At 46.8% G+C, this 274,754-nt stretch overlaps 3 protein-coding genes across 6 annotated transcripts in view; all 3 read left to right on the top strand.

Moving 5' to 3' along the window:
* Window positions 1-6,189, top strand: part of ercc8 (excision repair cross-complementation group 8) — a 69,697-nt gene extending 63,508 nt beyond the window's left edge. Inside the window, exon 12 of the mRNA XM_038790987.1 lies at window positions 4,707-6,189. Within this exon, the coding sequence (XP_038646915.1) occupies window positions 4,707-4,775 (69 nt within the window). The 3' untranslated portion in view covers window positions 4,776-6,189. The remainder of the gene's footprint in view (window positions 1-4,706) is intronic.
* Window positions 6,190-32,728: 26,539 nt separating this feature from the next.
* Window positions 32,729-82,383, top strand: elovl7a (ELOVL fatty acid elongase 7a). 2 transcript variants are annotated; one of them, XM_038790985.1, is made up of 8 exons: window positions 32,729-32,799; window positions 65,628-65,729; window positions 68,253-68,443; window positions 69,898-69,978; window positions 71,506-71,562; window positions 76,784-76,889; window positions 78,690-78,826; window positions 79,580-82,383. In XM_038790985.1, the coding sequence occupies exons 2-8, from the start codon at window positions 65,666-65,668 to the stop codon at window positions 79,781-79,783; spliced, it is 840 nt and encodes a 279-aa protein (XP_038646913.1). In that variant the 5' UTR covers window positions 32,729-32,799; window positions 65,628-65,665; the 3' UTR covers window positions 79,784-82,383. The 2 variants fall into 2 exon arrangements, with proteins under 2 accessions (XP_038646913.1, XP_038646914.1); XM_038790986.1 differs by lacking the exon at window positions 32,729-32,799 and adding an exon at window positions 62,399-62,407.
* A 3,069-nt stretch (window positions 82,384-85,452) lies between these two features.
* Window positions 85,453-147,962, top strand: LOC119962833 (DEP domain-containing protein 1B-like). Of its 3 annotated transcripts, none has more exons than XM_038790983.1 (11): window positions 85,453-85,643; window positions 101,550-101,815; window positions 106,021-106,159; window positions 108,967-109,094; window positions 111,154-111,257; window positions 111,526-111,573; window positions 113,832-113,972; window positions 135,753-135,919; window positions 139,626-139,802; window positions 140,000-140,179; window positions 146,844-147,962. In XM_038790983.1, exons 1-11 carry the CDS (start codon window positions 85,599-85,601, stop codon window positions 147,003-147,005), a joined length of 1,557 nt encoding a protein of 518 aa, XP_038646911.1. In that variant the 5' UTR covers window positions 85,453-85,598; the 3' UTR covers window positions 147,006-147,962. The 3 variants fall into 3 exon arrangements, with proteins under 3 accessions (XP_038646911.1, XP_038646909.1, XP_038646912.1); XM_038790981.1 differs by having other exon boundaries at window positions 111,154-111,284; XM_038790984.1 differs by lacking the exon at window positions 113,832-113,972 and having other exon boundaries at window positions 111,154-111,284.
* Window positions 147,963-274,754: the final 126,792 nt, after the last annotated feature.

The following is a 274,754-nucleotide window of genomic DNA, read 5'->3' as shown; positions in this document are numbered from 1 at the left end:
CCCACTCCCTCTCTCCCCTACCCACTCCCTCTCTCCCCTACCCACTCCCTCTCTCCCACTCCCTCTCTCCCACTCCCTCTCTCCCACTCCCTCTCTCCCACTCCCTCTCTCCCACTCCCTCTCTCCCACTCCCTCTCTCCCACTCCCTCTCTCCCACTCCCTCTTACACACAGTCTCTCTCCCATCCTCACACACACACAAACTCTCTCCCACTCCCTCGTACATACCCAACCTATCTCCCACCTCCTTTCACTCTACACACTCATTCACTCTCCCACTACCTGAGACACTCACTCCCACCTCCTCTCACACACGCACTCATTCACTCACTCTCTCACAGCACCTCACATGCGCACACACTCACTCTCTCCAAACTCCTCAACACAGACACTCATTCACTCTCACAGCACGTCACTCTCTCACACACACACACACACCCGCTTTCACCTCACACACAGACACTCACTCCCTCCTATCTCCTCTCACACACACACTCATTCTCTCCCACCTCGTCTCACACACTCACTCACTCACACCTCCTCGCACACAATATCCCACACACTCACTCTCTCACAGCATCTCTTATACACACAGATACTCACTTCCACCTCACACACAGACACTCACTCACCCCACCCCCCTCAGACACACACAGATAAACATTCACTCTCTCCCACCCGCTCACTGACTCGCGCACACACACACACAGGCACACACGCATACACGCAGACAAACACACTCTCATTCACTCTCTCCCACCCACGGTAATGTCTATTCCCCAGGCGCATAAAAATTTGTCCTTTTGGATCGAACTCCAACTTGCTTGCTGCTGGCCCTGACTCCAACTCGCGTTCTGTGAACTCTGGGCCAAATGTACCTGGTTCCCTGGGCTCCAGCCTCGCTGCACCTTCACTTCCCGCAGCCTGGCAGCCATCAACAAAATAAGCAGTGCATGTCTTGCTGCTCCTCCAAACAAACGTTATTTCACTCCCTCATTTGCTGCTGATAGGCTCACTAATCAGGAGCATAAACGGGTGGAACTGGTCCATTATTGCAGGAGCATCTCCAAGAATAATCTTCTATTGAAGCTCACCTAATTAACCAGGATTTTGAAAACTGGTGCTGGGGCAGAATAGAGGGGCTTCGCAGGCCATATCCGGCCGCAGGCATACTTTGGTCAAGACTGATATAAATCTAATACCTGCGTGCAATGGAGGGAGGTCCATCTTTATTAAACCAAGAGCTTTCATTTCCCCTCATGTGACATAAAACCTCCCATGGTGTATTTGAAGAAATCCATGGAGTTGTCCAGGGTGGCATGGTGGCACAGTGATTGGTACTGTTGCCTCAGCGCCAGGAACCCAGGTTCAATTTCAGCCATTGGGTGACTGTCTGTATGGAGTTTGCACTTTCTCCCCATGACGGCATGAGTTTCCTCCGGGAGCTCCAGTTTCCTTCCACAATCGAAAGATGTGCAGGTTAGTTGGATTGGCCATGCTGAATTGCCCCTTAGTGTCTAAAGATGTGTAGGCTAGCTTAAGGGTTATTGGGATAGGACAGAGGAGTGGACTTGGGTGGAGTGTCTTTCCAGAGATTCGATAGGCCAAATGGCCTCCTTCCGCACTGTAGGGAATCTATGGTTCTACGAACATTAATTCCTCAATCAAAACAATGCTACGTTTGGGACATTGTTGCTGCTGATTTTACTTCAAAATTGCTTCAAATTTGACTGCACTTCAACATACTTCATTGGCTTTTAAATGTTTTGAGATACCCTAAGGATTTTTTTTTAAATTCATTTTTGCAGGATTTGGCCTTCGCTGGCAAAGCCAGCATATGTTGCCTGTGCCTAATTGCCCTTGAGAAGGTGACTTCTTGAGCTGCTGCAGTCAATATGGTGTAGGTACATCTATTCTGCTGTTGGGAGGGAGCTCCAGAATTTTGACCCAGTGACGGTGAAGGAACAGTGATATATTTACAAGTCAGCATGGTGAGACACTTCGAGAGGACCATGAAGGTGGTGGTGTTCCCATGTATCTGCTGCCCTTGTCCTTCTTGATGGTCGTGGTTGCAGGTTTGGAAGGTGCTGCCTAAGGAGCCTTGGTGACTTCCTGCAGCACATCTTGTAGATGGCACATATGGCTGCTACTGTTCATCGGTGGTGGAGGGATTGACCGTTTGTGGATGGGTGCCAATCAAATGGACTGCTTCATCCTGGATGGTGTTAAGCGTCTTGAGTGTTGTTGGAGCTGCACTCATCCAGGCAAGTCCATCACACTCCTGACTTGTGCCTTGTAGGTGGAAGACAGGCTTTGGGGAGTCAGGAGATGAGTTCCTTGCCACAGGATTCCTCGTCTCTGACCTGCTCTTGTAGCCACAGTATTTACATGGCTAATCCAGTTCAGTTTCTGGTCAATGATAACCCCCGGGATGGTGATAGTGATGGTACTGCCATTGAATATCAAGGGCCAATGGTTTGGCTCTCTCTTATTGGAGATGGTCATTGGCTGGCACTTGTGTGGTGTGAATCTTAGTTGTCACTTGTCAACCCAGCCTGGATATTGTCCAAATCTTGCTGCATTTGCACGTGGACCTCTTCACTGTCTGAGGAGTCGCAAATGGTGCTGAACATTGTGCAGTGAACATCCCCACGTCTGACCTTATGTTGGAAGGAAGGTCATTGATGAGGCAGCTAAAGATTGGGCCAATGAAAGGCAATAATAATCTTTATTAGTGTCACAAGGAGGCTTACATTAACACTGCAATGAAGTTACTGTGAAAATCCCCTAGTCGCCGCATTCCTGCGCCTGCTCGGGTACACTGAGGGAGAATTCAGAATGTCCAATTCACCTAACAAGCACGTCTTTCGGGACTTGTGGGAGGAAACTGGAGCGCCCGGAGGAAACCCACGCAGACATGGGGAGAACATGCAGACTCCGCACAGTGACCCAAGCCGGGAATCGAACCCGGGTCCCTGGCGCTGTAAAGTAACAGTAATTAATCTAACCAATGTGCTACCATGCCGTATATAACTGCATGTTTTTTCTTTTATTTTAAGCAGTAACAAACTAATGGTTAATTCACAATTAAAATATAAATGCAGATCAATTCCATTTAAGTTTTAGTCATTAATGGAATATCTATGTCACTGGCAAGGGCAGCATTTAATGCCTGTCTGTAATTGTCCTGAGATTGTTGTAGTGTTGTGCTTATCAAATAAGGGAAGAAAATAGCAAAAGGATGTGTGTAAAACATAATTTGTATTATGAGGCTTCCTGAGTTTGGCATTGGCAAGATTTTCATGATATCTTTCATGCTTTCTTAGTTGAGACAGTCACTGCACCAATGTAATGTGAAAAACTGTTTTGCTCTTGGAATAGAATTCCAAAAAGGGCGGAGCAGATATTCCCCCAAAACCATGACACTTCTTTGTCAAACATGGTGTATGTACTTATATTGTGACTCCACAGCAATCTGTATTTGCAATTCAGGTAAGGCACACATTGTGAAACAAAGCTTAATTTACTTTGGGCTCATAAGGAAATGTACATATTTTATCTGCTGTCAATGTCAAACAAATACTGCAAATATTTTTTTCCTTATGTCTGTTGAATTTACAGTTGCAGGATTTATGTCCACTGTTTACCTTGTACCAACTAGTTAGATAATAAAATATTTGATTTTATCGTCTCAGTGTATGATGTTGCTCTTAATGCAGTGCTAATTGTCAGTAGCTGGACCCCCCCCCCCCCCCCCCATACAAAAACAAAACATCTGGTATGGCACAGGTTTATGCTATTCACACAGGTAAAAGTACATTTCTTTTATTTTTTTATCCCTACCATCTTCCAGTTGTGATGCACCCTTATCTGAGTAAGATGTCTGCTAATGCGTCTCTTAAACTAGTTGTCAGGCTCATCCTTCAATGTTGATTCCACCTGATGTGCATGTGCAGTACTAAAGGTGTACTGCACTGATGGAGGTGCCATTTTCAGATATGTTAAGTTGAGGACCTGTCTTCTTTCTCAGGTGGAAGTAACATATCCCTTGGCATAAATTTGAAGAAAAAGAGATGAATTCTCTCCAGTGTACTGGTCAAAATTATATATTTTTTAAATGTGCTGTTGACTAAAAGTTGGAAAGGGCACACTGACCCCAGAAAAGTACCAATCTGGTTCCTTAATAATGTTGCATTGCATATGCCTATTGCAGCCTTTGAAGGATGTTGGCTTTGACATACAGTCTCTTGTTAGATTGATCCTGTCTCAACTAATATTTATGCTTGGAGGTTCTCTTTGGAGTTTTTCTAAGGTCAAGTCATTTCAAATTTTTGAGATGCTGGAAGATTACCTATATATGAATTATTACTTCCCCATCTCTCCCTATACGCCAATGGTAATTCTACAATGAGATTAAAGTGATGGTGTCAGTATGAATGTCTTTGAATTTGGCTGCATTATCTGAGAAAGTTGTTACACTTCTGTTTTGGAGACTAATGGTTCTGTAGAATATATACAACCCTTTAAACTATTGCAATTCACCATCATCTGAGCAAATTGCAATCAGCAAGAAACAAGCTAAAAATTCAGTAATAGTGAATATGAATTAACATTTAGGAAACATTAGCTACATCATATCTATTTAAATAATGAATTTGAAGGAATAAAACATGAATTCATACTGTGTAATTTTCTTCTTTTTTCCAGCCAGAATCTGGAACTTCTCAGAATCTCATTTTCCAGGATGAATGGAGCAGCAGCGATGATGAAAACTGAAGTTCAGTCCAGTCTATTGGAACAAGAAACTGCTCTGAATATGTGTACACATCTGTAGAATAGTTCAAAATTGTTCAAACATCGAATGTTACTTTACTTTCACCATTCAGCTAGAATTTACAGCTGGGTGAAGCATCTGTGATTTCTAATAGCTTAGTGTGTAAATACACCACCTTTTCTGGCACAAATCCATGCAGACCAGACTGATCTGAGGTAGCTGGCCTCAGCCCGGGAAGCTGGTACAGTGCTACAGTTGGTCCTTGTCTCTGAGCTCCGAAGAGGGACACAAATCAGCGTTGGTTCCACCTATTGACTGTTATCCAGTTACCCCCTACTGAAAAGTACTTTTGTTTGCATCAGAATCAGATAGCCTGCTGAAAGTCACTGACTGGGTTCATATAAAAAGAATGACCACTTGAAAGAGATACTGGAGAGCTGCCAGCCTTTGTAGCAAAGCAGAGGGAGGAATTGGTTTCTGCAGCGGACACAGAGACAGAAATCTAAAATTATTCTTTATCAACTATGAGCACATGAAATACTGTAGAATATTTAGCATGTTGCATTGATTTATTTCCAATGTTTTGCAATTGAACTGATGACGTTGTCCAAAAATAACATTGCTTATTTCCAGGTTGAAAAATTCTTGGTATGAATTAATAATGGTTTAGCTCACTCGGCTAAATCGCTGGCTTTTAAAGCAGGCCAGCAGCACGGTTCGATTCCTGTACCAGCCTCCCCGGACAGGCGCCGGAATGTGGCGACTAGGGGCTTTTCACAGTAGCTTCATTGAAGCCTACTTGTGACAATAAGCGATTTTCATTTCATTTCATTTCATAATTATGCTGATCATACAAAGGTACTTCCTGTCTCCCGTGCATCGACAATTTAAATACTGAAATTTGTTTTACCTTGATGCACTTAATTTGCATCCAGAATCACGTAGCATTGATGGATTAACCCGAGTATCAACTGCAAGCTGCTGTATTTTTGCGATTATACAATGTTGTATACCTGACTGCTGGTCAGCTTGGTTCCTTCCTTTTTTTAGATTACAGCCTGCTGCAGCCATCTAAAGGTTTTTCCAAGTGTTTGTGATAAAGGCATGTATATTTGCTGTTAAGTTTAATATGTAAAGTCTGGAAAGTTAGAAGTATTTGTAAATTATTTAACAATATGATATGAAATCACGTAAAAGGTTTTTACATATAAAGTCAAAGTGAAGCATTTGTTTTGAACGGAAGACTTTCTAATTTGAAAAGTTAGAAGTTTGATTACTGGGGATTAAATTTAAAGGTTGCATTTGTGCATTTTGAGTATCTGCGATTTAAAAAAAAAAAAAACATTTTGCCTAGTGGACAAACTATTTGGAAGACAATATCTCCTTTTAAAAAATAAAATCAAGAAGTTTATTTTACCCGACTTCCTTTGTGATTTACATTTCTAAAAGGTAAAATAATACAACAGAAGAATGTAACAGTTTACAGTGCTGAAACAGATCATCATCATAGAGTCATAGAATTTACAGTGCAGAAGGAGGCCATTCGGCCCATCGAGTCTGCACCGGCTCTTGGAAAGAGCACCCTACCCAAGCCCACACCTCCCCCACCCCATAACCCAGTAACCCTACCCAACACTAAGGGCAATTTTAAACATTAAGGGCAATTTAGCGTGGCCAATCCACCTAGCCTGCACATCTTTGGACAGTGGGAAGAAACCGGAGCACCCGGAGGAAACCCACGCACACACGGGGAGAACTTGCAGAACAGTCAGTGACCCAAGCTGGGAATCGAACCTGGGACCCTGGAGCTGTGAAGCAATTGTGCTAACCACTGTGCTACCGATCTGCCAATTTTAATACAATAACAATCAGATTGTAATTTTAAAGTGAATTTAATGTCTAAGTTTCTGCAATTTCTAAAACAAATTTGATTAACTATGTCACTATATGCTGGGATGAGGAAGAAAGTTAGGTTTAATCCCAAGTCTGTGTTGACTGGGCAAGATAGCAGGACTTCCAGTGGTGGTATGTAAGGAGAAGTTGCACGCAATGTTGCTCCCGCCAGGGCACCTGTTTTGGCCCTTTTTGCCCGATTTCGGGGGTAATTTTGGTGAAAAAACCTATCCACTTGAAGACACAAGGTTGCTGCATCAGAAAAATGCCAAGAAAATCTGTGGGTAAGAAACTGTTGGACGGAGATTTATCGACAGACTGAGGCTTCACGTGGTTCCCCTCTGGAAAAATGGCGGAGGCTGCTCCAGTAACTGCGGCCGCTCCAATAACAGCAAACATGCTATAAACGGAGGGCGATGTCTGAGGGTTTCCAAAAATCAATCAAGGAAGCCCTGGGTCCTCATAGGTTGGAAAAGACCTCCGAGACTGTGAATGATCATAGTGAGGTGTTAGAGAGAGTGGAGAAAACTTTGACGAGGCACAGTGAGCAAATTGCCTCGTTGGAGATCACCATGGTAGCCGGCGAAAGTAAGTTGCTGAGGGCTAAAGTTGATGAGCTTGAGAACCGTTCGAGGAGGCAGAACCTCAGGCACAGGATTGCTGGAGTGTATGGAAGGCTTGCCTCCCACTGTATTTTTCACAGATGTTTAGGAAGATGATGGGGGAGGGTGGACTTGAGTCCCCCACAGAGCTGGACAGGGCTCACAGGTCACTCCGGCAGAAGCCCCGACCAAACGAACCACCATGGGCAGTCAGCGTTCTGTTTCATAATTTTCAGGAGCAGGAACAGATCCTGCAGTTGGCCAAGGAGCACCGGGACTGGAAATGGGAAGGTAACCGCCTCAGGATCGACTAAGACGTTGGAGCTGAGCTGGCAAGGAAGTGGGCGGCAGCCTTCACCAAGGCCAAAGCTGCCTTATACAAGAAGGGAGTTTAGTTTGTGGTGGTGTACCCGGACGAGGCTATGTGTAATAAAGAGCCAAAAGATTACTATTTAAATGTGGCAGGTGCCTTTTTTCAAAATATTTTTATTGAAACCAAACTTTCATTATAACAAACACAACAATACAACAAATCCCAACCTCATATTCTTCCCAAAGTGCACCCACCAATCCCAGTCTTCTCCCGCCACAGGGAAAACAGAACATTAATCAAATTAACCCCCCGCCCCCCAAATGGCTGACGGTAACCAGTTCCCTGAAAAAGGAAATTAAAAGCTGCCACCTCGAGTAGAACCCTTCCATTGACCCTCTCATGGTATACTTGATCATTTCAAGGTGCAGAAATTCCATCAGGTCTCCCAACCAAGCCAAGGCCTTAGACGACACTGAGGTCCTCCACCCAATCAGAACTCAAGACATTGGTGTAACTGAACCTACAAAATGAACCTTTGCCCCCATCTGGTTTAGAGTCATCATTTAGGCCATGGGAGAGGGAGGGGTGGTTTAGAGACGTGTTTCTGGAGGGTAGGTTTGTCAGCGTAGACGAGTTGTTGGAGAAGTTCCAGTGCCCGAGGGTGAATGTATTCAGGTACTTTCATGTGTGCGATTTTTTTTTTTTAACGCAAGGAACTTCCTTCATATCCCCTGGTAACGTCACCCTCGCGTAAGTACAATGTCCTGTCCTTGGCAGTGTTGGAGGAGGGTAACATTTCAGATATCTATGGGCAGATGTTGGCGATGGAGCAGGAGGGAATAAGGAGGATGAGGGAGGGTGAGCTGGGTTTGATCTTGGGAGGGGCAGTGTTGAGTGAGTCTCTTCACAACGTTAACTTCACCTCCTCATGTGCAAGGTTAAGCCTGATCCAATGAAAGGTGGTGCACAGGGCATACCTGAATAGGGCATGCAGGAGTGGGTTCTTCCCAGGGTGGAATGTAGGTGTGAACGGTGCTCTCAGGGCCAGCGAATCATACGCACATTTTTGGTCTTGCCCCAAGCGTAATGGTGTCAAAAAAGGAGACTCAGAAACTATGTCGTGGATTTTCAGTGTTCAGCTGGCCATTTTTGGAGTATCGACCTCGCCGGTGCTGCAGTCGGGGATGAGGGCAGATGTCCTAGCCTTCATTACCACTGTATCTTGGGAAGGATAGACTAAAAGTGGCCAGGATTTCTTGTCCTGATCATTACTCAGTGAACTTGCCAAAAGGTCCCTGGGTTTGATTCACGTAAGCTACATATGTTCGTACATTCCCTGCCTAAGAAGTTTACATGTTTGCTACCATTTAATTTGTGTTTCCACAATTTATGTTAACTAAAGTCAAATGAATTTAGGAATGGAACTTAAATAGCTTCTAGACTGCAGTGTAAAATCTTCATTATGTGGCACGTTAATAGATAGGAGTGAAGAATAATCGGGTGCTTCATTCCAGCAGGCCATTAAAAATTAACTAATAATATCATGGACCTGCACAATGGCACAGTGGTTAGCACTGTTGCCTCACAGCACCAGGGACCAGGTTCAATTCCGGCCACTGTCTGTGTGGAGTTTGTACGTTCAGATTCAAGAATGGTACAGAGAGTTAAACTTTGAGATTTGATACAAGAAATTGACATATACCAATCATTTGTTACTACCTATCTATGTCCAATCATGACTATCGATTAAGGTTATATTATGCATAATATATGAGAATACTTAGCCAATCATATTGAAGGTCTGCATGCTTAATTAAACTATCCAATCATTAACAATGCACGTATGTTGTCTTGCAATTGGGGATATCGGTGGTCCGATGTCTGGGTGTAGCCATTAAATTATCTCCCTTTTGCGATCAGACTTACTGGGACCATCACAATGGTACCTTGTTACACATTGTAGAATAGACCTTGAATTATAACGTATGAAGTTTCTGTGCCTGAAAACTGACTTCTCAGAGACACACTGTGTTCTTGTAATATCTGTTACACATAGCAATTCCATAGTCTAATATTGAAGAAATCAACTTGTTCAGTAAAATGGTGGAACTGTAGGTTTTTCAAATGGTTGCAGAATATTCTCTCATATCTAAGGATGCCCAAATTGTCCTCTTCAACCTTGTACTCAATTTTATACTTAAAATGGTTTGTTGGGCCTACTTGTAATAATTTATTAGTGGGCTTACATTAACAGCAATAAACTTACTGTGAAAGTGAATCATATGTGAAGGCTGTGATATATTGTACTTCAGAATAAAAGGAATGGAAATGCTGAAGCATTTGGGTTGAATGCAATAATCAACAGAGGTTTATTAGCTGATTGTTAACTGTAAAAAGATTTGGTCCACACTAACTCTAAGCCTGCGAAGCAGCCAATGACATCACAGACTATCATGTGACTCAACTCTTAAAGTGACCATGCAGCAATACAAAAATAACAACCCACATTTCTAACATCCCTCCCCATTTATTTCGAAGGTCCAACACACTAAATAACTATAGTCTTTGTTACACAGTTTTTGAAAGATATATACAAGGGCAATGTTAAGACTGAGAATCCCAACAATTTGAATTTAATTTCTTCTAAATAGGAAGTACCCAATTCATTTTTTTCCAATTAAGGGGCAGTTTAGCATGGCCAATCCACCAATTCTGCATACCTTTGGGTTGTGGGGCTGAGATCCACGCGGTCACGGGGAGAATGTGCAAACTCCACGCGGACAGTGATCCGGGGCCAAGATTGAACCCGATCCTCGGCGCTGTGAGGCAGCAGTGCTAACCATGTGCCACCCAATTTGAAATTTGTAATACTGTGAGGGAAGACCACTAAACCACAGGAGTGGTAACACTGACCAATTTGGTGTCTTTTATGGTAAAACAAACTTTAAACACAGTATTGACCATACTAACAACAAGGAAATAGCTTTACAGTAAACAGTTAAACAGTTCTCAAATAAAAGGGCAAAAACTTTAACTCACTATCTACAACTGCCACTGTATATTACAATTAGGCAATCAAATAAAGTTAAAATACCACTTAAAAATAAAGTTAACTAGGGGCGGCATGGTGGCACAGTGGTTAGCACTGCTGCCTAAGACGCTGAGGACTGGCGTTCGATCCCGGCCTCAAGTCACTGACTGTGTGGAGTTTGCACGTTCTCCCTGTGTCTGCATGGGTTTCACCCTACAACCCAAAAATGTGCAGGTAGGTGGATTGGCCACACTAAATTGCCCCTTATTTGGAAAAAAATAATTGGGTACTCTTTATTTATAACAAAAAATTAAAAATAAAGTTAACTGTCAGGATTACTTGCTTCTCTCTGCATTCCTTTGGAGAGAGACCCTTTCTGGAACAACCTGAAAATCATTCTGTTCAACTTAAAATCCTGTTACACACTGCAAAACTACAGACAGACCTGGCTCCTCCTATTCATTATGTCATCCGTATCCCAAGCATAAGGCATTTTCCAGTCTCCTCCCACTAAGAACTCCAATGACCTGCTGAGATTGAACTAAACACAATCCCTCATAAAATATCTACACCCCAGGAATCCTCCAAAATCAAAACAGTGAGCCCGATTATCCCCAAAAATGTCTACGTTCATTTGCCGCATGGTTTTCAGAGAGTTTCCTGCTGACTCTGCCAGCGATTCAACCACCGCTACGCAATGACACTTAGTCACTTTTTTAGGCCCTGGGGAGTTTCTCACCAGTTTAGCCAACATTTAGAATATTTTTTTTAGCACTGGGGAGCTGAACTCAGAGATCAGGCTGCCATCGTGGAAGGGTACCCCGATCTCTGAGTGAGCTTGTGGATCCACCACACCCCCAACCATGGCAATGTCACCCCCCACACATATGGACACAACCCCACACCCCGCAAGTGAGGATACCCAGCTATGGGGTCCCTGGGGATCCCCCCCTCTTCAGGACTCCCAGCCCCCTTACAGCCTTCCATCCCTTCCAGGACCCACACCCAACACCCCTCCCCCAACTTCCCGGAGCCCCCTACTTATCTGCACTCTCCCAACATTCAAACCCTTTCCACCTTAGTTTTATGTGCATGGACCCCCTGGCCCTTGGCAGTGCCACCCTGATATTCAGGCACCCTTGCACTGCCACCCTGACACCAAGGCAGTGCTCCTGCTGGCTTGGCAGTGCCATCCAGACACCTTGGCAGTGCCAGGGTGCCCGGGTTCCAAGGATTGGGGCATGGAGCCACCTTGCACTTACCCTGGCCACCATGGGGTCTACGATGGCCAGGGAGACCCCCCCCCCCCCCCCCCCCCCGGGTGCCATTCCGCCTGATCCACGTTTCTGTGGACCAGCACTGATTGGCGCTCCCTGGGGAGGCCGGTGAATCGAAGGAGGCCGTTGGATCCTGCGCAGGTAGATCATAAGTAGATTTACGACCAACTTCCGCGAACGTCATTCATGTATCGCCCATTTGGGGCGGTTTCCGAATCCGCTGACTCGCGAGGTGTCGGAGAACCTCAGGAGGCGTGGAGGCTGCCAGCAGGCTCGCTGGAGGGCCTTCCCAAGATTCACCGGATGTGTTGCGCTCAAGCAAGAGCCCAACGTGGCCGGCGATTCGCGCCAAGGTTTCATTAGCCCTCCCTCTGTAAACAAGTAAATGGTTAAAATCAATGATTACTTCACCTTTATGACCCCTAATCACAGTTTTAGTATACATACTGCTTGTATGTATTTGAACCCAGGGTTTTTAATATTACAACAAAATGTAAAATTAAATAACAATTTTCTATCTTCTTCGCAGCAAGCATTCAATTATTACACAGTGGTAACTCAGTCAATAGGAAAGACAATCTGGTGGACATCTATTCTGCACTGGTTGCCGGTGCACTTCAGGGATTTGGTTGTTCTCAGTGGTGTGCAGAGGTCTGGTGATGCCCGGGGCAAATCTTGATTGTATGCCCCAAAGACTCAAGTATAAGGCCTAATATACTGAGAAATATTATGAGAAAGGAAAACATTGTGAATATATAAACATGAAATAAACGCTTTATTCGATTTTAATATAAATCAATCAAATTTATTAAGTTCTTTTCCCCAAATGATACCTCCTGTCACAAAACACCTGAACTACTTCACTTTTTACATCAGCTGTGAGAAATTCTTTTTCAATGCTTATTAAAGCCAGGTTGGTCAGTCGCTCCTGTGACATAGAAGACCTCAGATATGTTTTTATTAATTTCAGTTTTGAAAATGACCTTTCACAGCTTGCGACTGAAAATGCGATTGTAAGCAGTAATCTGTATGAAACACACAGCGTCGGAAAGACATCCCTCCCATACTGCAGTAAAGACTCCAGAGCATCTTTAGGATCAGGGGGAACTCTATTCCCTCCAGCTCGAAGGAGCATCACAAAATCAATAATTTCATCATATAACTGAATTGCAACCACATCATTGTCATAATAATTTGCAAAGTCTGAACATTCCTTTTTTAATTTCTCTCTTTCTTGTTCATCTTCAATCACTACTGAATTCAAGTTCAGAAGAAAAGAAAATCGGTCACTGAGTCTTTGAAGACGGACACTGCGGTCTTCAATTTCAGTTTTTAATCTGTTCACAATCTCTACCATTACTCTATTCATTTCTTCTTGTGCCGTCAGTCCACTATCTCTTGCTGACTCTCCAGGCATTATTCTTCTTCTCCTTGTTCATGCAATTGGTATTCCCCAATTTTCACAATATTCATTGGCTAAATCTATTGCATTGTGGATAATTTCGTCATTCTTCAAATTCAAGATATGAATAAGTCCTCTCAGATCACAAGAAGCTTCATGGAACCCCATTTTCGGATCCTGCAAATGTTTTGAGACTTTCTCCACTGATGATAAAACTGAGTACCAAAAATTTAATAAAGCTATAAACGGGAACTGTTGAATAGAGTTCAGTAGCGATCCTGCATCAGATTTAGTTTCCCTTGAAAATTCTCCTTCCAGCAGGTGTTGAAGGCGTGCAATAGCGTTGTCACACTCTTTGTGGATTACTTGCACAGCATCATGGCTGGAACTCCATCTTGTGTCACACTGTCTTTTCACAGTCCGAGTGACAAATGATTTTAACACTTCCCAACGAGAAGTAGATGAAGAAAAAAAAGTAAAGAGTTTTTCTAGAATGCCAAAAAATGTAACAACAACAGGTTGCACCTCACATGCATGGACACAGGCCAAATTGAGGCTGTGGTCCTCGCAGTTCAGAAACACAGCTTTTGGGTTAACTTCAAGAATTTTTTGTTGAACACCTCCTCTCACTCCAGCCAAAACTGCTGCGTTATCATATGCTTGACCACAACAGTCATTCATGGAAATTTTGTCTTCTTCCAATTTTTCCTGAATTTTATTTACCAGGCTGACTGCATCTTTCTTGTTGACTTGAAAAAATCCCAGAAATGTCTCCTTTATTTCTACTTTTCTGTTTTTATCAATATGAACGTAACGCAGAATTTCAGAAACCTGATCTTCATGGGCAATATCTGGAGTTGAATCCAGCATTATGCTAAAATATTTTGCGTCCTTAATTTCGGAAATTATATTTTTCTTGACAGTTTCACCAAGAAGATTGATTATTTCGTTTTGAATTCTGTTGGACAAGTAGGTGACACTTTTTGGTTTCTCTCTCCCTCTCTGCAAGTGTTTTGCTAAGATGTCATCATATTTGGCCAAAAGTCTGATTGTTGCTAGAAAGTTTCCTGTATTTTCACTGACTGTCTCCCCTGGCTCTGATTTTGTTTTACTAATTTTAGATTACCCAATTATTTTTTCCAATTAAGGGGCAATTTAGCATGGCCAATCCACCTACTCTGCACATTTTTGGGTTGTGGGGGCGAAACCCACGCAGACACGGGGAGAATGTGCAAACTCCACACGGACAGTGACCCAGAGCCGGGATCGAACCTGGGACCTCAGCGCTGTGAGGCGGTTGTGCTAACCACTAGGCCACCGTGCTGCCCTCCCCTGGCTCTGATAACCCAGATATTCCTTCTCCTCGATGTCCACGATAGGCCAGATTCTGTTTTGCCAGAAAGGATAAAACCTCGACAATCCGTTCAGTTATAGCTTTCCATCTTTTTTTTTCAGCAGACATTTGCTGTTGAAGTTCAGCATCTATCGTAGTTGAATGATGGAGTCGAACTACGGTTTCTTCAAACAGCCAAAATCGCTTCTTTGCAAAAATATGCTAAAATCTTCTTTATTTTCTTCACATGGATCATCATCCTGACAACGAGACTGAGGAGAGAGAGTATTATGTTCTGACCGAGCTGAATCCGTATCAGAAAAATCCTTCTCTGCACCCACATCATCTTTTACTTCTCCAGGTTCTCCTACTTTTTCTTTACTTCTTTTTATCCATGCATCTAATGCCCCTCTTTGATGGGACTCTTCTTCGACTCTGGCCCTCTTTTTTTTCCTGTTCTGTGCTCCACTCGGTTGTACACGAAATACTCGTAACATTTCATTTTCTATCTCAAAAACCGTAAGACGCATGAGAAAATGGGAAGAAAATGGTAAACAATCGGTCAGTTGCAGACGGATAAACCATATTTCATTTCTTTGTTCCTTCGTATCAAATTATTTCACACTGATTCTCCACTGATAATTTTGTGCAATTTATATCATAGACTTATAAATTAGTGGTATCTGTATTCGAATATTAGCATGTTAAGGAATAATGTCTCCTATTCCGAGATTAAATGTCATAGCAGTCCTCTGATCATCCAGGCTTCACTCTTACTACATCCCACGTAAATATTTCATTAAATATCACCAAAAAACCTATAAAAAACGTAGTTGCACCCGTTCTAGAGCTATTCACTGACCTGAGTAGGTAAAAGAACTAATCTAGATGCACAAAAAGCTGAAGAAAAGACAAGTTATGACTCGAGGAAACGCAGGAACGAACAGCCACGTCTGCTTGTTGCTTTTGATGGTTGCACCACGTACATCATGCGCATGCGTGTGGGGGGATGGGGAGAAGCACCATTTTCTCTAGACAGAAAGGGTACACCATGTTAAAGGAATAAAGGAATAAAGGGCTAACAACTGCCTCTGCAGTGCGGTGAGCCTCCAAAAATTGATTTATCACCGCTGAAATTTTAAAATTACTGGGGCAGCACAGTGGCCTAGTGGTTAGCACAACCGCCTCACGGAACTGAGGTCCCAGGTTCGATCCCGGCTCTGGGCCACTGTCCGTGTGGAGTTTGCACATTCTCCCCGTGTCTGCGTGGGTTTCGCCCCCACAACCCAAAAAATGTGCAGAGTAGGTGGATTGGCCACGCTAAATTGCCCCTTAATTGGGTAATCTAAATTTTAAAAAAAATAAAAAAAAAATAAAATTATTTCCTTCTCTGATTGGATGCCCCCATCCAATGGATACCTGGGGCCAATGCACCATCGCCCCCCCCCCCCCCCCCCCCCCACTCTGCACACCACTGGTTGTTCTTGACCTTCGATGTATTCTCAGGTATTTCAGTGGATGTCTCTACCCTGGAAGACTAGTAGCGAGGACTTCCAGTGACGGTGGGCAGGAGGCAGCCGTGCGTTGAGGGCTCCTGTTCGGGAACGGTATTGTCGGGGATTGACGCCCGGTCCTAGGGGCAGCGAAGGCGGTAAAGGTCAGGAGAAAGCACAGGGAAGGGATATGTCGAGGACCAGTAAAAATATGGCCATGAAAACAGCTGAAAGTCCGTCGGGGAGTAGAAAGGTCACCGCGGGGTCGGTAAAGAAAATGAAGGCTGGAGCACCAGGGGAGGCCGCATTGCTGACGGCTGAAGAAATAACTAAGGTAATGGCTGCAGAATTCGAAAGGCAGTTTACAAAATACATGGAGACAATGAGGAAGGAGATGAGGGAGGCTTTGAGTTTGCTGGTGGAGGAGGCGATTTCCCCGGTGACGACGGCGCTGGCGAGTGCAGTGGTGGAGGTGCGGAGGCAAGGGGAGGCACTGAAGGAAGTGGAGGAGACATTATTGCAGCATGGTGATCAACTTACCTCGATGGGGTAGGAGATGTGGAAGGTGCTGGAGATTAACAAGGATCTGCGAGGAAAAATGGAAGACCTGGAAAACAGATCCAGGCGACAGAATTTGAGGATTGTGGGGCTGCCCGAAGGAGTTGAAGGGCCGAGGCCGACTAAGTATTTTGCTGCGATGCTGGCGGAACTATTGGAGGAGCGGGAGGATCCCTCCCGATATGAACTGGATTGGGCTCATCGGTCGTGGAGGCCTGTACCAAAGGCAAGTGAGCCACCAAGGGCTTCCGTAGGTACAGTGTGAAGGAGAAGGTCCTGTGCTGGGCCAAGCAGAAGGGTGGTTCAGTGGGCTGGAGCTGGTATACGTGTATACCAGGACTTTACGGTGGAGCTGGCGAGGAGGCGGGCTGCTTTCAACCAGGTGAAGAGGGCGCTGTACATTAGCAAGGTACAGTGCGGCATTGTATATCCAGCGAAGCTGAGGGTGACTTACAAGCTCAAGGACTTTTATTTTGGAACAGCGGAAGCAGCGGAGGAGTTTGCGAAAGCAAAAGGACTGTGGCAGAACTGAGAAATTGAGAAATGGCCATGTGCCGATGTAACCTCATGACTGTATTTTCTTCTTTTTTTTGTTTCACTGCGTTCGGATGTATGGGCTAAAGGAGCCAATGTTGTATATATTTGGACAAGGGAAGTGATGGGACTTTCACTCGAAATGAGGGCTCTTTGGGGAGTAGGTGGACATGCAGGGTTTGTGTGCTAAAAGGGGATTTCTGGGCTTTCCTAGGGCCGGGCAAGGGGGAAAGGGACCTGGGCGGGGGCCTCCACGCTGGCCTGGGTCAACGATATGGCGGGGTTTATTAAATTGGAGAGGGTGAAACTTGCCCTAAGGGGGTCAGTGCAGGGGTTTTTCAGGAGATGGCAACCATTCCTAGATCTCCTGGCAGAACGGTAAAAACAAAAGGTCAGCAACAGCAGCAACCCGGGGGGGAGGGGGGTTGTCTCTGTTTTTGTTTTGGGTTGAATATCTGTTTTTTGCCAAGGACGGGTGTTAATTTATTGTTTCTCCTTTGTATTTACGGCGGGGGGTTCTGTTTTTTTTTGTTCTTAGAATTTTCTGTTATTGTTTTCTTTTTTGTGAAAATTTGAATTAAAAATTTTTTTTTTAATTAACTCATCCCCAGTTTGTACTGTATAAGAGATTGATCCAGTATGAACTGGCAGGAACCCACTTCTCACTAGTGGTATAGCTGGACGCCAACACTAGCTCCCCTTGTTTAAACAAGCATCTTCTCCTCATGTCTGCAACTGTTGATTGCATTTTACTATCTCAGACGTCTCCATCGGTAAGAGTAGATTAAAGGTCATTCGCAGCTTCGTCTTCATTAGGCGTGAAGCTGGGGAACTCTGAGTAGTCGCATGTGTGGTGTTGCGATACGTCGCCACATAACTGTTTAAGTAGCAATGTAATGAACCTTAGTCCTTGGAAGCTTTCAGTGCATGCTTCAAGGGCTGAACAAACCTTTCGTTGATGGTTGGCAAAGTGCTGATTTTATGTGTTAGATACCACTCATCTTGAGGTAGTCCTCTAACTGCTGAGCCGTAAACTGTGGACTGTTGTCACTCGCTATTTGTTTTGGTTTCTCAAATTGTAAAATCATAGAATACCTTCAGTGCAGAAGGAGGCCATTCGGCCTGTCGAGTCAGCGCCAACCCTCTGAGAGAACACCTTACCCAGACCCACTTCTCTGCCCTATCCCCGTAACCCCACCTAACCTTTGCACACTAAGGGCCAATCCACCTAACCTGCACATCTTTGGACTGTGGGAGGAAACCAGAGCACCCGGAGGAAACCCACGCAGACACGGGAGAATCTGCAAACTTCACACAGTCACCCAAAGCCAGAATTAAACCCGAATCCCTGGCACTCTGAGACAACAGTGCCACCCCACAAAAATGTCATTGAGTTTTTTGATGGTTTGTTTCATGGTTGTTGACTTCATCGGGACCACCTCAAGCCATTTGGGGTGTATGCAACCATAACCATGGACCCTCATATAGCCTAGCAAAGCCAGTGTGTAGACGTTGCAAAAGCATTACAAAGCGTCACGCTTTGCATCAATCCCGTGGATTGATGGAGACAACAGCAGTGCGTTCCTTACCCATGCACATGACAGGCACAGTCCAGCCTTTTCTTCTAAATGAGCTTTGATTCCTGGCCACCAAAAGTAGCTGGGCAGCACGGTAATGCAGTGGTTAGCATTGCTGCCTCACGGCGCCGAGGTCCCAGGTTCAATCCCGACTCTGGGTCACTGTCCGTGTGGTGTTTGCACATTCTCCCTATGTTTGCATGGGTTTCACCCCCACAGCCCCAAGATGTGCAAGCTACGTGGATTGGCCACACTAAATTGCCCCTTAATTGGAAAAAATGAATTGGGCACTCTAAATTAAAACAAAAAGTAGCTTTGTGCGGGTTCCTTAATTCAAACTCTACTTGGGTGTCCTTCGTGTAATTGTTCCAATACCTGCCACAAATTTGGCGGAATTATTACTCTCATCCCCCACAGCAGGGGACTACCTGTAATGTTCTTTGATAGGGCTGTTGTTGAATCTTGATATTGTAGTGTGAACAAACCAAAGGCACACGAGCGCCTCACTGCCCTCCGCAACCAGGAGACTCAGAACTTCAGCAGCGAACCAGTGCAGTCTCCCCGAAGAATACTACAAGCATTCTCTGGACCATTGTGACAGAGTCAGGGGAGGGGTCAAAGTGACCAGCTGGTACCACAACATGGAGGCTATCAGTTGGTTTATGAATAGACCTCGACCCCTGTAGGACAGCAGTCGAACTAGTCCTGTTCAGTGAGCGGTGACCTTGGCCTCCAGCTCCTGCCAGTTAGCTGGCTAGGATTCCTCAGCCGGGCAAAGATGGACTCCCAAGGAGAGGGGGCTGGTCCTGCTCCAGGTGAACGGCCTGAGTCCCTCCTGGAAGGGGTCCATCTGCCACGGACCGACCAGGAGTCCGGAACATTCGGCCCAGTTAATCCTGGCAGAGGACGCAGTGGAGTACACAGCCTGGCACTCTCGCATCCTCCGCAGGTCAGCAGGGTCAGTGGACATGAGGAGCACGTCACCAGCGTAAGTCGAGAGGACCACCCCAGTGCTCGGCCCGTGGAGAAGCAGTCCCGAAAACCTCCTCTGCAGGAGGCGCAAATGGAATAGAGTTGGCCAGAATAGGGCAGCTCTGTCGCACTCCGCTTCTAAAGCAAAGGGGCACCATAAGGACCCCATAACCTTTTTTTAAATTTAAAGTACTCAATTATTTTTTTTCAATTAAGGGGCAATTTAGCGTGGCCAATTCACCTACCCTGCATATCTTTGGGTTGTGTGTGTGTGGGGGGGGGGGGGGGGGGGGGGTGTGTGTGTGTGAGACCTACGCAAACACGAGGAATGCGCAAACTTCACACGGACAGTGACCCAGAGCCGGGATCAAACCTGGGACCTCGGCACCGTGAGGCAGCAGTGCTAACCACTGCGCCACCGTGCTGCCCATTGGCATCCACATTTAACAGGGAGATCGGTCTGTATGACCCACAGTTTTCCAGGTCCTTATCCCGTGTTAAAATGAGGGAGATCATCGCCTGTGACAACGTCGGGGGGAGCACTCCCAACTCCTTTGCTTGATTTTTTTTTTCTTTTTTTTTATAAATTTAGTGTACCCAATCATTTTTCCAATTAAGGGGCAATTTAGCGTGGCCAATCCACCTAGCTTGCACGTTTTTGTGTTGTGGGGGCGAAACCCACGCAGACACGGGGACTCCTTTGCTTGATAATGTCTTGTAAAGTTCCACTGGGTACCGGTCTAGTCCCGGGGCCTTCCCCGATTGCATCGCCTCCAGCCCCTCTACCTCAACTACAAGCCCAATTGGGGCCCCCAGTCCCTCCACCAGTTCCTCATCAACCTTTGGGAACTCCAACCCTCTCGGGAACCACCTCATCCCCTCTACCCCAGCTGGAGGTTCCGACTCATACAATCTTTTTTAAAACACCCATTCATCCCTGCCGGGTCCAAGACCATATTCCCACCTGTGTCCTTCACTTTCCTGATCTCTCTTGCCGCCTCTTGCTTCCTCAACTGGTGCGCTAACATCCTGCTTGCTTTCTCCCCATACTCATATCCCGTTCCTCTCACCCTTCTCAATTGCCCTACTGCCTTACCGTGCATAACAGCCCATATTTCATTTGCAAACTCTAGCGTTCATTTGGCAGCCCTCCCTCCGGGGCCTCTGCATATCTCCTGTCCACCTGCAGGATTTCTTCCAATAGCCTCTCCATCTCTACCTGCTCTCCCTTCTCCCTATGCGACCGAATCAAAATAAACTCCACCCTGACCACTGCCTTCAGTGCCTCACACATCGTACCTGCCGACACCTCCCCTTTATCATCAATCTCTACATACCCCCGGATGCCTTCCTTACCCGCTCACACACCTCTTCCTCCGCTAACAGTCCCACATCTAGCCTCCATTGTGGGCGCCGGGCCCCCCCACTTTGTTCGCTTGTAAATCCACCCAGTGCGGGACATGGTCCGACATCACTATTGCCGAATACTCAACATCCACCACCCCTGCCAACAATGTCTTATCCAACACGAAGAAATCTATTCGGGAGTACACCTTGTGCACATGGGAGTAAAACAAAAATGATTTTGTCCTCGACCTCCCAAATCTCCACGGATCCATCCCCCCCCTCCCTTCCAAGTTCTCCATGAACCCCCGAAGCTCCTTAGTTGTAGCCGATACCCTCCCTAACCTCGAACCCGACCAGTCCAGTCTCGGGTCCACGACCGTATTAAAATCCCCCTCCATAATCAGCCCCCTCATAAATTCCACATCGTCCCAGTTTGGGGCATAGATGTTTACCAACCCAACTGGCATCCCCTCCAATTTCCTGCTTACCATAACTACCTTCCCCCAGAGTCCGCCACTATATTTCCCACCTCGAACTGCTTGTTGAACAATATCGCCACGCTCTTCGTTTTAAAGTCCAATCCCAAATGAAATATTTGCCCAACCCATCCCTTCCTCAGCCTAATCTGATCCCCCACCTTCAGATGACTCTTGTAGCACAGCCACATCCGCCTTCAATCGCTTTAAGTGTGTGAACACACAGGCCCTTTTGACTGGCCCATTCAATCCTCGCGTGTTCCACGTGACCAGCCTGGTTGAGGGGCACCCTGCTCCCTACCGATCAACCATAGTCCCTCTTGGGCCAGCCTGCGGCCCGCATCCCGCACCTGCCCAGGCCCGCCCTCGACGCCCATCGATCCTCCCCCCCCTTACACTATAAAAACCTTACCTCTGTCAGCAGTACTTTCCCTGATCCCCCCCCCCCCCCCACTAACCCTCAACTTACCCACCACTGCACTTCCATGAACTAGCCCGCCCAGCTAGCCTGGCAGACCCCGCCCATGGCGCCCAGCATCCTAACCCCCAACTGATTCTCTCTCCCCCGCTCGAACATTAGTGCAAACTAACACAACCCCGCCCCAAGCCCAAACAAAGAGACCAACCTCCCATCCTCTAACAAAGATCAAACCTGAAGGCGAAAAAGAAAGAAATGGCCCCAAACACAAGTTAACAGCAGCAGCATCTCCACCAAAATTCAAAGTTCACCTTCTCCTGCCAGTCCATCGTCTCTGACGAATTCTACCCCCTCCTCCACCAATCCAAAGTACAATTCCCAACCTTCGTAGGTCACCCACAGATGTTCCGGGTACAGTAACCCAAAATTCATCCCCTTCTTGTCGAGGGCTGCCTTGACCTTGTTGTAACTCGCTTTCTTCTTGGCTAGCTCTGCACCTGTGTGCTCGACCCACCTCCAAAGGCCGTGCATCCTCTCCTAGCAGCTTCTCCAGCACCTCCCCACATACGTACCAACATCGGCTCGTTCACTCCCTTCCCCAAGGCCAACGGTGCTTATGTTCTGCCTGCATGGCCAGTTCTCAAAGACTTCAACCTTCTCCTGGAGCCCCCATGCTGGTTCCGCATCAGCCCCATCTCCGCTGCCATCGAGGCGAACTGTTCCTCATGTACCTCTGCCACCTCCTCCATCTTCTGGATCACCTGACCCTGGGCCGCCAGCTTCATTTCCACGCAGTCGACAACCGCCCTGATCGAATCCACCGCCCGGGTCAGGTCCTCCAGACTCTCCTTACGTTGCTGGGTGACCTCTCGTTCAGGAAACTCACCAGCTGATCAATCGACCACTGAGCCAGCAGGATCGCTCCCTGTTCCACCGCCATCTCTATGTGCATCGCAGGCACCACAGAAGCTCCAACCAACTGATTCCCTCTTTTTCGACCACTACTGGCCCTCAGCTCCATACACCAGAAGGTCAATCTCTTCCACTCGCTCTTCTGCACCTTTTGTCTGCCTCACATCCACCTGTTAACCGGGGAAAAGGTCCAAAAGAACCACCACAAGCGGGAGCCACCAAATGTGCGACCACTCACTCCATGGCCGCCACTAGCATTGAGCCCCTTTTCAAGGGTGAGGTGGATCACTCACATGGCCCTCAGAAAAAATACAACCTTGCCGTACATGCGAGAGGTGGCCACAATGACCGAGAGGCCAATGACCCCAGCCATTGCATGAATGCACACCTCTATGGTCACGGTGGGGTGAGTGTAGCACTTGACCCCAGCTTCCAATTTAACAACTGCAATGGTGACGGGGCTGAAGGAGCAATGGAGGCCGAAGAGGCCACCATTCCCACATATGTAACTTTTGTCGGGTGGCACAATGGTTAGCACTGCTGCTTCACAGCACCAAGTACCCGAGGTGGATACCATGCCTGGGTCACTGTCCGTGTGGAGGTTGCACACTCTCCCTGTGTCTGTGTGGGTCTCACCCCCACAACCCAAAAATATGTGCAGGGTAGGTGGACTGGCCACAGTAATTTGCCCCTTAATTGGAAAAAAGAATTGGGTACTCCAAATTTTAAATAAATGTGACTTTTGACTGCCCCGCCACCAGCGTAAACGGAGTGGCCATTAGGGCAAGTGCCACACACACCCCGGAGTGGACTCAGCAATTGTAAATAGATGGGGGAAGAGTGAGGTGGTATAACATACTCCTCCCAGAAAGGTAAGTGGAAAAACAAGGAAAAAAAGGGAGCAAGAGCAAGGAGTACAGTGGGAGGAGAAGAATGGCAGCACAGGAGGGTAGGGCACCATAGATGGGTTGGTGCCTGTGACAGGAGACTTGTGCAGCTGATGCGTGGGAGGCTAGGGGAGCGAAAGTAGGTCTTCAGCCAGGAAGGTGCCCACCAAATACACAGTCCAAAACCCCACCCTGGGACGCCAACACTGATGGAAGCAGGCATCCTCCCTGCCTAAAGAAGCTGCTGTGTGCGAGGTCTTCAGCCTGGGAGGGGCTCAGCAAGCACACTGTCCACCAGATCTGCCACCTGGGTAGGCTCAGCTGATGGAATGAGAAAAAGGCTTTGTTCTTGCTGAAAAACAGTTGTTGATGGATGGGAGGAGCGGGCCGGGCAGGGCCCTCAGCCCGAGTGCTCCACTCCCACCCTGGGCTCAAAAGTCGCCCTCTTCTCCTTCTGGATAAAAGCAAATTACTGCGGATGCTGCAATCAAAGCTTTGACAAAGAGGCATCGGACTCGAAATGTTAGCTGTTTTCTCTCCCTACAGATGCTGCCAGACTTGCTGAGATTTTCCAGCATTTTTCCTTTCCTCTTCTCCTCTTCTCTCTCCTTCATTCCCTCCCTCCTATCTCCACTCAGGCAGTCAGGTCGGCAGCAAACAAGCACTGGGAACAGGCAGCAAACAGATAAGCGGCAGCAGCAACTGAGACAGAGAGCAACAGTAGCCATTCTCCAGGACAGCAACAGCTCGACAACTCCAAAGTCTGTACTGTAAGTGCCTGCTTCGGATTGGCCATGCTAAATTGCCCCTTCGTGTCCAAAAGAGTAGTTGAGGTTACAGGGGAGTGGGTCTAGATAGAGTGCTCTTTCCAAGAGTCGGTGCAGACTCGATGGACCTCCTTCTGCACTGTAGGGATTCTATGATTCTTTAAATTTGACAATGTAAATATGAAAATGATGAACATTACCGCGTGCTCCAGTTTCCTCCCACAAGTCCCGAAAGACGTGCTGTTAGAAATTCAGGCATGCTGAATTCCTGCTCTGTGTACCCGAACAGGTGCCGGAATATGGAGACTAGGGGCTTTTCACAGTAACTTCTAGGCAGTGTTAATATAAGCGTACTTGAGACAATAAAGATTATTATTATTAACTCCTTGAGTCGGTAACAGTAGGAAACGGACCTTTCCTATTCACTTAATCAAAGTCATTCCTATTTGGTCTTGTCTGATGCATTGGAAATAATTACGAGCATTTCAAATTTCTTTGCATAAATTTACTTTCCCAGCCTTGTCTTCTATGAAAATGTGAGTTTTTTAAAATAAATTTAGATTACCCAATTATTTTTTCCAATTAAGGGGCAATTTAGCGTGGCCAATCCACCTACTCTGCACATTTTTGGGTTGTGGGGTCGAAACCCACGCAGACACGGGGAGAATATGCAAACTCCACACGGACAGTGACCCAGAGCCGGGATCGAACCTGGGACCTCAGCGCCGTGAGGCAGTTGTGCTAACCACTAGGCCACCGTGCTGCCTGAAAATGTGAGTTTTATGAACGAGGACGGCATGGCGCTTAATTCTGATGCTTCCTGCAATTAGAAACCTGTTGCTACTGTACTCACAAGTATGGGTGGGTGATGGTGTATTTGAAAGCAACAGCAGGATTACTGCCAATATTATTATTGATAAAATAAAACAATAGATGTGAAAAGTTGCAAGTGAGGTTCTATGTACCACATCATTGTTCATAGTCATGGGGTCATTGAAATGTTATGTCCTGAGAACTGGACAGCAGCTGGCATCTTGTCCTATTGAGGATTTCTATTGGAGATTGAACTAACGGATTCGCAAACTTATCCTTCATTGTCCTGCTTAAAAACTGAATGACGGTATCCTGCAGAAGTGCGAGACTTACCTCCCTCATTCAGTATGAGAACAGATTTCAAGTCTGTTCCAAAATTTCCACTGCATCGTAAATACGGGGCGGGGCGGGGGGGGGGGGGGGAGTTCATTTGAGGGTCAACAACCCTATCCCCTACTTTATAATGCGCTGAATTGTGATAATCGTTCCCGTTGTTTGTTCAGGACTATTTGCAAACTTTCAGAAATATACAAAATTCGAGAGAAACCTGGTGCTTCCACCTGTTTTGTTTATGTTCGAAGATGTCAGAACTACATAGTATTTTACTTTTTGTATTTAAGACAAGGAAGTCAGCTGTTATGCGTTATGGCATTTATGTTTTTAGTTAAAAATGATCCCTTACTTTGTTCTTTCTGCGTTACCTCTTCTGTATTTTGCCACGCATTGGGCTACTCGGTTGTGAGTTAATTGAGCCCCTGGCACCCCATTGAGAGAATGGATATCCTGTTTGCCCATGTAACAGCGGTCATTGTACTGCAAAAGGTAACTTGTTCAAAAAGCATTTTATGACATGATAATTTGCTAAGTAAATACAAGCGCAAATAATGACTTGCGTTGGGATTTCCGTGAGATGACGAATGTATTGAATTAAGTTTATTACTATGCTGCCACTGAAATGATGCAGTAACTCGGTCCAACCCAGTTGAATCATGCAAGATAAGCGGCGACTAATTTTCATTTCCATGCATTCTCTTGCAACACGAGTTGCAGGTTAACTCTCGCCTTTTACTTTACAACCATTTTGAAATGGATTGCAGACTCAAACCCCTGAGGTGGAATGTCCCATGAATGAATGAATGAATGAATGAGTGAATGAATGAACCTGAGGAAGGAGCAGTGCTCCGAAAGCTAGTGTTTGAAACAAACCTGTTGGACTTTAATCTGGTGTTGTAAGACTTCTTACTGTGCTCACCCCAGTCCAACGCCGGCATCTCCACATCATTCCTTTAAAGAAGCACAGAGTTTGAATAACCGACACCAATCGCCATGTCTGTCCGACTGTGAGCAGCACCTGACCAAGCGGGAGGCGCCTAGAGCCGCGCAACCCCACTGATGGAACCATCAATTCAGCGAACACGTGTAGTTCGATCTGAACAGAGGCTTTAATACACTTACAACAGAGCCAGCCTATTCGTCGTTGAACTCCAGATGACTGCAGGCTGGCTCTAAGGCACTGATCTTTATACATCGGTCCCAGGGGGAGGAGTCCAGGGCGGAGCCAAGGGAGGAGCCCAGTACAAACTCTCGCGTACTCCCAGAGCGACTCCCCCTGGTGGTCGGATAGTGCAACTGCACTTATAATGGTGGATAGTGAACATATATACACGGAGTTATATTGGCAACTATATACAGCATTGATCTTACAACGGGTAGATAACGAACATATATACATGGAGTGATACTGGCAACTATATATAGTGTGAATCACATTCACCACATTCACCCCCTGTTAAAAAATCAAGTCCAGCGGGGGTGATGGCTCAAAGAGTCAGTCTGTCCGGTGGACGAATTGTCCGTTTTGATCTGCGGAGCACCGGGGTTGCAGCCTCTTGTGGTGGCTGGGCGGGTGTCGAGGTCTGGGGTACGGTTGCCGGCTCCGGGGCGAGTCTTGTCCGAGCCTCATACACCTCCTGGTCGAATGGAGACTGGGGGCGCGGGGGGCGGGCTGGTGCTGGCGCTCGGGACTGGTGGGGTGAGCTCGCAGAATCGGGGGCACAAGGGGGCGGCCGCATAGGGAACGGGGAAAGGAGTTCCTCGGTGGGGGTAGATGGGGGGCTGGATCCAGCGGGTGCCAGGTCCCGGAGGGATACTGTGTCCTGGCGACCGTCCGGGAACTCAACAAATGCGTACTGTGGGTTGGAATGAAGCAGGCGCACCTTTTCAACAATGGGGTCGGTTTTGTGCGCCCTGACGTGCTTCCTTAGGAGAACCAGGCCTGCCATCCTCAGCCACGCCGGAAGTGGGACCCCTGTGGTAGTGCCCATGGAAAAAATGAAGAGCCGCTCGTGGGGGGTTTGGTTGGTAGCTGTACACAGGAGGGATCTAATTGCGTGGAGCGCGTCATGGAGGACTTCCTGCCATTGGGAAACTTGGAGCTTTCTGGACCTGAGGGTCAGTAGGACGGTCTTCCAGACCGTCACGTTCTCCCTCTCCACCTGCCCATTCCCCCTGTGTTTGTAACTGGTAGTCCTGCTCGAGGCAATGCCCTTGTCAAGCAGGTATTGACGCAGCTCGTCACTCATAAAGGACGCACCCCAGTCGCTGCGCATGTAGCTGGGGAAACTGAACAGGGTGAAGACACTATGCAGGGCCCTAATGACTGTGTGGGAGGTCATATCGGGGCATGGAATGGCGAAGGGGAATCGGGAGAACTCGTCAATAATGTTAAGGAAGTAAATGTTTTTGTTAGTGGAGGGGAGTGGCCCTTTGAAATCGATCGCAAGGCGATCAAGGCCTAGAAGCCTTGACCAGGTGGGCCCTGTCTGGTCTATAGAAGTGCGGTTTGCACTCCGCACAGATCGGGCAGTCCCTGGTGACCCCTTTTACCTCCTCGTTGGAGAAAGGCAGGTTTCGGGCTCTGATGTAGTGGACAAGTCGGGTGACCCCTGGGTGGCAGAGGTCATCGTGGATGGCTTTTAGGCGGCTGATTTGCGCGCTTGCGCATGTCCCGCGGGATAGGGCATCCGAGGGCTCGTTGAGCTTTCCTGGTCGATATTTAATATCGTAATTGTAGGTGGAGAGTTCAATCCTCCACCAAAGAATTATGTCATTTTAAATTTTGCCCCTTTGCGAGTTGTCGAACATGAAGGCGACCGACCGTTGGTCGGTAATGAGGGTGAACCTCCTACCTGCGAGGTAGTGCCTTCAGTGTCGGATAGCCTCCACAATGGCTTGTGCTTCCTTCTCGACTGAGGAGTGTCGGAGTTCAGATGCGGATAGGGTACGGGGGATAAATGCGACGGGCCGCCCTGCTTGGTTTAAAGTGTCTGCTAGCGCTACCTCTGAGGCGTCGCTCTCAACCTGAAAGGGAGTGGATTCATCCACCGCCTGCATGGCTGCTTTGGCGATGTCGTCCCTGATGCAGCTGAAGGCCTGGAGCGCCTCAGCAGACAGGGGAAATAGTGTGGCCTTGAAGAGTGGGCGGGCTTTGTCCACATATTGGGGGACCCACTGGGCGTAGTACGAAAAGAGCCCCAAGCACCATTTGAGGGCCTTGGGGCCATGGGGGAGGGGGAGTTCTGGGTCTGGGCCCAGGACTCCGTTCTCCACGACGTAGCCGAGGATGGCCAGTCTGTTTGTGCGGAAAACGCATTTCCCCTTGTTATATGTAAGGTTTAATTTTTGGGCCGTCTGGAGAAAACGGTGGAGGTTGGCGTTGTGGTCCTGCTGGTCATGGCCGCAGATGGTAACATTATCCAGATATGGAAACGTGGCCCGCAGCCTGTACTGGTCTACCATTCAATCCATTGCTCGTTGGAACACCGAAACCCCGTTAGTGACGCCGAAGGGAACCCGGAGGAAATGGAAGAGGCGGCCATCGGCCTCGAATGCCGTGTTGTGGCGGTCCTCTGGGCGGATTGGGAGCAGGTGGTATGCAGACTTCAGATCCACCGTGGAATATACCCGATATTGGGCGATCTGGTTTACCATGTCTGCGATTCTGGGGAGGGGACATGCGTCTAGGAGCGTAAAGCGATTGATGGTCTGGCTATAATCGACGACCATGCAGAATTTTTCCCCGGTCTTGACGACCACCATCTGAGCTCTCCAGGGACTGTTACTGGTCTCTATGATCCCCTCACTGCACAGCCTTCGGACCTCCGTTCTGATAAATACCCGATCCTGCAGGCTGTACCGCCTGCTGCGGGTGGCTACCGGTTTGCAATCCGGGGTGAGGTTGGCGAAGAGAGGAGGGGGGGCGATGCACAGCGTGGCGAGGCTGCTGATAGTGAGTGGGGGCAGGGGCCCGCCGAAGCTGAGGGTGAGACTCTTGAGGTTACATTGGAAATCCAAGCCTAAGAGGAGTGGCTCGCAGAGGTCGGGCAAGACATACAGTTTAAATTTGGAATAGCTAGCGCCTCGAATCGTTAGCGTTGCTGTAGTGCGGCCTTGGATTTGGATGGAATGGGAGCCTGAAGCGAGGGTTGGTTTGGTTGACGGGATAAATAGGAAGGGAACAGCGTCTTACCAGCTCTGGGTGTATGAAGCTCTCTGTGCTCCCGGAGTCGAAGAGGCACGACGTGTTGTACCCGTTGATCTGGACCTCCGTCATCGAATTTCTCAGATGCTTGGGGCGAGATTGGTCGAGGGTGACCGCGTTGAGTTGAGGGCCGCGAGGTGGGTGCCCGGGGGAGTCGAATTCTTCCGATCGGGCATCCTGTCGAGTAGATGCCGCTGCGTTCTGGCGAGCTTGATGCAGGAACACTGCGCTGAGTTGCGGGCCATGTGGTGACTGCCCGGGGAGGTCGTACTCCTCCGATGAGCTGTTTGAGTCTGGGGATGCAGCTAGGGCCCGTGGATTGCACGTGGAGGGTGGTGATGAAGATGGCATTCAAGATGGCGGCCCCCATGAATCGCACGTGGCCGGCCGCATGGTGGAGGTTTGCCAAGATGGCAGCCCCCATGAATCGCACGTGGCGGGAGGGGGCAGAGCCTGAGCGTAGGCCGCAGCATTTCGGGCCCCGCGGGCCTGCTGGTGCTGGGGGCGATGTTTTTGGACTGTTGGGGTGTTGAGGGCTGGGGCCCTTCTGCCGAGGCACACTCTAGCATAGTGGCCTTTTTTCCCGCAGCTGCTGCAGGTCGCGGATCGGGCTGAGCAGTGCTGCCGCGGGTGCTGGCTTTGTCCACAGAAGTGGCAGGCTGGAGCAGTTGAATAACTGGTTTGGGGAGCTGAATAGTGGCAGGCTGGAGCAGTTGAATAACAGGTTTGGCGAGCTGAGTAGCTGGCTGGGGGAGCTGAGTAATTAGCTGGAGCAGCTGGATATCTTGAGTAGTTGACTGGGACAGTAGGGTGACCGGCTGTGGCAGTGCGATACCTGGGGAACCTTGTGGCACAGGCTTGGGGGGTCCTCAGGTCGGGGGCCCATGCGGGGTTAGCGAGGTCCGCGGGAAATGAGTTGAGGCTGCGGAAGGAAACTTCCATTGTGATAGCAGCCTCTACGGTAGTCTCTAAGCCCTGGGCCCCATTTTCTAATAGTCTCTGGCGTACATAGTTAGATCGAAGGCCCGCTACAAAAATGACCCGCACAGCAAGCTCCCTATGTTCGGCCGCGGTTACAGCATGGTAATTGCAATCATTTGAGAGATTGTTCAACTCACGTGCAAATTCAGCTAAAGTTTCAGTAGACAGTTGTCGACGAGTCGTTAGCACATGGCGGGCAAAGACCTTGTTCATGGGCCTAATATACATTTTGTCCAAAATCGCCAGCGCTGCGGTGTAGGAACCGGCTGGATTTAGTTGTGTCGAAATTCTGTGGCTTCCCCTCGCGTGCAGTAGGCTGAGCTTTTGTTCCTCCGTAGTTTCAGCGGTGCTGATCTCGGCCAGGTAGGCCTTAAAACATTTCAGCCAGAAGGTTTCTTTCGCCTCTGCATCCTGCGGATCGAGTTCTAGACGTCCTGGTTTTAGAGCGGATTCCATGTTTTACTTCGGCAGCTTCTTAAGTGTATTCAATTGATGGAACCATCAATTCAGCGAACACATGTAGTTGGATCTGAACAGAGGCTTTAATACACTTACAACAGAGCCAGCCTATTCGTTGTTGAACTCCAGATGACTGCAGGCTGGCTCTAAGGCACTGATCTTTATACATCGGTCCCAGGGGGAGGATTCCTGGGCGGAGCCAAGGGAGGAGCCCAGTACAAACTCTTGTTTACTCCCAGAGCGATTCCCCTGGTGGTCGGATAGTGCAACTGCACTTACAATGGTGGATAGTGAACATATATAGAACATAGAACAGTACAGCACAGAACAGGCCCTTCGGCCCTCGATGTTGTGCCGAGCAATGATCACCCTACTTAAACCACGTAACCCGTATACCTGTAACCCAACAATCCCCCCATTAACCTTACACTACGGGCAATTTAGCATGGCCAATCCACCTAACCCGCACATCTTTGGACTGTGGGAGGAAACCGGAGCACCCGGAGGAAACCCACGCACACACGGGGAGGACGTGCAGACTCCACACAGACAGTGACCCAGCCAGGAATCGAACTTGGGACCCTGGAGCTGTGAAGCATTGATGCTAACCACCATGCTACCGTGAGGCCCCTAAATATATACACGGAGTTATATTGGCAACTATATACAGCATTGATCTTACAACGGGTAGATAACGAACATATATACATGGAGTGATATTGGCAACTATATATAGTGTGAATCATATTCACCACACCCACCTTGCACCTGAGCTGGTGAAGCACCCACATGGTGGCTGCTCTCTGCGTCCCCGCTTGATCAGTTCTGCTACGCCGCAGAAACTTTGCACCCAAGATATAATTATGAATCCCCATTTTCAATCCTATGAAATAATTAGTTCAGACCTTGGGGGTATCAATTTGACGTGATTCCATCAACTGTATCTTCTTTGTTCACTGAGTTTTATTAAACAAAACACCTGGGGTCAGCAACCTTTTGTTTTGAAAGCTCCTAATCAATTTCGCAACAGAAGGAGCGGCCATTTGACTCTCGACCATTACTACAGTATTCGGAGAGGGGGAAAAGAAACCCAACACAGGAAAAGGCGATCTGGTGTTTGTTGCATGACTTCTGGAAAAACTGGTTTGTGACTGAAGCGGCCAAACCACTTGGGTGTGTCGCTATTTTCAGCAGCGAGGTGACACAATGAAGTGTAGGTGTGTTGCAGAGAAGAATGTGTCGATACTGAAGCCAGCACTGGGGCAAGTGTACCTCCCCCCACCCTGCTTGCCGCGTACCTGTGCACCGATCAACAGAGCGCAGCCAATAGGGACAACCCAACAGATTCACCGCCGAGTCCCCATCACGTGGTGAGGCAGACCGAAGGATGATATTTGGAATTGTTGCTCACTGAGTGCGGTGTGGTCGCTTCACGTCACAGGTAGAAAATGTCCACTTTTAAAATTTTATTTCCAAAGTGTCCTAGATTTTCAAATATACGTCATTTATTTTTATGGTTAAAGGTTCTGCGGCGTTTGTGCCATTCAAGTGTTTGTAAAGTAGTAAAAATTGAAAGAATGTTAAGTTAGATCGAACGCGAGCGCTTGTGTTTTGTTTTAATGAGCACGTTTAATTTGTACTTAATTTAACCTTGACCACTGGCGGAGTTTCATTCAATTTTTCAGGATTGCTGAGCAAACACCAGTCACACAATTTCACTTGACACGTGCAGTCAGCATTCGAGTGGTCGGTGCATTTGAAAGTCGTCTTTATTCCCTCAAAGCATCGCATGATCTCTGTGCAGGTGGATTCCGAATGTCGCGGGAAGGCGGGTTTAGATCCAGTTTAGTAAACCGGGCATGGACTTTCCTATTGTTTGCAGAGGGTGTGTTGCTGTTTTCAGAGTTCGCTAATCCATAAAGCCGGGGTTTGATTTGGTTTAATCTCTGCATTTAATCTACAGAGCTCTCCTCCCTTATGTGTCGATTGGGGGTGCATTTATAGAGTTTTGGTTTTGCACAAAAGTTAAACTTCTGCAGTGGTGTAGTTACTTTGAACATGTGAACTAATTCTGAAGTACTGTGAAATGAGGCGTCTTCTAAAATTATTCGCTTGCTTAAAATTTACGTTTTCTCTCATTTTAGGTTCGGCCGTGGCCCTCAATTCATGTTACTTATCGCAAACTGCATTATAAGATCATTTGAGTATTATTGGCCATGAAGCAACAAGTGTCATTCAAATACCCACATAGTCCCCTTCAGTAACAAACGTTTTCACTGTTTGTTTCCCTCAAGTTGCTATGATAACATTTCTATGCCACATTCGCTGAAATACACTACCTCTACACTTGGAAGTAGATTTGTTAGCTCTGAATCTCCACTAATGTGCTTAATTATGGATGTCTCATGTAATTGCCCAATGTTTTTATTACCGTGAGTGTAATTTCGGCACCAGAATGTAATTATCTCTTGCCTAATATGTAAATCGATCAAGTTTACTCTGAAATTCAAGGGTGACACAGTGGTTAGCACTGCTGCCTCACCCAAGGTCACAGTTCAATCCTGGTCCTGGGTCACTGTTCATGTGGAGTTTGCATGTTCTCCCTGTGACTGTGTAGATCTCACCCCCACAACCCAAAGATGTGTAGGCTAGGTGGATTGGCCACGTGAAATTGCCCCGTAATTGGAAAAAATGAATTGGGTACTCTAAAATTTAAAAAAAGGTTTACTCTGAAATTCCTAGTTTTGTCCTGGGTTGGGACACAGCTGATGTAGATTTGGCAAAGTTTTTGATAAGGTGTAACATTTGGTTTGTGAGTTCTTGCTCTGTTTGAGCAGTCTCCATAGCACAGAACCAGGGCATTTGTTTTAACAAGGCTAGTGTTTATCTTCTCACCCAATCATCTTGCCCTTCTATTCTTTCTCTCTTGGTGCTTACCTAATGTTTGCTTGAACGCAGCTGCGCTTTTCCACTGCTGCTCCTTGGGGCAGTTCGCTCCATTTGATAACCACTTTCAGTAAAGAAGTATCTCCTGAATTCCCTACTTGACATTTTGGTAATTTTGTATTGATAGTCACATGTCTGGTCTTATCGAGTCTTGTCTACAAGTGGGTACATCATCGCAATGTCGACCCAACCCTTTCATAACCTTTGAACTCCAGCCCATACCCTTTCATAACCTTTGAACTCCAGCCCATACTCTTTCCAGAGCAAAGAGCACCACCCTGTTCAATCTTTCCTGGTAAGTATAACCTCTCAGTTCCATTAAGTTTGCAATTTTGGCAGCACCTTGCCGCAGTGGTTAGCACTGCAGTCTCATGGCGCTGAGGTCCCACGTTCGATCCCGGCTCTGGGTCACTGTTCGTGTTGCATTTGCACATTCTCCCCGTGTTTGCGTGGGTTTCGCCCCCACAATCCAAAGATGTGCAGGGTAGGTGGATTGGCCACTCTAAATTGTCCCTTAATTGGAAAAAATGAATTGGGTACTCTAAATTTAAAAAAAAATGTTGCAATTTTACCACGCCTTTTATACCCATTTCACAATGTGGAGACTAAAACTGTTCATAGTACTCCAGTGCGATCTATCTAAGGTCATCTGAATGTTCAGCTTTGTAGAATTGAAAATCAATCTCTAGAAATGAACCTCAATGTTTTGTTTATTCCAGGGGTGTCCAAACATTTTTCATGTGAGGGGTCACACTTCAATATTTTTTTCAATCAGTGGGCAGTAATGTAAGCTGAAGAAAGATTGAAGTTGGTTTGCATTCTGATGTGTGGGTGCCTTGGTAATTGTTTTGACTTTCAACAGCGATCTATGCAGTCTCTTGGTGTTGATGACATGTCCCAGATGTTCAATTTGAAAATGAAATTAAATGAAAATCGCTTATTGTCACGAGTAGGCTTCAATGAAGTTACTGTGAAAAGCCCCTAGTCGCCACATTCCGGCGCCTGTCCGGGGAGGCTGGTACGGGAATCGAACCGTGCTGCTGGCCTGCTTGGTCTGCTTTAAAAGCCAGCGATTTAGCCTGGTGAGCTAAACCAGCCCCTTTGAAGACATTTGTCTTTTTGGTCTCTTAATCCATAATCTTCTAATCTCTGGAATGTGGCATCTAGGAGATGTTCTTCCTCATTCTTTCCACGAACCAAGATGTTGCCCAGGTAACACCAGACTCCGTCTGTTCTGCTTAAAATTTGGTCCGTAGCTTGTTGGAATGCTGCAGGCGTGGAAGTAATGCCAAATGATAGTCTTTCCTATCGAAATAGCTCTTTGTGTGTCACTATTGTCAAGAACTATTGTGAGTCTCGATCCACATTCATTTGAAGATATGCTTGACTGAAGTCAGTTTTCCAGTTTTGGCCTCCAGCCAACCCAGTGAATAAGTCATCAATCAAGGACAGGTACTGCGCTGCACACAATACAGGAATAATAGTGACGTTAAAATCGCCACAGATGTATACAGATCCATTTTTAAAATCACGAGTATTATTGACATGGCCCAATCACTCGCGTTAATGGGTTTATGGACTTCTGTTTTGACCAACCATTCTAATTCTGCCTCAACCTTAGGTCTGTTTGCACAAAGCACTGATCTAGCCTGAAAGCATCTCGCTTGACTTTCTTCCTCCTTGATCTTCAGCTTTACTGAGATATCCTTCATGCTTCTCAGCTCACCGTTGAAGATGCTTGCATGTTTCTTCAAGATTTTGATGACCTGATTTGAAATCTGTCGGCCCAATTTAATCTGATCTTTTCCAGCCAAGTTCTTCCCATTAGTGCTAGATAATTTCCTTTGACTATGTGCAAGGACAAATCTGCTGCCTGTCCATTTAATTGCACCATTACATCAATGCGGCCCTCAGCAGAACCACTTCTCCTGTATAAGTTTTTACACTACCTTCAAGGGTTTTAGAGTAATATGTCAAAGCTTTTCTTGATGAACAGTTTCTGATACTAACGAGATGGCTAACTGTCCAGTAATGAGTGGCCCAGTAATGGTTTGTTTTACAAGTAATAGCCAGTATCTTTACCTCTTCCATGCTTAACATCCCAGGCCCAAAATGTAGGTTGAGCAGCTTTTTTAAAAAAAATATATATATATTTTTATTAGGGTATTTGCTAGTTTTTATAACAATAACACAACATAAACATGGTACAATAAACATTTCCACCCCCATCACAATCTTCACACACCCCAACCATAGAGCAAAAGTCCGGCCCTCTTTCTCCCCCCTCCCCCTTTTTGGAATTCTGCTTCTGCTGACATTTAAATTTTCCCTGAGAAAGTCGACGAACGGCTGCCACCTTCGGGTGAACTCAACCATTGACCCTCTTAAGGCGAACTTTAGTTTCTCGAGACTGAGAAACCCAGCCATGTCACTAACCCTCTACACTCGGGGGCTTCGAGTCCCTCCACATTAATAGGATCAGTCTCTGGACTAGCAGGGTGGCAAAGGCCAAGATGTCTGCCTCTTTGACCCGACACTCCAAAGATCGCCATCACCCCCGTTGTGAGTACTGTGGACATGGCCTTAATGAAACCCTGCCAAAACCTCTCGGCTTCAGGCATGCCCAAAACATGTGGGCACCGAGTGCTCCGGTTTCCTCCCACAGTTCAAAGACTTGCAGGTTAGGTGGATTGGCTATGCTAAATTGCCCTTGGTATCCAAAACGTTTAGGAGGGGTTATTGGGTTATGGGGATAGGGTGGAAGTGAGGACTTAAGCGGGTCGGTGCAGACTCGATGGGCCGAATGGCCTCCTTCTGCACTGTATGTTCTATGTAATGATTTGCTGGACTTCCCGCGCACATCGCACACCTGTCTTCTACCCCAAAAGCATGCTCGCCTGTGCCACCGTCATGTGTGTCCGGTGGACTACCTTGAATTGTATCAGGCTACCTTGAATGCCTGGTGGACTACCTTGAATTGTATCCACAGACCTGTCTCTATCCCTCCTCCTAGTTCGTCTTCCCACTTGCCCATCAGCTCCTCTAACAGAGTTTCCTCTGCATCCAAAAGTTCCTGGTAATTATCTGATACCTTCCCCTCTCCCACCCAGGTACTGGAGACTACTCTCCTGTATCCCCCGTGGCGGCAGCAGCAGGAAGACCGGAACCTGCCTTCTCCTGCCTTCTGCACCTGCAAATACCTAAACCCATTCCCTGCTGGCAATTCAAATTTATCCTCCAAGGCTTTCAAGCTGGGGAAGCTCCCCTCTATAAATAAATCCCATATCCTCCTAATTCCTGCCCTTTGCCATCTCCGGAACCCACCATCCAGCCTACCTGGTACAAACCGATTGATTATGATAAATTGGGGTCCAAACCGATGCACCCTCCACTCTCTTGTATCTCCTCCACTGCCCCCAGATTCTCTGAGCCGCCACCACCACCGGACTTGTGGAGTATCGGGCCGGTGAGAATGGGAAAGGTGCCGATATCAGTGCTCCCAAACTTGTCTTTGGGAGTAGCCTCCATCTGCTCGCACACCAACCCCTCCCCACTACCTACTTCCTAATCATGGCTATATTATCCGTCCAGTAGTAGTTGCAAAAGTTCGGCAGCGCCAACCCACCCTCCCCCCAACTGCGTTCCAGCAACACTTTCTTCACTCGCGGGGTTTAACCCGCACACACAGCCTGCAATAAACTTATTCACTCCGCTTGAAAAATGCCCTCAGGATGAAGATAGGGAGGCACTGAAAGACTAACAGAAATCTGGGGAAGACTGTCATTTTCACAGTCTGTATCCTCCCTGCCAGTTATAGTGGGACCATGTCCCATCTCTTAAAGTCCTCTTTCTTTTGTTCTACGAGCCGGGATAGGTTTAACTTGTGCAGTGCCTCCCATTTCTGGGCCACCTGGATTGCCAGATACCGCAAGCTCCTTCCTACCATAAATGACCTGGAGGAGGGCGTAGAAGGATGGGTGAGTAAATTTGCAGATGACACTAAAGTCGGAGTTGTGGACAGTGCAGAAGGATGTTACAAGTTACAGAGGGACATAAATAAGCTGCAGAGCTGGGCTGACAGGTGGCAAATTGAGTTTAATGCAGAAAAGTGTGAGGTGATTCATTTTGGAAGGAATAACAGGAAGACAGAATACTGGGCTAATGGTAAGATTCTTGGTAGTGTGGACGAGCAGAGAGATCTTGGTGTCCATGTCCATAGATCCCTGAAAGTTGCCACCCAGGTTGAGAGGGTTGTTGAGAAGGCGTAAGGTGTGTTAGCGTTTATTGGTAGAGGAATTGAGTTTCGGAGCCATGAGGTCATGTTGCAGTTGTACAAAACTCTGGTGCGGCCGCATTTGGAGTATTGCGTACAGTTCTGGTCGCCTCATTATAGGAAGGATGTGGAAGCATTGGAAAGGGTACAGAAGAGATTTACAAGGATGTTGCCTGGTATGGAGGGAAGATCATATGAGGAAAGGCTGAAGGACTTGAGGCTGTTTTCGTTAGAGCGAAGAAGGTTAAGAGGTGACTTAATTGAGGCATACAGGATGATCAGAGGATTAATAGGGTGGACATTGAGAGCCTTTTTCCTCGGATGGTGATATCCAGCACGAGGGGACATAGCTTTAAATTGAGGGGAGATAGATATAGGACAGATGTCAGAGGTAGGTTCTTTACTCAGAGTAGTACGGGTGTGGAATGCCCTGCCTGCAACAGTAGTGGACTCACCAACACTAAACACATTCAATGGTCATTGGATTGGCATATGGACGATAAGGGAATAGTGTAGAGGGACTTGAGGGTTTTCACAGGACGGCGCAACATCGAGGGCCGAAGGGCCTGTACTGCGCTGTAATGTTCTATGTTCTAACCAGCAGCTCTCCCAGCCTCTTCTCCTGCCCTCTTGCTTGGATCGCGAACATCTCGCTTTTCCCCATGTTCAATTCATACCCCGAAAAATTACTAATTTCTCCGGGGATCCGCATAACTTCCCCCATCCCCTCCCAACGGGTCTGAAATATACAAGAGCAGCTCATCTGCGTAAAGCAAGACCCGTTGCTCACCCCCACCATCCCTGAACCAGCCCTTTCCAGTTCCTAGAAGTTCTTAACGCCACAGCCAGTGTCTCTATGGCCTGAGCAAGCAGTAGTGGGGAGAGGGGGCACCCTTGCCTCGTCCCTCAGTGTAGTTTAAAATACCCCGACCTCAGCCAGTTTGTATGCACACTCGCTACTGGTGCCCGATAGCGCAACCGCACCCAGTCAATGAAGCCGTCACCAAACCCAAACCTTCCCAGCGCCTCCCACAGGTAATCCCACTCCACCCGATCAAAAGCCTTCTCCGCATCCATCGCTATCTCCATCTCCCCTCCTTCTGAGGGCATCATAATAAAATTTAAAAGCCTTTGAACATTGGCCTTGAGTTGCCTTCCCTTAACAAATCTGCCCTTAACATCTGGTCTTTCCCGATCACCCCCGGGACATAGTCCTCTATCCTTGTGGCCAGTATTGTAGCCAGCAGTTTGGCATCCACATTCAGTAGATAAATCGGCCTGTATGACCCGCATTGCTCCTTCTCCTGTTTCAAGATCAATGAAATCGAGGCCTGCAACATTGAGGGGAGGACTCCCTTCTCTTTTGCTTCATTAAATGTCCTCATTCACCCCCACTGGGTCCAGGACCGTGATCCCACCTCTACTCTATACTCTCCCTATCTCCCTGGCCGCCTCCCTTTTTCTGAGCTGGTGTGCTAACATTCTGCTTGCCTTTTCCCCATACTCGTAGATCCCCCCCCCCCCCCACCCCCGGCTTGCCTTCCTCAGCTGTTCCACCGCTTTCCCTGTAGTCAACAGCCCAAACTCTGCCTATAACCTCCGCCGCTCCCTCAGTAGCTCCGGGGCCTCCGAGTATCTCCTGTCCAGCTGGAGTATCTCCTCAACTAACCTATCCTTCTCAGCCCGTTCTGCCTTTTCTTTGTGGGCCCGTATCGAGATTAATTCCCCTTTGACCACTGCCTTCAAAGCTTCCCAAACCATTGCTGCAGAGACCTCCCAAGTGTCATTTATTTCTGGGTAGTTTTGGATGAACTTGTTCACCCACCCACATCGCTTCGTCCGCGAACAACCCCACATCCAGCCTCCATAGCGGGCGTTGTCCTCTCTCCAAACTAACCCGTAGATCCACCCGATGTGGGGCATGATTGCTGAGTACTCAGTATCCACCACCCCCAGTATTCTACCCGTTTATTGATCAAGATCGCTACCCCCCTGGCCTTTGAGTCCTGGCCTGAGTGGAATACTTGGCCAACCCACCCCTTTCTCAATCTAGTCTGGTTTATAGCCTCTAGGTGTGTCTCCTGTATCGTTGCCACGTCTGCCTTCAACCCCCTCAAATGCGCAAACATGCGAGCCCTCTTGACCGGCCCATTCAACCCTCTAAAGTTTCATGTAATCAGCCAGATTGGAGGGGGGGGGTCTCTCTCGCTCTCTTTCCACCCCCCCCCCCATTTGTCCCCTCGTAACAGTTCCTCTCCTGTGAGCAAAGCAGTTTCCCCCCCCCCCCAGTAACAGCACTAGAAACCCCCCCCCCCCCCCATATCAAGCTCCAGCTTAACAACTGCTCGCACCCCCCACTGTGCTTCTGTGAGTCAGCTGACCTAGCTGACTTGATAGTTCCCTCCCATGGCACCAAACAGTCTGACTCCCCATTGTTCTCTCCCCCCACTTGGACAAATCTATTCAAGCATCACATTCCCCAGTAAATAAACGTCAGAAAAAACAGCCACAGAAAGAACAACCATAGAATCACCCTCCCCCCTCCAACCAGCTCCCAGTAAGACAAAGTTAACGTTGGCCATCGAAACAGCCCCTTATTGCACATAACACTACTTATCAAACCAGCACAAAAGTGATTTTCAACAAATCACCACTACAATACTCTCCAAGGATTCAGTGTCTTTCGTCCACCTCCAGTCTTTTTTCCTCTTGATGAAAGTCTATACATCGTCTGGTGTTTCGAAGTAAAAATCCCGTTCCTCGTAAGTGTCCCACAGATAGGCTGAGTACAACATCCCAAACTTCACCCCCTTCTTAAAGAGGGCCGTTTTTGCCCGATTAAACATGGCTCGCCTCTTGGCCAAATCCGCGCCCAGGTCTTGATAAATGTGCAGCTCACAATTCTCCCACCTGCTGCTCCTTTCTTTCTTGGCCCACCGCAGAATGTGTTCCTTGTCCAGGAATCGGTGAAAACGTACCACCATTGCCCTCGGCAGCTCATTCGCTCGGGTCGTCTTCACGAGGGCTCTGTGCGCTCTATCCACTTCCAGGGGCTGAGGAAACGCCTCAGCCCCCATCATCTTCTCCAGCATGTTCGTCACATAGGCCCTCTCATTCGATCCCTCACTGCCTTTAGGGAGGCCAACGATTCTCAGATTCTGTCTCCTACACCTGTTCTCCAGGCCCTTCAACTTCTGCACCACCTGATCAATCGAAGCATTGATTGGGACTAGCATGTACTTGGCGAAGCAATCTTCACAAAAACTTCACCAGCTGCTCCGTCGACCACTGTGCCGTCTTCCTGTGACCCTGGTTCTGCACCAAGCTTTCCCGCCTTGCCACTCTGCTCGCAACTTCCTTGTAGAACGTTGTCTTCTCACAGCCACTTCTGGTCCAATTCTCCATACACTGGAGGGGGATTTTTCCTCACTGTCTCACTCTTCACCGATTTATCCAGAAAAAAACTGGAGAAAATGATGCAAAACATTTGATGCCGTCACATGCGGGAGCTATCAAATGTGCAACTTACTCCTCCGTGGCTGCCACCGGAAGTGGTTAAGCAGCTTTTCACTTTTCACTTGCACCTCTTCCAATTTGGTCTATTGCATTCGCTGCTCCCAATGTGGTCTACTCTATATCGGAGATACCAAACTTAGACTGGGTGATCGCTTTGCTGAGCACCTTGGGTCTGTGCGCATTCAGGATCCTGACCTTTCCGTTGCTTGCTATTTTAACACAAGACCCTGCTTCCATGCCCACATCTGTTCTTGTTCCAGTGAAGTCAACGTAAACTGGAGGAACAGCATCTCATCTTCAGTTAGGCACGTTACAGCCTTCCTGTCTTAACATTGAATTCAACAACTTCAGATGATTAGTTCTACCCCACCTCGACCCCTTTGTTTTCATTCCATTTCATTTTAACTGTCTTTTACCTTTTTTATTTCTTTCTTGTCTTTCTTTATATATTCCCCCCACTCTTTCCCCCATTTTATTCCCCCCTTTCCTTACTCCCCTTTGCTTTCCCCCTTCTCCTCTTTCCCCCCCCCCCCCCATTTCTCATTTTACTTCTCTCCCACCCATGTCCTCCCTCCCCTTACACCTAGATCTGTCACAGCTTGCCCTCTGATCCTAGTTTTTCTGCTGTTTGGCCTTTCAACCTTTTATTCTCTCTGGGGACTGCCATTAGCACTCTTTTCCCTCTGTTTCTATGGCTTTGACTCATCTTTCATTCCCTCACCCTACAGTAAAAATATCTGTGCCTTTTACCTTTGACAAAGGGTCACCTGGACTCAACGTTATCTCTTTTCTCTTCTTACAAATGCTGCCAGACCTGAGATTTTCTCTTTTTTGGTTTCTGATTCCAACATCGTAGTAATTTGCTTTTACCTTTTTTAATGATGGTTCATCTTTGGACTGTAACTAATTTCTGTTCGCCCCCTTTTTTTACCACGTGGACACTTTTATTTTTTCCTTTATTCAGTGTCCCATTTCTTTCCTGCTGCTACCAGACACCCTTATGGACTGAACTGATTTTCACACTTCTCTACTGAGTCATGCTACACTCTATGCTTCACCCAATGTCTCTGTCTATGTATTTACTCCGTGTCTATATCATATGTCCTATGTTTTTTTCATGTATGCAACGATCTGTCTGGGATCTACAGAACAATACTTTTCACTGTACTTCAGTTCACGTGCCAATAAATCAAAGCCAAATTTGATTTATTCAACTCTTGCTTTTTGCAACTTTTGCCTGAAGCTTGTTTCTTTTTTTTTAGCAAATGTTCATTTTCTGCCACAATTTCTGCCCATGATGACTTTGGACCAAAAATCTGCTGTTGCAAGCCTGGTTTTTGCACACCTATGGCAAGTGGGTATCTGTGTTTGCGTTTCAGCCGACATCTTGTGAATTCTTGTGCTTGAGCGCAACTGTTCACTTTGGCTACTAATTACATGGATATGGCAACTCTTAAGCTTTGTTTAATGTTAGGTTGCTTTTGGTTAAACATTTTTGCATAGCTTCACTTATTAAACCACAGACTAATCTATCTCTGGTATCGTTTAACATCATCCCTGAATTTTCCATGTTCAGTCAAGTCTTTTCAGGTTGGCTACAAACTGCAATCGATTCACCTGCTTCTTGGCTGTACTTAATTTTTTATCTTTATTAGTTAGGCTTACTTTAACACTGCAATGAAGTTCCCAGTTGCCATACTCTAAACGCCTGTTCGGGTACTTTGAGGGAGAATTCAGAATGTTCAATTCACTTAACAAGTACATCTTTCGGGACTTGTGGACGGAAACCAGAGCGCCTGGAGGAAACCCATGCAGACATGGGGAGAACTTGCAGACTCCGCACAGACAGTGACCCAAGCCAGGAATCGAACCAGGGACCCTGGCGCTGTGAAGCAACAGTGCAAACCACTGCTACCGAGCCACGCGCCAATGAAACCCATACATTTCTGTGATGACAAAAGATTTTGCTGAATATCCAGGCTTGGGCTGACAAGTTACATTTGTGCCACACAAGTGCCAGCCAATGAACGTGTTCTACAAAACAGGATCTAACCATTGCCCCTTGACATTCAGTGGCATTACCATCGCTGAATTCCCCACAATCAGCATCCTGGGGGGTTACCATTGATCAGAAACTGAACTGGACTAGCCATATTGATACTGTGGCTATCAGGGCAGGTCAAAGGCTAGGAATCCAGGGGCGGCACAGTGGTTAGCATTGCTGCCTACGTTGCTGAGGACACGTGTTCGAATCCCGGCCCTGGGTCACTGTCTGTGAGGAGTTTGCACATTCTCTCCGTGTCTGCGTGGGTTTCACCCCCACAACCCAAAGATGTGCATGTTAGGTGGATTGGCCACATTAAATTGCCCCTTAATTGGAAAAAATGAATTGGATATTCTAAACTTATTTTTTTTTAAAAGGCTAGGAATCCTATGGTGACTACCTCCTCTCCTGACCCCCCCCCCCCCCCCCCCCCCCCCCCCCCCCTCGTCCCAAAACCCTGCTCACCATCTATACAACACAAGTCAGGAGTGTAATGGAATACTCACCACTTGCCTGGATGTGTGCAGCTCCAACACCACTCAAGAAGCTCAACACCATCCAGGACAAAGCAGTCCACTTGATTGCTTCCCCTTCCGCAAATATCCAAACCCTCCACCGCCGATGAACAGTGACAGCCGTGTGTACCATTTACATGATGCACCACAGTAACTTGCCAAGGGTCCTTAGACAGCACTTTCCAAGCCCACGACCACTGCCATCTAGAAGGACGAGCAGCATATACCTGTGAACCCTACCACCTGGAGGTTCCCCTCTCAAGTCACTCGCCATCCTGACTTGGAAATAGATCACCGCTCCTTCATTGTCGCTGGGGCAACATCCTGGAACTCCCTCACTAGCAGCACAGTGGGCGTCCCCACATCTGAAGGACTGCAGTGGTTCAAGAAGGCAACTTACCACCACCTTCTGAAGGGCAACTAGGGATGGCAATTAAATGCTGGCCTAACAATGCTGGATGTGACACCCACATCCCATAAATGAATTTTAAAAAAAGTAGCAGCCCTTTTCCACTATTTTTTTCGTGCTGGTGTTTTCTGTCTTTGGACTCTTTTTTTTGTTGTTGTTGTTGTTTCTCCGTTGGTTGAAACTGTTGTTTGGCTTCCTCGTCGCCAGTATTCATGTAGCAATGATTTTAATTATTTTTCTCTTCGGGTGTCTGCAAACTCTGTTTTCAAGTGGCGGTTTTAAAATGAAGCCTGCAGGCCTTGAGGTTCAAACAAAAGAAAGCTTTATTCAGGAGATGTTGAGATTCTCGGCTGCTACATTACACTGCCTATTTGCCTGCACAAAGGGCCGATGTCATGTGATCAGTATCTTAAAATGCCCCTATTCCACTGCAAAGCTGCTGTGAGGAAGCACTAGAAATACCGTGACTGCCCAACAGTGTGTCTTCTATTAGGTTACTGTATCTGCTGAGAATTTGGCTCCTATGTTATTTCTGCACCACTGCTGATTCACTCCAGCTAAGATGTATCTTAAACAGAATTTTTAAAAAATTGAGTAATTGAGGTGTCTGCCACTTGCATTTCCGTTTCTTTGTTTACACCTATTTAAAATTTAAGGTGTCTCCGAGACAAATATGCTACCTGTTTGTCTGCTTTTGTTTGTAAAGAATGGCATGTTAATCTCTACCTTGTGAGCACTCCCATTCACTTTCTTTGCACTAAATCAAACCACTATATTTCTTTTTCAACTCCACTCGCTTCTTTCAAATAAAATATGTCCTGGTGAACCAACGTGTGTCCTCAATTATTGTGGGATATATGGAACATTCTTTGTTCCAGTCCAATGTGGATAATGTCCTTCACCTTTTATGGTATATTTGTGACTGCTAATGACACTTTGTACTCACAGCTTGAACTTCAAAAATGGCATCAACTTTTTCTTTAATAGGGTGGCAGCACGGGTGGCGCAGTGGATTAGCCCCGCTACCTCGCGGCGCTGAGGTCCCAGGTTCGATCCCGGCTCTGGGTCACTGTCCGTGTGGAGTTTGCACATTCTCCCCGTGTTTGCGTGGGTTCCCCGCCTCCCCCACAACCCAAATATGTGTAGGCTAGGTGGCTACATTTGCACTGGAAGGAATTCTGGAAAGGTTGACTAAGTTGATTCCTGGGATGGAGGGATGCCTTATGAAGAAAGGTTCAGCAGGTTGGCCCTGTACAGATTGGAATTTTGAAGAATGAGAGATCGTTTTCTTGAAACATTTAAGATCCTGAAGCAACTTGATAAGATGGATGCTGAAAGAATGTTTCTCCTCAGCGGGGGATTGCAAACTAAGGGGCAGAGTTTCAAAATGAGGGGCCTCCAATTTACATATGGACATACAACTTAGGAGTGGGAATAGGTCACACGGGACTTCAAGCCTGCTCCGCCATTCAATAAGATCATGGCTGATCTGATTTTAATCTCAACTTCACTTTGTGGAAAATTAAAACCAGCACATTAACTGTCTCACCAGCCACTTATTTTCAAACCCTAGGATGAAATTTGTCAGAAGCCAGGTATTGTCAACCTATAGTTGCAATCATTTGCTAACTACCGCTCCCCTAGTGATTTCCTCCCTTCCTTCAATTTCCTGCTTTGTACCTATTTCTGGGATGTTATATCCTCTTTCATGAAGACCAATGCAAAATATTTGTTCAATCCATCTGTCATCAGTTTTGTTTTCCATTATTAATTCCCCAGACTCACTTTTCAAAGCAGGGTTTTTCAAAGTGCGGGTCGTAACCCACAGTCGGGTGTCAGGAGGGTAGTGGAGCGATCGGTCACAGCGTTCCCGCGGTGGTCCCCATCACAGGAGAAGTGCCCAATGGCCACTACTGGCATATTTATTGAAAATGGCCTGAGCTGCACTGTTCAAGCCAGTCCGCAAGTTCAGTCTTCAGTCTCATTATTCTCTCGTTCCTGAGCAGAAGTCGTGCTAACAAATCTTCATGCCTTGAAGCAATTACTGTTTTTTCACATGCTGAATTCAGAAGATAACAGTAGTGATGGATGCTCAATTCAGCATGTACCAGAGGAGGAGTTTCCTGGCATCGCTGAAACAAGGGTTAGATGGGCCTCTGGACGTGCAGCATGTTGTCAATGTGAGACACCTGACTAAAGTTCTACAGCATCAGATAGAGTTAGCCAATGGGACTCTGGAAGAATCAGAAGCTCCAGCAAATGTGAGTGAACCTACCTGTCACTCTACATCATGATTTACATCACCTATTATAACTATTCTATCAAGCCACAGTTAGGCCCCCCTTGGCCTTCCTTCCATTCCACCAGTGTCCACGTAAAAAATAAATAAATTGTTTTCAGCACCGCTTGCATTTTACCGTCGCCAAACACATCCCTTTCGTCTTTCAGTATTCTGAGGGAGCTGTTCCTTCTGGTATTCTGAGAGGCTGTTCCTTCATGATACTATTGCACTTCATTACCTCCATCACAGGACAGGAGATGGAGCATCTGTCCTTGCTGTTCAACACTCCTATTCACTGCAGTCTCCTCTACACTGGGGAGAATAAACACTGATTTAGGCAGCATGGTAGCGCAAGTGGATAGCACTGTGGCTTCGCAGTCCCAGGCTCGATTCCCCGCTGGGTCACTGTCTATGCGGAGTCTGCACGTTCTCCCCTTGTCTGCGTGGGTTTCCTCCGGGTTCTCCGGTTTCCTCCTCTTTATCTTTATCACTCTCCCATATGGGACCTTGTCAAAAGCTTTGCTGAAATCCATATAAAGTGCATCAACTGCCCTCTCCTCATCTACACCTCTGGTCATCTCCTCAAAATATCCAATCAAATTTGTTAGGCATGACCTCCCTCTGACAAAGCCATGCTGACTGTCCCTGATCAAACACTGCTTCTCCAAGTGGAGATTGATTCTGCCCATCAGAATTTTCTCCAATAGTCTCTGTACCAATGACGTGAGACTCACTAGTCTGTAATTCCCTGATTTATCTCTACCACTCTAATTGAAAAGTAAAACCACAATTAGCTGCCTCCAGTCCTCTGTGGCCAGAGAGGAATTAAACATTTGGGTCAAAGTCCCTGTATTTTCCTCCCTCGTCTCCCACAGTATTCTCTGGGATACAACTCGTCTGGACCTCAAGGTTTGTCCACTTTAAGTCTGCCAAAACTTCCAGTACCTCCACATTACCTATGTCAAAATGCTTAAGAACCTCAGTCACTCTGTCTCAATTCTGCACTTGCATCTCCTTCTCCAAAGTGAAGACAGATGTGAAGTCTAACACCCGACCAATGTCATCCCGCCCACACACATTACTCCCTTGGTCCCTAATGGGTCCTACTCTTTTCCTGGTTACCCTCTTCCCCTTGATATATTTATGGAATATCTTGTGATTTCCCCATATCTTGCCTGCCAGTTCTTTTTTTCATGCCTCTTTGCTCTCCTAATTGCTTTTTTGATTTCCTCGTGCCCTTTCTCTACTTAACTAGGGCCTTTGTAGATCTTCTCTCTTTCAACCGTTTAAATGCCTCTTTTCCTTCCTATGCAGTCCTGCATATTCCTAGACATCCAGGGTTCTCTGGACTTGTTGCTCCTACATTTCACCCTCAAGGGAACATGTTGGTTTCAATGATTTAGGCAAACTCACCCGCTTCAGAACAAGGAAACCTTTCATCCACCTTCACTGCCATCAGCTGATCCACAGTTAAAGGATTTTGTTGTGATGTGCTTATTGAATGGCACCCTTGCTTGCTGTGTAACTGGGTGTAGTAAGGCAAAAGCAATAAGTATTGGCCAGGACACCAGTGATAACTCGTGTGCTTTATAAAATAGTACCATAGGATCTTTATGCCCACCCAAGGGGGCAGACAGTTTCATCTGAAGGTAACCGTTCTGACAGTTCAACATTACTGTGCATTGGAATGCTAGTGTAGACTATTGTGTTGGAGTAGGGCTTCAACATAATAGTCTTGGGTGATGAGAGAGAGATGCTGGACAGGGAAAAGCATTAAAGGAAATTTGGTCAAGCACCAGAAACATTTGATCTTTTAATTTTTTTTTGCTTTAGTTTAGTTCATTGATTTGATGGTCTATCAGATTGATTAAGTTGCTCCCGCAGCTAAAATGTGGAAGGAGGCGGGTGAAGGGAGGAGCCTAATATGCAGCCGAACAGGTATCTCAATCTTAACAACAAAGGTCCATGAACTCCTTGCACTTGTTGTTGAGGGTGGGTGGGGCATGGGTGAAGAATGTCAGAAGCTGGTTTTCAGTAGAGAAAAGAAGCTGCTTATCTTTTGTCATCCACGGCGATCCTAGAAAAGTGAGCAGTTTCTAGCAGTACCTGATAGTGTTTCAGATGGTTTAGTCAGATTTGGCAGTGGATGAATAAACCAATTGTATGGCACATCTTTCAAGTCTGTGTCCCATGGACTTGAGGGAGCAAATTGCGAGGATATTCCTGGAATTGGATCATCAGAACTAAAGTGAGGACTTGGGCAAGGATGAGCTGTTCAAAGGGTGAGCATGGATTTGTGAAGGTTAAAAGGTATTGAGCATTTTAGCAGAATCCTGTTTTAGCTTTAACAACTACCAAACATTTAAGTGGAAAAAAACAGATTTAGTAATTATACAGACCCTAGCTATTATAGAGATGCAATTGTTTGGTTAATTTCTTAAAATTCTGCTTTTGCAGTTTGCTGCAACCTTCCTCGAGTCTCTTGCCTCTGTCTCAGGCAACATAGTTCATAATTATTAACCCCATGCATTGATAATGACCAATCCACCTAACCTACACATCTTTGGACTGTGGGAGGAATCCCACACAGACACGGGGAGAACATGCAAACTACACAGTCACCCAAGGCATGATCCTTGGTGCTGTGAGGCAGTAGTGCTAACCACTTTGTCACCATGCCTATTGCTGGAGCAATTTGCCACAATCTGTGACAGCCCCTTAAGTCAATGAATTAAAATAGAAGGCATGCATAAAGGCTTGTGCAGGTGCCAGAAACATTTTATTGTATTTCTTATACAATTGTATGTGAAATAGTCTAGGTTACTGAATCTGGCTGGTTGCAAAGTTAATTCTGGTGGAGAAGAGAGCATATTCTTTATTTAGTGAGGATATGATTTTGGCATAGATGAGGATTGGTTACGAAGGCTTGTTGCAAATGGAGCACAAGAACCATAGAATTATACAATTTATAGTGCAGAAGGAGGCCATGCGGCTCATCGAGTCTGCATCGCCATTGCCCCTGAGAAAGAGCACCCTACTTAAGCCCACACCTCCACCCTAGCCTTGTAACTCAGTAACCCCACCTAACCTTGGACACTAAGGGCAGTTTAGCATGACCAATCCACTTAACCTACACACCTTTTGGACTGTGGGAGGAAACCAAAGCACCTGAAGAAAACCCACGCAGGCACTGGGAGAATGTGCATACTCCGCACAGGCAGTGACCGAAGTCGGGAATTGAACCTGAGACCCTGGAGCTGTGAAGCACTGTGCTACCGTGCTGGGTGTTGGATGAATTGATTTTGGAGGTGGAGGATGAGTCTTAAGGTTAGAGCGGTATTGATGAGGTGCTTGTGGTATTTGCAGCTACCACCAGGAGTTACAAGAACAAAATCATTCCCCTCTCAGCCTGTGGAAATTCTCTCCTCCATTGTACATCACCCCTTGTAATCAATGAAAGCAGAGGAAGTTCAGATGAACTGGCTCCCCAACTGGAACTATCACAGGAGAGAGATCGAAACTCGAAGACTCTAATAACCCCCTCGACTCTCCCCCAAAGAGGAACAATGGAATTCTGGCCAGAAGCACAGAAACTGATGCGCTGTAATTAATCATTAATGGACAGTGTCACATGGCCCAAGCCTTTAACATTAACATTACATCTGCAGCCTCACAGTCATTCTACTATTTAACATTTGACTGGTGAACCACCAAGAAGCAGACCTCCAGGCAGAATGCAGAATGGCAGCTACTCCTCAAGCCCATCCCTACTGTTAGATTTCCTTTCATCGTCTGCAGCAGTGACCCCAGTCTCTGTGTATCTACTTATCTGCGGGATCAGCATCAACTGTAAAGTGAACTCGACCACTTCATTCTCCAGCTGAATTCGAGCTCCTACATGGAAGAATTCTTCCTTGGTCTCCTGACTGTATATAATACACATGGCCGGGGGCGGCATGTGGGGCAGTGGTCAGCACTGGGACTGCAGCGCTGATAACCTGGATTTGAATCCTGGCTCTGGGTCACTGTCCGTGTGGAGTTTGCACATTCTCCCCATGTCTGCGTGGGTTCACCCCCCACAACCCAAAGATCTGCAGGTTAGGTGGATTGGCCATGCTAAATTACCCCTTAATTGGGAAAAAAAATTATTGGGTGCTAAATGAGAACTTATCCTAGCCACATATAGAGGAGGATGACAGGATACAGCACCTCTTTCGATTTGCAGCCTTCTGGACTCAACCTTGAGTTCAATCTCTACCCCTGTTTCTATTTTCTCTCTTTCCTCCTCCTTGCTTTCAGACAGCAACAATTCAGGATTCTGCTATTCGCACCTCTAGGCACATCTTTTGTGTCTTTACTGATCTCACTACCACTCCTTTGACCTTGCACCATGCAATTGTTTGTCATTTAATCTTCCGCCTTCCACCCTATCATAGACCTTTTTTTCCCTTGAAGTTTGCCCTATGCAGTGCTTCAATGCCAGAGCAAATAGCAGTGGGGATAAAGAGCATCCCTGTCTCATGCAACTATGCAACAGTCATATATTCAGAACTGGTGGTGTTTGTCTGCAAACTCACTATGGGAATGCTGTATAGTAGCTCCACCCATAAGGTGAATCCTGACCCAAACCGCCCTGGTACCTACATTTGATTCTGTCGAAGCCCTGCATCTAGGCAGATGATCACTTCTGGTGTTCTCCCTGAGTTGTGTTGTAATCACGTTCAGCAGGCATCTGAAGTTCTCTGCTGTCTGCCTTTGACAACGCCTGTCTGATCCTTCACAACTATCTCTGGCATCCAATCTCCAGTTACCATGCCACGACTTTGGTGTCAGTGTTCAAGCATGTGGTGGGTGTGTATGACCCACATTCTGTCAGGCCTTGGCCTTTGTTTTTCAGGGATCAATGATATCAAGGCCTGTGCCAGCAGGATACCTCTAGTCAGCGAGTGATCGAATATCTCTGGCAGCTGTGGACCCAATGCTGCCATGAACATAGGGAATACATCTGAACCTGGTGTTTTCACCGACTGCGTGGAGTTGTTGCACTCTGTGACTTCCCACAATTCTGGTACTGCTTCCTGCCCTGCCTCTTCCCACACAGCTGGTATGTCCAGCCCGTCGAGAAACTGTTTCAATTTCGGGTGTAGACCTACCTTCTGGTTGGAGGTCGCAAAGGCCTCTGATCTTGACTGGCGCTGTGACTAGCTTACTGATCCTGTCCTTGACCTCTGCTATCTTCCTCATGGCTGCCTGCTTTCTCAGCTGTTGAGCCAGTCGGCAGCTACCCTTGTTTCCATGTTCGTAGAATGTCCCCTGGGTCCAGTGGAGTTGGTGCACTGCTTTCCCGATGGATAGCAGGTCAAATTCCATTTGCAGCTTTCTCTTTGCCCCCCCCCCCCCCCTCTCCCCAGTTATCACCACCTTCAGTGGAGGGTGAGACCCTCACCATTTTGTTTGGAGATTGTATACCCGTCGATGGCTTGTGATATATTATCGCGGAATGCTTTATCAGAGATTATTATTGCGGAATACTCAGTTCTTACTACATCTGGAAGCACTGATTTACCCACTAAGAAGTCGACACAGGGATGTACTTTGTGCATTTGGGAGAAGTAGGAAATCTCCTCCTCCCTCGGATGGTTGAACCTCCATGGCACCCCCGCCTCTCCAATCTGTTCCACAAAGATGTTTGGGTCCTTTGCCATCGCCGATGTTTCCGTGATTTGGGGATTGATTTGCCTGTTGATGTTGATGCGTTCTGGTGCTTGGCCGAATGAAATTAGTCCACGAGGCAACGTCTAGTTCGTGACTAGTTGAATGTTTATTGATTAACAATAATGTGGGCCAGATAACAATATGAAAACTACTAAAATCATTAACTATTAAATTAGTATTATAAAATTATCCAAGAGCTATGACAAATGCGACCATCCAATAAGACGGCCATCTCCAGAATCCCCGAGGTTTCAGTGTCATGTGGCTGTTCTTTACTGTTAGCTGCTGGATCCACCCACCACCACCACCACCGACCAATGATGTGCGTGTTGTCCCAGTTGGGGATATATATGAATGTTGTCCTTTTGCTAAACAGTATGGCCACTCACCTGGCAGCACACTTGGTTCACCTGTCCTATCCAGCTCTTCCTTGCCCTCAGTCATTCCTTCTCCCTCGGGTGTATTTGGAGGAGAGGGCAGCACGGTGGTGCAGTGTTTAGCACTGCTGCCAGACAGCACTGAGGTCCTAGGTTCGAACCCGGCTCTGGGTCACTGTCTGTGTGGAGTTTGCACATTCTCCCTGTTTTTGCATGGGTTTCGCCCCCACAACCCAAAGATGTGCGGGGTAGGTGGATTGACCACGCTAAATTGTCCCTCAACTGGAAAAAATGAATTTGGTACTCTAAAGTTATAAAAATAAAGTCTTCCCCTCTGTTTTTTTTTCTAAATTTAGAGTACCCAATTCATTTTCTTCCAATTAAGGGGCAATTTAGCGCGGCCAATCTATCTACCCTGCACATCTTTGGGTTGTGGGGGCGAAACCCACGCGAGCGTGGGGAGAATGTGCAAACTCCACATGGACAGTAACCCAGAGCCGGGATCGAACGTGGGACCTCGACACCGTGAGGCAGCAATGCTAACCACTGCGCCAGCGTGCTGCCCTCTAAAGACTATGTCGGCCATCGGGCTTTTGAGATGGGTGAAGACTCTATCTCTTCACCGTCCCATTGAATGCCCTGATGTTCCAGGTGACTATTAAGATGGGCAGGGTTTCTGTCCCACCCCCCTCCTGCCATATTTGCCACGTGGACATGCCCCTGCACGCCGGGGATTCTTTGTGGGTCATCCAGGATGGTCACTGTTATCGTCTTTGTTCCAGCCGTCTCCATGTGTGACATGTTGTGACCAGCGTCCTACACCCACCCCAGGCACGTCTGCTGTTGCAGTCGTCTTCCTCTTCACCGTACCCCTGTTGCCTCCCCCCTTGCTTCAAAGTGCCTCTGCCGTCTTTCTTACTCCCAGTAATGTTCTCTATATCAGTCAAATTTCTGTTCTCCGGCAACATCCAGGTTTTGTTTTGCCCTTTCAGATGACTGTGTGGAAAAAGCGAGAGTAAAAAATGTCAGACCTCATTCCAAACCATGCATGGCATCAATTCGACTTCATAAACATCATAGTATGGAGGAGTATTAATTAAACCAGGATGGGTATGATGGCAGTCTCATCTGAGTTGTTGATAGTCCATTATTCTTGCCTTCCCAGCCCATTTTTTTGGATGAACACATTTGTTTCCTCAGGCATGTTAAAATAACGTTCTTTGCTGTCATAGGATTCCCAAAGTTTTGCTGGGTACAACATGCCAAACCACACCTTGCTTCTAAATAAAGCTGCTTTTGCCCCATTATATTCCACTTGGCCAGGTCTGCTCCAATGTCCTGGTAGATGTGGATTGTATGTCCCTTCTATCTACACAACCCCAGTGCTCCTCTCCCAGTTCAGCACTCGTTCTTGTCCTGAAATTTGCACGTCTCGCTATTATCACTGGTGGCGATTCTCCTGATTTGAGCCTTTGCCAGGAAGACCTGTGGGCCTGGTCCACCTCTGGGGATTTGGTGAAGCCTCCCCTCTGAACTACTTCCACGCATCCCTGCGATATACTCTTGTCGAGTTTCTGCCCTCTTGTGCCCTCAGTGTGCCCAACAATCCTTGGATTCTGGCAGGGGGACCTGTTCTCTTGATCATCAACCTTCCCCTTGAGCGCTCTGTCTTTTGCTACCAACCTTGCCATCTTTGCCTCGTGCGAGGCAATGTGTTTGCTCGGTCAATGATTGCTTTCTCCAGGTCCTGCATCATCGCTTCCTGGGTCTCCAATCTTTTCCATTCTGTCCAATGCCTCTTTAATTGGGGGGGGGGGAGGGGGGCAAATGTGGTTTCTCTGGCTGACATGAGGTCCTCATTTATAGAGTCCCTGTGTTTCTAGAACTCCTGGAAGAAACTCCATCAATGGATGGGCTGGCGTTTGCATTGGTGTTCCTGCTCGATCTGCTATGCTGTGCTCTGTCTCGCTCCGAGGTTGGGGTGGTCCAGTTCTGTGGCTGGTTCAACAGCATTTCTCCGGTCGGTTGGTTGTTTGGGGGGCGGGGGGAGGTTGGGGGGTTGTTACTTTCTGTCTGATTGACGGGTTAAAAGGGCTTAAGTTGAAGTACCCAGAAGAGACCCACCTTTTGTGCGACCGCTCAGCTCAAAGCCACCACCAGATGTTCCCGACCATATAACGTTGACTACAGTACAGAAGTATTTCATTGGATGTAAAGTGCTTTTGAGACATCAGGTCCTGATGAAAAATGCTATGTGGATGCAATTTGGTTTTTGCTCCTAAAGAGGACCCAAGGATAACCCAATAGTACCCCTGGTGAACATACTCTAGCAACATACACTCGGCTCAATTTACAAAAGATTAAGCATTAGGGGCACAATCTTGCTATCTCCTAATGTAATACACCCTAGGGTTTATGCTGTGAAGGTCAATTGATCCATTTGCTGAGTACTTTTAGAACCAGTTATTTTAAAAAAATTCCTTTATTCTTTCATGGGATGTGGGAGTCGCTGTCAAGGCCGGCACTTGTTCCCCATCCCTATTTTCCCTTTAATTGAGTAACTTGCTAGGTTATTTCAGAAGGTTAGCCACATTGCTGGAGCCACTTGTAGGCCAGATTGAGGAATAATGGCACATTTCCTGCCTGGATTAATGAATAAAATTTGTTTTTACAATAATTAACGGTTGTCATGCTCACCATTACTGATCCTACTTTTATATTTATTAGTTGAATTCAGATTCTGCCAGTTGCTGTGATGGGATTTGAAACCATATCCCCAGACCATTAGTCTGGGCTTCTGGATTACTAGTCCACTGAACTACTATGCCACCATTTTCCCCTAACTGTTCTTCAGCTATCTCTCTTTTTAAAAATGTATTTTTTTAAGAGTACCCAATTCTTTTTTTTTCCAATTAAGGGCACTTTAGCATGGCCAATCCACCTACACTACACATCATCTGGGTTGTGGGTGTGAGACCCACGCAGACATGGGGAGAATGTGTAAATTCCACATGGACAGTGACCCTGGGCCGTGATCGAAACTGGGTCCTCAGCGCTGTGATGCAGCAGTGCTAACCAGTGCACCATCGTGCTGCCCTCTTCAGTTATCTCTAATTGATCCATATCCTTCTGTCATGCATCTTTCCACCATCACCTGTGAAAGCAGATGGACTGTAGCGGTTCAAGAAAACTGCTCACCACCACCTTCTTGAGGGCAATCAGGGGTGGGCAACAAATGCTAGCCTTTCCTCCATCCCACAAAAGAGTACAAAAAAGACTGTCGGTCTTGTATTTTTCTCCACAAATGCACTTCCCCTTCAGTTATTTTGCCTGAACAGTGAGTTATTTCCATAATGGCAGCTGTTACTGTTAATAGTTGAATATTACAACTTTAATAGTGTCATTACCAAGAAATTGCTGATACTGGATTGCATGATAATGTGATGACAGGATAGAGCCAAAACCATTGGGAGAACACTTTTCTCTGGGTAGAAATATTTTTGGCCTGATTGCACAGTAAGCAAACAAGATTAAACTTATCCGAACAATTGTTCCTTTTTTGTATTTGTTTATGAGCCGGTTTACCATGGTAACATTAGCAGGGTCTAGATTTTTAGATTTGCAGTGCTATGAATTATTTGGACAATTATGATTTATACTCTATCATTAGATGATAGAATCTTACAGCCTGGCTTCAACAGGTACTTGAATTGTTTTTCCTTCTCAAAGTATCCGTTCTCCTTGAGAGACGGTAAATTCAGACCGAAATGCAGTTTTTAGGTGACACCTGCTTTCAAGGCATTCCTTTCCTGTGAGAGGCTAGCTGATAGCGGAAATACACTGAGCCTGAATTACTCTTGCATTCTCCCTGCCACCCCAAACCGCCACCAGACTTTCCTGTGGAATTCTGCAGGACCCCAAACTACTGCTCTCTTGGCTGAGAACAGTTCATTCAGAGAAGAGGATAATTAACTGTTTTGCACGTATGTGAATTTGGCAGGTGTGCATACAAGTGATTTTGTTTCCTGGCAACATCAATGCACAACAGTTGCCAACTTGACTTTGTTATATCGAAAGGAGTGTTGTAAACCTGGTCGCCTTCTGATCAAAACAAGGGGTAAACTAATATGAGACATTTATTTCATATGTTTTTAATGGATAATTTGATCAAATACTTTGGTTTATATTTTCGCAAACGTGCGTTTCCATTCTGAACTAGAATGCAAGCAGTAATTCGACATTTCTAAAGATTGTTATACAGTTCTGACAGAATATTAAGTGTGCTGTTGATATTAAATGTGTGCGTGCGTATACATGTGTATATTGATTTTACTGAAAGGAAGGAGAGAGAAAGTTCAACATGTGCACACTGAAATATTTCTTGCAATCTCATTACTGAGTTCAATAAGATTGAAATGAGGTGGAGGGTTGGCTTTACCTGCCCACCGCTCTGCTGAGGGGTCTCATCATTTCCTGAGCTGTTAAAGTGCGAATGGTAGCTGTGAATATCTTGCTACTTGAAAAAATGAAAAATGAAAATCGCTTATTGTCATGAGTAGGCTTCAATGGAAGTTACTGTGAAAAGCCCCTAGTCGCCACATTCTGGCGCCTGTTCGGGGAGGCTGTTACGGGAATCGAACCGTGCTGCTGGCCTGCCTTGGTCTGCTTTAGCCAGTGATTTAGCCCAGTGTGCTAAACAGCCCTTGGGCTGGACTAAACATTATATATCAGTTTTGAGAATCTGCACCATTCTTGCATGTCAGTATGATTTTAACACTGCAATCATTGAAAATATGCAATGAAAACAGAAAATGCTGGCAATACTCGGGTCAAGCAGTATCTGTGGAGGCAGAAACAGTTAACATTTCAGGTCTGACTTTTACCCGACCTGGTAAAATTAGTGATCGGTTTTGAGCAAGTGCAAGATGGAGGGAGGTTGGGGATAGAGACTGGACATGAGGGAAGTTCTGACTGTGTGAAAGGCAGGGTCGATAGTCCAAGGACAGGCCTGAGTGGCCTGTAATTGACACCCTCACTCTTGGAAAAAGCTTGTTGCTATCCACCCTGTCCATACCCCTCATAATTTTGTAGACAGTTGATTGTTGGGAAGTATGTTTCCTGGGGTGTTTATTTGCTGTAACCTGCTTTGATGCATGTTTGTAATAAAATACATTTTTAAAAAAAAATAAAATTTTTTTTAAATGGGCACTGAACTGTTAAGATGACCCCACAAGGGATTGGGTGACCTTTGCTTATTGAACTTGGACAATCCAGAACATTCTGCATTAAATAACCATGGATGGAGGTTTCCCCTTGGAATCGATTATATCATATCTGTGGAATTCACACCTGCCATTGATTGACGCTTACTCAAAATAGAATCAGTGGACTCTTTGACTCTGTCTCCACTCTGACACTCTTCGGCTCTGCCTTCAGGTTTGGAATTCAACAATGGAAGCTGATGCAACCAGTAAGACCGCCATGTATCTCCAATGGCCTTTTTAACTTTTAAGCCATGCTGGGTGGCAGTGCTGTTGACCATGTGACCGAAACCACCTTTTGATACCGAGGTCCTTTATCCCAAGACCCAGAAGAGACTTGGGCAGGCTGCAGAAGACCACTGATAACACAGCTACAGAGAAAGGCTCTGCCATTTTTGCCTTTTTAATAGCCATCCTTCGTCAGCCAGTCTGAAGACTAGAATCTAGAAGTAGCTGCAAGTCATTAAGCAGCCTGTTCCAGCTTTTAAGTTCAGCTGAAAACTAACCTAGGTATTCAACTACACAACCTCACAAACATCTGTGAACTCTCTGCTTTACGTGATATATATGTGTGTCTGCGAATTGGGGCAAGTTATCTAATTGGAATGCAGACTCCAAGGTTAAGAGAAGTGACCCCTCTTTCCATACAAAATGTATTGATCTCAGGCAATAAGAGAGGAAACATACTCTGTCCTCGATGGAATCTAGCACAGAACTGAAATTCTTGCCCTGTTGTTTTAAAGCCTCCCTTCTTCAAAGGACTCTTGCCTGATTCAATTTCAACCGCTTGCCAAGTGCTAGACATTTTATTGTGTCACTATATAAATAGCAAGTTGAGCTGCCTTACAGTTTTTGATTTTTCTTCTGTAGAGCAATGAGAAACCAGCTGATAGTCGCCAGTAGCAACCTCTGGCTATCATCTGGAGGTACAGTCGACTCGTGTGTGTGCCCAAGCACCAACTCCATATGCCAGCATCTCGGACGTAGCACATTTCTATAAATCCCTATGGGATGTTCTAAATTCCTAGATGATAACTTCAGCCAACTAATAATATACATATATTTTTTTTATAGAGTACCCAATTCATTTTTTTCCAATTGTGGGCCAATTTAGCATGGTCAATCCACCTACCTTGCACATCTTTGGGTTGTGAGGGCCAGACCCACGCAGACATGGGGAGAATGTGAAAACTCCACACAGGCATTGACGCAGGGCTGGGATCAAACCTGGGACCTCCGTGCTATGAGGCAGCAGTGCTAACCACTGCACCACTGTGCTGCTCCGCCTACCACTAATATAAGCTACTTTACAGTGATTGTAGTTTCTCCTTTGTCAAAGCGGGAGAAAAATGGACATCAACCTAGGAAGTTTGAGGAGCAGGAAGAGTATATGAACACCAGTAAAAGACGTTTGAAGCGCAGGCCAATATTTTATTTTATTATACCCAACAATAACTATGCTGTTATTATATGTTCAAATGTAATATTGAATAAATGAGGCCTGGCATTAGTGCGATTGTATTATTTCTGCAGTAAATGGGCTACACCCATTAATGGATCCAGAATAAATAAATGTGTTGTGTCTGCTCAGGTTGTTACTTTATTCCCTTTTTGATTGGGGCCTATTCCTTTTAGTGGGCCTGTTCTAAAGTGCGCCCTAAAGACAGTGAGAAAGCTACGTCTAATTCTGCAACCATGATATAAGTTCACTCCTCGTCCTGCACCAAGAGGAAAGCGTTTGCGTACAGTGTGGGCTGGCAACATGTGGGTGTGATGGTGTTGTGCACAAACTGTAAATCTGTATTTTTCTCATTAGCTACGATTGACTTGCCCATTTTATAGGGTCCACACCTGCCACAGAGGTGGTTCTTTCAGAGGTCGAATGCTGGCAGCTAGAGGCCCATCACAAATGAATCCAGTCCCAGTCCTGCCCAATGTTAAAACTGTGAATCATTCCTAGGATAAACAGGCACCTGTGAAAGGTCACATTTGAACTTGTATTGTACAGCTTCAGTTGGTGTTCCCCAAGAAATTGCATGCTGCATGTTTCGCGGGTGATCATTATTCTCATGCTTGAATTCATGATTTTTAAGCTATTCGTTATAGCTGTTCCCAAAATGTTTGCATCTACTCCGTGCCTTTCCTCAGTTATTCCTTGTTGCAAATCCAAATTGAACCTGTAGCAATTCTGATTGGCATCTTCAAGCATCCTGCAGCTTTTGTCTCCTGGAGGTTTGTAATGACCACAGTTTATTGCATCACAATGATTTCCAACCACAATGATAGCATGGATTTTCTGATGAACTTAGAAACGAATTACATGAAAGTAATAATGTACAAATAACCAGGCTTGTTGCCAGAGTCTAAAAGCTGTGATTTATTATTTGAGGTTACAATTGTTGATCAAAAATTCTCCCATCAGTTTAGAGATTTGGAATTAAAAAAAGATTTTATTTTGGTTAAATTGCTTATCAAGAAACTTCTCAGCACGGTAGCACAAGTGGATTGCACTGTGGCTTCACAGCGCAAAGGTCCCAGGTTCAATTCCCCGCGGGGTCACTGTCTGTGCGGAGTTTGCACGTTCTCCCCGTGTCTGCGTGGATTTCCTCCGGGTGCTCCGGTTTCCTCCCACAGTCCAAAGACGTGCAGGGTAGGCCATGATAAATTGTCCTTCGTGACCAAAAAGGCTGGGGGGGGGGGGGGATTATTGGGTTACGGAGATGTGGTGAAAGTGAGGGCTTAAGTGGGTCGGTGCAGACTCGATGGGCCAAATGGCCTCCTTCTGCACTGTGTGTTCTATGTTCTCCTGTCCCCTCGAACAAAAAAAAAAATCAGCCGCATCCCTTGTGCAGAGTCGAAAAACGTAACGAGACAATTCACTGAGATTGGTATTTCATCTTTGTTTTCATATGATGTTCGTTTCTAAATGAGTAGTTTTGTGCACTGGATTGGAAAATTGCAAATGTCACTTGATTATATAGAGAAGAAGTTAGCCAGATTTGCCAGTCTAATGTCGGCGATGGAAAAATTAGTAAATCTCACATTTCGGACAGAAGCACTAGAACTGAAATGAGTTGATGAGTTTGATGAATGTCATATTCAAGGTCGCACAGAAGATGAATATGGATGTTTCTGTGGAATTTCAGAAGACATTTGGTTAAGTTCTGATCAAGATTTGTAAGGGAACAATAACAGAATACAGAAGAGAAAAGAGTAAGGATACAGTTTGATCTGAATGACAGGATGTGACTAGTGGTGTTTCCTCAGCTGGGGCCTTGGCTTTTTGCCGTAATTGTCAATGAGTTGGATGAAGGAATAGAGTTGCATAATTTAAGTTTTCAGATGACCCCATGTTGGGCAAAGTAAGTTGTGTGGAAGGGTATAGGAAGTTACAAATATTGCGACAGAATAAGTGACAGGGCATAATTGTGATGGCAAAGCTCAATTTTGGGAAGTGTGGAATCATCCATTTTGGATCCAAGAAAGATGAATCAAAATCTTTTTTGTTTTTAAGGGTGAGACCAGGAACTGTTGGGGGAGCAAAAGATTTGGATGTCCACGTATACCCACAATGTGAAGCTAGAGCAAAGGTGCCAAAGGCTCTTGGAATGTTGCCCTTGATCTAGAGTGGGGTGGGGAAAGTTTTGAATATAAAGTAAAGAGAATGATCATTGACTACAGCTGTGCCTTCAACACCATAATCCCAGCCAAGGTAATTTCCAAGCTCCAAAACCTAGGACATGACCCTTTCCTTTACAACTGGATCCTCGACTTCCTGACCCAGAGATCGCAATCAGTAAGGATAAACAACGACAACGACACCTCCATGATAGTCCTCAATACTGGGACCCTGTAAAGATGTGTACTTAGCCCCCTGTGCTCCCGGTGTGGCAAGGCTCCAACTCTATCTACAAGTTTGCTGTTGACACGACTGTAGTGGTTTGGATCTCAAACAACGAGTACAGGAGGGAGATAGAGAACCTTGTGGTGTGGTGCAAGGGCAGCAATTGCTCCTCAACGTCAACAAAACAAAGGAGCTGGTCATCGACTTCAGGGAGTAATGTGTCGTGCACGCCCCTGTCTGCATCATGGTGCCGAAGTGGAGATAGTTGACCGCTTCAAATTCCTAGGTGTAAACATCACCAAGTACCCAAATCATTTTTTCCAATTAAGAGACAATTTTGACGTGGCCAATCCATCTACCCTGCACATCTTTGGGTTGTGGGGGTGAAACCCACACAAACACGGAGAATGTGCAAACTCCACAGTAACAGTGACCTAGAGCCTGGATCGAATCTGGGATCTCGGTGCCGTGAGGCAGCTGTGCTAACCACCGTGCTGCCCCTAACATCACCACTAATCTGTCCTGGTCACTCGCGTCGATGCTACGACCAAGAAAGCACAACAGTGGCTATGCTTCCTCAGGAAATTAAGGAAATGCGTGCCCACAACAACACTTGCCAATTTCTACAGATGTACCATAGAAAGCATCCTATCTGATTGCGTCACAGCTTGGTAAGGCAACTGCCCAGCCCAAGATAGTAAGAAACTGGAGTTGCAGTGGTTAGCACTGTTGCCTCACAGCACCAAGGACCTGAGTTCGATCCCGGCCCTGGGACACTGTCCATGTGGAGCGTGCACATTCTCCCCGTGTCTGCATGGGTGTCACCCCCACAACCCAAAGATTTGCAGGGTAGATGGCATGTCTACCCTAAATTGCCCCTTAATTGGAAAAAAGTGAAGTGGGTAGTTCAAATTAAAAAAAAAAAGAAACTACAGAGTTGTGAACACCGCCCAGTCCATCACACGAACATGCCACCCCACCCGTTGACTCTCCCGCTGCATTGGAAAAGCGGGCAGCATAAGGAAGACCCATCTTACCTGGGCTATTCTCTCCTCCAACCTCTTCCATTGGGCAGAAGATACAAAAGTTTGAGAATACGTACCATAATGTTACCAGGCTCCTGAACGACCCTCTTGGGGTCTGAACTGATTTTTTTGGACTGAACTGATCTTCTACACATCTTCTCTACAGTTGTAGCACTAGATACTGTATTCTTCGCCCTCTGTTTATGTATTTTCATTATGTATCCTCATGTATTTATTGTATGTTCTATGTTTTCATGTATGGAGTGATCTGCCTGAACTGTGCGCAGAATAATATTTTTCACTATACTGCAGTGCACGTGACAAATCTAAATAATGCTTCACTTTTGTAGCGCCTTGGTTGGACCCTATCGGGAGTGCTGCATTTAGTGGTGGGTGCCACTCTGCAGGAAGAATATATTCATCTTGGAGGGGATGCATTGCAAACTCCTCAAAATGATACTTTGGTTATTACAGCGTATGAGCTGAGGGATGAATAGAATCTGAGGTAATTGGAAAGGTCATCGGGAACAGAATGGTAACCACCAGAAAGGGATCAGCTAGGTTAAAGTAGAGTGAAACATTCCTGTTAGAAGGTCAGAAAAATTAAGTGCCTGTTATACAATATAAATACATTTACTCATGTTTCTTGCGTGATGTCCTCTATTTGGATCTGGCATGGATGACCCACAGGAGAAGCTAAGTCGGCCACAACACTCTGCTTTGGTTTAAGGCTGCCTGGCCATTACCCTTATTTTCAAAAATGGTCTCTTGACAAAAATATGCTGAGGAGTTTCCCATGGCAACATGGCCTTTATATCCTGTCTTTTTAGGATTGAGTGGGGTGTTCAAATATATCCTTCAATCAGAGTCCTGATTGTCTCCGTTTAAACAGTACTTGTGCAATCCCCACAAGTGTGGAAAAGGGCTGGTATGTGGAATGTGAAGTATTTTAAAGTAGGCTGACTCGGATTAAAACAGGTTTTCCAGCATACTTGAGTAAACTGGTTCAGTATATCTGCAATGTATGTGTTCACACAATGAATTAGAGGGATTTATTTTTTTGATTGGAACTACCAGCAGAAGAAGGGGCTATTAGATCTACTGAATCTGGTGCTCTTTATCTAGTTATTCTCACTGCCCTGCTGGCTCTTTCCCACCTACCTGCATTTTACATGCTTTAAATGTTCACCACCTCTTCCTAGCGAAAGATACCATGATCTCTGACCTGTGACAAAACATTCCATATACTTCAACCCACTTACATTAAACCTCTTCCCTATTTAACATTAATAGCCTCCCTTCCCTATTTTAAATTGCATGCTCTCTCTATGCCTTTTTTGAGGACTGAATTCCACACTCTTAACAGAAGATTCTTAACCTCTTTCAAAATCCCTTCAGCAGAATCGCCACCTGGATGAAATATCTTTTCCAATATTCACTAACTGTCATAATTTTAAAGCATCAAGTAATAGCTTTCTCTGCTTTAGTAAAAAAGTACCAGTAATTCAATGGTCTTGGACCATTACCCACTCCTCGGATCATTCTGATAAATCTATCCTCCTTTTTATGGTACTTTTCATTCTGCAATGGGACACCCAAAGCTTCACATGCACTCACTGGTGGACAAGCAACTATCGACACCCTCCATTTGTGCATCAAACTGGCGCAGTATAGAAGAAAATTCTATTTACATTTGTTTCTTTAGATCAGTTTGGTTTTGTTTTTAAAACTACTTTTGAAGGAGATTGCACGTGACTTGCCGAAATTTTATTCCAAACTTATTTTATGGAAATACTGCACTGAGCTCTTCATCTTGATTTATTGGTTTATTTTGTCTTTCTTCCATTCTCTGTGCTCATGCCCTCATTGTTTCTGAATTCAGTTTATTCTGAAACTGCAGATTTAATGGCTTCTAAATACTTGTACCGTATAAAGCCAGCCTGTACCTAGTTAATAGAAAAAGTATACCAGATACTTTGTGATGCTTCTGATGTAAAACTGGTATCACATTTGATCCCTCGATGAAACCGTTTACTAGGGAGTAACTTGCATTTTGTTTGCAGGACTGAAATACTCCAGAGGAGAATTTTGTAGACTGGGAATGTCTTTCAAAGAACTGACAGCGAGAGCTGTGCTCCTGTATGATGAATGGCTTAAAGATGCAGGTAAGTGCCTTTCAGTGCAAACAAGAACTGGGGGGAAAAAGACGATATTTTAGATATTGAGTTATCTTTGAACCTGGCAAGGGAGGAGTAGGGTTCTGCTGTTTGGTGGAGGGGCGGGGGGGGGGGTGCATATTGGAGAGTTTGTGGCACGCTTGCTCTGTGTCCTATTTTTTTGTCTCGCCCACCTAGTGCTGAGTGCCCCTAATTTTTCACATCAATGCTTCTGAAAGTCATTTAATTACCTGCAAGTTATTGAAGTCACATGGTGGTTGGAGAAATGAATGCAGAAGTTAGTGTATGCTCAACTCACCTGATTTATTTCCAAGGGGGAAGGAGTCCTGAAGAGAACAGGAAAACCTGATCAAGTCTGGGACAGTGCCAGGATCATGCTCTTGTAGAACAGAACCCAAATAATGAAGCGCCCAAACAATATAAATCTGCTGTCCAGATTCGGTTCACAAGCTTTGCAAGTTGCTGCTGTGACAAGGGGCTGTTAATGACCACCTAAGTAGTATTGCTACCCTCCGAGCTCACCCAGATTGTACATAGAATTATCGTCATCGGCGGTAGGCGAGATGCAGATTTGAAGTTACTATCAGATCAACCATGCTCTTATTAAATGGTGAAGCAGGCTCGAAGGGCTAAATGGCCATTGCCTGCTTTTTGATGGTACATAAAGCAATTTTCCAGGATAAAAGTTTTTCATAATCTCTAATGGTAACTTGCCCACAATTGATCTAATACTTGTTATTGAGCTTTGTATTTTTAAAGCATAATATGAAATTCCATGTATGAACCAGGTGGGCTCAGTACAAGAGCCCTCAGTTACAACATTTTCTGACGGTGGTGACTTCATGCTGAAATACTGTTTAGGTGGCAACAACTTGTCATGACTGCAATTTGCAAAGTTTGTGAATCGGGACTTGCATTATTTGGGGTATTTCATTATTTGGGCTGTGTTCTAGAACAGTGGTTCCCAACCTTTTTCAGTAACGGGGCACACTTCAATGAGACAAACAATTCTGCGGAACACCCATATTTTTCAGCTGAATTGCCCTACAATGTGGTAGCGAACCAGCAGTGGCCAAAGATTCAGCAATCCGCTATAAACAGTATTTCCTCATTGCATGGTTATTCATCCTGTGTGCTCAGTTTAAATCGGCATTCTGACTAAACTTCAGTTTAATTCAAGGCCATTATACTCAGTGCAACAATAATTTACAGGTAAAATGCTAATAGGTATTTGACATATAGATATACCAGTCAATACCAACCAGAACAAACATTGTTGTACTGTAATATAACTGGTGCCCACACTATATGAAAGCAAACTTTCTTATTTACTAATTTAAATGTAAATTCTAAACACCCAAATCAGTTTATTGTAATGCGTGATACATGTTTGTAATTGCGAGACGAGTATTTAGTTTCACAGTGCTCGACAAGACGTATTTATTTGCTCCCCTTTAACGAGCATCAGATTAAAGTCCAACATGTTTGTTTCAAACACTAGCTTTCAGAGCACTGCTCCTTCCTCTGGTGAATGAAGAGGTGTTGTAACCTGGTGTTGTAAGACTTTTTACTGTGCTCACCCCTGTCCAACGCCGGCATCTCCACACCATGGCCCCTTTAACGACACATGGTTTCCATTTACCTAATTTTTGTGTTACTTTGTAACTGTTACATATTCTTGCTGTGTGCCAAACAATAGCAATATATTTAATATAAGATAATTACTGCAGACTTTACAAAGATTCTTTTGTGCACTTGAGTGGGCAATAGTGACAAAATAAAGTTTTACTGCCACTATTAGATTGAAACATTTCCCTTTGTCAATTTATGATCCTTAAATGCAACACCGTCAACAATATACATGATCTTAATGTGAACTGAGTTCTCCTTGGCCTCCTGGAGGTAGATTGAGACTGCAATGCTGAGCAGATATTTGAAATGAAGTGCTCCACACCTAAAATTAATCTTGTACGTGAGGTCACTTGCATCAGGCAGTACAGGGCATTAAAAAAAACAACAGATATTATATATGATATTATGCAGAGGATGAAAAGGAACAAACTTGACTTATTGTATAGTTTTTTTTCCTGGTTGTATCCTGTAGTAAAAATAACAGACGAAGCTCCCAAAAAGCAGAGGAACAGCCACCGCGTCTCTCCGGGTATTTTCTTCATCGAGGATCGGTCGCCTTGCCAGACATCACTTTATGATTAGCCGGTGATCCAACATGGAAGGCCCTGCTTTTGGCCCTCTCCGAACCCCCCACCCATCGCCGGGTCAACCACAGTGCGAGTGCACCTTGAGGCCAGCACCACAGCAACAATCTCGGCCAGTCCTATGAATCCCTGCATTAATTTCTTCAACCATCATATGAAGCTGCTGTACCAAGAGAAAGTCTAAACATTTTGCACTCTCACTGGGCCAGTTTTAGTCATTCATTTAAGGAATAATATAAATTATGAAATTGGAGAAAATTTGAGATGAGTACAACTATATATTCTTTTTTTGTAGATCCCAGAGTTGAAGATTGGCCACTAATGTCTTCTCCACTGCCGCAAACCATTATCCTTGGAGTCTACCTCTACTTTGTCACCTTTTTTGGACCAAAACTAATGGAGAACAGGAAGCCGCTGAAGTTGAAGCAAATAATGATTGTGTACAATTTTTCCATGGTGTTCTTTTCACTCTATATGTGTTATGAAGTGAGTATTTTCTACTCTACATACTTTTGTAAAACTCGCAACGTTTAGTTTACTATTGATGAAATTCATTGTGTTGAATTAGCACGGTTAGTCGCCCGTCTAAAAGGATTAAACTGCAAGTTCATGTTTTCTTATGTGAGATTACGTTGCATATTGCTCTGCATTTTTGTTTTGTCCACATTCACAGCAAATTATTTCCCATTCTTGCTTTTCTCCATGATACAACATTTTTATTTTTGAGCCTCCTTGGTGTGCAGTAAGTTATAACATCTTTTTAACTAAATTGAGCCCTGGTACCGTTGGCTCTCAGCTGCAAAAAAACACCTATAATTCCACGATAGTGTTGAAGGGCAGGTCTAATAGGATGAGTGTGTGTGACTGAGTCTCAGATGCTCACTCACTGACCCTCTCCTCCTGTGAGAGTCCATGACAGTTTGTGCTGGTTAGGGTGAATGAGAATCCTGAGCCTGGGAGTGAGCCAGACTTATGGACATATTCTGCTACCCTCTGTCTCTCAGTGCCTCTCTCTCTCTTGCCTCTCTCGCTCTTGCCTCTCTCGCTCCTCTCACTCTCTCGCTCCTCTCGTTTCTCGCGCTCCCCTCTCTCCCGCTCGTGCCCCCCTCTCTCCCGCTCGTGCCCCCCTCTCTCCCGCTCGTGCCCCCCTCTCTCCCGCTCGTGCCCCCCTCTCTCCCGCTCGTGCCCCCCTCTCTCCCGCTCGTGCCCCCCTCTCACCCGCTCGCGGCCCCCCTCTCTCCCGCTCGCGGCCCCCCTCTCTCCCGCTCGCGGCCCCCCTCTCTCCCGCTTGCGGCCCCCCTCTCTCCCGCTTGCGGCCCCCCTCTCTCCCGCTTGCGGCCCCCCTCTCTCCCGCTCGCGGCCCCCCTCTCTCCCGCTCGCGGCCCCCCTCTCTCCCGCTCGCGGCCCCCCCTCTCTCCCGCTCGCGCCCCCCTCTCTCCCGCTCGCGCCCCCCTTACTCGCTCTAATAAATCACTCATAGCTGTCCTATAAACGTCAAGCACTTTGTTTGGAATTTGGTTGCTTGCTGGTGTAAGGACCAACAAGAGATTTAATGCGAATGCAATACGAAAATCTATTTTTATATCTACCCCAAGGGTTTGGTGCATTTATACTGGTACTGGTTTAGCTTTGATTATTGGCTATCATTTTGGATTTTTATTACGTTTGACGTCATCCTTTGGGTGAAGGTTTTTGATTCCGCAGGTGACATTGAGATTGGAGTATGAATAACTCCGATCCTGGACTCAAATCTAGACTAGGCTCTGATATAAAACTGCTATTAATTTTGTATGACAGGGTTGTGCAGGTATTGAAAAGAATTTCTGCAACCAAATTGAGTTAGCAGGATTTTTTGGTGTATAAGCAAATATTAACACCCCTCTGATCGTATGGGTATCTTGCAGTAATTATCTTTTTTGGTTGCTTTACCAAATTACCAGTTTCTTATGTCTGGCTGGGCGACTGGGTATTCATTCCGCTGTGACCTTGTGGATTACTCCAGGTCACCAAAGGCCCTCAGGGTAAGTAAATATTCAGCTGCCCTTTTTCAGTTCTGCTTCAAGCATATCAGGGTTTCTGATTTAATGTTCTGTGGTCAGTCCCAAAAGTTGCAGGGAAAGAGCAGAGGCACATGGATTCACAATCTACTGCCAGAAAAACAACCGGCTATGTTAACAACTAATTGTTCTGGTTGAACAAAGTGCGGGAAGTACAGGCTTGCCACTTTAAAAAAAAAAAAAAAAAATTTAGAGTACCCAATTATTTTTTCCAATTAAAGGGCAATTTAGCGTGACCAATCCACCTAACCTGCACATCTTTGGGTTGTGGGGGCGAAACCCACGCAGACAGGGGGAGAATGTGCAAACTCCACACAGACAGTGACCCAGGGCCGGGATTCGAACCCGGGTCCTCAGCGCCGAGAGGCAGCAATGCTAACCACTGTGCCACCCTGCTGCCCCAGGCTTGCCACTTTTTAGTTATTTCAGTTTATTAGGAATCTCGCCACAAATTTTAATGTTTATTCACATGCAGCTAGAATCTCTATATACAAGGGGAAATAGCTGGTGCTGAGAAGGACAAAAGTAGCAGGCGCATGGGAAAGCCGAATCACCCTAGCTCCCCTGTAAGCTTCAACTCAACTTGCAAATACGTCATTATTCTTTTGTCACTGGGTCAAAATCCTGGAAGTTCCTTCCCAACAGCAATATGGGTGTGTCTACACCATTTCAAAAAGTGTCCCAACACCATTATCTCAAGACAATTAAGGATAGTCAACTCTGTAGGTGATGTTCATATCCTATGATCTAATAATAAAACACAGTATGCGTGAGTTTTTTCAAAATGGAAAATTTTCAGCAAATTAGAGATGGCAACTTTAAAAGCCGAATGTTGGGGATTTCTGGGTCGCAAATTATCACCTCTGGAAACAAAACAAATCTCAATTGAAACCTGTTGCAGCGACATTCAGTGCATAGTGCAAGTTGTCATTTTTTTCCTTTCTGTCTCATGTTTTTTTTAAAATTTAGAGTACCCAAATAATTTTTTCCAATCAAGGGGCAATTTAGCATGGCCAATCCACCTAACCTGTACATCGTTTTGGGTTGTGGGGGCGAAAGCCACGCAAACACGGGGTGAATGTTCAAACTCCACATGGACAGTGACCTAAGAGGCGGGATCAAACCTGGGACCTCGGCGCCGTGAGGCAGCATAGCTAACCCACTGTGCCACCCTGCTGCCCTTTCTCATGTTTTGAGACATTGAATAGAGGCTCCTCCTGCCCTATAAAGTAATGTAAATAACATGGCATTATTTCAAGACCAAGGGTATTCTGCTGCCTTAAGCAAAATTGATCCCTTAACCATGAGCACCAAGATATTTGTCGACTATTTATGTACAATAACTGTGACCATGCTTCAATTTGTAAAGTATTTGTTGCAACACCTTTTTAGACATCACAAGCATGTGAAAGATGCTGCATAAATTCAACTTATTTTGTCTGGAAGAAAATAGTTGGGCCGCATGATCATGTTTCATTATCTTTGTCCTAGATGGCCTGGACGTGCTGGCTTTTTTACATCTCAAAGTTTATCGAGTTATCGGACACTGTAAGTATCATAGGAGCAGATGAGATGCCTTATTTGTACCTTAAAATTGGCACCTTAGTTTTTTATAAATCTTGTAGGAATAAACGTCAGATTTTATGCAAATAAGTAGCTATTAAGCTGTAGCATGATGTGCTTTAAGAAAAATGTCTTTAAAAGTTTTCAGTGGAAGTTGTATATCAAAATTGTGAACTGTATCTTGCTTACACAACCCCTCTGTTCATACCTTGTGGTGCACAATTTTGGACTTTTTCAACCACAACCAGTGTCAACATTTAGAGGCCCTGTTGCCTTCTCTGTCCCACAAACACAAGAACAAATGTTGACATTACATCCATAGAATCATTACTTTGCAGAAGGAGACCATTGGAGCCCATCGAGTCTGCACCAACCCTCCGAAAGAGCACTGGTATCTTGGCCCTCTCCCCTGCTCGATCCCTGTAACCCCACGTAAGCTGCATATCTTTGGATACCAAGGGACAGCTTAACATGGACAATTCACCTAACATGCACATCTTTGGACTGTGGGAGGAAACTGGAGCACCGGGAGGGAACCCATGCAGACACCTGGAACGCGCAAACTCCACACAGACACTTGCCGAAGGCCGGAATCGAACCCAGATCCTGGGACTGTGGGGCAGCAGTGCTAACCACTGGACCAGCAAGCCATCCTCAACTCCTTTGGAGGAAATCCTTCAATGGATGTAAAAGTGTTTGAAATGCTTAAACTATGTTGTATTGGTGCCAATCTAACTTTGATGATAAGCAATATTGATGATTTTTTTTCCATTAGTAAAACTAAAATTAAACATTTGAGACTAAGATAAAAAGCCCCAAGAGAATTGCATGTAATTCCAGCGTGCCATGTCATGATGCTAAGTCATACAATTGCTCTTGCGCTGTCGAACTAAGTTTCTGTTCTCCTTCGTGCTACTGTGGCAAAGTGCCAGGTAGACAAAGATGACGTTTGTTTCATACTCAGGCCAGTGCTTGGCTTGTAGTAGCATTATTAAAGGAAGAGGAACAGCTTACCCACCCACTCTCAGATGGCAATGTTATTATTTTAGAATGTTCATCCATGCCAACCTAGAAACTGAATCAAAGCTGTTAACTAAAAAGACAAATAGTTACATGGACCTTGTAACTTAAGCTGTAGGGTAATTGTTCAGGAAAGATATCGTAGAAACCTACAGTGCAGAAAGAGGCCACTCTGCACCGGCTGAAAGAGCACCCTACTCGGGTCCACTCCCCACTCTATCCCTGCAACCCCAATTAACCTTTGGAAATAAGGGGCAATTTACCATGGCTAATCCACCTAAACTGCACATCTTTGGATTGTGGGAGGAAACTGGAGAACCTGGAGGAAATGCATGCAGACATGGGAAGAATGTGCAAACTGTCATGCATGGTCAAAATCGAACGTGGGTCCCTGTGAGTGTATGCGTGGGTTTCACCCCCACAACCCAAAGATGTGCAGGATAGGTGGATTGGCCACACTAAATTGCCCCTTAATTGAAAAAAATGAATTGAGTACTCTAAATTTATATTTAAAAAAATGGAATTGAAGCCAAGATCAACCATGATCATATTGCATTGTGGATCAAGTTCAACAGACCATATGGTCTATTCCTGCTGGAGGGACACGGTAGAACAGTGGTTAACACTGTTGTTTCACAGCGCCAAGGAACCGGGTTCGATTCCCGGCTTGGGTCCCTGCCTGTGTGGAGTTTGCACGTTCTCCCTGTGTCTGCGTGGATTTCCTCCAGACGCCCCGGTTTCCTCCCACACGTCTCAAAAGACTTGCTTGTTAGCTGAGTTGGACATCCTGAATTCTCCTTCGGTGTACTCAAACAGGTGCCGGAGTGTGGCGACTAGGGGATTGTCACAGCAACTTCATTGCAGTGTTAATGTAAAGACTACTTGTGACACTAATAAAGATTATTATTATTCTTATGTTCGTTTGTTCTTCTATGGCTTACAAGAGACAGGATTTATAATGGGTATTGTCATCCTGCAAGATCCCCTCTTGTTTTGCTTATTTCAAATTGCAATTTTTCATCAAAGAAAAATGGTTCAGGAAATGCAGAACTGAATCTTTTCCAAATGTGTCTGTATCTTCAGCCTATCTGAGCTGCATCACAATCTTGCCTTCCTGAGCCCTAGGAATTTTCTTTTCTTTAATGTTCAGTCACCTTGCAGAAAGAAGTTCTATAATTTACATACAATTGTCACCTTTCTGGTAAAAATTGGATTTGGGGTAAAATTTGATTTCATCCAAATTGGATTCCAACATCCCAGAAACACACAAAAAAAACAATGGTTGGTTCTGCTTTAATTTCATTTGCATGGGTTTAAAATGTTCAAAATGCACTTTCTCTATGTCACCATCTGTTGAAACTATCATTTACTGGAGTCCAATTCTGGGCACTGCACTTTAGAAAGTAAATGAAGGCTTCAGGCATGGTAGCACAGTGGTTAGCACTGTTGTTTCACAGCTCCAGGGTCGCAGTTTGATTCCCGGCTTGGGTCACTGTCTGTGGGGAGTCTGCACCTTCTCCCTGTGTCTGCGCGGGTTTCCTCTGGGTGCTCTGATTTCCTCCCACAAGTCCCGAAATGAAATGAAAATCGCTTATTGTCACGAGTAGGCTTCAAATGAAGTTACTGTGAAAAGCCCCTAGTCATCACATTGCGGCGCCTGTTCGGGGAGGCTGGTACGGGAATCGAACCGTGCTGCTGGCCTGCTTGGTCTGCTTTCAAAGCCAACGATTTAGCCCTGTGCTAAACAGAAAGACGTGCTGTTGGGTAACTTGGACATTCTGAATTCTCCCTGTGTACCCGAACAGGCGGCCGAGTGTGGCAACTAGGGGCTTTTCACAATAACTTTATTGCAGTGTTAATGTAAACCTACTTGTGACAATAAAGATTATTTAAAAAATAACAGAAAGAGGGCAAAAAGTTTTGAAAATTGATCCAGGGATGAGGAATTTTAGTTGCATGGTTAGCGAAGCTTGAGTGGAGATTTTGAGTGGTTTTCAAAATCCTGAGGGATCTAGCTATGGAGGAAAAAGATTCCCATTGGTGGAAGGGCGAGAACCAGAGGACACCAGTATAAAGTTAAATGGCACAAGAACGGGCAGCACGGTAGCATTGTGGACAGCACAATCGCTTCACAGCTCCAGGGTCCCAGGTTCGATTCCGGCTTGGGTCACTGTCTGTGCGGAGTCTGCACATCCTCTCCGTGTGTGCGTGGGTTTCCTCCGGGTGCTCTGGTTTCCTCCCACAGTCCAAAGATGTGCAGGTTAGGTGGATTGGCCATGATAAATTGCCCTTGGTGTCCAAAATTGCCCTTAGTGTTGGGTGGGGTTACTGGGTTATGAGGATGGGGTGGAGGTGTTAACCTTGGGTAGGGTGCTCTTTCCAGGAGCCGGTGCAGACTTGATGGGCCGAATGGCCTCCTTCTGCACTGTAAATTCTATGATGATCTATGAACCAACAGCACCTTGAGGAAAATCTTTTTTTTTAAATGCAGTAAGTGGGTAGGATCTGGCATGTACTGACTGAGAGAATAGTGAAGGCAGAATCAATCATGCTTTCAAAAGAGAATTGTATAAATACCTGAAGAAGGATTTACAGGTCAATGGGTAGGGGAGCCAAATTAATCTTGCAAAGGACAGGCAGCATGATGACAGGCTGAATGGCCTTGTGTGTTAATGAATCTATTCTTTATTGTTCATCACAATTTCCGCCAGATACCATTTTCTTCCTTTTACTTTCTCCTCTTTCAGCCTCCGAATGGTTCTGCTTATCAGTATTTATAACTGTATGGAAGTGCTGTTTGATTCAAATTCTGCCATAATCCTTCCTCTAACAGTATAATAGACCATGTGTATAAAGGTCGGGTTTGGTTTTACACCAGAACCATTTTAATCCTGCATGATCTACAATTTGTGGCCATATTTCCTATTGTTCCACTTGATGATCCTCATTGCAGTTTATTGTTGGCCCATTATCTACCTAATAATCAAAATTTAAAGTTTGAATTTATTAATCAAAATGGTGTGCCCAAGCATAAGTTAAATTTGTTTTGGTAGCAAGTTATCCTTCTGAATTAATTCTGTATAATGGCTATATTATGTTTATTTCTGGATTTAATGGCACTAGTTTCACTCTAATTTCTTTCAGAAATTTCGGGCTTCTTCCACATACATGAAGCCAATAGCAGCACCTGTAATCTAATTGTTGTCAATGTGTAAATAAAACCTACTTTAAATACAAGGTAACATAGGGCAACACGGTGGCGCAGTGGGTTAGCACTGCTGCCTCACGGCGCCGAGGTCCCAGGTTCGAACCCGGCTCTGGGTTGCTGTCCGTGTGGAGTTTGCGTGCGTCTCGCCCACGCAACCCAAAGACGTGCAGGGTAGGTAGATTGGCCACATTAAATTGCCCCTTATTTGTAAAAAATGAATTGGGTCCTCTAAATTTATTTTTAAAAATACGGAAACTTTTTTTCTTTGAGGACGTCAGTCCAAGTTCTCTTCATTCAGAATGGTTTATCATCACCGTCTCAAGGCAACAAGGGAGTGGAAAATAAATGCTGGCCTTGCAAGCAACATATCCTGTAACTGAATAAAATACAAAGAACTGCCAAGTTTGTGGAAGCAGTTCATCACAACTGGTGATTTCTTAAAACATTAGCTTTTTTATATTTTAAATTTATTCAGCAAATATTCCTATATTATTGGAAACACTTTCCCTGCTGTGGAAACACCCCAGCCTCTAATTTCATTGAATCCCTACAGTGCAGAAGGAGGCAATTCGACCCATCGAGTCTGCACCAACCCTCCAAAAGAGCACTCTACCTAGGTCCACTACCCTGCCCTATCCCCTGTAACCCCGCGCATTGATCATGACTAATCCACCTAACCTGCACACCTTTGGAATGTGGGACGAAACCCACGCAGACATGGGGAGAATGTGCAAACCCCACACGGTCACCCAAGGCTGGAATTGAACCTGGGTCCCTGGCACTGTGAGGCAGCAATGCTAGCCACTGTGCCACCGTAACTTTGCAAGGACTATTTTTGTTTGAGCTGAAGTTATTATCTTGCTCATTAATAGTAGGTCAGTATCAAAACTTTCAATTTTTAGAGATACAAATAATTTGGTAAAACAATTTTCAGATGACACAACATTTTCTGATGGCATTTCTTGTTTTTTCACACAGATCTTCTTTGTGCTTCGAAAGAAGAACAGTCAAGTGACATTCCTGCATGTTTATCACCATACCATCATGTCTTTTACATGGTGGTTTGGAGTCAAATTTGCTCCAGGTAAACTTGTTAACCTGAAAATATTCTATTATTGCTTAGGATGTTGAACCCACAAATCAACCATGAATGTTTGTGCTTCTTGTGGTTAGACTTTCAACAGGTGGCTCACTCAACCACTTTTAATATACGATTGCGTATTTTTGTTCATAAACTATTACTGTACTCAACAGAAACTCTGTGTGCAGCAGTTTGACTTGTCGCCTCACTGAATCTGCCATTCTCCAAAGCATGGAAATTACTTCACACTGGCCACATTGTATAGGATGGACTATAAAATTAAATTGAACAATTGATGAAATGGGGTAATGCCTAAAAGTACAATAAATTATTGCACAAACATAATCTCTTATGCTGTCTGTTGCTAAATCCATGTGCGGAGTCCGCACCTTCCTCCCATGTCTGCGTGGGTTTCCTCTTGGTGCTCCAGTTTCCTCCCGCATGTCCCAAAAGATGTGCTTGTTAGGTGAATTGGATATTCTGAATTCTCCTTCAGTGTACTCGAACAGGCGCCGGAGTGTGGCAACTAGGGGATTTTCCCAGTAACTTCATTGCAGTATTAATGTAAGCTTACTTGTGACACTTAATAAATACCACTCCTGAAATAAAAAGGAACAGTAGCAGTGTGGCTACGAAATTCACTCAATAATATGAAGCAAAGAATAATGGTCAATAGAAAACTTTTTTGGGCTGGAGGAAGGTTTGTAGTGGTGTTCCCGAAGGGTCATTATTTGTATCTTTGCTTTTCCTGATGTATATTAATGTATTTAGATCTTGGTGTGCAGGGAATATTTCAAAATTTGCAGAGTGACAATTAAGGATAGGTAATCAATGCTCGCAGAGCCAATGAGACCCACCTCCCGTGGAAATGTATTTTAAAAAGTGCCCACTGTTGTATAAGTCAGATAGCAACTGAAGCAATTACATTTGTAGTTAAACACTGAAATCAGGAAGTGCGGTCCAAAGTTCTCTTCAGAGACTTTGCTAAAACATTATTTTGCTGGAAGATTTGAAGACAACAAAATACATGAGCCACGAGAAGCTGCTATACTTATGGTCACTAGTTACGCCAGATAAATTTAAAATTATCCATTCCAATGGAAATTTACTTTTGACTGTGAGATGTCTTAAATTGCTGGTAAACAGCCTCCATGGCATTGAAAATTAACTTGTACAAGTGTAAAGTTTCAGTCTTTTAAATTCTAATTGCTACTTACTTTTACTTTGATCAGATCAGTCTGGAAACAGTTAAACTATTGTAGCTATTTGTAAGACTAACGGCAATGTGAAAGCTAATGCAGTGGAAAATAAATGTCTGTTGACCTGCAATAATTACTGACTGCCACTGGGTGGTGCAATCCTGCTTTGAGTGGTCTTTAAATTGGCAAGCAAAGTCCTGTGATCCGTGATTTGGTAATGCTAATTTGGACTGGATATATGGTTTGGGGGAGGGGAGAGAACCAGATTATACACGTTGGTTGTTGCTCTGAGATCCAGCGATCAATATGTTCAACGCTGAATTTTGTTTAGATCAGTACCGTGGGCATTTGTGCATTGAATCACTTGATAAATCTTTTTTAATTTGAAGGGTGGGAGTAACTGATTTGTTCTGTGATTTCTTTCATATTTCAAGAAATATTGCTCCATTCGATGTAATCATTCAGAGAAGTAAAGCTTCTTGAGCTTTCAGCAGACTTTCTGTTGCGGACCTCCAGAACAGTAATCAAAATGCCCTCCAGGACAATCTTTGGAGAGCTGATCCAGCTTCTTTGATTAATTGCTTTTCCCTTTCCCTCCATGCAGGTGGTCTCGGAACGTTTCATGCTCTGGTGAACTGTATTATACACATAATCATGTATTCATACTATGGTTTATCTGCACTGGGACACACCTACCAAAAGTATTTATGGTGGAAAAAGTACATGACCACAATTCAATTGGTAAGTTTTATTTTTATTCTCAGGTTGTGCATGATGTGCGGCCGATTAATTGGCCCAAGGACATTTCAAGTAACTTGTACATTGGATAAGTCCCAGGAGGCTCCATCCCTTGAAGGACATTAGCAATCCAATTGGAGTTTGGTATCAGTCCAGTGAGTGCCTGGTGCTAGCCCACAAGCTATCAGATATTTAAAAATAAAGTTTTGTATTCTGCGGCGGTGGAATTTGAACACTCCCGTACTCGTATTACGATTAGTCTGCCATAACCAAGTGTTTGGGCCAGGTCTTCTTATTTGATTTGTAGCAGATTGAAGATTTATGGTGATGATGTAGAAATGAATTACCATCTTGCTTGTTTATATAATGAGCTGCTTTAACATACACAAAATACATTCAGCGCAAGTTTCTGTCCCTTCTCCAGAGCCTAGCTCAATATTTTCTCAATGGGAATTATTATTTGCAATATAGGTTAATTCTGTTCAAGATGATTCATCTGCAAACTTTAAGTGTTACCATGGCATTACACTGATGAAATTATATGGCTTTATTTAAGAGGATCTAGTTTCAGAGCAAGTTGACTAAAATCTAGCCTGACAAAGGTAATCAACCTGAAGTGTTAGTTTGTTTCTGTCTCCACAGATGCTGCTTGACCTGAATAATTCCAGCAGCCACAATATTTTACTTTTGACTAAAATGATGTTAGAGAGATTCTGTTACAACTAATTGACGTGTTTCTTTTCCCTCCACTTTCAGGTCCAGTTTATGGTGATTACAGTCCATATTGGGCAGTTCTTCTTAATGAAAAATTGCCAGTACCAGTATCCAGTTTTCCTCTACATAATATGGCTTTATGGAGTTAGCTTTATGATTCTATTTCTCAACTTCTGGTACTATGCTTACACAAAGGGGCAAAGATTGCCAAAGAATGCATTGAACAAGTCTAAGAAGGAGCAGTAAAAGTAATGCTGACTGGAATACATTTAATTTGTACTTTTGCTTTAGGCAATGATGAACATTTATTACATAATGTATATAATATACTTTTTTTTTAAACTGGATAATATGGATGTTTCTGTGATTCTCAAGTTGATTTATTAAGGCATGCTACCATGTAGCTGCTAAATGTGTGAAATAAGTCAAACCTCTTAAGACTATTTTGCCACCCTCGCAAACTCAATTCTTCGTCCAGTGTTAACATTCACCTGCTGTAATGTGATTGGTCCAGCTTGTAACACACACACTTCCACCTTTGCCTCCTCCAACATCTCTAATTTTGTGTGTCAAGTGATGCAAATGAGACTTGAGCATTGTTGCACTGTATGTTTGACCTTGATATTGTTTCTTGTGTCAGTAGAAAAGCAGTATCATGCTGTTATTCCCATTTAGGCAGCAGTTGTTCCCATTTAGTGCATGTGGGTAACTTTGATGTTTGCCTTGCATGGTCACAGTAAATGGGGTTTGGACAAAGCCTTTTGTTTGGTAATACTTGGGCAAGGTAGAAACTGATGGGGCCAGGTTTCTGTTTTGTTTGAAGTTTTTCTAGTGTTGTGTTTAAATTACAATTTGAAAGCAGTAAAAAGACAGTTACATCTCATTCAATTTCAGCACACATTGGGGGGTCTATCCTAGTTAGTTTACAGGTGGATAATATATAACTTGTTTCATTTCAATCATGGCTGGCTTTTCTTTAGGGAAAATGTTCACATTTAATGCACATTTTTGTAAATCACCTTTTCGGAAGGAAAAGAAACTCTCATGTTGTGTAAGAATTTAATTTGTGCTGATGGCTTTTTAATTAAAATAAACTAAGTAAACAGCTGGAGAGCCCTTCTCCAGAGATGGTTCAGTGTGGCAATGCCGAGTTCAACTATGTCTATCCTTGTGTTCCTATCTTCGTTATTGAAAGTAATTCTACATTTAAATGTGCATGTGGACACGAGTTTTCAAACTTGCAAGAACATTTTTTACTTGTAAAATTTTATCTTTCTTTCTCTTTACTCAAAATCTCTCAAAATTGCTGGTGATGTCTGTGAATGTGTTAGCTGTAGCTTTTGTAGAAGGCTGAAAATGGTGTTTGGACATATTGGTTGGAAATTGTGGAACTTTAGGCTAAAGCTTTCCCTAGCTGAAATTTCATGCGAGCAAAAGTTTTAAAATGTGAATTCTCATTTTTGAGGTGCTATAGATTTAGATATGTTGGTCACAAATGTTTGCTCAATTTTCAGGGAAAATAGTTAAAGGAATGTTTAGATATTTCAGCTTTTTCATTGTTGAATGCTGCAGTTTATTCCAAATGCATAATTCTATGGTTAAAATATTTTTTACTGATTGGCTTTCGCACTGATTTGGTTTTCTATAATACGTCAGTTCTCATTATCTCTCATTTAATTTGTTGCATTCTTTCTCTGATCAGATGTCACTTGTATGGCTATAGGGATAAAGGTTTGATCATTGGAACAGTTGTTGGGTTTGAATTCCAGAAAACAGACCCATCGACACATGTCTACCCTATTCACAAACAAAAATATTGAATAGGCTTCTCACCAACAAGCTTTAAATTCTTCACTAAAGTAAAAAGTTTTTTTTTTTTTTGCACTCCTTTTTGAAATGCACATTGAATTTCTTTTACATCTGAATCTGTTTTGAATCTAGATTTCCTGCATTTATTGCTGACAGCTGAAATATATTTGGGAAGTCAGGTTAGCAGAACTACAAACTGAGAATTTCACAGACTAGTACTTGTCTGCCATTTGAAAAGGATGTTTGTGTGGCTGCTACAGAAAGTGGAGATCTTGCTATTCTAGTAACGGGCTGTGTTTTAGATCAAAGAATGTTTTGGAGATGCAGTTGAAGCATACAAATCCAGTAGTGAGTTTTCCTCTTTTTTAAAAAAAAGTTGCCAAAAGGGAAGAAATTCCCTAAAAAAAAGCTGACTTCACAGCTGACCACAGTATTTCTAAGTTACCTTTTGTTCTTAGACTTTTTAAAGACTTTTTTGAGTTCATTATGTAGTGTACAAGAGTAGAGTTTTCGAAGAAAATAAACACACTATCCGACTCTTATTATTGCAAACAAGACGCTGAAGGCCACTTATTTTAATAGTGTTGTATCACCGTTAGAAAATCACAATACACCCACCTTTATGTAGTGATGTAACATCGATCAAGTAAATTGGAAAGGCTTAATGTTCTAAAGAGGGTTTAATTTAGTTTTACAATTTTTAAACTTAAATGCTAAGCTATTACAACTTGATGAAAAATGCAGTTTCTTCCAAATTATATATGAAACCATTGGTGGAAAACTACTGATACAGATGCTTGTTTCATATTATGACAAGTACATAAAGAGACATATTGACGAAAGCATATGATAGGTTTGAAAAATTGCACCTTGAGGTTTCTGAAATGTTGTACTCCGTTGTAATAATAGAAGATGAGCATGTTGTATTTCCATTTTAGCAAGTGTTTCCAATTTTTATTTAAGTGGCAGCACTTGCAATGATGTCTCTTAAAATCATTTATATGTACATCCATAATAAACATTTACCATTAATTCTAGATTATGCATTTTTTATTATAACAAGTGAATTGTTTATTCAGCAACTCCATTCATTGATCGATTTTTTTTTTTCTTACATTAATTTTGGAAACCTTAATTTAATATTAATTTCCTTGATGTGCTCTACCGTAAATACTGAAAGCTGTGAAAATCTTTTCATTGAACAAAAGCAACTCCGGTTTTGGGCCAGGAAAATATTTGCCTTGAGAAATCGTTGGTTTTTAGTCTCACTTCGGAAAACCACATCAACATGGATTTATTCTTGGAAGTTGCGGATAGTGCTTCTGTTTAAAACAAAAGCAATTTATCGGTTTGGGTAACATTTCCTGGATTTTATGGTTGGAAATCTATAAGGGCTATTGGTTAAAAAAAACAGTTTTATTGTGTACCTTTGATAAGGCATTTTGGGGGTTATTTTGCAAGTTTCTTTCTAATTGTGTATATTTTATCTTCCTTGTTGAAGTATTTTCTTTTAATAAACATTTTAATTCTCAAATTTTAAAAGTAATCACGGGAACCCTGTTCTTTTGGGTTCAGTAGTTGCCCCTCCTTTCTGCAACACAAAAAAAATGGTCTGTTTGAGGTTGCGGTTGTTTGAAGACAAGTGGGGGTGTGGGGATGGCTATGGCAATATGTTTGTCTTCATCGATGACGTGTTGAAGACTGCGAAGATGATGTCGTTTCTCACTCTGGGGAAGAACTGGATGACAAAGGGTACTCTGTCGGTTATGTCCCATGTTTGTCTTCTGAGGAGTTTGGTGCGTTGTTTTGCTCTGGCAGCACAGTAGCATGGTGGTTAGCATAAATGCTTCACACCTCCAGGGTCCCAGGTTCGATTCCCAGCTGGGTCACTGTCTGTGTGGAGTCTGCACGTTATCTCCGTGTGTGCGTGGGTTTCCTCCGGGTGCTCCGGTTTCCTCCCACAGTCCAAAGATGTTCAGGTTAGGTGAATTGGCCAGGCTAAATTGCCCTCAGGGTCCAAATTGCCCTTAGTGTTAGGTGGGGTTACTGGGTTATGGGGATAGGGTGGAGGTATGGGCTTGGATAGAGTGCTCTTTCCAAGAGCCGGTGCAGACTCGATGGGCCGAATGGCCTCCTTCTGCACTGTAAATTCTATGAAACATTGACAAATGGTACATCGACAAAGTGATTGGTTACAGTGCAAAACAAGGGGCCAAACAAAGCAAATACATGAGCAAGAGCAGCATAGGGCGATGTGAATAGTGTTCTTACAGGGTACAGATCAGTCCGAGGGGGAGTCGTTGAGTCGTTGAGTCTTGTAGCTGTGGGGAAGAAGCTGTTCCTATGTCTGGATGTGCGGGTCTTCAGACTTCTGCCTGTTAGGAGGATCTGGAAGAAGGTAATGCCTGGGTGGGAAGGGTCTGTCCATCTGTTCCCAACCCTGCCCAAGCATCTTCCCATTCTAATTACATAGATAGATAGAACAGTACAGCACAGAACAGGCCCTTCGGCCCTCAATGTTGTGCCGAACAATGATCACCCTACTTAAACCCACGTAACCCGTATACCCATATCCCAACAATCCCCCCATTAACCTTACACTACGGGCAATTTAGCATGGGCAATTCACCTAACCCGCACATCTTTGGACTGTGGGAGGAAACCGGAGCACCCGGAGGAAACCCACGCACACACGGGGAGGACGTGCAGACTCCACACAGACAGTGACCCAGCCGGGAATCGAACCTGGGACCCTGGAGCTGTGAAGCATTGATGCTAACCACCATGCTACCGTGAGGCCCCCGTGCAATTACTCTTTCATTCTAATGCCACACACCTCCATTTCCTCCTCCCTCATGCATGCTTCGAATTCTCCTTTATTTGTCACTTCTGTGTTTATTGTAATAACCAAGAAATGCACTAGACTTTTAAAAATACTGAATTTATTTGCAATGTTGTTTTCTCAGGCCTCAAGTGAATTACCAATGAGAAGGCCTATGCTTTTAGGGTTTTTGCATTCATCACGTGAGCAAGTGTATAATTTTAATATTTTCTAAATTCATTTTTAAATAGCTTTGTTATAAATTTGACGATACGCATTCATTTCCTGGCCCCCAGGAAAGTGGAAAACTGGGAGCAGATGCCTGATAGGTGTGTGAACTCATTGGCCTGTTGTTTTAAATCTGAATAGATAAAAACAAATATTTCAGATGGTGGCAGTCCAAAGACGACAAAGTGCTGGAATTTGTGGAGACCGAAACAGTTAATGTTTCAATTCGAATATAACTTCTTTGGAACTTGAATCGGAACTAATTCCAAAAAGAAGTCCTATTCAACTAGAAACATTGTTTATTTTCCCACAGATGCTGCTACGTATTTCCAGCATTTTTGTGTTTTATTTTTAATCTAGATAGCACTGGAGAAGGCCCGTGCTGCCTTAGGCACACACTTCACATCTTCTCCACCCACATTGTCCGACTGAAACACACATCCAACCTCTCCGCTCAGCTCTTCCAATGCTATTCGGCCTGGCCTCCTATTCTGAACACCTCCATAAACTCCAGCTCGTCCAAAACTTCTGCTGCCTTTATGTAGTCTCATTTTTTGTACAGTGAGAAGTCTTACAATACCAGGTTAAAGTCCAACATGTTTGTTTCAAACAGTAGCTTTCGTGGCACTGCTCCTTCCTCTGGTTCATTCACCTGAGGAAGGAGCAGTGCTCCGAAAGTTAGTGTTTGAAACAAACATGTTGGACTTTAACCTGGTGTTGTAAGACTTCTTACTGTTGTCTCCCCAGTCCAACGCCTACATCTCAACAACATTTTTGTACAAATTCATGCGGTTAAATTATATCTGCAACAGTCCGGGAAAATACTACATTGATAAAAAGTTCGGAGCAGAACAGCAATTAGTTTAGGATTTCCAAAGGGAGGGAGCACAGCCTGAACGGGCCGATTGGCCTGCCCCTTCCGCACGTGCTCCCTCACTCTCCGCAGCCTTCACTCGATTCGCCCAAACTCTCTGGTCGCCCCTGGTTACCATTATCCTATCAGGGCAGCGTTCTGCAGGTCACGGGACAGTCGCTTCGCGTCCAATCGCAGGGCGAGTTCCCCTCGAGCTCCAGATTTGAACTGGGGCCGGGCTCGGCCGCGCGGCTTTGCGCACTGTGATGGCAGCTAACGGACAGCGAGGTTGCGCCGCTGGGGAGCGGCCACCGGTACCGGGGGCACAGTGAGGAACGAATGCCGAGACCATGGAGAGTAAGATAACGCCGGGTCCGTACCGGGCCACTAAGCTGGTGAGTCCCTCTGCACGGCCCGACAGTCTCGACTGAAATCACCCCATGCATTTGAAATGTCGTCCTGTCTGATTTTAAAGCGCCTCGAGTTTGGTTTCTGAAGGGCGGGTGTTCAGCGTGAGAAGTGAAGCGACAATTCCGGGACGATGGGCAGATTTAAAGGCAAAACATAAAATACCGCGGGTGCTGGAAATCTGAAATAGAAACCGGCCCAGCAGGATCCGTGTGTGGGTTGGGTGGGGGAGGGGGTGGAGAAAGATAACATTTCAGGCCCAGGACCCATATTCTGCTGAAAAAGTCAGGGACCTGGAACTTTAACTCTGCTGCTCTCTCCCCACAGATGCTGCCAGACCTGCTGGGTGTCCAGTACTTTCTGTTTTTGAGTTCTTATATGCAAACTGTGTTAATTAGTTTGATTAAGTTCTGGAATCCCCACCTAACACCTCTCCACCTGTACCATGCTGTCCTCCTTTGATCCTACCTCTCTGACCAAGCCTTTGGTCATCTGAGGTAATCTTTCTGTTGTGACTTGGTGTGATATTTTGTTTTATGATGTTGCTGTGAGGTGTCTTAATTATGTTGAAGATGCTGACGTTTTTTTGTGCAGTTGGGTGGCAGGGTACTTGGAATATTTTATTCTGCACAGTTGGGTGTCTCCCTATTATCTACATGTTGCCCATAGTGACATCATTTGCAAGTACAGTCTCAAGCTCTACCTCACCATCAACTATTCCACCACTGTTGTAAAATGATTCTCTCAAAATGAGTCTTTCCCATAATTTGAGGAAGTTAAATAATTATGCTTTTTGAGGAAGACTGTTGCATGTTATCAGATCACGCTTCAGATATCTACAGGAAATGGCACAGACTATGGTGTGTTATTTTGTAACTGAAATTATTTGGGAGCAGTGTTGTGCCTTTATTTTTGTGAAATTAGACTTTTGGTGGCCTGTACTTTGTATCTGAAGTATGATTTTGATAAAATGAAATATTAGTTACCAACTGCCTCAGTCCCAATTGTATTGACAAAAACAACATGCAAAATTGTTTTTTGAGAATTTTGTTTTTGCCAATATATTGGGTCTGAGGCAATTGGTAACTATGATGTGGAGATGCCTGCATTGGACTGGGGTGAGCACAGTAAGAAGTCTTGCAACACCAGGTTAAAGTCCAACAGGTTTGTTTTGAATTACTAGCTTTCGGAGCACTGCTCCTTCCGCAGGTGAATGAAGAGGTTGGTTCTAGAAATGTGAATAACTTCATGCTTCCCTATACTCCACCTGCCTTCAACGTTCACTCCCTCCACCAATGAGGCGCCTTGGCAGCAGTGTGTACCATAGTACTGCAGCAACTCACCAAGGTTCCTTCGACAGCATCTTCCAAGCCCACACCTCTATCTTTGTCCTCTTCACTACCTCTAACACCTGACATACTGGTTTGGTCCTATCTTTTTCCCCTATGATATTTTTTCAGCATAATTATGTGGCATAATCAGTCCCTCTTCCCACAGTCTGGAGTATCCATTGGGTAAGCCCCCCCCCCCCCCCCCCCCCCCCCAAACTACCTTTTACAGGGGCCCTTGAATTTCTCTTTCAGAGGTTCATCCTGCAAAGGCAACAATCAATGTCGTCTCCAGCTTGACATATGCAGTACATGGCATGTTTGTCTGCCCACAGTTTCATTCTTGCTCCCAAAACCTTTAAATGCTCTTGTGTATCTGACAAGCTGCTGTGATTATTTCCTGAAACGTGAACACTTAATCCAACATAGAGGATTCGTCGTTTTGATTTCGAAACTTCTCTTTATCAACTTCTGATGGGCTACATACTTCATGCCATAGATCAATTCAAATGGGCTTTGGTTGGAGAATCCCTGGTGGCAAATAGTTTTTTGAAAAATGCAACCTCTTTTCCCTTGGATATGCATGGCAATAGGTCCTAATCACGGTTTTGAATCTGATAACATCTTTCCAAAGCTCCATGAGTTTGTGGTTGACAGATGGTTAACTTTAGTTGCTTGATACCTAAACTACAAATTATGCCCTGGAAAACTTTCAACATAAAGTTAGAACCCTAGTCAGATTGTACTTCTAAGAGTAGGCCATAGCGTGAGAGAAAATGTGCGACAACTTTTCCGCTACTACTTGAGCTGTAATTGTTCTTGAAGGTATAGCTCCCAGAAATTGGATGGTTATATCCATGACCGTAAGAATGTACTGATGCCCTGCTACCAAAGGGTTGGCTTTATTACATTGTGGTTTACCTATTATCTAACGGGTTCTACAGAATTGCAGTACATCCTTATGCAGTCCCAGCCAGGGACTGTTGACCCATGTCCAAGTTTTCTGAATTTCCACATCTCGTGTGCCACTTTTAGTATTTCCCTACGATATTTGGTGGTATCACTACCTGATGAGCAACTGTCCATTCCTCATCTGCAGGTCTGAGGACGATTCCACTTCCTCATTCAGTACTCCATTCTAAATGTAATAGAACTCTGGAACCCCCACCACCTCCTTTTCTGTGAGAGGTGACTTAATCTATGTAACTCAGAGTCTGCCTCCTGGGCCTCAATTGATGATGTCCGACCAAACATTTCCTCGGAATTATCCTCGTTCTCCAGGATAATTTTGGCTATTCTACCATCTTACGGTGGTGTGACGTCCGTCTCTGTTGATGGACTTTGTTTAGCCATTGCCCTGGTCAGCACACATGAGGGAAAAATGTCTGGAAGTGGTCTTGTAACTTCCCTTGAGCTCTCTGTAATCATTTATGAAGCTATAACCTTCACTCCTGCCAAATCATTGCCCAAAGGTCTACTCTGTCTATTGGAACTTAACCACTCCGACAACTACTGGACCCGATGACGAATCACACTCCAGTTGTACTTTATACAATAGAACTGGGATATGATCTCCACCTATCCCATTCATTAGCCATGGCTTTCATTGAACTCTCCGGACGAAAATCAAATCCCTGTCCGTAAAAGAATTTGCGCCGCTCATGTGTTCTTAAAATAGTTATGAGCTTGGCTCCATCATTGGATGAATATGGGGGTGATCTTCCACTTAGACAAAAAACGTGCATATCTACTATACCTACCTACACAGCAGTGTTTACCTCTGGTCCCCTAAATTCACATAACTGCTACAGTCTGACCTGTGATATTCTCCACCTTTTTGATCCCTTTTCGGAATCCTCCTTATGAATCCCAACAAGTCCCATGGGCTTTCCTTGCAACCGCCAATATTCTGAACAAACATATCCCATTTTATTGCAATGGTAACACCTAGGCCTTTGAGTTTCACTTCCAACTTCAGTACCTTCCTTTCTGGTCTGAGGAGGAAGTCCCTGAGCATTTCCAGCTATGCTCCAGTTTCCTCCCACAGTCCAAAGATGTGCGGGTTAGGTGGATTGGCCATGCTAAATTGGCCTTAGTGTCCAAGAAATGTTAAGTGGGGGTTACTGGGTTACGGGGATAGGGTAGATATGTGGGCTTCAGTAGGGTGCTCTTTGTGAGGGTCGATGCAGACTCATTGGGCCAGACTACTACACTGTAACTTCTATGATTTTCTATGATCCATGCTTGCCTGTCTTCCTTTCATACTCCCACTTTCTATGCTTTTCAAAATTATGGGGGTGATGGTACAAAGGTTTAAATTTATGGATCAGCTTACAATCATCAGCCATCGCTGTTTGGCGAGCTGTCATAACCCTTAGGCCTTCAACATAGATTCTTATCGCAGAAGGTAATGAATTCTTAAAGTTTCAACTCCCAATGCTTTAACTTGCCTATTAAAATTGTTTTGCTTAACCCTTTCAAATTCAACTGGCTGTCTCCTTACATTCTAAAACTTTTGCCTATATGCTTCCAGAAGTAATTGATGCGCATGCAGAAACTCATCATAATCCTGTGACACCCCTCTAACAGGGAAGCATAAACTTCCTGTGCCTGCCTGATAATTTACTTTTCATAGGTAATGTCCACTTTTGCTTTGGCTACTCCATTTGGGTTGCTTTCTCATGCCAAGAAGAATGCCTCTAAATCCTTTCCCTCAAATCGTAGTAGGGCCTGTACATATTTAAACACATCCCCATGAGGATTTGGACTGATATGGGTTACTCTTCCCTCTTGAAATTTCTCAACTTCTGCCATTAACTCCAACCTTTGAAGTTGATATTATTTTGGTAACCTTTCCATTTCCACGTCAAGTTTCCTCATTTCAATTTCCTTTTGAAAAGCCATTTTTAAAACTCCTCCTCCTGTTCCGAACTGCATCTGAATTCTCCCGACATTGGTTTCTCCATCAGTGTTTTTGATGCTACACTACCAGGGCTACTTGCTAGTGAGCTCTCCTAGTTTCTAACAGATACAAACATTCAATTAATACATCATACATCTCTGCCTTCTTAGCTTAGCCATCTACTTTTAATTGACTTTCCAATATTTTGATTAAACTAAAGCCAAGTCCTCCACATGAATAAAGACATTTGTAACTTCCAGAGCCATCCTGTTACGCTATTATAAACCTGGTGCCTCTTTTAATAAATACTGTATCCCAAATCATAGTAGTCTACTGTTGGAAAAGAAAATACTAACAAAAACAAAAGAATAAGGATCTCGGACGCACTTGGATGACTTCCAGTCAATGTCTTTATGCAGTTCAGACTTTCATTTTGGTATTTTCAATGGCCAGGTTGTGTACTTTCTCGACAGACTCCATATTATTTCCTGTTTAAGGCAAAGGATGTGGTAGGCACTCGCTTTTTGAACAGTAGAGCTGTTCTTCCACTTGAGCACGCAGGAGAGAGCATTCCTTTCACTTCCAAGGTCAAAACACTTCTGCTAAGTTCTCTCAGAAGGCATCACAGAAGAAATCGCTGTCCATGGCCAACCCACCAGTTGTCAGTTAACCAATTGAACCAATTCCCTCAAGTGTCCTGGCAAGCATGCTTTAAAGGCACATCCCGATTATGGTTCTGTTGACTAAAAATAAGACAATAAACAAGAAGGACTCTTACAAATGTCATTAGTACTGGACCACATCAACTGGATCATACCTCTCCAACACAGAAGATATCCTTAATACTGGCGCTGGCAGGCAAGATAGCCTCAGGACTCATGCTCTTGGCTACGGAAAACCATATCTATCCCTCTAACTATACTGTTTTCTATTATAAGTACATTCCTTTTTACTACTCGACCCTGACCCACTTGAAAGGCCTCTTGCACCATTGCACTGTGGTTAGTTTGCTGATTCTATGTAGACCCTGCTCTCATCCACACATAAGGAATGGTCAACGTTGAACCTATTAGAAAAGTGCAAGGACTGAGGTTCCTACCTTGCTACCTTCTATATCTTCAATCTGCCTCACTTGCAGTCATACTCTCGTGTCCTTGGTTGAACACCAAATCTGAATTACCTAGCCTAAAGGGTATGACTGCCTCCTGGAACAGTGTCCAGGTAACCTTTATTCCTCTTGGTGGACTGTGAGAAGGCTGAATGGGCCAGTCAAGAGGGCTCGTGTGTTCGCTTATCTAAGGAGCATAAAAGCGGACGTGGCATTTTTACAGGAAACTGCTCTGAAGATTCGGGTGTGGTCAGCGCTGCAGTGGAGGCTGGATCTCAGGTTGTTGGAAGATGAGGTTTGTGAGTGGGTGACGGCTGCCATTCAGGGATATGTAGAGTTGAATTACACGGGTGAGGTTTCGGCCGCCGCACTGTGGAAGGCTTTGTAGGCAGTAGTAAGGGAAGAGTTTATTTCAATACGGGCACACTGGGATAAGACTGAGCGGGTGGAGATGGCGAGGTTAGTGGGTGGGATCTTGCAGGTGGATAGGAGCTATTCAGAGGCCCCAGAGACAGGGTTGCTGAGGGAGCAGCAGAAGCTACAGATGGAGTTTAGGCTGTTATATGAATATGGGGAAAGGGCAAGTAGGATGCTGGCACATAAATTTAGGAAGCAGGGCGCAACGAGGGAGATCGCAAAGGTGAAGGATAGGGGAGGGAAGGTGGTCTTGGACCCGCTGGGGGTGAGTGGGATCTTTTGAGGATTTTTATAAGAGGTTGTTTGAGTTGGAACCCCCGACCAGGGAGAAGGGAATGAGGTGTTTTTTCGAGGGGTTGGAGTTTGAGGGTGGAGGGACTGGTAGAGGTGGTGGAGGGTATGGGGTGATGCAGGTGGGAAAGGCCCCGGGCCCAGACGGGTTTCCAGTGGAATTTTACAAAACAATTTTGGGGGACCCCCCTGCTGGGAAGGGCGTTTAATGAGGCGAGGGAGCAGGGGGTTCTCCCCCCACCGCTATCGCAGGCCTTGATCATCTCGATTTTAAAGAGGGGCAAGGATTTGGAGCAGTGGGTCCTGCTCACTGTTAAATGTGGATTAAAAGTTGCTGGCAAGGTCTTAGCCTCAAGGATTGAGGACTGTGTGCCGGGGGTGAGAGGGGAGGACGAGACGGGGTTTGTTAACGGGAGGCATTTGTCGGCCAACAGCAGGCGGCTGTTGAATTTTTAAAAATAAATTTAGAGTACCCAATTAATCTTTCAATTAAAGGGCAATTTAGTGTCGCCAATCTACCTTCCATGCACATCTTTGGGTTGTGGGGACGAAGTGTCGACGTGGTGGTCTCCATGGATATGGAGTAGACCTTCGACCGAGTGGAGTGGGATGATTTGTGAGAGGTGCTGGGGCGGTTTGGGTAGTGGTTTGTGGATTTGGTCCGGTTGTTGTACCAGGCACCGGTAGCGAGTGTGTGACGAACCGGGTAAATTTGGAATATTTCAGGCTGTATCGGGGGACCAGGCAGGGATGTCCACTCACCCCATTGCTCTTTGCCTTGGCTATAGAGCCATTGGCAATGGCGCTGAGAGCGTCCAGGGACTGGCAGCACGGGGGGCACATAGGGTTTTGCTGTACACTGACGAATTGCTGCTTAGCACTGGGCTAAATCGCTGGCTTTGAAAGCAGGCCAGCAGCACGGTTCAATTCCCGTACCAGCCTCCCCGAACAGGCGCCGGAATGTGGCGACTAGGGGTTTTTCACAATAACTTAATTTGAAGCCTACTTGTGACAATAAGCTATTTTCATTTCATTTTATATTTCGATGGGTATTGGGAGGATTGAGTATTTTGGAGGGATTTGACTGGTTCTCGGGGTACAAATTGAATATGAGGAAGAGCAAAGTTTTTCTGTTTAAAGCAAGGGGGCTGAAGAAGAGGCTGAGGAGTTGCCGTTTGGGTGGGTAACTTTCAATATCTGGGTATTCAGGTGGGGGTGGGAGCAGCTGCACAGGCTGTATTTGGCTTGGTTGGGGGATGAAGGGGGATTTGAGGAGGTGGGATGTGCTCCCGCTGTTGCTGGCGGGACTGGTGCAATCGGTGAAGTGGACGGTTCCCCCGAGACTCTTGTGTTTCAGAATCTCCCGATCTTCATTCCGAAGGCTTTTTTCAGGAGGGTAAATGCACTTTTTTCAGGGTTTGTTTGGGCGGGTAAAGCCCTGTGGTGAAGAAGGTGCTGCTGGAATGGGGTCGAGGGGGGGGTTGGGTTAGCTCTTCCGAATTTAATGAACTACTATTGGGCGGCGAATATAGCCATGGTGATGAAATGGGGTAGTGGTCGGTATGGGAGCAAATGTAGGCAGCCTCTTGTAAAGACATGAGTTTGGGGGGGGGTGCGAGGCGAGTGACCTGGCAGAGTTTCTAAGGCTGGAAAAGATAAAATTCGCCTTGAGAGGGTCTGTGGAGGGGTTTGCCTGGAGATGGCAGCCATTCATTGACTTCTTTGAGAACAGTTAAGATGTCAGCAGTGGGGTGTGTGCAGGTTAGTGGAGTGTTAGGTATTTAGTTGATTTGCTTATTTGCAGCCCGAGTCGGCTTGTTTTGTTTTGTGATTGTTGTTTGATGTTCTGGGTATAGATGTTTTAAGAAGAATAGGGAGGGAGGTGAAAGAGGAGGGGGTGGCACTGTTAATTAGGGAGTGCATCGCAGCTGCAGAAAAGCAGGTAGTCGAGCAGAGTTTATCTACTGAGTGGGGAGAAACTTACTATTGCAATGGTTGAGAATGAGGGGGCACAGATTTAAGGTGATTGGCAAAAGAAGCGATAGCCACCTGAGGGGGAAAAGGATCTGGAATGCACGGCCTGAGTGTGGAGGCAGCAGTGTCAATTGAGGATTTCAAAAGGAAATAGGATCATTATCTGAGAAAGGGAAATGCAGGGCCATTGGGAAAAGGCAATGGAGTGGCAAGAAATTAATTCTCCTTCAGAGGGCCAGCACAGATATGATGAGCCAAATGGCTTCCTGTACAATAACCGTTCTGATTCTAACTCTCGACTGAAGTTCATTTGAGCTGAAGATAGTTACTGTGTATGTGGTTGCCATTGATAGCACTATGTCCACCAGTACCCACATGCTACAACCTGCCCTGTCATTTTTATTGTGATTTAATTTTTTTTAAATTTAGGGTACCCAATTATTTTTTCCAATTAAGGGGCAATTTAGCCTGGCCAATCCACCTATCCTGCACATCTTTTGGGTTGTGGGGGCGAAACCCACACAGACACTGGGAGAATGCGCAAATTCCACACGGACAGTGACCCAGGGCCGGGATTCGAACCCGGGTCCTCAGCGCCGTATGCAACACTGCTAACCACTGTGCCACCGTGCTGCCCTTTATTGTGATTTATTGACTTAATTAGGTTTCAAGTTTACAAATATCGCTCAACAATTTTAATTCAACTGATTACACTCTAAATTTAATGCAATACATATATCTTCCCAGTAGTCTTTTGAGCTGTTGCCCAGGTTGGAGAGAAAAAAAACCCTTAACTCTCAACTCGCCAACTACTTGCCTATTTGCTCACCTACTTAATATCTGAGCGTCAGCTATTAAGTATTTCTATTTGATCAATTTATTCAAATTTTTAAAACTTGCCAGAAAACTCTCCCCATGTGACTCTGTGACCTCGCTTCACTTCCAGGACAGCCAGATCCCAAACCGCTCTGGGGCTCAGCTCTTGCCATTCACTTGCCCCCTTTCCTGTAGCATCAAGCTCTGTTTCCCTTTGAACGTGGTGGTAAGTCTGGACAAGCCATTTGCTGCTCAGGAAAATCCTCTCTTTTTTACCCCTTCAAAAGACTCAATCAAATGTGAGACATGATTTTCCACTTACAAAACCTGCTGACTGTCCCTAATCAGTCCGTGTCTCTCAATGCCTGTAGATCCTGTCTCTCCGAATACCTTCTAACAACCTACCCACCACAGATATTAGACTCACTGGTCTGCAGTTTCCAGTATTTTCCCTGTGGCCCTACTTAAAGGCACAACATTTATTACCCTCCAATCTTCAGGCACCTCACCTATGACTGTTGACGAATACAATATATTTGCTAGGGGCCAGCAATTTCTTCACGTCCTGGGGATTTATCTATCCTGATGTGCTTTATGACTTCCAGCACCGCCTTCTCTGTAACATGTACACTACTCAAGACATCACTATTTATTTCCCCAAGTTCCCTAACATTTGTGCCTTTCAGGAATGGTTGTTTGATGTTCTGGGTATAGATGTTTTAAGAAGAATAGGGAGGTGAAAGAGGAGGGGGTGGCACTGTTAATTAGGGAGTGCATCGCAGCTGCAGAAAAGCAGGTAGTCGAGCAGAGTTTATCTACTGAGTCAGTATGGATGGATGTCAGAAACAAGAAAGGAGCAGTCACTTTATTGGGAGTTTTCTATAGACCCCCAGTAGCAGCAGAGAGATGAGGAACAGATTGGGTGGCAGATCTTGGAAAGGTGCATAAGTAACAGAGTTGTCATGGGTGACTTCAACTTCCATTATATTGACTGGAACCCCCTTGGTGCAAATGGTTTGGATGGAGCAGATTTTGTCAGGTGTGTCCAGGAAGGATTCCTTTTTTTAAAATTTAGAGTACCCAATTATTTTTTTTTCTCCAATTATGGGGCAATTTAGCGTGGCCAATACAACTAACCTGCACATCTTTTGGGTTGTGGGGGTGAAAACCATGCAGACATGGGGAGAATGTGCAAACTCCACATGGACAGTGACCCAGGGCAGGGACTCGAACCCACGTCCTCAGGGCCGTAGGCAGCAATGCTAACTACTGTGCCACTGTGCTGCCCTCCAGGAAGGATTCCTGACTCAATATGTAGATAGGCCGACTAGGGGGAAGGCCATATTGGATTTGGTGCTTGGCAACAAACCAGGCCAGGTGTCGGATGTCTCGGTGGGGAGAGCATTTCGGTGACAGTGACGGGATATACCTAAGGTTACGGGAAGCGAGGGAGGAGATTGCTGTGCCGTTGCCGATGATCTTTGCACCCTCACTCTCCACTGGAGTAGTACCGGATGATTGGAGGAAGGCGAATGTTGCTCCACTGGTCAAGAATGGGAATCGGGAAATCCCTGGGAATTATAGACCAGTCAGTCTTAGTCTGTGGTGAGCAAAATACTGCAAAGGATTCTGAGAGATAGGATTTATGATTATTTAGAAAAACGTAGTTTTATAAGTTAGTCAGCATGGCATTGTGAGGGGCAGGTCATGCCTCACAAGCCTCATTGAATTCCTTGAGGATGTGACGAGACACATTGATGAAGGTCGGGCAGTAGATGTGGTGTATATGGATTTCAGTAAGGAATTTGATAAGGTTCCTCATGGTGGGTTCATTCAGAAAGTCAGGGGGCATGGGACACATGGAAATTTGGCTGTCTGGATCCAGAATTGGCTGGCTGAAAGAAGACAGCAAGAGGTAGTGGATGGAAAATATTCCACCTGGAAGTCGGTGACCAATGGTGTCCCGCAGGGATCTGTTCTAGGATCTCTGCTCTTTGTGGTTTTTATAAATGACTTGGATGAGGAAGGGGCAGGGTGGGTTAGTAAGTTTACCGATGACATGAAGGTTGGTGGAGTTGTAGATAGTGTCGAGGGTTGTTGCAGGTTACATCAGAACATTGGCAGGATGCAGAGCTGGGCTGAGAAGTGGCAGATGGAGTTCAACCTAGATAAATGTGAAGTGATTCATTTTGGAAGGTCAAATTTGAATGTTGAATACAGGTTTAAAGGAAGGATTCTTGGAAGTGTGGAGGAACAGAGGGATCTTGGGGTCCACATATATAGATCCCTCAAAGTCGCCACCCAGGTTGATAGGGTTGTTAAGAAGGTGTATGGTGTGTTGGCTTTCATTAACAGGGGGATTGTGTTTAAGAGCCGTGAGGTTTTGCTGCAGCTTTATAAAACCCTGGTTAGATCACACTTGGAATATTCTGTCCAGTTCTGGCCACCTCATTATAGGAAGGATGCGGATGCTTGAAGAGGGTGCAGAGGAGATTTACCAGGGTGCTGCCTGGACTGGAGAGAGGTATAGGGGAAGTGTCAGGTGTAGGTTCTTTACACAGAGAATGGTGGGTGTGTGGAATGCACTGCCAGCGGAGTGGTGGAGTCAGAGTCATTAGGGATATTTAAGCGACTCTTGGACAGGCACATGGACAGCAGTAAATTGAAGGGGTGTATGTTCGGTTGATCTTAGATTAGGATAAATGATCGGCACAACATTGTGGGCAGAAGGGCCTGTCCTGTGCTGTACTGTTCTATGTTCTCAACAGTAAATACCGGTGAGAAATATTTGTTTATGATCTCGCTCATCTCTTGTGGATCCGCACATAGATGACTGATTGCACACAGAAACACGAAACGGTACAAAAGAGGCTTTATTACCGTGCGATGTTATTACCTCAAGTGGAGCTGTACAATGGCAGCTCAGGAGACCTCATGGATATTTATACTGCCCCTGTGGGCGGAGCTAGCCGGCAGGGGCTTACCGACAAACTATGCAGGGGCTTACCGACAATAGCCGGTACTATTGTACATCCCCTAATAGAGGCACACACATATATATACACAGTGGTATTACCACATTCACCCCCTGTTAAGAATGAGTCCGGCGGGGTGACGTGAAACTATAATACATAAGCAGTCATTTATTTACAGAGGGGGGGGTGGGAGAGAAAAAAAAATCAGGTGTCCATCTTGCAACCCGGTGCCCGTCATAGGTTGAGTCTGACCGGCGGTCTGACGGTTCGTTGAGAGCGACACAGCAGCGGTGGCGACGTCTACACAGGTGGTGTCGGCGTCGACAGCATCGGTGGTGGCAGTGTTGGTGCTGGCCAGTGGCTGGACGACTCCGGGAGCGTGCCGAAATCTTCCATGTCCTCTAGTGTGGGCAGGGGAACGAGACTTGGACCTGGTGGGGCTGATGTTGGGGGCGCCGGGGAAAAGGAGGGTGGCGCGTGGGTGGGGAGGTGTGTGGGCGTGGGATCGGCGCCCGAGGGAGCCAGGTCCCTGAGCGAGACTGTATCCTGGCGGCCGTCGGGGAACTCCACATAGGCATACTGGGGGTTTGCGTGGAGCAGGCGAACCCTGTCCACCAGAGGGTCCGCCTTGTAGAGTTTGACATGCCTACGAAGTAGGACGGGCCCTGGAGCTGCGAGCCACGTCGGGAGCGACATCCCGGATGTAGACTTCCTAGGGAAGGTAAACCCACGTTCATGGGGTGTGTTGTTAGTAGCGGTGCACAGCAGTGACCGAATGGAATGGAGCGCGTCAGGGAGGACCTGCTGCCAGCGAGCGGCTGGGAGGTTCCTGGACCGTAGGGCCAGCTGGATGGCCCTCCATACGGTCCCGTTCTCCCTTTCTACCTGCCCGTTTCCCCGGGGGTTGTAGCTGGTCGTCCTGCTGGAGGCGATACCCCTGCTGAGCAGGAACTGACACAGCTCATCGCTCATGAAAGAGGATCCCCTGTCACTGTATGTATGTCAGGGAAACCGAACAGGGCGAGTATGGAATCGAGCGCCTTGATGACGGTGGCAGATGTCATATCCGGGCATGGGATGGCGAAGGGGAACCTAGAGAATTCATCGACCACACTAAGGATGTAGGTGTTGCGGTCGGTGGAGGGGAGGGGCCCTTTGAAATCCACGCTGAGGCGTTCAAAGGGACGGGACGCTTTCACCAGACGCGCGCGGTCTGGCCGGTAGAAGTGCGGCTTGCACTCCGCACAGACCTGGCAGTCTCTGGTGACTGTCCGTACTTCCTCGATGGAGTAGGGCAGATTGCGGGCTTTGATTAGATGGTACAAACGAGTGACCCCCGGATGGCAAAGGCTCTCGTGCAAGGCACGGAGCTTGTTCACTTGTGCGCTGGCACATGTACCTCGGGAGAGGGTGTCTGGGGGCTCGTTGAGCTTGCAGGGGCGATACAAAATCTCGTAATTATAGGTGGAGAGCTCGATTCTCCACCGCAAGATTTTATCGTTTTTGATCTTGCCCCGTTGCGTGTTGTTGAACATGAAGGCAACCGACCGTTGGTCAGTGAGGAGGGTGAACCTCCTGCCGGCCAGGTAATGCCTCCAGTGCCACACCGCCTCAACGATAGCCTGGGCCTCCTTTTCAACTGAGGAATGTCGAACTTCGGAGGCATGGAGGGTGCGGGAAAAGAATGCCACGGGTCTGCCTGCCTGGTTTAGAGTGGCGGCAAGGGCGACATCTGAGGCGTCGTTCTCTACTTGGAAAGGCAGTGTCTCATCTACTGCGTGCAATCTGGCCATGGCTATGTCTGAGCGAATACGGGCGAAGGCCTGTTGTGCTTTGGCCGCGAGGGGAAATTGCGTGGACTGGATCAGTGGGCGGGCCTTGTCTGCGTATTGTGGGACCCACTGGGCATCGTAAGAAAAGAACCCTAGGCATCATTTGAGAGCCTTGGGGCAGTGGGGAAGGGGAAGCTCCATGAGGGGGTGCATGCGGTCGGGATCGGGCCCCAGTAGTCCGTTTTGGACTGCGTAGCCGAGGTTGGCTAAGCGGTCTGTGCGGAATACACACTTCTCCTTGTTATAAGTGAGGTTGAGGAGAGATGCGGTGTGGAGAAATTTGGCAAGGTTGGCGTCATGGTCCTGCTGGTCGTGGCCGCAGATGGTGACATTATCTAAGTACAGAAACGTGGCCCGCAGTCCGTACTGGTCAACCATTCGGTCCATTTCTCGTTGAAAGACCGAGACCCCATTAGTGACGCCGAAGGGAACCCTAAGGAATTGATAGAGGCGACCGTCCGCCTCGAAGGCAGTGTAGGGACGGTCCGATTTACGAATGGGGAGCTGGTGGTAGGCAGATTTCAGGTCAATTGTTGAGAAGGCCCGGTACTGTGCAATCTGACTGACCATATCAGATATGTGAGGGAGGGGGTATGCGTACCGGTTGATGGTCTGGCTGTAGTCCACGGCCAGCCTGTGTTTCTCCCCAGTTTTAACCACCACCACTTGAGCTCTCCAGGGCTATTGCTGGTCTCAATAATACCCTCCCTAAGCAGCCGCTGGACTTCGGACCTGATGAAGGTCTTGTCCTGGGTGCTGTACCGTCTGCTCCGGGTGGCGACGGGTCGCAATCTGCAGCCAGATTGGCAAAGAGGGTCAACCTTGAGGCTCGTGAGGCCGCAAATGGTGAGTGGGGGTAAGGGTCCACCAAATTTGAGGGTGAGGCTCTGGAGGTTACATTGGAAGTGTAAAAGCCCAGTAAAAGTGTCGCACAGAGGTTGGGGAGAACGTACAGGCGAAAACGGCTGAATTCCACGCCTTGTACGGTGAGTCTGACCAGACAGAAGCCCCGGATCGGGACAGAGAGGGATCTGGAGGCCAGGGAGATCCACTGGTTGGCGGGATGGACCACGAGGGAGCAGCGCCTTACCGTGTCCGGATGAATGAAGCTATCGGTGCTCCCAGAGTCAAGTAGGCAGTAGGTCGCGTGGCCGTTGATGAGAAACGGTGGCCAGGTTGCGAGGACGGATGAGGAGATTGGAATGTTCCGTAGCTGAGGCGGCCTGGCACTCGCAGTCCCGTACTAGAGGGATAAGGGCCCGCCAGAAGTCCTCAATCGACTCACCCGGTTGCTGGATGCGGGTGGCGAGTACATGCCTTGCAAACAGAGTGTTCATCGACTGGACATAATTCTCTTTGAGAAGTTCCATAGCACGGGCGTAGGTCGGCGCATCCTGTATCAGCGGGAATACGCTGGAGCTCAGTCTGGAGTCAAGGAGTTGTACCTTCTGAGCCTCCAATGGTGCAGGGTCCGCTGAGGAGATGTAGGCCTCGAAGACAGCCAGCCAGTGGTTAAAGTCTTTCCTGGCGTTCGGCGATTGCGGATCCAGCTGCAGGCGATCAGGCTTGATTCTGATGTCCATGATTTGGGAAATCTCACGGTAATAAATTGATGCGCTAACAATTGCACACAGAAACACGAAACGGTACAAAAGAGGCTTTATTACCGTGAGATGTTATTACCTCAAGTGGAGCTGTAAAATGGCAGCTCAGGAGACCTCATGGATATTTATACTGCTCCTGTGGGCGGAGCTAGCCGGCAGGGGCTTCCCGACAAACCTGTAATAGCCGGTACTATTGTACATCCCCTAATAGAGGCACACAGATATATATACAGTGGTATTACCACAATGACCTTGTAGATCCTTAAGAGGTCCTACTCTCTCCCTAGTTACTCTTTTGTTGATTTATGTATTTGTAGAAGCACTTTGAATTCTCCTTTGCCTCATCTGCCAAAGCAATCTCATGTCCTCTTTTTACCCTCCTGTTGTTGAGCAAGGTTATGGAGAAAGATTGAGATATGAACCAGCCATAATGAACAGGCTTGTAGGATTAACTGACCAGTTGTTTCTCTAGGTTTGCCAAGTTTTATTTTTAAATTTTCTTTTCTAGTTTTAAACCTGTAATTTCATCATTTGGCGTGCCTGGATACTGAGATATAATGTGTGCATGTTAACCTCAATTCTCTCCTTTGAAAATACCTCTGCTTGTATAAAAAGATTAAACTTTTCTTCCTCATGTGCCTTCTAGTGGAATGAAACAATTGAGCTATTTCGAGCCAAGATGCCCCTGAAGAAACATCGTCTTCATTTCCGTACTCATGATCACTGCTTTTTTGCCTCTGAAGGTGTTGATTGGTTACATGAATTGCTTAAAAGTAATCACAATTTTGGGCCTGAAGTTTCTCGTTACCAGACTGTGCAGTTGCTCAAAAAGTTCTTAAAAAATCATGTAATTGAAGATATAAAGGGAAGATGGGGAAAAGAAGATTTTGAAGATAATAACAGATTATACAGGTATGGTACAATTATTGACTCTTTTTTTGTGGTGCTACAATTTTAATTTTTTTAGCCGGATGCTTTTTAATCTAATTCCATATTGTGGCATATTGGAAACCAAGGCCCTACTGCTCACTTCCTGTGCTTATAGCTGAGTTACCAAAAGGTTTCAATGACTGAATCTCCCTCTGATCCTTGTCTCTTAAATTGCTTGATGCATCTCAGATAGTCAATCATCCTAGCAGAGTGGTATCAAACTGTAAATTGCTACTATCGTACACTCATTTTTGGCTCACTTTAATCCTGTGGCTGTCCCGATGATGGGTAGTTTTCCTCCATGCTAATATATCACTCTTGAGCTGAATGCTCTGAATATCTGTGACAAATGTTTATGCTTCTGTGCAGAAATGTTATGCAAATAGCAATGTCAGTCACTGTCAATATGCTGGTAGTTTCATTTTCTAAACACCATTCCAATCTTTGCTCCCTTTTTAAAATTATTCACATTACTTGTGGTTTCTTTGTATTTTCTTCCCTCTTTTTTCAGTGGTGGGTACTATTTTCACTTCCAACTTGCAAAGTTCCTATAATTTTTTTAATGATTTCCAAAAGCTTAACTTGCTCCAAAGTATGATTGCATTAAATCGTTTCTTCCACCATTATTACCAGGGCTCTTCTTTCATGCCCAAAATCTTTGTTTATGGCCCATGGCGTAATTTGGATACTTGAGTATTGTTGAACAAATTGACCTTTTTGTCAAAGCTTTTCATCTTGCACTCATCAGGACATTTGCAAGAATGCATGCGGAGAGTACCAATTGGTTGGCAAGTGGACTTTGATTGACAGAGGCATGGCATGGAGAATGTACCAGTTGATGATAACTGACAGTTAACTGCCAAGCATTTCAATTCTGCCTTCATCCCAAACAAAAACTGGAAGAATTATTTTCAGAATTCTAACTACTTCCAACTATCCCACCACAGACCACCGTCCAGTGAAGATACTGAATTGTTGAAAGCATGCCAATGCGTGATCTAGTGCACCCATATTGCAGGATTCTGGAACGACCTGTCTGATTTTTTCAAATGCAACATGAATTTCTTTACAGCATTGCAAGGTCTTAAAACAAACTCACAGCAGTAAATATGTCTAAGGGACAGGAATAGTCATCCATAACAAGCGTGAGCAGCAACTAAATGCACCATTCTTAATGATTGATCCAAATTCGTATCCTTTGGATCTGCTGCTCAACATAACTGGACTGCCTTGCTCGAAAGTAAGCTTGCACAAGACCAGCAAGTGTTTTTTTTTTTGAGGGGTGAACTGCCATGAGACTTGTATGACAAGGTTTGTTCTCACTGCTTGCTGTGTCAGCATATGTATGGGCTCCCAAGATGCACAAAAATGATGTTCCTTTATGTGCTATCATGTGTATGTTCTGCACAGCATGAATTGCCCAAATGCTTGGGCAAATTGCTACAACCAGACTTGAGCAGGTTTTCCACATACACAGTGAAGTTTTCATCCACATTTGTGAAGACCATACAGGACTTGCATACTGGTAGCAATACTGTGCTCATCAATATTCCACTTAAGGAACATAGATATTTGCACTGCAGCACTATATCTTGGGCGGTCTAGACTTGCCACCATTGCATGAATCAGTATTCGTTGAACTTATGAACTTGGCAATTCGTTCAATTTTAACGACACCATCTATGCCCAAATAGATGGTGTTGCAGTGAGATCCCCTCTCGACCTGGCTCCTGCAAACATCTTTGTTGGGTTCCTTGTGAAATGTGTCCTCGATGGAATGAAACCTAACCTGCATATTTCCAATAGGCCGTTGATACGTTTGCTATATTTAAACCTGCTGCTGTATGTAATTTCCTTGAATATCTTAACATGCTCCATCCAGCTGTCACATTCACCTCAAAATGAAGCAGTTAAATTAACTTCCTTTCCTTGATGTGCTAATTGAGAAAGCTGCCAGCGGTTTTCTCATAGTCAAGTACAAACTGGTCAATATACACATTGGGATTTGTACGGCTCCACACATTATTCAGCAACCTCAAATAGAACCCCGCCATTTGCGCACTATGCAAGCTTGATGGTGAAATGAGGTGTATCAATGGCATCCTAAGGGATAATGGATACCCATATCTGACGCTATATGTTGTGCAAAGTAATGAAGGGGCCCAAGGCCATCACTTGGCCCTGAAAAGTGTCCAGGCTGCCTGAGATTCTTCTGGAAGGAAGGGTAAGGTATCTCAAGATTTGAGCAACTGTTGAAGCTAGCTATTTGACACTGCTACTCTGCAGTAGCATCACTATTTGTCACGTAAAGGGATGCTACCGGAGAACCATCTGCCTATCACACAAATTAAATGTGGTATATGAATTTCAGTACCAATGTGATGCTAGATCGTCCAAAGACTAGTGGATTGTACCAAACAGCAGATCCCTTCTGCTAGTTGCAATGGGCAAGGTACAGACCGTACCAGCTCCAGAGCTTGCAAAATCTCAGTGTCCAACATTAGATGTGGTTCCACAATTCGATAACTTTTGCTAAAAAATGCTGTGTGCTAATAATTATGCCAATCACCAATTTTTGTCAGTTGGCCTCCACCTGAAGTGACATATATTAATGCACAAGGCCCTGTTCTTTGCAGACAACGTGTGCATGTTGTGCTTGTTGCAGTTAAACAGAAGAGACAGCTATTTGCTGATTCACTCCTCAGGCAATGCCTTGACCAATGAGTTGAGCTGCTAAGTTTAAATTTTCAAACTATGCCTGGCAGTTAACAGTCAGTCACCATCAACTGTTGCTTTCTCCATCGCATCACCGTTACTCATCTTTCCACTTGCCAACCAATTAGCACGGAGTATAAATTTGTTGATTTGTTGATTTCCCTTTCCATGCCTTGATCGTGCAAGATAGAAAACTGACAAAAATAAGTTTTTTTTTTCAACATGTGATTTACATTTTTTCATCTTTTTGAAAGATTAATGATATTTTTCATCACTTTAAAACATTAATTTGTACTATTGCAGCCTGTAAACCAATCAGTTGTAATTTCTGGGGGGTGTTACAGTTATTATGGGTTATTTTGTTGCATTTCATTGTTTGTCGTTATATTTTATATTTTCTGTAAAAAATTGCAATACAAATTATTTTTTTTTAAATAAATTTTTTTTGATCTATTTTGTCATCTTGCACTGTCCCTGTCAATAGAGTAAATTCATTTGTAAATCTCAAACTCTGTAGTGCTATGCTTAAGAGGTTCTCTTACAATCTTTGACCAGGTTTTCCCAACTGGATGAAAAGGGACCCACTCAGGTCTCTATACTTTCAGTTATTCTCCTCCTTCTCCTCATGCCACCCTTTTCTTTCCCCCTCCACCATGTGCCTTACCATAACGTCTAATAAACCGCCCAAGTTGAGGTGGTGTGAATGGAAATATCTTTTTCCTTTTAGTTATTTTTAGATCGACTTCATTTCCAGAGCAAATTGTATTGGTGGTTTTAACTCTTGCCTATTGAATTTGTGCTAATAGCATAATATAAATCCAACAAAAGCCTGGTGAAACTAGTGAAATGTTTGTGCAAGGGGAGAAGTATATGTCTAACTATACATTCATAATTTTGCAATAATAAGTGATTTATCTTTAGCTGAACCAAATAGGATGCAAATTTGGTGACGCAAATTGAATGAAGCCGAGCAATACTCGCTCCACAGCATCTTTGTTAACTCTGACCCTGATTCTGACTGCAGACTGCATGGGCACTAACTGCTAATATGTGGGTGTGAAGCAAAATCCATTTGCACTAATGCTACTGTGTGGTATAAATGCAGCCCGAGTCTTTGTCACTCATTCCTAGGAACAAGTCCCCCTCTAATCTCACCACCTGACTTTGAACAAATAATTGCTGTACCTTCTACCTTCAGTGTGATTGGGACAAAAGCTTGAAACTATCTTCCTAACAACATTGTAGGATTACATACACAAGATGAACTGCAGTGGAAGAAAGATGGTGACTTTCCACCACCACCTCGACCATAATTCGGGATAGATAATAAATTCTGGCGCTGCCACTGATGTCTCACCCCATGAAATAAAAAAGAAAAATCCACCAACTCGCCTGAGAATTTAAGTTGTTGCAGAATATACAATTGTTGTGTAAATAGATTAATTGCATGGTGCACGTATTTTATCTTGCAGATTTCCTCCATCATCTCCTCTGAAGCCTTATCCAAAAAAGTCATCTCATTTAATTTGTGAAGTACGTCCTAAATTTCCAAATTGGAGTGACTATGATATTCCAAAACCAGGCCCTGTTCCAGTAAGGCCTATAATTTTGGTAAGAACTTTTAGAATTAAATTGTATCTATTCAATTGCAATTCAGGTTTTGTCTATAAAATATACACATGTCCAGTGATCTTCATTGCAAACACATAACCTCACTTGCAAATTAATGACTATTCCAGAATACTCTATACTACATTGTATTTTTATGTACCTTTTTTGGAGGTTTAAAACATGCTAGCAATTGTGTGGAAAAGTAATTATATTTCCAAGTAAGAATTGCATGAGACGTGAAGGTAGAGTGTTCTGGAAATGCTGTTGAGGAGGCTTTGACAAGTTGCTGCAGTCTTTGTAGATGGTGTACTCCAGGCATATTGTACAAGTGATGGATGGAATGCTTGATCCTGGATGGTGTCAAATTTCAGTGTGCCAGCTGCACTAATCGAAGCAAGTGAAGAATATTCCATCATATTCCTAATCTGCACTTTGTAGATGCTGATGAGTGCCTCTCTACTTTTGACCTCCTTCAATTTTACTCGGGCTCTCTTGTGCCACAGTGAAATGCTGCTACGGTATCAAATGTTGCTGGTCTCATCTCCCCTTTGGAATTAGGCTCCTTTGTCTATGTTGAGTCAAAGCTGTCTAGTCCTGGCAAACCCAGATTGAACATCAGTGAGCAGGTAATTGGTGAGCAAGTGCTGCTTGTTTGTGCACATGTTGTGCTTCATTTGCTGATGGGGCAGTAATTGCCTTGATCGGATTTGTCCTGATTTTTATGGGCGGAGTATCGCTGGGCAATTTTCACTGTCGGTGTTGTATCTGTCCCAAAGAGCTTGTCTGGAGGTGGGTTGAGTGTTTGGTATTTGTTAAGAATTGGGGAAAATTAAAAATTTAATTAAGGGGTTTGCTGTCTGCAAGGGTGTTTTGATATGCGAGATTCCAATCCAGTGAGAAAAGCAAGTGTTTACTTGGGTGATGAATGGAAAACAATGGGGTGTAGAAGAGGGACTTCAAAGTGGAAAGATAAGGGAATTGGTGCTTATGTGCTAAAAGCCAGGTTCACAGTGTGGGTAACATCAAAGGGAAAGAATGATCCATTCATAGCATAACTGGAGGAAGAGACACACAGCCATCCTTTAAAACCATTTTCTGCTAAAAGGCCAACTGGTTCAAATTCAAGATTACAGGTGCGATTCTCCAGAAAAATTTCTAAGTTCATTTGTGGCAGATTTTTCAGGGTATTTTCTGCCGGCGAGTTCCCCATCGCTATTCAATGACACTTAACCATTCTTTTGGCCTTTGGGGAGTTTCACATCGGTTTAGCCCACACTTAGAATTTTTGGGGACCTGAACACCGCGATCGGGCTGCTACTTTGAAAGGGTGCCCTGATCTCTAAGTGAGCTTGTGGGTCCCCCACCCATGGGCAATGTCACCCCCCCACACACATGTACACTACCCCCCCCCCCCCTCCCCCACCCCCAGTGAGGACACCCTGTTATGGGTTCTCTGGGGCAGTCCCCTTACAGCACTCCCAACCTCCCTGACACCCTTACATGCATCCTGGTCCACGTTTGTGTGGACTAGTGATGAATGGTGCCCGGCTGTGGCCTTGCTGGGGAGGCCGGTAGATCCTGCGTTGCCGGTGGATACTGACTATGTTGGTCATTGTCAGTTTAAAACTGGCATGTGCCATTTGATCCTGCTCCTTTTGGGTGTGTTCCTGTTTCCGATGCGCAGGATTTGGGTGAATCAGTGTTTTACCTTGCAACCCCAAGTCACTGATATCAGCATTATTAACCTCTGGCCTAAGACAAATAGTTTGTGAGGTGGCAGAAGCTCCAAAGGCTCAATGTTGTCAGTCGAGTACCATGTTGTCGAAGCATTCCATGCAGAGAAGTAAGTGCTGGTCTTGATCTAAACACTGTTTTATTGGCACTCTTGTCAGCTCAAAACTGTCTACTAACCTAAGCATTATCGAGCCAGCATGAACATTATGCACATGTGCTTGTTGAAGGTTCCTCCACTTCTTGGCTGAGTTACTCAGCACCAGAAACCAGCTTCACATTAATTAAACAAATGTTTAATTATACAAATCTCTATACAGTAAAGTGTTCTGCATGCCCATGGAATTTGTAACGCATGGGAGAATGTAAGAAATATGAGCAGGAGTTAACTATATGGCCTGTTGAACATCCTCTGCCATTAAATACGATCATTTAAAAAAAACATTAGTGCCCAATTAATTTTTTTCCAATTAAGGGACAATTTAGCGTGGCCACATCTACCTACCCTACCCATCTTTGTATTGTGGAGGCGAAACCCACGCAAACACTGGGAGAATGTGCAAACTCCATACAGACAGTGAGCCAGATCCGGGATCAAACCTGGGACCTCGGCGCCGTAAATATGATCATGATTGATCTTGGGCATCAACTCTACGTTTTCTGCACTCTCTTTGAGACCAAAACTCTGCCTTTGACAGCCTTAAATATATTCAATGTTGGAGCAACCGTCCTGGTAGGGGATGGTGCCTCCAAAACAAAATGTTGAATATCTGCCAGAAGGACTACCCATAAAAACTGCATCCTGTGTGAGATGCAAAACACTTGTGTTTGAGCTACCTCATGATAGGTCTTTGTGCAGAATGGATGATTAGATTAGCTTTTGGCAATACAGGCTGTTACAAAGTTTTTTTTTCAAAACAATATTCCCAGTGGAAACTTCTTCAATGGGTATGCATATTACTTGTCTATGAGTAGTTTCATTATAGTTTTTTTTGAGCTCCAGGATTAATCATTCACAGACCCTGTGTATGAATTGTTTTTACAGCTATTCAACAGCCCTCCTTTTATGATTGCAGAATTCGGATTCGTGGCACAAACGCCACAGCATTGCAATTGGAGAAGTATCAGAATGTAGAATTATACATCGAGAAGAAGTTTCTCAAGCAACTGTGGAAGAAATTTGGAAATCAATGACCCTAGCACAGTATGTTAAGTCCCTTTCTTGCTTTGCATCGTCATCTTTGCCTCCCACTCCCAGTAAGATAATTAACTTCCCCTCTATTGATGATTATACTTCCTTTCTAGGATGTAATGTTCAAAAAGTATATCTGCTGTGAAATAGAAATAAATGGTTGGGAATACTCAGATGAACAGTATTTGTGGGTAAAGAAACTGTTAATATTTCAGGTCAATGACCTTTTATCAGGCACTGGCCTAGAAACCCAGCCCAGTTAATGCTGCAACGCCCTCTTTACTAGTGTGGGCTCGTGCTGAAATTGGGAGAGCTGGCCCACAGATGAGCCAAGTCAAGCAACCGCCTGACATAATCATATCTTTGTCCCAGACCACTTTAACCGTATCCTTTGGTCTGTCTTATTCCATTGGTAGGACCGTGGTGGTAGTATATAGTCTCTAGCAAATGATCTTGTGATTCTTCAACATTCGCATCAAACCCCGTGGAGTCTCACAACCCTAGGGGAAACACAGATGAGTATTCTTATGCTGAATGCCACCTACTGCACTCCAACCGATGAATCCTTACTGCTCCATGTTGAGTACCACTTGGAAAAAGCACCATGGTAGCAAGGAACACTATTCCATGGATGGGCACTTCAAATATCCATCAAATAGTGGCCAAGCAGTACTACTACTTCCAGCTGACAGAATCCTGAAGGACAAAGTCGGCAGATGGTTTGGTGAGAATTAGAGGTGCGTTGGAGGATAATCTACTTTACCTTGTCCTCTCCCAGGGACCCATACAGTATCTGCCCATGCCCACCCCACCACACAATCCTTGCAGAAATGTCCTGTTTTCACCGAAGTGTGGTGATATGCCTATGGGCTATATCATAGTTGGATGGTGTGTGACCTCCAACCAGCAGGTGGCAGTACAGACATACATGCGGTCTCTGGGTCATGTGACTGGTGACTCGGATGTAAAGAGAGACGCATCCGGCCATCTTCAGAAGAAGATCGAGGGGGTAATAAGACATACATGTGAATGGTTAGTGCTTGGTGCAGGTTCCAGAGGAGTAGTTAACAGACTCGATGATAACATGCTCTGTATCAGATTGCTATCTTACCCACGAGACCCAATATAAGATTCTGGTTTGGACAAGTCAAAGTTTTTGGTGAATTCTTTCATGAAGTACAAAGGACCAAACACAACACTGAGAACCTTCTTCTTCAAAGTCTACGGTGTTCCACTGTGATAAACTGAATAGTCGGAACAGATCCAGTATCTCCAAACTGAGTCAGCATATGGTGTGTGAGCCATTGGCAGCTGTAGAATTATATTCTATCACAATCTAACTGGGGTAACATATCCCTCATTCCAGCATAATTGTCAATCCAGGGCAGCAATCCTGCTTCAATGAGTAACGCAAGCCAGCATATCTGGAGCAGCACCAGGTGTACCTAAAAGCAAAATGCCAACTTGGTGAAGAAAAGCCAAACCGCGGTCATGCTAAATGGCAGAAGCAGCTAAGCCGTGCCATAAACAATGTATGCTGAAACGGCTAACTGGAGGAGGTAGTGGCTCCACAAATATCTCCATCAACAGTGGTGGAGGCCAGGCTGGAGTAATTGCCTTTCTGTCAGCAGTGCCAAGTGGATTATCAATCTTTTGTTCTGATGTTTCCCAGTATCCCAAATGCGAGCCTTTCTCACATGATGTTAGATGTTTTGGCACACTAGATGCACCAAAAACTTATGCTACGAGTAGCATATTTGAGGATTTGTGCTCCAGAACTAGCTGTGACCCTAACCAAGCTGTTCAATAAAGCTACAACCCTATATCCACCCAACAATGTAAAAATTTGCCCTGAGAATTAAAACAAATACTGAGCAATGACATGGGATTGAGTTTTTGCAATTATTGTTGTTGCTCCTGTTAAGGAATTAAATTGTTAAGGGACTAATTATAAAATGTTTACTGTGCTAAGTTTATAGTATAAGCTTACTAATGATCATGGTTTATAATCTTTGCTTCTTGGATTAAAAAAATAATGGGAAACATTGAATTGACTTGCTTTGTCTTTCAGTTTGCAAAGAATTCTAGGGCTTGATTCTCTGGATGGAGTGCTGGATTCTAAACTGCTCAACCCTAAGCATATCATCTATAATGTTCACCACATTAATAAACAAGGTGTAGTAATTCTAGAGAATAAACTGGGTATGTATTTTACATTCTCCAAAATTAAATACTGAATTCCAAAATTATAGAAAATTTGTCGATTAGTGTTTATAGATTTTTTTAAAGGGCTTTAGAAGAAATAATGTTGAAGTCTTTGAACAGTAAACATTTGTTAAACATTCGCACCTATAGAATGTAAAACAAGTTCTTTGGCATTTTCTATAGATCTTTCTGGTGAATACTGAGCATTAAAAATGATTGTCTTCTCTATTTTAAACAGAAGAGCTTCCACAATGGGTTATGTCAGCCATGAGGTGTCTGGCAAATTGTAAGTATTAATGTAGTTGTCTGTAATTTTTTAATTTGTAAGAAAAACAGATGTAAACCATGATTTTTGCAGAAGCTCGAATCTTTGTGGTTGGTACATTCCCATTTGAAAGGGTAGTGCATCCCTGAGTGAATTCATGCATTTTGCATATTTGAGGGAGGCTCATGTCGGAGAGGCTGGCAAACAACTGAGTCCTGCGTTTCCTGCCATGTGCAGCATGGCTGGTGACCTCAAAGCTAGATTTTATTTTAAAAAGTGAAAGCTGTCCCTAAGTGTATACAATAATGTAGATTGTGCAGCCATCTAAACTTAATTATACACTATTTCCTGTTCCCAGCATTGCATGATACAAATGACAGAAAAGCACGAATGGTTTATTTATTTTATTAGTATAATAATTCTACCGATTTTTCCCTTTTTTTTTAACTCCCTCGCTTTTGTATGAGGATACCTTCGATTTATTAAAGTTGTATTGCGGAAAAGTGTAACCAGAGTGGAAACTTCAGGGCCCCATTGTGGCCTGAAATTATAAATGGGCACAAACTCTTGATTTAATCAAGAGCAGAAGAATTCTAAGGTCGCCTTTTGGTTGGAAATGTCCCCAAAACTGGATTTGTATTCCAGCCAACTGAAGCCTTTTTAGCTGCTATAATTAAACATCTTAAGATAGAAATAGTCCCTAATTTGTTTACTGCACTTAGAGCAGCACGGTAGCAGAGTGGTTAGCACAATTGCTTCACAGCTCCAGGGTCCCAGGTTCCATTCCCGGCTTGGGTCACTGTCTGTGCGGAGTCTGCACATTCTCCCCGTGTGTGCGTGGGTTTCCTCCGGGTGCTCCGGTTTCCTCCCGCAGTCCAAAGATGTGCAGGTTAGGTGGATTGGCCATGCTAAATTGCCCTTGGTGTCCAAAATTGCCCTTGGTGTTGGGTGGGGCTACTGGGTTATGGGGATAGGGTGGGGGTGTGGGCTTGGGTAGGGTGCTCTTTCCAAGAGCCGGTACAGACTCGATGGGCCGAATGGCCTCCTTCTGCACTGTAAATTCTATGATTCACTTGGTGTAAACATAGTGTAAATTGTGGATAGTACGCTTATTTATCATTAGAAGTTGAAACCATACCTCAATTCCTGATGTTGAAGAGTCCCTGCAGAATGCTGAGCAGTCCTAGGGGGAGCGTGTGCTTTGTGGTGGCATCATGCTGGAGTTGATGGAAATGGCACCTTTGAATGTGGCGGCTGGTGGGGTGGAAAGCGAGGCCAAAGGAGGAGTGCCTATCAGGTTCTGGGAGGATGTGAACCGATGAGGGCAGGGATGCCAATGCAGTTCTTGTCCCAGTTCAAACTCTCCTCTGCCCCACTGGGCCATCTGTCACTTGTTCTTTAATTTTGTTTTCATTGAGCACTCATCTTTGTTCTTCCGTTAACGCATTCTATCTCTTGCCTTTGTCAGTATCAGCACCTTCTCTAGCCCTTCATGCTGCCATTCAAGTTTCCTCTGTCACATGCTCTACCCATCTAGCTCCCACCTTTCACTTGACCTTCTACCCTGCCCCACCCCCTCTTATGCATCATTATATAATCCATCCCCCCAACTCTAAGTGCCATAACGGACTCGACGTTAACTGTTTCTCTCCCCAGATCCTGCCAGACCTGCTGAGTTTCTCTAGAATTTCCTGTATTGCTCTCAGATTTCCAGCATCTGCCGTACTTTGCTTTTATCGAATCCTAATTTTGCCTGGTGAATGTTCGACTTGTCTCTTCCTTCCCCTGGCCTGCCCACCTATGTATCCTCCATTTCACATTCCAATAACAAATATAAATATATTTGGCACCAAATTTATATTGTATCTGAGACATGCAATTAAAGAACAAACAGCTGAAATATGTGCCTCCAGCTGCATGTTTACCTGGGTTAGGGCTCATTTAAAGATAACAGTGCTTTAGTGGCAAGAAAAGAGGACCTTCATGAAGAAGACTTGGAAGATTTCTTCCAAGGTGCTCAAATAAGCCGAGACCTCACCATTACCCTCAGAGCAGAGGCAAGGGAGGGATTGCCAGTGTTGGGCCCTCGTCCTCCAAAAGAGCTTCCAATAGTCTTTCAACTGCTATCCCAGGATACATTGCTACTCTACTCTTGGGACCCTAAGTTTTTTCTGCTTTTAAGATAATTGCAAGTCCTCACTTTGACACAAATATCTTGGTATGTTTTATGCTGATAGAATGGAACAACTAGTTGTTTTTGTATATTTTTTCAATTTTAGGGCCAAATGGAAGTGAATTGAACCGACCTATGTACTCAGGGTTCGAAAGAGACGTTTTCAAGACAATAGCAGATTACTTTCAAAAGCCAAAGGAGCCATTGTTGACATTTAATTTCTATGAACTCTTCATTAACATTTTAGGTGGGTATTTAATAAGGCATAAACTGCACGAAGCTCTTTTGAGATTTGACCCAAGTATAGTGAACTCTGGAAAAACATCTGCAATACGTCTTGAATATTCAAAGCATGGCTTTGAAAGGGGAATTGGATAATTAGCTGAAGAGAAAAACATTGGAAGATTATGTGAGACGAGGCAAGTTGTTCTGGCAGTGAGCTGGCATGCGTATGGAAGTTTGAATAGCCTGAACAGTAATCATTCAGACTCGCATACAGTAGCACAGTGGTAGCGCTGTTGCTTCACAGCACCAGGGTGCTGAATTCGATTCCCAGCTGGGGTCACTGTCTGTGTGGAGTTTGCACTGTCTCCCCATGTCTGTGCGTGTTAACTCCGGGTGCTCTGGTTACCTCCCACAGTCCAGAGATGTGCAGGTTAGGTGGATCGGCCATGCTAAATTGCCCCTTAGTGGGATAACAGGTATAGGGTGAAGGTGTGGGCTTAATAGGGTGCTCTTTCCAAGGGCCGGTGCAGACTTGATGGGCTGAATGGCCTCCTCCTGCACTGTTGATTCTATGATCCTGGATTGGAAATATCGCATTTCCTGGAGTCATAATACTGGAACTCCCTCACTTATGCCTCTGTGGGTGTACCAACACTACATGAACTGCTCAGGAAAGCAACTCACCATCATATTCTAAGGGTAATTGAGGATGGGCAATAATAATATACTTTATTGACCCAAGTAGGTTACATTAACACTGCAATGAAACCGTGAAAGCCCCTAGTCGCCACATTCCGGTGCCTGCTCGGGTACACTGAGGGAGAAATTACCTAACAGCACGTCTTTTGGGACTAGTGGGAGGAAACGGGAGCACCCGGAGGAAACCCATGCAGACACTGGGAGAGCGTGCAGACTCCGCACAGACAGTGACCCAAGCCGGGAATTGAACTTTGGACCCTGGCGCTTTGAAGCAACAGTGCTAACTACCGTGCCACCCATTGAAGTGCTGGCTCTTGTCAAGTGATGCTCGCAGCCAATTAATTAAAAAAACTTATGCAAGCCAAAACTCCCTTATGCGTTCTCCACCCCTGGTGTACCATGGCTCTTGTGTGCACCATGTACAAACTACACTGCAGCAAATCACCAAGGCTTCAGCAGCTTCTGAACTCAACAAACTTACCAACTAGAAGAGCAGGAATACCATCATCTGTAAATGCCCCCCTGCCGCTATCTGCATGTGCCCTCCAAGTTCACACCATCGTACAATAGTACGATGTTTTATTATATTGCTGTTCCTTCATTGTCATTGGAGAAAAATCCTAGAACTCCTCCCTAACAGCACTGTGGGTACACCTACACCATTTGGACTGCAGTGGTTCAAGAAAACAGTTCACCACCTTCTTGAGGGGAACCAGGGATGGGCAATAAATCCCAATCATGCCCAAATCCTGTGAAGGAATGAAAAAATGAAATTGTGACCACATCCCCAAAACAAGAATTTGATGTCCTTGTAATTAATGAGTGAGTGGGCCACAATCCACAAAATAAAAATACATGCACTTGCAATTTCTATCCACACACAATGGGACTCATCCTCATTCCTCTGAAGAAGTCGACAACCGTTTGCTGCTGCATACATGTGGGGGAAGTGTTCCCTGCTTAAGATCAACCATTTAAAGAGTTGCTGCTTGCAGCCTCCTAGCCTTTGGAACTTTAAATAATTGCTGAAAGCTGCTATGGTTGCTTTTTCACACGCGTTATGCAAATAAGAGCTTTGCTTGCCAAGTCGATGGTATTTCAATGGGCTGTTTGGTAGCTGTGTCCTGGGGCACCCTTGCCTGCCTGCAGCATGTTTATTACCATGATTGATCACTTGTTTAAATCCATGCACTCCTATTTATTCCCTTTCGAACTATATGGTTTGTCAGATGTAGTATTTTTCAAACTTCATAATTATATTGTAAGAAGTCTTACAACACCAGGTTAAAGTCCAACCTGTTTCAAACACTAGCTTTCGGAGCACTGCTCCTTCCTCAGGTGCATGCCCATAGATGGATGAGGAAAGAGCAGTGCTCCGAAAGCTAGTCTTTGAAACAAACATGTTGGACTTTAACCTGGTGTTGTAAGACTTCTTGCTGTACTCACCCCAGTCCAACGCCGGCATCTCCACATCATAATTTTATTGGCGAGAGTAATTTTTAAAAATTTTTTTGAAGAGGGTTAAAAAAGAAAGAAGCATAGGAACATCGGAACAGGAATAGGCCATACCATCTGGCATGCCTGCTCCACCATTCAATACAATCATGGCTGATCAGATTGGTCACTTCATTGACTTTTACCCACATTATCCCCATACCATTTGTTGTTTTTTAAAATATTTTTATTCAAGGCTTTTTGCATATATACATGAAAATATCAGGTGGCACGGTGGTGCAGTGGATAGCATGGCTGCTACCCACTGCGGCATCGCAGTGGGACCCAGGTTCAATCCCAGCAATGGCTCTGCCAGGTCTCTTGCCCGTACACCCACCTTTGGTGGCTCGAGTCCCGCCAACACAACAAGATCCATCTATGGGCTATCAGGGAGGCAAAATTTAATACGGCGGATCTCTCCACACCTGGACTCCCGGATCTTCCAACACACTAAATAGCAGCACCTCTGGACTTGGGGGGGGGGGGGGCACACCCCCCCCCACCCCCAGAATCTCTGACATGACACATGACATCAGAGAACCCCAGCCAGAACAGCACAGACACACGCACACACATCACACCTTTCCTTCATCCCTGCAAAGAACCAGCTCATCCATGCAACCGTCATGTGGACCCTATTCACCACCATAAACTGGATGAGGCTTAATCTTTCGCACAACGAGGACGCATTCACCTTCCACAGGGCCTCTTCCCACATCCTGGCCCAACTCCTCCCATTTGCCCTTAATCTCTTGTCGTTCAACTCACTGTGGATATCCGACACCTTCCCCTCCCCAATATTGTCCTCTGACAACAACTTGTCCTGCAACACCAGAGGCAGCACACAATCCTCTATTCGGTACGCCAGCACCTTCACCAACACTTTGCATCAACATTAAGCAGCAATATTGGATGCTATGGTCCACCCTCCTCAGACCCTTGGATATCTTCAAAATCAGGGAGATGGAAACCTGCGACCTGCGATGGAAACCTTGTCCTCCCAGGTGGATCTCCTACCAAAACACCACATCTGCCTTCACACTCCTCGTGCGTGAAAACACGTGACTGCTTAACTGGCCCATTCAACCCTCGCACATTCCATGTGACCAGCCTGGTCAGGGGGCTTTGCTTTAAACATACACATTACTAAACTTCCACAGCCATCTGGGGTTGAGAATTCCGAAGAGGAATTTCTCCTCTCATAAGTGGCATCCCCCTTATTTCAAAATTGTGCCCTCTGGTTCTAGGCTCCAACCAAGGGAAACATCTTAACCTGTATCTACCCTGTCTGTTCCTTTAAGTATGCAGGTTTCAATGGGATCAACTCTCGTTGGATCTCTCTTCGTAAGACAGTCTTGCCATCCCCAGAACCAGTCTGGTGAGCCTTCGTTGCACTGCCTCTTTGGCAATTGGGGGACGTTTGTAAGAGCCCTTCCTAATTATTTCCTTTGTTCCCTTTTTATTTTACCATTTTGGTCTGTGACTCCATAATCGGGATGTGCCTTTTAAGCAGAAGATTCAAGGTTAAATCCACCTGCTTTCCAGTACGGTGTTCCCAGGTTTTGTATTTTGGAGAGGAGAAACCAGACCGCTGAGTGGATCTTCGGAACCAGGTTGCGGAGGGAGTTTGTTTGATTGGTCAACTGGCGACCCCGGGTTGGCCAGGGACCGTAATTTGCCTGACAATAGTCGCTCTCGTTGAAGTGAGAGAACTGCTCAACTGAAAGCAGCGACCTGAAATGATGCTGAGTGTGCAGAGAAAGTAGACAACCATCTTGAGCCTAGAAGGAAGAAGTACCAAACGAAAGCCCGAACTTTAGAATTGACTGCATGTCATCACAGTGCATCAATGATTCTTATCCTTTATTTTTATATTTTCTTTTGCTTTCCTTTTCCTGTAGTTTATTGGGTTCAACCACGGATCTCGGCTATTTTAAATAAAATCTTTTGCACCTGTGTTGTGACTCTGGGTCAAGTGGGGCTGGAATTGACTGGTCTAGGGTGTCGTGGCAGTAGTTTTGGTCCCCCTGTTAATTGTTGAGCCCAATAAACTACAGTCACCACACCCACTGCTTTCAGAACAATAAAACAGTTCTTACACTTCAGCAAGCCAGACTGTTCCTTTCACTTTCGAGGTCCAAACACTACTCTAAAAGTACCACCGATGAAAACAAAATGAAAGAAATGGGAACAAAGGAAATAAACTGGAAGGACTCTTGCACTGTGCCCAGTACTCCCAGGTGTGGTCTAACCAAGTTCCTATACGATGAAGCAAGACTTCGCTAGTCCTGTGTTCAAATTCTCTTGCGATAAATGCTGACATTCTGTTAGCGTTCCTAATAGCTTGCTGCGTCTGCATGTTAGCCTTCAGTGATTTCTAAGATGGCGCCGGAGCGAGGCGACTTCTTGCAAGCTATGCCCAGCTAACCCTCTAATTCTATCTTTTACTCTTGTTCTATGCTTCTAAAACTTCATTCTAACTCTTTTAAACTCTCTCTCCTTCCTTCCCTATGTACGGTATGCGTGGTTTGTACAGCATGCAAGAAACAACATTTTTCACTGTATACCAATACATGGGGCAATAATAAATCAAATCAAATAAATCAAATCAAATTATGGACATGAATCCCCAGGCCCTTGTACATCTCCAATTTCTTACAAATTTAGGATAAAGTCTGCACATCCCAAAATGGATTGCCTCCCATTTTTCCACATATTCTATCTGCCATACTCTTGCCCACTTACTAGTCTGACCAAATCCACCTGTAGTTGCTTTACATCTTCACATCATGTTCCTGCCTAGCTTTGTATCATCTTTGAACTTGGGAATATTACAATAATACAATAATAAAGATTTTTTTAAAAATTGGTCCCCAACCTAAAGTCATTATATATTGTGAGCTGAGCTGCTAGGCCCAAGTACTGAACTTTGCGGTACCCCACTAGCCGCGTGGCTGCCTGCCAATGCGAGAATGTTCAAGGAGTAATAGTCTGAACCAATGTTGCCGTCTGAGCAACCAGCCAAGTTTATTAACTGAAAGGGAGTCTATTGCTCAATAATCTGTTGTCCTAAGAATCAATCGTGTAGGTGTGTGCTTGCTATCCTAGTTGCAGCCATATGTGCTTCGACACTTTTAATTTAATTTCACTTGCAGGTGCCGCCATACTTGTTTTTGCAAAGGCCACAAATCAAAGAATGGACCATTGCTGTGAGGAATGAACAAGCAAATTGTTGTCACTTGTTTGTTTAGCTGAAACATGTGCAATTATTTCTGTCTGCAAAGAACAGGGCCCTGTGTATCAATATAATGTAGCTTCCAGTTCATGCAAATGTGCCACACGGCTAGTCCTACTGGATATTTTAAATTGTTTGTCAGTGTAATTCTTAGCACACTGAGGATTATTTTGTCAATGTTCTCTAATTGTGGAATCACATTAATGTTGGACACTGCGTTTTACAAGCGTGGGCCCATTGGGTATGGTCTGTACCTTGTCCAGTGTGAACAGCAGAAGGGACATGTTGTTTGATACAATCTGCTAGTCTTTGGGACATGACACTTACATACTGAACAGCACATAGCACTTAAATTTGAGTGCCACATTACTCATTCGTGTGATAGGTAGAACGTCTTTTTGGTTTGGTGATAGCATCCTGTTAATGACAAATACCATTTGTAGCCGCTGGATAGTAGCAGTGTGAAACAGCTAGCTTCACCTGTTGCTCAAACCTTTTGTGATAGCTTGCCCTTTCAGGGTACATGGAACATACAGTGCAGAAGGAGGCCATTCGGCCCATTGAGTCTGCACTGACCCACTTAAGCCCTCACTTCCACCCTATCCCTGTAACCCAATAACCCCATCTCACCTTTTTGGTCACTAAGGGCAATTTATCATGACCAATCCACCTAACCTGAACGTCTTTGGACTGTGGGAGGAAACCCACGCAGACACGGGGAGAACATGCAGACTCCGCACAGACAGTGACCCAGTGGGTAATCTGAAGTAGACTGCGCACTTTTTTTTCTTTCAGTGACGAAAGTGACCGCCTTTGGCTCACTCTGCCCAAGTCACGCTAGTGAGTTATGTGGTATACAAATTTCAATATCGTTGTGATGCTAGGTCACATGTCCCAAAGACTGGCAGATTGTATCATAAGAATAAGAACTAGGAGCAGAAGTAGACCGTCCGGCCCTTCGAGCCTGCTCCGCCATTCTATAAGATCATGGCTGATCTATTTGTGGTCTCGGAACCACTTGCCCGCATTCTCGCCATATCCCGTAATTCCTTTATTTTTCAAAAAAACATCTACCCTATCTTTAAATATATTCAATGAAGTAGCGTCCACTACTCCTTTCGGTAGGGAATTCCATACTTTAACCACCCTCTGAGTGAAGAAGTTCCTCTTTGATTCAGTCCTAAATCTGCTCCCCCTAATCTTGAGGCCATGCCCTCTTGTCCTACTTTCACCTACCAGTGGAAACATCCTTTCTACTTCTATCTTATCCATTCCCTTCAAAATGTTATATGTTTCTATTAGATCCTCCCTCAACCTTCTGAATTCCAGTGAATATAATTCCAATCTACTCAGCCTCTCCTCATACGATAACCCCCTCAACTCCGGAATCAGCCAAGAGAACCTCCTCTGCACCCCCTCTAGTGCTAGCACATCCTTTCTCAAGTGTGGAGACCAAAACTGCACACAGTACTCCAGGTGTGGCCTCACCTGCACCGTGTACAACTGCAACATTACCTCTCTACTTTTAAACTCAATCCTCTTCGCAACGAAGGACAAAATTCCATTTGCCTTCCCAATTACTTGTTGCAGCTGCAGATCAACCTTCTGTGACTCATGCACAAGTACACCCAGGTCCCTCTGCATAGCAGCATGCTGCAGCTTTTTACCATTTAAGTAATAATCCGTTCTATTGTTACTCCTATCAAAATGCACAACTTCACACTTATTGACATTATACTCCACCTGCCAGATCTTTGCCCACTCACTCAATGTGTCAGTGTTCCTCTAAGGTTTTACAGCCTCAGTACACTTTGCTCTGCCACACACCTTCGTGTCATCTGCAAACTTGGATACCTTACACGTAGTTCCCAACTCCAAATCGTCTATATAAATTGTAAATAATTGTGGTCCCAACACCGATCCCTGAGGCACGCCACTCGTCATTGATTACCAGCCAGAATAGCTCTCATTTATTCCCACTCTTTGTTTCCTATTAGACAACCAATCCTCTATCCATGCTAGTACTCTACCCTTAACACCATGCATCCTTATCTTATGCAGCAGCCTCTTGCGCAGTACCTTGTCAAAGGCCTTTTGGAAATCTAGGTACACCACATCCACTGGGTCCCCTTTGTCTACCTTGCTCGAAATGTCTTCATAGAATTCCAAGAGATTCGTCAAGCATGATCTGCCCTTCATGAATCCATGCTGCGTCTGTTCAATGGGACAATTTCTATCGAGGTGCTCTCCTATCTCTTTCTTGATAATAGACTCAAGCATCTTCCCCACGACAGAGGTTAAGCTAACCGGTCTATAATTCCCCATCTTTTGTCTACATCCCTTTTTAAACAGTGGCGTCACGTTTGCTGTTTTCCAATCCTCTGGGACTGCCCCAGTGTTCAGCGAATTTTGGAAAATTACCGCCAGTGCATCTGTTATTACTCCAACCATCTCTTTCAGTACCCTGGGATGCATTCCATCAGGGCCAGGAGACTTATCTATCCTGAGCTCCATTAGCTTGCCCAACACTTGTTCTTTCGTGATAGTAATGGTTTCCAGGTCCTCACCTACCTTCTTCTCTCGGTCAATTGCTGGCATGTTATTAGTGTCCTCCACTGTGAAGACTGATACAAAATATTTGTTCAATGCCTCCGCCATTTCATCATATCCCATAACTAAATGACCACTCTCATCCTCTAACGGACCAATGTTTACTTTAGCCACTCTTTTTAGTTTTATATAATTATAAAAACTTTTGCTATCTGTCCTTATATTCTGTGCCAGTTTTTTTTCGTGTTCTATCTTACTTTTCTTCATGGCTCTTTTCGTGGCTTTCTGCTGACCTTTAAAGTTTTCCCAATCTTCTAGTTTCCCGCTGATCTTGGCCACTTTGTAAGCCTTCTCTTTCAATGTGACAGCCTCATGTATCTCCTTAGACACCCATGGTAGATTACCTCTTTTCTTACAATTCTTCATTCTCACTGGAATATATTTTTGTTGAGCACTATGAATGATTTCTTTGAAAGTACTCCACTGCTCCTCAACTGTCCTACCATAAAATATTTGTTTCCAGTCGACTTTAGCGAGGTCCTTCCTCATTCTATCGTAGTCCCCTTTGTTCAAGCATAGGACCCTGGTATTGGATTCTATCATCACACTCTCCATCTGTATACTAAATTCAACCATGCTGTGATCACTCCTCCCAAGAGGATCCCTAACGATGAGGTCATTAATTATTCCTGCCTCATTACACAGGACCAGATCTAGGATAGCTTGCTCTCTAGTTGGTTCCATTACATATTGTTCCAGAAAACTATCCTGGATACATTCAATGAACTCCTCTTCAAGGCTACCCTAACCGAGCTGATTTGACCAATCTATATGCAGATTTAAATCTCCCATGATAACTGCTGTACCCTTTTCACAGGCATTAGTTATCTCTTCATTTTCTGCCCGTCCCAGTGTGATGCTATTATTTGGTGGCCTATAGACTACGCCTATCAGTGCCTTTTTCTTCTTAGAATTTCTAATTTCTACCCAAATGGATTCAACCTCATTCTCCATAGAACCTATATCATCCCTCAATGCCACCCTGATGTCATCCTTGATTATTAGTACTACTCCACCTCCCTTACATACCTGTCTATCCCTCCGAAACATCTGGTACCCCAGGATATTTAACTCCCAGTCGTGACCATCCTGCAACCATGTCTCCGTAATGGCTATCAAGTCATATTCATTCGTGATGATTTGTGCCGTTAATTCATCAACTTTGTTACGAATGCTACGAGCATTCCGGTAAAGTGCCTTAATGCTGACTTTCTTATCATTATTAGAGAAATTGGACATCATGAGATGTCCTAAGTTATCCTTCCTTTTTTCTTCATTCCTAGTCTGCCTTTAGCTTAAAACCACCTGCACACATGCTAACCTGCTGCTTATCCTTCCATTTAACTCCCTACTCCCTGTCGCTTTCCCTTTCCCTTCTGCTTTTTCCAACATGCGGGCAAGGTACAGATCGCACCCAACCAGAACGTGCTTGCAAAACTCAAAACATTAGATGCGGTTCTGCGATTGGACAACATTTGCTAAATAATTCTCCGTGCACTGAAATTCAATATTAAAATTCTGCCAGATTTGCGTGTACTGGATGCTACGTATGTTAATACAGTTCTAATCTTTGCAGACGTGTTGCGCCTGTTGCAGCTAACCAAAACTAGTGGCAGCTATTTGCTGGTTCTTTCCTTAGCCCCATTAGTCAAGCTGCCTGCTTTAAATTTCAAGCAGTGCTGGGCAGTTAACTCAGTCAACATTAACTGGTGTATTCTCCATTACGATGCCTTTCCCAAGTGCAGAATCCACTTGCCAACCAATCACCACTCTTCTTCAGCAGCATTTTTCAAACTTTTTTCCCTGGGACCCACTTTTGCCAATCGGCTGACCTTAATCACCCATGCCGGCCAACCTTGGCGACCCCCCCATTATTGCTTACCTTTAATACGGAAGGTGAGCCTGCTTGGTCTTCACGATCTCGCTTCATCTTAAAGATCTCGCTGCATGCAAACCTCCAAGAGGTTTGTCCTCTAACTCGTCATGCCGAGGCGAGGCCGTGCATGGCGGCGGCCTTCAGTGGCCACGCCGTGCTCCATGGCGGACTCGGATCGTGGAGCCAGACCAAAAAAAATAAATCCCCGATCGGCTGCGCGCCCAAGCCTCAAACCCTGCGCCTTTAATTGCCGGCTGCCTAGAAGGTCTCTGATTTGCCCGCTCCCAACCAGGGTGGCCGTGGACTGAGTCCAGCATCCCGACCAGTAATAGGTGGTCAGTTCCATGCCATCGGGAACTCGACCTGTTGGGAGCGGGAGATTTCTGGGTATCCGTGCTCCGTGGCGATGCTGATTTTCGGTGCATGGAGAATCACCGACCCCAATTAAGGCATGAAACTGGATTCTCCGCCCTGGTGCTGGCCGTGGTTTCATCGCGGGGCTGTGGAGAATCCAGCCCCGGAGCTTTGCATCCTGATTTGTATTGGCACAATTAAAACTGTACCTCAAGAAATCATCTACTGCTGTGTTCCCGATTTCCGTTTCTTAATTGTTCTCCAGAGGCCCTGGAGCTCGGGATACAGCTCACATCAGCACTGCTTTGTCCTGCCGTGACACTTCCTGAAAAGCTCTCTCCTGCAGATTCAATTGTGAGATTCTGGCCTGTTTGTGTCTCTGGCTCTCTCTTCCTTGTTACAAAATAATCCATCTTCAGTTCTTCACACAGTCCTGTTGCTTGCTTGCTGGCAGCCACAAAATGGAGGAATCTCAGCTCCATGATTTTGCAGCCAAAGCACAGATGTACAGGGCGCTTGGCATTAGTGTACGTGCTGGGCGCATGACCTTCCCTCTAACGCTGCCTCGTTCATATTTAAAGGCTGGTTGGTTTCTTTTATTTTCAATTCCTGATTTTTCCAAGTTTATGACTGTTTACTGCTGAAAATTAAAACGTTTCAATTGAACATGTGAATCCTTACATTTGCACACAAACTTTATTTTAAATATATTTCCATTTCTTTAGACATTTAAAATATTTTACTTTACAAACTATGACTTTAGACAAGATGAAGTAACTTGCCAAACACATAGTTACGCTGCATTGCCCTATCCAAACATCCAAGTCATCTCCTTCTCCATTCTTATCAAAAGCACTTACTTCCTGGTTTCCAGAGAATGGCGCCACAAAGTGATGACTACGTTTCTTCCCGTGTTGACGGGTGTCAGCCGTATTGACTGACCTCGTTTGATCGGTATTTCACGTCTGGACTGGCTTCCCTTTCAATGTCCAATAGCTGCATCCACCCCAGTCACAGACTGCTGACCACTTCCTGACCAGTACTTCATGTCGTTGGAGTGCAAGCGAACGTTGTGCCGGCTGTTGAACAGTTTGGCCACTGAGCCGCAGGTCGCACTCTGCTGATTGGTTGCAGAGGACGAGCACCAGAACAGAGCTACGAGATGGGGCCACCACTGTTAGCATCATGCACTCATGTGGACACCTGTCAACCTCTACCCCCCCAACCCTGTCCTACAGTATCCCTGTCCTGCAGTATAAATTAACTGTTTTCCCTGACATTGGTAATCTTGTGAATTGTCCTGATTGAGGCAAGGTGAAAACGTTCTGTACTACCAAACATCTAAAGAGATTTCTTCCAATTGAACCCTCAGAAGCTTTCTGTTGTGATAAACACAATGCTAGCTAGTTCAATTGTAATTGTCCCTCAGGAAGGCTATGTGTAGAATTTCAACTCCGGACTTTCTGCCCTTGATCTATGGCACGTTCTGCATGGGGATCAAGCGATGTGGATTTCTTTCTTTTAAAAAATATTGTTATTCTCCTTTTTCACATTTTCTCCCCAATTTACACCCACTAACAATAAATAATCAGTAACGAATACAATGTCAGTCCCCGTATCAACAACAACAATCCTACCCTCCCATCAAACCCCCAAACAGCATCCTGCATGATAACATAAACAAATAACAAAAAGGAATTCGGAATCACCCATAGTCACTATTAACACATACAGTCAGTCCCCCCCCTCCCCAATGTTTGATGTAATCCAATTCTTGAAATTGCAGTTCAAATTTGACCTCAAGATTCAAGAATTCTAGCAGATTCCCCCACCACACCAGGGCACATGGTGGAGAAGTTAATTTCCATCCCAACAGAATCTGGCTTTGGCTGATCAACGAAGCAAAGGCTACATCTGCCTGAGCACCCGTTTCCAACCCCGGCTGGTCCAACACCCCGAATATGGCCTGGACCCAGTTTCACGTGCACCACTTTAAAGATTACCCTAAAAACCTCCTTCCAGTAATCCTCTAGCTGTGGACAGGATCAAAACATATGAACGCGGTTTGCGGGCCCCCCCTGCCGCAACGCTCACACACATCATCTACCCCTCAAACAGCCGGCTCATCCTCGCCATCGTGAGGTGCGCTGTACATACCACCTTCAGCTGCATCAGCCCCAACCTTGCACATGAGGTGGGGGCATTCACCCTCCGGAGCACCTCACACCAGAACCCTCTTGCAACTCTTCCTCCCACTTTACTTTGATCCCATCCAGCGGGGTCAAAGAACAAAGAAAATTACAGCACAGGAACAGGCCCTTCGGCCCTCCCAGCCTGCACCGATCCAGATCCTTCATCTAAACCGGTTGCCTATTTCCCTCTGTTCCCCGCCGTTCATATATCTGTCCAGATGCATTTTAAATGATGCTATCGTGCCCGCCTCTACCACCTCCGCTGGCAAAGCGTTACAGGCACCCACCACCCTCTGCGTAAAAAACTTTCCACGCACATCTCCCTTAAACTTTCCCCCTCTCACCTTGAAATCGTGAGCCCTTGTAATTTACACCCCTACTCTTGGAAAAAGCTTGTTGCTATCCACCCTGTCCATACCTCTCATAATTTTGTAGACCTCAATCAGCTCCCCCCTCAACCTCCGTCTTTCCAATGAAAACAATCCTAATCTACTCAACCTTTCTTCATAGCTAGCACCCTCCATACCAGGCAACATCCTGGTGAACCTCCTCTACACCCGCTCTAAGGCATCCACATCCTTCTGATAATGTGGTGACCAGAACTGCACGCAGTATTCCAAATGTGGCCTAACCAAAGTCCTATACAACTGTAACATGACCTGCCGACTCTTGTACTCAATACCCCGTCCGATGAAGGCAAGCATGCTGTATGCCTTCTTGACCACTCTATCGACCTGCGTTGCCACCTTCAGGGTACAATGGACCTGAACTCCCAGATCTCTCTGTGCATCAATTTTCCCCAGGACTCTTCCATTGACCATATAGTCCGCTCTTGAATTAGATCTTCCAAAATGCATCACCTCGCATTTGCCTGGATTGAACTCCATCTGCTGTTTCTCTGCGCGACTCTCCAATCTATCTATATTTTGCTGTATTCTCTGACAGTCCTCCTCGCTATTTGCAATCCACCAATCTTAGTATCATCTGCAAACCTGCTCATCAGACCACCTATACCTTCGTCCAGAAATACCAGAGTATTTCCCGTACCAGCCTCCCCGAATAGGCGCCGGAATGTGGCGACGAGGGGCTTTTCACAGTAACTTCATTTGCAGCCTACTCGTGACAATAAGCGATTTTCATTTCATTTCATCATTTATGTATATCATAAACAACAGTGGCCTGAGCATGGATCCTTGTGGAACACCACTAGTCACCGTTCTCCATTTTGAGACACTCCCTTCCACCACTACTTTCTGTAGTGGTGGAGGGTCTTCTCCTCTTCCAAAATAGCCCTGTAAACCGTTGGCACTACCCCCTTCTCCAGTCCCCCTGTCGTCAGCACCTCCTCCAGCAATGTGGAGGCTAGCTCTACCGGGAAGCTCTGTATCTCCTTTCTGTCAAAGTCTCGAACCTGCATGTATCTCAATATTTCCCACTGCTCCAGCCCATACTTCGCTCCCAGCTCCTTCAATCCTGCAAACCGACCCTCAAGAAATTCCTAATTCCTTTCTCCTCCCATCTCTGAAAATTTCCATCCCACTGCCCTGGCTCAAATCTATGGTTTCCAGAATCGGCATTTCCCTTGATCCTGCCCCCAACCCGAAGTGCTGGTGAAACTACCTCCAAATTCTCAACGAAGCTATTACTACCGGTCTCAGGGGACTCAGAAACCTGAGTATTTCCCCGGGGCCGTCGGGAGCGGCGCTGTTGCTAGTGCCTTCAATCCCGACCCTCTGCACAAACTCTCCTCCATTTTGACCCACTGGGAGTCAACCCATCTGACCCAAATCCGTATCTTTTGCCGCCCAGTAATAATACATCAGGTTCGGAAGACCCAAAGCCCCTGCCTGCCTTCCTCTCTGTAGTAGCACCTTTCTAATTCTGGCCACCTTTCCTCCCTATATGAAAGAGGTAATCATTCCTTCAATCTCTGTAAAAAAATGCCGTTGGCAGGAAAATCGGCAGGCATCGGAAACTAAACATAAATTGCGGCAACACGTTCATTTTAACCGCTTATACCCGACCCGCCAGTGACAGAGGGAGACCATCCCACCTTGCCAGATCAGCTTTCACCCTCCCCACCAAACTAGAAATGTTGTACCTACGGAACCCCCCCCCAATCCCGAGCAACCTTCATCCCCAGGTATCTAAAGTGAGTCCCTGCCCTACGGAATGGCAGCCCACCCCCGGCTGAGACACCACAAAATATTCATTCTTGTCTAGATTTAATTTGTACCCCGAGAAAGACCCAAACTCCCGAAGCAGCTCCAGTATTCCCCCTATTGATGCACTCTGTTCCGACATGAATATTCTTAATGCGATGGCCAATGGCTCAATCGTGAGTGCAAACAACAGGGGGGGATATAGGACATCCCTGCCTAGTCCCATGGTGGAGCGAAAAGTATTCCGAGCTGATGTTATTTGTGGGGACACTCGCCCTCGGCTCCTTTATACAGTAGGTTTACCCAGTCCGCAAATCTTGGTCCAATCCCATACTGTTCCAGAACTGCCATCAAGTACCCCCATTCTACCCGGTCAAACTCTTTTTCTGTGTCCAATGCCACAACCTCCTCTGTTTCCTTCCCCTCCGCCGGTGCCATACCACTTTCAATATCCTCCGAATGTTTGAAAAGTGCTGGCTCCCTCTCAAACCCTGTCTGATCTTCACCTATCACCTTCGGGAGGTACTCCTCCAGCCAATCTGCCAGTACCTCAGCCAATATCTTTGGAATTGCGTTCAAAAGTGATATGGGCCTATACGACCCACACTCCGTTGGATCCTTATCTCTTTTAAGCAACAGGGAAATCGATGCATGCCCCAAAGTTTGTGGTAAGACCCACTTCCCTATTGCTTCCTCAAACATCCCCACCATCAGCGGTACCAGTTTATCTTTGAATATTTTATAATATTCCACCGGAAACCCATCCGGCCCTGCAACCTTCCCCGATTGCATCCTCCCAATCACATCTTTTATTTCCTGCTCCACTATCGCCCCTTCTAATGTAGCCCTGTCCACATCCCCTAGCCTCGGGTACTCCAACCCATCTTGAAATTCCTGCATTTCCTGGCCTCCCCCAGGTGGCTGTGACCTGTACAACCTCTAATAGAATTCCTTAAAGACCTTGTTAATCTGATCTGGAGCTACCACCAACTTTCCTGCCCGGTCCCATCTGGACAAATTCCCTTGCCACAGCCTCTCTCTGAGCTGACCCGCCAACCTTCTCTCCATGCTCGTAGACTGCACCCCTTGCTCGCCTCAATTGGCATATCGCCTTCCTGGTAGATAGCCGATCAGAGTTCGCCTGTAGTTCCTTCCGCTTTTCCAACTTTGCTGGGTCCCCATCTTCTGCGTATCTCCTATCTACCTCCAGCATCTCATCTATTACCCTCTGCCGCTCCAACCTCTCCTCTTTGTCTAGCTTAGCTTTAAACGAGATCAGCTCACCCCTCACCACCGCCTTTAGAGCCTCCCAGACAACTGCCTTAGACACCTCACCCGTGCAGTTGAAACCTACGTATTCCTCGATTACTTTTTCAATTGGTCACAGAACCCTCGGTTCCCCCAACAGTCCCACATATAATTTCCACCATGATCTCTGTATCCCCCCTTCTCCAGTACCATATCCACCCATACGGAGCATGATCTGATACTGCAATTGCCGAGTACTCCGACCCTTTAACCCCAGCCAGCAGCGCCTTCCCCACCATGAAAAAGCCGGTCCGCAAGTATATCTTATGGGCCGCTGAGAAACACAAGGACTCCCACTCCCTCAGGTGCAGAAACCTCCAGGGGTCCACCCCTCTCCATTTGGTCATGTAGATTTCTTGACCATCATTGCTGCCTTCGCCCCATGATCTGATGGCAAGCCTACATCGCGCACGTTCGTGAGCTTGCCACCATGCGATCTGAAGGCCTGTGCCTGATTTCTGACTACTTCCAGGCTCAGCCATGGTAGAATGAAATCCAGCTCTACCTGCACCCAAAGATGATCTATCCTCCTTGATGAATCGCCATTGCTACTGAACTCTTTTGTTTGATGAATTATGCAATTTTACCTCTTAAGCAGAGTGTTCTAGTCAACATTTAACAGTTTTTTGTGTATCATTTTGATTGTCGTTTAAAAATATTAAAGTCAAAATAGAATAATTTACTGCAGTTCACAGACTGCGTTTTGTTTTACAGAATTTTTGGTATGATTTGTATATATTCAAGTACAATAACTTTTTATTTGTTCATTTGATGTGTGGGGTTTGTACTTTCTCCCCCGTATCTGCATTTCCTGGCCTCCCCCAGGTGGCTGTGACCTGTACAACCTCTAATAGAATTCCTTAAAGACCTTGTTAATCTGATCTGGAGCTACCACCAACTTTCCTGCCCCGTTCGCACCTGGACAAATTCCCTTGCCGCAGCCTCTCACGGGGGAGAAAGTACAAACCCCACACATCAATGACTAGGCCAGAACTTAATGTCCATTCCTTAGTGTCTTTGTTCAGCGGGGCATTTAAGAGTCAACCACATTGCTATGGGTCTGGAGTTGCATTTAGGCCACACCAGATAAGGACAGCTGGTTTCCTTCCCTACAAGACATTAGCGAACCAGATAGATTTTTTACAACAATTGGCAATGATTTCATGTTCATCATTAAAATGGTGGGATTCGAACAGAGCAGTCCCTGGGTGTCGAGAGTACTGGTCCAGTGACAATGCTATGCTATTATCTCCACTCTGCTACTACCTCTCTTAACTGCATGCCACACATTTTCTCCCTAATGTGGCACTAATTCTATCCTCTATTTCAGATAGTAAATTAGGCTTATGTTCTCTGGACTTGAGAAGAATGAGAGGCCATCTCATTGAAAACTACAAAACTCTGAAGAGACTTGATAGGGTGGATAATGAGCAGTTAGTTCCATTGTTTGAGGAATCTAAAACATGGGGATGCAGTCTCTGGATAAGAGGCCGATCATTTAGGACTGTGAAACAGAGAAAGTTCTTCATTCAAACGGGATGTAAATCTTTGGAATTCTCAATCCCAGTGGATAGTGGATGCTCCATCGTTGAATACATTTATAGACAGATTCTTGGTGCCTCGGGGAATTAATGGAACAAATGGGGAAATGGGGTTGAAGCCCATGATTGTACTGAATGGCAGACCAGGCTTAATGAGCTGTGTGGTCTACTCCTAATATTTATGTTCTTTGTGTTATTTCAATGTAGCTTACTTAAAGTCACACTTTGAATCATTGAATCCCTTCAGTGCAGAAGGTCATTTGACCCATCGAGTCAGCACCTACTGTCACCCCATACCCCCGCCCTACCCCCCGTAACCCCACTTAACTCCACTTCCCTGGACACTAAGCGGCAATTTTAGTATGGCCAGTCCGTCTAACCAGCACATTTTTGGATTGTGGGAAGAAACTGGAGCACCCGAAGAGCAAACACGCTGACACGGGAGAGAAAGTACAAACCCCACACAGTCACCCAAGGCCAGAATTGAACCAGGGTCACTGGTGCTGTGAGGCAGCAGTGCTAACCACAGTGACAGCGTGCTGCCATGGTTCCCTTGCACTGGGTATATTCATTCCTTACCAACATTGTTACAAGCTTCCACAAGTTATGTAGATCACAGAATCACATAAAAATACAGTGCAGAAAAAGCTGTGCGGCCCATCGGGTCTGCGCCGCATGAAAGGCACCTGATCTGCCAATCCTAATCCGGCACTTGGGCCAGTAACCTCGAATGTTAAGATGTGCCAAGTGCTCAGCCAGGTACTTTTTAAAGGATGCGGCAACCCGCTTCTACCACCCTCCCAGGCAGTGCGATCCAGACTGTCACCACCCTCTGGATAAAAACGTTTTTCCACAAATCCCCCCTGAACCCGTCTGTATAAAAAACATAAGAACTAGGAGCAGGCCATCTGGCCCCTCGAGCCTGCTCCGCCATTCAATGAGATCATGGCTGATCTTTTGTGGACTCAGCTCCACTTTCCGGCCCGAACACCATAACCCTTAATCCATTTATTCTTCAAAAAACTATCTATCTTTATCTTTAAAACGTTTAATGAATATCTTCTTATAACCCAAGACTCTCAGCCTCACTGTTTTTGTATCATCCGCAAACTTACTGATCCTACCCCCCAAATAGTCATCTAAATAATTTGTATAAATGACGAATAATAGGGGACCCAGCACAGATCCCTGTGTTATGCCACTGGACACTGGCTTCCAGTCACTAAGGCAGCCGTCTATTATCACCCTCTGTTTCCTACAGCTCAGCCATGTTTGATTCCACTTTATCAAGTTCTCCTGTATCCCATGTGCATTTGCCTTCTTTATAATTCTCCCATGTGGGACCTTGTCAAATGCTTTGTTGAAATCCATGTAAACTACATCAACTGCACTACCCTCATCTACACACTTAATTATGTGCTCAAAAAATTCAATCAAATTTGTTAGGCATGACCTCCCCTGACAAAGCCATGCTGACTATTCCTGATCAAACCTTGTTGCCTCTCCAAATAGAGATCGATTCTCTCCTTCAGAATTTTCTCCATTATTTTCCCCACCACTGACGTGAGACTCAGTGGCCTGTAGTTCCCTGGCTTATCCCTCCAACCTTTCTTTTATAGTGGGACCACATTTGCAGTTCTCCAGTCCTCTAGCACCTCTCCCGTGTCCAGAGAAGAATTAAAAATTTGGATCAGAGCCCCTCTAATCTCCTCCCCCGCCTCCCACAGCAACCTGGGACACAATTCATCCGGACCTGGACATTTATCCACTTTTATGCGTATGTTAGGAACAAGAGGGTAGCTAGAGAAAGAGTTGGTCCTCTCAAGGACAAAGGAGGGAAATTATGCGTAGAACCAAAGGAAGTTGGTGAGATCCTTAATGAGTATTTTGCATCGGTATTCACAAAGGAGAAGGACATGTTGATTGGTGGTGTCTGAGGGATATATAAATATTTTAGAACAGGTCGTTTTTACGAGGGAGGAAGTGTTTGGTGTTAAATAGCATTAAGGTAGACAAATCCCCAGGGCCAGATGGCATCTATCCCAGATTACTGAGAGAGACAAGAGATGAAATCACTGGGCCTGTAACAAAAATCTTTGCTTCCTCGTTGGCCACAGGTGAGATTCCAGAGGATTGGAGGATAGCCAATGTTGTCCCATTATTTAATAACAATAGCAAGGATAACCCGGGTAATTATAGGCCAGTGAGCTTGACGCCAGCGATAGTGAAATTGTTGAAAATGATTTTCAGAGATAGAATCTATGCACATTTGGAAGTGAATGGTCTTATTAGCGACAGAGAGCATGGTTTCACTAATTTAATTGAGTTTTTTTGAAGTGGTGACAAAAATGATTGACGAGGGAAGGGCTGTGGATATTGTCTACTTTAGTTAAGCATTTGACAAGGTCCCTCATGGCAAGCGGGTGCAAAAGATTAAATCACACAGGTCAGGGGTGAACTAGCTAGATGGATTCAGAACTGGCTTGATCATCAAAGACCGAGTGTAGCAGTGGAAGGTTATTTTTCCGAATGAAGGGCTATAACTAGTGGTGTTCCACAGGGATCGGTACTGGGACCTCTGCTGTTTGTAATATATACAAATGACTTGGAAGAAAACATAGCTGTACTGTTTGTTCTTTTAAGCCTGCCAACAACTCCAATACCTTGTTCCTCCCTATGAAAACTTGTTCAATAACCTCCCAGTCTCGCTCCCCAAGTTCCATATCTGCCTCCTCATTCTCTTGGGTGAAGACGGATGTGAAATATTAATTTAACACTTTACCATAATGTCCTCCAGCTCCACCCACAGATGCTCTAATGGGCCCTACTTTTTCCCTAGTTATCCTCTTCGCATTGATATACTTAGAGAATATCTTGGGATTTTCCCTACTTTTACCAGCTAGAGATTTCTCATATCCCCCATTGCTCTCTAATTGCTTTCTTAAGCTCCATCCTGCACTTTCTATACTCCACTAATGCCTGTTGATTTACTCCTTATTAAAAGCCTCTCTCTTCCTTCTCATTGTATCCTGAATATCTCTGGTCATCCATGGTTCTCTGAGCTTGTTACTCCTTCCTATTACCCTAGAGGGAACATGTTGGGCCTGTACCCTCCCCTTTCTTCTTTGAACCATCCCTTGTTGGACCCTCCACATGTTGAGCTAAAATGTTCCCTTGTGTACATTTTATGAACTCTGCTCCATCTAAGCCCTTAACACAATGATTATCCCAGTTAATGTTGGGCAAAGTTGAAATCGCCCACTATAATTACCCTATTATTATTTTTACATACTTATGTAAATTGTGCACATATTTGCTCCTCAATTTCCTGCTGACTATCTAGCGGTCTATAATAAACAGCTAGCAATGTGGCTGTCCCTTTTTCACTCCTAAGCTCTACCCACAAAACTTAATTTAAAGCCACCCCCAATATATCATCTGCAGTAATTGACTCCTTAACTAATAGTGCGATGCCTCCCCCTCTTTTGTCCCCTACCCTGCGCCTCCTGAAGATTCAGTATCCCGGGATGCTAAGCTGCCAATCCTGTCCCTCGCTCAACCAAGTCTCAGTGATGGCTACTGTATCATAATTCTATGTGTCAACCCTGGCCCTTAACTTGTCTGTTTTACCTGTAATACTCCTGGCATTAAAGTAGAAGCCATTCAGCCTTGTCTTACTCTCCTGAAACTTACTACCGCTGTGTTCCCTCTGACCTGATTGCTTTTCTATGTTATACTGTGTCCCTATTCTGCTAACGTTAACACCAAAAAGCTAAATTTGTTTCTAAGGAAAATAAGCATTCTGTTAAGGTGAGCCAATGCCAATAGCTTTCAAAATATTAAACAATTTAATGATGAACCAGTAAATCGTTGGTGTCCACATGTTGGCATTGCTCATTAGAAAACCCCACCATGTCAGTACATGGTGGTATAGTGAAGAGATGTTCTTGCTCAAAACAAATGGGAATTCTCTTCTAACATGGTAAACCAGGAAATGGAGACATTTGGAATATGTCTAATTCAGTAAATAAGTCAATCAATGCAATGAAGATTTCTGGGTTGGTGATGAGTGAGTTATTTTCCCAGATTGAAGTTTAGAGTAGATTAGATTTGTTATATTTAGTGACGGTAAGAAATAAGGAATATAACTAAGGAGCTAAAGCTCAGTGGAATACTTGTTAGCATAAAGTAAAACCAGGAAAATAAGGCTCAAACAATAAATTCCGTTTACATTTTCCGTAACTTTTTTTTTTCCAGATTCCATTTACTTAACTGCAATAAGGTGTAGCCCCAGTTGCTATTGGTTTAACTCTGTTTTTTTTGAAAGCTAGGTCTTTTGCAACAAACGCAAGATGGTATTGGAGCACTTCAGGTTTGTTGTCTTCTTTTGCCCCCGGAAAACCGAAGAAAGCTGCAGCTCCTCATACGAATGGTGACTCGAATTGCTCATAATGCCAAAATGCCACCGCTTCATGATGCTATTGCAAACAGAATGTTGGTGAGTTTGAGTTGACTCAATTCATAAAACTACTTTGTGATTCCAAAAATAATAAACTGATCCAAAATAGTCATAACTTTCAGCTTGATTAATGTAGTTTGTTTTTTAACTTCTGTATGTTCTCGTTAGTACATTATTGATGAATGTCTTTTGTGGCAAACACTTTCAGACAAAGTTCAATAAATAAGTAACTATTTAAAATAAGCTATTTGCATGGAATTAGGCATAATTTGTTATATTTCTAAGATCCACTCCCAAGGCAGTGAAACAAACTTCCTGTTCACTTTTCCTCTATTTCCATTTGCCAATGTGATCCAGGTGTTAGATGCTTGCCTTTTGGATAGGTGAGAAACTATATGCATTCCTAATCTATAAAGGGGTATGGTTAAAATTTAAAAACACATAACCAATTTCATGTAAGAGTACGGCTGAAATAAATCAGTTGTAAATGTAATCTATAGCACAATGGTACCACAGTTGGCTGGCTAGCAGTTAATTGGATAATTATGCAAATTGATCCCTGCTCATGCTCATATATGAAGTTGGCAGTCTATTAATTTGTTGGCCATTGGAGGACACTTTGCTGAGTTGCTTTGTTATTTGTATGAAATTTTGTCTTGGAAGAGCTCATTTTTCATGCTTCGTATACTTCATGTTTTTCCTTTCTAGGATCATCTGCACTATAGATAATTATAGCCCATACCTGATACAAGATAAGAATGTAGGTGTAAAAAGCTTTTCGTCTTGCACACATCAGGATAGCTTCGCAAGAATATCAGTAGTAACGCGAAGAACAATTTATACTACAAGAGAGTGCCGATGGGTTGGCAAGTGGACTATAATATAGGGGCAGCACGGTAGCATGGTGGTTAGCATAAATGCTTCACAGCTCCAGGGTCCCAGGTTCGATTCCCGGCTGGGTCACTGTCTGTGCGGAGTCTGCACGTCCTCCCCGTGTGTGCGTGGGTTTCCTCCGGGTGCTCCGGTTTCCTCCCACAGTCCAAAGATGTGCGGGTTAGGTGGATTGGCCGTGCTAAATTGCCCGTCGTGTCCTAAAAAGTAAGGTTAAGGGGGGGGGGGTTGTTGGGTTACAGGTATAGGGTGGATTTGTGGGTTTGAGTAGGGTGATCATTGCTCGGCACAACATTGAGGGCCAAAGGGCCTGTTCTGTGCTGTACTGTTCTATGTTCTATGATTGGTACAGGCGTTGCCACTGAGTGCACCAGGGAACAGTTAACTGCCAAACGTTTGGTTAAATTCAAACCAGGCAGGTTGAATCTAATTGGTCAAAACATTGTCATAGGGAATGTCTAACCCTAAGCTTTTATTTAGTTGAAAAAGGTGAAAAACACGGACATAATCCTAATGACTGTAAAGAATAGGGGGTGGGATTCTCCAATAATGGGGCTATGTCCCTACGCCCTCGGGAAAACGGGTGCGAATCTCTCCAGACTTTTTTCTAAAAAACGTTTTTAAGGGGGCTAGCAGGGCCCCAGTGTGCTCTACGCAACTCCGGCTGCCGATACGCGGCCCTGCACTTCCGGTTCCGCGCATGCGCGCAGCGGCCACCTGCGGTGCTAGCCCAGCGCGACATGGCGCACCCACACAACGGGTCGGCGGCGACGAAGTAGGGCCCCCCCAAGAAAGCACGCATCCGCCGATCGGTGGCCCCCAATCGCGGGCCTGGCCGTCGTGGAGGCACCCCCCCCCCCCTCCGGTGACGGATCCACCCCCCCCCCCCCCCCCCCCCCCCCCCCCCCAACCAGGACGGCCACCGCAGCCGCGACTCCGAGCTCCCGCCGGATGGAACCGTACGTGAACCATGCCCATGGGAACTCAGCCGGTTGTCCACGGAGAATCGCAGCTCGGCCCTCTTTCAACGGCCTCCGACCGACGCCACGTTGACCGCGTGTGCGCGACTGGCGGTGATTCTCCAGTCGCCAGAGCACGATTGCAGCACGAGGCTCGGAGAATCCCGGCCAGCGTTTGTAAATGTTCCCTGGTGCATTCTCCATGGCAAAGCTTCTATCAGAGTATGTTTGCCAATCAATCAGTACTCTCTTCTCATGCAGTATAAATTGTTCCCTTCTCAGTTGGAATTCTTGGAAATCTGTCCCAATCAGTGCAAGACGAAAGCTTCAACAAAATTTTTTCAGCAATATTCATGATCTGTACTACTAAATGTAGTCTTGAGAGAATGCACCAGTGCACATACATTCTTATTGCTACTTCATTTGGCTCCTTTGCCTTCAGCTGCCTAGGATCTAAGGTCTGAACTTCCCTTTGCTGAACCTCTCCTCCATTCTCTAAAGATACTCCTTCAAACCTCCCTCTTTGACAAAGCTTTTGGCCATCTGTTCAAACAATTCCTAACATGGCTCAGTGTCAAATTTTGTTTGACCTTCCTGTGAAGCACCGTGGGAATTAGGGAATGATTAGAGATAATTGTAGAAATTAAATTTTGTTTTGGAAAAATTAGCAAACTTTAAGGTGGATAGGCTACTGGACCTTAATGGCCACATTCTCTGCCTACCTGCACTTAATTGACCCTCTCTCTGACAATGGCATGAGAGAGTTTTGCATCCCACCTGATCATGCTAATCCCCTGAAAATGACCCCAATGATGGGACCTCAAGCGCTTTGGCAAAATCTCACCCTATAACTCTTACCTGGAAACTAACTGTCAGGGTAATTCTGTGATTCCACTCTTAAAGACAAAAGCACAGCGGCACAGTGGTTGACACTGCTGTCTCACAGTTCCAGAGACCAGGGTTCAATTCTGCACTTGGATAACCTTATGGAGTTTGCACGCTGTCCCTGTGCCTGTGCGGCTTTCCTCCAGGTGCTCTGGTTTCCTCCCAAAGTCCGAAGATGCGCAGGTTAGATATGTTGGCCATGATAAATTTCTTCTTGGCCCAAGGATGTGCAAGTTAGGGTATGGGGTTACTGGGATAGGGGAGAGTGGGCATGGGTTAGAGTGTTCATTCGAAGGGTCAGTGCAGACTCTATGAGCTGAATGGGCTCCTACTGCACTGTAGGGATTCTATGATTCTAAGAGACTTATGGCTACAAAGAGAATTCCATTTTTTTATTTTAACCATTGCTTTAATTTATTTCTTTTGAAGGTGTTACAAATAAGCCATGAAGTTAGCCAACTAGAAATCTTCACCGTTTGAATCCACACTGGCTGTTTCTTATTGATCTGTGTGCTCCACTAGCCAACTCTTTTTGAATAGGTTTTATTATTTTTCTTTGTTTAGTATGCTAAAGAGACAGTAGTTGGCCTTGCCAGACTTGCCCTTTCTTTACTTAGTCCTAGTAGGGGGCTGCTCGATGGAGCAGTGGTTAGCACTGCTGCCACACGGCGCTGAGGATCCGGGTTTGATCCCGCCCCCGGGTCACTATCCATGTGGAGTTCACATGTACTCCCCATGTCTGTGTGGACCTCGCCCCCCACAACCCAATGATGTGCAGGGTAGGTTGATTGGCTACGCTAAATTGACCCGTAATTGGAAAAAAGAATTGGATACTCTAAATTTATATAAAAAAGAAAACCCTTCCAGTATCTGATGACATATATATTGAAACCCATTGCTCCACAAATTTTCTCTTAAAGAACTTTCAACCTATCAGATTACAATCTAGGGAATTGGGTTTTTGATCTCTAATCTGTACTTTAAAATCTCATTTTCTTTTGGATTTGAAGATGATTCAAACCTTCTCTCGCTGTATCCTGTGTTCAGAGGATGAAGTTGACCTTGATGAATTGCTAGCTACTAGACTTGTCAGTTTCATGATGGACCATTACCAAGATATTTTGAGAGCTCCTGACCATCTGCAAAGTGGAGTGGAGGAACATTTAGCCCACCTCCGAAGAGTTCAGGTACTTTAAACAGTCTTTGTTTTAAGACTAAGTGTGAAGCAGCAGCAATTTAATTTGACAGGAATAATACTATTGGAAAACAATCTGAAAACTGACCTCCTGCAGAAACTTTTAATTATCTTGGAAACTTGTACTTACAGCGTCAAAGATTAAACATTCATCAAACATGATTCTCAAACTTAGTTGTCTTTTTCTAGATAAAATATGCAGGTGCTGATGCTGATGCTACACTAGCTTCCTTCACTTCTCGTCATCAGATTGGTACTGAAGAGTTTAAAGAACAGAGACATTCTCAAGCTCCAGTTGCAGCCCTGCTGGAAGAAATAATAATGAATAAAAGCATGTCTGTTAAAGAGAAGAAGAAGAAATTGAAGCAGGTTAAGCACTTTTTAAACATATTTTTATTCGATTTTTAACATTTTAAATATACAACCCAACCAAACCGAAAAACAAAGACATCCCCCCCGCCCCCCAAGCGGCTGACGGTGACCAATTCTTTAAAATATAGACGTACCCCAACTCTTTAAAGTACAAACAAACCCCATCTCTTGTGAAACCCCTCACACACACACCTCAAAACAAACTTTTCTTTATTTTTCTCAATTAAAGGTCAATCTAGTGTGGCCAATCCGCCTACCCGGCACATCTTTTGGGTTGTGGGGTGAGACCCACGCTAACACACGGAGAGTGACCAGGGACTGGGATCGAACCTGGGCCCTTGGCACCGTGAGACAGCAGTGCTAACCACTGTGCCATTGTGCTGCCCTCTCAAAGCGAAGTTGACCGTCTCCAAATACAGGAACTCCATCAAATCCCCCAGCCACACTGAGGCACAAGTTGGGGAAGCTGACCTCCACCCCAACAGGACCCGGTATAAGCAATCAGTGCGGTGAAGGCTAAAACATCTGCCCCCGCTCCTGTCTGCAGCTCTGGCAAGTCCGACACCCCAAATATGGCCCCCAGGAGATTCTGCTCCAAATCCACGTGCAGGATTGCCGACATGGTGTAAAAAATGACCTCCAAAATCTCTCGAACTTCGGGCAGGGCCAGAATATGTGTACATGGTTGGCTGGACCTGTCCCACACCGTTCACATATGTCCTCCACTCCCTAAAACAACTGGCTCATCCTCGGCTCATCAGTTATGCCTAATGCACAACCCACTATCAGCTCCAGCCTCACCATTCGCAGCAGTCCACACCACAACCAACCCTCCCACATGCTATTCCCAGCTCCTCCCACTTGGCCTTGATCCCCATCAACGACACCCTATCCCCCTCCGACATCTTCCTATAAAACCTCCAAAGATCCACTCCCCCCATCTTCATAAACGCAGCCAATACCTTGGCACCCCCACCGCCCCTCTCTCCTCTCCAATTGAGCGGTCAGTATGCATGGCTCAGACCTATCCACCTTCATATTCGGCACTGTATTCAAATACTCCCCTCAGAATTAAGTAATGCGTATCCAAATTTGTCATTTCAGTCACCATCCTTTTCATGAATCCCACATCATCCCAATTCAGAGCATACATACTAACCAACGCCACCAGCCTCTCCTCCAAAAACCCCGTTACTATAAAGTACCTACCCTCCTGGTCAGCCACCAAGTTCTCCATCTGAAGCCTCACTCGCCCACCAGTATCACTATCCCCGGCCCTGCTGTCAAAGCCCGAGTGGAACTCCTGACTCATCTAACCCTTCTGAAGCCGCATCTGGTCCTCTGCCCACAGATGTGTCTCCTGCAACAACACCACATCTGCCCTCAAGCTCTGCAAATGTGAGAAGACTCTTGCTTGCTTCACTGGCCCACCTACCACTGTGCGGAGTCTGCACGTTCTCCCCGTGTCTGCGTGGGTTTTCTCCAGGTGCTCCGGTTTCCTCCCACAGTCCAAAGATGTGCAGGTTAGGTGGATTAGCCATGCTAAATTGCCCTTAGTGTCCAAACAAAAAACTTATATGGGGTTACTGGGTTACGGGGATAGTGCGGAGGTGTGGGTTTAGGTAGGGTGCTCTTTCCAAGGGCCGGTGCAGACTCAATGGGCCGAATGGCCTCCTTCTGCACTGTAAATTCTATGATTCGCACAGGTTCCAACGGCAGTGGCGCCTCCCCCCAGCTCACTCCCGTTCACAAACCAACCTGCGTTTGCTAGTGAGATGGCATGGTTTTTCATTGGAATTGATCATGTTCTTGCCCCTTAACGACAAGGTTGGCGTTCATCCTCCTTCTCCAGCATGTCAGTTTTCTGCTGTACTATGTCATGTGGGAAGCAGGCCACCATGATGTGGGAGACTCCTGGTGCTATACTGGAGGGGCCCTCCAGAGCGGTCCAGGCACCTGAACCACATCTCAGGATGCTGAATCACCGCTTGATCATACCCCTGGTTGTGGCATGAGCATGGTTGCAGCGGTCTCCATGTCGGTCTGTGGTCTCTGGATAGGTGTCATGAGCCACGACCACATCGGATAACTCCTGTCGCACATGAACCATGCGCTCAGCCAGGGGTGTGCCTCGAAGGTGTCGGGAACCTTAAAACAACAATACTTCCTCCACGTTAGTCCTCAATACCGGGGCCCCACAAGACTGCGTACTTAACCCCCTACTACACACCCTATACACACACACGACTGTGTAGCAACATTTGTCTCCAACTCCATCTACAAGTTTGCTGATGACACAACCGTCGTGTGCCGGATCTCAAACAACGATGAGTCAGACTACAGAAGGGAACCTCGTAGCATGGTGCAGCGACAACAATTTCTCGCTCAATATCGACAAAACTAAGGAGCTGGTCATTGACTTCAGGATGTGAAGTCTCCTGCATGCCTCTGCCTGCATCAATGGTGCCGAGGTGGAGATGGTCGACAACTTCAAAGCCCTAGGTGTACACATCCCCAACTATCTGTCTTGGTCCACCCATGTCGATGCTACGACCAAGAAAGCACAACAACGCCTATACTTCCTCAGGAAACTAAGGAAAGTTGGCCCACATTGACTCTTGGATGCAATTTTTACAGATGCACCATATAAAGCATCCTATCTGACTGCATCACAGCCTGGTATGGCAACTGCTCGGCCCAAGACTGTAAGAAACTACAGAGTCATGAACATAGCCCATCCATTCATGTTTACATCTTGGGAAAGCGGGCAACATAATTAAAGACCCCTCCCACCCAGGTTATTCTCTCTTCCAGCCTCTCCCATCGGGTAGGAGATACAAAAGTCTGAGAATACGCACTAACAGATTCAAAAACAGCTTCTTCCCCGCTGTTACCAGACTCCTGAATGACCCTCTTATGGACTGAACTGATCTCTCCATGCATCTTCTCTACTGTATAGTACTACGCTCCATCTGCTTGACCCTATGTACGTATTTACATTATGTATTTATTCATCATATGTCCTATGTTTTTCACGTATGGACTGTACAATACTTTTCACTGTACCTCAGTTCATGTGACAATAACACTAACCATCGAGTGTGCCAGGATGAAGAGCTCGTGCACAATCCCTGGGTATCGGACGCAGACGTGCATGATGTGCAGCTCATGGTCACACACCAGCTGTATGTTCATTGGGTTTGTGAAGACCCGGCCATCATTAGCTGGTGCTCATGGGGAAGCATGCATTTGTTGATCACTCCCAGCATCCCGGCAAATGCGGCAAACCCTCCTGTCCAGGCATCCTGGTGGGCTCGGTCCACATTTAATTTGATATATTGTGCCAAAAGGGCATATAGGGCCTCTGTTATAGTGCGGATATACCTGTGCACAGAGGTCTGTGAGGTTTCGGACAGGTCCTCACTCAGTACCTGGAAGGACCCCGTGGCATAAGCGTTGAGGGCGCCCGTCACCTTGACGGCCAGCAGGAGCGGGTGGCTTCCCCCATACCCCCATGGTTTCAGGTGTGCCATGATTCGGCAGATATGTTGCACTGTCACGCTGCTCAACTGGGGTCTTTGGCAGGTCCTCGAATGACCATCGCTGCCAGTACGCACTAGGCCTGATGCGGCCCCTCTTTCCCACTTCCTTGGCCTATTGGGCAGCAGGCTCTCCATCCTCACTACCTGGCTCCTGTGAGCAGCTCATGCTTGTACAGCCTCAGTGCATCCCCTGGGCTGTAGCGGCCAGGATGAAGGCCACATTCCTGGTTGGATTATGAAGTCCGTTTTCTGCAGGGGGTGAAAGGCAAACATGTTACCATGGTGCGTACCCCTGTGCCCAACCAGGTCCAATGGGCTATACGGTGGCTCTGGTCTCCTTTCTTCAGCCGTTCTTCCTAGCACTCTACCCTCCGCACCTCTGGCTCCATCAGTGCCTGGTCCCGGCACCCACTCCTGCTGGCAGGGGTACTGTAGGCTGGCGCTAACCATGCCAGCTGTATTCTCTCAGGCCTACATCCGGTGCCCTCCTTTTTGCGTTACCGTGGGACCTTGGGCATTGCCCTTGTGTAGGCCGCATACTGCCCTGTTGGTGGGTGGCGTCCTGTTGTGGGTGGGATGTTGGAGGGATGTGGGTATCGCTGGTGCCAGTCTGTGCAACCAAAGGCCATGGTGGGCAGTCAATGGGGTGCGGAGCGACATGGTTGCCTTGCAGGCTGCGGCAATGGCGGTATGTGTCTTGACACATACGGTCCCAGAGGTCACCCCAATGCGCGCCCCCCCCCCCCCCCCTCTCCCACCAGCCAGACCTGCCAGCAGCAGGACCGGCAGCCCATGGCCACGCCCCTCCCTCAGCAGCCACAGCGCCCATTCCAGATTTTTAAAAAAATACATTTAGAGTATCCAAATCTGTTTTTCCAATTAAGGGGCAATTTAACGTGGTCAAACCACGTACCCTGCACATTGTTGTGGGAGGTGAAACCCAATGCAAATACGGGAAGAATGTGCAAACTCCATGCAGACAGTGACCCGGAGCCAGTATCGAACCAGGGTCCTCTGCACCACGAGTCAGCAGTACTAACCACTGAGCCACCGGGCCAACCCCCCCTTCTTGATTTTTTACCACAAGCCGTCGTTAATTCCCCCTGGCGGAGGTGGAGTTTCACAGGAGCCCTGGAAAACTCCACATCACCAACTCATCACTTCGGCTCGTTAATGATATGCCAGTGGCATTTACTGTATGTATGGTGTAGAATGCTCTGTGCCACTGTCGAGACACTGGAACATGGCATTCCAGCGGGCACACGGCGCCGGCCACGATTTTCAGCTCGCGCGCGATTCTCCGCCCAATCGCATTTCCCAATTCCGGAGTCGCTGGATGGAGAATCCCACCCTATATGTCTAGCATACACAAATATGATATTGCAAATAGTCTGTTTTCTACATGGGGCAGCACGGTAGCATGGTGGTTAGCATAAATGCTTCACAGCTCCAGGGTCCCAGGTTCGATTCCCGGCTGGGTCACTGTCTGTGCGGAGTCTGCACGTCCTCCCCGTGTGTGCGTGGGTTTCCTCCGGGTGCTCCGGTTTCCTCCCACAGTCCAAAGATGTGCGGGTTAGGTGGATTGGCTATGCTAAATTGCCCTTAGTGTCCTAAAAAAAAATAAGGTTAATGGGGGGGGGGGTTGTTGGGTTACTGGTATAGTGTGGATACGTTGACTTGAGTAGGGTGATCATTGCTCGGCACAACATCGAGGGCCGAAGGGCCTGTTCTGTGCTGTACTGTTCTAAATTCTAAATTTGGCTGCCATCTCCCTGCTATATAAAGCTGCGGAATCTGCATTGCCGCAGTTGTTTATTTTTCAGTAGACGTTTACATACTCTGTTCCTTGTATTGCACCTTGCCCATGGGTGGCATGGTAACACAGTGGTTAGCACTGTTGCTTCACAGCATGGTTCACTTAGCACTGAACTGTTCAGCCTAATAATTTCATTTGATGGGGAATTAGCTTGTTGTCTAAAACAACTTGAAAGTGATATCACCTTTAAGAGTCTGAAATCCAGTTACAAAATTATCTAGACTTATGAATGCATAGGGAAGCATTCAAACATTCCCAAGTCCCGGGAGCTGGAGATCTCCAGTTATGTGCAAGAATGCTGTTGGAGTTTAACCTCCTAAAATCACACAACTTACCATTCAAAATTTTATAAGCTGAGCACTGCACCTATTATGGCATTTGCTTGCAAGATTACCTGGAGCATAAGAATCCATGATCCCAGTAGGCTGTGTACTCTTCCAGGTGCCAAACTCACTGCTTCATTTGCTCACAATCGAGATTTGACTTGGCTAGGAATTTACTTAAAATGAAATTTGAAATTAAAATCGCTTATTGTCACAAGTAGGCTTCAAATGAAGTTACTGTGAAAAGCCCCTAGTCGTCACATTCCGGCACCTGTTCGGGAAGACTGGTACGGGAATTGAACCCGCGCTTCTGGCCTGTCCGGGTCTGCTTTAAAAGCTAGCTATTTAGCCACTTACATAGCCAGTTGTATTGTCTTGGAGTTGTTTCAGGCCCAAGGAGACCTTGTTTAGTGCTTGCTGTTTCCCACAGAAGATACACTCAAGTCCAGCATGAGTCTGAGCGCTTGCTGGGTGGTCAGCAGGTATGAGGAGTGACCCAAAAGAGAGCAGCATAATCTACAAAATGTGAATGCAAATTTACCACCATCTTGACAGCAAAAGCACAAATCATACCCTATTAAACTGGTCTCTGCAGCTGTACGTGAAGAACATCAAAGACCATTGTCTCACTATTTGGAATCCAATTGGTGTAAACGCCAGACCCTAGATGATAACTGTGTATCTGTTCGCTGTAATACCCAGAATAGGAAGTTGAGAAATTTCACAACACCCATGAACTCAGTAGTGCTCTCACTCATTGGAATGCTACTGGTTCTTCTGTTGTGAGAACTATATCTTATAGTCATGGGGTTTGGAGGGTATCGCTAAGGCAATTTATTGTCTCATGTTTCTAATGGAGGAGAACTACAAGTTGCTTGTGTGTTCTGAATACAAATTATTTTTTATTTAATTTCTAAAGCATTGTAATGTTGGTTTAGTACAAGCTGGTTATTATTGTAAAACATTCCCCTCTCTTTCAGTTTCAGAAATCCTATCCTGATGTTTACAATAATCGGTTTCCAACAACTGAGAGTGAGGCAGTGCTCTTCCCTGAGAAGTCAAAGCTCAAATCACAGCTCATGTTTTTCACAATGAAGAAATCATTCCAGCCATTTCATAGAACACGGAGTTTCCGGATGTAAAACTTTATAGCTGTGGCAAGCTACTGTTACAGTGAGACATTCTTAGTTACTGCCCTCTGTTTCCAATTCTGTATCTGTGGTTTTGGAGATCCTCAATGCTAAAAATGTTTGTTACTTTGTATAATATGCAGGCATTTTAGCAGAATTTTCTAAACCGTGTTACTTAATGAGTATAAATAGCTGAGTCAGAAATTTGGGAGAAACGTCATATTGTATGTTTATTCATTCGATATTGTATATAAACCGTTTTGATTTTTATCAATAACCATTTAAGTGTTAATGGCAAACTTTGACAGAGCAGAAATTAATTTTAAGAGTATTATGCATCTAGCTGTAGGCCCTGTTGGCACATTATGGGCCCCACTTTCAGTATTAATCGTTATGCTGATTTAATCCCAGTTGGAAATGACAGGTATCTCTTTTGAGGTTACAGTTGTTTCTGGGACCAGATTCGGAGCCTCGACGTTATAAATTCAAATACCACAATAGCAAACTGAAATTGAATTTAAGAACCTGGCAATTTGTTTCCTGACAACAGAACAATTTACATGAAAATGTTGGCTTGTAATTTCAACAAAAAAAACACTGTTAATCTTCAGCAACTGTGGGGAGAAAGGCAAATTAATGCATTAGGCCAATAACTTTCATCAGAACTACGAGTTTATTAGGGTTTTTTAAGGAGGTACAGAGATACAAAGTGGGGGAGAAGAACCAAGAACAAAAGGGAAGGAGCTGGATTCTCCAGTTGGCGATCCCAAAATCGCTTCGGCGAATGGCTGGAGAATCCAAGTTTACAACCAAATTGGGGGCGGCACTGCTTCTGCAACGCTCCGCCCCTCTAAAGTGGCGTACTCTAGGAGTACGCCGCGCCACGTATCCACGACCTCAAGACATTGCCTGAGGCCCACTCCCGATGCTCCGCCCTCGACCGGCTGAGTTCCCGACACTGTCGGTCGCGTGTGGTCTCATCCGTCGGGAACTCGACATGGCGGCTGCGGACTCAGTCCAGCACCGCCACAGTTGGGGGAGGGCCGATCCGCGGGCAGGGGGGAACATTATTCGGGGCTGGGGGCACTGTGGGGGGTGGTCCGGGGCGCACGAGCCAGCCGACCAGGGCTGGGTCCACGAGCGGCCTCCACCATATTGCACGGCTCGACTGCTGCAGGCCACTGCCGTGCGCATGCACAGCCATGGACCCGGCAATTCTCCGGGGCATATTGGCAGCTAGAACCAGGTGCTCTACGCTGCCGGCATGCCAGCCCCCCAGCAAAATGGGCGTAAAATGTTTCCACGCCGGCATGGGGGAATATCCTCTATCAGAGAATCCCGCCCAAGGTCTTTAATACAGTGGAAGTTAAGAAAGTTCAAATGACAGAAAGGAATAATGGTGCAAGGTGAAAGTTATGGTAATGGGACAACTAAAGAAACAAAGTGTAATGGGAAATAGGGATTCCCTAAATGGGAATAGCAGATTTGTCACCAACAGCTGTCATGTGACAAAATGGGGACAGAGGTTATGCTCTGAACTCCATGTTGATTCTAGAAAGCTGTAACCTAATTGATAGGTTGTTTGTTCTTCAAGCTTGCACTGAGCTTTATTGGAATTGCAAGGGAGGCAGAGGACAGAGAGGAAGTGGAGAACAGACCTAAAATGAGCTATACTGTGGGTGCAAGACTTCGAAAATTATTTTCCTATTCTTTTCTTTCCTTTGAAAAGCCACTAAATCTTCAGAGTTTGGCTGATACTGAGAATTTGCATTGAAATTACAGTATGAAAAGACCCACATACAGTTAATTAATGCTCCATTGTTGCTGTGCCACTAGGTCACTATGTTGTTCTGTCTTGTCTCTATCTTGATATAGGGATACTAAGGAACTATTGTAATACCTTCATTATTTACATCAAAATCAGACAGCAACTTCTGATGACCACACATGCTCAGTTAAATTAGGAACTCTGGAAGTTGCTGTGAGATGCAATACTCCTGCAAAGGTTTCCGAAAATGGCAGTTTGCTGTCTGGCTTCTCATTCGAATACATTGAATGACATGTTGCTGCTGCATGTGCCGTGGGTTGAGAACTAAACTTGCCAGAAATAGTTGGGACATGTCTATTTCAGTGTACGTACCCTTTTAACAATCTCTGGCACTGAACAATAAATCATACAAGTTTGAAGTCCCATTCCTTTCTATTTTAATTATTGCTAACGATTGAGGATTTTAAAATATTGTCGTCTTTGAATTTTTTTCCAATTTTCTTTCCAATTAAGGGGCAGTTTTAGTGTGGCCAATCCACCTAACCTGCATATCTTTGGTTGTGGGGGGTGAAACCCATGCAGACACGGGGAGAACTTGCAAACTCCACACGGACTGTGACCCGGGTTTCGAACCCGGGTCCTCAGCGCCGCAGTCCCAGTGCTAACCATTGTGCCACATGCGCCCTAGAATTCAATATTTTAATTAAGAGTTTCTGGATCAGTCTCTATGCTTCTCATTACCAATTCTTAAATCTGATTGGCTAAGGAGATTTTAAAATCTCCAATTCCTTTCACAGGTCCATGGTGCTGTGTTTTTTGGCCCCAATAACTGTAAGGTCCTCTGGAAATACCATAGAAAGTATATACAAATGTAAGTGAACAGCCGTGAGAGATATTCTGGCCCAATATCTCTTCTTTCCCTCCTTGTAAATAATAAAGAACATGGCTGCCACAATGTACTGAGCAGACCATAAAGGTTTGACCTCAGTTGAGCTGAGCGTCCCACGCACTGAGTCAAAATTATGTTTCAATATAAGTAAGAGTCTTATGGAAGTTAACTACTATTTGGTAATTGCACAGACTTTCATTTTTTAGGTTTTTGCCCAGTTGAACGCATTTATTGTATAAGTTTTTACATTTTCAACAGTTTGATTTAATTTGTTAAATGCCTTTTGAGCCAATTGCCTAAAGGGTTGTCATCTACTGTAGTTAGTCTTGATCACTGAATATACTTCATTTTGTTTTATTGTTACATTGATCAAATGTTACGTGTATCTTCATTAATTGTCTCAATAGTGTACATGAAGTTTGTACTCTATTTGGACATTGCGTTCCTTATTTTGTGTCATCAAATATAATTTGCAATTTCTTTTGTCTGCTTTTTCATCTTTTTTTCTTTGTACCATTCCTGAGCCTTGAAGTGGCATGGTGACCTATTTCGCTGCTGGACAGCGTACAAAAGCATTCTGATTTAAGTTAGCTATTTTTCTTAAAGTATCCATTCTGATGTGGATATCAATGTTTTCCTCTGGGTTGAAGTTGGCAACTTGGCTGCAGTTGTGAACCTTGTATTCTACCACTTGGTGTCAAAAATAGACTTACTGTAATCTCTGAAAAAGTAAATGTACTGTTGTAGAAAAGTAGCATAATTGTTGATGCAAATTTGTATTACATCTACTGTTGCTTTTCTGATGAAGCTACTGAAAACTACTTTGCCTCTAATAAAACATTTGTAAATAATCAATTTGGTAATTTACTAAATAATTTATAAATACTCTGCCCGATTTGTGGACCACACAAGTTATTTTGTACATGACTTGCCATCGATTTAAATCAGTCCTCATACTGGGGTACATGGATGCCTGGCGTTCAAGGCATCAGGAGCTAGGCCAATTGTTTGGAGGTGGCCTCCGAACCGAAGACTGGCATTCCAGGTAGAGTTAAGGTCTTACTTGCTGGCTTCAGCTGCAGCCATAGGCTGTCCTGTGGTGGTGTTCCTGCTCCACAATGGTTGTGGTATTATAACCGTAAGAACTGCAATGGTTAATGAAGTATCTAGAGTAGCCACTGGAGGGAGCTACAGTTACAACAATATAAAGCAGTGTTGCTAAGCCTTGTGGGGAGAGTCAGAAGTACAAATAGTGTAAGTGAGAGCAGATCATAGTTTATATCAGTATTAAGATTAGTTGTAGATAAGTGTCATTAAATGTTATTAATCAACTGTGTATTCTTTAGGAGTACGTGTCGAATCCAAATTAATAGTGTTAATAAATTTATAACTTTGTTTAAATTCAAGCTATTTTATGGTCTTTGTGAACACTACGTCAACCATCCTGAAATAAGCAACACGAAGAACACCACAGTGGTGGCCCGGTTGCTGACTTTTTATTTTAAAATTTACAAAGTTGGAAAGAGGGTGCATCAATATAGAGGCATGTCGCCCTACAAGCACCTGCAGATTACAGGGTGCGCTTCACAAACCAAAAGGAGTTCCACTCGATGAACATGCAGCTGGTGTGTGCATGTCTATTCTTTAGGAGTATGTGGCCTTGTCGAGGCGTACTCCCATCGGGGGGGGGGGGGGGGTTGGGCATCTGCCAGGGCTGGGGGGGGGGGGGGGGAGTAGTGGGGCTAGGGAGTCCTTCCGGGACCAGAGTGTTCAAGCACGGACAGCCACTGCCGAGACTGTATGGCATAATGGACACCCCATGTGCCAAGTCGGCACAATATATCAGCTGTAATGTGGACCAAGCCACCAGGTTACAGGATTTGCTGCCTTCGTCAGGATGTCCCATGTCGGTGTGATCGATGGGATGCATGAGGGGCGGTCTTTACATACCAAAAGACGTACCACTCCGTGAACGTGCAGTTGGCGTGTGACCCCAAGATGCAGATCATGCATGTTTGTGCCTGATACCCAGGCAGCGTGCACAACGCCTTCATCCTGGCACACTCGACGGTTCCCAACCCATTCGAGGTGCACTCCGGGTGAGGGGTTGGCTCTTGGGCGACAGGCGTTATCTGCTGCAGTAATGGTTGATGACATCTAACTGGAGGCCACAGAGACCCACTACAGTGATGCTCATGCCTCAGCCAGGCCGAGCAGTGCATTTGCGTCTTGAGGATGCGGTTCAAATGTCTGGACTTCTCTGGAGGGGTCCTCCAGTATACTGCCAAGAGAGTCTCCCACATTGTAGTGACCTGCTGCGCCCTCCGCAACATATAGCAGCAGAGGGGCTGAACATCAGGCCTCATCTGACGAGGAGGACCAGGATGGACAGGGCATGCAGCCTGGCAGCCATAGCAGGGCCTCCCGCCCCCCTGCAATCTGCACCCCTCTCTGATTCTTACCTGCCTCACTTTGAGCTGCAGGCCCTGGGTTGGCAGTATCAGCAAGGCTGGTCCATGGGATGAAAGGTGATGACGATCCGCTCTGCGATGAGCTCAGGTGCTCCACATCGTTTTGACAACGTCTGACTCCTACCCATGGTAGTACTTACACCTATGTGATCTGTACATGCGAACTGACCATTCCATCACACGGTTCCATCGAACGTATACTATGTGCTGTTCCATGACAACTTAACTGGTGTCTAGCTTTATGGGACTGTTATAACCTGCCTGCTTACCATTGGCTGGGGACTAATGACAATCCCACAATCCTGTGGGAGTTGAGCTTCCCCAATGAGGGGGGCGGAGAAATCATTAGCAGACTCCCTGCATACATAGAGCTGGCCAGTTTGGAACCAGAGAGAGGGGAGTTTGGCAGCAAGAGAAGTTGTTGCTGCTGTTGTATATATATGTTAATTTGTAAATAAATGTTATTTTTTTGTATCCTGAAAACTCGTGCTGGATTCTTCGTGGCCCTCACAAAACTGGCGACGAGGGTTAAAGTCAATAGCTGTCTACACTGCTGAAGCCACCTCCCTGGATTTTTGTTGGACACAGGTTGGAAATTGTTTTCTATAACACCATGCCTCCTGTATGAACGTTTGGATGTTTTTGATGCTGCGCTGGAAAGCTGGAACCAGTACGCACAAAGGATGCGTTACTATTTCCGGGCAAACAACATCACCGAAAACGAGCGCCAGGTGGTCATATTTCTCACCGCCTGCGGCCCGCATACGTTTGGGGTGATTAGGAGCCTTACGTACCCAGCTGCGCCGGACACTAAAACGTTTGATGAACTTGTGAACTTAGTGGGGCAACATTTTAACCCAACCCCATCCACGATAGTCCAACGTTGCCGATTTAATACCGCTGAGAGGACCCCAGGAGAATCCCTTGCCGACTTTCTATCCAGGCTACGCAGGATTGCAGAGCACTGTGACTATGGTGAGACCTTGTCAGAGATGTTACGTGACCGTTTGGTTTGCGGTATTAACAATGCGGCCACCCAGAGAAAGTTGTTAGCCAAGCCAGCATTGACTTTTCAACAGGCCTTCAAATAGTATTGTCCCGAGAGAGCGCAGAATGAGGAGTGCAGGAGCTACAGGGAATGGAGGTGCATGCCTTGGGGCGCAACCCCTTCCGTCTGAAAGCATCCCCCCGCACCCCTGCGGTACCATGGGTAAGGCGACGTCCAGATCGACGCCAGTGGCCGTCAGACATTCCTCCCCGAAGGAAGCCTTCTCCAGAACCTATGGATGAGGAGCCATGACCATGTCAGACTTGTAGGCGCCGACCCTGTCGCGGACGCCGGTCCTGGGGGCACCAGAGGCGCCGTCGTTCTGACCAAAACTGGGGCCAGCCCAGGGGCCGTACCTTTCATTTGGATGAACCTGCGGCGACTACTCCCGAGTACGTGGAGACGGAGGATGACTGCCTGCAGCTGCATTGTGTGGCAGCTCCCCGTGTGGCCCCCATTAAAGTGACAGTACGGGTCAGTGGTCACCCGCTTGAGATGGAGTTGGACACTGGCGCAGCGGTCTCCGTGATCGCCCAGAGGACATTCGACCGCATCAAGCAGGGTATACAGACCCTTACATTAACTGATACACAGGCCAGGTTGGCCACCTACACGGGGGAAACATTGGACATTGCAGGAACTACGAAGACCCCTGTTGTATATGGACGCCAGGAGGGGCGTTTCCCACTTATCGTGGTGCGCGGCCACGGGCCCAGCCTGTTGGGTCGGGACTGGTTGCGCCATTTACGGTTGCAGTGGCAGCACATCCTCCAAACAGGTTCTGGAGGGTTGACTGAGGTGCTAGGACGGTGCCCAGATGTATTCCAGCCCGGTTTGGGGAAAGTAAAAGGGGCCGTAGCCCGTATCCAAGTCGAACAAGGAGCCACGCCGCACTATTTCTGGGCACGCCCAGTGCCTTACGCCTTGCTCGAGAAGGTAGAAGGGGAGCTCACTCATTTGAAGACTTTGGGTATCATCAGGCCCGACCGTTTTGCTGACTGGGCAGCACCAATTGTACCTGTAATGAAGCCAGATGCCACAGTTCGCTTGTGCGGCGACTATAAACTTACAGTGGATACGGCTTCCCGACTCGACCGATACCCAATGCCTCGCATAGAGGATTTCTACACGAAGCTTGCAGGCAGACTCTCGTTCACAAAATTAGATATGAGTCACGCCTACCTACAGTTGGAGCTGGACCCTGCCTCCCGGCCATATGTAACGATTAATACACACCGAGGCCTGTATGAATATACACGTTTGCCCTTTGGAGTATTCTCTGCCTGCGCTATTTTTCAACACGTTATGGAGGGCATTTTGAGAGGTTTACCGCGTGTTGCTGTTTACTTAGATGACATTTTGATGACAGGGACGTCGGAGCAGGAACATTTAGAAAATTTGGAGGCTGGAGTCGTTTACGTCGCACAAAGTGCATTTTTCAGGCGAAGGAAGTAGTCTACCTGGGTTATCGGGTGGACCGCGAAGGTTTGCACCCCGTCGCAGTGAAGGTGCGCGCGATTCAACAGGTCCCCGCCCCGACTGACACTTTGTGCCTTCGTTCGTTTCTCAGCCTCGTAAACTATTACGGAAAGTTCCTCCCCAATCTGGCAACTACGCTGGCCCCATTGCACCTTCTGCTAAAGAAGAATCACACCTGGGTTTGGAGTCAGCAGCAAGAAACCGCTTTCCGGCGGGTAAAACAACAATTGTCGTCTTCTGGGTTACTAACCCACTATGATCCTGGAAAGCCTTTGCTCGTCACATTTGATGCATCCCTGTATGGTATTGGGGCCGTCCTGTCCCACAAGATGGAGAACGGGGCCGAGCGGCCGATAGCTTTCGCCTCCCGCACATTGACTGCAGCGGAAAAAAAGTGCGCGCAGATCGAGAAGGAGGGCCTGGCAGTGGTCTTTGAGGTGAAACGTTTCCACCAGTACGTATATGGCCGCCACTTCACTATTGTAACTGATCATAAGCCTCTGCTGGGACTTTTCAGAGAGGATAAGCCAATACCGCCCATTACTTCCGCACGGATCCAGTGCTGGGCTTTGTTGCTCGCTGCATACGGGTATTCTCTGGAACACAAACTAGGAACCCAGATAGGGAATGCCGACGCACTGAGCCGATTGCCTTTATCGACCGGCCCCATGTCGACCCCCACGACCGGTGAGGTTGCAACCCTACATTTTATGGACACCTTGCCTGTCACAGCATCACAGATCCGTGAGTGGACCCAGACGGAGCCAGTCCTGTCAAAGGTTCGGCACATAGTCCTGTATGTAGGGCAACATAGACAGTGCCCAGGCGAGTTGCAGGCATTTTCCTCCAAGCTGTCCGAATTCAGCGTGGAAGACGGAATCCTTTTGTGGAGGACGCGTGTGATTGTCCCGGAAAAAGGACAGGAGCTGATACTGAGAGACTTGCACAATGGGCATCCAGGTGTGACCAAAATGAAAATGTTGGTCCGGAGTTATGTCTGATGGCCAGGCCGCGACACAGACATTGAGAAGGTGGCCCAAAACTGCTCCATTTGCCAGGAGCATCAGAAGCTTCCGCCGGCCGCACCCCTACATCACTGGGAATGGCCAGGGCAGCCTTGGGCATGCTTGCATGCGGATTTCGCCGGCCCTTTTCAAAGATCCATGTTCCTGCTATTAATCGATGCCCAGTCTAAATGGCTAGAGGGGCATAAGATGGGAGGCACAACGTCCTGCGCAACAATCGAGATGATGCGTTTGTCTTTCAGTACGCATGGCCTCCCCGAGGTGCTGGTCACGGACAATGGCACTCGATTCACAAGTGAGGAGTTTGCAAGGTTCATGAAGATGAACGGCATACTCCCTTATCACCCGGCTTCAAATGGGTTGGCGGAGCGCGCAGTGCAGACATTCAAACGAGGCCTAAAGAAGCAGTCTTCCGGGTCGATGGACACGAGACTGGCTCGGTTTTTGTTTGCATATAGGACCACCCCCCATGCGGTGACTGGGGTAGCTCCCGCAGAACTCCTAATGGGCCGGAGACTTCGCACCCGCCTTAGCATGGTTTTCCTGGATATTGACGCAAAAGTACGCCGGACACAAGAACGGCAGGGACATGGTTTTTCTCGGCATCGGCCGATTCCTCATTTTACGCCCGATGACCCAGTGTTCATTCGGAATTTTGCTGGTGGTGCCCAGGGGGTCCCTGGCATAATCTTTCGCCAAACAGGTCCTATCTCTTACCAGGTGCAAGCCCAGGGTCGTCTCCAGCGCAAACATGTAGACCATGTTCGGTCCAGAAGACTATCCTTGCCAAAGATTGCCACAGGAGCTCATTCCTAAAACCGCAGAGACCAGACACAATGGAAAGTATTCCTCACAATCTTCCTCTGGTGCCTCACTCAAAGCCTGCGCAGGTCGTGACAGAACCATGTGGAGATAAAGATGCCGAGATGACGGAGGCAGCAGACTCTGACTCCGAGATGGAGACACTAGACACCTCAGAGGGGGAATCCTCGGGCCGGCAGGCCGTGGATGTACAACTGTTACGTCGTTCATCACGGAAGCGCCGGTCTCCATCTCGTTACACGCCGCTTGATCCAGCGCCTCGTGCAAATGGTGTCCGGCCTGCGGCAAAACGAGTTCGACACCCTCCTTCGCCAGGATCTTCGGTGGATTCCTTGGACTTTAGGGGGGAGGGATGTTATAACCTGCCTGCTTACCATTGGCTGGGGACTAATGACAATCCCACAATCCTGTGGGAGTATGAGCTTCCCCAATGAGGGGGGCGGAGAAATCATTAGCAGACTCCCTGCATAAATAGAGCTGGCCAGTTTGGAACCAGAGAGAGCGGTGTTTGGCAACAAGAGAAGTTGTTGCTGCTGTTGTGTATATATATATGTTAATTTGTAAATAAATGTTATTTCTTTGTATCCTGAAAACTCGTGCTGGATTCTTCGTGGCCCTCACAAAAGGGACCTAACTCTCCGTCTAGGTGGATCCCCAGGCAGTATATCAGGGGTGGAGACGGTCTGCTGTAATTCCCACCCTGGGTCCCCTTTGGCGTGTGCTCTGTTTCACGGAGACATGGCTCACTCCTGCTTCACCGGACTGTGCCCTATAACTAGAGGGCTTCTCAATCCACCGAATGGACTGTACGGTCTGCCTCCTAACCAACACCTCCTGGTGCCAAGATGTAGCAACACAGGTGAGTTTTGGCTCCCCAGACCTACAATACCTGACGCTAAATGCCACCCCTACTACCTTCCGCGGGAGTTCAGCTCCGTTATCCTGGCGGCAGTTTACATCCCACCCCATGCAAATGTGAAAATAGCACTGGACGAAATAGTCACCACAAATAGTCTTGAAACGAAACGTTCCAAGGCCTTGTTCATTGTAGCTGGGGGCTTCAATTAGGCCAAGCTCAAGAGCGTACTATCAAATTACCACCAACACGTAACCTGTCGCACCAGAGGCCCAAACAGCTGGACCACTGCTACACAAATATCAAACATGCCTACCGCTCTATCGCCCGCCCACACTTTGGCAAATCTGACCACAAGGCTGAGCTCCTGGTCCCGGCTTATAAGCAAAAACTGAAGCGGGAGAATCCGTCAAAGAAATTTGTGCATTGTTGGTCTGAGGAATCGGATGATCTCCTACGGGACTGCTTAGAGTCAGTGGACTGGTCAGTATTTAAAAACTCTGCGACCAGCCTGAATGGGTACGCCACTACAGTAACTGACTTCATTAGTAAGTGTGTAGAAGACTGTGCCAAAGAAACAAATCCGTGTGTTTCCCAACCGGAAACCCTGGATGAACAGGGATATCCACTGCTTGCTGAAGTCTAGGACTGAGGCTTCAAGACAGGTGCCCTGACCTATACAAGAAAGCCAAATATGATCTAAGGAGATCCATCAAAGAGGCCAAAAGACAGTACCGGACCAAGCTCGAGTCCCAGGCTAGCCACACGGACCCCCGCCGACTATGGCAAGGTCAGCAAGACGTAACGGGCTACAAGATGAAGGCATGTAAAATCACTGGCTCCAATGCACCCCTCCCTGATGAGCTCAACGCATTCTATGCACGCTTTGAACAGGTCAGCGCGAGCAAGCCGTCTGTTATGGGCCAAGGTTTAGAGAACCCCAAAGTGTATCATGGAGTCCACCTGACCCACAACTTTTACGAGATTGTGGTATGGGGAGCACACGGCCCACTCTACAGGTGTGGTACAGTAGAAATGAAAAAGTATTTTTTAAAGCAAAACAATGTTTATTCTATGAACTCAAGTTAATCTTTTTAAAACATACAGTGAACATCTTAGCAAACATCAATTCAAATAAAACCCCCAAAGAATGCGACACTAAGTTATCCTTAATAACTTCCCAAACAACATCCAGAAGAGAAAAGAAACACCTTCTAACAGAAGCACATCAGGTTTACATTCACTACTGAAAACATTTATAATTCTGAATTCACCAAATGATCAAGAGATAGTCTTTTCATGGCAGAGATCAACAGTACACCAGCTTTGTCTGGCTTCAGCTCCAACACTGAAAACGAAACCAAAAAGGCACAGACACACCTAAGGTTTTCTCAAAGCGAAACGAAAAAGCAGAGCCAGAGCCTAGATGGGGGATTTCGGTTATGGCAAAGGGCAGGAATTGAGAAGATGGGGAGAAGATTGAGAAGGGAAGATCTTCCAGAAAAGATGTTTCTGGAAGGGAGCTTCCCCAGCTTGAGGGCGCTGGAGGAGAAGTTTGGGGAATGATTTTAGATATCTTCAGGTGCGGGACTTTCTGCGCAGGCAGGTATCATCCTGCCCACTCCTACCACTAAGAGGGATTCAAGATAGGGTAGTATCTAGGGGGTGGGTGGGGGAGGGGAGAGTCTCGGACATCTACAAATAATCGGGGGTGAGATGGAAGATGGCCTATGGGCGGAGGCGTTGAGCAAGGTCAATGTGACCGCTACATGCGCAAGGCTAGCTTGATCCAATTTAAGATGGTGCACCGGGTGCACATGACAGCGGCCCGGATGAGTAGATCCTTTGGGGTTGATGACAAGTGTGTCAGGTGTGTGGGTGGACCAGAGAACCATGTCCACATGTTCTGGGCATGCCCACAAATTAGGGGACATTGGCAGGGGTTTGCGGATGTCATGTCCAGGGTATTGAAGACAAGGATGGAAATGAGTCCAGAGGTAGTGACCTTTGGGGTGTTGGAAGACCTGGGTGTTCAGGAGGAGAGAGAGGCAGATGTTCTGGCCTTTTCCTCCTTGGTAGCCCGGCTATGGATATTACTGGCTTGGAGGGAGTCAAGGCCTCCGAAGTCAGAGGCCTGGTTAACCGACATAGCGAGCTTTCTCGGCCTGGAAAATATCAAGTTCGCCTTGAGAGGGTCGGTGTCAGGGTTCGCCTGGAGGTGCCAACCATTCATTGACTTATTTGTGGAGAATTAATCGTCAGCAGGGGAGGGGGTGGGGAGGGGAAGTTAGGGTAGTATAGAGTAGGGGATTAAATTGGCGGGCCTTGGAAGGATGGATGTCAGCGGTTGCTTTTTGATTACTGTTCTCTGCACTTTATTGATTTTGTACTGTGGTTGTTTGTTATGCCAAAAATACCTAATTAACAATTGTTTATTAAAAAAAAAGAAATGCACACTATAAATATACTTTTTCGTTTCAAAAAACAACACACGCAAACAGGTATAATAATATAGTCCATTTTTTTTCTTTGTCCTCCAACTGGAATCCTTCTCAATTGACAGTCTCTTTGAACAAGAAGGTCTCTGTACGATCCATCCATTTCTCTACGCCTCAGCATGTCTCTTTAAAGTCAGATACTTTAATTCAATCTGATCACAGGGCCCCTTGTAATTCTCCAACACCGGATTGCCTGTTGAAACTCCGCTGTCCAATGAAATTTTCGACATTTCTTTAGCAATTCCATCAGTGGAGCAATCACGCTGCAAAACTTGCACAAATTTTCGATCAAATCCACTCATGCCAAGAAATCGCATAATTTCCCTTTGTCTTGAGGGTATCGGAAACTCCTCAACAACTGTTGGTTTCACATCCGTGTGACCATTCAACCCTGTCAAATTGTATGGCCAAGGAAAGTTACTTGGGCTTTTCCAAATTCACTTTTGACTAGGTTTACCACCAAACCCGCCTCCTGAAGTCGATCGAATAACTCCATCAGATATTTTAAATGTTCTTTCCACATCCGTCTGGAAATTACCAGATCGTCGATGTATACCGCACAATTGGGTAATCCTGAAACGACTTTGTTATTTAACCGTTGAATTGTGGCTGGGGCGTTTTTCATGCCAATGGCATAACTTTGAATTGGTATTCTCCACCTGGAGTCACAAAAGCTGAAATCTCCTTCGCCTTTTCGGATAAAGGTACCTGCCAGTAACCTTTAAGTAAATCCAGTTTGGAAATAAAAACTGATTGTCCCACTTTCTCAATGCGATCCTCCAAACGTGGGATAGGATAAGAGTTCCTTCTTGTAACTGCATTAACCTTTCTATAGTCCATATACAACCATTGGGTACCGTCTGGTTTAGGCACCATCACAATGGGGGAGCTCCATTAGCTGCAACACACTTCAATTATGCCATTTTTAAGCATACTCTCAATCTCTTTGTTAACCTGTGCCAATTTTAAAGGGTTAAGCCTATATGGATCTTGTTTGATTGGCACAGCATTTCCCACATCTACATCATGTATAGTCATTTTAGTACTTCCCAATTTATCTCTACAAACTTGCCCACGTGATATCAATAACTCTTTCAGATCAGTCTGTTTTTCCTCTGGAAGGTAACTCAACAATTTATCCTAATTTTTAAGAACATTCTCGTTTTACAATTTAATTTGAGATATGTCAAATTCACAGTCATCTGGATTTGGTGCATCACTTTGAGTTAGCATCATTAAAACCTCCTCCTTTTTCTCTCCTTCCCTTTCAAAGTACCTTTTAAGCATATTCACATGACACACTCGGTGAGTCTTCCTTCTATCTGGTGTTTTTACCACATAATTCACCTCACTTAATCTGATAAGGTCCACAAATCCTTGCTTTTAAAGGTTCACTTATCACTGGTAACAACACTAAAACTTTATCTCCACAGGCAAAACTACCAACTTTGGATTTTTTGTCCGCTACCCGTTTCATCCCATTTTGTGCAACTTTTAAATGTTGTCTAGCCAATTCATCTGCTCTATTTAATCATTCCCTAAAGTTTGACACGTAATCCAATAATGTAATTTCTGATTTCTCACTCACCAATTTTTCCTTAATCAATTAAAGTGGTCCTCTTACCTCATGATCAATAATTAGTTCAAAAGGACTGAATTTGGTTGATTCATTAGGTGCATCCCTAATTGCAAACAGCACAAATGGAATTCCTTTATCCCAATCCTCTGGATAATCTTGACAATAAACCCCCAACATTGTCTTTAATGTCTGATGTCACCTTTCTAACACTCCCTGCGATTCTGGATGGTATGCAGTTGATTTAAATAGTTTTATTCCTAAGCTATCCATAACTTCTTTGAATAACCTCAAGGTAAAATTTGATCCTTGATCTGATTGTATTTCTGTGGGTAGTCCATATCTAGTAAACAATTTAAGTAACTCCTCCACAATCTTTTTAGCTGTAATATTACGTACTGGAATGGCCTCTGGAAACCTAGTAGACACATCCATTATCGTCAAAAGATTTTGATTCCCAGTTTTTCTTTTAGGAAGTGTTTCTCCGCAATCAATTAGGACCCTTGTAAAAGGTTCCTCAAATGCTGGAATAGGTATTAAGGGCGCTGGTTTTATAACTGCTTGAGGTTTCCCTATCACTTGACATGTGTGACAAAATGTAACTATATCTTTATGTAGTCCAGGCCAATAAAAATGTTTTTGTATTTTAGCTTGAGTTTTTCTTATTCCCAAATGACCTCCCACTGGTACCTCATGTGCAACTCGCAACAACTCCTTTCTATACCCTACCGGCAATACTACTTGATGAATGTCTGCCCACTTTTCATCCACCTGCATATGTAAAGGTCTCAATTTTCTCATCAAGACATCACTTTTATGGTAATAACCCTCTGGTATACACTCAGATTCCTCTTCTGCATATGCTTTCCGATACATCCGTTTTATTTCTACATCTGTCTGTTGTAACTCCGCCAATTTTCCTGAACTAAAAATATCCGCCTCATCCTCCACCTGTTCTTTTCGAACCATCTGATCAAAAATCGTTTCTGATAATTGTACTTCACCTTTATCTTCGCTCTCTGATTTCTCATCTTGTCTTCACCTGTGACTTTGCGACCTTGTTACTACACAATCCGGAAAAATCCCAGGATATTCATCCTTCAACACTTCAGTTGTCTGATTTTCCACTGGCTTATCAACCACAATAGGCACCACTCCCACCTGCGATCCAGCTATATCATTACCCAAGATAAACTGTATTCCTGGACAAGATATTTTCTCTATTACTCCTACTACCACTTCACAACTCTTCACTGGACTTTCCAACCATCCCTTGTATAATTGAACACTACTCCTCTCACCCTGAATTCCACGCATTACCACCTTTTCTGGCAATATTCTTCCCAAACTACATAACTCCTCATCTCTTACCATTAAAGATTGACTAGCTCCCGTATCTCTTAAAATTGTGTCTTCTTTACCTACTCCTCCTGATACACATGAGTAAACTTTACCCACACAAGTAAATTCTTTAAAGAGATCAGGCACCTTCTTATCAATCACCTCTTGATCAGGCTGTACAATCTTTTGCACCTCCTTCGCTTCACTTGGGCTTTCCTTTACCACTTTAACAAACCTCACTGTCTTATCCTGTTTTACCACATCATCCTTCCCAGTGCTTTTCTTCAACCACCAATACTGTGACTTTACATGGCCTAGCTTACTTCATTGAAAACATTTGAACTTTTCATTTCTTTTCCACCCTCCTGGATTTCTTTTTTAGTCTGAGGTACACTCCCCTCATTATCTCCCATCAGACCACCTCTACCTTTACCACTTGAGTATTTCTCATGTCCCCAGTTTCTATCCCCACAGGTTGAAACTGATGTTGGAAACCACACTTTGATTTATGAATTAATTCATAATCATCTGCCATTTCTGCTGCTAAACTCACAGTTTTAACCCTCTTTCCTTCCACATGAGTTCTCACTACATGTGAACTACATGAGAGTTTGGTCTATTTTCAAAGCCCTTCTCCACCTGTCAAAATTACTCTTACAAACTCCATGTATGTTTGACAACATTTTTGAAGTCTCTAGACTTCAGGCACTAGTTCATATGCACCTAAGATGGATTTTTTCACCTCCTCATACGCCCCAGATACCTCTTCCGGTAGTGATGCAAACACTTCACCAGCCCTACCTATCAGCTTTGTTTGAATCAGTAATACCTACATGTCCTGTGACCTTTTCATTTGTTTAGCTACCTTCACAAATGAAATGAAAAAGGCTTCTTCCTCCTTCTCGTCAAACCTTGGCAATGCTTGCACATATTTAAATAGATCCCCACCAAACCTACGACTATGACACTCTTTCTCACTATCCTCATCACTATCATCCAACTGTACATTTCCCTTTACGTCTGCCAATTTTAACTGACTGTCATGTTTCATGGCCATTTTTTGAAGTTCAAACTTTCTCTCTTTATCTTTTTCCCTGATCTGTATCTCCCTTTCCCTTTCTTTTTGTTCTGCTAGGGCTTTTCTTTCTTTTCTCCTTTCTTCTCCCTCCTTTTCTTTTTCCTCTCTATCTCTCTCTCTTTCTTTTTCCTCTCTCTTTCTCTTTCTTTTTCCTCTCTCTCTTTCATATTCAAGCTGCTTTAATTCTTTCTCATATTCCATTTGTTTAAGTTGTAACTGAATTTTTGCCATTTCCAATGAGTCAAACTGTATCTCAGGCAACTTTAAATGCTTAGCCACCACCATAATTACCCCACCTTTTCGCAGGTAATTTTCACTGCAAGTTTTTTGCCAAATCTAACCGTTTGCTTTTTGTCTCTGTCCGTAAGGTACTGCGTGTGACCATCTCCATCCCCAAAAGCTTCAGAGCCTCTGAAAGAGCCATTGTCCACAACACACTCCCCACTTAAACTGGAATACCACACCTGAAAAGCAACCACAATATGCTCACCCCTCACTGACTTTAGGTTGACTCAGCCAATCCAATAGGTAGACTTTTATCCCGGATGAGCCCGCAATTTGTTATGGGCCAGGGTTTAGAGAACCCCAAAGTGTATCATGGAGCTCACATGATCAAAACATTTACTAGAGTGTGGGCACACGGCCCACTCTACAGATGTGGTACAGCAGAAATGGAAAAGTATTTTTTAAAGCAAAACAATGTTTATTCTATGAACTCAAATTAACCTTTTTAAAACATGCAGTGAACATCTTAGCAACCATCAATTCAAATACAGCCCCCAAAGAATACAACACTAAGTAATCCTTAATAACTTCCCAAACAACATCCAGAAGACAAAAGAAACACCTTCTAACAGAAGCACATCAGGTTTACAGTCACTACTGAAAACATTTATAATTCTGAATTCACCAAATGATCAAGAGATAGTCTTTTCATGGCAGAGATCAACAGTACACCAGCTTTGTCTGGCTTCAGCTCCAACATTGAAAACAAAACCAAAAAGACACAGACACACCCAAGGTTTTCTCAAAGCGAAACGAAAAAGCAGAGCCAGAGCTCTGCTCCACCCACACTCTGACATCACTGCAGTAACATGAGCAGCCAAACATTTCTTAAAGCGACATTCTAATGACACCTCCCCCCAGAAACCTCGGATGAACTTGTATCTGAGATCACCATTGCAGGCATCAGAGCAGCCTTCTCGAAGGTCAACCCTCGGAAAGCCACTGGTCTGGATGGGGTACCCGGACGGGCACTTGGGTCTTGCGCGGATCAGCTGGCGAGGGTATTCTCAGACATCTTCAACTCACTTTACAACAATCTGAGGTCCCTATCTGCTTCAAGAAGACTAACATCATCCCTGTACCAAAATAACGCCAAGCAGCGTGCCTTAATGACTATCGTCCAGTGGCTCTGACATCCATCATCGTGAAGTGCTTCGAAAGGTTAGTCATGGCACGAATTAACTCCAGCCTCCTGGATTGCCTTGATCCACTACAGTTTGCCTACCGCTGCAACAGGTCCACAGCAGACACCATCTCTCTGGCCCTGCACGCTACCCTGGAACACTTAGATAACAAAGACACCTATGTCAGAGTCCCATTTATCGACTACAGCTCAGCCTTCAACACCATCATTTTGATGTAACTCATCTCCAAACTCCATGGTCTTGGCCTCGGCTCCTCCCTCGGCGACTGGATCCTGAACTTTCTAACCCACAGGCCACAATCAGTAAGGATAGGCAACAACACCTTCTCCACAATCATCCTCAACACCGGTGCCCCACAAGGCTGTGTCCTCAGCCCCCTACTATACTCGTTATACACCTATGACTGTGTGGCCAAATTCCCCTCTAACTCAATTTTCAAATTTGCTGATGACACCACCGTAGTGGGTCGGATTTCAAACAACGACGAGACAGAGTACAGGAATGAGATAGAGAATCTGGTGAACTGGTGCGACAACAATAATCTCTCCCTCAATGTCATCAAAACAAATGAGATTGTCATTGACTTCAGGAAGTGTAGTGGAGAACATGCCCCTGTCTACATCAATAGGAACGAAGTAGAAAGGGTCGAGAGCTTCAAGTTTTTAGGTGTCCAGATCACCAACAACCTGTCCTGGTCCCCCCATGCCGACACTATAGTTAAGAAAGCCCACCAACGACTATTTTCTCTGAAGACTAAGGAAATTTGGCATGTCACCTACGACTCTCACCAACTTCTACAGATGCACCATAGAAAGCATTCTTCAGCTTGGTATGGATCCTGCTCTGCCCAGGACCGCAGGAAATTACAAAAGGCTGTGAATGTAGCCCAATCCATCACACAAACCAGCCTCCCATCCATCGACCCTGTCTACAATTCCCGCTGCCTCGGAAAGGCATCCAGCATAATTAAAGACCCCATGCACCCCGGATATACTCTCTTCCACCTTCTTCCGTCAGGAAAAAGATACCAAAGTTTGAAGTCACATACCAACCAACTCAAGAACAGCTTCTTCCCTACTGCCATCAGACTTTTGAATGGACCTACCTCGTATTAAGTTGATCTTATCTCTATACCTTGCTATAACTGTAACATTATATTCTGCAGTCTCTTCCCAATGTACGGTATGCATTGTTTGTACAGCATGCAATAAACAATACTTTTCACTGTAAACTAATACATGTGACAATAATAAATCAAATCAAATCAAATCAAAGTGACCTGCGTCCCCTTTGGCGGCCGTCCACTGGAGCGACTGGGCCTGGATGGGCCCACCAGTCTCTTGGATGCCCCAGGGGCCGTGGTGCCACCCTGTTCTATCCATCGGATGCACCAGGGACAGGAGGGACGGGGAGTCTGAGACGCTGTGGTGTTCTGGCACCTCTCCTGTGTGGGTCACTGGCATGGGCCCCATCACCTCCTCCGCTCTCGGGGTGCCCAACGGCTCTAGGGTTATTCCTTGGGACCAGGGTGCAGCTGGAGCGAGCTTGGGGCTCCTCTGCCATTTGACATTGGAAGCCCACTTTCGTCTTGACCAGAGTCTCAATGCTCCTGGCCATGGAACACAGGGACTAGGCGACCTCCCTCTGGGACTGCACCATGTCTCTCTGTGACTCATGTTAGCCAGTGTCCGTACAAAGCCGCCGACGCCTGCAGCCATGACCCGTTGTGACTGGCCCAAACTCTGGAGCGCCGTTGCAATGTCCAGGTAGCCCTGATACATGGCTGCTTGTGCCAGGGCCGACCGGGTCCAACGTCTGCTGCTCTGCGGCAGTGAGGGGCTGCAGGTCTGGCAGGCTCCCTTCAGTCTGTTGTCTTTGTGGTTGTGCGCCACCTTCTCCTGGAGGGGCGGGGGGGGGAACAGAGTGCATAGTGTGAGGCAGTCGGATGCGGGCCGCACAGGGGGTGGGCAGCTAGTGACCTTTGTGTGCAGGGCCGTGGCAGGAGGTATGTGTGTTGGTATGTGGTGCAAGGTGGAGAGCAAATAGACTGCCGGTGGGTGGTGTTTGATCACCCTCTGGTTGGGACGGTTGTGTTGGATAGGGGTTGGTGCCAAGGGCACAGTGCTGGTTTCTCACCTTGTCGACCCTGAGAATGCTGTGCAGCGTTTTACTGCACTGCTGGCTGGTCCTGGCTGTGGGGCCCATGGCACTCACAGCCTCTGCTCGGTGTACTGGCGGGTGCTAGCATCCTTCCCACCCCATGGAACAGGGTATCCCAACTCTCCGCCACAGCATCCAGCACGGTCTTGGGCGCCACACCTGCGAAACTAGGTGCCACTCTTGGAGGTACCATCTTCTTGGCTGGAAGGAGTGGAGTGGAGAGCTGACCTGCGACTGCAGCTTGTCAGTCTCTTGAGTGCCACTCCCAGCCCTGGCAAATTGGACACTGTCATGCTTTGGAATTGCGCTAGTTCCACGTGGCACAGGTGCTAGCCCATTAATGGGTCCCTGTTTTCGGGATCGTAGAACACCACCGATTCAGTCCTCAATGTCAGCACTCAGTCTCTCACGGAGCATTCCATCTCAGGTGTCTGCCGGCAGCTTCTCAGGGAGAGATATTTGGAATGCTGGCCTAACAAGCGACACCTACATCCCATAAATAAATGGGAAAAAAAGGAGAGGTGCAGGAACAGGATATGCAGGGAGGGCAAGGAGGACGGGTCTGCAGAAGATGCCACTATCCTGCTGTCAGAGTGGACAGACAGACATCCAGCTCCCTCTGCATGTTCAAGATCAAGTGCTGCAAGAGACTCCATCTCTCAGAGAAACTTTGACATCATTATAGAATCACAGAATTTACAGTGCAGAAGGAGGCAATTCGGCCCATCGAGTCTGCACCTGCCCTTGGAAAGGGCACCCGACAGAAGCCCACCCCTCCACCCTATCCCCCAACCCAGTAACACCGCCCCACCTTTTTCTGTACACTAAGAGCAATTGAGCATAGCCAATTCACCTAACCTGCACATCTTTGGACTGTGGGAGGAAACCGGAGCACCCGGAGGAAACACACGCAGACATGGGGAGAATGTGCAGACTCCGCACAGACAGTGACCCAAGCCGGGAATCCACCTCAAATGTTGACAGGTTCAGGATGTTGGACACCCCACCACCCACTTTTGTTCTGGTGCATGATGGCTTCTCTTCTCCTGAATGTGTCGATATCCAGCCTTTACTTGCTATACCATTCCAGCCTTGCAAAGCCTCTCCCCAGAAGACCCACCTTCAAGTGCCCATCAGATTGGGACGCCTCACCCTTCCATACACACAAGGTGAATGATCAAATCTCCCACCCTTGACATGTCCAGGGATATGCCTTTGCCACTATGCAGCTCCCGCCTCTGATTACCATTATTTATGCCCATCTTCCATGGAATCTTTTCTTGGCTCTATGCCAAGTTCGTACTCACCCTTGTAGAACACATGAGATCATTGAACTGTTTTATACACTGGATCCATGTGCGACACACCACATCATGCCCGCTCACCTGTGCAGCCACTTCCACCCAGGCCATCTTTGTCTAGTGGGTTGGCCTCCTCTTGCCATCCTATAGCATAATTATTTTACACCGGGCACTCACTGCCTCCACTCGAGCCTGCAGGCTGTCGTCTGAGAATCGTGGGTCTGATTACCCACGAATATAAACAGCCTGGCAGCCGTACCCATCGGGTGCTGAGACCATCACTTGTTGGAGATTTTACGCTTTCTCGTCAACAGTTGGCAGCCTTCAGGAAGCTGGCCGGGTTTGTTTTCTTACCCATTCCAGGTCACCATTCGACCTGGCGGCCGCCATGCCCTTGCCTCTGCTGGCAGTGCTGCACCAATGTCTGGCCACGTTTCACACTGGCCAACCTTTAGTTGACCAACCAGGTGAAATTGCTTAATTCCAACCTTCAAGGAACAGAAGTGGGCACCGTCACCAATTCCGGGCCTGCATTTCACACAAACTTGACAAGCGTACAAATTAAAGCAATGATTTCCACTGGCCAACTAAAAAGTGGGATTCCTGGATGATGTTGCTCTAACCTCTCTCCTACACCTCCCAATTCATTACAGAAAACCCCGAGACACTCTCAAGCTCATGCTGTATCCATTGAGAAACATTCAGTTGACGTTTTCTCATGATTGATGGGTTGGATTTTGCACTCAGCAGCAAAGCGACAGTGATTGCCGTTTTCCTCAAAAAAGCTACCCACGATTATCGAGCAATGGATGTGGTGTGGCTTCCCTTGCCAACAACATTTTAAATCTGCCACCAAGTCAAGAGGGTCTTCCACTGTTTTGCAGCGAGCAGTGATGTTGGCAAGCAGCCATTCAATGACGTTGGCAAGCAGCAGCCAGTGATGTGGCAAGCAGTCATAGGGGCTGGTTTAGCACAGGGCTAAATTGCTGGCACAAGGCAGGCCAGCAGCACGGTTCAATTCCTGTACCAGCCTCCCGAACAGGCGCCGGAATGTGGCGACTAGGGGCTTTTCACAGTAACTTCATTTGAAGCCGACTTGTGACAATAAGCGATTTTCATTTCATTTCATTTTTCATTTCATTTCACACTGAAGTATTCTCACAGTCAGCAAACCACAAAGTTAGAAGCACTGAATCCCTTAACTTTTAATTTAAAATTTTCAGATAGCTAAATAAGTGATTATCATTGGATTAAGAAGCTAAAATCTTACAAATAAACTCATATTATTCCAAAACTATGGTGAATCTTCTATGATACTGGAAAAAATAAACATTCCACACATCTAAAAAGAGCTTTTTGAAGCCAGTTGTTGTGTTCAGCAGTAATTATGTATTAATGCTAACAACCAAATTCCATTTGATGAAGTGTGCAACCGTGTAAATTGTTGTCAGACTGTTTGGGGATTGAACTCTGGGGGGACCTCAAAAGTGGACCCAATGGAGGAACATAGGGCCACTTCCGGCATTCCTGCATTTGCCTGCACATATGTGGACTTCAAAGTTGCCGACAGTTTCACTGGATTAATGACTGTGAGTGTTGCCAGTTCTGTCACCGTTATCACTGCAAAATCTGGGCTGGTATATTTCAGATATCCAACATTTAAAAGGAATAGCGTGGAGCAAAACATAAAACAAAATGAACACAAAGAGAAAAAGATAATGAACTAAAGGCTGCTAAGGTGGGGATCAGGAGATGAGAAAATCAGACGCGGTGTGCACAGGGGAAAAAAAGAAGGCATAATGAGAAAAATCAAAGGAATGAAAGAATATACAAGTGCTAAAGGAGGTCAGCTATCTACATTAGGGAATATGAAAGAGTGGATTGACCCAACCTAACTCTGCAAAGTTCCTCATAAAAATATGCCGTGTTTTTTTTGAACCTCATTGAAACAATGGAGAAGGCTATTGTGAGATGGCAGAGTGGGAGTGCAATGGGGGCTTGTTGACAACAGAAGCATTAGGCAATTTTGCATTTGGCTTCCCCAGTGATTGTGCTTTTAGGCATGAATATCTGTTACTAGGTTGGAAGGAGAGATTGAGGTCTTGGATACATTCTCAAATGCTACCCTGGTTAAAATCAATTCACTCAGAACAAATAAAGGTTTGAATTTGGTACCTTTCTAGTTCACATAGTTTGTTGTGGTGCTTTTAACTACATGGGAAATTATGCCCCTTCACCCTCACCTTTCTATCATAGGAGGTGATCATAATCTAAAGTAAATGAGCAATAACTTATATATGTATAAAACACCTTTAATATCACAAAAACATCCAAGATATTTCACAGGAGCATTATCGGACAAAATTGGGCACCAGGCTACAGGGGAATCAGGACAAGTGACCAAATGTTCATTCAAATAAATATGTCTGGATTCTCCTTTGGTGGGATCCTCCATCCCACCGGCAGCACACTCACACCCACAAGTTTCTCGACAGCGTGGGGTGGCCCACAATGGGAAACCCCATTGGCTGTCTGCGGGAGCGGAGAACCCCGCTGCTGGTAGGCGTGCGCCGTGCCAGAAAATGGAGCTGGCAGGAGGGAGAATCCCGCCCATAATCTTTTAAAAAATGGCGAGAGGCAGAGAGGTTTAGGGAGGAGGTTTGAGAGCTTTGGGTCTAGGCAGCTGAGGCCACTGCTGCCGAGTATTGCCAACTGTGCTTAAATGTATTCCTGGAGGTTTCATCACACAGCTTGCCCTAAGCCGGCCAATACACCCATCCTTGTGACGCACTGCCTTCCTACATCAGTTGGAAATCAAAATGAGTCATTATCCAATTGAGTGATGGGTGGCTGTCAGCCAAAGAGCCTTTCTTGTCTCCATTTTTATTATTTTTGTGTCTGGTAAAGAGATGTGAAAAGGAAATGACAAGCGGCTGGATTCTCCGTTTCTGAGACTAAGTGTTGATGTCGGGGCAGAACCCGTGGACTTCCACAACAGCAAAATTGGTGGCACATCTGGTCCGATTCAGCGACTGTTAAGGGCTAGCACTGGCGCCAACTGGAACACAATCAATTCCAATGAGAAACGGGGCGGGATTCACCGGATTCATGATTGGCACTCGGGAGCCTAACAAGCTGCAGCCGCACATACACATTACAATCCCCACACACACCATCCCAGCCAACAAGATGACACTGCTTGTGCTTGAGCGTGCCCATACAACTGATGGGTCGGCTGAGGCCACCTAGGGGGGTGCCCTGGGTGGACACCCATACGACCTGTGGCCTTAAGTCCACAGTGGGCTCTCAGCGGAATGCGCAGCTGCAGGCCACAGAGATGGTGTTCCTTGCCCGTCCAACCTGACTCCACAGCCCACCTCCTGGCCACCCCCTGCTACTCCCCCCCCCGCCCTGGTAGAAGGCGCCCCGGCCAGCAGAACAATATTCAGCGAACGATGTCAATGTTGAACTCTTTCCGTATACCCTATCTCTCCCTCAGCAGCCGCAGTGCCAGTTTCACGATTTTTAAAAGCACAAGTGAACCTCACTATTGGGAATTCACCCCAGTGGAGGGGGGAATTGGGGAGGCCCTGAAGAGAACTGGGTTGGGCCCGCTAATGATATGCCAAGAATCTTTACTGTATGTGCGTTCTGGAAAGCATTGACGCGGTTGTCGAGGTGAAGGAGAATTGCGATTTGGCGTTAAACCAGTACCTGCCACGGTTTTGGCGTTGGAACCGATTCTTCGCCCAATCGCATTTCCCGATCCGGCGTCAGCCGACGGAGAATCCCACCCAATATCTTTTTGAATATCCCCATCATTTTTCCATAGGGTTGCTCAGAGATGTTTCACAGAAATTGATCCTCAATTCCTGAAGACTCCATGCCAATCCTGGAAGGTTGCAACCATACTGCTGTCAATGATAGAGTGATGAACGTTGGCGATATGCCAGAGCCTAGAATTGGAGATATTTTAGAGGGTTGCAAGTTTGGAGAGTCTGAGGATATGGAAGAACAAGAATGATAATTTCCTGGAGGATCCTGTGGAAATATAGGATAGAACCAATAGTCTTTTTTGCCCTTCTGTCCTTACACGGTCCAGCACAGTGGGCTAAACAGCTGGCTTGTAATGCAGAACAATGCCAGCAGCGCGGGTTCAACTCCCATACCGGCCTCCCCGAACTGGCTCCTGAATGTGGTGACTAGGGGCTTTTCACAGTAACAGTAACTTCATTGACGCCTACTCGTGACAATAAGCGATTATTATTATTATTCAAAATTAGCAAATTCAAAATTAGCAAACGTGACACCACTGTTTAAAAAAGGAGGTAGGCAGAGAGCGGGAAATTTTAGGCCAGTGACCTTAACTTCAGTAGTAGGGAAGATGCTGGAATCTATCATCAAGGAAAAAATAGCGAGGCATCTGGATAGAAATTGTCCCATTGGGCAGACGCAGCATGGGTTCATAAAGGGCAGGTCGTGCCTAACTAATTTAGTGGAATTTTTTGAGGACATTACCAGTGCAGTAGATAACGGGGAGCCAATGGATGTGGATTTCCAGAAAGCCTTTGACAAGGTGCCACACAAAAGGTTACTGCATAAGATAAAGATGAATGGCATTAAGGGTAAAGTAGTAGCATGGATAGAGGATTGGTTAATTAATAGAAATCAAAGAGTGGGGATTAATGGGTGTTTCTCTGGTTGGCAATCAGTAGCTAGTGGTGTCCCTCAGGGATCCGTGTTGGGCCCACAATTGTTCACAATTTATACAGATGATTTGGAGTTGGGGACCAAGGGCAATGTGTCCAAGTTTGCAGATGTCACTAAGATGAGTGGTAAAGCGAAAAGTGCAGAGGATACTGGAAGTCTGCAGAGGGATTTGGATAGGTTAAGTGAATGGGCTAGGGTCTGGCAGGTGGAATACAATGTTGACAAATGTGAGGTTATCCATTTTGGTAGGAATAACAGCAAACGGGATTATTATTTAAATGATAAAATATTAAAGCATGCTGCTGTGCAGAGAGACCTGGGTGAGCTAGAGCATGAGTCACAGAAAGTTGGTTTACAGGTGCAACAGGTGATTAAGAAGGCAAATGGAATTTTGTCCTTCATTGCTAGAGGGATGGAGTTTAAGACTAGGGAGGTTGTGCTGCAATTGTATAAGGTGTTGGTGAGGCCACACCTGGAGTATTTTGTTCAGTTTTGGTCTCCTTACTTGAGAAAGGACGTACTGGCACTGGAGGGTGTGCAGAGGAGATTCACTAGGTTAATCCCAGAGCTGAAGGGGTTGGATTACGAGGAGAGGTTGAGTAGATTGGGACTGTACTCGTTGGAATTTAGAAGGATGAGGGGGAAATCTTATAGAACCATATAAAATTATGAAGGGAATAGATAGGATAGATACGGGCCGGTTGTTTCCACTGGCGGGTGAAAGCAGAATTAGGGGGCATAGACTCAAAATAAGGGGAAGTAGATTTAGGACTGAGTTTAAGAGGAACTTCTTCACCCAAAGGGTTGTGAATTTATGGAATTCCTTGCCCAGTGAAGCAGTTGAAGCTTCTTCATTAAATGTTTTTAAGGTAAAGATAGGTAGTTTTTTGAAGAATAAAGGGATTAAGGGTTATGGTGTTTGGGCCGGAAAGTGGAGCTGAGTCCACAAAAGATCAGCCATGATCTCATTGAATGGCGGAGCAGGCTCGAGGGGCCATATGGCCTACTCCTGCTCCTAGTTCTTATGTTCTTATGTTCTTATTATATCCCTCTATTTCCTTCCTATTCATGTACCCATCCAGATGTCTCTTAAATGTTGCTAATATGTCTGCTTCCATCACATCCTCTGGCAGCGCGTTCCAGACACCCACCACTCTCTGTGTGAAAAACTTACCCCGCACATCTCCCTTAAACTTTCCCCCTCTCACCTTGAACCTTGCCCCCTTGTAATTGACATTTCCACCCTTGGAAAAATGACTCTCATAATTTTGTAGACCACAATCGGGTCTCCCTCGGCCTCCTCAATCACCTTGCCCATTTCAGCGCAAAAACTCAAGTCTGCCATCAAACCACATCTAGCCTCCACACCGGCCTCTGGATTGGCCCTTCTTCAAAACTGCATCTGCGCTCCAGACATGGTCATCAAAACTGGTTTTTGTTTCTGAAAACCAGTGGTGATCCACACCGGCGTAACGTCACGCCATTGGGAAGGGGAAGATGTGTCGGAAGCAGACACTACAGCGTCAAACCCTTTAATGATATTATCATTTATTTAAAATATGTTTATCAGGTTCACTCCCGGACATGTCACTGATGGGGCGAGAAGCTCAGAAACGCAACTCTCGCTGTTAAGGTTTGCATTTCTGAATTTGCGCATGTTTTAGCAGCCATTACGGGAATCTCCCAAAGGACGAACACAGCCGCTAAATCGTGGTCCTAGATTTCCATTGCTTCTTGGCCATGGTCCATAAGCTGGAGCAACACGGATGTTTAATGGAATATTTATAAATTTAGAGTATGCAATTCTTTTTCTTCCAATTAAGGGCATTTTTAATGTGGCAAATCCACCTACGCTGCTGCGTGTGTGGTGTTGCCTCCCGCAATGTTCAAGCACACTGTCCAGGCATCAAGGTACAATTGGAATGCTAGGTAATGACCCCCACATGCTACATGGCCCACCTACCCATGGGAATCCACTTGGCATGTGTCCAGTGCTCACTTACCCACGATTGCCAATTCTCTATTAGCGATAGCCTTCAGCTGCGCAGCCAGAGTTCTCAGCAGTCGGTGGGGGTTATGGTTGATTGGTGGGCAGGCGGGCAGGGACAAGGGTTGCCCCTGGAGTGGGGTAGGGATCCAGGGGCTGGCATGTTAGTGCCCTGAGTGATTGCCTCCCAGTTGCCCCCCCCGCAGCGCCTTTCCCTCTCACCCTCCCATGGCGACCCACCCCTGCGAAGGGTCCCCACCTTCTGTCGAGCACTAGGGTGGCTAGCCCAGCACACCTGGGCTCTTTCCCTGTGAGCAAAGATGGCTACTCACCTCCTCAGCTCCCCACAGAAGCTGGGGAGAACGGTGAATGATGGGAGGCCACTGGATATGGGGTCTCTCTCTTTGATTGTATGGAAACGGGGCTTAAGTGGTGATAATTGGTTTCATGCCATTCTACGGCGAGATCCCAATTTTGTCTTGTTGCATCGCCCGGCACAGATCTCATTTTTGGCCTCCCTCGCTATTTACTGACCTCGTAACGCTTGAGCATAAGTTTAACGAGGCCAGAAGATCGCACCCTTTGTTTCAGATGGTTGTCTCGCACACCTTTTTTCAGTCCAGGCTTTCAGTTTAAGGTTTCTGTTTCCAGTCTGTAATGGTTTTCATTGTAGATTCATTCAGGTCTCTGCAGTTTCAGAAATACAGTAGCTATACAGGTTTCCTGGAGAAAAAAACAAGAGAGAAAGAAAGAGCAGGTTCTTTTCCCTGATTTCCAGGACTCCAACTGACTTTCCTTAGTTCTCTGTAAATCATTCCACTGGGGTAGGATCCAATCACCGTCTGTTACTGGGCAGAACGCGGCCTTTTGACAATTTAGTAGCCACCAGCCAACCAATTGAACCAAATCCCTCCAATCGCTCCCAGAAAGTCTGAGTTCTGCTGTCTGAAGGCTAAACAGCGTTCTATTTTGTAACTTCTGAATTCCTTCCTTCCCTTAGTCGACTTAAGCATCCATGGATCAAAATGATAATGGCAAAAACAAATAAAGGGGGGAAAAGAATCAATAGGAAGGGCCCTGACAAAATGCTCTAAAATTGATTGATTGTTTGATTTGATTTATTGTCACATGTACCAAAGTACAGTGAAAAGTATTTTTCTGCGTCCGAGGGAACGTACACAGTACGTACATAGTAGACAAAGGAATAATCAACAGTGAACCTTGACAAATGGTACCTCGACAAACGGTGATTGGTTACAGTGCGGAACAACGGGCCAAACAAAGCAAATACATGAGCAAGAGCAGCATAGGGTGTTGTGAATAGTGTTCTTACAGGGAACAGATCAGTCCGAGGGGGGGTCGTTGAGGAGTTTTGTAGCCGTGGGGAAGAAGCTGTTCCTATGTTTGGATGTGTGGGTCTTCAGACTTCTGTACCTTCTGCCTGATGGAAGGGTCTGGAAGAAAGCAATGCCAATAATATTGATTTTACAAAGTTTGAATTACAATGTCTCTGGATTGATTTAATTGCTTCAGTGTGGTGTTTAGGAAGTGATGTGGATGGTGGTATGGTAGCACAGTGGTTAGCACTGTTGCTTCACAACACCAAGGTCCCAGGTTCGATTCCTGGCTTGGGTCAATGTGTGGAGTCTCAACGTTCTCCCTTTGTCTGCGTGGATTTCCTCCGGCTCTCCGGTTTCCTCCCACGAGTCCCGCAAGACGTGCTTGCTCGGTGAATTGGACATTCTGAATTCTCCCTCAGTGTACCGGCGCTGGAGTATGACGACTAGGAACCTTTCACAGTTACTTCATTGCAGTGTTAATGTAAGCCGACTTGTGACAATAAAGAACATTAAAAAAAACGAAAGAACACATGGGTGGAGATGAAAACTAATTACTTCATGGTTGGATGATAAATGCTTTTTTGAATAACAGACTTTTGAAATATTTGTTTTGAAATTCTTTGGTTGCCAAGTCGTGTGAAATCCTATGCAGCATCTATTGTAGGTAAAGTCTATAAAAATAGAATTAACATTTTCCAGCAAGATAAAATGTGGAACATGTTCTACTTCACCATTCATTTCACATGAACAGGATCAAATAATCATAGTCACAAATTCCCTCACTCTTGAGCCATTCTATTAAAAAGAGCTGTAGGTTCGCCTCATCTCGTGTAAAGAGTACCCAGCTGTATTTTATCTGCTGTTCCCAGCTACCATTAGAATTTAGACAAAGAATGCTAATCTCATCTAATTTGCAGTGAAATAAACCTCAAGGCTATTGCAGCCCAAACAATCTGATGCAGCAGGACTTCCGTTCAAACCACCAGAACAACTCAAGGTCTCCTCTTCTTCAACATCAAAAAATCTGGGAAATTAATTCCACTCCTGATGTAATCAGTGTTCCCAAACCATAAACTGATGTTTCCTGTTTGCTATCATTTTTGCTTTTGGTTTCCTGGGCACCATAAACGTGACCACGTCAAGTGAAATCTTGACTGTAATCTAACGGTTTACAAATTTCTCTCCACAAAATATTTTGATGAGATAAGCATTTAAAATAAACACAAGCTGCAATAAATAATAAGCAGCAAAGTAATTCTGGTTGATGCTGCTGTTTAAATTCCATAATATTCTTTTTTTACATAAATTTAGAGTACCCAATTCATTTTTTCTAATTAAGGGGCAATTTAGCATGGCCAATCCACCTACTCTGCACATCTTTGGGTTGTGGGGGAGAAACCCACGCAGACACAGGGAGAATGTGCAAACCCCACACGGACAGTGACCCAGAGCCGGGATCGAACCTGGGACCTCGGCGCCGAGAGGCAGCAATGCTAACCACTACACCACACTGCTGCCCTCAAATTCCATAATATAATGTCATTTCTGTTCCGCGCCAAAACTTCAATTGCTGGAGCCCTTTTCTGAATAAACAGTCGTTGACAAATACCAAAACTGTGGTTCATTAGGTAAATTCACCAGCAGACAAGACTTTGGTCTGTGCTGAATTAGCTAGTCCTGGCTGAAGCTATGGTGAGCTGCACAAATGGAGGGAATATCTGCTCTCGGGCCCCACGCTTGCTTGGGGACACTTTGCTCAATTTTGTTGAAAACTACAGTCAATTGGCTAACTTGAAAATGAATTATTCTTAGCACAGTGGTTAGCACTGTTGCCTCGCAGCACCAGCGACCCGGGTTCGATCCCCGGCTTGGGGTCTCTGTCTGTCGGAGTCTGCACGTCCTCCCCGTGTCTCCATGGGTTTCCTCCGGGTGCTCCAGCTTTCTCCCACAAGTCCTGAACGACGTGCTCTTAGGTGAATTGGACATTCTGAATTCTCCCTCAGTGTACCCGAACAGGCGTCGGAACGTGGTGACTCGGGGATTTTCACAGTAACATCATTGCAGTGTTAATGTAAGCCCACTTCTGACAATAATGAAAATTATTATCATCATATTTTAAAATGACCTCCCACTAGAGGTAGAAAATCTTAAATTTGGAAACATTTCATTTTTTAAAAGTTTCCTAATGGTAAATAAACTTGCAGGGTTTTTAGATCCTGATGGGGATGAACTGGCCAGCATACTCGTTTGCAGGCATCATCTCACTTGAGTGGATATTGTTGGACTTGCGTTAATCTAGGAATGTGGGGAGTATTCCATCACACTCCTGACTCGTGACTTGTAGATGGTAGGCAGGCTTTGGGCAGGAAGAAGGTGAGTTACTCGCTGCAGGATATCTTGTAGCCACAGTATTAATATGGCTAGTCCAGTTCAGTTTCTGATCAATGCTAACTCCAGGATATTGACTGTGGGGCATTCAGCGATGGTAATGCCATTGAATGTCAAGGAGTGATAGTTGGATTCTCCCTTGTTGGCGATGGTCATTGCCTGGCACTTGTGTGGAGCGAATGTTACCTGTCACTTGTCAGCCCAAGCCTGGATATTGACCATGGTCTTGCTACATTTGCATGTGGATTGCTCCAGTATCTGAGGAGTTGCAAATGGTGCTGAACATTGTGCAATCATCAGCGAACATCCTCACACCTGACCTTATGGTGGAAAGATGGTCATTGATGAAGCAACTGGAGATGTTTAGGCCGAGACACTACCCTGAGAAACCCTTGCAGTCGTGCCCTGGAACTGTTTTGATTGACCTCCAACCACCGCCACCATCTTCTTTTGTGCCAGATATGACTCCAACCAGTGGAGAGTTTTCCTCCTGATTCCCATTGACTCCAGTTTGGCTAGGGATCCTTGATGCCATACTCAATCAGATGCTGCCTTGATACCAAGCGCAATCACTCCCACCTCCCCTCTTTCATCCATGTTTGAACCAAGGCTGTCACCTTCCATCAACTTACTAATGATTGAGAATAGACTAATGGGGCGGTCATTGGCTGGGTTGGATTTGCCCTTCTTTTCTGTACAGGTCATACTTGGGGCAACTTGGGTCACTGTCTGTGCGGAGTCTGCACATCCTCCCTGTGTGTGCGTGGGTTTCCTCCGGGTGCTCCGGTTTCCTCCCACAGTCCAAAGATGTGCAGGTTAGGTGGATTGGCCATGATAAATTGCCCTTAGTGTCCAAAATTGCCCTTAGTGTTGGGTGGGGGTTAGTGGGTTATGGGGATAGGGTGGAGGTGTTGACCTTGGGTAGTGTGCTCTTTCCAAGAGCCGGTGCAGACTCGATGGGCTGAATGGCCTCCTTCTGCACTGTGAATTCTATGAAAAAAAAAACTCTACATTGCTGGGTATTTGCCAGTGTTATAGCTGTACTGAAACAGCTTGGCTAACAGCATAGACAGTTCTGGAGCACAAGTCTTCAGTTCTATTGCCAGAATATTGTCAGGGCTCATAGACCTTGTCATATCCAGTGCCTTCAGTCATTTGTTGATATCATGGAGAGTGAATTGAATTGGCTAAAGACTGGCATCTGTGATGCAGGGACCTCCAGAAGTGGCCAAGATGGATCATCCACTCAACACTTCTGGCTGAAGATTGTTGGGAATGTTTCGGCCTTGTCTTTTGTACTGATGTGCTGGGCTCCCCCATCATTGAGGATGGGGGTTTTGTAGAGCTTCCTATTCCTGTGTGTTGTTTAATTACCCACAACCATTCACCACTGGATGTGGCAGGACTGCAGAGCTTAGATCTGGTCTGATAGTTGTAGAAACGCTTAGCTCTATCACTTGCTGCATATGCTGATTGACATACAAATAGTCCTGTGTTACAGCTTCATCAGGTTAACATATCATTTTTATGTCTGCCTGATGTATTCCTGGCATGCCCTATTGCACGCGACATTGAACCAGGGTTGATCCCCTGGTCTGGTGGTAATGAGTGGGGGATATGCTGGGCCATGAGGTTACAGTTTATGGTTGAATACAATTTTGCTGCTTTTAATGGCCCACAGCACCTCATGATTTCCCAAACTTAAATTACTAGATCTGTTCACAATCTATCCCATTTAGCACAATGGTAGTGCCACAAAATATGACGGTATCCTCAATGCGGAGTCATGGCTTTGACTCAACAAGGACTGTGCGGTGGTCACTCCTACCGATATTGTGGTGGACTGGTGCATCTGCGGCAGGCAGATTGGTGAGGATGAGGTCAAGTATATTTTTCCTTCTTGTTGGTTCCGTCACCACCTACCACAGACCCAGTCGAGCAGCCATATGCCTTTCAGACTCAGCCAACCCGGTCAGTAGTGATACCGAATCACTCTTGGTGATGCATATTTAAATCCTCCACCCAGATTACATTCTGTGCCCTTGCCACCCTCAGTACCTCCTGTGATGAAGGACTTCCATTTGAAACAAGAGTCTTAAATTGAAATAAAGCCAAATTCATACAGGTAATTTGGCTGATGAAGATTGGAAAATTAGATTTAAAAGTATGATCATGGTTGAGTAATAGCAAACATTTAAAGGAATATTTCATCATTCTCAATGAATATATATTCCATTGAGATGTAAAAACCCCACAGGAAAAGTGACCATTTGAAATGACTGAAGAGGCCAAGCCTTATATTTGATTAGAAGATGGGACTTCTTGAGCGCGATTTAATGGCAGTACGAACTTACACGAAAGCACGCCTACACCCTGAGGACCCAGCCACCCAACAGGCCAGGGAGGGACCCAGAGAGGGAGGCCCACGACGGTCCAAGGTGTACAGGCGTCGCTGCTCTTTTTGAACAAATAATGGACAGTGCGTGCCGCAAGAGGCTCCGCCTCCAAAAGGAGATGGAGAGGCTCCAAAACCTGGCACAGCAGCGGAGCGACGTGCTGGAGTTGGAGGGTGAGGAACATGTGGCCACCTCCAAGGAGGAGGACGAGAAGGCGCCGGACCAGGACGGGCTGGAGAATGTGCTTGGAGAGGACCCGTAGGACCAGTCGGAGAGAGGATGGAGGATAGGTGGCATCGGCGAGGGGCTAGCAAGACCGGAGGGCTAGGAAGGCCCTCATCCTTGCCCACTTCACATGTGGGGCAAAATTCTCCGACCCCCAGCAGGGTCGGAAAATCGTCTGGGGCCGCCGAAAATCCGGCCCCCGCCGTGGCAGAGATTCTCCACCACCCGGGAAGTGGCAGCGGCGGGAATCTCGCCACTCCGATTGGCGAGGCCCCTGCGGCGATTCTCCGGCCCGCGATGGGCCGAAGACTCGCCGCTGGGAGGCCTCTCCCGCCGCCAAGGTTTGAACCACCTCTGGTAACGGCAGGATCAGCGGCGCGAGCGGGCCCCCGGGGTCCTGGGGGGGGGGGGGGGGGGGGGGGGGGGATCGAATCCCGGGGGGTGCCCCCACGGTGGCCAGGCCCGCGATCGGGGCCCCCCGCTCAGACTCCGGGCCAGTGCCCTGGGTGCACTATTTCTCTTCCGCGGCCGCCACGGCCTCCGCCATGGCGGAAGCGGAAGAGAAACCCACATCGCGCATGCGCCAGTGGTGACGTCAGCGGCAGCTGGCCGCTGACATCACCGCTGGCGCATGTGCCGACCGGCGGAAGCCTTTCGGCCAGCCCCGCTGCCGGGGGCGCCGGTTTTTTGCGCCAGTCTTCTGGTGCCAACTACTCCGGCGCGGGGCTAGCCCCCAAAGGTGCGGAGAATTCCCCACCTTTGGGGAGGCCCGACCCCGGAGTGGTTGGCGCCACTCCCCTACGCCGGGACCCCCGTCACGCCGGGTAGGGGAGAATCCCGCCCATGATGTGGCCTTGTCTGCCATTCCCCCTCTCCCTAACACCCCTTCCCGCCCCCTTCCCGATCCTTCAGCCTTCCCCCTTCCCTCCCATTCCCCACCCCCCCCACCATTTGCCACCTCCCAGGGTCTGTGCAACATCATTCCAGGGTGATGGGACAGTGTTGACACTGTCACTGGTTCACTGTCGAATGCAGGGGGGGGAGGGGGGGTGATGAAATTTGGCTGAAAGCTGAGCGCTGGTGCTGCCCATTCAATGCCATAGTCTGACCCAGGCTTGTCTGCTAAGTGCTCGCACACACCCATCACCTGCACATGGTGTGCCAAGGTGAGGGCGACAGGAGTCCAGGACCCCCATGTCCAGGGAGATGGGGCATGGGATTGGTGCTCGGCCCGCATAGCAAGGGAAAGTGTCAGAGGCATCATACTTGTCGAGGTCAATGATTTTTAATAATTTACACATGTGTCCCCAACTGCCCCAATCCCCCGATGGTGCTGCCCCACTCTCCCTACCCCTCCAAGACCCTTCCGCTATCCCTTTCTCACCCCCATAATGCACCAACCCCCCCTTACCCCCCTCCCCCAGTGCCCCCTCAGTTGTCTTCGACCTTCTGTGCTCTACCCTTGCGTCTAGGTGTGTCCCTAGGATGGACATCGGAGGTGGAGGCAGCCTGCTGTCCACTGTGTCCTGTGGCATTCATTGTCCCTGGCGGGCATCCTGTGGGGGCCCTGGGGGCCCAGGCGCCGGAGGGCTCCAGCGTATCTGTCTGTTCCGGGTGCTGACTCCGAGGCACATCATTGTCAGTGGAGTGGGTCTTGGAGGAGCAGGTGGCCGCCATCACCACTCCAGAGGGTGGTCCCAGGTTGGCACCCAGTGCCCCCTCCTCCCGGTCCGTGTCCATAGGTCCTTGGGGTTCAACTTGGGATGGAGGGACAGCTGAATCGAGCCATGGCCGCCTCTCCGTTATCTGGCTCTGCCACCCCTGGCAGTTCCCCAATGTCTGAAGCACAGTGTCGACGCCATTGGCGATGCTCCTCAGTGACTGGGGAATGCTTTGGAGAGCCTGGCAATGCCCAACTGTGAGTGGGACATGTCCGCTAACGACCGGAACTTGCTCTGCAGTGCCTCGACTATGCCCACCTGAGACTAGGACATGCCCCGGAGCACTCATCAAGGTCCGCCTCGAACTGGGTAACGTCCCCCAGTGACTGGGCCACACTGTTGAGGTGCTCAGCCATAGCAGTCAGCGACTGAGCCATGCCTTGGACGCTTTCACTCATGCTGCCAACGTTGTACACGAGGCTCTCCATTGCTGTTGCCTCCCTAACACTGTAGGCCTCAGTACCACACATTGTCTACGCCATCTCCTGCACCGGTAGCCTCTGGGACCCCTCCAATCGGCTATGAACCTGCGGTAGGGGTGCCTACATCTCCTCTCAATCTCTCATGTTCACACCCTACGTCTGCATCAGCTTTGGGTAAACCTGGTCCAGAGGCTCAGCTTCAGGCTGGGACACAGCTGGGTCCTGGGATCCAGCAGACTGCCGATTGATGACTCGTCTGAGGGTTCCTGCCTCCTGCTGATGTGCATCAGCAACTATGTGGTGCTCACCAGAATGTGCCCCAGACGCCTGACCACTGTCGTGACCAACCGATGTGTATGTCTATGCATTGGTGGAGAGTGGAGATGACAGCTGTGACACATCAACGGAGGCATTCTCGGAGCTCTCCTCCGAGGGGGGGGGGGGGGGGGGGGGGGACGGACGGGGACGACACACCCATCCCCTGCCACCATTGGATGCTGGGCAGACACCGTTGGATGAGGATTCTGCAGAAGAACCCATTAGTCTGAAGCTATTCATAGGTTTCGAATAGTGGTCTGTGATCAATCAGCTTCTACAAACCATCTGCAGCTTTAATTCATTCATCTCCCTTCACAGTTCAGTGGCCTAAGTGGTGAAACATATACCAGATCAATGAGAGGTAAGCTATGAATGGCTTGCAGCTAATGAATCAGTGGGACCCAGATGCAGGTCGTCGCTGTCTCCTTTGAGGAATGGACACGTGGAGCTTCAAGGTAAGTGTTACAGCTGTAATTCCTCTCATTGCCCCTGTCTGCATTGCTCTCTAGCTTCCAGACAGGGTCTCTTTTCTGGGAGGGTCCTATTTGGGGTGGGTCTATGGGAAGGTCCCTTTAGGCAGGGGGTTCCTGTGGGGTAAGGGGGTGTCTAGTTGAGAGGGGGGATGGGCAGACAGTGCATTGTGGGGGGTGGGTGACGCTCAGTTGGGCTCGGATGGTCTCTACCAGAGTGGCCCTGGTGTGGTTGACCTCAAGGCCCACCATGTCAGGGCCACGTTGGTAGAGACCACAAGTGATCCACGACCACGTGATTCCAAGCCGTGGAGACAGGAGAATCACGAGGGGTCTCAGTGCAAGGTGCCAGGCAGGCTAAATGGATGCAACTGGGTCTATAAGACCCAGTTGATTCATTTACATCCCCACACCGGCTTGCGGCCATGGACCTCATTCCTGCCGCCAGTGGGGGGGGGGGGGGGGGGGGGGTCGGAGCATTGTGATCGGGTTGATGTCCAATGCCGATCCCGATTTTGCCCCAACACCAATTCCCTGTCCCATTGGGAAGTGTGATCAGGATATCCCAGGACCTAGAGTCCTGCCTATTGTGTTTGACAAATCCAAAACAGATGTTTTGAGGATGTAACTAGCAGGGTAGATAAAGGGAAATTGGTGAATGTTGTATCTTTGTATTTTCAAAAAGCATTCAATAATGCTTGTCTATGGTTCACCCTCTGAGATAGGGAGACTTGTGGAATTTAAGGGAATCAGGAAATAGGGAGATTGCTTTGGAAAGTCTAGTCAAGGTTGAAGATCAGCTATGATCATTGGATGTCAGAATCAGCACAAGGAGACATATGGCCCCCTCCTACTATCTTTTCCTATCTTAATTGTTTGCATAAGAAGCAGAGAAAGAGCTGCATTGTTGCTTGAGGGCTTGGCATGGGGGAAGAGTACACATGGTTGTCCTTGCGGTATTCAGCTGGATAAATAATGCTTTCCCACTATTAAGTGAAAGTGATCCCATCTGCATCCCTGGACCCTTTAAAAAGTCTATCAGTTTGGCAAGTTTAACAGTCTGTCTCTTTGTTCTCAAGTGCTACCTAGAAAGTGAAGGGGCAGCTCCCACTTTCTCTTATTGATAGGAAAGATTTGTTTCTTACATACTGAGTTACTGTTAAATAGGTTTCATGGCTGCAGATGGGGAGAGAAGTCAAAGGAACCCCATCGCAAGGGAAACGCTCGACCGGAGCCCTTCCAGCCAATCACAAGCCCTCCTGACCCTCACCTCCCATGATGGAACCCCCTCAGCACCCTGGTGGCAATTGTTGGGAGGGTACTTACCACCTTACCACCCCTCGGACAGCTAGCCGCCAGGTCCACGCTCCTCAATACTTGCATCAATTCTCGCCAGTGAGTCTCTCAACGGGTGGTCGGGAGCATCCTACCTGGCATGTGAATGGCACGTCATGCCGCCAAGAAATTCAAAATAGCTCTGATGAGTTACTTGCATGGTCCCGCCGGCTCGGGGCAGGAAGTCAGGCTGGAAAATTGGGAAACCCACTGTAGTTGGCGGGGTAGCACAGAGAATCACGACCGGATTGCTGCCCGGCACGAATCCCTATTTTGCCTCGACATGGGAATCTCCACCCAATCAAGATTCCCAAACTTAGCATCAGAAAATGGAGAATCCCAGCAAAATGAATTGGAAAAACTGACACTTGCCACTAGAGGGCCCCTGTGCGATGTGACAGAAATATCTCAGCATAGCTGACCATATACATAATCACCGATAAACATTGATAGAGACAAGCAGCACAAACCAGCTCGATTATTATGCTTGATATGTGGTGTTTAATGTGTTACAAATTAATGGATATATTTTAATGGTACAATTTTTTCAGGTTTTTCTCAAAAATAGTTACAAACGATCCCCCAAATAGATGTCTGAACGATTTAGTTGAATGTAGTTCAGAGGTTGCCTATTATGTTCCCAGTTTAGAATAAACAAACTGTATTACTATGCACATATCACACAAGAGTTTTAGGAAAGGGAAAAAGGCCATTGTTTCAGCAAACTTTCCTTCCTAATATTTAATTTTTTCCCCTAGGAATTTGGAATCTTTCTCATACAGGTTGATTTATCCAGAACAGTGCGTAAATTATTATCGACAAGCTGATTGAAAAAGTAACAAGGTCACAATGAAATTTGTCTGATTACAATCTGTATGAATTTGCTGACAATGTGAGACATGGAAACATGTTCTGAAGAAGAATCATATTCAACTCGAAATGTTAACTCTCTCGCTCCACAGATTCGGCCAGACCTGCTGTGTATTTCCAGCACTTTCTATTTCAGATTGCCAGCATCTTCCTTTTACTATCACAGACAAAAGGTCATTAGCCCTGTCGACCCTGCAAAATCCTTCTCTCTTAACATCTGGGGACTTGTGCCAAAATTAGGAGAGCTGTCCCATAGGCTAGTCAAGCCTGACATAATCATACTCATGGAATCATACCTTACAGACATTGCCCCATTCATACAATACCATCACCATCCCTGGGTATCTCCTATCTCAACCGGCAGGACTCACCCAGCCAAGCTGGCAGTTCATTGGTATACAGTCAGGAGAGAGTAGGCCCAGGAGTCCCCTACATTGACTCTGGTCCTCATGAAATCACATTATTAAATATGGGAAAGGAGACCTCTTGCTGATCACGACATATTGTCTCCCCTCAGTGGATGAATTAGTACTCCTCCATGTTGAACACTTCTTGGAAAGAGAAGCACTGAGGGTAGCAAGGGCAGCAAATGTACTCTGAGTAAGGACTTTGGTGTTTAACAATGGCTCAGGAGCAATAGTACTCACCAAGCTCGCCAGGACATAGAATCATGGAATCCCTACAGTGCAGAAGGAGGCCATTTGGCCCATCGAGTCTGCACCGACCTTTCGAAAGACCACCCTGCCCAGGCCCAGTTCCTCACCCTATGCCTGTAATCCCACCCAACTGTTGGACACTTAGGGGCAATTTATCATGGCCAATCCACCTAATCTGCACATCTTTGGACTGTGGGAGGAAACCGGAGCACCCAGAGAAACCCACGCAGACATGGGGAGAATGTGCAGACTCCGCACGGACAGTCACCTGAGGTCGGAATCAAACTTGGGTCCCTAGCGCTGTGAAGCAGCAGTGCTAACCACTGTGCCACCGTGCTGCCTTTAACGGGCAAATCTGCCAGACTGGGCCTTTGGCAGTTGATTAGAAAATCATTATGAGGGAAAAGCCTACTTGACCTGTTCCTCACCAATCTTCTGTGGTAGATGAATCTGTCCATGATAGCATTGATAGGGTTGGCCAGGGTTGGCTGTGGCTCCAGAGTCTGGAATGGAACCATGGGAAAAAATGGGATGGGAAAAGTCAATGCAAATAGTATCCTTCTGCTGACAAAGTGTACTCAGCATTGCCTCATTATAACGAACATCCTTTTCCTTTCGAAGGAAAAATGCAAAACCAGATGGAAACATCCTAGTTCAAAGAATTGCTGCCATCTGAATTATGTCATTGTTCAAGTCAAAGATCTAAATATGGGGGTGGGGGACTGAGACTTGCTGGACATTTAGCGATTTGTTTGATTGATGATGAACAAGACCCAAAGGTCCACGAAGAAGAAGGTCAATGTCTCATCCCAAGTTCAGCTCACTACCAATCTGATAAACGTTCACATATCCAGCTCAGTTCCAGAGTGTTGGGATGAAATAAAGTAAGCTGGACCAGACTCCTGTGTCCAGACCATAGGCTTCAAGCATCATTGTCACCAGGACTGTTTCAATGAAAATGATGCAGAAATTTGTGGCTTGTTGGAACAAAGGTGAGCAGCCTTCATTGCCTTACAGGTCACAACCGAAGAAGGGAGTATTCAAACAGTTTAAGGCTGACACCAAAGACAAATCCGAAAGATAAAAGACATGTGGTGGGAAGAGAAGGCCTGGGAGATCCAACAATATGTTGACTAGTACGACATACAGGGATATTATTGAAGCCATCAGGATCATCTATCGGCCAAGGTCCAATGGACAAAATCCTCTAGGCTCACAGGACTATGTCGCTCTCCTTCAGAATAACTATGCCATTCGTCAATGTTGGAAAGAACATTATCAACTCCTCAACTGTGAACCCACAGTGGCAGCTGATACTCTTCAGCTATTTCCCCAGTATCCTGAGGTAGAGTCCATGTGTGAAGTACCATCGATGGGAGAACTGCAACAAGCAATCAAACTGATGAGAAACAACAAACCCTGCAGCCCTGATGATATCCCAGCTGAGGTCTACAAAGCTGGTGGCCTTTTGCTCACATCAAGACCCCATGTACTCAACCTATGGATTTGGGAGGAGAATGGCCCCCTCACAACCCCCCGTCCACTCTCCCCTATCCAAACCCTGCCACCCCCAACACTCCACCCCCCTCAACCCCCCGACCCCCCCTCCCCACCACCACCAACCTTGACTTCAGAAATGTGACGATTGTGGAGGCAGAGACCCAAACTCTTTTAAAGAATACTGGATGTGCATAGTAAGTGCTCTAAGCTACAGTTATGGACTGGGTGCAGGAAGATGGGATTAGAAAGGGCAGCTGGGTGCACTTGGGCTGGCATGGTCAAGATGGCTTGAATGGCCTCCTTCTGTTCTATAACTTTTCTAAGATTCTAACTATTTTCAAAAAGAGAGATTAAACCATCTGTGGAAACTATCAAGTCAGTTTTCTATTGTACGTAACAGGGCAAACAAGATTATGAGTGGCATGGACAGAGTAGATAATCAGATGCTCTTTCCTTGGGTAGGAAAGTCAAGTACTAGGGGACATAGGTTTAAAGTGTGTGGGGCAAAATTTAGAACAGATGTGCGTGGCATGTTTTTTACACAGAGGGTGGTAAATATATGGAAGGCGCTGCCTGGGGAGGTGGTGGGAGCAGGTACGACTGCGGCATTTAAGGAACATCTAGACAAATATATGAATAGGGTGGGAATGGAAGGATATGAACTCGGTAAGTGCAGATGGTTTTAGTTTGGGCAGGTCATGGTACAGGCGTGGAGGGCCGAAGGACCTGTTCCTGTGCTATATTGTTCTTTGTTCAAACATGTTTTCCTGAACCATCTACATCGTTTGGCTGAGGAAATCCTCCCAGCGACTCTGGGTGGGATTTTCTGGCTGTTCATGCTGGTGGGATCATACAGTCTTGCCTGCGGCACACCACTGTCATGGGTTTAGCAGCAGTAAGGGGTGCATTCAAGGAGAAACACTGTTGACAACTGTGGGACCAGAGGATTCCACCACCAGCCACTGGTGAGCCGCCTTGTGCTGCTGCAGAACACACTGCGGAGGGGAGGAAAATCCCATCCTGATGCGACCATCAATTCACTCAAGGACACGAGTAGAAGTAAACTGTGGATTTACTCGACTTACAACTGAGCCTGCCTGCGACCAGATGAACTGAAGGCAGGCTCGCAAGACCGCAGCACTTTATACTTCCGGTTGTGGGAGGAGCCATGGGCGGAGCCATGGGCGGAGCAAGGGTGGAGCCCTGTACATGCTCCTCATCTCCCCCTGTGGGCAGAGCCGCGCAATGGCTCACAGATGGAGCCCACAGGGACACAGTGATACACAGTGTGAATTTATATTATACATTCACCACACATCCTCTGTGTGGTTTTACACCTGCAGTGGAATCTCTGCCATGGTCTTTGTTGCCAAACAAATCCAAGAAAAATGTCGAGGAGAGCACCAGAAACTCTTCATTGCACTCGTCTACCTGACCAAAGCATTTGACTCAGTAAATGGTGAGACTTTCTGGCTAGTGCTCCAGAGATTTGGATGTCCAAGAAATTTCATCCTGCAATTGCTTTGTGGTGATATGACAGCAACTAGCTTGAGTGGGGGATCTGAAACAGATGCCTTCAAAATCAGGGTCAGTGTCAGGCAAGGGGCTGGATTCTCTGTTTTTGGGACTATGTCTCCACACCGTCGTAATAACTGTGGACTTTCACACCAGAAAAACTGGCGTGAAAGGGCCACATATTCCTAACCCTGCTGGGGGCTAGCAGCGAACCAGCGTGAAACTAGCAGCTTTTGCTGCAGATATGAGCCCCTGCACTTCTGGACCAGAGGCTGCGCATGTGCACAGCAGCGGCCTCCAGCGGCCGCGCCATGCTCCATGGCGGATTCAGACCGCGGAGCTGGACCTTAAACATAGTGCCCCCGATTGGCCGTGCGCTCGACCCGGACTCCCCTCCCAAAAATTGCCCAGGCCCGTATAAGGCCCCCCCCCCCCCGCCCTCCGATCGACCCGCCCCCCGACCAAGGCGGACGCGGACAGAGTGCGCTGTCACCACACTAGTACCCCGACCGGCAGGACCATGTTAGATCCACGCCGTCGGGACTTTGGCCGGTCGGGGGCGGAGAATGGTGGGGTGGGTCTCCAGCAATGGCCGCAGGTAGTGATATGGGCGTGGTGTACTTTCCGAGTACGCTGCTTTTTGGGGCCCGGGGAACTGGCGCCAGTCCGATTCCATGCGTGGAAATGGATTCTCCGCCCCGGTGCCGGCCGCAATTTTGGTGTCAGGGTGTGGATAATCCAGCCCAAGATGTGTGAGAGCCCCCAGTCTATTTACAATCTACCTAACAGTGGTTATCCACCTCATCAAAGGTAACTACCCCCTGGTGTGAGTATTACATACTTCTAGATGGACTGAAAACTGCTGTAAAAACATTCTGAAGTACTCCAAGATGTGCAGCAGTATTGACATGACTGAGGGGGAGCTTTCCGCAAATCATTCAAGCTGCCCCATCATGCTTTGAGTCCAAACGGAGTAATGATGAGGCAGAGCAGTGGCAGTGAAGGAATTTATTTTGTGCTCTCTGGAACACACGACCTTGTGGGCCAACCTCCTCATCTGGGAAAGATTTATGGGTTGGAAATTGGCCTATTGAGTCACATGAAGACCCATGGCAGAACTTTAACCCTGAATAGATGATATAGTTTTGATTGACAGGAGTGACCACCATACAGTGCTTATGGAGACAAAGCCCCATCTTCACACTCCTCATTGTTTTGCACCTCCACTTCATTAAAGTGATAGAGAGTGGCCCTCACTCTACCTTTATCATCAAGCCAGGGGCTCAACTCTGGTTCAAAAAGGAGGGTAGAAGCCAACTGTTTAGCCCACTGTGCTAAACCTGCCCCTACATGCATGTTAAAATATGGAAGTAACATGTGATAGACAGAGCTAAATGAACCCACAACCAAGGCATCAGATTAAAACTCTGCTGTCTTGTTACATGCAGTTGTCAATGGTTGTGGACAATCAAACAACTAACAGGAAGAGAAGGATTCAAGACCACACCCAATGGTGATGGAATCCAGCATGTGAGTGCACAAGACAAGGCTGAAGCATTTACAACCATCTTCAGCCAGAAATGCCAAGTGAACAATCCATTTTTGCCTGTTCCAACAGCTGGGTCCCAGTCAGGTGCTGAGCTTCTGGACCAGGTTTCCCTGGAGCTGATACAGCTGATAGGGCACGGCTATGGTATTTAGAGGAGTATGTCAGCCATACTCCGGAAGGTCCATAGCCAATATGAGGAGTCCCAGAGGCAGGAGATAGCGGCAGCATTGCGTGGTGCTGAGGCTAACACTGCTAGGGTGGCAACCGCAGTGGAGAACCTGGTGCTTGATGTTGGCAGCATGAATGGTGGCATCTAAGGTGGCGTCAGCAGCATGTCCGACCCGTTGGGGGACATGTCCCAGTCCAAGGTGGACCTTTCTGAGATGCTGCGGAGCGTGTCCAGTGTCGGGTGGGCATTCCGAGGCACTCCAGAGGATGTCCCGGTCACTGGCGGACCTCGCTGGGTGCTCCAAAACATGTATCAGTCACTGAGGAGCATCGGCGAGGACTTTGACACCATGGTGCAGAAATTGGGGAACTGCCCGGGCTGGTAGAGCCAGATGACGCAGGAGCAGCCATCGTCAATCCATCTGTCCCTCCGTCCCGACGTCCCAACATTAACTGGGACAGCCATGGCACTAGGGGTTTGGATGGAGAGAAATCTGTCGAGTGTATTCAGGAAGAATTCCTCTTTCAATGTGCGGATGGCCCGACTAGAGAGGGGGCAAAGCCTGACCTCCTCTTGGATAATAAGCAAGGGCAGGTGACAAAAGTGTTAATGAGGGATCACTTTGGGACCAGTGACCATAACTCCATTAGTTTTAAGATAGCTATGGAGAATGATTGATCTAGCCCAAAAGTTAAAATTCTAAATTGGGGCAAGGCCAATTTCGAGTGTATTAGGTGGGAACTTTCAAAAGTTGATTGGGGGAGCCTATTTGCAAGGGGACAACTGGTAAGTGGGAGTCTTTCAAAAAGGTGTTAACTAGGGTTCAGGGTGAGCACATTCCTCTTAGAGTGAAGGGTAAGGCTGGTAGAAGGAGGGAACCTTGGATGACTCGGGATATGGAGGCCATGGTCAAAAGGAAGAAGGAGGCTTATGGCATGCATAGGCAGCTGGGATCAAATGTGTCCCTTGAAGAGTATAGGGTTTGTTGGAGTAGAGTTAAGAGAGAAACCAGGAGGGCAAAAAGGGGACATGAGATTGTCTTGGCAGATAAGGCAAAGGAAAATCCAAAGAGTTTTTACAGATACATAAAGGGTAAAAGGGTTACAAGGGAGAGAGTAGGGCCTCTTAAGGATAAACAAGGTTGTCTATGTGCAGATCCACAAGGAATGGAAGAGGTCCTAAATAAATATTTCTCATCGGTATTTACTGTTGAGAAAGCACAAAGAAGGATGTGCTGGAGATATTAAAACCCTTCAAGGTAGATAAATCCCCAGGACCTGATGAAATGTATCCCAGGACATTGTGGGAGGCTAGGGAGGAAGTTGCCGGCCCCCTAGCTGAGATATTTGAATCATCGACTGCCACAGGAGAGGTGCCTGAAGATTGGAGGGAGCAAATGTTGTGCCCTTGTTTAGGAAGGGCTGTTTGGATAAGCAGGTGAACGACAGACCGGTTAGCCTTACTTCTGTAGTGGGTGAATTGTTAGAAGGTATTCTGAGGGACAGGATGTACAGGCGTTTAGACAGGCAAGGGTTTTTAAGAGGAAAAGTCATATCTCACGAATTTGATGAAGTTTTTTGAAGGGTTATCCAAGAAGGTAGATGAGGGCAGTGCAGTCGACGTTGTCTACATGGATTTTAGCAAGGCCTTTGACAAGGTACCGCGTGTAGGTCGGTGAAAAAGGTTAAATCTCACGGAATCCAGGGTGAGGTAGCCAATTGGATACAAAATTGGCTTGGTGACCGAAGCCAAAGGGTAGCTGTGGAGGGTGTTTTTTCAAACTGGAGGCCTGTGACCAGTGGTGTGGCTCAGGGATCCGTGCTGCGTCCACTGTTATTTGTTATGTATATTAATGATTTGGATGAGAATGTAGGAGGGATGGTTAGTAAGTTTGCAGATGACACCAAGATTGGTGGCATAGTGGATAGTGAAGAAGGTTATATAAGATTGCAACAGGATCTTGACCAATTGTGCCAGTGGACCGATGAATGGCAGATGGAGTTTAATTTGGATAAATGTGAGGTGATGCATTTTGGGAGATCAAATCAGGGCAGGACCTACTTATTGGTAGGGAGTTGGGGAGAGTTACAGAACAAAGAGATCTCGGCGTACAGGTTCATAGCTCCTTGAAGATGAAGTCCCAAGTGGACAGTGTGGTGAAGAAGGCATTCGGCATGCTTGGTTTTATTGGTCAGAATATTGAATACAGGAGTTGGGGCGTCTTGTTGAAGTTGTACAAGACATCAATAAGGCCGCACATGGAATACTGTGTTCAGTTCTGGTCACCCTATTATAGGAAGGATATTGTTAAACTAGAAAGAGTGAAGAAGAGATTTACGAGGATGCTACCAGGACTTGATGGTCTGAGCTGTAAGGAGAGGCTGGATAGGCTGGGACTTTTTTCCCTGGAGCGTAGGAGGCTTGGGGGTGAACTTATAGAGGTCTATAAAATAATGAGGGGCATAGATAAGGTAGATAGTCAACATCTTTTCCCAAAGGTAGAGGAGCCTAGAACTAGAGGGCATAGGTTTAAGGTGAGAGGGAAGAGTTACATAAGAGACCGGAGGGGAAATTTCTTCACACAGAGGGTGGTGAGCATTTGGAACGGTCTGCCAGAGGCGGTGGTAGAGGCGGGTACAATGATTTCCCTTTAAAAAACAGTTAGAAAGTTGCAGTGTGGGTATGGAGGGATATGGGCCAAATGTGTGCAAATGTTCCTAGCTTAGTGATATAAACTGGGCGGCATGGACCAGCTGGGCCGAAGGGCCTGTTTCCATGCTGTAAACATCTATTACTCTATGACCCCCAGGGCCCTATGGGCACCGACTGGGAGGAGGGGGCACTGGGTTCCAGTACCCCTGGGCGCATTGCCCAGGAACAAAAAGGGCTATTCATCTTCTCAGATCCCCACAGCAGTCATTCTGTGTCACTTATTTCTAACATTATTTGAAAATGGCAGGTAGGGGGTGGGATTTGGTGGTACGTGCAGACCATGCTTTTTGGAACACCATCACCCCAGTCCCAAAGAAAAGGCAAGGAAATCCAGCACTAATATCTGATAATGCAGAGTTGTCAAGGGATTAACAAAACAGTTGAGTTATTATACTCAGCATACTGGATCTGACAGTAGCCCTGACTCCAGGAAATGGAAGAATTTACACTATTATCAAACTGTGGTTTAAACGACAAAACTGGTTTGTTAAAAGTAACAGATAAGGCAGTAGCAATAGACATTAGATCCATTGCAATGCTTTTATAGAGCTTCTAAGTTTGAACTCATATGCAAAATAATAATGTACACAATACTTAACTTATTTTAATAATGCCAAACCTAGACCAAAGTCCATTACATGAAATTTACAAATGCTTTCTCATTAATCTACCACGGAGTCATGATGCACCACCTCTATGTGAGCTGATACTGTAGTGTCCAGGATGATTCTGGTGATTGTCCATTTGAGGGCAACACAGCAGAGTAAGGCTCACATGGCCGATGTAACCAATCGGGACTCAGATTGTGGACTCACCCCATGGTGAGAGTGGCTCCTGAGCAGACATTTTGGGAGCTAGCTATAGCCATGAAGCTGCTGTACAATTCTTATTAATAAATACATCCTGTGTTCATTAATGAAGTCTGTGAAAGCGCAATTTTCTCAACTGCGTGAAGTTGAAAAATGGGGTGTGACTCTGCCTCAAGTGGGGAAGGATAGCAACAGTAAGCAAGGCTATATCTGGGGTGAGGATTCTTACCATCTCATTGAGCTTTCGTCAGAACTAGAAGATATTAGAGATGAGTAATGTTTAAGCAATTCGGTTCAGATAAAAGGTCAACAACCTGAAATAGTGGGCGCTATCTAACAGAAAAATTTCTAAGCGTCATTTGTGGCGGGTTTTGCCAGGAGTTGAGTTCTCCACTGCTATCTAATCACACTTGATCACTTTTGTGGGCCTTTCTCACCGGTCTAACCCACTCTTAGAATTATTTTCATCATTGGAGAGTTGAACCCACTGGCCAGACGGCTCCTCAGAGCTCGGGCCACCATTTTGAAAGAGTACCCCCATCTCTAAGTGTGCTTGAGGGTCCCACATCACCCCCCCCCCCCCCGCCCATGAGCAATGTCACCCTCACACACATGGGCATTACCCCACACTGCCCCAAGTGAGGACACCCTACCATTTCATCCCTGAGGGCCCCCCGTCTTCAGGTTCCCCCACATCTCCTTACAGGTCCACCCTTGTAGGGCCCCATCCTTCACCCCCTCCAACCTTCCAGAGGCCCCTACATCCCTGCCCTGCACCCCCTATTGCTCATATCCACCCCTCCATCCTTTCATGGGATGACGCCCCTCAGGCTCTGAACTCAGATTCTGAACTTTGGCAGTGCCCAGATGGCACTGCAATGCCAGCAGGAGCACTCCCAGGCTGACCGTGCCTGGGTGGCAGTACCAAGGTGCCATCCAGGCAGGGCCAAGGTGCCATGTCCCAAGGGGAGAGCCACCCTGCCCTATCCCTGGCCACCCAGGGGCCCCTGATAGCCCAGTACACTACCCGGATACCGTTCTACCTGGCCTATGTTTGTGTGGACCAGTACTGAATGCTGCCCAGCTGAGGGATCCCTGGTAGATCCCGGGAGACGGATAGGTTGCGGGTAAGTATGCTTAAGTAGGTTTAAAATCCACTGAAGCGCTAGTGGCCTGGTCTTGCCCATTGTGGGTGAGATTCTGGTGGTGCCATGTTGCGGGACATGGGAAGATCCGGGAGGCGTCGTGGCTGCCAGGAAGCTCATAGGGGATTTCATCTGGTATCTCCTGGCCACGTCCCGCTCCTGACCATGCGCGACGTGGCCGGTAGATCGCACCCAATGACGCTGTTTCTCTCTGTGGTGAATGTATTGCTGTAACAATTCACCATATGATTATCTGTATTATGCTGTTGCCCATGTGGGCTCCGCCTATGAACCATTGTATGGTATTACCTATAATGTAGCATGCTGGGCCTGTGTGGGCTCCGCCCCTTACTCCACCCCTTGAAGGGAGGTATAAAGAGCAGTCACCCTGTAGGAGGCTCCCACTAGCAGAGCAGTCGCAGGCAGGCACTGTTCTAGTTGATTAAAGCCACAGTTTACTTCTACTTGTTTCGCGTGAATTGATGGTCGCATCACTCTCTTCACAAATACTGCCTGACCTGCTGAGTGTTTCCAATATTTTTTGTTTTTAGTTCAGATTTCCAGGCTCTGCAACATTTTTGTTTTATTATTGTACCTTCGTAATTGTCTCTTGAAGTTGGTTTGATTTAATGGCCAAGTCTCCCATCTATACATAAAAAAGGAAATATTGATGGAACAAAGATAGCTTTGTTTTGCTCATTTCCTCTCTCTGTCGCCCTCCCTCCCCCCCCCCCCCCCCCCCTGCTCATTTCCTCACTTTCTCGCTCTCTCTGTCTCTCTCTCTGTCTCTCTCCCCCCCCCCCCCCCCGCCCCCCCTCCCCCCCCCTCCCCCCCCCCCCCCCATCTCTCCTGCAGGTATTGCTGCTTTAAAGCAGTATGGTTCCATTAGTACTTGCCAGATGACCATTAATAATCTGCTAATCTTGGCCCGGCACGGTGGCGCAGTGGTTAACACTGTTGCCTGACGACTCAGAGGACCTGGGTTCGCTACCGACCCCGGATCACTGTCCGTGTGGAGTTTGCACATTCTCCCCAGGTCTGGGTGTGTCTCACCCCCACAGCCCCAAGATGTGCAGGGTAGGTGGATTGGCCACGCTAAATTGCCCCTTAATTGGAAAAAAAGAATTGGGTACTCAAAATTTATTTTTAAAAAATTAATCTGTTGACAGAGAGAGCTGGCAGTATATTTGACTACAGAGTATATCACAATTGAGTTCACTTTTGCAACAATCAGGAATAGATTTTCCTTCCCTAGTCCAAAAGAAGCCATAAAAGCAACTTTACTGAGAGCAGCATTGACAGTAATGTCCATTTTGACTCTCTTTTTGACATTTTGATCCTTGTAAAGTCTCAGGCAAGCGACCACTCGGAGGCGATGATTGCAGAAAGGTTTTGATTTATTCTCCTTATTATTTACATCTTCTATTCCTCAAAGGGTCTCCCATGCCTGGCCCCCACCCAGGCTGGGGTAGGTATGTAGTTATGTTCCAGCAGTCCGAGGAAAAGGGGAGGGGGGGGGTAGCCCCACCCCCTCATCTGGGTAAATCATTCTCAGTTGAGGCCACAGGGTGTCTGAGGTTGCAGATCCCTGGGCCTCCTGTAGGGTTATGACAATACATGTGGTTGATGACATGACATTACTGACCACCGCTTAGAACCATAAAATTCCTACAGGTTTGAAGGAGGCCATTTGGCCCATCAAGTCTACACTAACCCCTTGAAAGAGCACCCTTGCCAGGCCTACTCCCCTGTCCTATCCCCGTAACCCCATCATCCCACCTAACCTGCACATTGTTGGACACTAAGGGGGAGTTTTTTTAAATCGTCAATCTATCTAACCTGCACATTTTTGGACTGGTCCACTTATTGATTTAAATAGTGATATTGCTATTTCATGAAAGAGACTACTAAGGCTAATTAGTCAGCCTCTACATATTTAGTGATGTTAAACTCATTGATTGGATCTGAACATTTGCTGCTCTTTCTATGTTGAGGGCTGCGATGGGGGTTAAGTCTACCCCTGTTTTCATTGACATCCTAGCATAGCTTAAAACTACAATTCAAACATTGCAACTCAATACCAATGAGGCCATTCACTGTAGCTGTGAATGCAAGGCCAAATGTTTAACATTGAATCTTGTACATTAACTCCCACGAGAGGCCATGCAGGTATCCAGTTTAAATTCATCAAGTCCCTTGTCTGCCAATTTCCTACTATTTCTAAATTTCTATCATCATTTCTGGACAAATGACTAGGCTGTCTGTCTGTCCAAAGCCAGAAGCTCATTCTTTTGTTGGGCTCATATTTTCACGGCATTCCAAATGTCATTTTTACTCTGGTCTGAATAAGAATGTTTCTGAAGTTTTCCAGCCAGGTGCTGTAGACTGGGCTGTTGATAGAGGATTAGGAGTAGAAGAGGCCATTTGAGGTCTGAGTGGTGATATGCCTATGTGCGATATCATAGTTGGAAGGTGTGCAACCTCCAACCAGCAGGTGGCGTACATACAACACCATGTGGTCTCTAGACTAAGGCCATATGACCTGTGACTCTGATAGAAAGGGAGACACATCCGGCCATCTTCAGAAGAGGATTTATAAGGTAATAAGACATACGTGTGAATGGTCAGTGCTAGGTGCAGATTCCAGAGGAGTAGTTAGCAGACTCCATGATAACGTGCTCTCTATCAGATTGCAATCTTGCCACATGAGACTTAATAAAAGATTCTGGTTTGGTGAGTTCCCTTGTGAAGTACAAAGGACCAAGCACAACAGTCTAGTTTTTACAGGAGTGCTCCTTTGGATCCCCCAAGTAGAGGTGAGGCTTTCAATTCCTGGAATCCTATTCCATCCATATAATGAGTTATGCCACATGCCCAAAGTTTACCTGAGTGTTGGCACACAGCCACTTGCAAGCCAGCTGCTACTTCCTGGCTGGCAGGGTGCTAATGAAACTCAATGATTAAAATCACTGTGGCCTCATTCTGCCACAGGGAAGTGGGAAATAAACTCGCCTCCTTTTGATGCCGAATGCTCAAACTTTAATGATGATGGCATTACTAATAGATTTCACACTTCATACAGATGGCTGGAAGTAAGGAATTCTGATAGTGCACTTGCATTAAAACCCTGAGTTCAAACAAACCAATTATTCCTTTAACTATTCCTACACAGCAGGCCGGTGTCCTTCAAAGCTCCCAGTTAGTGATATGGGCCAGAATTGTAGGTTGCTCAGGTGGGTGCAAACCCGACCTGGAAGCATGTGAAATTGTGTGAAAAGACGTTGGGTACACACCCCAACGTCATTGTGAAATCAGACCGGGATTGTCCGTTGCACGTCCGCCCCGATACCGCTGCGAGTGAGGACGGAGAATCTGGTGCTCAGCCAAATCTCCCATTCACCATGGCCGGGCTGGAGAATCCCACTACTTTGAACAGGTGGAGAATTCAGTCCCCACATAATATTTCAGTCAGAAGGCACACACAAGAGTTGGAAGCGTGCCTGCCAACAAGCAAGCAGGCAAATTGGCTCATTAAGGGGAACAATTGGTCTCACTTTGATATGGGCCATCGGCTTTTACAGTTGGCAGGCGGGTGGATTGGCCACGTAGCCTTTGCATTTTCACTACAGCCTTGATCCTGTGCGGGACAAAAAGTCAGAACTGAAATAAAATTTTAAAAGGTATCTGGGGACTTAGGGTTGTGTTTGAAGGTGCTGCCTAGACACGCTTTGCAGCCTTTTTCCATTGTAATTCCACCACAGCTCCTTGAGGGAGCTCAACACCAGCTATTCCCCTGAGAGAGCACATTAGAAGTACCAGCACAAACACTCCCCTTTTCCCCACGCCCTTCCTACCCTCCCTGTCGCACTGAGCTTTTCCCAGCGCTGGTGTTAATTGGCCAGCCAGCGTGAAATCGCGTTCTGGGTCTGCTCGTGGCCAGAACGTGTTTCGCACCCACTTCCGGGTCCGCCGTGTGTTCACGCCAAAGGGGTGAAAAATACAGGCCATGGTTAATTTGCTACCAGGTCAGTAAAATACAGCCCAAAATCTCACAAAATTGAACAGCTTCTTCAAAGAGCTGGCCCAAGCACAAAGGCCGAATGGCCTCCTTTTGCTCTGTAAGATTCTATGATTAGTAAAATTAAATTTATATTGAAGGTATGGCACAATGTGCTATCCTTCAGGATTGTCTCAGTTGTATGAAGATATCAATGAACCTTTGTTTGATTCGACTACCTGCCTGAGAATCAGCGAATTTACTTTCAAGCTACCATAGTGCATTCTGTCCAACATGTGAATGGTGAAGATTCTGTTGCCAGTAATTAAATGATGAATTTAGCTGTAAATGCTTTAACTGAGCCTTTAAGTTTGTCATAGTCTGGCTGTAACCCCATTAGTTGTGTATTTGTGTGGATCCAAATAATATTAAAGTCTATTTGTTATTTGGTGTGTTTCTCTCCTTAATTTTTGTTGTATTCTCTGGCATGTATGGATCTTCACTCTTCTGTTCTGGATGATTTGCTCGAAGGCACGGTAGCACAGTGGTTAGCACTGTTGCTTCACAGCTCCAGAGTCCCAGGTTCGATTCCCGGCTTGGGTCACTGTCTGTGCGGAGTCTGCAAGTTCTCCCCGTGTGTTCGTAGGTTTCCTCCAGGTGCTCCGGTTTCCTCCCACAGTCCAAAGATAGGTTAGGTGGATTGGCCATGCTAAGTTGCCCTTAGTGACCAAAAGGTTTGGGTGGGGTTGCTGGGTTACAGAAATAGGGTGGAGGTGTGGCTATGGTAAGGTGCTCTTTCCAAGGGCCGGTCCGATTCGATTGGCCAAATAGCCTCCTTCTGCACTGTAAATTCTATGATTCAATGATTCTAAGTATGCTCCTCCAACAATGCTACCTTCCCTCAGCGAAGTCTTTGTGCTCAAGTCCTGAAATGGGACTTGGTTTGAAAATCTTTTGATCCTGAGACAACAGAGCTACCCACTGAACCATAGCTGATGCTGCAACAATACATCCAAATATGGTATATAGAACGATAGAAAGGTAATGGTACAGAAAAGGGCCATTCAGCCCATTGCGTCTGTGCCAGCTAAAAAAGAGAAAAAAGAAACCAACTGCACATTTAAATCCCACTGTCCAGCACTTTCCAGGGAACAAATCAGCAGAGGCCTCAATGGAGTATAGAAAGTGCAGGCGGAACCCAAAAAAACAATTAGGAGAGCAAAGAGGCGGCATGAGAAAGCACTGGTGGTAGGATTAGGGAGAATCCCAAGATATTCTATAAATATATTAAGGATAAGAGGATGAGCAAATAAAGAGTAGGGCCCATTAGGGACCAAGAGGACAATCTACATAGAGCCAGAGGATATTTGTAGGATGTCAAATGTGTACTTCATATCTGTCTTCACTCGGGAGAAGGAGGATGTAAGTACAGAATTTGGGGAAAGGTGTTGTGAGACACTTGAACAGTTCGACATAGGGAGTGAGGAGGTATTGGAGGTTTCGGCAGATTCAAAAGTGGACAAATCCCCAGGTTCGGATGGGTTGTTTCCCAGCTGCTGTGGGAGGCAAGGGAGCAAATTGGGGCAGCACAGTGGCACATTAGTTAGCACAATTGCTTCATAGTTCCAGGAACCAGGGTTCAATTCCAACCTCAGGTGACTATGTGGAATTTGCACATTCTCCTCGTGTCTGCGTGGGTTTCCTCCAGGTGCTCCGGTTTCCTCCCACAGTCCAAAGATATGCAGGTTAGGTAGACTTGCCATGCTAAATTGCCCCTTAGGGTGGGGTTTCAGAAATAGGATGGGGGATTGGGCCAAGTAGGGCAGTCTTTCAAAGGGCCGGTGCAGACTCGATGGGCTGAATGGCCTCCTTCTGCACTATAGGGATTCTATGAAATTACAGGGGCTCTGACCCAAATTATTAATTCCTCTCTGGCCACAGGGGAAGTGCCAGAGGACTGGGGAACAACTCATGTGGTTTCACTTTTTAAGAAAGGTGAATGAGATAAACCAGAGAATTACAGACCAGTGAGCCTCACATCAGTAGGGAAACTATTGGATAAAATTCTTGGAGAGGTATAGTTTGATCCGGGATAGTCAGCATGACTTTGTCAGAGAGAGGTCACGCCTAATGAATTTGATTACATTTTTTGAGGAGCTGACTGGATATATAGATGAGGGTAGTGCAGTTGATGTAGTTTACATAGATTTCAGTGAAACCTTTGACAAGGGTCCACATGGGGACTGACAAAGAAGTCCTATGGGAGCCTATGGGATCCAAGATAACTTGGCAAGTTGGATTCAAAACAGGCAAGTGGGAGGAGACAGAGGGTGGTGTTAGTAGGCTGTTTGTGTGACTGGATGCCGGTGTCCAGTGGCATAACACAGGGATCAGTGCTGGGCCCCTTATTGTTCATGATATATATAAACAATACAGATGAGAATGTGGGGCGGGGTGAATAAGTTTGTGGATCACATGAAGATCGTCTGGGTGGCTAATAATGAGGAAGAATGTTTAAAGTTTCAGGATAGATGGGTTGGCCAGATGGACAGATCAGTGGCAGATGGAATTTAACCCTAAAAAGTGCAAGGCGATGCACTTTGGAAGGAGTAACAAGACAAGGGAGAACACAAGGGGCTGGATTCTTCAATCCCCGACTCCGAAATCTCGTTCGGCGACGGGGTGGAGAATCCTCGATGAGGCCGAAATCTGGAAATCACTTTCGCGATGCTCCGCACCCTGAAAAGCGGCGTATCCACGGCTTTCGTACGTGGGCTGAGGCCCACCCCTGATGCTCTGCCCCCGACCGGCCGAGTTCCCGATGGCGTGGGACAAGTGTGGTCTCACCCATCAGGAACTTGGCGTGGTGGCTGTGGACTCAGTCCAGCGGCACCACAATGGAGGGGAAGGCCGATCCACGGGCAGGGGTAGATATATTCGGGGTTGGGGCACTGTGGTGGGGCAATCTGGGGCCTGCGAGCCAGTCGAAGGGGGGCTATTTCACGGGCCAGGTCCACGAGCGGCATCCGCAATGAAGCATTGCGCGGCCGCTGTAGGCTGCCGCCGTGCGCATGCGCCGCCACGGACCTGGCAATTCTCCAGGCCGTTTTGGCAGCTAGAGCCTGGTGCTCTACGCGGCCTGGTTGCCAGCCCCCCCTGGTGTCATAATATCCACTCATGTATATAATGAGATGCAGACAGGCAGTGATTGACACACAGGATGACCAATGAACACACAACACAGAACAACCAATCGCCAGACAGGACATGACCACTATAAAGCCCACAGGGCATTAAGAGTCCCGCTCTCTCGGGACCCAGATACTGAGACAGTCAGAGTGCACAAGTTAGTGGGCTCTACTGCCATGTGGTAGCTAGTAAGTCTGGTCGAGCCAGTAAGAGGTCATCAGTCGGACTAGTAGAGTGTCAATCCACAGCTGAACATGTACAGCAGTTTATAGTTAAATAAAACAGTGTTGGATCATCTCCGGTGTCAGACGTTTGTTTCTAGCTTCCCTGCATCCAGTTGCAGTCAACGTCGAACCAACCTGCCTAACATATCACCCGGAACGGAGAATCGGTGACTGTTTCACGATGATTTTTCAGTCGTGAAACGCAACCGTTTTCACACCAGAGTGAGGACTTAGTCGAAAAAGCAAGCCCTAGGAATCTCAGAGGAATAGATGGATCTTGGAGTGCATGTCCACAGATCTCTGAAGGCTGCGGGACAGGTCAATAATAATAGTAATAATAATCTTCATTAGTGTCACAAGTAGGCTTACATTAACACTGCAATGAAGTTACTGTGAAAATCCCCTAGTCGCCACATTCCGGTGCCTGTTCGGGTACAAGAGGGAGAATTCGCCTAACAGCACATCTTTTGGGACTGGCTGGAGGAAACCTAAAAGGATTCACCTGAGGAAGGAGCAGTGCTCTGAAAGCTAGTGTTTGAAACAAACATGTTGGACTTTAACTTGGTGTTGTAAGACTTCTTACTGTGTTCATCAGCCGTGGCATGGATTATAAGGACAGGCAGACAAAAGTTTGGAGCATTTGAGCTATGAAGAGAGGCTGGGTAGGCTTTGGTTGTTTTCTTTAGAGCAGAGAAGGCTGATGGGGACCTGATTGAGGTACACAAAATTTTGAGGGGTATGAACAGGGTCAATAGAAAGCCCCCCCCCCCCCCCCCCCTCTCACTATCCCTTCTACAACCCCAAGCTCCTCAGTGCAATAGCCAAGGGCTCTATAGCCAATGAAAACAGAAGGGGGGACATGGAGCATCTCTTATCGTACGCCGATGAAATGCAAAGTACCCGTGAATTCACACTATTCATGCGCGTGCTCGCCATCGGCTACTTATACATCAGCTGTACCCACGCCACAAACTTCAGACCAATTCCAAATTTCTCCAATTCCACCATCGAATAACTCCACCCAATCAACCACCTTCTCCACATCTACCACCACCACCATCTCCTTTCCTCTCTTCTGAAGAAAGCACCACATTCAGCAGCCTCCTCCCATTCAAGGACAATTGTCTTCCCTTTGCGAACCCCGTCTGATCTTTCCCAATCACCTTCCGAAGGCACCCCTCCAATATTAACATCACACCTTTGCCAATATCTTGCCGTCCACATTCAGCAGAGATATGGGTCTGTACGACCCATACTCCACTGGATCCTTATCCTCCTTTTTTTTAATAAACATTTTATTGAGGTATTTTTGGTATTATAACAACAACAAAATAAACAATGTACATGAAACTATAAACATAGTGCAAAAGCCGTCTCCCTCCCTTACAGGTCCCATCTTTATTAACCCCCTGCTCTAAGCTAAACTAAACCCCGCCCCCCTTCTGCTGACGATTAATTTTCCACGAAGAAGTCGACGAACAGTTGCCACCTCCGGGCGAACCCTAACAGTGACCTTGTCAGAGGGACAAGGCAGAGTTAAGAGACGCTCCCTTCTCCTCCCCACCCTCTGGAAACTACCCTGTCCTGAATCCCCCTCAGTGGTAGGAGTGGGACGGTTGACACCTGTTTACGTAGGAAGTCCCGCACCTGCAGATACCTGAATTTGTTTCCCCTCGCCAACCCAAACTTCTCCTCCAGCGGCCTCATATTCAGAAAGCTCCCCTCCCCCATCCTCTCAATCCCTGCTCTCCACCACATCCGGAACCCCCCATCCATACTTCCCGGGGCAAACCGGTGATTATTACAGATTGGGGTCCGGACTGATGCTCCCTCTGCTCCCACATGTCTCCTCCATTGCCCCCAGACTCTCAGGGCTGCCACCACCACGGGGCTGGTGGAGTACCGTGCCGGCGGGAATGGCAGAGGTGCAGTTACCAATGCCCTCAGACTGGTGCCCTTGCATGAAGCTGCCTCCATTCGCTCCCATGCCGACCCCTTCCCCACCACCCACTTCCTGATCATGGCTATATTCGCCACCCAGTAATAGTTACTAAAATTTGGCAGCGCCAGCCCGCCCTCTCCCCGACTCCGCTCAAGTATTACCTTCCTTACCCGCGGGGCCTTGCCCGCCCAAACAAAGCCAGTGATCACTTTGCTGACCTGTTTAAAAAAGGACCGCAGAATAAAGATGGGGAGACACTGAAATAGAAACAGGAATCTCGGGAGGACCATCATCTTCACTCTCCCAGCTAATGGCAACGGGAACGCGTCCCATCTCCGAAAATCGTCCTTCATTTGGTCTACTAGCCGGGCCAGGTTTAAGTTATGCAGCCGGTCCCATTCCCGCGCCACTTGAATGCCTAGGTACCTAAAGCTTCCCCCTACTAATCTAAATGGCAACTCCCCCAATCGCCTCTCCTGTCCCCTTGCCTGGATCGCAAACATCTCACTTTTCCCCATATTTAGCTTATACCCCAAACACCGGCCAAATTCCCCAAGAATCCTCATGATTTCTTCCATCCCCTCTATTGGGTCCAATACATACAGAAGCAGGTTGTCTGCATAGAGTGAGACTCTGTGCTCCAACCCCCCCCCCCCCCCCACCCCATGACCAGTCCCTTCCAGCCCCTTGAGGCTCTCAGAGCAATTGCCAACGACTCTATAGTTGGCATGAACAACAGTGGGGAGAGGGGGCATCACTGTCTCGTCTCCGGTGCAGTCTAAAATAGCCCGATGTTGTCCAATTCATCCGACACTTGCGACAGGAGCCTGATACAGCAACCTGACCTAGTAAATAAAGCCCTGCCCGAATCCGAACCGTCTCAGTATCTCCCACAGATAATCCCATTCTACCCGATCAAAAGCCTTTTCTGCATCCATTTCGATCCTACCTTCCGGGCGCATCATGATCACATTTAACAACGTTCTTACATTGGCCACCAACTGCCTACCCTTAACAAACCCTGTCTGGTCCCTCCCCAATAACACCCGGAACACAATCCTCAATCCTGGAGGACAAAAGTTTGGCCAGCAGTTTGGCATCCACATTCAACAGGCATATTGGCCTGTAGGACCCACATAGCTCCAGGTTCTTGTCCCGCTTCAGGATCAGCGAAACCATGGCCTGTGACATCGCCGGGGGCAGCACCCCTCTTTCCCTTGCCTCATTGAACATCCTCATCAACACCGGCCCCAATATCCCAGAGAACGTTTTATAAGACTCCACTGGGTACCATCCGGCCCTGGGACTTTACCCGCCTGCAAGGCCTTCAGACCCTCCACTATCTCTGCCAACCCGATCGGGGCCCCGAGCCCTTCTACCAGCTCCCCGTCCACCTTTGGGAAATTCAGCCCCCCCAAGAGGTGCCTCATCCCCTCCGGCCTTGTAGGTGGTTCTGACCCATACAGCCTACTGTAGAAATCCCTAAACGCCTTATTCACCCCTGCTGAATCTCCAACCAGGTTCCCATCTCCGTCATTTACTTTCCCTATCTCCCTGGCTGCCTCCCTCTTTCTAAGCTGCTGTGCAAGCATTGTGCTGGCCTTCTCTCCATACTCATAGATCGCCCCCCTCGCCTTTCTCAGCTGCTCCACCGCCCTCCCTGTGGTTAAGAAGCCAAACTACGCCTGTAACCTCCGTTGTTCCCTAAAACGCCCTGCCTCTGGGGTCTCCGCATACCTCCAATCGATCTGTAATACCTCCTTAACCAGTCTCGGTCCATCTCTGCCCTTCCACCTTCTCCCTATGGGCCCGTATCGAGATCAGCTCCCCTCTAACCACCGCCTTCAGTGCTTCCCAGGCCATCTCTGCTGAAATTTCCCCCGTGTCGTTGATCTGCAGGTAGTTCTGAATACATTTCCTCAGCCGCTCGCACACCCCTTCGACAGCCAAAAGTCCCACATCTAACCTCCAGTGAGGGCGCTGGTTACTGTCTTTACTAACCTGCAGGTCAACCCAGTACGTGGCATGGTCTGAGATTGTGATCACCGAGTACCTCGTGTCCACCACCCCTGCCAGTAAAGCCCTGCTCAAAATGAAGAAATCGATCCGGGTGTACACTTTATGCACGTGTGAGTAGAAGGAGAACTCCTTCACCCTCGGCTGCCCAAATCTCCATGGATCCACCCCCCATCTGCTCCATGAACCCTTTTAGTTCCTTTGCCATTGCTGGCACCCTGCCCGTTTTTGAGCTTGACCCCCGTCCAAGCAAGGGTCAGTAACTGTGTTGAAGTCCCCTCCCATGACCAACTTGTGCGAGTCCAGGTTTGGTATCTTCCCCAGCATCCTCTTTATAAACTGCACATCATCCCAATTTGGTGCATGCACATTTACTAATACCACCTGCACCCCCTCCAGTTTCCCACTGACCATAATGTACTGACCTCCCACATCCGAAACTAACACCACCCGCTTATTGATCAGGATATTTGACCCCTCTAGTCTTTGAAACCAGTCCCAAGTGAAAGACCTGACTGACCCACCCTTTCCTCAATCTGATCTGGTCAGTTATTCTCAGGTGTGTCTCCTGCAACATTACCAAGTCCGCCTTCAGTCCCCTAAGATGCGCAAACACACGTGCCCTCTTAACCGACCCATTTGACACTCGAACATTCCAGGTGATCAGCCTAGTTGGGGGGCTCATTGCACCCCCCCTTCGCTGATCAGCCATTCCTTTTTTTGGCCCGCTTCCAGCCCATGCTCCTCGCCTCCACTGGCCTACCCCCAGGCAGCCTCCGCCCCCAACCTCCTCTCTGTTCCTTGGCCCAAGTCCCTCCATCATCAGCAGAACATTTACCCCCTGCCCCCCCCCAATAACAACACTCTGTAACCCAACCCCTTTGATAAACTGAACATGGGCAGCACGGTAGCATTCTGGATAGCATAATTGCTTCACAGCTCCAGGGTCCCAGGTTCGATTCCGGCTTGGGTCACTGTCTGTGCGGAGTCTGCACATCCTCCCCGTGTGTGCGTGGGTTTCCTCCGGGTGCTCCGGTTTCCTCCCACAGTCCAAAGATGTGCAGGTTAGGTGCATTGGACATGATAAATTGCCCTTAGTGTCCAAAATTGCCCTTAGTGTTGGGTGGGGTTACTGGGTTATGGGGATAGGGTGGAGGTGTTGACCTTGGGTAGGGTGCTCTTTCCAAGAGCCGGTGCAGACTCGATGGGCTGAATGGCCTCCTTCTGCACTGTAAATTCTATGTAATATGCACCCCCTCCCCCCCCCCCCCCACTGCACTTCCGTGCGCTAGCCCGCCCAGCTAGTTTGGTGGCCTCCATCCCCGGCACCAGATAGTCCCCCACCTATTGTTCCCTCCCCACCCTCCCCCCTGCTCATACAAACATATTCCAACATCAAACAATCCCCACACAATTACCCGACAGTTAAACACCAAAATCTGAACAAGCACACCTTCATCCCCCAACAGTGTAAATGAAAACCTTAACTCACTCGGCTCTGCCACTGGTCCCAAATCAATGCAGAAGGCATTACAAACAGCTTCCACAAAACGGAAAACGAGAAACTTTTTTTTAAAAAACAGAGAAACAAAAAGAAAAAAAAAGCATGAATTTTGCAGCACAGTTCAAAAGTTCTCAGTCCGCCACCAGTCCAGCATCCGCAGGCGACTCAAAATAAAAGTACTGTTCCTTGAATGTGACACAGAGACGGGCCGGATACAACAGTCCGAACTTCACCTTTTTCTTAAAAAGGATTGACCTAATCTGGTTGAAGTCTATTCTTCTCCTGGCCACCTCCACACTCAGGTCTTGGTAGACCCGCAGGATACTATTGTCCCAGTTACAGCTCCGTGTCTGCTTGGCCCACTGTAGAATGCGCTCCTTATCCAAGTACCTGTGGAATCTCACCATCATTGCCCTCGGGAGGTCTCCCATTCACGGCTTCCTTGCGAGCGCTCTGTGAGCCCTGTCCACCTCCAAGGGCCATAAGAATACCCCATCCCCCAGCAGCTTCTCAAACATATCTGCGATGTATGCCCCAGTGTCCGCTCCTTCAGACCCCTCCGGGAGCCCAACGATTCTCAAGTTCTGCAGCAGGACCTATTCTCTAGGTCCTCCACCTTCTCCAGGAGCTTTTTCTGCTGGTCTCTCAGTATCCCCACCTCCAACTCCACCGCAATTTGATGTTCCTCCTGCTCAGCCAGCGCCGTCTCCACCTTCTGGATCGCCCGACCTTGGGCGTCCAATCTAAGCTCCAGCCGCTCAATCGACTCTTTTATCGGGTCCAAGCAGTCCCGTTTCTGCTTAGCGAAGCCTTCCTGAATAACTTGCATCAGCTGCTCCATTGACCGCTGGGTCTACAAACCAGAGATCCGGTCCTCCGCCATGCTGTCTCCCGCTGCAGCTTTATAGAACATAGAACATAGAAAAATACAGCACAGAACAGGCCCTTCGGCCCATGATGTTGTGCCGAACTTTAGATTAAGAAAAGATTAATCTACACCCCATCATTCTACCGTGATCCATGTACCTATCCAATAGCCGCTTGAAGGTCCCTAATGTTTCCGACTCAGCTACTTCCACAGGCAGTGCATTCCATGCCCCCACTACTCTGGGTAAAGAACCTACCTCTGACATAACCCCTATATCTACCACCATTCACCTTAAATTTATGTCCCCTTGTAATGGTCTGTTCCGCCCGGGGGAAAAGTCTCTGACTATCTACTCTATCTATTCCCCTGATCATCTTATAAACCTCTATCAAGTCGCCCCTCATCCTTCTCTGTTCTAATGAGAAAAGGCCTAGCACCCTCAACCTTTCCTCGTAAGACCTACTGTCCATTCAAGGCAACATCCTGGTAAATCTCCTTTGCACCTTTTCCAAAGCTTCCACATCCTTCCTAAAATGAGGCGACCGGAACGGCACACAGTACTCCAAATGTGGTTTTGTACAGTTGCATCATCACCTCACGGCTCTTAAATTCAATCCCTCTGCTAATGAACGCTCACACACCATAGGCCTTCTTCACAGCTCTATCCACTTGAGTCACAACTTTCAAAGATCTATGAATATAGACCCCAAGATCTCTTTGCTCCTCCACATTGCCAAGAACCCTACCGTTAACCCTGTATTCAGGGTTACATTGTTCAGCCCAAGCCTTTTCTGACTTTCTGTTTCTGCCTTTACGAGCACTTCTAGTCCTTCTCTCCATGCACTGATGTGGGAATTCAATACACAATTGCCTCTGTCTTCAGTTTTACAGTAAGAAGTCTTACAACACCAGGTTAAAGTCCAAAGGTTTGTTTCAAACACTAGCTTTCGGAGCACTGCTCCTTCCTCAGGTCTTTAAAAAAATTGTTGCGGTTGGTCTTGAGAGCGCGGATGGGGTCCAATTCGACTCTTTCCTCTTCGGTTGCCGCACTGCAGATCTCTCGGTCTGCTGTTCCGGTTCATCGGTTTTCTCATTGGGTTCGCTGTCGGCCTCTTGGGGTCTGTGAAAGATCTTCTGGAGCCTCACTCGCCTGGTGAATTCCTCAGGGTCTGCCGCGAGACTGATGGAGTCCATTTTGGTGGTGGTGCAGAAATTGAGCCCTCTGCTGAGGACTTCAATTTCATCTGGTTGAAGGGTGTAGTCCGACAAGTTGACAATAAATGTCCCTGTATTGTTTCCTACTGTGGTACCGGGGGAGGCTTGGTTGCTGCTGGTGGTGATGCCGAGTTTCTCAAGCTTCCTGTTCTTGGTGTGCATATAGGTGGTATAGTATCGTCGTCTCATCTGTTTGGCGGTGTTACGCAGCTGGTCTGCCATGTCCTGAACGCAAGTTGAGAATATGGCCTCTATCTTGGTTTCCAGGTTGCGTCGTCTGCTCTAGAGCTGGTGTACGAGGTGGTGGAGGAGTGTGAGAGAGGTGAGACGGCAGAGTCTCTCAGTGTAGTCTGTGCTGTAGGTCAACTTGAGTGGATTTGAGATCTGTAGTCTGCTTTCTTGCATCTTTGTAGAAACTTAGTGCGCGATTCTCCCGAGTTATGAAAAATCGGGAAGCTGGCGTCAAAAACGGGCGGGTTTGACGCCAGCCTCCGCCCCCCCCCGACTGGGAACTGATTCTGCTCCCCAGTCGGGGCTAGCATCGCACGGCCGTGAACCCCGGCATCGCGGGCTTAACGAATTTCGTTAAAGTTAGCGACGGCTGACGCGTATGCGCGGATGACGTCCATATGCGTGAAACCCGCGCATGCGCGGGCCGGTATGCCCCTCAGCCGCCCCGCGAATGGATCCAGTGGGGCGGCGGAGGGAGAAAGAGTACGCGGGTTAAGTACCCGCTGCCCGCGATTGGTGCCCTGGTTCCCCAGATCAGGACTTTACGGCCGTTTTTACGAACGGTCAGACCAGGTGTGTTTTTCGTTCATAATAATGGCCGTAAAGGCCTTGGAAATCGGCCCATCGGCCAGGAGTGAATCGCTGCTCGCCATAAAAAAACGGCGAGCAGCGATTCGTGTCGGGGGCGGGCGTGGGGGGGGAGAATAGTGGGAGGGCGTCGGACCAGCGTGTCCGTAAAAATTTACGCTGCCCGCTATTCTCCGATTTTTCGTAAGTCCGGAGAATTACGCCGTTAATGTCAGTGTCTATATGCGCGATCTTCCTGGAGATCCTCTCCACTTTGAGCCGGCAGTTTGCGGTGTCGATAGTAGCCATGATGTGGAGATGCCGGCGTTGGACTGGGGTGAGCACAGTAAGAAGTCTTACAACACCAGGTTAAAGTCCAACAGGGTTGTTTCAAACACTAGCTTTCGGAGCACTGCTCCTTCCTCAGGTCTGGTAAAGGCATTTAATGAGGTGAGGGAGAAGGGGGAGCTCACCCCCCACCCCCATATTATCGTTGGCCTCAATAGTTTTAATTTTGAAGAAGGATAAGGATCCGGAGCAGTTTGGGTCCTATCGCCCAATATCACTGTTGAATGTCAATGCCAAGTTGTTGGCGTTGATTTTGGCCTCATGGATTGAGGACTGTGTGCCGGGGGTGATAGGGGAAGGCCAGATGGGACTTGTAAAGGGGAGACATCTGGCGGCTAATGTTAGGTGAACATTATAATGATGTCCCCCAGAGGGGCAGATTGGGTAGGTGGTAGTCGCTATGGATGCGGAGAAGGCCTTTGACCGGGTGGAATGTGAATATTTGTGGGAGGTACTGGGGTGGTTCAGGTTCGGGCAGGGTTTTGTAGATTGGGTCCGGTTGTTGTATCAGGTGGCAGCAGCGAGTGTGCAGATGAATCCGGTAAGTTTGGGGTATTTTAGGCTGCATTATGGGACGAGGCAAGGATGCCCACTCTCCCTGTTACTCTTTGCCTTGGCGATAGAGCCACTGGCAATGGCGCTTAGAGCATCAAGGGGTTGGAAAGGAATAGTGCTGGAGGGAGTGGAGCAAGGGTCTCGCTCTATGCAAATGACTTGTTGCTTTACATATCGGACCCATTGGAAGGTATTAGACATGGACATTTTGGAGGAATTCGCAAGGATCTCTGGGTAGACGTTAAACATGGGGAAGAGTGAGATCTTTCCGATCCAGGCAAGGGGACAGGAGAGGAGGTTGGGCGAGCTGCCGTTTAAGGTAATGGTGCCGAGTTTCAGGTATCTGGGCATCCAGGGGGCAGGGGAATGGGAGCAGCGACATAAATTGAATCTGGCGCAGCTGGTGTAGCAGATGAAAGGTGATTTTAAGAGGTCAGACGTGCTCTCGTTGTTATTGGTGGGGTGCGTGCAGTCCGTGAAGATGACGGTACTCCCGAGGTTTCTATTCGTGTTCCGGATCCTTCCGAGTTTTATTTCAAAGGCCTTCTTTAGGAAGATTATTGCATTGATCTCAGGGCTTGTGCAGGCGGGGAAGGCCCCACAGGTGAAGAAGGTGCTGCTGGAGTGGGGGCATGGGGGGTGGCTGAAGGCTGGCCTTGCCAAATTGATGAACTTCTACTGGGCAGCAAATATAGCCATGGTTAGGAAGTGAGTAGTGGGAGAGGGGTCGGTGTGGGAGCGGATGGAGGCAGCCTCTTGTAAGGACATTAGCTTAGAGGCATTGTTAACGGCATCTCTGCGGTTCTCGCAGCCAGGTAGTCCACAAGTGCAGTAGTGGTGGCAGCCCTGAGGGTGTGGGGACAGTGGCAGCAGCACCTGAGGCTGGAAGGTGCCTCGGTTTGTGCTCCGATATGCAGGAATCACAGGTTTGTTCCGGGGGAAGGGGGGGTGGGCCCGGGGTTTCAGGTCGTGGCAGCGGGCGGGGATTGAGCGGTTTCAGGAACCTATTCATGGGGGCAGTTTCCCAAGTTTGGAGGGACTGATAGAGGCGTCTAACAGTTGTGAAACTTTGTGAGGAAACAGGTGCCGCCCTTTCCTGAACTGCCGCCCCCGGGGTTGAAGGACAAGGTGGTGTGAAAAACAGGGGTTGGTGAGGGCAGAGTGTCGGAGATTTGCAAAGAATTAATGGACTGGGAGGGCGCCCGATAGGAGACGTTAAGCGGAAGTTGAAGTAAGAGCTTGGGAGGGTGTTGGCGGCTGGGTTATGGGAGGAGGCTCTGAGGAGGGTATATGCATCCTTTTTGTGCACTAGGCTTAACCTTATTCAGTTTCAAGTAGTCCACAGGACGCATATGACTGTGGCCAGAATCAGCAGGTTTCTTGAGCGGGTGGAGGATAGGTGTGGGTGGCGCCCGGGGGGTGGGGAAGTTGGGTGGGAGGGAAAACCATGTCCACATGTTTTGGGCCTGCCCGAACCTGGAGGGATTTTGGCGGGGGTTTGCTGATGTGGTAATATCAGAATAATAATCGTTATTATCACAAGTAGGCTTACATTAACACTGCAATTAAGTTACTGTGAAAAGCTCCTAGCCGTCACATTCCGCTGCCTGTTCAGGTACTCAGAGGGAGAATTCAAAATGTCCAGATTACCTAATATCATGTCTTTCAGGACTTGTGCTAACCACAGTGCTATTGTGCCGACTGTGGGAGGTAACCAGAGCACCTGGAGGAAACCCATGCAGCCTCAGGGCGAACTTGCAAACTCCACAGTGGATAACAATTAAAAACAGTCCAAAGGTGGATTGGCCATGCTAAATTGCCTCTTAGTGTCCAGTGATGTGCAGATTAGCTGGGGTTACGCGTAGGACGGAGGAGTGGGCCTCGGTAGGGAGCTCCTTCAGACGGTTGGCACAGACTTGATGGGCTGAATGGCCTCCTTCTGCACTGCAGGGATTAGATTCTTTGATCATTGTCAACCCCAGCTGAATTCCTTGAGTTAGCCCAAATATAAATGTTTTGTTGTGTTTCAGATGAAATACCCACCCATTCCAGGCAAAGTACGCCAGCTAAACTTCTACAAACCTCAGATTCTGCCTCAGGTGGAGTATTGTGACAATCCTGGGCACCGTGCAGGGGCTGGTTTAGCACAGGGCTAAAGAGCTGGCTTTTAAAGCAGACCAAGGCAGGCCAGCAGCACGGTTCAATTCCCGTACCAGCCTCCCCGAACAGGCGCTGAAATATGGCAACTCGGGGCTTTACACAGGGCTTCATTTGAAGTCTACTTGTGGCAATAAGCGATTTTCATTTCATTTTTCATTTCAAGAGAGCACAGTGAAGCCTCACCAGGGTGATCCCAGTGATGAGGGACTTCAGTTCTGCGGAGAGATTGGAAATGGCAGCTGAGATTGTTCTTCGTACAGCAGAGGTATTCAAAATTATGAGGGATTTTGATAGAGCACGAAAAAAGCTGTTTTATTCTGGCAAGAGGACCTGTAATCAAAGGTCATGGATTTAAAATAATTGGAAAAAGATCTCGGGGGGATATGTGGGACGCACCATTTGAAAGAGGGTGGAACCAGATTTCTCAATAGCTTTCAAAAAGTAATTGGATATTTCTGGAAGCGAACTTGAAATTTATCAGCCCAAGCCTGAATGTTATTCAGGTCTTGCTACATATGGACAGTACTGCTTCAGTTTCTGAGGAATTACGAATGGTACTGAACATTGTGCAATCATCAGCGAACATTCCCACTTTTGACATTAAGATGTAGGGAAGGTCAGTGATGAAGCAGCTGAAGATGGTTGGGTCTGGGACACTATCCTGAGGAACTCAGGGATGCTAATGCTGTTGGATGTCATGGGGAGATGGTTAGATTCTCCCTTTTGGGGAGAAGGTCATTATCTGACAAATGGGTGGCATGAATATTACTGGGTTGTCATTATTTCCAGACACCCTCTCCGTCTGTGCTATTTTAAAGCTGGACTTGTGTCTCAGGTCTCAATGACACCAGTAATTGCATTTGGGTCCGAATACTGTTCAGAGCATGTTCCCCTATTTCTTTTGGTGATTCCTTTCAGGTCTGCAAAGATGACACTTGCACCATGTGTAAGTGCTGCTGGCACTGGTAAGGTTGCACCTTAGCAGGACCAGTGCTAGCATCCTCACAGGGAGATTTGCTGTGCCACTGGGGAGGATTTAAACTAAACTGGGAGGGGCACGGGAACCTTGATAGGCAGCTCAGACTTGTATCAAGAAGAAAAAAATGTCGCAAGTGAAATTAGAAGGCAGACAAAGTGAAGCTAAGCATCAAATATAATCAGAATGTGAAATAATATTTATTAAAAGACAGGTTAAGGACACTCTACCTGAATGCGTGCAGAATTTGTAACAAGGTAGATGATATGAAGGCACAAATAGAGGTATATGGGTATGATTTAATTGCCATTATAGAGTTGTGGCTACAGGTTGTCCAAGATTGGGGACTGAATATTCAAGGTTATTCATAATTTACAAGGATAGGCAAATTGGTAAAGGAGGTGGGGTAGTGCTGTTAATAATGGATAGGATCAGTACATCAGAGTGAGACGATCTTAGATTGAAAGAGCAAGACGTAGAATCATTTTCGGTGGAGCTAAGGGATAACAATGGACAGCAAACATTAGTGGGAGTTGCCTTCAAACTTTAGGAGTAATGTTATGCACAGTATACGTCAGGAAAATAGAGAAGCATGTAACATGGGTAGTACAGTAATAATGGGCAACTTTAATTTACATATAGAATTGGTAAACCCAATCAGCACTAATGCAAAAGAGGTTGAATTCCTGGAATGTGTACAAGGTGGGTTTCTGGAGCAGTACATTGAAGAACAAAGTAGGGAGTGGCCTAATTTAAATTTAGTATTGTGCATTGTGAAAGGGCTAATTAATAATCTTGCAGTAAAGGAACCTTTAGGAAATAGTGATCATAATTTAATAGCATTTTACATTATGGTTGAAAGTGATATAGTTCATTCTGAAACTGGGGTCTAAAATCTGAACAAAAGAATGAGGGACATGTTGACAATGGTGGATTGGAAAAATACACTAAAGATGATGATGGCAGATAGGCAGTGGCTAGTATCTAAATAAGTATTATATGATCTACAACAAGTAGACAACAATAATTGCTTATTGTCATAAGTAGGCTTCAATGAAATTACTTATAAAGCCCCAAGTCGCCACCTTCTGGCCCCTGTTCGGGGAGGCCGGTACGGGAATTGAACTGACGCTGCTGGCCTTGTTCTGCATTACAAGCCTGCTGTTTTGCCCACTGTGCTAAACCAGCCCCTATTCCGCTAAGACACAACAACCCGCCAGGAAGGGTGAATCAGCCATGGTTAACAAAATAAGTCAAAGGTTGCATTTGATCAGGCTTGTTAAACTGGCAGCCCACAGACCGCAATTGTGACCTCCGGAGTCATTGATCAAAATCAGAAAAAATGGTAAGACTGAAGATTGGGATCAATTTAGAATCCAGCAGAGGAGGACCAAGAAACTGATAAAGATAGGGAAATATAGACTGTAAAAGCGTCTTTAGATATGTAGAAAGGAAAGGATTAGCAAGGACAAATGTGGATCAATTACAGGCAAAGACGGGGCAGTTAAAAGTCAACCACATTACTGTGGGCCTAGAGTCATGTGTAAGACCAGGTAAGGAGGGCAGATTCCCTCCCTAAAGGGCATTAGTGAACTAAATGTGTTTTCATGACAATCTAGTTGTCATAGTAACTGCTATTTGCTTCAATTTCATATTTTATTACTTGTATTGAAATTCCACCAACTCCCATGGTGGTATTTGAACACATACCTGCAGAGCATTGACTTGGGTCTCTGGTTCTGTAACATTACCACTGAGCCATCATCTCCCCCTAGACCTCTTTGCCTAAGGAAGGATATATTTGCCTTTGAGGGAGTGCAATGGAGGTTTAGCAGACTAACCCCTGGGATGGTGGGATTGTCTTATGAGGAGAGATTTAGAAAACTGGGCCTGTGTTCTCGAGAGCTTTGAAGAATGAGAGGTGAACTCATTGAAGTTTACAAAATTCTTCCAGAGCATGACAAGTTAGATGTAGAGGAGGAATTTCTTCACTTAAAGGGTGGCGAATCTTTGGAATTCTTTACCTCAGAGGGTTGTGGATGCTCAATAATTGAGCATTTTCAATTATGCTTCAAGAGATATGGGGATAGTGCGGGTAAGTGGTGGAAGATCAGACATGACCTAATTGAATGACGGAGCAGACTCAACAGGCCAAATGGCCTTCTGCTGCTTCTATGTTCCTGGAACACTGTATTTCCATAAATCCATCGCATAGTATTATAATGATGTCAAAAGTGCACAGTTGCTCATTCTACAAAAAGGCTATGGGTAGCAAATGCCTTGTGCTCCTGCATTAACCTGTGTCGAATAAGATAGAAATCCCATTTAGAATATAAGTATAACAGTATGTCAGTTAGCTGCTTAAGCCTGTTCCGCCATTCAATGAAGTCTTGGCTGACCTGTGATGCATCCCCATATATCTACCTTTTCCCCTTATCCATTAATACCTTTAGCTATCGAAGATCTATCAATCGCATTTTTAAAATTTACAGTTGGTCTGGCATCGATAATGCTTCCTTTGAAATGTAATTATTCTGCACAGTCCATTTTTATCAGTTCACAGCCCAATTAAACTTTTTGCGTACTCGCGCAGATTTGCTATTTATCAAAGAACGAGGCTATTGCATCTTAGCGGGAACATTGGCATCAATTTCCCTTTGTGAAAGTGAATTCCAAACGTTTATCATCCTTTCTGTGTCGAGGTATTTCCCACATTCATTCCTGAAAGTATGGATCAATTTTTAGGTTATGACCCGACCCGAGACTTCCCAGGCAGCACGAATAGTTTCTCTCTATCTACCCGATCTGTTCACTTCATTTCTTGAAATCACTGAAATATGTTCTCAGCGTGTTTCCCTTTCCCTCCTATTACTCTCACTTACTTCTCTTCATTTGTGTCTTATAATTTACCCAGTTCACAGACACTGCACTTCTAAACATACATCATTGGCTGTAAAGCCCTGTGAGACATCTGGTGGTTGCGAGTAGTACTATATAAATGGAAGTTTTTATTTTCTAAAATTGATTTGCAAAATTCCTTGCGGAGCTGATAACTGTGCTGTTGCTGGGGGCAAACTTGCTGTGATTTGTGACAGACTATAGAGTCACTTGATCTTCCTTCCTTTCCAGGAAGGGAAAATATTTACCATATATCTCTGCTGCGCAATCTTGTGAAGGACATAGCAGACTGCCATGATGCGGGAGACCCTCCTAATGCTGTACTGGAGGACCGCTCCAGAGCGGTCCATGCACCTGAACCGCATCTTCAGGGTGCCAATTGGGCCTCTGGTCACGGCATGGGCTTATTGTAGCGGTTCTCCCATCGGTCTGAGGCCTCAGGATAGGCGTCATCAGCCACAACCGGATGTCCTCCCCCATACCCCCGCAGTTCCATGATACAGCAGAGGTGTCGCATAGTCCCCCTGCTCATCCGGAGTCTTTGGCAAAATGCTTGGTCCGGCAGGTCTTTGAATAAAAGGCGCTCCTGGTATATACAAGGTCTGATGCGGCACTGCTTTCCAACCCCTCCTCGGCCTGTTGGATGGCCAGCTCTCCATCCTCACCAGCTGGCCCCTGCTCCTCTGGGACAGGATCCTGTCCTGTAGGGTCCTCCCCGAGAAACTCCTGCTCGTATAGCTGCAGTGCATTCGCCAGGGCTGAGGTGGCCAGGCAGATTCAAACCATTCCTGGTTGGATACTGAAATCCATTCTCTGTAGGGTGTGGAAGGCAGACATGTTAGAGTGTCATGACGGCAGGATGGTGGCTCAGTGGTTAGCATTGCTGCCTCACAGCGCTGAGGTCCCAAGTTCGATCCCGGCTCTGGGTCACTGTCCGTGTGGAGTTTGCACATTCTCCCCATGTTTGCGTGGGTTTCGCCCCCACAACCCAAAAGTTGTGCAGGGTAGGTGGATTGGCCATGATAAATATTCCCTTAATTGGAAAAATGAATTGGGTATACTAAATTTATAAAATAAAATGTTAATGTGTTGGTAACCCCCGTGCCCAACCAGGTGCAACGGACCTCAAGGTGACTGTGTCCTGTATTACTGCCCCTGCCCTCTGCATGCCCCTGTCCCCCTCCATCCCAGCCCCATCCCCAGCCTGGTAAGTCCCTCGGATACGTCGCCCTCCGCACAGCACCCCTGGCACCGTCAGTGACTGGCACTGGAGGTTGTCTGACCCCGGCACCCACCCCTGCCAACATGGGTACCAGTGACTGGTGCTACCCGTTCCAGCATATGCTCTGTGGCTGCTGTCTTGCGCCCTTCCGTGATCTACTGTGGGCCTTCCCTTGGGTGGGCCACGTGGTATCCCACCAGCAGGGTGGCACTTGGTTGTGGGGGCAGCGGGGTCTATGAGCCCCGCAGGGGAGGTTTTGAGGGGAGGCACCCATACAGCTGGTGGTGCTCGGCAGAACTACAGGCCACAGTGGGTGGTCAGTGGGGTATGCTGTATGATGGCATCCTTTCAGGCCGCGGAAATGGCTGTCTGTGCCTGGAACACTGGTCCCTGGGGTCACCCCCACCCCATGGACCATCCCCTGGTCACCCTTCGCTACTCCCACCCACCCTCGCTGCTCCAAAATGGCATCATCGCACCATGCGCCCCATGCCGTTGGGACAGCGTTAGCACGTCATCTGAAGGCCCTCCCCCGATGTGCCGTCCCTGATGGTCCGAGTTCCTGACTGCTCGGTTGACGTGTGGTCTTAGCGGTCGGGAACCTAGCATGGCGGCTGCGGACTGTGTCCAGCGCCGACACAGTCGTGAGGGAGCCGTGCTGCTTGCCAGGGGGGAGGGTTCCGCGAGGGCTGCGGGGATTGGGGGGGGGGGGGGGTGGCCAGGAGGCACTATCCGCACACGGCCAGCACCATGTTTTACGATGCGACTGCTTCAGATCGTCACTGCAACCCAGCCATTCTCTCGCCATTTTTATCGTGGGAGCTGGGAGTTTTATTTGGTGCGGCTGCTAGCCCCTCACCGGTCGCAGAATCGGTGAGGGGTCAGCGCCGATTATTTCGACGTAAAACACCACAGATCCTCCACACCTAGTCTCAAAAAAGGTGAATCCTGCCCCATGTCAGTTTTGATCTTTTCAGCTTGCAAAACAGCAGAGATAAGTAAAATAAAATTTGCATTCAACGTATAATACAAATATATGTGATCTTTTTAGTGGCATGTAAATCTTCGAACATTACATCATTTTCCTCAGGTATGAAATGCCCTTGCTTCCTGTTACAATGCCATGTATTTATGGAACTTCTCACTTTTACAAATTCAGAACAATGAGTGAATTTAATACTCCAATTTAAAGTTAGTAAATAATCTGTTTTTTGCAGTGGTTAGTAAGAACAAGAGTAACAATTGCACTCATTCCAGTCATTTGCTTATTGGAGTAAGATATAAACAATGTAATCCCACTGTATGTTCTGCTGAAATCACATTGTACGGGTGATGCGACCATCAATTCACGCGAAACAGAGAGTTGAAGTGAACAGCGGCTTTAATCGACTAGAACAGTGCCTGCCTGTGACTGCTCTGCTACTGAGAGCCGCCTACAGGGCTGCTGCTATTTATACCTCCCCTCAAGGGGCGGAGCCAGGGGCAGAGCCCACAAGGGCACCAACATGATACATTCCAGGTAATATCGTACAATGGTCCATAGGTGGAGCCCACATGGGCAACAGCGTGATACAGTTACATACATGGTGAATGGTTAATCCAATACGTTCACCACATTTACCCCCTGTTAAAAAAATTGAAGTCCAGCGGGGGTGAAGGGTTCACAGGTTCAACCTGTACGGCGCCCAGATCATGCGCTGTGATCGCCGAAGTTCTGGTATCGCAGCTGGCCCGGGTGTCGAACTCATCCATGTTGGCAACGGTAGTGAGAGCGCCAGTGCGGGCACAGACGTGGACTCCGGGAGTGTGTCTTTTGGTGCTTCGTTCCTGTGGGTCGGTGAAGGGGGGAGGGGGGGCAGGTGGGGGTGCGGATGCCATGTAGGGGTGGGGGCGCTGGTCAGCGTGGGTTGGGTGGGGTAAGTTGGGGTGGTGGTGGTAGTTTTCCTGCGGGTGCCAGGTCCCGGAGGGAAACCGTATCCTGTTGGCCGTTGGGGTGTTCTATGTATGCGTACTGGGGGTTGGTGTGGAGGAGCTGGACCCTCTCGACCAGGGAGTCGGACTTATGGCTCATGACGTGTTTGCGGAGTAGGACAGGCCCCGGTGTCTTCAGCCAGGATGGAGCGGGACCCTGGAGGTGGATTTCCTGGGGAAAATAAACAGGCGGTCATGGAGGGTATCATTTGTGGCCGTGTAAAGGAGGGACCTAACAGAGTGGAGTGCATTGGGGAGGACCTCCTACCAGTTGAAAACTGGGAGATTCCTAGACCATAGGGTCAGGAGGACGGCCTTCCAGACCATCACCTTCTCCCTCTGCACCTGCCCGTTTCCCCGGGGGTTATAACTGGTAATCCTGCTCGAGACGATGCCCTTACCGAGCAGGTACTGACGCAGTTCGTCGCTCTTGAACGACAGGCCCCGGTCACTGTGACGTATGTGGGGAAACCGAACAGGGTGAAGACACTATGCAGGGCCTTAATGACGGTGGCCGCGGTCATGTCGGGGCAGGGGATTGTAAAGGGGAAGCGGGAGAACTCGTCAACGACGTTGAGGAAATACGTGTTGCGGTTGGTAGATGGGAGGGGCCCTTTATAGTTGATACTGAGGCGCTCAAAGGGTCGGGATGCCTTTACCAGGTGGGCCTTATCCGGTCGATAGAAGTGCGGCTTACACTCCGCGCAGATTTGGCAGTCCCTGGTCATGGCCCTGACCTCCTCGGTGGAGTAGGGCAGGGTGTGGGCCTTGATGTCATGGAGAAGCTGGGTGACCCCAGGGTGGCAGAGGTCCTCGTGGAAAGCCCGGAGTTGGTCATCTTGCGCACTGGCGCACGTGCCTCGGGACAGGACATCTGGGGGCTCATTGATCTTCCCAGGACGATACACGATATCGTAATTATAGGTGGAGAGTTTGATTCTCCACCTCAAGATCTTATCGTTCGTGATCTTGCCCCGCTGTGTGTTGTCGAACATGAAGGCTACCGATCGTTGGTCGTTGACGAGGGTAAACCTTCTACCGGTGATGAGGGTAAACCTCCTACCAGCGAGGTAGAGCCTCCAGTGCCGCACAGCTTCCACGATGGCTTGGGCTTCTTTTTCGACCGAGGAGTGTCGAATTTCAGAGGCGTTGAGGGTACGGGAAAAAAATGCTACTGGCCTGCCTGCCTGATTGAAGGTAGCAGCGAGGGCGACCTCTGACGTGTCGCTCTCCACCTGGAAGGGGATGGACTCGTCCACCACACGCATCGCGGCTTTGGCAATATCTGCCTTGATGCGGCTGAAGGCCTGGCAGGCCTCAGCCATCAGTGGGAAGATGGTAGCTTTGATCAGTGGGCGGGGTTTGTCCGCATAGTGGGGACCCACTGGGCGTAATAGGAAAAGAACCCGAGGCACCTTTTCAGGGCATTGGGGCAATGGGGAAGGGGGAGTTGCAGGAGGGGGCGCATACGGTCGGGGACGGGTCCCAGAAATCCGTTTTCCACAATGTAGCTGAGGATGGCTAGTCTGGTTGTGTGGAAAATGCATTTCTCCTTGTTATAAGTGAGGTTGAGGGTTTGGGAGGTTTGGAGAAATCTCTGGAGGTTGGCGTCATGGTCCTGCTGGTTGTGGCCGCAGATGGTGACATTGTCCAAGTACGGAAATGTGGCCCGCAGCCCGTACTGGTCCACCATTCGGTCCATTGCTCGTTGGAACACCGAGACCCCATTAGTGACTCCGAAGGGAACCCGGAGGAAGTGGAAGAGGCTGCCGTCTGCCTCAAAGGCCATGTAGTGGCGATCCTCCAGGCGGATTGGGAGCTGGTGGTATGCAGACTTCAGATCCACCGTGGAGAACACCCAGTAGTGTGCGATCTGATTATCCATGTCTGCTATCCGGGGAAGGATGTACGCATCAAGATGCGTGGACCGGTTTATGGTCTGGCTGTTGTCTACAACCATCCAGTTCTTTTCCCCAGTCCTGACGACCACCACCTGGGCTCTCCAGGCGCTATTACTGGCCTCGATGATCCCTTCCCGCAAGAGTCGCTGGACCTCGGACCTGATAAAAGTCCTGTCCTGGATGCTGTACCGTCTGCTTCTGGTGGCGACTGGCTTAAAGTCGGCGGTGAGATTTGCGAAGAGCGGGGGAGGGACGACCTTCAGGGTCACGTGGCTACATACGGTGAGTGGGGGTAGGGGCCCGCCGAACTTCAGAGTTAGGCTCCTGAGGTTGCACTGGAAATCCAGTCCCAACAGGAGAGGAGTGCAGAGGTTGTGGAGTACATATAACTTAAAATCGGCGTACTCGGCGCCCTGCATTGCAAAGGTTGCGGTCGTGCACCCCTGGATCTGCACTGAGTGCAACCCAGAAGCGAGAGAGATGGTTTGACGTGCAGGGAAGATTTGGAGCGAGCAGCGCCTTCCCATGTCTGGATGAATGAAGCTCTCCGTGCTGCAGGAGTCGAACAGGTAAGGTTTTTCATGTCCATTGACCCGGACGGTCATCATGGAGCTCTGGAGGTGTTTGGGTCACGACTGGTCGAGGGTGACTGCGCCATATTGCAGGTAGCCGGCATGGTCGGAGGTGCTGGGGTGTTCCCAAGATGGCTGCCCCCGTCGGTCACAAGTGTCGGGCAGCGCTGCAGATGGCGGCCAAGATGGTGACCCCTGTCTGTCGCACGTGTCAGGTGGCGAGGACGATGGCGTCCAAGATGGCGGAGACGGAAGGCAAGGAGGAGGTGGTGAGGTAGGCCTCGAAACAGCGGAGCCAGAGCGAAAAAAATCCCTTTGGCCTCCGCGGCCTGTGGGTCGAGTTCCAGTCGGTCAGGTTTGAGGGCCAATTCCATTGTGGTGTTGTAGTCAATTAAATTGATGTGACCATCAATTCATGCGAAACAGAGAGTAGATGTAAACTGTGGCATTAATTAACTAGAATAGTGCCTGCCTGCGACTGCTCTGTTACTGAGAAGTGGGCGGGTATGAATTGCGAAGGCCACGGGCTGCATTTTACCAGGCCCCCACCTTGCTGACGGGCGAATGTGAAATCCGGACCATGGGAGCTACAGTCCTTAAAGGTATTGGCTGAAAATTTGCAGGGGTACAACCACACAAAAGGAAATGGTCACGTCTGGACTAAAAAAAACCCTGTACGTGCTGGAATGGGAGAATGATACTTGAATCCCAGCTTGGTGTCCAGCAAAGTTGACAGCGTCTTCATGAGATGATTGCAAGGAGGGTTGCCCCCTTTCCAAGCTCAAAGCTGTCACAGGTTGCCTAGTAACATCAGCTAGTTATAAAGGTGATTTTTCTGGCCTTAACACCGAGTAAATTGAAAATATAAACTGTTGCTGGATCAAAACCCTGGAACTCCCTCTCTAACAGCAAGGTGGCTGTACCTACACCGCTTGGGCTGCAGCGTTCAAGAAAGCAGCGCATTTTCCATTATCAAAGATTTTACTGCAGAGTACTTAGAAAACAGTGGCAGGACCAGGCAGAGAGCAGCAGGGATTTATGAAGGGAAAACCATGCTTGACAAATCGATTGGAATTCTTCGAGAATGGAACTAGTTGAGATGATGAGGGGGAGCCAGTGGATGTGGTGGACTTGAATTTTCAGAAAGCTTTTGACAAAGTCCCACATAAAAGATTAGTGTGTAAAATAAAAGCACATGCGTTTAGGGGAGTGTATTTAGATGAATAGAAAACTGGTTGGCAGACAGGAAACAAAGAGCAGGAATTAACGGGTCTTTTTCAAATTGGCAGGGAGTGACTGGTGGGGTGCCGCAGGGATCGGTGCTAGAACCCCAGCTATTCGCAATGGGCGGAATTCTCCGACCCCCCGCCGGGTCGGAGAATTGCCGGTGGGCCGCGCGAATCGCGCCATGCCGCCTTGACGCCGGGACACAATTCTCCACAATATGGAGAACTGGCGCCATCGGCGTGGTGCTGGTCGGGGTATGTGTCGACTCTCCGGCCCGGGCCGGCACGGGCCGGCGCGCTGATTATCTGGCCCGGATGGGCCAAGCGGTCATCAACAAAAAGCCCAGTTGACATCTGGTGGTGGCTCTGAAGGAGTAAGTCGCACATTTGGTGGCTCCCGCTCTGGTTGGACTTTTGGACCTTTTCCCCCAATTTTCTACCGGACTTGAACTGTAAACCTGATGACAGAGGCAATTGTGTACTGAATTCCCACATCGGTGCATGGAGAGAAGGACTAGAAGTGCTTGTAAAGGCAGAAACAGAAAGGCAGAGAAGGCTTGGGCTGAAGCTGCAGTGGCAGACAGCATGGTGGAGGACTGGACCTCTGGTTTGTAGACCCAGCGGTCAATGGAGCAGCTGATGCAAGTTATTCAGGAAGGCTTTGCTAAGCCGAAACGGGACTGCTTGGACCCGATAAAAGAGTCGATTGAGCGGCTGGAGCTTAGATTGGACGCCCAAGATCGGGAAATCCTGCTGGCTGAGCAGGAGGAACATCAAACCGTAGTGGAGTTGGAGGTGGGGATGCTGAGAGACCAGCAGAAGAAGCTCCTGGAGAAGGTGGAGGACCTAGAGAATAGGTCCCGCCGGCAGAACTTGAGAATCGTTGGATCCCGGAGGGGTCCGGAGGAGCGGACGCTGGTTATTAGCGGGTATGTTTGAGAAGCTGCTGGGGGAGGGGACATTCGCCCGACCCTTAGAGGTGGACAGGGCTCACAGAGCGCTCGCGAGGAAGCCGCGAATGGGAGACCCCCCCCCGAGGGCAATGGTGGTGAGATTCCGCAGGTACTTGGATAAGGAGCGCATTCTACAGTGGGCCAAGCAAACATGTATCCTGCGACTTTTATTTTGAGTCGTCTGAGGGCGCGCTGGACTTCGCGAAAAGGAAAGGACTGGTGGTGGACTGAGAACTTTTAAACTTTGCTGCAACGTTCTTGTTTTATTTTTTTTTTGTTCTTCTGCTCTTTCAAAAACAAGTTTCTCGTTTTTCGTTTTGTGTAAACTGTTTGTAATGCCTTTTGCATTGATTTGGGACCAGTGACAGAGCTGAGTGAGTTAAGGTTTTCATTTGCACTGTTGGGGGATGGAGGTGTGCTTGTTTAGATTTTGGTGTTTAACTGTCGGGTAATTGTGTGGGGATTGTTTGATGTTGGAATATGTTTGTATGAGTGGGGGGAGAGTGGGGAGGGAACAATAGGTGGGAGACTATCTGGCACCAGGGATGGGGGCCACCAAGCTAGCTGGGCGGGCTAGCGCACGGAAGCGCAGTGGGGGGGGGGGGGGTGCATATGTTCGGTTTAGTAAAGGATTTGGGTTACAGAGTGTTGTTACTAGTGGGAGAGGGGGGTTAAATGTTCTGCTGACGAGGGTAAATGTTCTGCTGTCGCTTCTTGCGCTAAGCGGCAGAGAGGAGGTTGGGGGCGGAGGCTGACGGGGGGCAGACTGGTGGAGGCACAGAGCATGGGCTGGAGGTGGGCCCAAAAATGGGGATGGCTGATCGGTGAAGTGGGGTGGCAATGATCCCCCCAACTCGGCTGATCACCTGGAATGTTCGAGGGTTAAATGGGCCGGTCAAGAGGGCACGTGTGTTCGCGCATCTTAGGGGACTGGAGGCGGATGTGGTAATGTTGCAGGAGATGCACCTTAGAGTAACTGACCAGATTAGATTGAGGAAAGGCTGGGCCAGTCAGGTCTGACTAACCCAGGACTAGACTCGGGACTAGACTCAAAGACTAGAGGGGTCGCGATCCTGATCAATAAGCGGGTGGTGTTTGAAGCGGGTAGAATAGTCTCGGATGTGGGAAGTCGGTATATTATGGTCAGTGGGAAACTGGAGGGGGTGCAGGTGGTATTAGTAAATGTGCATGCGCTAAATTGGGATGATGTGGAGTTTATAAAGATGATGCTGGGGAAGATACCGGACCTGAACTCGCACAGGTTGATCATGGGAGAGGACTTAAACACAGTTATTGACCCTGGCTTGGACCGGTCAGTTGGAAGAGATAGTGGACGGTCTGAAGGTCATGCAGGCGGGTAAAGCCCCGGGGCCGGACGAGTACCCAGTGGAGTTTTATAAATAGTTCTCCGGGATATTGGAGCCGGTGTTGATGAGGATGTTCAATGAGGCAAGGAAAAGAGGGGTGCTGCCCCCGACGATGTGACAGGCCACAATTTCACTGATTCTGAAGCGGGACAAGAACCTGGAGCTATGTGGGTCATACAGGCCGATATCCCTGTTGAATGTGGACGCCAAACTGCTGGCCAAACTTTTGTCCTCCAGGATTGAGCATTGTGTTCCGGACGTTATTGGGGAGGACCAGACGGGGTTTGTTAAGGGTAGGCAGTTGGTGGCCAATGTAAGAAGGTTGTTAAATGTGATCATGATGCCCCCGGAAGGTAGGGAGGTGGAGGTAGTGATTGCAATGGATGCAGAAAAGGCTTTTGATCTGGTAGAATGGCATTATCTGTGGGAGGTCCTGGGACGGTTCGGATTTGAGCGAGGCTTTATTGACTGGGTCAGGTTGCTGTATCAGGCTCCTGTGGCAAGCATACGGCCAAATAGGACAACACTGGACTGTTTTAGACTGCACCGGGGGATGAGACAGGGATGCCCCCTTTCCCCACTGTTGTTCGCGCTAGCTATAGAGCTGTTAGCAATTCTCTGAGAGCCTCAAGGGGCTGGAAGGGGCTGGTCCGGAGGGTGGTGGAGCACAGAGTCTCGCTCTATGCAGACAACCTGCTTCTGTATGTCTCGGACCCAGCAGAGGGGATGGAAGAAATCATCAGGATTCTAGGGGAATTTGGCTGGTTTTCTGGGGAAATCTGGGGAAAAGTGAGATGTTTGCAGTCCAGGCGAGAGGACAGGAGAGGCGATTGGGGGAGCTGCCATTTAGATTAGTAGGGCGAAGCTTTAGGTACCTAGGCATTCAAGTTGCGCAGGAATGGGACCGGCTGCATAAATTAAATCTGGCCCGGCTGGTAGACCAAATGAAGGAAGATTTTCGGAGATGGGACGGGCTTCCGTTGTCACTAGCTGGGAGGATGCAGACGGTGAAGGTGACGGTCCTCCCGAGATTCCTGTTTGTATTTCAGTGTCTCCCCATTTTTATTCTACGGTCCTTTTTTAAACGGGTCAACAAAGTGATCACTGGCTTTGTTTGGGTGGGCAAGACCCTGCGAGTAAGGAAGATAATGTTTGAGCGGAGTCGGGGAGAGGGCGGGCTGGCGCTGCCAAATTTTAGTAACTATTACTGGGCGGCAAATATAGCCATGATCAGGAAGTGGGTTGTGGGGGAGGGGTCGGCATGGGAGCGAATGGAGGCAGCTTCATGCAAGGGCACCAATCTGGGGGCATTGGTAACTGCGCCTCTGCCATTCCCGCCGGCACGGTACTCCACCAGCCCCGTGGTGGTGGCAGCCCTGAGAGTCTGGGGGCAATGGAGGAGACATGTGGGAGCCGAGGGAGCATCGGTCCGGACCCCAATCTGTAATAATCACCGGTTTGCCCCAGGGAGGCTGGATGGGGGGTTCTGGATATGGCGGAGAGCAGGGATTGAGAGGATGGGGGACATGTTTATAGAGGGGAGCTTTCCGAGTATGAGGGCGCTGGAGGAGAAGTTTGGGTTGGCGAGGGGAAACAAATTCAGGTATCTGCAGGTGCGGGGCTTCCTACGTAAACAGGTGTCAACCTTCCCGCTCCTACCACTGAGGGGGATTCAGGACAGGGTAGTTTCCAGAGGGTGGGTAGGAGAAGGGAGCGTCTCTGACATTTCCAAGGAACTTATGGGGTCAGAGAAGACGCAGACCGAGGAGCTGAAGTGCAGGTGGGAAGAGGAGCTGGGAGGAGAGATAGAGGATGGTCTATGGCCGGACACGTTGAGTAGAGTCAACGCGACCGCAACATGTGCCAGGCTCAGCCTGATACAATTCAAGGTCGTTCACTGGGCTCACATGACAGTGGCCCGGATGAGCAGATTCTTTGGGTTGGAAGACAGGTGTGAAAATGTGCGGGAGGACCAGCGAACCATATCCACATGTTCTGGACATGCCCAAAGCTTAGGGGATTTTAGCAGAGGTTTGCAGATGTCATGTCCACGGTGTTAAAACAAGGGTGGCACTGAGGCCAGAGGTGGCGATTTTCGGGACGTCGGAAGACCTGGGAATCCAGGAGGAGAAAGAGGCAGACGTTCTGGCCTTTGCTTCCCTGGTAGCCCGGAGACGGATACTATTAGCTTGGAGAGACTCAAAGCCCCCGAAGTCGGAGACCTGGCTATCGGACATGGCTGGCTTTCTCTGTTTGGAGAAAATCAAGTTCGCCTTGAGAGGGTCACTGTTAGGGTTCGCCTGGAGGTGGCAACCGGTCATCAACTTCTTCGCGGAAAATTAATCGTCAGCAGAAGGGTGGGGGGAGTTAGTTGAGCTTAGAGTAGGGGGTTAATAAAGCTGGTACCTGAAAGGAAGGGAGACGGCTTTTGCACTATGTTTATAGTTTCATGGACATTGTCTATTTTGTTGTTGTTACAACACCAATAAAATGTTTATTCAAAAAAACCAAAAAGCCCAATGCCACCGCCGCCGTTCTAACATTCTCTGGGCCATCAGGACCTCGGTGTTGAAGGGTCCAGTGCGGCCTGTGGGGGGGGGGGGGGGTCTGACCCCGGGGGGAGAGGAAACTCTGTAGTGGCCTGGCCTGCGATCAGAGCTCACCGATCTACGGGCCGGCCTCTCTGGCCCCCGGCCTCCTTTTCCTCCGCACCGGTTCCTGTAGCCCTGCGCCATTTGACATCCGGGCCATCGCGGCCACTGCACAAGCGCTAGTTGGCACCGGCCCATCATGTCGGGATCGGCAGCTGGAGCGGCAGAGGCCGTTCCAGCGCCATCCTAGCCCCCTGTGGGCCGCAAAATGCGGTCCCGGAACGGGCGCCAACGCCGGAGTAAAACACTTCCGTATTTACTCCCGCGCCTGTACTTAGCCGCCCGTTGGGTGAATCCCACTCATGATATATTAATGATTTGGATGAGGAGGCAAAATGTAAAATCCCCAAATTTGCAGGTGACACCAAGTTGGGTGGGAGGATGAGCTGTGAGGAGGATGCAGAGATCCTTCAGTGTAATTTGGACAGGTTAAGTGAGTGGGCAGGTGCAGTAAAATTTGGTGAAATGTGAGGGTATCCACTTTGGAAGCAAAATCAAGAAGGCAGGCTATTATTTATATGGCCATAAATTAGGAGAGAGGAATGTGCAACATGGCCTGGGTGTCCTCATACACTAGTCACTGAATGTAAGCATGTAGGTAAAACAGGCAGTAAAGAAGGCAGATGGTACGCTGGCCTTCATTGCGAGAGGATTCAAGTACAGGAGTGGGGATGTCTTCCTAAAATTATGCAGGGCCTTGGTGAGGCCACACCTAGAATATTATTTGCAGTTTTGGTCTCTTTGTCTGTGGAAGGATGTTCTTGCTCCAGAGGGAGTGTAACGAAGGTTTACCAGACTGATTCCTGGGATAGCGGGAATGACGTGTGAGGAGAGATTGGATTGGTTAGGATTGTATTCGCTGGAGTTCAGAAGAATGAGAGGGATCTCATAGAATCCGAAAACGTTCTAACAGGACGACACAGGGTAGATGCAGGAAGGATGTTTCCAATGGTGGGTATGTCCAGAACCAGGGGTCACAGTCTGAGGATACAGGGTAGACAATTTAGAAAGATATGAGGAGAAATGTCTTCACTCAGGGAGAGGCGAGCCTGTGGAATTTGTTACCGCAGGAAGTAGTTGAGGCCAAAACTTTGTGTGTTTTCAAGAAGCAGTTAGATAGAGCATCTAGGGCGAAGGGAATCATAGGATATAGGGGGAAGCGGGATTAGGCTATTGAATTGGATGATCAGCCATGATCATAATAAATGGCAGAGCAGACTCGAAGGGCTGAATGGCCTCCCCTGCCCCTAATTTCTATGTTTCTATGTTTCTCAAGGGAAATTAAGGATGGACAATATGTGCTGGCCTAGCCATATCCCGCAAAAATGAATTTACCGAGCTGGATTCTTCAAGGAATAGGTCGCCCACCAGGTTACTGTTCAAGTGGTGTTGTTGGAAATCTACTGCATTGAGATCTTACTCTGTAAAATGACTTTTCTGCAGATTTCAGCATCAAAACTATTATCTTTCTTATTCTTTCCCCCCTTTTGCCTCACTTTTCACTCCCTCAATGCACCCACACAGGTACGTGCTATCCCTGCTCCTTCAGGTCCCATATGTCACCTCCATACCATCTCCATGCCCGCCATGTATCCTTCATAGTTACCGATCCATTCTGCACTATGCACAGCCATTAGGAGCCATGTAACAGAAATGGGAGGGGCTTCCGGTGGTGGCCAGGGAGTGAGTGGTCGCACACAGGGCTACTCTGGCTCGTAGGCTGGTTTGGGCACTTTATACCCGTTAGTGGGGTAGCTCCGTCAAGAAAGTGATGCAGAAGGTGTAGAGGGAGAGGTTCTCCCCAAGATTGGTATGTCTACTGGCTACCAGACTCAGCAAAAAACAGTCTAAGATCTGGCTAAGGAAATGGAGGGGACATGTGGTGCAGCTGCAATTGTGAAAATGGTGGCGGGGGAAGGGTTGTCACCAGTGGGAAAGGCCCAGATGGAGCACTTAATGACTCTCATCAAAGATAAATTTCACCAGAAAAAGAAGGAGATGCATGTGGACTGGTCGAATGCCATGGAGGGAGCAGTACCACCTCTTCGAGAATTAATGGACCGAGTAGAGAAGTGCCTGGAGGCACAAGGGGCGAAGAGGTGGAGGTGGTGCTGTCTGACCAGAGGGACCGAATCATGTCCTTGGAGGCAGAGGTGGGGGTCCTGTGGGATATATGCAAGTCATTGATGGTGAAGGTGGAGGAGCAAGCAACTAAACAGGTCCAGGCGGCAGAATCTATGGATTGTGGGACTGCCAGAAGGTGTGAAAAGAACGAGCGCCACGGAGTATGCATTGAGGATGTTGGACGGGCTAGTGGAGCATGGAGTGCTGGACAAGGCCCCAGACTGGACAGGGCCCATAGGAGAGCAGGGGAGCTGCTGCAGGGGGTGACTGTGTAGGTGCACAATTTTGTGGAGAATGAGAAGATCCTACGATGGGCCAGGGAGAAATGAGACTGCGAATGGGAGGGGAACTGTATCCGAACATATCAGGATATTGGTGCAGAGCTGGCAGGATTTAGCAGGGCCAAGGCGGTTTTGGTGAAGGCAGATCCGGTTTGGGATGCTGTACCTGGTGAAACTGTGGGTCACTTTTCAAGGCCGGGAGTACTATTTTGAAGCATCAGAAGAGGCCAATTACTTTATAAGGATCCATAAACTGGGGGAGAACTGAGAGTTGGTGTGAGTTGGAGGAGCTGCATCTGGACAGGTTGGAGGTTATGGTTGTTGTATGGTGCCAGAGGGTGGGGGTTTGTTTCTTTTGGTTGTGGATGTTATTGTATTTTGGGGAGTTTTAGATTTGAAAGTTTGTACGGGGGTAGCCCGTTAGGCATGCATGGGACAAATATTCCACTCAGGGATTGACTCAAAGTCGGGGGCCGGGGGCATCTTGTTGAACAAGAGAACGAGGTTTATGGTGGCCAAGGAATTGTGGGGCTTGGGGGGAAGGTATGTAATAGTGAGTGGGGTGTTGGAGGTGATGTCGGTGGTGATAGTCAATATATACGCGCTGAATTGGGATGATGTGGGATTTGTGATGGACTTGCTGGGTGTGATCCCAGTTCTGGATATGCACCAATTGATTATGGGTGGAGGTTTTAACTGCATGATGGAACCAAAAGTGGACAGGTCGAGCTCCAGGTCAATGGGAAGGTTGATGCTGGCGAAGGAGTTGGAGGGTTTATGGAACGGATCAGAATGGTTGACCCAGGGCCGGCTCAAGGCACCGGCAACTCGGGCAGTCACCCGGGGCGCCATGTGCTAGGGGGCGCCAGAGACTCGGGTCCCGCGCATGCGCAGTTGGGCCGGTGCCAACCAGCGCATGCGCGGTGGCCGCCCTCCCCCAGGGCGGCCCCCCCCCTCGGTCCTCCGCCCCCTCGGTCCTCCGCCCCGCTCGGTCCGCTCCCCCGCTCGGTCCGCTCCCCCCTCGGTCCGCCCCCCCCGCCCCCCCCTCGGTCCGCCGTCCGCCCCCCCTCGGTCCGCCCCCCCCCCCTCGGTCTGCCCCCCCCTCGGTCCGCCCCCCCTCGGCCCCGCCCCCCCTCTCGGCCCCCCCCCACCCTTGGCCCCGCCCCCGCCCCCCCCCCTCGGCCCCCCCCGGCCCCGCCCCCTGGCCCCCCCCCCCCCCCCCAGGGCGCCGAAGTTCAGCTTGCCCGGGGCGCCAGCAACCCTAGTGCCGGCGCTGGGTTGACCCTTGGAGGTTTAAGAATCTGGGGGGGGGGGAGAGAGTATTGCTTCCTCTCACACGTGTATATGGTGTACTCGAGATGTACTTGATTTCTTTGTGGTGAGCTGGGTGGTGCTGTTAGGGGTGATAGGGGTGGAGTATGCGGGGATTGTGATACCTGATCATGCGTTGCATTGACTGGAGGTGAGGCTCAGCGAGGGGCAGGTGCAGAGGCTGGGATGGAGATTGGATTCGGGCCTGTTGGTGGATAAGGGGTTCTGCGAAAAGGTGAGGTCGGCGATCGGGGAGTATGTGGAAATTAATCAGGGGAGGTGTCAGCGGCCACATTCTGGGAGGCATTGAAGGCAGCGGTTTGAGGGGAGATTATCTCATTCAAGGCTCACAGGAACAGGAGGAGGACGAAGGAGCATGAACGGCTGTTGGATGAGATAGCCAAGGTAAACAGGAGGTACACAGGATACCAACGAGTTGCCGGTGAAGAAGAAGAGGTTGCAACGGCAGTTTGACTGGTTGACAATGGGGAGGGCAGCTATGGAGGATGAAGGGGGTGCAATACAAATATGGGAAGACGGCGAGCCATACGCTGGTCAACCAGCTGAGGAGACAGACTGCATCCTGGGAAATTATAAAGGTGCGAACGGAGAAGGGGGAAGGTAGTGTCAGGGCTGGGGAAGATAGATGAGGTGTTCCGGGGATACTATCAGAAGCTGTACAGCATGTCGGGTGGAGAGGTTTGAGGTGCCGAGAAGGAGGAAATTTAGATATTAGCAGGTGTGGGACTTTGCAAGAAAGGAATGGAGGGCGTCTCCCGGATTGCCGGGGTATACCTTGTTGGAGTAACTGCTACTACTGGACGAGTGGGGAGAGGGTAGGATTTGGGACATATGTGGATGGTTGGGTGAATTGGTGGGTGTGCACGTGATGAGGATTAAGAGCAAGTGGAGGACTTTGGGGGGGGGGAAATAGACTGGGGTCTGTGGTGTGAGGCGATGCATAGGATGAATTCAACCTCCTCTTGCGCGAAGATGAGCTTGATTCAGTTCAAGGTACTACATAGGGTGCATATGAATTGGGCGAGGATGAGTGGGAGTTTTCAAGGGGTGGCCGACGAGTGAGAGAAGTGTGGGCGAGGGCGGGCTAATCATGTGCACACGTTCTGGGGCTCTGAGAATTTGGAAAGATACTGGGAAGCGTTGTCCAAAATTGTAGGGCTGGAGGTCAGGCCAGACCCAATGGTGGCGATCTTTAAAGTATCGGAAATGCCGGAGCTGGTGGAGGGGAAGGGGGCCGATTCTGGGGCCTTCACCTCTCTAATTGCCCGGTGAAGGTTCTGGCTGAATTGGACCTGGGGACCTGGGGGACCTGTATGATCTTCTCCGGTTGGAAAAGACCATATGAAAGGCATATTACTTTATTATAATCTCTTAAATGTTTTAATTCTGTGTTCCTATGTTCCTAATTGTCCCTGAATCAATAAACTACCTGTTGAGATGAAGCCTTCAGTAGCTTTTCGAACCCAGCTGAGCATTCATAACATGACTCTTATAACTAAAGCTTCCATCTACAGGGTGGGATTCTCCGACCCCCCGCCGGGTCGGAGAATCGGCGGCCACCAAATTCTTGGACCCCCCCAAAAGTCGGCGAGGCGTGAATCGCGCCGCCCACCTCGGAGAATGGCGGGGACCTGTGCGACTCAATGTGCCCCGGGGCTGCCCGAATTCTCTGGCCTGTGATGGGCGGAAGTCCCGTCCTTTTTCTGCCAGTCCCACCGGCGTGAATTGGAATAGGTCCCTTACCGGCGGGACCTGGTGGCACGGGCGGCCTCTGGGGTTCTAGGAGGAGCGCGGGGGATCTGGCCCTGGGAGGTGCCCCCACGGTGGCCTGGCCACCGGGGTTGACGTCAGCAGCACAACTGTCAGCACACTATAGCAATGTTGGACACTGTTTGTATCCCTTCCCACACCCTCAGCAGCCACAGCGCCTGTTTCCCGATCTGAAATACCACAAGTGAGCCTTGTCGTCGCTAATTCCTCCTGGGTGAAGCCTTGGGGCAAAATGCAAATGCACCTCTTCTGAAGTTTCATTAAGAGGAGCACAGGAAAGTTGCATCTCCTCCCACATATACTTTTCGTGGCTAGTGTTGGTTTTTTTAAGCCCTAAAAAGATGTACCATTTGGAGACTTTGTGATCAGTGCAAGAAGCCTACTGAGGAGTTGGGAACATTCTGAAAGGTAAGTGTAAAATGTCTTGACACCCTCATATGTCACTAATGGGTGCAGCATTATAATTAGGTATGTTTTTAATGGAGTGATACGTCACGTCCTGCAGGTAAGTTAACTTTTACATTTTGTCACCATTCTGTAAGTTTTATCATACATTAAAGTACTTTTTCCATTGAACAAATCACCATAATGCACTCAAAATGTTAAAACCTCTGCTTTTATGTTTTGGTTTAAATCAACTGATACATCTGGTGAGTAAAAACATTTCTGCCTTTCAAATTTGAAAAATTTACGCACCTGGCCCACTCCATTGATTTATATGCACTCTACTTTGACATGGAAATGGGAAACCATTCTGTTCTGTCAGTTTCAGACATTGTGGGCGGGATTCTCCTGTACCCGGCTGGGTGGGGGGTCCCGGCGGGACGGAGTGGCGTGAACCACTCTGGCGTCGGCCCGCCCCAAAGGTGCGGAATCCTTCGCACCGTCAGGGGCTAGGCCCATGCCGGAATGGTTCCCACTCCGCCAGCTGGCGTGAACGGCCTTTGGTGCCTCACCAGCCGGGGCCGAAAGGACTTCGCCAGCCGGCGTACGTTTGCGCATGCGCCGGAGTGTCAGCTGATGTCATACCGGCGCAAGCGCAGGGGAGGGGGTTTCTTCCACCTCCGCCATGGTGAAGACCACGGCGAAGACGGAAGAAAAATAGTTCCCCCACGGCACAGGCCCGCCCGCTGATCGGTGGGCCCCGATCGCGGGCCAGGCCACTGTAGGGGCACCCCCCCGGGGTCAGATCGCCGCACGCCCCCCCCCAGGACCCCGGAGCCTGCCCGTGCCGCCAATCCCGCCGGTCAGGTAGGTGGTGTAATCCACGCCGGCGGAAGAGGCCTGTCAGCGGCGGGACTTCGGCCCATCGCGGGCCGGAGAATCAGCGCGGGGGGCCGCCGACCGGCACGGGGGGAATTCGGGACACGGCGGGGTCGGGATTGACGCCGGCTCCGGGGGGTCAGAGAATCCCGTCCCTTATTTCCAACATTTACCTTTACCCATAAATCCCTTAAAATTACTTTTGTTTTCCTAACAAAGGACCACATAAAAAATGTTTCTTCAAAGTAGTCCAAGAGTAAAGAATTTGTCTGTGTGTATGTGTGTGTGTTTATGTGTGTAGTCCTAATTTGTGAATGATTCAATTTAAATCTAGCCAGCAGAAAAGCTTCTGGCTTAAACACAATAAAGGTAAGTTTATTACGAAAAAACACTGCTGTAGGTTATTTAAGTAAAAGTGATAGAATTATTAATTAAAATACAAATGCACAGATTAATATGCGGGTAAAAGATCAAGAGATACTTTAAGATGAGATCTCAAATCAGTGTCCAAGAGATATCATTGTGGACACATTACTTGAGTTCCTTTTTTCTGTAATGAAGGGGTTGAAGCTTGAGGTTTGATTTGACAGCTGTTATGCTTCTGCAGTTGACTAGGTTTCTGTGTCCTACATTTCTGGAGAAGCTGGATTTGGAAGGCCTGGCCAGAAATGCGGAACAGTGGCGGGTGCAGAAAAGCACGGTTGGAGCAGCAATCTGACCGTTAATTGGCACTTTGTGGAGGATCGAAGTCAATGGGCGGAATTCTCTGTTCCTGTAGCTAAGTACTAGTGGCAACAGAGAATCGGCGGGTGATTCACGATGGGAAAATCGACACAAACTCCTCACCTATTCAAGTACCGGTGAGGGGCTAGCACCAGCGGCGTGTGAAGCGCCCGCGGATCGCGCAGAAAACAGCCGGAGTATCACCGGGTCTTGGGCCACGCATGCGTAGGGCTGTGCTGGAACCCTAACCCACCCACCCCGACCCCACAGCCTAGCCTCTGGATACCCCCTACCACTCCCCCCAACCCTAGCAAAAGTTACCCGGCCTGCGGCATGGATGCTGGACACTGTCCGCAGCTGGCACACCAGGTTCCCGACCGCTGGGACCACACATGGCCCGTACTGTCGGGAACTTGGCCCATCGGGGGTGGAGTGTGGGTGGTCCAGCTGTTGATGCGGCGTTGTGACCGTGTGCAGCGCATGTACCAATGATGCCGATTTGGAGGGGCGGAGCATCGCGAAGCAGCGTTAAACTGGCACCTGCCCCGATTCCGGCGTCGGAAGCCATTCTCTGCCCGATTTCCGTCGGGCTACGGAGAATTCTCTCCAATATATCTTGACCACAGTTGCATCAGAACCCTTTATTCCATATTTTCTGCATTTATAAATTACTAACAAAATTTTTCTATTGAGGTGTACTAATATTACAAATTTCTGCAGTATATAGTTAAGACTGGAAGCTAAACTTGTCAGTACTTTCAAGGACTTCCTGATAGTGTCAGTATTCGGATAGGACCCAGTGGTGTGTTGCTATTCATAAATGTCACTCGGAATGCGAAGAACTTTTAAGGGAATACCCGGTGTCAAGTCTGCATTTTCAGAAAATTGCAGACACACCTGCATCTATAATATTTATAAACCCCAACAATAAAGAACTGTGAATAAAATATAAGCGACTCTCAGACCATATTATCAAAAGAATCAGGAGCAGGAGTGGGCCATTTGGCCTCTGAAATCTGCTCAGCCATTCAATAAGAACATGGCTGGTATGACGGTGGCTTTAACTCCACTTTCTTGTCTGCCACCACAACCCTTGACACCCTTGCTAATCAAAAACCTGTCAAACTGAGCCTTGAATATATTCAAAGACATGGCCTCCACTGCTCCCTGGGGAGTGACCCTTTGAGAGAAAATAATTAGGGAGGCATGGTAGCGCAGTGGTTAACACTGCTGCCTCACGACATTGAGGACCCGGGTTCGATCCCGGCCCCGGGTCACTGACTGTGTGGGGTTTGAGCATTCTCCCTGTATCTGCGTGGGTCTCACCCCCACAATACAAAAGGACGTGCAGGGTAGGTAGATTGGCCACGCTAATTGCCACTTAAAATTGAAAAATAATAATTGGGTAATCTAAATTGTAAAAGAAATTGAGAGAAATTAATTCCTCCTCAGCTCCATCTTAAATGGGAGAATCCTTACTTTTAAACTGTGCCCCCGAGTTCTGGACTCACTCATAAAGGGAACCATCCTCCAGATATCCACCCAATCAAGTCCCCTCAGAATTGTATATGTTTCAATAAGATCACTTCTCATTCTTCTAAACTCCAAAGAGTATAAGCCCCACTTGCTCAACCTTTCCTCAGAAGCCAACTCTTTCATCTCAGGAATAAGTCAAGTGAACCTACTCTGAACTGTTTCCAATTTAATTAAACCCTCCTTTCGAAAGGAGAACAAAACTGTACACAGCACTCAGATGTGGTCTGATTAAGGCCCAGCCCAGCTGGAGCAACAGAGATCAATGATCTAAAACCGAACCAAAAAAAATCATTGGTCATCTCAGTTTTCTGTGCACAATTACGTAAATAGATACGAAGGGTCATATGGACTCATAGATCATAGAATTTACAGTGCAGAAGGAGGCCATCGACTCTGCACTTGCTCTTGGAAAGAGCACCCTACCCAAGGTCAACACCTCCACCCTATCCCCATAACCCAGTAACCCCACCCAACACTAAGGGGAATTTTGGACACTAAGAGCAATTTAGCATGGCAAATCCACCTAACCTGCACATCTTTGGACTGTGGGAGGAAACCGGAGCACCCGGAGGAAACCCACGCACACACGGGGAGGATGTGCAGACTCCGCACAGACAGTGACCCAAGCTGGAAACGAACCTGTGACCCTGGAGCTGTGAAGCAATTGTGCTATCCACAATGCTACCATGCTGCCCTTGCTGCCCTGCTCGATACATTAACTCTGTTTCTCTCTCCACGGGTGCTGCCAGATCTTCTGAGTTTGTTCAGCATTATCCATCCTTTGGGCTGTTTAGCACAGGGCTAAATCGCTGGCTTTGAAAACAGACCAAGGCAGGCCAGCAGCACGGTTCGATTCCCGTAACAGCCTCCCCGGACAGGCGCCGGAATGTGGCGACTAGGGGCTTTTCACAGTAACTTCATTTGAAGCCTACTCGTGACAATAAGCGATTTTCATTTTCATTTCATTTCATCCATATTTCAGATTTCCAGCATCCACAGCATTTTATTTGTGTATGTGAATAGATACATTGGAGCCGATTTTAAAAGGGGTGAGGTTGGCTGAAAAATTGGTGCAAGTGCAAAGTGGGGCAAACCTGGAGGGTTTGTGGGTTTAGAGACCCTGTAACCTTGACAGCAAGGTCTCATTTAAATACAAGTTCCCGGAGTACCACCCAACACCCAGCCAATCTCACCACCGCACATGTTGTGAGGGGAGCAAGATGGCGGCGCCCACGGGCCACACGTGGTCTGAGGCGAGGAAGATGGCGACGCCCGTGGGTCCCACATGGGGGGTGCCAGGGCAACAGCGGCGACCGAGCGGGCCTGGCAAACAGCAGCGACATGTCCTTTCTTACCGCAGGCCTTGCAGAGCGCGCTCCATGCTGGGCAGCATTGTCGGGGGTGTTTTGACTGTCCGCAGAAGGAGCACTTGGGTACCCCGGGGTTGTGCGGCTGCTGCGCGGCGCAGGCCTGGGATTGGCTGGGGGAGGTCGCTGATGGGGTGCACGGTAGGGTGTTCGCTGGCGGGGTCCATGATGTCCAGGAGGGGTGGGCTGCGTGGTCGGGGGCATACGCTTGAATATTGCGTGAGGCGACCGTGAGCGAGAGCGCTAGTTTCTTGGTCGCCGCGAGGTCGAGGGTAGCCCTTTCTAAGAGTCGCTGGCAGATGTAGTCCAACCCTATGCCTGTAACGAATGCGTCCCTATGTAGCAGATCTGAATGTTCAGCGGCCGAAACGGCCTGACAATCGCAGTCTCTCACTAGGAGTTGCAGGGCACGTCAGAAATCTTCCACAGCCTCACCAGGGTGTTGATACTGCGTGGAGAGGAGGTGCAGAGATTTTGTTGGTCTGCTGAGCGTAGTTCTCCTTCAGTAGCGCCATGGCCTCAGCGTAGGTAGGCACATCCCGGATGAGGGGGAAGATGTCTGAGCTCAGCCGCGTGTAAAGAATCTGGAGCTTCTGTGCCTCTGAGGGTGGTTCAGTCGCAGATCCGATGTATGCTTCGAAGCAAGCTAGCCAATGTGCACAGGCCGACTTGGCGTTGTCTGCTTGAGGGTGCAGCTGCATGCGACATCGCCACGGCCGTGATGCACACGGTCGACGAGACGCTACCCTTCTAAGTCGAGAGCGATGCATAAGACGTCGCTCTGGCCGCCACCCTCAACCAGGCAGGCAGGCCCGTGGCATTCTTTTTCCGCACCCTCCATGCCTCCGAAATTCGGCACTCTTCTGTTGAAAAGGAGGCCCAAGCCATCGTAGAAGCTGTGCGGCATTGGAGGCATTACCTGGCCGGCAGGAGATTCACTTTCCTCACTGACCAACGGTCAGTTGCCTTCATGTTTAACAACACACAGCGGGGTAAGATCAAAAATGATAAAATCTTGAGGTGGAGAATCGAGCTCTCCACCTACAATTACGAGATTTTGTATCGCCCTGGTCAGCTCAACGAGCCCCTCGATGCCCTATCGCGAGGTATATGTGCCAGCACACAAGTGGACCGACTCCGTACCCTGCACGATGATCTCTGTCACCCAGAGGTCACCCACTTTTATCACTTCATAAAGGCCCGCAATCTGCCCTACTCCATCGAGGAAGTCACGGCTATGACCAGAGACTACCAGGTCTGTGCGGAGTGTAAACCGCACTTCTACCGGCGCGCCAAGTGAAGGCCTCCCGCCCCTTTGAATGCCTCAGCGTAGACTTCAAAGCGCCCCTCCCCTCCACCGGCCGCAACACGTACTTTCTCAATGTGGTCGACGAGTACTCGAGATTCCCCTTCGCCATCTGTTGCCCCGACATGACGTCTGCCGCCATCATCAAAGCCCTCAAAATCATCTTCACTCTGTTCGGTTTCCCCACCTACGTCCACAGCGACCGGGGATTCTCGTTCATGAGCGATGAGCTGCGGCAGTACCTGCTCAACAGGGGCATTGCCTCGAGCAGGACGACTAGCTACAACTCCCGGGGAAACAGGCAGGTGGAGCGGGAGAACGGGACTGTCTGGAAGGCCGTCCAGCTGGCCCTACGGTCCAGAAATCTCCCGGCCTCTCACTGGCAGGAGGTCCTCCCCGATGACCTTCACTCCATTCGGTCGCTCCTGTGTACTATGACTAACAAAACTCCCCATGAACATCTCTTTGTCTTCCCTAGGAAGTCCACCTCCGAGGTTTCGCTCCCAACATGGCTGGCAGGTCCAGGACCCGTTCTCCTCTGTAAACACGTGCGGATACACAAGGCGGACCCGTTGGTTGAGAGGGTACAGCTACTCCACGCGAACCTGCAGTACACCTACATAGCGTACCCCGATGGCCGCCAAGACACAGTCTCCCTCAGGGACCTGGCACCAGCTGGGTCCCTGCACACCCCACCCTCTGCCCCGGCACCACCCTCCCTCCCCCCGGCGCACCCCACCATGGCCCCCGCTTCAGGATGATCCGCCCTCCCCTTTGTCCCACCCGTGGATGAAGGTGAGGTTGGCACGCTCCCGGAGTCACCGACGACCGAACCGACACCACAACTGCGGCGCTCGCAACAATGGATCAAGGCGCCCGACCGTCTAAATTTGTAGACTCTTTCTTAATTTTTAAACAACCTGTACATTTTTTAACAACCTGTATGTAAATAGGTATCCACCACCCCCGCTGGACTCTTTTTTATCAGGGGGTGAATGTGGTAATCACCACTGTTGTATTATGTATACTGCATACGAGGGTAGTACGGTAAGGCCGCTGTACTACAGGTACGGGGGTAGATCCCTGCCTGCTGGCTCCACCCAGTAGGCGGAGTATAAATGTGTGAGCTCTCCGAGCTGCAGCCATTTCGGCAGCAGCTGTGGGAGGCTCCACATCTCTGCGTAATAAAGCCTTGATTACTCTCTACTCTCGTCTCGTTGTAATTGATAGTGCATCAGTATGAAAGCCTCATGGCAGTAAGTTGGAGGAGGTGTCTGGAGGTGGTTGGCAACCAGGGTGGGGAATTATGTGTAGGATTCCAGGGTGAACAGTGGGGGGCTGGAGAGGCCCACAAAATCCTTGTGAACTAGAAGGGAGCATTTCTCCTGCTCCTGACTCACAATGTCTTTTGACAGAAGTAAACCTTTAAGCTTACAATGGCCTCTTCTGGCTGTGGTTCTGCAGGGCTTCCCCTGATGTGAATTTAATATTCTGCTTTTACTGGGCCCTTTACTGAGTTAACAGAATGTTACTGAGCCATAATGTTTGATGTTTTATCATCTCCCATCTGTCTTTAACAAGAGACCCATCAACGGTGTGATTTGGCGTTAAAAAATTCTGACAGCCAAGGGCTGGTTTTTCATATTTGAATCTTTCCAAAACAACACTCTCACCGGATGATGAGCTTGAAAGTCCCAGCCATGGTGTAATAGTGAATTGGATTGAAAACTTGGAAATAGAAGTCTGCAGCATTGTATACAGAACAGAAACTGGAGATGATTACCTGAGAGGAATAGTAGTTGATAAGAATAGAAGCAAGCTTACGTCAACATTACTTTGAAACTGGGTGATTCATTACATCATTTTCCTAGTGGATTATCTCGCATTTGAATGGGGCTTAGTGTTCTTCTCAAAAATAGTCTATGAACGTAAAACGAATGATGCAAATGGTGATGAAGACACTGTGCCTTTTAAAATATAAGTAAGTATAACAAAAGGGAAAGTTCAGATTTCAATAGTGAGCACAGTGAAAAAATGATTGATGTGAAGGCTCTCTGGGCATTATTTCCATAGCAGCTTTTACAACTCGGCGCAGCCAGCTAGACTTGTTACATAAGTGCTGAGGTTCATAAATTCTAGGCGAGCGTGTACGAGCACGAAGCTCTCACATTTGAAGGCAACTTAGAAGCCTGACTGAGTCCGACTTTTAGCTTGTTTCTTCTTTGTTAGTTTTCTGAGCCACAGCTTTGGTTTTTCGGTTCCAATCGATTGAAGTTCGCAGCTCCCTTTGGCAGGAAACAGTAAGTTGTCACTTTCCTCAGTCAGGGATCTTACATCTAATGAAAATCTAATAATTTAACATGCAACTTGCGTTTGTGTTTTGCAATGTTCAAAACTGATTCCCAATGTGGGTTGCAATTTTGGACTGAGTTTATAATGATGCAGTTTAAAGATATTGCTGAAAAACATATTGCTTTTTTACTTCTTGTAACATGTTGTGATACTGATATTGGATTCTCCAACTCACCCGAGTTCTTGAAATCTACAGCAACTTATCTTGAATGTCGAACTGGTCATTGCCAGGATGTCTTTAATTTATTTCCATTCATTGTTTAAACAACTTGATTAACGACAGGGTAGCTGTCTGCTTTGGTAATTTTCCACTCACCCTGCTGAAAACAAGATGTTGCTTACCACATTGTAAGAGCACAAAGTTATTCACTAAATCTGGCATAATTCTACTGATTAACATCCAAGACAAAAGTGCCTGTGGGTCTTAGCTTGTTTAAGTCATTTTCAGGTTTTTTTCTGCAAGTTGATGAAATTTGAGCATGCAAATGCTATTTAAAAAGTCTACACAATGTAATTTTCCATGTTATATATGAACTTTTGGAAACTCTTACGTTCTCTTTATGCTTCATATTTAATCACTCAAATGGTCTGGCAGTTAGGTTTGAATGATGTTTGTTGTTGTGTCAGTAATCATAGGTGTTATGGAAAATCATTTATTGCTTTTGTCATTAAGCATCAGTTTGGACTTTGCCCAACAGAATCTGAAAAATCATAAATCAAAATGGTTCACCATTAATTCAGAAAATCAAGTAAACTGGCAGTAGAACCATGTTGTATAGAACATGCTGTACCTGTTATATTATAAGGTCGATCAATTCAAGCTTGAACCACGCCTGTACCTCAATTCATATTTTTATGTGAAAGGATACAATATAGTAGATTTGCCATCTCAACATCACAATATTGGTGCTTTAAATTTAACAATGAGGAACATTCATATTCAGCAAGACACAAAATAGACAAATATAAAATACCGTGGATGCTGAAAATCTGAATCTAAACACAAAATGCTACAAGTGTATGGTATCCTCGGGGAACATCTGTCGAGAAAGTAACAGTTTTCGCTATATGCAGATGACCTGTTTTTGTATATTACTGACCCGCTGGGGGGATTGGAGGAATTATAGGAATCCTCAGGGAATTTGGCCGGTTTTCGGGGTACAGATTGAATATGGGGAACAGCGAGGTCTTTGAGATTCAGGCGAGGGGGACAAGACAGGAGATTGGGGGGGATGCCGTTCAAGGTGGTGGGCGGGAGCTTTCGGTATTTGGGTATCCAGGTGGCGTGGGAGTGGGAACAGCTACACAAGCTGAATTTGGCTCGGTTGGTGGAGCAGATGAAGGGGGACTTCAGAAGGTGGGATATGCTCCCGTTGTTACTGGCGGGAGGGTGCAGACGGTAAAGATGACGGTTCTCCCAAGATTTTTGTTTGTACTTCAGTGCCTGCCTATTTTTATCCCTAAGGCTTTCTTTAAGAGGGTGAATGCGGTGATCTCTGGGTTTGTGTGGCCGGGTAAGACCCCACGGGTAAAGAAGGTGCTGCTGGAGCAGCGCGAAGGGAGTGGGTGCTGGCCCTACCGAATTTCAGGAACTACTACTGGGTGGCGAACATAGCAATGGTGAGGAAGTGGGTAGTGGGGGAGGGGTCAGTGTGGGAGCGGGTGGAGGCGGACTCATGGAGGGGCACAAGTTTAGGGGCACTGGTAACGGCACCTCTGCCGTTCTTGCTGGCCCGGTACTCCACAAGTCTGGTGGTAGTGGCGGCCTTGAGGGTGTGGTGACAGTGGCGGAAACACATAAGGGTGGAGGGAGCGTCAGTATGGACACCTATTTGTGGCAACCACCGTTTTGCACCGGGGGGTTTCGGAGGTGGCAGTGAGCTGGGATCGAGCGGTTTGGGGACCGGTTTATTGACAACAGCTTTCCGTGCTTGGAGGATTATGGAGGAGGAGTTTGTGCTGCCCGTGGTGAATGGGTTCTGCTATCTGCAGGTGAGGGACTTTGCACGGTGGCAGGTCACGACTTTCCCATGCCTACCGCCTCAGGGGATACAGGACAAGGTAGTGGCAAAAACGGGAGTGGGGGAGGGGAAGGTTTCGGAAATTTATATGGAATGGGAGGGAGCCCCGATAGGGGTGGTGAAGCGAACGTGGAAGGAAGAACTGGACAGAGAATTAGAGGCGGGGTTGTGGGAGGATGCTATGAGTAGAGTCAATGCGTCTTCGTCATGTGTCAGGCTTAGCCTGATACAATTTAAGGTGGTCCACAGGGTGCAAACTGTGGCCAGTATGAGCAGATTTTTGAAGGGATGGAGGATAGGTGTGGGCGATGTGCGGGAGGGCCCACAAATCATGTCCACATGTTTTGGGCATGTCCGAAGCTTAGGGATTCTGGCAGGAATTTTCTGATGTCACGTCCACGGTATTGAAGGCATGGGTGGTTCCGGATCCAGAGGTGGCAATTTTTGGTGTGTCAGAAGACCCGGAGTTCCAGGGGGTGAGAGAGGCTGATGTTTTGACTTTTGTCTTCCTGGTTGCCCGGAGATGGATCATATTGGCATGGAGGGCCTCAGAATTCCTGGAATCGGGGGTATGGGTCAGTGACACGGCTGGATTTCTCAGGCTTGAGAAGATCAAGTTTGCCCTGACAGGATCGATGCTAGGGTTCACCCAGAGGTGGCAGCCGTTTATCAAATTCTTTGGGGAAAATGGGGGCAGCACGGTGGCGCAGTGGGTTAGCCCTGTTGCCTCACAGCGCCGAGGTCCCAGGTTCAATCCCGGCTCCGGGTCACTGTCTGTGTGGAGTTTGCACATTCTCCTCGTGTCTGCGTGGGTTTCGCCCCCACAACCCAAAGATGTGCAGGCTAGGTGGATTGGCCACGCTAAATTGCCCCTTAATTGGAAGAAATTAATTGGGTACTCTAAATTTAAAAAATAAAAAAAAAATAAATAAAAAATTCTTTGGGGAAAATTAAGCTGTCAGCAGATATAAGGGGGGGGGAGGAGCGGTAAAGGGATAGTAGGAGGCATGGGGGGATGGTTGAGGTGGGAAATAGTTAGTGGGAAAGGGGGACTGGGGAACTGTATATGTAAGCCACGTTGGCTGGGATTGGTTGATGGTTGGGTGGGTGTTATTTGTTCTGTTGTTTTTTTCCTCTTGAAAATTCTGGTTTAAATTACAAATGCCTTAATAAAATATTTTCAAACAGAAAGAGAAAGTAACAGTTAATGGGGTGGAATTTATAGGATGACGTATTCCCTGCTCCTGCCGCTGATATTAAAGTTGCTCAACTGCCTCAGGGTGGGTTGGCTGCCTGCCACCTTACCCACCCATTGTAATATGGGAGACAGGTCAGGGGGGGTGCAGGAAGATGGTGGGAAAAACACGTGTGTTATTTTACAAGGCTCTCACCTTGTGGGAGCCACATAGTCCAGTCCAATGCTTCAGGTTGGTGCCCTTTTGTCAGAACTGGAAAATGTAACAGGTGGAGATAAAAGGTTCTGGGAGGTATTGATGGAGGCACGGGTGGAGGGGAGGCATAAAATGAAAGGGAACATGTATTATGTGTGGAAGGCAGGAGAGATTAAATCACAAAAGGAATGATGGTTTATGGCACAATGGAGCACGTAGAGGAACAAAAGGTGAAGGTGTAAATGACAGCAGGCAAATCATTACCACCACCTATTGTTTGGAAAATAGGAGCAGGGGTCAAGGCCTGAAATTTTTGAACTTGATGTTAAGTCCACATGGTAGTAAATTGCCTGAGCAAAAGATGATTCTTTGAACTTGCATTGAGTTTCATTGGAATGGCGTAGGAGGCCCAGAACAGAATGGTCAGAGTAGGAGTGGAACAGAGAATCGAAACAATAAGCAGCTGCAAGTTCAGGACCACCCTTGCAAAATGAACACAGCAAAGGATTTACTGTTTGGTCTCCCCAATGTCAGAAGCACTGGTGTGAATGGTGATATCGTCAGAACCAATGCAACAGAAACAGGGAAACTGGAAGAATGGAATACAGTCCTAACATGAAGCAGGGTGGGATGACATGTAATCATGGTAACTGTGGGATCCATTGGGTTTACAGCAGATAGTGGTTGACAGCTGTACGCGGGAAAGGAGACGGAGGAGGAAAGAGTGGGTGATAGATAATATAAAGTTGAGGAAGAAGCGGTAATTTGAAACAAAGTTGATGACCTTTTCCGGCAAGTACAGGTTAGGAATTGGCACCGATACCAGAACGGAGTGAAACCAGAGGCAAGGTAAAAGAACACAAATTAGGAGCTGGAGTAGATCATTTTGCTTCTCCAGCTGGCTCTGCCATTCAATAAGATCATGACCGATCTGGTTTTAGCTTCAAAACCACATTCCACCTAATCTCTGATAACCTTTGACTCCCTTGTTAGTCATGAACCTGTCTACCTCTGCCTTAAAAGTATTCAATGACCCAAACTCCCACCTCTTTCTGGAGAAGAGAGATCCAAAGGTTCACGACACTCTGAGAGAAAACAAATTCTTGTCATCTCCGTCTTGAATGGGAGACCGCTTTTTATTTTTTAAACTGTGTCCCCTAGTTCTAGATTCTCTCACAAGACTAAACACCTTTGCATCCACCTTGTCACGACCTTGGGCGGGATTCTCCGAGCATCCGCGCCGATATTGCACTTGGCGCGGGGGCGAAGAATGGGCATCAGACGCGCGGTCAGGTCCGATGCCGCTCCTGTGATTCTCTGGTCCCCGGAGAATCGCCGCCAATCGGGCACGTGCGGTCAACGTGTCACCGGTCGGGGGCCATTAGAAGAGGCTCCCGCAGCGATTCTCCAGGTGCGGCTGGCCGAGTTCCCGCCGGCGCGGTTCTCTCATGGTTCCACCCGGCGGGCACTCGGCGTGGTGGCTACGGACTTAGTCAGCGGCCTCCCTGGTGGGGGGCGGGGGGATCATTCATCGGGTTGGGGGGGGGGGGGCAGGCCTCCAGGACGGCCAGGCCATTGATCGGGAGACACTGATCCGCGGGCTCGCACTATCTGGAGGGGGCCTATCTTTTTGATGCCAGTCCGCGGTGTGGGTCCGCCATGTCACGTGAGGCGGCCAACACAGATCGCCGCCGCACCCCCGACAGGAAGTGCAGGGTTCCGTATCGGCAGCTGGAGCTGCGAGGAGCACTCCAGGTAAGTCCACAGTGATATGCGTGTGTTTTTCCGCCGCAGGCGTGGGGGACATAGCCCTATTATTGGGGAATCCCACTCCCAATGTTTCAATAAGGTCACCCCTCAATTTTCTAAATTCCATAGATACAGGCCCAGCCTGTCCAACCTTTCCTTGTAAGATAAACCCTCCATATGGATAGCAGTCAGGTGATCCTTCTCTGAACTGCTTCCAACATAAGTATATCCTTTTTGAAATAAAGAGACCAAAACTGAGCACAGTACTCCAGATGTGGTCTCACCAATTTCTGCAGCAAAACATTCCATTTGCCTTCCTAATCATTTGATGTACCTGCATGCTAACATATTGTGATTCATGTACCAGGACTCCCAGATTCCTCTAAACCACCGAGTTCTGCAATCTCTCACCATTTAAATAATATCCTTCTTTTTTATTCTTCCTGCCAAAGTGGACAAATGCAAATTTTCCACATTATACTCCAACTGCCAAATTTACGCCCACTCACTTAACCTATCTATGTCCCTATGTTCTCTTGTCCTCTTCACAACTTACTTTCCTATCTATCTTTGTATCATCAGCAAATTTAGTAACATTCACCCAGTCATTTCATCCAAGTTATTGATAGAAATTGGAAATAGTCGAGGCCCCAGCACTGATCTATGTGTCACACCACTCATCATATCTTGCCAACCCAAAAAGACACATTCATCCCTACTCTCTTCTTCCTGTTAGCTAACCAATCCTCTACCGATGCTAATATGTTCCCCCCTTAACCATGAGCTCTTATTTTGGTGTAGTAATCTTTGATGTGACACCTTAAAAAAGGAAGCATATGTAAGATCGAGGTGACTCAAAACTGATGAAGCTTTGGAGGAATATCGGGAAAGTAGGACGAATCTCAAACGCGCAAGAAAAAGGGCTAAAAGGGGTCATGAAATATCTTTGCCTAACAGGGTTAAGGAAAATCCCACAGCCTTTTATTCGTATGTAAGGAGCAAGAGGGTAACTAGGGAAAGGATTGGCCCACTCAAAGGCAAGAGAGGGAATTTATACGTGGACTCGGAGGAAATGGGTGAGATTCTTAATGAGTACTTTGCATCGGTATTCACAAAGGAGAGGGACAAGATGGATGTTGAGGCTAGGGATGGATGTTTAAATACTCTAGGTCAAGTTGTCATACGGAAAGGGGAAGTTTTGGGTATTCTAAAAGACATTAAGGTGGACAAGTCCCCAGGACCGGATGGGATCTATCCCAGGTTACTGAGGGAAGCGAGGGTCGAAATAGCTGGGGCCTTAACAGATATCTTTGCAGCATCCTTGAGCACGGGTGAGGTCCCGGAGGACTGGAGAATTGCTAATGTTGTCCCTTTGTTTAAGAAGGGTAGCAGGGAAAATCCATGGAATTACAGACCTGTGAGCTTGACGTCAGTGGTAGGCAAACTGTTGGAGAAGATACTGAGGGATAGGATCTATTCACATCTGGAAGAAAATAGACTTATCAGTGATAGGCAGCATGGTTTTGTGCAAGGAAGGTCATGTCTTACAAACCTAATAGAATTCTTTGAGGAAGTGACAAAGTTAATTGATGAGGGAAGAGCTGTAGATGTCATATACATGGACTTTAGTAAGGCGTTTGATAAGGTTTCCCATGGCAGGTTGATGGCAAAAGTGAAGTTGTATGGGGTTCAGGGTGTACTAGCTAGATGGATAAAGAACTGGCTGGGCAACAGGAGACAGAGAGTAGTGGTGGAAGGGAGTGTCTCAAAATGGAGAAGGGTGACTAGTGGTGTTCCACAGGGATCCGTGCTCAGGCCACTGTTGTTTGTGATCTACATAAATGACCTGGAGGAAGGTATAGGTGGTCTGATTAGTAAGTTTGCAGATGATACTAAGATTGGTGGAGTTGCAGATAGCGAGGATGACTGTCAGAGAATACAACAAAATATAGATAGATTGGAGAGTTGGGCAGAGAAATGGCAGATGGAGTTCAATCCAGGCAAATGCGAGGTGATGCATTTTGGAAGATCAAATTCAAGAGCGGGCTATATGGTTAATGGAAGGATCCTGGGGAAAATTGATGTACAGAGAGATCTGGGAGTTCAGGTCCATTGTACCCTGAAGGTGACAACGCAGGTTGATAGAGTGGTCAAGAAGGCATACAGCATGCTTGCCTTCATCGGACGGGCTATTGAGTACAAGATTAGGCAGGTCATGTTACAGTTGTATAGGACTTTGATTAGGCCACATTTGGAATACTGCGTGCAGTTCTGGTCGCCACATTACCAGAAGGATGTGGATGCTTTGGAGAGGGTGCAGACGAGGTTCACCAGGATGCTGCCTGGTATGGAGGGTGCTAGCTATGAAGAAAGGTTGAGTAGATTAGGATTGTTTTCGTTGGAAAGACGGAGGTTGAGGGGGACCCTGATTGAGGTATACAAAATTATGAGAGGTATGGACAGGGTGGATAGCAACAAGCTTTTTCCAAGAGTGGGGGTGTCAGTTACAAGGGGGTCACGATTTCAAGGTGAGAGGGGGAAAGTTTAAGGGAGATGTGCGTGGAAAGTTTTTTACGCAGAGGGTGGTGGGTGCCTGGAACGCTTTACCAGCGGAGGTGGTAGAGGCGGGCACGATAGCATCGTTTAAGACGCATCTAGACAGGTATATGAACGGGCGGCAACAGAGGGAAGTAGACCTTGGAAAATAGGAGACAGGTTTAGATAAAGGATCTGGATCGGCGCAGGCTGGGAGGGCCGAAGGGCCTGTTCCTGTACTGTAATTTTCTTTGTTCTTTGTTCTTTATCGAATGCCTTCTGGAAATCTAAGTACATCTACAGATTCTCTTTTATCCACACTGCTTGTTACTTCCTCAAAGAATTCCAATAACTTGGTCAAACATGATTTCCCTTTCACAAAACAATGTTGATACTGCAGTTTTCTAAATTCCCCGCCGTAACCTCTCTAATAAATTCCAGCAGTTTTCCTACCTCAGATGTTAACCTGACGAGTTTGAAGTTTCCTGCTTTCTGGTGCCTTCCTTTCTTGAATAGAACAGTCGCTATTTTCCAATCTGATGGAACTGTTCCAAAATACAGGGAATTTTGGAAAATTAAAACCAATGTTTCTACTAATGTATCTACTATCTTAGCAGCCACTTCTTGTAAGACCTTAAGATGAAGTTCATCAGGACCTGGGGACTTGCCAGGTTTTAGTCTTAACAATCTTCTCAGTCTTTCTGACGATTATCATTGTTTTAAGTTCCTCCCTTCCACATCCTGATTTACATTGATTTCTGGGATGTTATCAATATCCTCTACAATGAAGATGCATGCAAAATATCAATTCATCTATCACTTTCTTATTTTTCATTATTAATTCTCACTCTCTAGAGGGCCAATGCCCACTTTACTTGCTCATTTCCTTTTTAAATACTAGTAAGCTTTCTCTCATGCTTGAATTTCTTCCTCCTCTTTGATCTTTTGGTCATTCTTTGATGTTTTTTATATTCCGTCCAATTTCTTGACCTGCCACTCAACTTTGTGGAATTATTCACATTTTCTTTCAATTTAAGACTATATGTAACTTTAGTTAACTGTGGATGGTCAGTCCTTTCTTTCTCACTGAAAGGTGCAGCACGGTAGCATTGTGGATAGCACAAATGCTTCACAGCTCCAGGGTCCCAGGTTCGATTCCGGCTTGGGTCACTGTCTGTGCGGAGCCTGCACGTCCTCCCCGTGTGTGCGTGGGTTTCCTCTGGGTGCTCCGGTTTCCTCCCACAGTCCAAAGATGTGTAGGTTAGGTGGATTGGCCATGATAAATTGCCCTTAGTGTCCAAAATTGCCATTAGTGTTGGGTGGAGTTACTGGGTTATGGGGATAGGGTGGAGGTGTTGACCTTGGGTAGGGTGCTCTTTCCAAGAGTCGGTGCAGATTCGATGGGCCGAATGGCCTCCTTCTGCACTGTAAATTCTATGAAATGTATCTCTACTGAGTCTTCTGAAGTATCTCTTCAAATATCTGCCACTGCTTCTCTAATGACCTGTCCCTTAACCTAATTTCCCAGTTCATTTTAACCAGCTGTCTTCATGCCCTCATAATTGCCCTTATTTAAGTCTAAAATACAAATCTCCCTCAAACTCATGTGGAATCGGGACGTGATGAGGCCATTAAATTTGAAAGAGGCCGCTCACAAGATTTGCGATGCTCGGGACACTTTGTGAGATCTGACGATCTGTGGTGCCAGTGGAATGGAGAATCCCGCTGGGATCTATTCATATTCAGGAACTGTCCTCTGCAGAAAAAAGGAATAATCTTTGGAATAAGTGCACATTTTTGAATAAACAAAAGCATGGCAGCTGTAGCTCTCTGATGCATTTGCCATGGCAACGTCTTGACCAATCAGGGCCAACTTGCCAAACAATTAGCACCCCTTTTCATGTGTATGATAAATATTGTTCCTTTTGAAATGCGGCATTATTGTATCTGCCCTGATGAGTGTGAGACATAGGGCGGGAGCCAATCCGCGGGCAGGGGGAGCTTTGGCAAGGGCTGGGGGCACTGGTGGCCGGTGGCCCAGGGGTGGTGAGCCTGGCAAATGGGGGGCACTATTTGTCAGGCCGCGCCATGTTGCATGGCATGGCCACCGTAGGCCACCATCGTGCGCATGTGCAGCCACGGACCCGCCATTCTCCGGACATATCCACAGCTAGAGCCGCAAACTCTATGCTGCGTGCCTGCTAGCTCTCCACCAGACGGAGGATTTGCGCTATTTGTTAGGGTATAAAACACCACTGTTCCCACGCAGGCGTTCGCACATAATCTCCAAAATGGAGAATCCAGCCCAAAAAGTTTCAACAGTATATCTTTTTTTGCACCAATATTCAAGTTCTGTGCTGAATACAGATATTATTTAAATGAAACGAGACAGCAGAATGTTATGAATCATAAAAATCACAAGCAGGAACAGCAAGAAATTAGGAAGGCAAAATAAATGTTTGCCTTTTTTGCAGGTAGGATGGAGTATAAAAGCAGGGAAATCTTGCTATTACTGTACAGTGCATTGGAGACATCACACCTAAAGTACTGTGTGAAATTTTGTCTCCTTACATAAGGGGGGTATACACAGCACCAGGGACCCGGCCTTAGGTTACTGTCCATGTGGAGTTTGCATGTTCTCCCCATGTCTCCGTGGGTTTCCTCTGGGTGCTGCGGTTTCCTCCCACAGTCCAAAGATGGGCAGATTAGATGGATTAGCTTTGGTAAATTGCCCCTCAGTGTCCATGGATGTGCAGGTTAGATTATGGGGAGTGGGCATGGGTAGAGTACTCATTCAAAGGGTTGATGCAGACTCAATGGGCCAAATGGCCTCCTGCGACACTGTGGGGATTCTATGGTTCAATTAATGATCCCCGGACTAAAATAAAAAGATAAAATAAAAGAAATTGGAACAAAGGGAAATCAAAAGGAAGGACTCTAACAATTCCCTGATTAAATGTTGTCTACTGATACCCATTAATTCTCCCTTGGATTCCTATCTTTAGTAGACCTAATAGCTGTGCTAGAGTTTGGTAATTAATCCCAACTGTCATCTTTTAGAATGGTTCCAATGTGAGTTAATGAGTTTAATAAAGACTATCAACATGTCTGGGTTCCTGGCAGACTCCATTCCATATTGGAAAGGTAGATGGATAAAACCAAGATGACTATCACTATGTGTCTTTGCATGCAGTATTAGTCTATGCTGGTTATGGAAATGATCCTATCGCCAGAATTTCGTGAAGACGGTTAGATGTTCTTTTCTGATGTGTCATTGGAAAAGGATCCTTGAATTTCCAGCCATTATGTTGGAAAGTCTTTTTAAAAAGAATCAAACTGGAAATGCCATAAATACTAATTTCTGATTCTAAAGTTATTGATGAGTTCTCATCTTTATGCTCATTGCTACTGGTTTTGCAAATACGAAAGTTCTTTAATGAGATTGAATATAAGGTATATTTTAAAAGATCCTTAACATTAGCACTGTTAGTGTTACCTTGACAAATATGTACTGTGTGCTACATTCACCTTTAGACAAAAAAAGAGCTGCAATAATTTTAATATTCTGACTCCTAATTGGGTATTGTCACGTCAAACAATTTACATCCTTTAAGTGTTTCTTTTAAATGTCTTGATTTGACTACAAAAATATTCTTTGATCAATTGAAAGTTGCAGAGAACCACCAGCTGTTCTCCCCTTTCTGAGAGAGAGCTGACTGGTGGTGATTTAACCTGAAGGTCACCACACCTCAGGCTAGGGTGAGGAGGTGGGGCCTTCATGGATAACCTCAGCTGGTATAGGAATGGAACCAATGCTGTTGCCATTCCTCTGCATCACAAACCAGCTGTCCAGCCAACTAAGATAACCGACCCCCCTTTGCTCAATTAGTTAAGTGATTATCCTTATTCAACAGAGACATCTGATAGCTAGGGGGTACAAGTCATTTCTCATTTGGAGACCCTGTTTTCACTTGGCAGGGGGAAGGCTGGACATGGAAGTCAAAGATCATAAAGAAGCAAAGAGTCAGAGATCATGGAGAAAGAGACCCAACTTGAGGAGATGGTTGGTACTAGGGGTGGGAAGTCAGAGATCCCAGGGATTTGGGGTTGGACTACTGTGGGTTGGGGCAAGAGGGAGTTGGGCAAGAGCAGGGTCTGTAAAGAGGTATGCTTGTTGGCACTGAAGGAAATACTCTTGCTCCATCTAGTCCACACATAGAGCTACCCATACACTTCATTTGTGGCCATCCTTTTCCACTGTTATATGTTGTGATTCCCAAGGCTTGAGAAACAAGGGCGGAATTCTCCCCTACCCGGTGGGTCAGGGGGTCCCGGCGTAGTGGAGTGGTGCCAACCACTCTGGCGTCGGGCCTCCCCAAAGGTGCGGAATTCTCTGCAACTTTAGGGGCTAGGCCCGCGCCGGAGTAGCTTCCATTACGCCAACTGGTGCCAAAACCGGCGCCAACGACCTTTGGCGCTACGCCGCCCGGCGTCGGGGCTGGCCGGAAGGCCTTCGCCGTTCCGTGCATGCGCCGGTGCGGAAGAGGGGTCTCTTCCGCCTCCGCCATGGTGGAGGCTGTGGCGGCGGCGGAAGAAAAAGAGTGCCCCCATGGCACTGGCCCGTCCGCTGATCAGTGGGCCCCAATCGCGGGCCAGGCCACCTGGCACCCCCCGGGGTCCGATCGTCCCACGCCTCCCCCAGGACCCCGGGGGCCTGCTCGCGCCGCCAATCCCGCCGCCACCAGAGGTGGTTTAAATCACGTCGGCGGGATTGGCCTGTCAGCGGCGGGACTTCGGCCCGTCACGGGCCGGAGAATCGCCGGGGGGGGCACACCGATCGGCGGGGCAGATTCCCGCTCCCGCCGATTCCCGGGTGGCGGAGAATTCCGGCCATGGCGGGGGCAGGAATTACGCCGGCCCCGGGCGATTCCCCGATCCTGCGGGGGGTCAGAGAATTCCGCCCAAGGTCTTCATGGATTAAAACTAAAAACTCTTATAAAGCAGAGCCATGGAGCTTGTTTAAAATATATTGATGACTGGCTCTCCTGCCGGCAGTTTGGTTGTGCACAGATACCCATCTGCAACCTCGTTTAAAGCTAGAAGTTGGTGGGTTGGGATTGGGTCTGGGATTTTGATAGTTTTTAAGTTTCAACCCCCTGGGAGATTAGAATCTCCCCTAGAAGAGTTTCCTTTTCAGCCCAACCAGCTCTGTGCTTACAGTCATCAGTATACATTGTGAATAGCTGGGGTCCTAGCACTGATCCCTGTGGGACCCCACTAGTCGCTGACTGCCCTTGGAAAATGACACGCATGTTCCTACTCTTGTTTCCTGTCTGCCAACCAGTTTTCTATCCATCTCAAAAGGTTACCCCTAATCCCATGCAATGTAATTTTACATGCTAATCTCTTATGTGGGATATCGTCAAAACCTTCTGAAAGTCCAAATAAACCACATCCACTGGCTCCCCCTCATCAATTCTACTAGTAACCTCCTGGAAGAATTCCAGTAGATTTGTTAAGCATGATTTTCCTTTCATGGTGACTCTGTCTGATCCTGCCACTGTTTTCTAAGTCCTCTGCTTTTATAATTGACTCCAGCATTATCCCCACTACCAACATTGGGCTGACTGGTCTATAATTCCTCTATTTCTCTCAACCTCTCTTTATAATAGTAGAGTTACATTATATCCCCTCCAACCCGTGGGAACTATTCCAGCATCTGTGGGATCTTGGAAGGTGACCACCGATGCATCCACTATTTCTAGGGTCACTTCTTTAAGGTCTCTGGGATGTAGATTATCAGGCCCTGGGGATTTATCAGCCTTCAATCTCATCAATTTCCCCAACACCATTTCCCTACTAATACTGATTTCCTTCAGTTCCTCCCCCTCATTAAACGCTGTGTTACCCAACATTTTCCTGCTTGGACAGCTAAGATGCCCATGACAAGTTGGCAAGCATTCTCTGGGCTTTGGGGCCTGTGAGGATGCTGTCAAAGATTGTCCCAAAAGAACAGTCTCAGTCACTGGCATGTGCAGCTCTGTCTCAGGATGGGTGGAGGAGACACAGGTTGAGATGTGGGAGCACCTTGAGAATTGTCACACTTCCATTTGCCCTCTCTCCATCTTCTCTCTCTGACCTACCTGCAAGCCAACAGCTGGAGAACACTTTGCTGCGCTTCAGTGAGGTAAGGCTTTCCTCCATCTAAAATGGAGGATAGAATCATAGAATTCCTACAGTACAGAGTAGGCTATTCAGCCCAGTGAGTCTGCACGACCCTCTGTAAGAGAACCGACATCCCCATAAACCCCCTAATCTGCACATCTTTGGACTGTTGGAGGAAACTGGAACACCCAGAGGGGATCCATGCAGAAACGGGGAGAAGTGCAACTTCCACAGACAGTCACCCAGGGATGGAATCGAACCCGGGTCCCTGGCTCTGTGAGACAGTAGTGCTAAGCTCTGTGCTACCATGCCGCCTGAATTTAGTGTGGAAGCCAGTGGCATGTATGTGGTTGCCTGCTGCCTCTGATTGTCCAAGCAGGTGGCCACTTTGGAAGGTGTAAGTATGGACAGATACTTTCAAATATAGCATGGAACATAACTGGATACTTATTGAGTATGTAGCATAGTGGTTGTGTCATTAGACTAATAATCCAGACATATTGCTGTAACAATCTGGAAGGGTAAGTTCAAATCCTACAATGGCACCTGGGGAACTTAAATTCAGTTAATTAAATCTGAAATGAAAAGCTAGTATCAATATGATGGCCATAAGTACAAGATGAAAAATAAAAAAGCATTTGATTTGCTAATGGGTGAAATTCTTTGTCTTGTGATGCCGCAAATGCGAATCATGATCGGTTGGAGAATTGGGCGTCCGTGCCTGGCGATTTGGGCACCATATTCTGGTCCCTCGCTGGTGATAGTAATGAGGTTGGTGCCCTGCGCTGGCGGGGACGTGTTAAACCGGCTTTTACAAGCATTTAAATGAGATTACCTGGTTAGACACAGTGTGTTTCACCATTCTGTAATGCGCAGCTCCTCTGACGCAGAAGTCTTGTGGGCGTGAATTACTGCAAGTATTTACAAACGTGGACCGGGTGTTATGGCTGCAGAGGAGGAGAGGGAGGCTAAATAAATACTGAAAAGCCACTTAAAAGGTTTGCTGGGAGTTGGCTGCCCGTGCCAGGGGCAATAGCAGGTAGTGATGGTGCCAAGTCCGTGGATGTGGGGTGTCTCCCCCACGATGGCCTGGTTCAGACTGCCATTGCTGCAACCTGTCTTTTAAATACACCCCTTTGGTGCCACTTACAGGCTCCTGGCTGTTCACACTGCTGAGTGCTGCCTGTGTCCTTTAAATGCTCAGAAAGCCTCTGGTCATCTGGGAGCCCACCCAGGCCGCTCCTCTGGACACCCTCATACCCCAGCTGTATCATCAAGGGCTAAGCTTAATCAGGAGCCCAGCAAGTGTTGACACTCCTCAGAAGCACTCATCCCAACCAGAGGACACCTACATCGTAGCCTTTAGAACCCTCCCTGGTCTCTGCCCCTCACAGGGCAGAGGACTCACCAGTGACCCTTACCCCTCCGGCGCCGGGTCGAAGACTCCCCGGGGCGATCAGGGGCTACCGATCGGCGGGCTGGTTCCGTGGGGGCCTACTTTATTCTGCGCAGGACCCCAGTACGACTCCACCATATTGCCCGGGGGCCGGCGCGGAGAAGGAAATACGCTGGTCGTTCTGCGCATGCGCGAAAATACGCTGACCGTTCTGCGCATGCGCAGGCTTGCGTGGGCCATTTCCCACCAGCTGGAGCTGCGGGGACGACTCTGGAGGCCACCTAGCCCCCTAGAAAGGTGAGAATTCCTCATTTTCGGGGGCCGTTGATGCCGGAGTTGGTGGCGCCAGATTTCCCGCTGGCGTGGGGACATAGCCCCATTTTTAGAGAATTCCGTATCTGGTGTTTTTATTGCATCTGGAATTAGGCAGACAAATATTCTGTCTGCAGCCAATGTTCTCGCATCGCTCGAGTGTCTATTGACCAGCTGGATATATCAATTGAGAGTCTGGCGCCAGTTCATATTCCACATCTAGTAGGAGCCCACTGCATGACTTGATGGGCGGGTCATGATGACAGATGTTGGCTAAAATTGCCAGGCCAGCAAATAATAGATGAATCTGGAGGCTGTTTTGAATGTTTCCTTACTTCAGTGTTGGGTGTAAACTCCCAACAGTGTATGCATCGGAGCCTTTGAAGACATCTGGTATCAAAGACATCAAGTTTCTTTTCTTGGCAGGTTTTTAGGTTCCAAGTTTCAGCACCATATCAGAGAGTGGGGAGAACATTTGCATTTGTTTCCATGGAAAAATTTCAGCTGTTCCAAATCTTTTTCAGTTGGCTGAAAGCAAATAATACTTTGCCTATTCTCGCATTAAGCTCTTTGATAGTGGCTCCCTGGGCTGTGATGAGTCAGAACCTGGGCTGGGGCCTGAGCCCTTATTGTCGTGAGGGTTGGTTCTGGTAGTTCTGGTATTTCCTCTTTTCTTTTTATTCTATGGGAGACCTAGGATCTGAGAATAACTTAAACTTGTTGTCGGCGGTTCCCTCTTCATAATCCTGTAGCTGTATAATTGATATTGGTTCTATTCTGGACTGGATAGTAATGGAACTGCCCAGGTGTGTGGAGCCCTCTACAGTGTCAACTTTGTTTTTATTGACATTAACATTTGTTGTTTGCTGGTGGTTTCCCATCAGCCTATTTTTTATTTTCTTGATGTTTAACTGTGTGTCCTACTTTCTCAGCCTGGTTGTTGGTTCAGTTCATAAGCTGTCGCAACCCTATCTGTTGGAGCAGCGATATCATCAGCAAAGTCCAAATCTGTAGGTTGACCATCGTGGATCCATTTCAATCCCAAATAACCTTGGTTGACTTCCTTAATACCCCATGCCTGGAACAGTAAACTGGTGGGAAGAACTGAAGATAGCAATGAAAGAATCAGGGGATAGGATACCAAAATTTTTTGAAGGAAGCATTGGCCAAAGGCCACGCATGGGATCTTATAGTAGAATGTAAAGTTCTTCAGCAGAAAAGCAAAACAGGAAATCCTGGGCAGAATTCTCTCATAATGGGGCTATGTCCTCACGCCCGCGAGAAAATGGGCCCAGTGTTTTTCTCCGTTTTGAAGGGGGCTAGCAGGGCCCAGGAATAGCCCTCGCAGCTCCGGCTGCCGATACGGGGTCCTGCACTTCCGGCTGCAGGTCCGCGCATGCTTGCAGCGGCCGCCTGTGGCGGCGGCCCCACTCAACATGGCAGACCCACACAGCGGGCTGGCCCCAACAATATAGGCCCCCCCCCCCCAGATCGCGCACCCGCCGATCGGAGGCCCCCGATCGCGTGTCTGGCCATTCTGGAGGCCCCCCCTGATTACGGATCCCCCCGCCCCTCAAAGGGTGACTGCGGACTGAGTCCACAGCCACCACTCCGACTGCCCAACGGGTGGAACCATGAGTGAACCACGCCGGCGAGAACTCGGCCAGTTGTCGATGGAGGATCGCCGTGAGGGCCTCTTTCAATGGCCCCCGACCGGCGGCCCGTCGGCTACGCGCGTGGTTGGCGGCGATTCTCCAGTCTCCGGAGAATCACTGATTCTCCCGATTGCGGGTCTGAAGCCCCGTTCTCCGCCCCCTCGCTGAGCTCGATTGCGGCACATAAGAACATAAGAACTAGGAGCAGGAGTAGGCCATCTGGCCCCTCGAGCCTGCTCCGCCATTCAATGAGATCATGGCTGATCTTTTGTGGACTCAGCTCCACTTTCCGGCCCGAACACCATAACCCTTAATCCCCTTTTTCTTTAAAAAACTATCTATCTTTACCTTAAAAACATGTAATGAAGGAGCCTCAACTGCTTCACTGGGCAAGGAATTCCATAGATTCACAACCCTTTGGGTGAAGAAGTTCCTCCTAAACTCAGTCCTAAATCTACTTCCCCTTATTTTGAGGCTATGTCCCCTAGTTCTGCTTTCACCCGCCAGTGGAAACAACCTGCCCGCATCTATCCTATCTATTCCCGTCTTAATTTTAAATGTTTCTATAAGATCCCCCATCACAGAATCCTCGGAGAATCGCGGCCCCTATCTTCCATCAGGTCTTTGTAAATAAAGATAAAAAGGTGAAGAGGAGAGCTCAAAAAGACAAGTGAGAATAAATCAGCAAGCAAGTACAAGGCAGAAGACACAGTCACCCATAATATTATAACTATTTCAAATCAGAAAGACGATTACAGGCAGCATGAAAATAAGGATGGGAACAACTACCAATAAATTTTAGGCATAGGGTTCCAAAGCACCAAGAGCCAGTAATGTTATCTATATGTAGGGAAAGTAGAAAGTTCTGCCGGACTGTGTTACCCTCTTTTGCTGTTGCTAGCCAATGATAAAGCAGTTGACACATTCATCTGCAATCTCTTTGTATCTATGGGCGTCACATTGGTTTACACAACAGATGTCCTCTCCATTTGCATAAACATTTCAATTGACTCAATATCCACAGCTGTTTGATAAGGTAAGTTCCAGATCTCCATTATGCTTTGTGTGGTGGACTCCTCCCCCATAGTTTCTCTGTATCAACATTTTAGAATGCCTTTAACATTTTAAAATAACTTGATTAAATCACACACGCCACCATTCTCCCTGATTGAGGATGAATCAGACTTTTCACAACTTTGCCATTACATTGGATCTTGAGATTTGTTTTCAACACATATCTGTGCCATTATTAAGATCTCTTACTTCTACTTCCAAAACATTATTCCACTCAACCCTTGCCTCAGCTCAGATGCTGTTGCAAAGGTCATTCATATTTTTATTACCTTTTGATTTGATTATTCCAATGCACTCCTGGCTGACGTCCTACATTGTATCCTCCATGAACTTGTGGCCACCAAAACTTTGCTGCTTGAGTCACAATTTGCACAAATTCCATTCACCCTGCATCTCTGTGCTCACTGACCTGCATTGGCTCCCAGTCTGACAATGCCTCAATTTCTTTGATTTCAAATCTCTTTGTGGCCTCACCCCTCTCTATCTTTGTAATCCCCATTACCAACGGGATATGTGCGGTCTTCTGCTTCTGACTCACCACTCGCTGCGTGCCTCGAGTTACCTAGGCCCTGTGCTCTGGAATTTCCTCACTAAACCTCTCTGCCTCTCAACCTCTCCACGATGATGCTCCTTAAAACCTACCTCTTTGACCAATCCTTTGGTTATCAGCTCTAATATCTGCTTGGTTTGGTGTTGGATTTTGTTTGATAAGGTTCCTGTGAAGCAGCATATGACATTTCTTTATATTAAAGGCACAATATAAATGCTAATTGTTGTAAATTGCCACTCACCTTCTCAACTCAAGAGAATAAAAAACAATATGGAACCCTGAACAAACCGTGGTACTGTTCTGCTAAGTCTACATTGTATGCCTTCTAAAGTCATTCCATCAGCACTTAGTTTTTTTCTACTTGGCTATCTAAATCCCTCTTGCTCAAATCTCTCCTGCCGTAAATAATATATTCTGGTTCTGTTTCATTTGTTTATCATTTGCTTAACAAATTGAATCTTTGTGCGATATGTACTGGTGTTGTATTGCACCAAATATTTTGTTGAATACTTCACACAGTTAGAATGTACGTTTACTCATTAACAGTTCATCTCTTTACTGTTCATTTTGCAGTAGCATAGTGAATGCTACTTCACAGCTCCAGGGTCCCGGTTCAATTCCCGCTTGGGTTGCTATCTGTGCGGAGTCTGCACGTTCTCCCCGTGTCTGTGTGGGCTTCCTCTGGGTGTTCTGGTTTCCTCCCACAAGCCCCAAAAGACATGCTGTTAGGTGAATTGGACGTTCTGAATTCTCTCTCAGTGTAGGAGGGTGCCGGAATGTGGCAACTAGGGGCTTTTCGCAGTAACTTCATTGCAGTGTTAATGTAAGCCTATTTGTGACAATAAATATTATTATTATTGTTATTATTAATTTGTTCTTTATCCCTTCAACACATGCCTTACGCTGACTTGTAACTCTCCCTTCTCCCTCTTTAGCCCAATATCATGGTAACTATTTGCAAAATGCCCATTTACTGTCAGTGTTAAAACCAATCTGACTTGTTGGCCAATATTGCATTTAGCAATGACTATTTCCTTGTTTATTCTAGAAACTCCTCGGCCATTGTAAGAGAGCTGTGTTGGTGTTTGCACATAATACTGACCCCAAACTGTTGGAGGGAGACACAAGAAGGGCAGACTGTGGCAAAGTGGTTATGTTGCTGCAATAATTATTCAGACACCCAACCAAATGCTCTGAGGGTATGGGTTCAAATTCACCACAGCAGCTGGTGGAATTTCAATTCAGTTAATAAATCTGGAATGTAAAGTTGGTAATAGTGATCATGAAACTATAATTGATTGTCATAAGCCTACCTTGTTCACTGATGTCTGATTCCCTAGTCTGACCTACACATGACACCAAATCCACCGGAATGTCTTTGACTCTGAACTGTCCTCTGAAATGACTGAGCCAGCCACTCAGTTTAAGGACAATTAGGGATGACACCCACATCCCTTGAAATAAAAAGAGCAAATAGACAAATTACTAACAAGTGCAGAAACAATAGGGTGGTGATGCCTTAGGAATTTTAATAACCCAAACATCATGCCCCTTGTGGGCAGCGCAGTAGCACATTGGTTAGCACAGTTGCTTCACAGCTCCAGGGTCCCAGGTTCAATTCGTGGCTTGGGTCACTGTCTGTGCGGAGTCTGCACATTCTCCCCCTGTCCGCGTGGGTTTCCTCCGGGTGCTCCAGTTTCCTCCCACAGTCCAAAGATGTGCAGGTTAGGTGGATTGGCTATGCTAAATTGCCCTTTGTGTCCAAAAAAGGTTAGATGGGTTAACGGGGATAGTGTGGAGGTGTGAGGATAAGGTGGAGGTGTGGGCTTAGATAGGGTGCTCTTTCCAAGGGCCAGTGCAGACTGGATGGGCTGAATGGTCTCCTTCTGCACTGTAAATTCTATGATTCTATGATCACTGAGATAGAATCAGTGCAAAAAGGTAAAAAGGGTGCAGAACTTTTTTTGTCGTGCACGTCACCAACCCAATAAAAAGAAGGAACGTCTGGACTTAGCTTTAGGGAATGAAGTTGAGTGGGTAGAAGAGGCATTGTGATGGGAGAGCATTTGGGTGATAGTGATCACAGTTCAGTTAAATTTTGCAAAATGACAAAGTGGATCATGAATTAAAGTTCTCACTTGAGAAATGGCCAATTTTAGAAAGCTGAGATGTGATTTAGCGACTGGAAACAGCTACTTGAAAGTAAATTAGTGTCAGAGTAATGGGAGGTATTCAAGAGTTCAAAACAAATACGTTCTACAATTCAAAAAAATGGGACTCCCAAATCTAGAGCTCTCTGGATACCAGGCATCATGCAGGGTGGGATAGGGCATAAAAGGGAAGCTAATGCCAGATATCTAAAGCTCAATACCGCAGGAAGACTAGAGCAGAATATAAAGTTCAGGGTTTAAATTAGAAATTACGAAAAAGCAAAGAGACGATGTGAACAAAATGTAATCAAGTTAATGTAGTACGTAAAGAGAAAGAGGACAGCCGAGGAAGGAGTGGGGCCTATTAAAGACTAAGGGCGGGATTCTACAATAATTGGGCTATGTCCCCAAGCCCGCGGGAAATGGGCGCGAAGCACTCTGGACATTTTTCTAGAAAGTCTGGGGTGATTCTCCATTTCTAATGGGGTTTGCAAGGCCCCGGAGTGCTCCACACAGCTCCGCTGCCGATGCGGGGCCCTGCACGTCTGGCCTCGGGCCCGCGCATGGTGGCCCCGCGCGACTTGGCAAACACACACAGCGGGCCAGTGCCGAAAAAGTAGGCCCCCCCACAGATCGCCTGCCCCCAATCGCGGGCCTGGCCGTCGTGGAGGCGTCCCCTGGTGACGGATCCCCCCCCCCCCCCCAACCAGGACGGCCACCGCAGCTGCGACTACGAGCTCCCGCCGAGTAGAACCATACGTGAACCACCCCGGCAGGAACTCGACCAGTCATCCGCGGAGAATCGCCACGGGGGCCTCTTTCAATGGCCCCCGCCCGGTTCCCGGCCGGCGCTGCGCCGACCCTGGGTGACGGGCGTCAATTCTCCGGTCGCCAGAGAATCGGGGGAAGGCGTCATGGGTCCGACACCCCATTCTCCGCCCCCGCGCCAGGACCGATGGCGGCGTCGAGGCTCGGAGAATCTCGGCCTAAATTCCTCTACATGGAAATAGTAGACATGGGGATGTACTTAATCAAAGCTTTACATTTATCTTTAAAAAGAGGGGAACAATGCAACCATTATAGTTAAGGTGGAGGAATGTGAGATATTAGATTAAATAAACATAGTGAGAATGCAAATATTGAGGTGTTCAGGATTTTTGTAAATACACAGTCTCTGACTTGCTCTTGTAGTCACACTATTTATATGGCTGGTCCAGTTCATTTCTGGTCACACTCACGTTGGTGATGATAAGGGTTTCAGCAATGGTAATGCCATTGAGTGTCAACCTGTGAAATCCATCCAAACACCCTAATGGCAGACAGTGAGAGCAGGAGAGACTGCTGGTCAGTCCCACTTGATGTGGAGCAGAGCCCCTCAAGCTATAAGTCCCTGGCAATAGACTGGAGACCTGTTCCAGAAATAACTGACTATAGAAACAGACAAAAGTGCACCACCAGGTGCGGGAAGAGAATTGGAATTGGATTAGGACACAATAGGGTAAACCTTGGGGGCTGGATTCTCCGTTAACGGGATCATCTGCTTTGCTGGCAGCGCAATCACGCCCGCAGATTTCCTGAAGGTGCGGGTGTGCCCACAACGGGAAACTCCATTGGCCGGCTGGCACTACGGGGTATTTTGCTGCCGGCGGGTGCGCGGCGCACCAGAAAAATGTTGCGGCGAGATAGCGAAACGTGCCCCTTATGTTTTCAAATTAAACATGCTGCCATCTCATGCTTCCGTAAAATCTGGCATTGTGATGCCAGGTCACCAATCCAAGGCCTGCGCATTGGTCTTTGATAATATAGAAGTCAGGTGGGTGTCGGGTTGGCAGAGCACCTGCCATTTTAAAAATATTAATTAAAGGCCAATACATCTTAATAACAAGCCAATATACTTAGATTTTACTTTGCCCTCACCATTTTTGTTACTGAGTGTATATGAAAAACAATCAGTGTGCGTTACACCATGTATGAGGAAGCGGCATAACGGTGGATAGAAATGTTACAAGTGGGCTATGGCTGCATTCAGCAGAATAGTCAGTTGGTGAAGGTGGGTGAGTATCCCAGTGCTTTAAGTGCACTCATTCAACCTTTTCAGCCTGCATTGGAGACAATGACAGGAAACGGGGCCGACAGACAGGGCTAAATTGAAGTTTATAGAATCCAGTACTGGACCCAGATATCGTTAACACTGCATAGTCCACTCTTACTCAGTGAGGAGGAAAGGAGGAGATGGAAGAAGGCTGTTGACCAGGACCAGGTTTGTTCTGTGGTCCATCGAGGTGAAGAACCTGCCCAGTATAAGGGTCTACAGAGGAGAGACATGAGCAGTAGGCAAGCAGACGTAGGCAAAGGCACTGTCCTGCCAACAGAGTCTACGGGATAAGGAGATCTACCTGCAAATGTCAAAGTGGCAATGCCTTAGAAGACTGAGTGTCTCCATGTAGAAAGTCACCTCATTGTGCGACATATTGCCTGGAAAGATAGCTTTCAAATGTGTTGGTGGCCACTCTCTGCCTCCGGCTTTGAATGTTACAGTGGCCTTGATTTACTTTTTGCATCTAGGTCCTTCCAGGCATCAGCTGGAGATCTTTGTGGGATCAGCCCATCATTGCGTCAAAGTTGTCACAGGTGAAATTTTCAACCATTCAATGCAAATGCCAGTCAAGAAGAGAGAGCCAGAGGCTTTGCAGCTATTTCTGGATTCCCCAAAATGTAAAACCTAATAGATTGCCCCCATGTGGCAGTCAAAGCAGAATCAGGACAGCCAGGAGCCTTTGTGAACAGGAAAGGTTTGCATTCAGTCAGTGTCCAGCATGTTTGTGCCATAAGCAGAGGATTATGCAGGTGTATGCATGGTATCCTGGGAGCAGTCATGATTCCTACATACTTAGGCACTCCCAGATACCAGGGATGCTCTGCCCACAGGACCCGTTGGATGGCTGGTTTCTGGGAGACAAGGGATATCGGTTCAAGAGATGGCTCATGACCCCAACCAGCCATCCACTCACAGAGCCTGGGATACAGTACGACAAGAGTCATGCTTCAAAATGAAGCTTCCTCAGCTCCAAATGAGATTCAGAAGTCTGGACAGTTCAGATGGCACACTGAAATACACACTGTGTCACTCATGGTCATGCACATTACACAATCTGGCACCCCAGGGAGGGGACTTCCAGGCAGGTAAAGGTGCGAGCTGTATCTTCTGTGCGGAATCTGCATGTTCTCTCCGTGTCTGCGTGGGTTTCCTCCGGGTGCTCCGGTTTCCTCCCACAGTCCAAACACGTGCAGGTTAGGTGGATTGGCCATGCTAAATTGCCCTTAGTGTCCAAAAAGGTTAGGAGAGGTTATTGGGTTATGGGGACAGGGTGGAAGTGAGGGCTTAAGTGGGTTGGTACAGACTCGATGGGCTGAATAGACAGCCATGGCTGACAAAGGAGGTCAGGAAATGTATCAAAGAAAAAGAGAGATCTTATAAAGTGGCCAAAAGCACTGGGAAATCAGAAGATTGGGAAGGTTACAAAAACAAACAGAGGTTAACAAAGAGACAAATAAGGAAGGAGAGGATCAAATATGAAGGCAGGCTAGCCAGTAATATAAGAAATGATAGTAAAAGTTTCTTTCAATACATAAGAAACAAACGACAGGCCAAAGTAGACATTGGGCCAATTCAAACTGATTCCGGAAGGCTAGTGATGGGAGACGAGGAAATGGCTGGAGAACTTAATAAGTACTTTGCGTCTGTCTTCACAGTGGAAGACATGAGTAATATCCCAAAAATTATAGAGGGTCAGGGGGCTGAGTTGAGTATGGTTGCCATTACAAAAGAGATGGTGCTAAAAAAGCTAAAAGGTCTTAAAATTGACAAATCTCCTGGCCCCGATGGGCTACACCCTAGAGTTCTGAGAGAGGTGGCTGAAGAAATAGCGGAAGCGTTGGTTGAGATCTTTCAAAAATCACTGGAGTCAGGGAAAGTCCCGGACGATTGGAAGATCGCTGTTGTAACCCCCTTGTTCAAGAAAGGATCAAGACAAAAGATGGAAAATTATAGGCCAATTAGCCTAACCTCGGTTGTTGGTAAAATTCTAGAATCGATCGTTAAGGATGAGATTTCTAAATTCTTGGAAGAGCAGGGTCGGATTAGAACAAGTCAACATGGATTTAGTAAGGGGAGGTCGTGCCTGACGAACCTGTTAGAATTCTTTGAGGAGGTGACAAGTAGGTTAGACCAGGGAAACCCAGTGGATGGGTCTATCTGGATTTCCAAAAGGCCTTTGATAAGGTGCCACACAGGAGGCTGCTGAGTAAGGTGAGGGCCCATGGTGTTCGAGGTGAGCTACTGGCATGGGTTGAGGATTGGCTGTCTGACAGAAGGCAGAGAGTTGGGATAAAAGGTTCTTTTTCGGAATGGCAGCCGGTGACCAGCGGTGTCCCACAGGGTTCAGTGTTGGGGCCACAGCTGTTCACCATATATATTAATGATCTGGATGAAGGGACTGGGGGCATTCTAGCGAAGTTTGCCGATGATACGAAGTTAGGTGGTCAGGCAGGTAGTGCTGAGGAAGTGGGGAGGCTGCAGAAGGATCTAGACAGTTTGGGAGAGTGGTGCAGGAAATGGCTGTTGCAATTCAACGTGAGAAAATGTGAGGTCTTGCACTTTGGAAAAAAGAATCCAAGCATAGACTACTTTCTAAACGGTGAGAAAATTCATAATGCCAAAGTACAAAGGGATCTGGGAGTGCTAGTCGAGGATTCCCTAAAGGTAAACATGCAGGTTGAATCTGTGATTAAGAAAGCGAATGCAATGTTGTCATTTATCTCAAGAGGGTTGGAATATAAAAGCAGCGATGTGCTACTGAGCCTTTATAAGGCTCTGGTTAGGCCCCATTTGGAGTACTGTGTCCAGTTTTGGGCCCCACATCTCAGGAAGGACATACTGGCACTGGAGCGTGTCCAGCGGAGATTCACACGGATGATCCCTGGAATGGCGGGTCTAACATATGATGAACGGCTGAGGATCCTGGGATTGTATTCATTGGAGTTTAGAAGGTTAAGGGGAGATCTAATAGAAACTTACAAGATAATACATGGCTTAGAAAGGGTTGACGCAAAGAAACTGTTTCCATTAGGCGAGGAGACGAGGACCCGTGGGCACAGCCTTAGAATTAGAGGGGGTAAATTCAGAACAGAAATGCGGAGACATTTCTTCAGCCAGAGAGTGGTGGGCCTGTGGAATTCATTGCCGCGGAGTGCAGTGGAGGCCGGGACGCTAAATGGCTTCAAGGCAGAGATAGATAAATTCTTGATGTCGCGAGGAATTAAGGGCTACGGGGAGAATGCTGGTAGGTGGAGTTGAAATGCCCATCAGCCATGATTGAATGGCGGAGTGGACTCGATGGGCCGAATGGCCTTACTTCCACTCCTATGTCTTATGGTCTTATGGTCTTATGAATAGCCTCCTTCTGCACTGTATGTTCTATGTTCTGATGAATAGGAGTCTGAGGATGAGTCTGAGTTTGAGGAGGCTGAGCCATGCCAGCCTGCTGCACACAGGAGGTTTGTGAGTCCCTAATAATGCAAATATTAACCCAGTAATGTGCAATTCACTCTACGAGACCATCTTTGCAATCCTCACTTCCTCTTCTCTCTCCCATCCACACCAGGGCTGCCTGAGCATCTTCCAATGATGAGGCCAAATGGTGTTGATCAGAGGGGCTCACATGAGCACTAACCATTGAGAACTTTTCATCAATTCAGACCCAGACCACCCACATAATGAAGCCAGAGTAACAAGTGTAAACAACAGTATTTTAATACATAATTCGAACAATATTTTTCATGACAGACCAAACTGTAGGGCGTGATCCAATGGCCACACTGCGCTGCGCTGTGTCTGAAAAGCAGCTCGCCGTGGCGCAGCATGGCCGAGAAAAGCTGGGAGACCACGCTCCCAGGATCTCCCCGGCTCACAACACTTCATGACATCCAACGTGATCTCACGTGACATTGCAATGTAAATCCTGCCCATTGTGGGCGTGATCACTTTTTGGCAAATCTGGCTATTAGAACGAGACAGCTGGTCCCACTCTAATATATAGATTCCAGAGGCACCTGAGGCTTTGGGATTCATCCTCTTTGCCTTGGGGAACTCAGGTAAGTGCTGTTCAGCACTGGTTTCCACAAACGGGGACCAGGTGGAATGGCATTTGTGGAGGTCCTCCAGGGGATTGGAGGCCCCTAGCTGCATGCCCTTTGGGAAGGGTGGTGCCCAAGCAGTTCCACCTGGGCACCCTAGCAATGCCCAGGTGACACTGGCAGCTGGCAAGGGTGGTGCCAGATTGGCATTTTTGTATGCATGCAATCAGGCGTGTGTGAGGGGGGGGGGGGGGGTGCAGGAACCCCCTTATCGTGTCTTCACGCTGGGGAGGGTTGAGGGTTGCTTCAGGGGCCTCGGAGATTGGGATGCCATTTAAAAATGATGCCCCGATCTCTCACTAACTGGGGAGTTCCTGTGACCAGAGCTCCCCAGTGTACAAAATGGGCCTATGTGCTGCTTACGCTGCTCGTTCCCCGCTGAGGCCCCCTATACAATGCGAATCGCGCTGTATAGCCATGTGTTTCTCGGCGCTGCGAGAAAACACCATTATTCATTGCTGGAGAAAATGCTCTTCGTGTTCTGTTCTGTGTTGAGAGAGAAACACAATTAATGGGACAAAGTTGAGTCTTTTTCAGAACACTGGATGGATGGATTGTTGGATTTGTTTCTTGTCACATGTACCGAGGGACAATGAAAAGTATTTTTCTGTGAGCAGCTCAAATAGGTCATTTAGTATATTTAAAAGAAAAGAAAATACATAATATGGCAACACAAGGTACACAATGTAAATACATAGACACCGGAATCGGGAGAAGCATACAGGAGTGTAGTATTAATCAGATCAGTCCATAGAGAGTTGTTTAGGAGCCTGGTAACAGCAAGGAAGAAGCTATTTTTAATCTGTTTGTGCGTGTTCTCAGACTTTTGTATCTTCTGCTCAATGAAAGAAGTTGGAAGAGTGAGTAAGCTGGGTGGGAGGGGTCTATGATTATGCTGCCCACTTTGCCCAGGCAGCAGGAGGTGTAGATCGAGTCAATGGATGGGAGGCAGGTTTGTTTGATGGACTGGGCTGTGTTCATGACTCTCTGAAATTTACTGTGGTCTTGGGCTGAGCAGTTGCCATTCCAGGCTGTGATGCAGCCAGATAGGATGCTTTCTATGGTACATCTTTAAAAGTTGATAAGAGTCAGTGCGGACATTCCGAATTTCCTTAGTTTCCTGAGGGAGTAAAGGCACTGTTGTGCTTTCTTCATGGTAGCGTCGACATGGCTGGACCAGGACAGATTTTTGGTGATGTGCAGACCTCGGAATTTGAAGCTGTCAACCATCTCGTTATTCAGAAGGAGAATGGGAATGGGCTCAGATGTTCTTTCCAACCTGGCAAAGGTCCAAAATGATACACTGCGGACACAATAGTCAAAGCACAGGCTCTTACTTCTTCCTTCTCCAATACTTCAAAGTATTCGGACTTCCAAACAGACTTCTATCAATGAAGTTCTTCTTCCACGAGGGTGTTTCTCCTGTAGCTGTTACCAACCTGTGTCAGAGTGCCTTTAAATAGGCAGCTGTGACTGATTTCCCGTTCCTGGCCTGACCCCTCTCTCACCGGACATTCCTCCCGAGAGGCCTGAGTACTGCCCACCTTTCCGTCTCCAAGTAGGTTAGCTTATTACTAGGCGGCTGCTAACTGGCCGCAACAGGTTTTGTTAGGTATGTATGAAAGACAAGGACAGAGTACACTTCTGGATTGGCCTTCCACACCCTGCCCAAAAAAGGGAAATTCACCCCAATGTTCAGGCATATGTTGCAATATTACCATGCGTATAAAACATTGCATTGACAACAATTTCTTGGCTGATATGAAAAATCCAGCATAACAATAAGTGCAGTTTGAAATTGTGTTGATGCTAATGCCACAGCTTGAGGGAAAATTGATGTACCTGTTATTTAATGACGGCAAACTAAGGAATATAGAGTCATTTCTAATGCAGCACCGTTGTCCAGTTTTGCTTCCTTATAATCAGCAAGTGCATACTAATAGGAATCTTCCAAGAATTAACAATTGTCAATATTCCTTTCA

Source organism: Scyliorhinus canicula, chromosome 3, assembly GCF_902713615.1.
Source record: "Scyliorhinus canicula chromosome 3, sScyCan1.1, whole genome shotgun sequence".
Classification (NCBI taxonomy): Eukaryota; Metazoa; Chordata; class Chondrichthyes; order Carcharhiniformes; family Scyliorhinidae; genus Scyliorhinus; species Scyliorhinus canicula.
This window is presented reverse-complemented; position numbering and strand designations above follow the sequence as displayed.

Coding starts and splice junctions, on each gene's coding strand:
- LOC119962833 (XM_038790981.1), top strand. CDS start 85,599: ATGGAGAGTAAGATAACGCCGGGTCCGTACCGGGCCACTAAGCTG. Junction 101,816..106,020: donor GATAATAACAGATTATACAG/GTATGGTACAAT, acceptor TTTATCTTGCAG/ATTTCCTCCATCATCTCCTC. Junction 113,973..135,752: donor ACTCTTCATTAACATTTTAG/GTGGGTATTTAA, acceptor TTTGAAAGCTAG/GTCTTTTGCAACAAACGCAA.
- elovl7a (XM_038790985.1), top strand. CDS start 65,666: ATGTCTTTCAAAGAACTGACAGCGAGAGCTGTGCTCCTGTATGATGAA. Junction 71,563..76,783: donor TTATCGAGTTATCGGACACT/GTAAGTATCATA, acceptor TTTTTCACACAG/ATCTTCTTTGTGCTTCGAAA. Junction 76,890..78,689: donor TGGAGTCAAATTTGCTCCAG/GTAAACTTGTTA, acceptor CCCTCCATGCAG/GTGGTCTCGGAACGTTTCAT.